The 282,250-nt window shown below is 51.2% G+C and overlaps 6 protein-coding genes and 1 non-coding gene across 31 annotated transcripts; 4 read left to right on the top strand and 3 right to left on the bottom strand.

The window, feature by feature from the left end:
• The first annotated feature begins 5,623 nt into the window (after positions 1 to 5,623).
• PLXND1 (plexin D1) lies at positions 5,624 to 57,100 on the top strand. 5 transcript variants are annotated; one of them, XM_063602917.1, is made up of 36 exons: positions 5,624 to 7,009; positions 22,823 to 22,999; positions 25,633 to 25,764; positions 26,080 to 26,180; positions 26,271 to 26,400; positions 27,792 to 27,969; positions 28,121 to 28,229; positions 28,680 to 28,782; positions 33,881 to 33,985; positions 36,459 to 36,548; positions 36,752 to 36,845; positions 37,824 to 37,978; positions 38,569 to 38,720; positions 39,373 to 39,472; positions 39,565 to 39,704; positions 40,469 to 40,636; positions 40,714 to 40,804; positions 41,009 to 41,272; positions 41,377 to 41,526; positions 42,355 to 42,469; positions 44,509 to 44,616; positions 44,710 to 44,822; positions 45,683 to 45,787; positions 46,296 to 46,426; positions 46,775 to 46,973; positions 49,062 to 49,208; positions 49,359 to 49,515; positions 50,411 to 50,514; positions 50,605 to 50,668; positions 51,591 to 51,625; positions 51,880 to 51,984; positions 52,531 to 52,694; positions 53,739 to 53,886; positions 55,092 to 55,232; positions 55,624 to 55,698; positions 56,771 to 57,100. In XM_063602917.1, the coding sequence occupies exons 1-36, from the start codon at positions 5,699 to 5,701 to the stop codon at positions 56,807 to 56,809; spliced, it is 5,700 nt and encodes a 1,899-aa protein (XP_063458987.1). In that variant the 5' UTR covers positions 5,624 to 5,698; the 3' UTR covers positions 56,810 to 57,100. The 5 variants fall into 5 exon arrangements, with proteins under 5 accessions (XP_063458987.1, XP_034813221.1, XP_034813224.1 ...); XM_034957330.4 differs by having other exon boundaries at positions 55,887 to 57,100; XM_034957331.3 differs by lacking the exons at positions 39,373 to 39,472; positions 39,565 to 39,704 and having other exon boundaries at positions 5,627 to 7,009; positions 55,887 to 57,100.
• A 3,745-nt stretch (positions 57,101 to 60,845) lies between these two features.
• LOC100993446 (histone H1.8) lies at positions 60,846 to 69,582 on the bottom strand. Its single transcript, XM_003829436.7, has 5 exons — positions 69,022 to 69,582; positions 64,628 to 64,917; positions 62,944 to 63,307; positions 61,504 to 61,568; positions 60,846 to 61,206 (listed from the first exon to the last, which is right to left on the bottom strand). Exons 1-5 carry the CDS (start codon positions 69,278 to 69,280, stop codon positions 60,973 to 60,975), a joined length of 1,212 nt encoding a protein of 403 aa, XP_003829484.2. The 5' UTR covers positions 69,281 to 69,582; the 3' UTR covers positions 60,846 to 60,972.
• A 4,273-nt stretch (positions 69,583 to 73,855) lies between these two features.
• RHO (rhodopsin) lies at positions 73,856 to 83,663 on the bottom strand. The gene is made up of 5 exons (XM_003829435.7): positions 83,208 to 83,663; positions 81,260 to 81,428; positions 79,886 to 80,051; positions 79,530 to 79,769; positions 73,856 to 78,694 (listed from the first exon to the last, which is right to left on the bottom strand). Exons 1-5 carry the CDS (start codon positions 83,566 to 83,568, stop codon positions 78,584 to 78,586), a joined length of 1,047 nt encoding a protein of 348 aa, XP_003829483.1. The 5' UTR covers positions 83,569 to 83,663; the 3' UTR covers positions 73,856 to 78,583.
• Positions 83,664 to 91,968: 8,305 nt separating this feature from the next.
• On the bottom strand, positions 91,969 to 172,490 carry IFT122 (intraflagellar transport 122). Of its 14 annotated transcripts, XM_034957328.3 has the most exons (31): positions 171,971 to 172,490; positions 162,400 to 162,466; positions 160,362 to 160,446; positions 153,690 to 153,768; positions 151,307 to 151,459; positions 151,009 to 151,085; positions 148,687 to 148,753; positions 147,531 to 147,677; positions 145,579 to 145,755; positions 143,226 to 143,301; positions 136,138 to 136,329; positions 135,843 to 135,981; positions 134,428 to 134,630; positions 132,715 to 132,852; positions 130,942 to 131,106; positions 128,973 to 129,170; positions 124,256 to 124,396; positions 120,454 to 120,507; positions 117,023 to 117,184; positions 112,556 to 112,722; positions 109,777 to 109,948; positions 108,236 to 108,338; positions 106,104 to 106,244; positions 104,891 to 104,985; positions 100,226 to 100,326; positions 98,084 to 98,249; positions 97,036 to 97,147; positions 94,714 to 94,839; positions 93,131 to 93,210; positions 92,585 to 92,749; positions 91,969 to 92,141 (listed from the first exon to the last, which is right to left on the bottom strand). In XM_034957328.3, the coding sequence occupies exons 1-31, from the start codon at positions 172,009 to 172,011 to the stop codon at positions 92,052 to 92,054; spliced, it is 3,879 nt and encodes a 1,292-aa protein (XP_034813219.2). In that variant the 5' UTR covers positions 172,012 to 172,490; the 3' UTR covers positions 91,969 to 92,051. The 14 variants fall into 14 exon arrangements, 12 of the variants coding, with proteins under 12 accessions (XP_034813219.2, XP_034813220.2, XP_034813207.2 ...); XM_034957329.3 differs by lacking the exon at positions 145,579 to 145,755 and having other exon boundaries at positions 104,891 to 104,988; XM_034957316.3 differs by lacking the exon at positions 151,307 to 151,459 and having other exon boundaries at positions 104,891 to 104,988.
• MBD4 (methyl-CpG binding domain 4, DNA glycosylase) lies at positions 172,161 to 181,078 on the top strand. 2 transcript variants are annotated; one of them, XM_003829431.6, is made up of 8 exons: positions 172,161 to 172,612; positions 174,396 to 174,626; positions 175,038 to 175,885; positions 178,210 to 178,284; positions 178,362 to 178,496; positions 179,097 to 179,246; positions 179,738 to 179,841; positions 180,767 to 181,078. In XM_003829431.6, exons 1-8 carry the CDS (start codon positions 172,509 to 172,511, stop codon positions 180,842 to 180,844), a joined length of 1,725 nt encoding a protein of 574 aa, XP_003829479.1. In that variant the 5' UTR covers positions 172,161 to 172,508; the 3' UTR covers positions 180,845 to 181,078. The 2 variants fall into 2 exon arrangements, with proteins under 2 accessions (XP_003829479.1, XP_003829480.1); XM_003829432.6 differs by having other exon boundaries at positions 175,038 to 175,903.
• A 147-nt stretch (positions 181,079 to 181,225) lies between these two features.
• Positions 181,226 to 247,116, top strand: EFCAB12 (EF-hand calcium binding domain 12). 7 transcript variants are annotated; one of them, XM_014344378.5, is made up of 14 exons: positions 181,226 to 183,913; positions 190,542 to 190,978; positions 193,897 to 194,091; positions 196,938 to 197,094; positions 200,995 to 201,191; positions 203,516 to 203,729; positions 207,987 to 208,140; positions 209,811 to 209,867; positions 210,539 to 212,784; positions 212,888 to 213,375; positions 215,237 to 215,337; positions 218,753 to 218,913; positions 222,423 to 222,630; positions 228,285 to 229,585. In XM_014344378.5, exons 1-9 carry the CDS (start codon positions 183,865 to 183,867, stop codon positions 210,795 to 210,797), a joined length of 1,719 nt encoding a protein of 572 aa, XP_014199864.1. In that variant the 5' UTR covers positions 181,226 to 183,864; the 3' UTR covers positions 210,798 to 212,784; positions 212,888 to 213,375; positions 215,237 to 215,337; positions 218,753 to 218,913; positions 222,423 to 222,630; positions 228,285 to 229,585. The 7 variants fall into 7 exon arrangements, with proteins under 7 accessions (XP_014199864.1, XP_054966401.1, XP_054966399.1 ...); XM_055110426.2 differs by lacking the exons at positions 181,226 to 183,913; positions 190,542 to 190,978; positions 193,897 to 194,091; ... (4 more) ...; positions 209,811 to 209,867; positions 228,285 to 229,585 and adding exons at positions 231,743 to 231,835; positions 234,542 to 247,116 and having other exon boundaries at positions 210,810 to 212,784; XM_055110424.2 differs by lacking the exons at positions 181,226 to 183,913; positions 190,542 to 190,978; positions 193,897 to 194,091; ... (4 more) ...; positions 209,811 to 209,867; positions 228,285 to 229,585 and adding an exon at positions 231,743 to 247,116 and having other exon boundaries at positions 210,810 to 212,784; positions 212,888 to 213,002.
• LOC112439460 (small nucleolar RNA SNORA7) lies at positions 215,029 to 215,167 on the top strand. Its single transcript, XR_003027737.1, has one exon. It is a non-coding gene; the product is annotated as a small nucleolar RNA SNORA7 (small nucleolar RNA).
• Positions 247,117 to 282,250: the final 35,134 nt, after the last annotated feature.

Raw genomic sequence — 282,250 nt, 5'->3', positions numbered from 1 at the left:
GCGGTTGTCGCCTGGAGATGGCAGCCAGGGAATGTGGGTGGGGGCCCCCGCGGCGGCCCTGCCCCTCTGCGGCTTCTGCTGGACAGAGGCCTCAGTGTGGAGCTGCCCGGGTCCTTTCACGGGCCCAGACCCATGACTGGACGTCTGAGAATGCCGCCCATTATCCAACTCACAGAGCACAAAGGGGCCATGCGGGGGCTCGGCAGGCCAGGCGCTCCCAGTGAGCACACGGGGCTCCGGGTCCCCACCCCGGCCCATGAGTCCCCTGAGCACAGAGGGCAAGGACCTGCCCAGAGTCGGGAGAGGGCGTCGTTCACACGCAGGAATGAGAACCATTTCCTCCAGCCCCACGGGGACACAGAGATGAGAGGAACCACCCTGGGGGCTGGGCTTGAGGGCCAGGTCAGGCCATCTCTCCTGGGCCCGGAAACCAGACCTGGAAGGTCGCCTCCTCCTCCAGAAGAGGCAGAGAGGGAACACTTCAGGGGCCAGGAGAGGCCCCTAGAATGTGAAGGGTGGCAAAGCCTCGAGGTTTCCCCAGTGGCATCCACAGTGGAGAAGCCACAGCACTGCTGTCTGGAAACACGGTCAAGAGGGGTACTGTCTCCTGTCGGTGCCACCACTGGAGGGTCAGCCCGCCCCCCCCGAGCCACACTAGTGGGGCACGATGGCAAAGACAGGAGATGCAGTGTGGAGGGGCAGCGGGGCAGGGCTCACTTTGCCACCTGTTTGCTGTGTGACCTCGGGTGGGCCTCTAGGCCTCTCTGAGCCTTAGTGTCTACGCTCAGGAGGAGAGGGGAAGGAATGATCACGCAGGCCCTCGAGACCCTTGGGTGGGTGATTAAAGGAGGTGATCTCCCTGATAATCATCATCTGGGTGGAGGGAGCCCTCCTGAGGGGTTCAGAGGATAGGCTGGAGAAGCCCACATGGGAGCTGAGGCTCTAGGGCAGGAAGTCAGCAGACTTCACACTTCATGATGACACACACGTGCCCCATCCTCACAGCGGCCCACGGAGGCAGATCATGCTCCTCTTTCCAGATATGGAAACTGAGGACCAAGAAGCAGTGGCGCCGCCGTGGTCATGCAGATGGTTAGGGTCAGGCCTCTCAGCTCCAAGCAAGGGGCACAGGGATGCAGCGGCTGAGAGCAGGGCCTGGACGCCTGGAGGCTGTGCAGCTGCAGGCCAGTGGCACACCACTCTGACCTTAAGTGTCCCCATCTGCAAAAGTGGGTTGATCAAAGGTCCATCAATGATAGACTGGATTAAGAAAATGTGGCACATATACACCATGGAATACTATGCAGCCATAAAAAAGGATGAGTTCATGTCCTTTGTAGGGACATGGATGAAGCTGGAAACCATAATTCTGAGCAAACTATCGCAAGGACAGAAAACCAACACTGCATGTTCTCACTCATAGGTGGGAACTGAACAATGAGAACACTTGGACACAGGATGGGGAATATCACACACTGGGGCCTGTCGTGGGGTGGGGGGAGGGGGAGGGATAGCATTAGGAGATATACCTAATGTAAATGACAAGTTAATGGGTGCAGCACACCAACATGGCACCTGTATACATATGTAACAAACCTGCACGTTGTGCACATGTACCCTAGAACTTAAAGTATAATTTAAAAAAAAAAGGGGGGTTGCTAAGACCCCCCCCGCAGGGTTGCTCCCACAGGGAAATGAGACGGGTCCAGCCCCCGAGAAGCAGCAGTGATGGCTCCCGGCACCACCTAGGCCCATGGCTGGATTGCCAAGCCGTCCCTAGGACTCTTGTTTCCAGCACCTTCCTGTGGCTGAGGCGGTGCTCTAAAGCGTTAACCTTGCAGGGGCATTTCCTGCAAGGAAACGTTCTCAGAGGCCAGGCCCAAGGGACGGGAGGGCAGGAGCCCCCTCCTCCCAGCGCAACCCTGGCCCCACTGTTATTTTTTCCAATTGAAGAAGAAAAACATTTCCTCTGTCTCCTCACAGCTCTGCCCTGGGCAGTCAGAGGTGAGAATGGACAGGACAGGGTGGGAAGCCCACCCAGTGGGGTGGAAGGCCCAGGCCCGCCTTCTCCGAGCCAGCATAGCCGTTGACCACCGTGCCCCAAGCAAGACTGCCCTGACTCGGCCACCAGGTCCTCGTCTTCAAAGGCACTGCTGGACATTTCCCAAATTTCAGGCATTTTGGTGGCATCTGGATTCTCACCTATTTCACATTTGTCTTTAACTCACTTTTAAAGGACTTCAATCAATGCATTTATCAAGGAAGCTTTACATCATTACTGTACATGGAAAACCAGTAGCACTTGCCAAAACCAGAAAGTAACGGCAAGTACAAAGAAAACAAAGCGCTATCAGTACATTCTAGCACGCTGATGTCAACAGCCCTGAGTTTGAGACCTTCTCTCTATTAAAAAGAGACAGTGACAAATGTTACAGTCATTAAAGACATGTTAGCCTCAAACCAAGACCTTTTCCTTGATATAATCAGACTTGAACAAAAACTGAAAAAGGCCCAAATTGCAGTGTGAATAACCAACTAGGTCTGGCTATTCTGGGTTAGTTCATTCCAAGTTAGTTATTGCTGGGTCCCACCTAATCCCCACTCCTGAGTACCTTTCATCTCCCCTTGGTTCCCTCCAAAATTCCCTCTGGAAGAACACCTCATTGCATCTTAGTAAGGCCAGGGAAGGTGTGGTTTGTTCCTTCCTTTATTCATTCATTCAGCCAGTAATTGTCAGCACCTCCTCTGCCCAGCCAGGGGTATAGGGGCTGCCACCATGAGCCATCCTGGCCTGATGGTGCTCCCAGCTAATGGGTAGAAGGGAGAAATCATAAGATGTGGAGGCAGATCTGGGTTTGAATCCTTACCTTGCTAATGCCCCTCAGTTTCCCCATCTGTGAAATGGGTTTGCTGACCACAGCCTAGTCAGCTGGCTGCAAGGATGGTGTAAGATCTGGTAGGGCAGTGCTGGGCACAGGATTCACTCTCACCGTCTGGTGGCTCTGCTAGCCACATTGGGGCTCAGGACAGGAGGTGGAGCCCTGGTCTTTAGTTGCAATGCCCCCCACCCCAACTCCTGGCTCTAACATGGGCTTCAGGGGTCATGGTTCACTGCCACAAGACGGGGAGAAACTGGTGTTTGCTAAGAGCCTTGTTGTGCTTGACACCTGTTATGTTATATTCTCCATCTCACACCCTCCCAGGGGCAGGTGTTCTGCTATGATTGTCCTCATTTTACAGTTGAGGAAACTGAGGCTCAGAGAGGGTGAGTGCCTTGCACAAGACCACACAGCACTTCTCACCTCCAGTTGATGTGAGGATACTCAGACCCGAATACCCTTCACCTAGAGAGCTCCTAAACCCCACTGCTCAGCTTGGCAGGGAGCTTGTGTCCCAAGTGCCCAGGATCATCACCACAGGCTGGTCTAAGACAACACTGAGCATTATCCTCAGGGCTCAGTGGGGGGAGCTGCAGGATGCAGCAAGATGAACCAGATGAGCGGGAGACAGGAAGGAAGAGAGGAGGGGCTGGAGAGGGAGCGGGGGTGAGGGATAGGGAGGGAGACAGAGAGAGAGACAGAGATAGAGACACAGAGAGACAGATGAAGAGTGGAAAGGGAAGGGGGCAAGACACTGAGAGAAGGAGAGACAAAGAGAGTGAACGGGAGGAGCAAGACAGATAGGAACAGAGATGGGTGGGGGCAGGAGAGAGAGAGATAAGACAGAGAGACCAGCGGATGGACTGGGGTGGGGGCACTGAGGATGTGAGTGAGGAGGAGAGGCATGGAGGCAGGCCCCATGCACCCCTGCTGGGCTCTGCAGTTGGCCCCCACGGGTGGCACGATGTGCGCCTTCTCCATCCAGAGAGGAAGACAGGGACACAGTCCCACGGGCAGTCCCCTAAGTGGCTCTTGGTGGGTGGATGGGCCTGGGAGGGGGCCTCCAATTTCCTGCAGCTCAACACTCCCGGCCATCAAAGCAGTGGCCAGACCAGGGCTGAGGGGTCTGGAACAAGGCGGGCAGGATGGCAGGAAGGCGAGGGTGTTGAGGGAAGTGGGGGGCGGCTGCAGGCCCAGCCTTTCCTGCCTGCCCCATGGTGCACAGACACCCCTGCCCTTCCTTCCTGGTTGGGTGGGAAAGAGGAAAATGAGGTCCCGCTACTCTCAGAGTGAGGCCCACCGGGCACCCTGTGGAAGCTGGGGGTCTGATGGGAGGCCCCGTTCTGAGAGGTCGGAGCTGAAGGGCTTTTGCTTTCAAACACTGTAGCTCTGCTCCTCATGAGCTGTGCATCTTGGGCCAGTCCCTTCCCCTCAGCCTTGGTTTCCATATCTGGAAGATGGGTTACCAATAGCGCTCGCCTCGGGGGAATCTGTGAGGAAAAAGAGAGCCCGTACATGGCAAGTGCTTGGCACAGTGTCTGGCACGGGCTAGCCCTGTGTGAGCACCCCCGTAAAACAGCCGCGGCGTATGGTCCTCACAGGGCTGTGACCTTGGAACCAGGCTGCCTGCCCCTAACGCTGCTTTTGAGATCAAGAACCCTGCCCAGTGCCGGCTTTTGTGGGACTAATCTTCCACTAGGCCTGGGAGGATGTCAGGGAAAGTGCCTGGCGGGGGTGCCAGGGGTGGGGGTGCGGCTGGGTCTCCACAGGAGGCAACTGTGGGCTCCAGGACCAAGGCCTTGCTCTGGCTATCGGTTGTGGGCCACTGGCTGGAACTATTTCCTCTCTCCATGTTTTCCTCATTTATATATCTGACCCTGAGCACTGGTCCCTCTGGCCCTGCCACTTGTAAATCCCTTTTATGGGTCTGGGGTTTGGGGGACAGATTATGGGGTCTGGGGGGCCCGACTGGCCGGCACCGGGGGAGCGAAGGCCTGGACAGTGCCTGAGAAAGGTGGTGGAGGGAGGCTGAGTGTAGAGGGGAGACACAGGGTTCGGGAAGGCAGAGGGAGAAGGAAAGGGGAGCTCAGAGGGACCGAGAGAGGGACGGAGGGTCCGAGGGGGAGGCAGAGGGAGCCACGGAGAGAGGGAGCGAGCGTCAGGGACGGAAAAACGGAGCAGGAGAGAGAAGGAGACTAGAAAGGGCCGGGGGCGGGGCTGCCAGGGACTGGAGAGCGAAGCGGAGTCGGAGGGAGAAGGAGAAGCAGAGGCAGAACCCGGAGAAGCGCCACACGCGCGGAGTTTGGGGTGGGGACAGAGACGGAGAGACGCAGAGACCGAGAGACGCAGAGAGAGGGAGAGACGGGGTGGGGGAGAGGGCGGAAAAGAGAAAACAGGCGCGAGCGAGGCAGGCCAAGCGGCCAAGTGGGAGGAAAGAGCGAGGAGAGCGAGCGACGGCGGCTGCGGCTACGGGGAGAGACCCTGGGGCCGCGGGCGGGTCCTGGAGGGCGCGGGCGGCGGGACCCGCGGACGGCGGGGCGTGGCCCAGGGCGGCCAGGGGCAGGCGGGGGTCCCGGGGGCGGGCGGGGCCGGGGCGGGGAGTGAGGGCGTGTCCGCAGCGGAGCCGCCCCCGCCCCGCCCCCGGGCTGCGCGGCGAGGCTGAGCCGGGCCCGGGCGCCGGGGCCGGGGGCGGCTGGCGCGGGCAGGAAGCGCCTCGCGGCCCGGGCCCGCCCCCCGCCTCCCGCCGCCTCCGGGCTCCCGGCTCCCGGCCGCGCCTCGCCCCATGCACTCGCCGCGCCGCGCAGCCCGCGCACGCCCGGATGGCTCCTCGCGCCGCGGGCGGCGCACCCCTTAGCGCCCGGGCCGCCGCCGCCAGCCCCCCGCCGTTCCAGACGCCGCCGCGGTGCCCGGTGCCGCTGCTGTTGCTGCTGCTCCTGGGGGCGGCGCGGGCCGGCGCCCTGGAGATCCAGCGTCGGTTCCCCTCGCCCACGCCCACCAACAACTTCGCCCTGGACGGCGCGGCGGGGACCGTGTACCTGGCGGCCGTCAACCGCCTCTATCAGCTGTCGGGCGCCAACCTGAGCCTGGAGGCCGAGGCGGCCGTGGGCCCGGTGCCCGACAGCCCGCTGTGTCACGCTCCGCAGCTGCCGCAGGCCTCGTGCGAGCACCCGCGGCGCCTCACGGACAACTACAACAAGATCCTGCAGCTGGACCCCGGCCAGGGCCTGGTAGTCGTGTGCGGGTCCATCTACCAGGGCTTCTGCCAGCTGCGGCGCCGGGGCAACATCTCGGCCGTGGCCGTGCGCTTCCCGCCCGCCGCGCCGCCCGCCGAGCCCGTCACGGTGTTCCCCAGCATGCTGAACGTGGCGGCCAACCACCCGAACGCGTCCACCGTGGGGCTAGTTCTGCCTCCCGCCGCGGGCGCGGGGGGCAGCCGCCTGCTCGTGGGCGCCACGTACACCGGTTACGGCAGCTCCTTCTTCCCGCGCAACCGCAGCCTGGAGGACCACCGCTTCGAGAACACGCCCGAGATCGCCATCCGCTCCCTGGACACGCGCGGCGACCTGGCCAAGCTCTTCACCTTCGACCTCAACCCCTCCGACGACAACATCCTCAAGATCAAGCAGGGCGCCAAGGAGCAGCACAAGCTGGGCTTCGTGAGCGCCTTCCTGCACCCGTCCGACCCGCCGCCGGGTGCACAGTCCTACGCGTACCTGGCGCTCAACAGCGAGGCGCGCGCGGGCGACAAGGAGAGCCAGGCGCGGAGCCTGCTGGCGCGCATCTGCCTGCCCCACGGCGCCGGCGGCGACGCCAAGAAGCTCACCGAGTCCTACATCCAGTTGGGCTTGCAGTGCGCGGGCGGCGCGGGCCGCGGCGACCTCTACAGCCGCCTGGTGTCGGTCTTCCCAGCCCGGGAGCGGCTCTTTGCTGTCTTCGAGCGGCCCCAGGGGTCCCCCGCGGCCCGCGCTGCTCCGGCCGCACTCTGCGCCTTCCGCTTCGCCGACGTGCGAGCCGCCATCCGAGCTGCGCGCACCGCCTGCTTCGTGGAACCGGCGCCCGACGTGGTGGCGGTGCTCGACAGCGTGGTGCAGGGCACGGGGCCGGCCTGCGAGCGCAAGCTCAACATCCAGGTACACCCGGGCGGTGGCGGCGGCGGCGGCGGCGGCGGCGGCGGCGGCGGGGGCGGCGGCGGGGGCGGGGGCGGGGGCGGGCGGGAACCGAGCGGGTCGTGAGCTGAGTGGGTCACAGGTGGGAGCGCGCAGAGATCCAGATGTACGTGGAACCCAGGTGTGCACGCGAGAATACAGGTGTCCCCCGAGGGGTACTACTGGCACCTGTATGGCCCAGGTGGGCATGTGCAGGGACTCAAGTGAGTGCCGGCTCATGGGCGCGCATACCTAGGCGTACTGGGAGGGGTCCAAGTTGCCACAGGTACCCAGGTGCGCATAAAGCCCAGGTATGCACGTGAGGGTCACAGGTGCATGCTGAGGGCGCAGTAAGTGACTGCATGCCTGACCAAAGTTGTGTTCTGGGGCCACTGCGTGAGCCTGTCAGTGTTACCATTGCACGTTGGTGATGGGTGCATGGGTGTGGCAGGTGTGCAAGGAGGCACACAGGTGTGCACCGGGGCCCTGCAGATGTCTGCATGGACTTGTGTGCCAGCAAGCTGGGGCCTGAAGACGCACAGGGCAGACAGGTGTACTGCACAGACACTGGTACAACGGGACAGGGCTAGGTGTGCAGTGGGACGTGCGTGGCAGGGGACGCAGGTATTTGGGCATGAGTCGGTACTCTGAGGAGGCTGCATGGTTGGCAAACAGGTGTGTGCCTGAGGCCAACTTTTATTCACCTATTCTGCAAATATTTCCTGAGCACCTAGTATGTACCAGGTGTGGGAGTCTGGGGTAAACAATAGCACTTGTGGAGTGCCAGCTAGGGGCATCACATGTCACAATTCCCAGTTCTCAGAACAACCCTCTCAGGTAGCCTCTATTCTCATCACATTTTACAGATGAAGAAACAGGCACAGAGAGGTTAAGCAACTTGCTGAGGATCACACAGTTGGGCGCTAGCGGAGGTGGATTTGAATCCAGCCTGTCTGGCCTCAGCATCTGTGTTTTTAATGCCCAGCCTTTGCTGCCTTCTGGACTTGGATCTCAGAGTGCGTGTGTTTTGGGGGCGTCCCAGGCAGCTGGGGTGGGCAGATGCCAGGGCCAGGAGAATGGAGGGATGTGAACAGGGGTGTTTTGGGGGCAGGAGAGGGCCGTGGGGCTCAGTGGGGAATGAGGAGGAGTACAGGCGGGCATGGGGCCCAGGTGTCTGAGGCTGGGTTGGGCAGTAGCAAGGGGGGCCAGGTTGACGGAATCAGCATGTGTGTTGACATGACAAGGGTGCGGGAGGGGACTTGGTGTGGTTCCCTTAAAGGAAGTTCATGGCAAGGGATTGCTCCTCACTGGCTTTGGGAGCTGGGTCTGTTGATCCCCATGGTTCACCTTGAGGAATGAGGCCCCAGAATGACACTGGGGCCTTTCCCACACCCTCCACCCATCTGAGTCTGGCGAGCCCACTTCAGCTCCACTGCCTGCCATTCCCTTAGGAAGCTGCATCTCCATCAGCAAAATGCAGAACTCAGCCTTCTTGTGGTGATCCCAAGCCTTCCTTGGGGCCCCACCCTGTCCCTTCTCCATGGCTGTGACAAGAATTTCATGAGATTAACCATTCCTCTGTGGGCGGGCCCAACACTGGGGCTTTGAGAAAATGCAGATTCCTTCTCCCAAGGTCGAGGTCGGTCTCCCACGACTGCCCACCATCTGGCCGGCCACCCTGAAAGTAAAGGTCACGGTGGGTGAGCAGGGCAGATAGTCCAAAGGGTGGTGGGGCTGCTTGCCCTGTGCCATGGTTGATTCATCCACCATCTCCACCCCAGAGCTTCATCTCGCAGGCAACTGTGTTTGGCACTGGGGGTCTCAGTGGGGAGTCGCTGAATGGAGAGAAGTGTCCTGTGGGCTGAGGGCCTTCCTCCAGTAGTTTCAGGCCCTGTGTCTCGGCCCTTTGGTGTAAGCTGATCTGTGGGATTCCTTAGGCCAGCCCAGGGTTCCCTCCCCCTCTGGCAAGAACCATTCTGGTTCCCACGGTCCGGTCCCTCGGTGCAGTGACTCACCCAGCTGAGGGGGCTGGAGCTTCTCTACCTAAGGGGACAGGGCCTCTCCAGGGACACAGCCCCAGGACAGAGTGGCGAAGGGCCTCTTCCCCACGCCAAGGCCACAGATTCCGGCTGCGGCCTTCCTTGGTCACCCTCCCTGTGTTTTCCACACCCTTCTCCTCTTCGCCGTGCCCGCTGTGGGCACAGGCCAGTGCCACTTGGCAGTATCTCCCAGAGGTGCTCAAGGTCCCCGGTCTGGGCCTCTAGCATGGGCAGGGGTGGGGGAGGTATCATTATTCTTGCTCCAGGCTGTTGCCAGCTACGCAGCGACAGATTCAGAACCTAGACTTTGCATCAGGCTGCTTGGGTTCAAGTCCCACTTTGTCACTTCCCAGCTGTGTGACCTTGGCCAAGGAACTTAACCTCTCTGGGCCTCAGTTTCTTCATCTGTGAAGTGGGGACAGTAAAAGCAATCCTTATCCCAAAGCATTGTTTTAAGGACTAGATGAATCGATAAATGCAGCTCAGTGTACCCAGTACACAGTAAGCACCAAGCAGATGGCAGCTCTTCTTGTTATTACTCTAAGGGACATTATTAGCACAGGTCTCTGCTTGGTCCTGGAGAGCAGTTGCCTAATCTGGCTTGTTCTGCAGCTGTAAACACCCCACCATCTCCTACTTCTAGCCCCAGATGACACCTCCATAGACATTTACTAAGTCCCTATTGTGAGCCCAGTCCCATGCTGTGCCCTGGGGAGCCAATGGCAACTCACTTTGTTTCTACTCTTGTGGGCTGGGCAGGTGAGCCGAGGACGGATGTGTGACCAGGCCCTTATACACAGGGCAATGCGTGCCGCAAAGGGAGAATGAGGGTGGAGGGAGCCCAGCGGAGGGGGCGGAGGAGCAGGAGGAAGCCAGGTGAGGCCGGAGAAGAGGAAAGGGGTCCAGGCAAAGGGAGCAGCCTGTGCGAAGGCTGTGAGCGGGCTCGAGGGGGTCTGCGTGGCCAGGCAAGTAGAGTGGGAAGCACATGACACAAGGGCCAGGGAGGCCTGGGGAGACCGTCCTGGGGAGTCTGGACTTTATCCTGGGGTCCTGGGAGCCGTGAAGGGTTTTAGCCAGAGAAGTGGAGTGGTCTCAGCAGGCACCTGAGTCTCCCCGCTGCAGAAGGGGAATGCTCGTGAATACCTGCCTCTTAGGGCTGTTGGGGGTATTAAATGAGATCATTTATGTACCTGGAGCCTGTTTGCAATGACTACAATTCTTCTACATATTATTTTAGAAAGCCCCTAGGTAGCTGGTGAGAAGGAGCAATGGAGGAGGGAGAGTGGCTGAGAGGCTGAGGCCGCCTCCCGGGAATAGATTCCTTCACTCAGTCGCAAATATATCTTGAGCACTTATTGTGTGCCAGGCTCTGTGGTGGGTGCCAGATGGCAGTGGGGAGATGGGGCCGGCCTTGTTCTCTGGAGACATGGCTGGCCTGGTCTGCAGCAGTGCTGAGGGCTTGGAGGGTGGCAGGTGGGCTCTGGACAGATTTGGGGGCTGGGATGCAGCCCCAGTGGTGGGGAGTGACGGGATGGAGGAGCAGAAAGCTGCCCAGAGTCAGGCTCAGCAACAGGATAGATGTTGGTACCCATGGGGTGGGGCATGTGATGGGGTACCTCTGGGGAAGAGGATAAGTTTGGTCTGGGGAGAACCAGGAGCCTAGGATCCTTTTTTCTCCTGGTCCCATCTGGCTGGATTTCTCTGTCATTGGCACTGGGTGGCCTGGGTGGGGCTGCACATGGGGCAGGACCCCAGGGCCGAATGACCTGCAAGTGGGGCAGCTCAGCCAGGCCTTTGGAAACCCAGCCTCTCGCTCCTGCTTGAGGGTCTCATGAAGAACCCTGGGCCCTGGCAGGAATCCCTCGAGCCGCCCACAACTCCAGAGCCTGGGTCAGGATGGCCTCCCGACATTCTGGGTTCCCAGCTGACAGGACTTGCCCTCTGCCCTCCGCCTTCTTCCCGAGAACCCAAAGGGAGAAGCTGCTGAAGTGTGAGGCCAGAGGCAGAGAACCTCGGTCCCCGCAGCCCTCAGAAGTCCCCAAATTTGTCCCTGATTGTTTTCAACGTATTTGGGGCAGTTAAGATATTTTGAGAGAAACTGAGTGAAGAAATTAGCCTCCATTGCATGTAGCTTGGATCCCTTTCCTCAAATCACAGCCTGTTTGGAGTGCAAGCCAGTTGGGAAGTTGTTGAGTGCCACTGATGGGGGAAATTGAGGCACAGCGTCACCCAACAAGGTGGGGCAGGCTGAGTCTACCTTCCTTCCCCAAGTCTTTCTCCCCAACCTATGAATGACCATAATATTTGTATTTTTAAAACAAAAGGAATACCGACAGGCCAATGTCAGTGCAGCATTTTCAAGGTGTCTTTTTATAGTAAAGGTGGAAAAAAAACCATCAGGCAGTTTTAAACTGGCATGCAGTGGGTGGGTGCACGTCGTCAAGAAGACATTTTTTTGCACCAATTTAGGGGCTGAGATGCCAGGTGGGGGCGGAGGGAGAGAGAGCTTCCAAGATGGGCTTTACATTTGGGTTTGGGCTGGGGGCTGGGCGTGATCTCCCAGTGACCAAGGGTGCAAGCAGAGACACTTGGCAGGATTTAGGAGAGGGGGTTCTAGGAAGATTGGCTGAGATGACCCTCTGGCCTGGAGAAACAGATAGGGCTTGGACCAGGAGACATCCCTCCCAGCCCTGAGAATGTCTCCACCCCCAGGTACGTGGGCATACAGTCCATAAGCTGTGTCATTTACCCTCTCTGGGCCTCATTCTTTCTCATTATAAAACAGGTCTTATGCCTCCCTCCTAGGATGTGGGTAGATTAAAATCTCAGGGGTGTCTCTCTCAGCCTACTCTGGCTTAGGGGGCTGCCCATAATAAAAAATAAATACATAAAATAAAACCTCACATGCAGTGCCCAGGAAATGGCAGGCACAGGTATTAGTATCAAGAGGGAGAAAAGACACCAGAAAAAACTGGCCTCAGTGGACAGGGGATGCTCAGAGGAGGGAGGGTCAGGGCCTTGGAGGAGATGAGATCAAATAGGGCCTGAAGGCAGGCAGGGGTGGGTGAGACGCCTGGGTGCAGCAAGGGTGTGTTGGGTGCTGTCCCAGCCCCAGCACAGAGACTGAGATGGAGAGAATGAGCTCTAGTGCCTGGGCTGAGGAGTCCAGGGCAGCACTGTCTTGAAGGCAAGAGGCCTGTGGGCTCCTTGGAGTGAATAAAAACCGTCGCCGAGCTCGCGCTCTGCAGGCCTTTTATAAGCACCTACATGGTTGACCTCATGGCTGCCCCTCCCCTGGTCAGGCAGACAGTGCGTCATCATCATCCCCAGCTTACAGAAGGGGAAACTGAGGCCAAGAGAGGGGAAGTGACTTGCCCTGGCTCACACAGCTGGGGAGTGAGGGTCTGGATCTGCAGATAGAAGCAGGAGTCCTCTTCCTGGTGGCTGGTGAGCTGTGAGCTCTCCGTGGTGGGGAATTCTGCAGTTCCCCCTCTGGCTGGGCCATAGAGATTCAGGCAGGGCCCATTGTGATAGCAGTGACTCAGGCGGGCTGGGGCATCTGCAGAGGCCAGGCCACATGCTGGGGGTGGGGGCTGACCCAGCCTCCTGAGGAAGTCAGGGGAGGCAAGGAACTTCTAGTTGCATTTGTCTGAAAATGCGATCATCAGCCTCTGGAAGGAGTGAGCCCATGGCCCTTTGGGTGTGCAAATGAGAGATGTGGGTTCAATGGTCAGTGTGAATGATGGTCCACCCAGGAGGGTGAGTGGGGGATCTGTCAGCGCCCTGGATACGCCCACAGTGAGGCCTTCCACAGCCAGGCAGGCGCACATCGCTAGGTGAGTGCAGGACCCTGGGGCCAACTTCCCAGATTCAAATCCTCTCTCTGCCCCTTCCTAGCTGTGGAAAGTCCCATCCGTTCTTGGAGCCTCCATTTCCCCATTTATAAAGTGGGCTGAGCGCAGGGAAGACTGGAGTGGCCTGGCGGCATTCAGCAAGGGCCACACGCATCGGGCCCGGCAGAAACGCCCTCTGCAAAGTCCGCTTCACCCGCCTGTGACTCCCGGTCTCCATGGAGATTAAGGAAACCAGCTGGGTTCCATGTCCTGGTTGCTGCCGTGAACAAAGACACGTGGCGTGTACTGGGACAGGAGCGGGAGGGCAGGAGCCCCGGGAGAGAGTGGTGCCTTCCCCTACCTGGGCCTCCGTTCTCCGACCCTGGAGTTGGCCCATGGAGTGGCAAGGAAGCCTTCCCTCTGACACCAGAACTGCCCCATCATGTCATAATTACTGTGGTTGTTGCTTGAGAACTTTCTCTGTGTTAGCCCTTTGCAGAGCACTTTACATATCTTTTAATCTCCCCAGAACCTGAATGAAATGACTGTTATCCCCAGTCTACGGAAGGGGAAACAGAGGTCCAGAAGGGTTAAGCATCTTGCCTGAGGTCACACCGTGGTGTGTGACTGTGGTGCTCCAGGTGGAGCAGGCTTCTGGCTGTAGCGCCTGTGACCCCTCATTCCTCCAAAATCTTTGACCGAAGGGGTGTGAGCCAGAGGGTGTCGGAAGGGGTGAATGGGCCCATTTTAAAGGTGAGGAAACTGAGACCCAGGGAACTTCTGCCTCCGCCGAGGCCCCTGTGAGAAGCAGTGAGGGCCTTTCAGGGTGGCCTGCAGAGCTGCCCAGCCCCAGCGCCCGTCATGGTCGCAGGCTGGGGTTAGGATGACCCCCTGGTGTGGACTCCTGCTACCGGGCCTGTAGCTGTCTCCACCCTCACATACCAGAGGCCAGCACCTCCTTGGTAACATCGCATGCCCGTCCAAGCTCTGGGTGGGGAGCTCTCTAGAGTATGTGAGTATGGGAGGAGGCTCAGCTTGCTACAGGACAGCCCCCAAGAGAGACAAATTGGACCCTCTCCAGGAGCCCCCAGAATGGTGAGGGAGGAGGTCATGACATCAGACAGATGCCACACACTAACCAGCTCATCAGAGGAGTGCGGGAGGGCTTCCTGGAGGAGGGGAGGTTGGAGCAGCACTTGACAGATGGGGCTGGGGAAGGCATTCCAGGCAGAGCACACGATAGGGGCAAAGGCTCAGAGATGTTGGAATGTGGCTTGGGTAGCAGGCCGAGGGGAAGCTGAGAGTGTGCTGGGCCTTGCCTGCAGGCTAAGGACTTGGATGCTGTCATGTGGGCTGCGGGGAGCCAGCAGGGCTTTGGGGAAAGGAGAGACATGGCTGATCTGGTTCCGGAAGGGACCCTGTGGCTGCTGGTCTGTATTGGCCCTGCCAGGTGCTGGCAGGATCCAGGGGCGGAGGCGCTCACCCGGAGCCCCCACTGTGGCTGGACCAGGTAACTCCCGAGGGCCTCTCCAGCTCTGACAGCCATGTGGGGATTGCCATGGAAACCAGCCGGTTCCCGAGTGGGGACAAGCCCAGAAAGTCTCTGAGTGCCAGCCACGTGGACTTGGATCCTCACTGCCCCCCAAGTACAGCCATTTTCTTCTTTCCAAAGGCCATGTTTGAGCCAGGGCCGAACCAAACAGACCGCCCAGACAGGCATCCAGTGGCAGGGGCCCTGCTCCACCCTGCTCGGCTGATACTCGATGCAGTCAAGATCTGGGGGCCAGCGCCAGCGGGGGCCCTCCCCGCCTAGTCCGCCGTCCTTTACCCTGAAACTTGATAAATCATGCGCTGGGGGGGAGGGAAGCTCGCAGCTCCATTACGAGTCCCGGCAAGGCCCCAGTGGGGCGTTAATCATGTAGCACTTTATGCTCTGATCGGTAAATAATGGGGGGGGGGCCCGCAGGCAGAGGCCTTGGAGTGGAGGCCAGGCCCAGGAAAGTGGCCAAACCCCCTTGCCTGTGCCCTTCTCCAGCCTCTGCCCGCTATCTTTGTTTGAGGTGACTGAGCTCTGTAGAAGCAGCCATCACCTTGATGGGCCTCAGTTTCCCCAGCTCAAAACCCAGGGTTTTTCCAGCTCCAAGCGGCTGATTTCCTGGCAACTATTGGTGGCTCCCAGCAAAGCGGCGGGTGGGGAGGCTGTGGTTAAGGGCGGGGATCTGGAGCCCGCAGGCCTGCGCTGGAGGCTTGGATCTAGCCATTCTGGCTGTGTGCCCCTGGGCAAATCACTTCAACTCTCTGTGCCTCAGTTTCCTTTACTGTAAAGCAGCATCAGCTCTTTCAGGGTGTGGTGAGGGTTGAATGAGATAATACAGAAAGAGGTCTCAGCACAAAGCAGACTGCACACAGCTGCTTGCTACTGTCACTCTACCGAACTGTTACTATGAGAAAGCTGCCCCTCCCCATCCTGGGGCTGGGCCTCTGAGCTCGGATGTGGGCAGCTGGAGAGAGGGCCCCGTTGTCACCTCTGTGTCCCCAGCTCATGGAATCCAGCCCAGAGATGTTTGCGCAAGGCTCCAAGCAGCCCTGTCTTCTTGGCTGTGTCCACAGCGGTCGTGCGATGACTCTGGGACCAGCGGTAGAGTCCTGCTGCAGAGCACAGCCTGCGGCCAGGCATACGGGCTGGACCCCGAGGAGACCAGGGGCCGGGGAGGAGGGTGTGAGATCGAACCTCCAAGTCCCCCCAGCCCCAGGAGGGAACTGCCAGTGTTCCCTGGAGAGGCAACTATTTCTCGGCTCCTGGCCTGGAGTCCCTTCAGGGGAGGAAGCTGGGAGGGAAACTGTTCCAGGGCTTGGAAAGACTGGCTTCGTGCTCTGCCCCTCCTGCTGGGGGGAGGGAAGCCTTTTCCCTGGGCCAGGGAAGAGCCGCTGGCTGCCCATCCCACACTGTGCTCCTCTGGGACCCGGGGGGAGGGGAGCTGGAAATGGGGCCAGGCCGGGCCGGAATGAGAAACAGCTTCATGAAGGGGGAGCTGGGTATCTGGGGGCTGCGTCCAGCTAACTAAACAATGGCTGCTTGAGTCAGCGACTGTGGCGGTGGTTCCCAGGCGCCAGGGCAGAGCAGGCCGAGGCCAGAGCTCCCACTACCGCGTCCTTGGTGAGGGCGGTGTAGCCCATCCAGCCTCGGATGCTTTGACTTCAGGAAGCGGTGGAGTGGCTTGTCCCTGTCCTCGGGAGCTCCCGAGCCTCTGCTCCGTGGTCTGCATAGCTAATTGGGAACATTTATTGAGCACCTACAGTGCTTAGCACTGAAGGCTCCTATGAGCTCAGTCCTTCCATAAGCCCTAGGTGGTGGGTGCTATTGCTGTCTCATTTTACAGATGTGGAGTCCGAGGTTCAGAGGGGATGGTGCCTCCCACAGTGAGGTAAGAGCTGTGAGACTTAGGAGTCAGGAGCCTCAGCTTTCTCATCTGTAAAATGGGTACGCAGCAAGAGTGTGTGTGTGTGTGTGTGTGTGTGTGTGTGTGCGCGCGCGTGCGTGCATGCACCCCCAGGGCTGTAAGGTGCCCCCAGTAGCTGTAGTGTCACACAGTAGGTCCTTAATCCAGCCACGCTTGTGACCTAAGCCTGGGGCTTGTCCTTCCAGGCCATGCCTGTTTGGGGTGGGTGGGCAGATCATGCCCAGGCTGTGTGTTGGCCCTCAGGGCGGCCTGGCTGGCTGGCTTCAGCCCTTCCAGATGGTGTCCAGCTGGCCTGGATAACCTCAAAGCCCTGGAGCTGGGTGACCCGCCTCTTCCAGAGGGGTCAGGGAAACCAAGGCAGGCCTCCCCGAAGGGTCTGCCAGAGCTGCTATGTCCTTTGCCGTTTGTCTGAAGCCTCTGCTCTTCTCTGTGTCTTGGTTTCTCCAACGTGCTCCTCCAGGCTGCTTTTCCTCTGTGGCTAAGGCCAGGCTTCCTGACCATGGTGCTAGGCCTGGTTGGCCATCTTCTCCCCACAGCCCCTCCAGGAAGCCTCTTAGTCACCCCTGAAGGCGCTGGTATTTCCTTTCTCAGCAGCAGGTGGTCTCCTCCCTGGCATGGGGGCTGCTCCCAGAGGCCACCCAGGACCGAGTCCGTCCTGCCCCCTCCCAGGGCTGGCACACAGTGCACCCATGGCTCATTCCTTGCCTCAGTTTACTCTCAGCAGAGGTGTCAGCTTGCACAGTGTTCTGAGAGGCGGTGCATGCTGAAGTGGAAGGAGCTGGGGTCTGGGAGTCACAGGTGTGGCTTCATACCCTGGCCTGGCTGTGTGAGGCTGGGCTGCTGGACTGAGACTGGACACAGTCCACAGGCCACCACTGAGCCCGTGCCACATGGGCTCCACTCAGGGGAGCCCAGGAGGACTGGCCCTACCTGGGCTGTCCAAGCTGAGGGAGGAGTTGGCGGGGACGGGGGCTGAGAGAGGCCACAGAGGTCAGGGCCAGGTTGAGTGGGGCTTCAAGGGCCCAGGAGCAAAGTTTGGGTTTGTGTTGACAGCACTAGGGAACCATGGGAAGCTGTTGAGCTGCACAGGAGATGTGACCTGCTTTGCGGGGTTTTTTTTTTTTTTACAAAATAAACTTTTTACTTTGGAATAATTTTAGATTTTTAGGAAAGTTACAAAGATAGTACAGACAGTTCCTGTATACCCGTCCCCTAGTTTCTCCCATTGCTAACGTCTTACCGTTACCGTGGTACATTTGTCAAAACTAAGAAGCCAACATTTGTTCTTTACTCCCAACTAAACTCCAGACTGCACTCCACAAACGTCTGCTTTCTTTTCCAGGAGTCCACGTTGCATTAAGCGCTTTGCAGTTTTAAAAGCTCTCTTTGGCTCCCGTGAAGGATGAATGGGAAGGAGCCCAGCTTTGGGAGGAGCTGGGGGGTCCAGACAGCCCAGTCCCCGGCCAGGATGTAGTGAGCTGCGGTCACCTTGCAGTTTTTTTATTTTTATTTTTTCGAGACAGGGTCTCTGTCACCCAGACTGGAGTGCGGTGGTGAAATTATAGCTCACTGCAGCCTTGACCTCCAGGCTTCAGGCGATCCTTCCACCTCCACCTCCCAAAGCGCTGGGATTACAGGCGTGAGCCATGGTGCGAACGGCCCACCCTGCAGTCTTAATACCCCAAAGTGATCATGTGCTTTCAGCTCTGTGGCAAATTTCAGCTCTGTGGCAAGGAAACCTGACTTTCCCAGGATCATAAACAATCAAACACTTCAGGCAGGAAGGTGCCCTCACTTCTCAAGTGCAAAGCCTCCGCAGCCGGTGTGGTAGCCATGCAGTCTGTACCTGTGACGGAACCGCTGGATTTTGCAACCTGCCGCAGCGCCCACTGTTAATGCCGCATCCTTTTCATAGTGCCACCTGCGGTGGGTCTGCGGCAGGATGTGAGGCCTGAGAAGCCGGGCTCTTGAAGCGCTCCTTCCAACTGGCTTCCTGGGGAGAGAAAGTCAACACAATTACAGCTGGTAGTAAAATCAATATGTCAGAGTTTTAATGGGAGAGTGGGCAGAGCTGAGCTTTGGCCCCAGGAGGGAGCCAGCTGGAGGGGGAGGGGGCATCCTGCTCTCAAAACGGGGCCGAAACCAGCGGCGGTTGCTCATCCCATGTGAGAGAGGGATAAAGTGAGGTTTTTACAGGAACTGAAGCTAGCAGCCCGTGTTGCCTGGGCCTGAATACCTGCCTCCCTTTGTTGCCACACGCAGAGTAGGCATACGTTTCCCTCACTTCTCCAGCACCCAGCATGGCCGTGTTGCTCTCAGTCACTCGACTTAGAGAGAAAGCAGCTGAATACAGTCGTTCACACTTTAGTCAAAATTAGGTTCCTTTCTTTTGTAAACATTCCCTCCAGAGCACAGGCTCCATGCTGGAGAACGTCATGCATGTGCTGCCATGGGAAATGTATGACCAGCACAGTGCCATCACAGGAGTTGGGGGGCTGAGCCACATCTTGAAAACTTGCCGTCTGGGCATGCCTGGAGAGGGAACAGCATGGGTCCAGACACGGGGGGCGCTGAAGTGCCAAGGGGAGTACGAATGCCTCAGAGGCATGGGATGGGCATTGGCTGCTGAAGGGACATTTACAATGGTACAAGAGCCCCGGGTATGAGGTGTGGGCACATTCCAGGACCTGTGGAGACTGATGTGGTGGGCGCAGCGGGTGGGGCAGAGGGAGGAGGGAGACTGGAGGCCTGGGAGCTGGCAGGAGCTGGGGCACGAAGGCCTTGAATGCGAGGCTGGAGAGCTGGGGCTTGATCCCGAGGACAACCGGGAGCCGGGTTGTAGGTAGGGAGGGTCTGACCAGCTTTGTGTGAGAGAAAGATGGCCCTGTGACTTGGAGGGCGCTGCGGGGATAGCCGAGCCTTCCCTGCTCTCAGGAGAACTTGAGTTTTGAAAGACTCATGCTCATTAGCCTTGAAGGAGGACGGTGCTGGGGTCAGGGGGTATTTTGAGCCTGTGAGGCTAACTGTCCCTGGAGACCAAGTTCAGCCGAGGCCAGCATGCTCAGGACGTCTAGTCCCTGAGTCCCGTGTCCCCCTCCCCCAGCCTGCATCCCCCTCCCCCAGCAGGGGCGGCACTTCCCGCCACGCTGGGCTTCCGTTTTTGAGCCGGTTTGCCTTGTGATTTCCCCTGGCAGCTGGGGAATCAGCTTCCCCCTCGGAACACAGATCATTCGGAGCAGCCGATGGCTTACTTCTTTAAAAAAATTTTTTTAAATTTTATTTTAGGATAAGGGGGAAAAAAGCTGGGGGAAAGGCCTTTTAGAAAATTCCTTCGGTGCAGAATTAATGGCTTGTGAAAGTCAGCGCGGGGCGGGGGAGGGGGGAGCGGGCTCCCAGCGAGCTCCCCTCCCTCCTGCTCCCTTCCTCCCTGCTGCCCTAGCCCACAGATCACCCCGAGCTGGGCGCCTGGTCCGCCTTTTCCCAGGACCGCACCCTGGCTGGATGTCAGGGTATGCCCAAAGGTGTCATCTGGGGCCTCCCAGGTGTCCCCTTCCAGAACTTATGTTCCCTTGGTGGGAGGGATTCACAATTTTAATTTTAAACAACTTATTTTTAAATGATGCAAGTGATTCATATTCAGTGAAAAAAGTTACTTAGTTACCTAGCCCCTAGGAAAATCATCCCTCGCAGTGGTGAGGATCCCACCTCACCTCTTCCCTGCAGCTGCAGGATTGCTGAGGTGTGGGACCCCGCCTGGTTGGGGCAGCTGGGGAGACCGCTCAGCACCCACCTTCCAGGGCTGTCCCCAACTGTAACACACACAGGATGGAGTCGGGTAGGTCAGGGCTGGCACTGAGAGGAGGTGCCAATGATGCAGCTCTCGGGTGGGGGGGAATGGCTTCCTGGGCAGAGGGAGCGGCCAGGCCAGAGGTCCTGAGGCAGGAACGAGCTTGTGATATTTGAGGCACAGAAATGAGGCCAATGTGGCTGGGGTGAAGGAGCAAGGGCAAGGGAGGTGTGAAATGGAGTTAGAAGATCCGGGGACCCACGGGAGGATTTAGGATTCAGGATTTATTCTGAGTGTCCTGGAAACCATGGGAGGGCTTGAATTGGGGGAGACCTGCTTTGCATTTTAAAGGGCTCATTTGGCAGCTGTGTTAGCAGATAGGAAATGTCAGTGTAGGGGGCAAGAGTGGTCTTGGAAAATGAAGAGGGCTGGGAGGGCTGTCCAGGTGAGAGGATGGCTGCTCAAAAGCTTTAAGGTAGGCATGATTTGCCCTGAATTTTCTTTCTTTCTTTTTTGATCAGCAGTTGAACATGGGTAACTTTTACTTCATAATAATAACATAAGCAGCAGTCATGTCTGAAACACAATAGTATCAGCTAACACTTCCTGGACACTTACTGTGGGCCAGGTACTGTGTGAACACTTTAACCTGCTCCGTTTCCAACCTGGGCCAGTTCACCCCTCCTTAGGCAACCTGGTGGTCCCCCGCTCCCGGGAGGTCACCATATTGATGCTGAACTTAGTGTGGACACCCGATCAGCATAGCACACTACAGCCCAGAACTCCTGGACTCAAGTGATCCTCCAGCCTCAGCCTCCCAAGTAGCTGGGAACTACAGGCACGTGCCACCACGCCCGGCGTGTGGGAACACTTTAAAACAAATGATTCATCCCAGCCTCTATGCGGAAAACACTGTGGATATACCCATTTTATAGTTGAGTAAAATGAGGCTCAGAGGCAAAGTGCCTTGCCTGGGTCACCCGCCGTCATCCTCCGGAAGACCCCTCCTGTATGTTGGTCCAGGGCATCCCCAGCCCATCACACCTCTGGGCTCAGGGCTTGGCCCCCAGGGACATGCTGGAAACAGCCCCAGCCTAGAAGCCCATCCGGCCGTAACTGTGTTTATTTGCCCAAGCACAGAAGGACCCACTGTTTATTGCTTTCTTTTGAAAACTAGCTGAGCCTTTGTGCAAAAACCAGGCAGGCACATCATCAGTGGCTTAAGCTTGCAAAAAGCACAGACAAGAAATTTAAAAAGAAAAATCTTTAAAGCTTTGCCCTAAAGATGGTTCCAATGCTGCCTTCCGGTGACCTCCCTGAGTCCTGCTCTGAGCCTCTGATGTCCAAATGCAGCTGAGGCATGGGCTCAAGTCTGCTACCTGGGTCAGCCCTGGGGGCGTGACATTGCAGTTAGCCATTTTCCCCTCTGAGCCTCAGTTTCCCCATCTGTGAGATAGGGCCCCTAGGGCTGCCAGGATTCTGGGAGTCAGTGCACTGGCCTGGTACAGTGTCAGTTCCCAGTAAATGTGGCCTGTTATTATGTTTACTGTTGTGACTATTTATTGTTTATGCACCAGTTTTACCAAAATGGGCCCATGACATCCTGTGACTTTTCTTGTAATCAGTGTGGGCTTATGGCGTCACTGCAGGATGGGGGCTGCTCTCCTGGATGATAAGCCATGATGGACGCACTCAGTCCCATCCGACACATGTGTGTGTCCCCTTTTCACTCCTCTGCACCACCCTTGTGCCTGCGTCTTTGCGGAGTTGCACAGTTATTGTCTCAGGGTCACTTCCTGGAGGCCTGTTTTCTATTTTTGTGCAAATTGCACCAGGAACCTTTGAACATACTAAGACCCAGGAGAAGGGAGGGAAGGTAGGAGCAAGTTCAGGGAACAGCCCGGACATGGGATCACCTGTCACAGCTGCCCTGTGAGCCGCAGCTGATTTGCTGCTGGAGGGCATGGGTGATACTGGGCTGATGTGGACATGGGACTGTGCATTCAGACACACCCAGCCTGTTTGTCCCCCTGTAATGTGGGCAGATGAGGGGATAGGTGCTTGGGGAGGGAAAGAAAGGCTGCGGTTTAGGGAGGCCTCCACCTGGAGTCTTGCAAGCTGCTGGGGCTTTGGGGTGGTGGTCCTAGGATCAGAGCAGACACCCGGCAGGAGGAAAGCCCATGGTTGCTGTGGAGACACAGAGCCAGCCGGGGCTGTAGGAAAACAGCCGAGGCAAGAGGGACACCTCTTGGGTGCCAGCGGGTTAAGCTGAGGCTGACGGTGGCCTCCGGTCATCTGGTGTGGACTCCTCTGCTCTTCCCAGCTGTGCCCGGCCAGGAGGGGCAGCCCCAAGGGGGTGCGGGTGTAGCTCTCACCCTGGCCGGCCTCCCTGGACTCTTTAAAATCAAACCTGACCTTGTTCCCTCGCCTGCTGGTTCCCATGTACCTTGAACGTCATCTCCTTGGAACAGCTCTGTAACCAACCCTGAGGTCAGGGCAGGCCTGGGCTTGGGGATGGGGTCCCATTTGTGTTTGGGCCTCAGCTGAGCACTGAGGATATAAAGTAGGAACAAGACTTGAAAGCTCTGATGCCAGGGCCTGAGATCCCAGCCAGCTGTGCGGGCGGGGAGCCGGAGAAGGTTCTGGAGCTGGGATCTGACGTGCCGTTCCTCTTCCAGCTCCAGCCAGAGCAGCTGGACTGTGGAGCTGCTCACCTGCAGCACCCGCTGTCCATCCTGCAGCCCCTGAAGGCCACGCCCGTGTTCCGCGCCCCGGGCCTCACCTCCGTGGCCGTGGCCAGCGTCAACAACTACACAGCGGTCTTCCTGGGCACGGTCAACGGGAGGCTCCTCAAGGTAGGTATGGGGTGGGGATGTGGGGAGGGGGTGGGGGTGGGAGGCTCCCCTGGGAGTTGGCTGAGGGGGTCAGTCTGTACACAGGGCTGCTACAGGTCCAGCCTGACCCTTTGTTTTCTCCCATTCGCCTAGCACTTTACAGTTTGCAAAGTATTTTGCAAGTCTGTTTTTGCCACTATTGCTCATAATATAGGTGGCGTCCGTACAGAGGAGGGAAACCAGGCCTCAGAGAGGGTGCTTCTCTCAGAGGCTCTAGGACTGGGGCTTTGAAACTGTATGGCTCTGAGTTCAAATGTCTGGGCTCTGCCATTTGCTGGCCCTTTGACCTTGGGCAACACATATTCTCTCTCCAGGCCTCAGTTTCCCTGTCAAGGGCTGTAAGCTGTTGTGGGGCTTTGGCAGGGTAAGGCCATGGCCTGGTAAGCAGGAATGCTCATTCATTTCTCCTCCCCAGCCCTGCCAGCCACCCCGTCCCAGGGTGACTGGTGTCTAGAGTTAACTGTACCCCAGCCCGTGGCCCCGAGATTCCTGGAGCTGGGAGGAGATGCGCAGAATCCAGTTTCCCTGCTCTGGGGCAGGACAGACATGGCGGAGCCTGGGCCAGACCCCCAGGTGCAGCCCTGGACCTGCCCCCAACCCAGCCATCTCTCCTGCTCCCTCTTGGGAGACTAAGCTAAGCGCCACCACTCTATTCATGCACCAGGCCCGGCCTAACTGCTCAGATCTGATCACCCAAGTCCCCCCCAACCCACTGCCTGGGCAGACGCTGTGGGCTGGGTGGGCGTGGGGAGTGGAGTCCCAGGACCCCACCGCTGCGGCTGGGGAGAGGAAAAATGTGGGGCTCGTCAATGGGGCTCGTGGTTTGGGGTCAGATACTCACATTCGGAGTCTGGCTCTGCTGCTTCCAGCTTTGTGACTTGGGGCCAGTTTCTTCTCCCCTGCGAGCCTCAGTGTCCTGGCTTAGGAACATGAGCCAGGCCCCTCCCCCACCCCCGACACCCATGAGGCTGCAGTTGTTAGGCGCCTACTGTCTACCCAGAGCCTAAAGTGCATCCTCTCACTTAATTCTCACACCCCTGCAAGGGAGGCAGAAGCACGATTCCCATGCCACAGATGAGGACGTTGAGGCTCTGAGAGGGGAAATGACTGCCCCAGAGTCGCACAGCAGGAGCTGGCCCACAGCCCACACCCCGCCACGGCCTGGAGCCCCTCACCTACCACCCTGCACAGTGTGGCCTCTGTCTCCAGCCAACCCTGCCCTGCTCGGGCCTTAAATCGCCACACCCAGCACAGGCCCTGGGGCACAGTAGTTGCTCAATAAATGATTGAAGGAGTGGAAATGACTTGAGTGTCCACTGGACGCCTGGACATAGGGGTGGGGTGCGGGCAGTGGCCTGAGCCCCTGCAAGGCTCCGCCAAGAGGCCACGTGGGACAGGAGTGTCTCAGGCTGGGACAAAGCCCATGGAAGCCTGGGGAGAAGGTAATTTTGAGTTGGTGTGTAGAGGCTTCTGGGCCTCATGTGTGCATTGGTAGAAGGGGAACAGGAAGGAATATTCCAGAGGAGAGCACAGCATAGGCAAATGCCTGGAGGCTGGAATGTGTGAGCAGGGTTGAAAGGGTGGAGATAAAGCTGGGGTTGTCCGGGTTAGATCACCAGGACCTTGAGTGCCAGAACAGGTTCATTCCATAAGCAGAAGGGAGCCATGAAGGGTTTGGGAGCCCCAGGAGGAAGGCTGGGGCAGAAACTGGCCTGGGAGGTGTCCGGACCACTGGCCCCATCTCAAAATGCCCAGCCTGGGGCCTGGCAGGGCCCAGACAAGACAACACACTGGGAACAGGCAGGGCCAGGCAAAAAAGAGCAGAGTTTGGTGGGGCTCTGACTGGTATTGTCATCCTCAGGAGGACACGCAGAGGGTCCCTCAGAGCCAGAGAAGCTTCCAGGCCCCAAATAATCCTGGTCTTCCTCCTCCCTGCACCTTGGTTCCACACCCCCAGCCTTAAGCCTTGGACTGTGGGGTCAGGCAGGCCTGGTATTGCATTGTAGCCTTGTGATCTCTTCACTTTGTGCCTCTTGCCAACTCCCTCGGCCACTCCCAGCCTCAGATTCCTCTTCGGTGAAATGGGCGTGGCGGGGAGGAATGAGACGTGCAGCCTAGCAGCTTCCCCAGGCCTGACCCCATCAGCCTGGCCTGTGTCTTATTTAATGCTCATGGCCCGCCTGCCCCATTAGCTCAGGAAACAGGCTCAGAGAGGGGAGGCAGCTTGTACAACTTACACATTGTAGAGCTCCTCAGTGTCAAAGCCAGAATCCAAACCCAAGCCCCCGCCCTTAGCCATGGTGCCTAACAGCCTCCCAGAGCACGTTTCGTAAACTACAAAGCCTGCACACGTTCACAGGGCGGGATGCCTTGGAGAAGAGCCCAGAAGGAGCTCCTGGTGGGGGCACAGCAGAGGCAGAAGCATCGAGGCCTGGCCCTGTGCCCTCCCCTGCACGCCCGTGACTTCCCACCCCTCCTGAAGGGTCCAAGACAGGATGGGGAGGCAGAGCCCCCAGACCCGGGCTCAGGTTGTCCCCTGGGTTTGGCCTCCCCTGCTATGGGCTCCAGCACCCTGATGCCCACTACTCCCACAGATCAACCTGAACGAGAGCATGCAGGTGGTGAGCAGGCGGGTGGTGACTGTGGCCTATGGGGAGCCCGTGCACCATGTCATGCAGTTTGACCCAGCAGACTCCGGTTACCTTTACCTGATGACATCCCACCAGGTGAGGCCAGAGCCCCAGCCCAACGCCATCCCAGCACCAGCCGAGCCCTCTTGCTTGCCTGGCCTTTACACGCGCTGTTCCTCTGCTGGGAGCACCCTCCTCCTCCATCTCCCTTATCTGCTAACTCCACCTTGTCCTGCGCCTCCCAACACCGACCTTGCCTCTGCAGGGAAGCCTTGTCTCCCATGTTCCCCCATTAGAGTGTTGACCCTCAGTTTCCCCAGCCTCTCATGGCCCGCGCCATGCTGACCGTACCACCTCCCCAAGGGAGAGGCTGGCAGTCCCATTGAGCTGGGCCCCCACCTCTGCCCCCAGATGGCCAGGGTGAAGGTCGCCGCCTGCAACGTGCACTCCACCTGTGGGGACTGCGTGGGTGCGGCAGATGCCTACTGCGGCTGGTGTGCCCTGGAGACGCGGTGAGGCTGGACACCAGCAACAGCTGGACCAGGAGGGCTGTGGGGGTGGGAGGAGCTGACCTGGGTCCTGACCCTGTGGTGCCACCCCAGGTGCACCTTGCAGCAGGACTGCGCCAATTCCAGCCAGCAGCATTTCTGGACCAGTGCCAGCGAGGGCCCCAGCCGCTGTCCTGCCATGACCGTCCTGCCTGCCGAGATCGATGTGCGCCAGGAGTACCCAGTGAGTCCTGGGGGAGGCAAGACCCAGCTCGGGACACAGAGGGGAGCCTCCCTTCACCCAGCACCCAGGCCCCGAGAGGTGGAGACTCCCACCCATGGTGCCTCAAGGACCTGAAGACAAATAATGAGAACAGTGACAATGACTGGGCTTTCCTGACCAACTAGTAAGTGCCAGGCACGTGCTCTGTGCTTGACGTCCACCTCCGTTAGGCCTTACACACCCTATGAAGCAGATGCTTTTGACATCCTCATTTTACAGATGGGGAAACTGAGGCACCAAGTGGTGAAACGACTTGCTGCAGGTCGCACAGCTAGGGAGTGGTAGAGCTGGAATCTAAACTCAAGAGGCGGGTTCTAGAGACCCAGGAGGGAGGGTACAAGTTGGAGGCTTGGAGGACAGTGAGTTCCACCCACCTTTTCCCAGAACAGGGGATGGAGGGAGGGACCACCAGGTGCCAGACTGAAATTTCTCCTTCTCAGAAACAGATAAACCTGCAATGCAGGGGGCTGGGTCTCCCCCGGCCTGTGCCAGGAGGGCTCTGGCAGGCAGCCTTGGCGGTGGGGGATTCTGGGCCCCGGCAAGGGGTGGCAGCCGAGGGTCAGACAGGCCTGGGGTTCATGCATCTGGCTCTCAGTGACTTCTCTGAGGATGAGGGTCCTCTTCTCTCACCCTGGGGGGCTCTGACAGCCCGGCTCTGGCCTGTAGCTGCTCAGCATCTGGGGCTCCTCTGCCCTGCCCTGCCGTTATCACACATCACAGAGTCCTTCCCTCATTCATTCAGTCATTTCATTCATTGGACAAATATTATGGAACACGTACTATGTGCCAAGCACAGTTCTGGACTCTGGGGACACATCAGTAATCAAGACAGACCCCTGGCCCCAGGCTCATGGGGGAGGAGAATAGGCAAGATAAAACCTGAAGGTGATGCTAAGTACTGTGGAGAAAATGAAAGCAGAACAGGGGTGGGGAGTGGGTTGTGGGTGCAGACACCTCAGGCCAGGTCAGGTAAGATATGCAGGAGGGGAGCCAGGGTGAGCATCTGGAAAGAGTGTCTGGGTGGAGGGAACTGCCAGTGCAAAGGCCCTGAGGTAGAAACAAGGTCAGCTGTTTCGGAGAGTATTAGGGGATGGGGTCAGAGGTCACGGGGGCCAGATCATGCAGAGCCTTCTTGACCACTGTAAGATGATGTTTCATTTTGCAGCTGGGGAAACTGAGGCTCAGAGGGTCACATGTAGGGCATAGCCCTCTGGCCCTGAGTCCTGGCCACCACTACCCCTTCCCCCAGGGGACATTCAGGCAGTGCCAGACCTTGGGTTGGTGCACAGCCCTGGGGCAGGCTGTGAGGAGCATAGCCTGGACCCCCAGAGCTGAGGGCTCCTTGCCCCCAGGGCATGATCCTGCAGATCTCGGGCAGCCTGCCCAGCCTCAGTGGCATGGAGATGGCCTGTGACTATGGGAACAACATCCGCACTGTGGCTCGGGTCCCAGGCCCTGCCTTTGGTCACCAGATTGCCTACTGCAACCTCCTGCCGAGGGACCAGTTTCCGCCCTTCCCCCCCAACCAGGGTAAGCACGCTGTGCTGTTGGCACAGCCCCGGAGGGGCAGAACGGTGGACTGTCAGGCATGGGGATGGCAGGGGGCCAGAGGTCACAGCTTCTGATGTTGGTGGCAATCCCCTGCCCCCATGTCCTCCCCTGGCTCCCCCATCCATTCCAGACCATGTGACTGTTGAGATGTCTGTGAGGGTCAATGGGCGGAACATCGTCAAGGCCAATTTCACCATCTACGACTGCAGCCGCACTGCACAAGTGTACCCCCACACAGCGTGAGTGGCTTGGGTGGCTTGCCTCCAGTTGGTGGAGGGAGGAATGCATCCCCGGGAAGGGTCTTTGCTTTCAGGGGGCCCTGAAAAATCATAGCATCGTAGAGGTAGACAGGCCCTTCAGTTGTTCATTCACCAGCACATTTATTCATTCTACAATAAATGCATACTGCCTGATGCCCGGCCTCTGTGGACAGCCAGGTGGGACGGGGCAAAGTGCTTTGATTATACTCAGTTTAGTCTTCTAAAGGCCCTGTCTCTTTTAACTCCTATTTGTATACCTCTTGTTAGCAGGCAGCTCACTACCTTAAAGACCCAATCTTTCCCAGGCAGCCCCGATGATGAGAAAGACCTTTCCCTGTGCTGGGATCTGCCTTTTGGGTTCTAGTTCCTGGGACAGGGATGAGTTGAGGGGTGGGGAACCAGGAGTTGAGGGACCTCCTTGTCTTCCAGCTGTACCAGCTGCCTGTCGGCACAGTGGCCCTGTTTCTGGTGCAGCCAGCAGCACTCCTGTGTTTCCAACCAGTCTCAGTGCGAGGCCTCACCAAACCCCACGGTAAGCCAGACTAGGGGGCCCCTCCGCCTCTGCTGTTTCATTACCTTTTTAAAAAAATTCACATGTTGAGAATGTTTCAATGCCTTTGCATATTCCGCCTTAGCTTTGGCTTTGACAGCTATATGGGGCTCATCACATACCACGGTGCGTTTAACCCATGCCCTATAGTTGGACTTACTGATTATTTCCTCTTTTTTGCATTTTGATATAGCCAGGGCACTATGCATATCCTTGATGATTCCCTGAAGACCGCTTCTGAGAAATGACCTGTTGGGCTGGTAGTGTGGCCATAGTTCTACACCTTGAGCTCAGCTGCCTTCCAGAAAGCCTGAGCCAGTTTACACCCCCACTGCAGTAGGAAGACCATTTCAACAACCCTAGGTGTTCAGGGCATTTGTCCTCAAGGCCTGTGGAGGTGATTCGCTTAAGGTCATCGACTCAGGCAGTACCAGACTGGGGCCTTAACCCAAGTCCCTCTGCCCCTGGAGCCCATATTCTCCCCTCCTGTGAAAATCAGGAACTGGGTGGAAAGGGCCCTGCCTGGGTTTCTGCACGAGCAGTGGCGTCCCAAGGGTGGGTGGTGCTGCAGCTGTCCCTGGACAGGGAGGATGGGCTGGCCTCAGAAACCACACGCTCCCGGGTCCTCATGTCAGTCCCTAGGACCCTGCAGTCTGACTCCATGCTTGTCAGGGGCCAGACCTGCCCCAGCACTGCATGGTGGCTGGGTTTAATCAACTAAATGGGGCGGGAGCAAGAGGAGGAAATGTAAAAATGGATCAATCTAGGCTTTTTAGTGTAAAGATAAAGTAAAAATGGACATGCCACATACCTCGCCCCTGGTTGGTTTCTGAGACTTGTTCACTTTCCAGGTGGCCTCTCACCTTTGCCCAGGAAGCCTCTAAGGCCACCGCAGCCCGTGCCAGGATGGCCAAATGGGATGCCTGGGACCTTGGCTGGGGTGATAAGGCCTAGCCAGGTGGGATGTGCCAGGGTCCTGAGATCACAGCTCGTCCCCTCTCAGACCTGGCGCGTATCAGGGCTGTGTGTGGCTGGGGTAGGGCACCAGCCTTCCTGCAGCTCATCTCTCCAGGCAAAGGCTGGTCCTGCCCATATTCCAGATGGCACAACTGAGATAACCAGCATGGCACCTGGTGCCCTGGCTCCCTGCAGAAGGTCACTGGGGCCCCTTTCTGGGCACACATCCCGGGGAAGCAGCCCCAGCGCCCAGAGCCTCTGCAGCCCCAGCCTTTTTGCACTGAGCTCAGAGAATCTTCTCAGGAATCCCTGAAGCCCTGTCTACCCCGGCAGTTGCTAAGGAGGGGGCCCCATGGCCTCAGCCTGGAATCCCCTGCTCGCTCGCAGTGCGCAGCACCTCCCACCTGAGCCCCATAACTGCTTTGAAGAAGAGCCTGGCAGGGGCCATGCTTAATTCGAAGAGGGGCTTGGCAGCGGGGGGCTTCCAGCACTGGAGGAGAGCCCAGTGGAGTCGGTGCAGTGAAACCATACGGGAGCCCTGAGCTGCTCCTGGACCCCCAGATTCCACAGTTGGGGCCCCACTAGGACTCCTGCTCTTGTCTGGGGACCCCATCTCAATCACGTCTCTTCCTTCCAGCTCCCAGCCCAGGGTTGTGTACACAGCAGGGGCTCGGTGATGGTGGTGGGAAGCATCACACTGGGCAGCAGCCTGCTTCTTGTGCTCTAACCTAGGGGATGCAAGGAGGACCCAGCCTCGTCACAGTCCGTTCAGCATTTATTGAGTGCCTGCTGTATGCCTTAGTCAGTACTGGGCCCTGGGAAAGAACCGAGTTGGACTAGTCCTGCCATCACGAGCCAAGAGCCTCAGGTGTGAGCTGTGGCTGTATGATCTTAGGGAAGCTACTGAATCTCTCTGTGCCTCTGTTTCCCCATCTATAAAATGGGACCTGCCTGAAGGGTTTGGTGGGGATCTGGAATTATGCCCGTAAGATACCAACTCTATACTTGGCACATAGTAGATGCTCACTACAAAGCCACCATGCACCTTGGGAACTGATGGCCACTCTCTGTGGGTGGGCCAGAGTGAGGATTTCAGAGAGAGGATTTCTCTTGAGAGGGGACCTTTGTGCCGGGTCTTGAGAGATGCATAGGAGCTCACCAGCTGGGAAGGAGTTCCATGGCAGCGTCCTGTCAGATGGCTGTCCCCCAGGTCTGCAGTTCTTCAGGCCAGGAGCTGGGGTGGAGGCACAGAGGAAGCCTGTCTGAGAATTACAGTAACTAGCCGAAGAGGCAGCTCTGCCCCGGGCGTGCAGGAGGCTCTGAACTGATGCTTAATTTGGCATTTAATGAAGTGCCAGTTAGTCGTAGTGGTGCCGTGGTCTCTGTGTGAACAGCAGGCAGCAGGGTCTGCACACCACGTGGCCCCTTGGGAGCCAGGAGAAGTGTCCCTGGGAAGGGAGGTGCTAGGGCCTGAGTCTCCTGTCACGTTCCCATTGTCCCTCATGGTCCCCGCATGAAAGATGTGCGAAGTGGAGGATGCTGGAAGGAGGGCTTCAGCTTTGGGGGAGGCTGGGAGGAAGGTGGATGTGTGCCCCGTTTGCAGGTGCCTGAGGGATGAGGTAGCTTCCCTGGGGGTGGCTTCCCAAGGACCACTCATAGGTGTAGGTGGTCACTATGGGCCAGTGGAGAGAGTGGGGTGGTAGGAACATGGGGGCAATTGTGGGGGTCCCTGGGGGTACAGAGACGTAGGGAGGGACCAGGTAGATTCAGGGTCCCTGGGTTGTTGAGTGCCTTGATGGTTTGGGACACCAGTTCTTCCCCTGGAGTTTAGGAGAGGCCCTGTGAGAGCCACGAGGACTCCTCCAGCCTCGGTTCTCTAGAATGGGGGTGAGCATCCACCTGGCCACAGGTTACAAGTGGCTAAGGGGAGTGGGGTGGCCCTCGGGGATGGTCACACATCATTCACTGTGGGGGCCCTCTTGTGAGAGCGCCTCCTGCCCTGACTCTCACACCTCAGCCCCACATCAACACCTACCCACCGGGTGGGCTGGGGCCAGGAGGACAGAGGCTGGGCCCCAGCCAGCCGCAAAGCAGACCTGGCAGTGGCTCCGAGGCCTGAGTGGAAACGTGGATTCCATGCCCTCGGATTCCGTGGGGTTTACACACAGCACAGGATGGCAGCCTGCGGTCTGCAGGGGGCTCGGGGCTGACTCCGTCTGGGCCCCTCCTTGGTAGGAACACGGAGGCCCGGAGAGGGTCAGTGGCTCGTATATTCTGGCACAGGGAGCCAGCAGCACCCGGGCCTGGCTATGCTGCTTCTCTTGCCAAGGCCCCTGAGGTCTGCACCAGACCCTGTCCCTAGGGGAACTCACCACTCTGGTCTCGTGGTCAGCAAATGGTCTGGACAACTGGAGCATTCCTGTGTTGCTCATTCCACTGTAGGCAAACTGCTTTGCTTCTGTGTGCCTCAGTTTCCTATTCTGTAAAGTGGGTGTAATGATAGTATCTACCTCCTAGGGTTGTTGGGAGTAGAATTTGGTGAATTAAAAGAGTGCAAAGTGCTCAGAACGGTCCCAGCAGAGGGAGGGCTAGATGAGCTGGTGACTGCCACTGTTATTAGCATTATCGTCATCAGTTCTTGTTGTTGGCATTGGCATCCCCTCGAGGTCCGGTTTTGGGCTGGGGTCCCTGAGGGGAATCAGTCCCTGTCCTGCTCTCATCTGGTGTAGAATAAAGAAGCGTCTCATATTTTGTCCCAAGGCCTTTGGCCTGGCTGGGTGACCTCACGTGGACACACGTGGCCCATGGACGCTTTTGCTTTCTGGCCTGATTCTAACCCAGATCCTTCTGCAACCAGCCTTGGGAAGGAGGGCAGAGTAGGAAGTCCCTGAGCTGAAGGGTGGTTGTAGTCCCCTTGGCATGGGTGTGGCTGCTCCAAGGTCCCCAGTCCTGCCCTGCTCATGGTCAGATTCAGGAGCAGGAGGAGGCAGGAATGGCTCACTGGGGCCACCAAAGCGGGAGAACACAGGGCAGGTTGGGGGGTCCATACCTCCCAGCTCAGAGCGATCACTAAGGTGGACATGGCGGGAACAGCCCTGCCTCTGGTCTCTGCCCCTCCCCCAGGCCTCAGTTTCTTATTCTGTACAGTGGAGCATGGATCCCAGGAGCCCGGAGACAGCAGTTCCCAACCAGGCCTTGAATCCCTGCAGCGGGGCTAGACCTCTGCATCTTAACACGCACCCCAGCTCAGAGGACCCCAGAGTCAAGACACCTGGGGCTTCAGGGGCCAGCCCTGTCCTCCGCCCTCAGGCAGCTCACTGCTCTTGGAGGCTCAATCTCCCCTCCCTCCCTTCCATCCTTCATCCCTCCTTCCTTCTTTCCTTCCCTCCCTCCTCCCTCCTTCTTTCGTTCCATGAAGCAGCTGCTCTGCCAGGCCTCAGTGACTCCACCACCAAACAAGAGCCAACCATGTGCTGTCCCCCCATGAGCCCGGGGCCCTTCCTGGGAGTATCTGGGGCTGGCACCTTCACCTAGAGGCTGTGACTTATACCCGGGCTGTGGGGAGGGGTGTCCCCTGGAGACCAGTGGTACCTGGCCCTCTGAAATGTCCTCCTGGTATTCAGAGCCCTCCCTGTGCCTTTCCTATGGGCTGTTTGGAAGCCCAAGGATTCTCTTTTCTGAATCGCTTAACACGGGTCAGTCAGGAAGCTGGAGTTTCAGCCCTGGGGGCATCTCAGGGAGTGGGTGCAGCCCCCCTGTTCTACTATTGGGAAAGGTGAGGCCCAGAGACAGGGAGGAGCTGGGCCTGGAGTTCAGCCTCCCAGCCTCCTCTGAGGCCAGGGAGCACTCATGGAGGAAATTGGCCCCACCACTGGGCGGGTTATGCCATCTGCCTGTGCCCACCTTCCTCATCTTTAAACAGGGCCAATGCGACTTGCCCATAGGATGGAGGGTGGTGGCGAGTGGGAGGCACGGGGTGGGGCTGGTGGCCGTTAGGACTGAATGACTAGTGTTTTCTCCTCAGGAAGGCAGGACTGAACCAGGCAGGCTGGGGTGCAGTGAGTCCTCCTGCCTCTTCTCTGAAATGCCCCTGTGTCACCCTCTCCTTCTGTTTCCTCTGCAGAGCCCTCAGGACTGCCCCCGGACCCTGCTGTCACCCCTGGCACCCGTGCCTACGGGTGGCTCCCAGAACATCCTGGTGCCTCTGGCCAACACTGCCTTTTTCCAGGTAAGTAGAAGCCAGGCCAGCGCCGGGTGGGGCCAGGAGGAGGCCGGGGAGCACGCAGGCCACTAACTGCCCCCATGTCCTGGTGTGACCCCTGCTCTGGGCCCACTGCAGTGCTTTCGCACCTGTGTGGGCTTTGCTTTTCTTTCTCTGAGTTTCCACGTTCTGCATGAGGAAGCCCCACTCTGACTGCACGGGGCTGCAAGAAGAGGAAGTGGTGAGGGCCAGGCCAAGGGGGACAGCTGGGGGCCAACAGCTGCCAAGGGAAAGCCAGTGCCCCCAGGCTCTCCTGCCCCGTGCCACAGCCGGAGGGTGGACGCTGCCCTATCCTGTCCTCCCTTAGCCTGAGCTGTGACCCTGGACACACCCACCCACCGCCGAGCCCACTGCCCCGTGGGTGGCTTCCATGTCTTCCCTGCAGAATGACCAGAGAACCCCTTGGCCACCCCATTCCCCATTGTCCAGATGGGGAAGATGAGGCCCAGGAAGGAAAAGTAGATGACGCCAGATCACACAACACAGGGCTGGACTTGTGCTTAGCTCTGGACTCCCCATCCAGTGCTCGTCTTTGCAACTAGCCCCGCCCCCACCATCTGGGCTGGGGGTTGGGGACGCAGCTCCTTTCTGGACCCCTCCTGGAGGCGCGTCCTGGGTAGGAAGCGTTGACGAGTCCTGGAGGCGTGCCAGCCACCCCCCTCCCCAGCTCCCTGGAACTCGCCATCTGTTACTTCCATGGAGGAGCTGAGGCCCGTGAGAGCTGTCACACGTGGTGGCCACGTGCCGGGCATCTGGGATGTGTCGGGAAGCCTCGTGGCAGGGGCTGGAGCTCTGGGAGGGCTAGGGTGGGGCCTGCCCTCAGCCCTCAAGCCCCACCCTGCAGGAGTTGGGGCAAGCGCCTCCAGGATCAGCCAGGGGGCTGGGTGGGTGGGCAGGATGGCTCTGCCCCTGGGCCGTGGGCGCCTGGGATGGGGAGGTGTGAGCCTGACTTGAGTCCTGCCGATTCTTCCCAGCTGTGTGGTGGGGCAGCCTCCACTCTGACCGAGCTGCAGGGGCGCCTGCCCTCCTGCTCCCCAGGGCCTGCTCCTAGAACACTGAAGTCAGGCCCAGCGGTGGGGGCCTGTTTGCTGAGCCTACACCCTGGGGAGCTCTGGGACAGGCCGGGTGTGCTGTTCTGAGGTGGCTGAGGACTAAGAGGAGGGACCCATCTCCAGCTCAGCATGGCAGGGGACAAAACAGGCTTTTGGCCCCGTCAGCAGCCACTTTCCTGTGTTAGCTTCCGGGCTGGGACCCCAGAAGCAGGGAGGTTGACCTGCACTCTCCTCAGGGTGTCACATCTGCCAGCCACAGGGACATAAACAGGAAGCTCTGCCACGCAGCTGGCTGGGTGCTTGGCGTAATACACAAAACCTGAGTCTGTTTACTCAGCAAATATGTATTGGTGCTGCTCCTGAGAAGGCCAGATGAGCCTGGGGAACTGAGCCTCATGACACAAACATTATTGGATACCTCCTGCATACTAATGATAGCAAGCACATATTAGGCCCCTACAGTGTGCGGCCCCTTGAGGTACACAATCTCCAGTTTTCCCAGCAACCCTATTCCCATTGTCCAGGTAGGAAAACCAAGCCTCAGAGAAGGGATCAACTTGCATGAGGTCACATAGCTGGGACATGCAGAGGTGGGGTTTGAACCCAGGCCAGGGCTCTTCCAGCTGCTTTCTGCTGCCCTTGGGGGTGGTGTCAGAGCGGCCGAGCCCTGACCATCCCCGGTTGGCGAGGGGACAGGTAAGCAGCCAGGCAAGAGGCTAAGGGTGATGCCTGGCACACAGGGATGGGGGCAGCTCTAGGAGCTTCGTAGTGCCCCAGCAGACACCTGAATAGTTGCTGCTGAGGGAATGAATGAGGATCAAGTGAGGCACACCCCTTTGATTTGAGGGCAGCATCTGGGAAGGCTTCAGAACAGGGGGCTTTTAAGCTGGATCCTGAAGGCTGTGTTGAGCTTTGCTGGGTGGTAGAAAGGGAGACAGGTGTTCAGGCAAGGGGAGCGCTCAGGCAAAGGCCGGGGCAGGAGAGTCTGGCCGTGTTGGGCGTTGGGGCACGTCTGAGCAGGGCCTGGTAGGGCAGGATGGGAGGTCGGAAGGCTCGAAGAGCAGGGGAACCCCGCTGGGAGTGGAGCCTTAGGAGCTGAATACAAGGCCCCTGGGTTAGATCACTGGGGATGCTGGAGAGGCTTTTAGTGGTGCTGAGTGCATGAGGCCAAAGTTCTTGGCATTCCTGCACTGCTTGCCTCCCTCAAACATTGGACGTGATGGCCGGGAAGGGGATTTTGGGGGACGGGACAGCCCATGCAAAGGCCTGACAGTTTGACCAAGCCCACCTTTCCCAGCAGGAGCCCATGGTGTCCTGCTGGAGTTAGAGGGCAATGCATGCTGGCTTGGTTCTCCTCAAACCCGCCTCCCACTCCCTGTTTCCCACAGGGTGCAGCCCTGGAGTGTAGTTTTGGGCTGGAGGAGATCTTCGAGGCTGTGTGGGTGAATGAGTCTGTTGTACGCTGTGACCAGGTGGTGGTGAGTGGGGTGACTCCAGCATGGGCGGAGGGCGGGCCTGCGTTAAGTCCAGATGCTGTACCCCTCACCCCACCCTGCCTCTCTCTACCTTCTGGTTCCCCCATCCCCAGCAGCCCCAACTTCATCTGCCTCCATGACACCCATCCCCAGCAGAGCCCCAGGCATTGCCCATGCCCCCTATGCTCTTTTCTGCCCTTTTGCAGCTGCACACGACCCGGAAGAGCCAGGTGTTCCCGCTCAGCCTCCAACTAAAGGGGCGGCCAGCCCGATTCCTGGACAGCCCTGAGCCCATGACAGGTGGGTACCCCCACCCGCCCCACATGGCCTCGGGGCCTCAGTGCAGTGGGTGGGGCTCAGCCTTGTGCGACTCATTCCAGTGGTTGCCCCAAAGCCGCAGATGTCCCACCCCATTGTTCTCCAGCACACACACAGCCTCATATCCCAGCCCTGCCATGCCATGCCAGGCTCCAGGCCTTGGGGTCTCCGTGCATAGTTTCCCCTGCCTTCCTGGGCCTGATCGTCCCCATAGGAAACAGGACACAGTCCCTCTGCAGAGCCTGTAAGGACCTGATGAGCCGGGGCTCGCCCAACCTTGAGCGTGGCATCTGGGGTGTGGTCAGCTCCCCTCGCGTGGCGGCTGTGCAGTTGCTGTGACTGTCTGTGTTGGGTCCACTCTCCAGGGGCTCCTCTGTTCATGGGGAGTCTCAGGCATCCCTGGTGGACGTGGTGCCCTCCAGATTCCCACCATGAAGGTCCCAGAATGGCCCTGCATACCCAAGGTCCTGGAGAACCCTCCCTGCCCTCCTCTTTGGGCTACTTGGAGGGTTTGAAGCCCCAAAGTACTCATAGTCCACATTACTCAGGGATCCCCAGCATCCTAGGGCCCCGCCGGGGTTGATCAGACCCACTGAGGTCTGGGTGGGATCTGGCTTTACCACCCACAGGCCTCGTGAGCTCAGGCGAGTCCCTCCTGTCTGAGCGTCAGCCTCTTCTCTGTAAAGTGAGGCTGACCTGAGGCTCCCAGCTGGAGTCTCTGTGAGGCGAAGGAAATCAATGAAGCAGGGGCTGCACTGTGCTCAGCACAGGCCCCAGGGGTTTGGGGAAGGGGCTAAGAACCTCAGGGGATTCTGACCCCCAGAATCAGGACTTCCTCTGGGTGGGGCACCACAATGATGGGGCGCAGACCTCTTGACAGTTGTTGTGTGTGGAGGGCACAGCGGTGTTGGGGCATGCACCGCAGAGCGGGGCTGACCGAGCTGCCCCGTGTCTCCCCAGTCATGGTCTATAACTGTGCCATGGGCAGCCCCGACTGTTCCCAGTGCCTGGGCCGCGAAGACCTGGGTCACCTGTGCGTGTGGAGTGATGGCTGCCGCCTGCGGGGGCCTCTGCAGCCCATGGCTGGCACCTGCCCCGCCCCCGAGATCCGCGCGGTAAGCATGCCCAGTGGAGGCACGTGGCACCTGCACTCCGGCACGGCGCATGCGCAGTGCCCTCGAGGGTCCCACTTCTTGGGGACCCAAACGGCACATACACCGACACATGGGTGCAGTATCACCTGTGAACAAAAGGAAGTGCTCTGCCTCACAGAGCTGATGTTTCAGTGGGGGAGGTGGACAGTAATAAATAAGGAAATGAATAAATTATAGAAGGCATTGGAAGTGTGGCGTGGAGGAGACACCGAGGGCTGAATGTTGTTAGTTTCAGGGGATACCATGATCACTAAAGCCACCAATGACATGGCCAAACATTGCTCCTGGAAGCTGACCTCAGCATCCTCCAGGAGACCCCCTAAGTAGCGTCCCCAGGCCCACGTGGGCTCAGTAACGCACACCCACATCCTCCTTGCCAGCACAGTGACCTGCCAAGTGGCCACAGTCCCAGCCCCACCTGAGCCTCCAGACCTTCCTCTAAGCAGTGGGTCTGCACGGCTGTGCCCTGCTGGGTGCCTGTTACTGTGGGTAGAAGCCTGCTGGCCTGCAGCCTCAGATCCCATTCGCCCCTCTCTCGGGTCACCTGGCAGATTGAGCCCCTGAGTGGCCCATTGGACGGTGGGACCCTGCTGACCATCCGAGGAAGGAACCTGGGCCGGCGGCTCAGTGACGTGGCCCACGGCGTGTGGATTGGTGGTGTGGCCTGTGAGCCACTGCCTGACAGATACACGGTGTCGGAGGAGTGAGTAGCCACGGTGCCCCCACCTACCTTCTCCAGCAGTGCCAGCCTCTGCTCTGTCCTCCTCACTCCTCCCTCCCCATCCTCTGTCCTCACTCTGCTGCTTTCTGGAAGCCTGTTGCTTCGTGGCCTCCAGGCCTGTGCCGAAGCCATTCCCACCACACATCCTGCCGTTTCTGCTTGGGGCATCTGCTTTATCCCTCCAGCTCTGGCTCTGATGCCCACTCCTCTGGGAAGCCCTCACAGGCTGGCCTAGCACAGCCCTTCTTCCACCTAAGCCTTGCTCTGAGGAAAATCATTTGCAATTAAAAAGGCTGGGGCTACTGGCATGGTTTAGAGATCTGTGACTGGCCCAGAGGGGCCGTAGGAAATACGCGTGAGCAGAGACTGAACTGGCTTTCCTTTTGGGAGGCTGTGCATCAGGCGTGTGGAAGAGCCGTCATCTACCAGCCCAGCAGACGTTCTCATGATCAGAGACCCTTTTGTCCCACCCCCGTGTCTTATAGTTGCAGAACTGTGGGAAACTGATGGGGTAAATTATACATAGAAGGCATTGGAAGTGTGGCATGGCATGGAATGGGGCGATCCCTGAGCCTGGCTCTAGGGTGGCCGTGGGGGCCAAGGACCGCTGGCTGACCACAGCACCTCCCCTCAGGATCGTGTGTGTCACAGGGCCAGCCCCAGGACCGCTCTCAGGTGTGGTGACCGTGAACGCCTCTAAGGAGGGCAAGTCCCGGGACCGCTTCTCCTACGTGGTAAGGGGGGCTGCAGCCCACTGTCCGGCCCGCCCAGCACGCACACTCCCGGGGGCTGGCCCGAGGCCCAAACGCCTGCCTTCCTCCCACAGCTGCCCCTGGTCCACTCCCTGGAGCCTACCATGGGCCCCAAGGCCGGGGGCACCAGGATCACCATCCATGGGAATGACCTCCATGTAGGCTCTGAGCTCCAGGTCCTGGTGAACGACACAGACCCCTGCACGGAGCTGATGTAAGCCTCTGGGCCTGGCCCACCCCTTCCAGCCCAGAGAAATCAATGGGCTTGGGGGCTGGCGGGCTGGAGGTGACATCCTTGAGCCAAGCCTCTCTTGGGTCTTCATTGGCTGTGTCCCCTAAGCCAAGCCCCTTCTCCTCTCTGAGCCTCAGTTTCCTCAGCTGGTAAGAATAGTACCAGTAATTGGAAGAAGGGCTTTGTGCCAGGTATACAGTAGTTGCTCCATAAGTGATAGCCGTAATGAGAATGGTGTTGATTGCACACACACAGATCTTCTGGCTGGCCCAGGGGTGTGGTGAGTGGCAGGGGTGTGGTTGGAGTCTGTTGGCGAAACACCTTTGTCTTTATTATGCACTTATTGTGTACCAGACCCCACTAATGGGCATTGCTGGGACACCAAGAGGAGCACAACATAGCCCTCAAGGGAAGGGCAGACATACCCACAGGAAGTAGGAACATCCAGTGGGGCTAGGATTGGGAGAAAAGTCAGTGCCTTCAGGGATGTGGGGAGAGAGACTTCACCAGGGTTGGAGGCGGGAGAGAAGACCTGGGAAGGCTTCCTGGAGGAGGTGGGATGGGGCGGAATTTGGAAGTATAAGGAAACAGCTGGGCACTAACTGGGCAGAAGATGAGTTGGGACCAGTCAAGGAGGCCTTGAACCCCAGGCCAAGTGCGTGGACTTGTGCCCCAGGTCTCAGGGGCATTGGCGGTGGGTGAGCAGCAGAAGGCAGGCCCTGCTGATAACTTGCTGCTCCCCCCAGGCGCACAGATACCAGCATCGCCTGCACCATGCCTGAGGGGGCCCTGCCGGCTCCGGTGCCTGTGTGTGTGCGCTTCGAGCGTCGGGGCTGCGTGCACGGCAACCTCACCTTCTGGTACATGCAGAACCCTGTCATCATGGCCATCAGTCCCCGCCGCAGCCCTGTCAGGTGAGACTGGCACCCCGCCCTTCCCCCAGGCTCTCTGGGGCTGCAGGTGGACTGATAGGTTTTGCTGTCCCCCGCAGTGGCGGCAGGACCATCACAGTGGCTGGTGAGCATTTCCACATGGTGCAGAATGTGTCCATGGCCGTCCACCACATTGGCCGGGAGCCCACGGTGAGGCATTCGGGGCCTGATGGGTGGGAGGGGGTGGCCCAGGCACAGGCAGGGCCCTAACTGACCAGGCCTCCTCCCACTGCATCTCTGTCCCCTCTTCCTCCCTCTGCCTCTGTGTCTCCTCAAACCCCACTCCCCACCGTTTCTTCATGCCCATCTGTCCATCCTGCATCCCGGCCTGGGCCCCTGGCCCTCCTGCACCAGCTCTGCAAGGTTCTCAACTCCACCCTCATCACCTGCCCGTCCCCCGGGGCCCTGAGCAACGCATCAGCGCCAGTGGACTTCTTCATCAATGGGCGGGCCTACGCAGACGAGGTGGCTGTGGCTGAGGAGCTACTGGACCCCGAGGAGGCACAGCGGGGCAGCAGGTTCCGCCTGGACTACCTCCCCAACCCACAGTTCTCTACGGCCAAGAGGGAGAAGTGGATTAAGCACCACCCCGGGGAGCCTCTCACCCTCGTTATCCACGTGAGCACCAAAGGGGCCGGGGTAGGCGGGGGCAAGCGAGCCAGCCTCAGCCGTGGGCCTCGGGAGCACTTCCCCATGAGCATCCTCCCCCTTTGCACCCACAGAAGGAGCAGGACAGCCTGGGGCTCCAGAGTCACGAGTACCGGGTCAAGATAGGCCAAGTAAGCTGCGACATCCAGATTGTCTCTGACAGAATCATCCACTGCTCGGTCAACGAGTCCCTGGGCGCGGCCGAGGGGCAGCTGCCCATCACAGTGAGTGGATGGGGTGCCGGAGCAGGGCAGACCTGGCCCCACCCCTGGCCCATCTGCCAAGCATCTGCCCCTCACCCAGCACCTGAATTCACTGAGCGTTTTCACGCTCAACAGCTCAGTCCAGCAAAGCAGAGCTTTACATCCCCACTTGACATATGAGGAAACTGAGGCCCAAGAACTTAGTGACTTGCTTGAGGTCAGTGATGGGCCCCATCTGGACCTGAACCATCAGAAACCATAAGAAATTGTCCCTGTCCCCCTTGGCGTCTATCCTAGAGCCTGGGCTGCCAGGCACCATGTAGAGGCAGGGGAGCAGGAGGAGCAGAGAGGGGCCAGAACACTATCTCCTTGCATGTCTCCTGGGATGGGGAGCTCACTCTCTCCCAAGCAGCGTGTGCCACCCCAGGATGGCTCTGACTGGGAAAGCTTTCTTTCACCTGCACCTCAGTCCCAGTCCTGCACTCTGAGTCCTCATACCTCACCTACCCCCTGGTCCCAGGGCAGCCTTGCAGATACTTGGGGACAGCAGCCAGGCCCCGTGAACTGCTTCCTCTTGCTCACTCACTACGCCTCCCAGGCTGTAATGATAATCACAGCCCCCTGTATTGAGCCACCTCTGTGCCAGGCCCAGGACCAAGGGCTTGACAAGCCCTCATTTAGCCTTCCCAGTGTCCCCAGGAGGTGGACATTGTTATCTCTATGTTATCAGTGTGGCACCTGAGGCTCAGAGAGGTTAGGTAATTTACCCAGGGCCACACAGCAAGTGAGGAGCAGAACCAGAGTATAAGTCCAGGAAAGCTACAACCCCCTTCCCCATCCTCTGCACAGATCCAGGTAGGGAACTTCAACCAGACCATCGCCACACTGCAGCTGGGGGGCAGCGAGACGGCCATCATCGTGTCCATCGTCATCTGCAGCGTCCTGCTGCTGCTCTCCGTGGTGGGTAAGGAGCCCCACCCTCAGGACACCTTGGAGGGCAGGCTTGCCACCTTGCGCCAGCCCCTCTGAAGATTGGCAGATGGGAGAAGGCAGGATGGGATGGGGCACAGCTTGAACAAAGGCTTGGCCATGGGAACAGGTTAGGCACCCAGAGGTTGGGGGAGGTGTGCCCTGGCTCCAGCACCAATGGGTAGAAGATGTTAGGTGGCCAGGGGATATGCTAGGCCCACGCCCAGGTCCCTGAATCTCAAGCAGAGAAATTTGGAACCATGTTCTCCAGTCAATAGAGAGCTACTGAAGGTACTTAAGAGAGGATTACTCAGGAAAAATTAACCTGCATGTCTGGTGGGCTATACCACTGTTAAAATAATGGTCAATAAAGTAATAGACTCGATGTAGCAGAGAAACTGGAGCCATCATACGCTACTAGAGGGAATATAAAAAAGTGCAGCTGCTTTGGAAAACATTTTGGCAGTTTCTTAGGATGTGAAACATAGAATTACCCTATGACCTATGACCCAGCAATTCCACCCCTAGCTATCTGCTCAAGAGAAATGAAAACGTAGCCACACAAAAACTTGTACACACGTGTTTATAGCAACATTATTTATAATAACCAGGAAGTCAAAACAACCCAAATGTCCATCAACCAATAAATGAATAAATGAAATATGATCTATTCATACAATGGAAAATTATTTATCCGTAAAAAGGAGTGGAGTACTGATCCATGCCACCGTGGGCAGGCACCTTGACAATATTACACTAACCAAAAGAAGACTCACCAAAGGCATATTGTATGATGCCGTTTATATGAAATGTTTAGAATAGGGAAATTCATAGAGACAGAAAGCTGAATGGTGATTGCCAGGGACTAGGGAGAACACGAATGGGGAGTGACTGCTGCATGGGTATGGGTCTTCTTGGGGCAGTAAAAATGCTCTAAAATTAGTGGTGATGGTTGCACAACTCTGTGAATATACTAGAAACCATTGAATTAGGCCAGGCTCAGTGGCTTATGCCTGTAGTCCCAGCACTTTGGGAGGCCAAGGTGGGTGGCTCACTTGAGCCCAGGAGTTCAAGACCAGCTTGGGCAACATGGCAAAACTTTATTGCTACAAAAAATACAAAAATTACCTGGGCATGGTGGCATGAGTCTGTAGTCCCAGCTACTCAGGAGGCTGAGGTGGGAGGATCACCGGAGCCTGGGAGGTGGAGGCTGCAGTGAGATGTGATCGCGCCACTGTACTTCAGCCTGGGGGCCAGAGTAAGACTGTCTCAAAAGAAAAAAAGAAAGAAAAGAAACCATTGAAGTATACACTTTAAATCACTGGATTATATGGTATGTACGTTATTTCACAATAAAGCTGTTTTATTTTTAAAGTGAGTATATTCAATGCAGAAAATTTTTGGAAAAACTGAAAGATGATAAAAGGAAAAAATACCCATCATTAATACCCTGTGTATTTTTGTATCTTCCCTCCCAGTCTCTTTTCTGAAAATACTATATATTAATAGATATTTTAATACATTATATATATATTCCTCCCCACCCCAGGAAAGGTTATAATGTAATATTGCTTTGTAATCTGCTTTTAAAAGTTTCTTAATTTACAAGTAACACCTGGTCATTGTAGAAGGAATAGAAAATGCTCAAAAGCAGAAAGTAAACAGAAGTCACCCAGAATCCTCCCACCCAGGAAAGCCACTGTTAACCACTATTTCACACACACGTATTCCTGTTTCTTTTTTTTTTTAACGGGGCTAGACAAATTCTAACAGAGGTGTAACACTACACACTTCTTTTTCTAAGGACGGGCCATCAGGCATTGCTTTGCTGGCCATTCCCCAAGCCCTCTGTCCATGGGAGAGCTCCCCGCAACTCCCCACCCCCCACCCCAACCCTGCCCAGGAGGGAGGACTGCAGGGCCTCCTCCCACACCCTGCCCAGAGGAGCTGGAGCGGAGGCCAGAATACAGCAGGCGCCAATAAAGGCTTTCCAAAGGGCACCAGAGGCCTGACCTGCCTCTCCACTGCCCGCAGCCCTGTTCGTCTTCTGTACCAAGAGCCGACGTGCTGAGCGTTACTGGCAGAAGACGCTGCTGCAGATGGAGGAGATGGAATCTCAGATCCGAGAGGAAATCCGCAAAGGTAGTGGGCTGGGACCCTGCAGGGCTGGGCCTCAACTTTCCCTCCTAGGGGATGGGTTCTCGGGCCGCTCACGGCTGTCCGTGTGTCCGCCAGGCTTCGCTGAGCTGCAGACAGACATGACAGATCTGACCAAGGAGCTGAACCGCAGCCAGGGCATCCCCTTCCTGGAGTATAAGCACTTCGTGACCCGCACCTTCTTCCCCAAGGTCAGCCCGAGCCTGAGCCTGCCCTGAACCTGTGCCAGCCACCTCAAGGCAACTCGACCTCTCTGAGCCCTGCCAGCCTATAGGGTCCCTTGAGCAGTGCCAAACCTGCACAGCTGTCCGCAGCCGTCCTGGCCACTTGCCCTGGCCTGCCACGGGGAGAAGGGTTGGAGGCAGATTCTCCACTGTCATTCTCTGCTCACTTGATGTTTAACAGTCTATATGGAAGCCAGCTGCAGCCCCGCTGTCCTGGCCAGCTGGGCCTGCCTCTCCCCTTTTCAAGGTGGGGCAGAAGCAGCCAGGGCTGTCCCAGGCCAGCCTCTCTCCTTCCTGTGCCTCTTCCCAGCCAGGCTTCCCTTGGTCTCTACACTCCCTCCTCCTGTCCACTGGACTCCTGCCCCATCCCTTCCATGCCTCTCATGCCTCCCCTTGCCCTTCCAGGGTCCACTACCCTCACTCTACCTCCTAGTGGTACCACCCTCTCTCCCCTGTCCACACCATTCCCCACACAGTGGCCAAAGCAAGCCCATGTTTGACTACATCATTTTTCACGAAACCCTCCAGTAGCTTTTCCCAGCCTCAGGCTAAAGCTCAGACTCCCAGCCTTTCTGCCCCAGTTTCCCCCATTGCACATGGAGCTGCTTTTGCTTCCCCTTAAGTCTTGTGCTGTCTTGTGTGGCCACACCCCTGGAATTCCACAGCCCCCAGGCTTGGCCCACTGCCTCTTATTCCTTTATGGGGAGCTAATTCTGTGCCAGTTTCCCCCAGCAGCCCAAGCCAGTGCCCCTTTCTGTGTGAGTGACCTTTCCATGCCAGCAGGGGGTGTCCAGCCCTGCTGAGATGCTGGGGGTCTGCCTCTGCAGTGTTCCTCCCTTTATGAAGAGCGTTACGTGCTGCCCTCCCAGACCCTCAACTCCCAGGGCAGCTCCCAGGCACAGGAGACCCACCCACTGCTGGGAGAGTGGAAGGTGAGTACCCCACGACCCACACACAGTGGGCTGCTTCAGGGCAACCCTGCTCCCCCCTGGGTCCCCTTTCCAGTTCATCTAATGCATTGATCCCTGTCATGCGGAGTTGGGAGGCATCTGCCATTGTAAGGTACTGAGCCCTCCATCCCAGGAGGCATTCAGGCAGCCATTCAGGGTATTATAAGTGCTGCCCCCGCAGGCCAGGTAGAGCAGACAGAGGATTGGGCCCCCCTGTACACCCACTCAACCTGCTTAGAAAATGGAAGGTGAGAGTCCTCCACACTGGGATGCCAGGTTACCTCCAGGCACCCTTACCCTTCTCTGAGCCCCACTTTTCAATTCAACCAAGCTATTGTTCCCTGTCACAAAGGTTAGGAGGCATCCACTGTGGAAGGTAATGAGCTCCCCATCCCAGGAGGCATACAAGCAGCCGTCGTAAGCACTGGCTGTTAGGCTAGGCAGGGACACTGGGCCCCTCTGGACACCCCATCACCAGTTGCTTCCACAGATTCCTGAGAGCTGCCGGCCCAACATGGAAGAGGGAATTAGCTTGTTCTCCTCACTACTCAACAACAAGCACTTCCTCATCGTCTTTGTCCACGCGCTGGAGCAGCAGAAGGACTTTGCGGTGCGCGACAGGTCAGGCTGTGACAGACTGGGGTGGGGTAGGGAAGAGGAGCCTGTCCAAGGCCACACAGCATCAGGTCCTGGGTCCTGGGGCTCTGGGGCTCCTGACACCCCCATATTCCAGCCCTTCCTGGGCCGGGATGCCCAAGACCTTGGCTCACGGGGCACGATGGTTGCTGTGGACATAGAAGAAGGTGGCTGTTTCTCCAGGAGGATTCTAGCCCCACTCACCCCTCGCAGGACCCACCCACACAGGCACTCCTGGGATCGATGGGCCCGGGGATGAGGCGGCACTGAGACCCTGGGACCCACAGCTCCTAGGGCCTCAAGGTGCAGTTGACACCTGCCTCCCGCTCACAGGTGCAGCCTGGCCTCGCTGCTGACCATCGCGCTGCACGGCAAGCTGGAGTACTACACCAGCATCATGAAGGAACTGCTGGTGGACCTCATTGACGCCTCGGCCGCCAAGAACCCCAAGCTCATGCTGCGGCGCACAGAGTCTGTGGTGGAGAAGATGCTCACCAACTGGATGTCCATCTGCATGTACAGCTGTCTGCGGGTGAGGCTGCCTGGGGACAGACAGAGCCCAGGCGGGGGACGTGGCAGGGACTCAGCGGCAGTGACCCCACGGCCTCCCAGGCCTTCCCTGGTACCCTCAGGCCAGCTCTGCCAGGAGGGAGTGTTGCATGAGACAGGCCAGGCCCGTAGGACCTGTCATGCAGAGAGGGGAGCCATGGCCCCGGGGAGGCCTGGCTGGCTTGCTGCAAGGGCTCAACGGATGCTTGGGGCATAACAGAGGTTGTGTCAGGGGCCTTGTCCCATCTGTGGTTTTCTCAGTCATCCACCCTTCCCTGCTCTGGATTCAGGAGATGAAATCAGCCCCTGGCTGGCCCTTGAGGCTCTCCCAGCCCTAGGCTAGGCGAGACGTGGAAACAAAATACAGGGTGGCCAGTGCCTTGCAGCAGAGCTCAGCTCATGAGGCCTCCCTCTGTCTGAAGGCTTCAAGGTGGCTTCCTGGAGCAGGCAACCCTGTGCTGAGTGAGCCAGGCGAGGAGTGGTGGGGAGGGTGCTCCAGGCATCGGGTACAGCACAAGGGCAGAGGCCGGGAGGAGGGGATGTTCGTGGAAGGAATAGAAGGAAGGCCAAAGAATCTTCTGGATGAGAGCGGAGGCTGGGAAGAGGGTGGGCCCGGTAACCAGGGCCTCCTGCATTCTGCCAGAAGGACCCCCATAAGCTCTCTTCGCAGAGCAAGTGTTGCTTAGCCTCTTGTCCTGTCCCACTGTCCAGCTGCCCTATGGTGGCAGAGGCTAGAGGGCTGCCTGGAGGATTGTGGGAGAAAGGCAAAGGCCTGCCTGGAGCCCAGAACCGGGGCCTCAGATGTTCTGTTTTTTGTTGTTAATTTTTGAAGAGATGGGGGTCTTGCTTTGTTGCACAGGCTGGTCCCAAACTCCTGGGCTCAAGCAATCCTCCCGCTTTGGCCTCCCAAAGTGCTGGGATTACAGGGGTGAGCCACTGCACCCAGCCAAGATGTCCTGGGCTTGAGTCCGATCTTTGGCACAGCCCAGCTGTGTGACTCTGGGCTACTCATTGCCCTCTGTGGGCCTTGGTTTCCTTCTGTCAAATGGGGCCTCTGCCCCTGAGCCTGGGGCTTGAGGGCCAAGTAGCCTGGGGGAGCCCCACGGCTCCTCCTGGGGGAAGGGGGTAGTGGGGTGGAGCAGAGGCAGGGCCTGGGAGGGGCCATTGGGGTGCCTCCACCTTCTGCGGGCTGCCTCACTGTGGGCCATCAGGAACCACAAGGGCCACTGTGGACCCTGGACCTCACTCCCCTGGCTTCTTTCTGTGGCCTCAGCCAGGCCTTCCCCTGTGAGCCTGTTTCCTCCTCTAGAAAGCAGGGAATCAGTGCCTCCCACGCCCCAGACCTGGAGAATTGGACCAGGACTTGGGCTGGCAGGCTGCCTTCGTAATCTTTGCCAAATCTGCCTAATACTATTATGTACTTAATTTTTCTTTAAATCAATTTTTGTGGATAGTTAAGTAAAACTATCCCAGTGGAACACCTGGGTCCCTTGCTGGGCAATGGCCTTGAGAATCAGCTCATGGCTCTGGGTCCAGCAGAGCCACTGCCTGGAGGGCCACCCTTGGAGATGGACAAGAGCAGGGACGTTGAGCCCCATTCCTCCTGAGACTCCACAGTCATCAGCCTGCAAGTGGGGTCGAGGCCACATCGGTGTTTTGGGTCCACCTAAACTCACACTTGGGGGCCCCCCACTTAGTAGAAAGTCACAGGCTTGGGAGTCAGCCGAGCCAGGTCCGATTCCTGCCCTGCCGCTTCCCAGCTGGGTGACCTTGGGCAGGTCACTTGCCCTCTCTGAGTCTCGGCACTGTTGGCTGCACAGTAAGGATGATACTCCGTATCCGGAAGGGTTGCCGGGATGATGCAATGAATGCACCCACCCACAGCTGGTGGTGTTTAATGAACACGAACTTAGGGTCCGTGGAGACACCCTGGAGAGGAGAGTGTTGACACCAGGATCCAAAAGGAGACTGTTGGAGGGGTTGGGGGACGGGGGCGTGAAGGTGTTTGGCCCAAAGCGTGGGGGCTGGAATATAGAGGGGGCCTTGGCCCTGATACCCCCATGCCCCTCAGGAGACGGTGGGGGAGCCATTCTTCCTGCTGCTGTGTGCCATCAAGCAGCAAATCAACAAGGGCTCCATCGACGCCATCACGGGCAAGGCCCGCTACACACTCAATGAGGAGTGGCTGCTGCGGGAGAACATCGAGGCCAAGCCCCGGGTAAGTCGGCAGGGCGGGGAGGGTCCCAGGGCTGGTGTGTCGCCGCCAACGGCATTGACCCAGCCTTCCTGTGCAGGGCCTTGCTGCCTGGGCACTGACATAGTGATGGCAGCAACTCACTGACCTTTCTCTCCCACTCTCCCCCTGCAGAACCTGAACGTGTCCTTCCAGGGCTGTGGCATGGACTCGCTGAGCGTGCGGGCCATGGACACCGACACGCTGACACAGGTCAAGGAGAAGATCCTGGAGGCCTTCTGCAAGAATGTGCCCTACTCCCAGTGGCCGCGTGCAGAGGACGTCGACCTTGGTGGGTGGGAATGGGGGCAGAGACCCCGTGTCAGGCGCTTCAGCCGGGGCTGGCCCCTGCCTTGACGGGAAACACTCCTTTCACCTGGCATGGGTGCATGAATGTGGGGACACTGAGAGGATCCAATGAGGCCCCCTCAGCAAGAAGCTCTTACTCTGTAGGAGACAAGTCCTGCAGTGTGAGTGAACTACAGACAACAGCAAAAAGCCTTCAGGAAAGGCTTCCTAATTCCTAAAGGAGGGATGCTGGAGTAGGGTTTGTTTGTTTGTTTGTTTGTTTGTTTGTTTTTGAGACGGGATCTCATTCTGTCACCCAGGCTGGAGTGCAGTGGCGCAATCTCAGCTCACTGCAGCCTCGACCTCCTGGGCTCAAGTGATCCCCTCATTTCAGCCTCCTGAGTAGCTGGGACTACAGGAGTGCACCACCACATCCAGCTAATTTTACTTTTTGTAAAGATAGTGTCATGCTGTGCTGCCCAGGCTGGTCTTGAACTCCTGGGCTCAAGCGATCCTCCTGCCTCATCCTCCCAAAGTGCTGGGATTACAGGTGTGAGCCACCACGCGGGGCCTGGAGTGGGTTTTATAGGAGTCTTGGTTAGGCCAAGGGTTTCATCAGCAATTGTAACATGAACAGCCCTGCAGACAAGGCCATTTCCAGAGCTCCTCCTCTGTGCCCTCCACCCTGGCACCTTCTCTTTGTACCCTCACACTCTCCCCCAGCTCTTTCCTGCCCTCCCCATTTTACAGATGGGAAAATGGAGGCTCAGAGAGAGGTATGGCTTGCCTCAGTTTACATGGAGAGAGCGAGAGGCCTCTCCCTATGTGGCTGGGCCGGTACCTACCCCTCAGGCCCAGCTCCCTGCCCGGACCCTGATGGCCTGTCCCTTGTCCCCCAGAGTGGTTCGCCTCCAGCACACAGAGCTACATCCTTCGGGACCTGGACGACACCTCAGTGGTGGAAGACGGCCGCAAGAAGCTTAACACGCTGGCCCATTACAAGGTGCAGCCCTGCCCCCCGCCCCCATTTCCCCACCCTCATGCCCCCACCCCAACCTCCGGCCTCTGACCTCGGCCTCTCCCCTCCCATCAGATCCCTGAAGGTGCCTCCCTGGCCATGAGTCTCATAGACAAGAAGGACAACACACTGGGCCGAGGTAGTGCGGGTGCACGTGGGAAGGGAGCCTAGGCTGCGTGTGGACAGGGGCTTCCATCCCATGCCCCAGTGGGGAAGCTGAGGCTCCGAGAGGCAGGGCTGGCCTGGGCTGAGGTCTCCTTGGTGGGGGCTGGGCGGGGCCAGCCTCCTCTGACCCAGTACTGCTGGGGCAGGGCCCACACCAGGCCTCCTCAAGCTGATTTCCTGCGGCAGCTGGAGAGAGGCCCCGGGAGGGCAGGATGCAGTTCCAGGAGGTCTGGGCAGCAGCCAGGCCAGAAGGGGGGCCAGCATGCCCGTCTCAGCCTTGGGCCATGTCCCTGCCTCAAGTGCCCCCTCCACACCCTCAGACGCCCCAGGCACAGCCTCCTGGCTGCCAGGCCTGCGAGCCCGGGATCCTCTGGGTCTCGGGGTCCCCTTCTAAGGTTGAGAGCAGAGTCTCAGTCTCTCCCAGCAGCCTGGCAATCTGGGCTGGCAGGAGCTCTGGGCTCAGGGGTGGGGTGGGCAAAGGCACCCACCCCCGCCTGCCTGGGGCCCCTCCTCCCCCGTGGCTGCATCTTCCTGTTTCTCTCCACCGCTGTCCCTCCTTCCAAGTCCCTCCATCCCGGGTCACTGTGTGTGTGTCTTTCTCTCTCTGCCTCACTCTGTCTCGCTCGCTGTGTGTCTCTGGATCTCACTTATCTCTCTCTCCGTCTCTCCCAGACTCAGTCTCCCCATGCGTCTCTGCATCTCTGTCTCATTCTCTCTGACTGTCTCTTTGGATCTCTGTCTCCGTTTCTGTTTCTCTCTCCATCTGTCTGTCTCTGCTTCTGTTTCTCTCCCCATCTTTCTGTCTTGTTTCTGTTTCTCACTCCATCTTTCTGTCTTCATTTCTGTTTCTCTCCTCTCCTCTCCCATGTTTATTTATTGTGTTTTTCCTCTCGCAGTGAAAGACTTGGACACAGAGAAGTATTTCCATTTGGTGAGTGCCCACCCTCGGCCCCGGGGGATCCAGCCCCTCAGTGGGTGTGGCCTTGGCTTTCTGTGGCCCTGGGCCTCTTGGGAAAAGTGCTCCCGGCCCTGCGAAAGGCTGGGGGGTGGGGGAGTAGGGATGGGGCCCAGAATCAGGAGGGAACCACAGCCCTTGTGTGCTAAGAAGCATGGCAGAGCCAGACCTCCCACAGGCGGCCGAGGATGGGGCCTGGTGCGGACACTGACCACTGCCCGGCCTCCCAGGTGCTGCCTACGGACGAGCTGGCGGAGCCCAAGAAGTCTCACCGGCAGAGCCATCGCAAGAAGGTGCTCCCGGAAATCTACCTGACCCGCCTGCTCTCCACCAAGGTGAGTCCGGCCTCAGTCTCCCCTCTGTGCAGTGGGTACAAGGCTCCAGCCCCAGCTCCAGAGGGTCATTGCTCAGGGCCAGCTGTGCACCCGCGGCTGGGAGAGGGGTGTGAGTTCTTCCTGTTTCCCCTGTGGGGCTGGAGGGGCAAGAGGCTGAAGGCTTAGGGTCCCACTTGAGGAGGCATTTCTCACAGCCAGGAAAAATGCCTGACAGAGACATCTATGTTAGCCCACGTAACAGGGTACAGCAGAGGCCCAGAGGGATCAGTGATGTCCCCAAGGCCACGTGGCTCAGTGGCAGCGCCGGCACCCCACAGCCCATACTCTGGCACTTCCAGTTCTCGACTCCATGTGCCAGTGCCTCGATTAGTCCTTTCAACGCCTCTGGGAGGCAAGTGAGCCAGAGAGGCTTGGTGACCAGCCTGATGCCATGTGGCTTCCTCATTCAGCAGCCTGGCATTTCAAGCTCCGCAGAGCCACCAAGGGTGCCCACTAGCCCTCTGCACGTGGCCCGGGGCTGACGGCGGCCACCCCACTCCCCCGCAGGGCACGTTGCAGAAGTTTCTGGATGACCTGTTCAAGGCCATTCTGAGTATCCGTGAAGACAAGCCCCCACTGGCTGTCAAGTACTTTTTCGACTTCCTGGAGGAGCAGGCTGAGAAGAGGGGAATCTCCGACCCCGACACCCTACACATCTGGAAGACCAACAGGTGGCGGGTGGGGGGCCGTGTGGACTTCACTGTGCCACTGGGGCCCCTGTGGCAGGGGGTTCAGAGTCTAGTCTTCTGGCCTCGCCTGCTTGGGGTCAAGCCCTCCTCTGCCATTTCCCAGCTGTGTGTTCTCGGATGAGTGACTTAGCCTCTCTGTGCTTCAGTTTCCCCTCCACTGTAAAATGCGACCCATGTTAATGGTGGGAATTAACTAGAAGAGTGCCCAGAAGCATGGTCTAGGTGTTGCCCTTACTATCATTCTCCCGCACCCCTCTCAGGCGGGCACCATCAGCTCCACTTCACAGATAAGCACACTGAGGCTCGGAGAAGCAGCACCTGCTCAAGACCACACAGCCTGGGACAGTAGAGCCAGGCTCGGCCCTACATTATCTGAATCTCTTACCCAGTTGGTAGCCCTCCTTTGAGGCACCTCTTAGCTTGTCGGGGTCATGCACCCCCACAAGAAGTTGCTGGAAACCCAGCCTGACCCTCAGGAAGAATACCACCAGCCCAGGCGCCTCTGTGCAGGGCAGCAGCTTCCTAGAGCTCTGGGGGTACACATGCCCAGGCTGCTGAGTCACTGGGTGGCCTGAGGTGGGGGTGGGGGTGTTGCTCACCCTCTCTGGCCTCTCGAGGACAAGGCCAGAGCTCCAGGCCCTGCCCCCCACAGCCCTGCCACAGCTGCTCTGCTAATGTCGGACTTCCTGCTGCCTGCAAGGGTTCAGGGAGGAGCCAGGGGTGCCCGGGGGCCGGCACCTGGTTCTAATGAGAACCAGGACCTGACTGGAGGCTCAGGAGGGGGTTGGGGGGTACAGCTAAGCCCTGTAGCTCCTGCCTTGCTCCAGCAGGAAACCGGGCTCTCAGCCCCACTGCCACCCCAGCTGGCCAGGGATAGGCAAACTAAGGTTCCCAAAGGTCACATCTTGTGACAAGGCTCCAACCTCAGGCCCTTGAGGGACAAAGCCAGCTCTCTCCTCCACAACTGTCCCTCGACTGCTTCCTACCCCACCCTACCCTCACTGTCTTTGTCACCCTACCCCACAGCCTTCCTCTCCGGTTCTGGGTGAACATCCTGAAGAACCCCCAGTTTGTCTTTGACATCGACAAGACAGACCACATCGACGCCTGCCTTTCAGTCATCGCGCAGGCCTTCATCGACGCCTGCTCCATCTCTGACCTGCAGCTGGGCAAGGTCAGCTGTTCCCAGGACCAGGCCAGGCCCATGCACAGGGCCAGAGTGGGGTGCCAACCATGGGTAGCCTCCTCGACTCTCTGAGGCTGAGCTCAGAGATCTTCCTGGGAGGGGAACCAAAAGAGCTCAGGTCTAGGGGATGTGGGATGAGTGACTCATTCAGACAGGGAGACACCTAGAAGCCAGTACCTTCCATCAGAAACTCTGTATCGCTGCAGACCAACTGCACATGCTGCAGCTGTGCCTGGCACTGGCTTTGAACACAGGCCTGAGAACCCGGTGTGGGAAAGCCAGTATGAGCTTGGACAACCTGCTTGGTCAGGCACAACATCATCTGAAAACCGGGCCAGGCTCTGGGCAGCAGCCCCTGAAAGTCAAAAGCCATTCAAGCGAGCATTCAGTGAAGGGGTGGGCAGAGGGGTGATGGGTGGCTAGGAGCTCTGAGATTCATGCGGTGTGTTGGGGGCACACAAGGCTGTGTCTGGCCTTAGAGGTTGAAGATGAAAGAGGATGGCCTTCCAGGCAGAGGGAACGGCGCAGGCAAAGACAGGGAGGCAGGAAAGCACCCGGTTGCTGTGAGCAGGGATGAGATTGTATCATTAAAGCTGGCACTGCAGGATTGGTCCAGGTCGTGTGTGACCCTGCATTTAGCCCACGCATTTCAGAGACGGACCACGGGAAAGAGAAAATGCCATCGCTCCACTACTTCTCACGTACTGCCTCCGAAGGCAGGGTGCCCGTGACTGACAAAGAACTGGGAGTGTTCTTGGCACTTCTTTCAGGCGTTAGGAGCATGTGGTGGGAAATATTCCACTGAGCCAGCACTCAGGCTTCCAGGAATCCTAGCCACCAAGACCTATCACCCTGAGAAGGACACATCCTTGTTACGTGGAATGGGCTGCGTGCAGTGAAGAGCTGGCATGCCCGTGCACTTTTCCCCCTGAAAGAAGTAGGGCCCCTCCCCACCCACGTCATTGTCCTAACAGTCCTGGGGAAAGTAGGCGGGGCAGACAGAGCACAGTGAGGAGCCCCTGGTCTGGGGCCAGCTGAGTGTGGGGACGTTCAGTGACCGGGTGAGACTCTTTGGGCCTCGGGGGCCTGCTAAGGTCACTTATGTGGCAGGAGGGATGAGGGCTCATCCAGAAAACGACCAGATCCATCCTTTCTCCAGCAGCCATCTAACACCCTCGCTCTTCTCTGCCCAGGATTCGCCAACCAACAAGCTCCTCTACGCCAAGGAGATTCCTGAGTACCGGAAGATCGTGCAGCGCTACTACAAGCAGATCCAGGACATGACGCCACTCAGCGAGCAAGAGATGAATGCCCATCTGGCCGAGGAGTCGAGGGTGCGGTGGCTCGGCGGCGGGGGATGGGGGCCTGAAGAGCTGAGGGATCGGGGGTCGGGGGCTGGGCCTCAATGCCTCCACTGGAGTAAGGGCAGGGAGCGCAGAGGGCATTTCAGAAGTGGCTGTGGCCTCTTGCTGGCCTGCAAATTCGTCATGCATTTTCCCAGAGTTTGAGGAGCGGGGGCAGGAGAGCACCCTCTGGATGGAGAGGAGATTGGACTTCAGGGTCCGGGAAGCCGTCTTCGTCCATGGGACTTGAGGGGCCTCATCGCTGAACTGTTCTGTGGGGGCCGTGGGGAGTTGGGGGTTGTGTGCAAGCAGCTGGCTTTGCTGGGACTAGGCTCAGCTTTGACCGCTGGGCTAACCTCCTCCCCATCCTGCCTCCTTATAGAAATACCAGAATGAGTTCAACACCAATGTGGCCATGGCAGAGATTTATAAGTACGCCAAGAGGTATCGGCCGCAGGTGAGTGCCCCAGGGTGAGGCACCTGCCCTCGGGGTAGGTGAGCTTCCTACTCAAGTACACACATCTCAGGGTGCTTGCCCCTAATGGACGGATGTCACTCGTGGTAGACGTTCAGGGGTGTGTTCTCCTCCACGAACTGAGGCAGGGCTACCAGCCATGGCCCGGCTGACTCCGCTGCTCCCCTCAGATCATGGCCGCGCTGGAGGCCAACCCCACGGCCCGGAGGACACAACTGCAGCACAAGTTTGAGCAAGTGGTGGCTTTGATGGAGGACAACATCTACGAGTGCTACAGTGAGGCCTGAGACACATGGAGAGTTGGTCAGGCTGCTGCTGGGAGACATGGACGCCCACTGGGCCTCAACTTGATCTTCTACCCCGTGCCTGTGACTCAGACTGGGAAATACTGAGCAGAGACAGCTGGGGTGGGGGCAGGAGGAGGGGCTGCTCTCTGAGACAGGGGCGCCCCCGCCTTGACCCCTGGGCACCTCCATCCCCTCCCACCTGTCCCCAGATCAGTCTCCGGGATGGAGGCCAGAGAGCTGGTCAGGCTCCCCCGTCTGCCCAGCACGGCCTGCACTGTGCCCACCCACTTGCTCCACAACGTCCAGTTGGTCCTGCTGCCAAGAGCCCCGTGCATCCAGGCAGCCAAGCACAAACTGGGGGAGAGGAGGCCGCCAGCCCGGAGGCTGCAGCCCAGAAACTCTACCTCATCCACACTGGTGCAGGGAGCCCTCCTTGAACTGACCTTTGATTGGTTTCTGCTTCAACTACCAAAATGTTATCTCCACTTCCCCCTCACCCATAGAGGATCCTGGCCACAGACAGTTTCAAGTAGTGTCAGATTTTTGTTGCTTGGGCGGCTGTTGGTAGAGTGGGCAGTGCCCGCGCCATGGGGTGCTCTGTGGGCTTCTCCAGGAGCAGGGAGGGTGGAGGGGAGGGATGGGGGGCACAGGAGCTGGGAGCCCCGTCTCCAGGAAAAGGAGAGGGGTTAAGATGCACCGAGGCTGTAGCTGGGCTACTTGATCTTGCTGAAAGTGTTTCTAAAGATAGCACCACTTCTTTTTTAAAGCTTTTATATATTAAAAAACGTATCATGCACCAACTGTGAATAGCTGCCGCTTGCGCAGAGGACCCGGGGAGGGGTCCCGAGAGGCTCCCCATGCAACACTGGAAATGACTGTTCCAGAGAGCGGGCAGACCTGGCAGAGCACCCCTGGCGCCTGAGACCACCACCCATTCCGTTCCTGCCAGAAACGACCCTCTGTGGCCGATGGGCCATGCGGGCCCCTCGCAGCCAACTCAGCCAGTGTTGGGACTGGCTCAGAGCCCATGGGGGCTGGAGGGGGGCAGCTGGGACTCTGGAATCTTCTTTATAATAAAAGCCTTATGGACAAACCTACTGTGGGCTCCAGCCTTTGTCCTGAGATAGCCAAGCGGGAGAATGGGCAGTTTCTTTACCAGTTTGTGAGAGAGAGGAGGGAGGGAGCCTGCCATCCCTCCTGTCTCAGCTGCACTCTTGAGGTTTGGGCAGACACCTGACTAGCTTCTGAGAAGGCAGTCAGAGGCCAGGAGATGAAACGAGACGGTGCAGGCTGCATGCATGCTGTGGGCCCGGCCCAGAGCTGCCATTCCTTAAGCTCTGAGGAGACCCCGGGACCTCCAGGAAGATTTCACAGCTGCTGTGTGCTGCCTGCAACTGGGTGGGCCCTGCTCCTAACCTCATCTCTAACAAGCCCATCAGGAATGTGCTAGCATCCCTGTATGACAGACGCAGCAACTGAGGCTTAGCACAGCTGAAGCAATTCTCAAGGTCACACAACCAGGAAGGGACAGAATAAGGACCAGGTCCCATGGTCCTTCCGGGCCAGAGTCTCCACAGTGGTCCCCAAAATGGGCAGGGAGGCCAAAGGTGACCACCCTGGAAAGGGAACTGACACTTAACTTACCCCGAATTTCTCATCAAGCTTAAAAAATACGTAGCATTAAGCTCATTTCTCAGACAAGGAAGCAGGCAGTTTAACCCCCAAGCCCAGTTTAACCCTAAACGCTGTTCCCCACAAGTACAGGCTGTTCCTCACCCCTGCCCACAAGAACAATGAACCTGATGCAGACACCCCTTTCCAGCCCTGCTGGCTCCTCCCCAACCCCAGGGAAAGATCTCGAGAGCCAGCTCCAAAGGTACAGCAACTCCATTTAATTTCTTGCTTTTTTGAAGGAAAAATAGTTACACATGTATTTATCAAGAGTAAGAACTAGGACAAAAGATTCATAAAATTTAAACAAAATCCCACAAATACCAGTTCTAAAATTAATGAGAACAGAAAAGTGAGAACAGTAAACAACCTTTTGCTTTAAAAATAGCTTTTTCCTACAGTGGCTTCTGTGTGGAAAGATAGTCTTTATCTTTCACATTTTCTATTCTGAGCATTGATTCCTTCTTATTAAGCAGCAGATTTTCTAATTTAAGTTATCAGCACATTTGATAGCATTTTGAGGGTGAGGGGGGTGGGTGTGATTCTGGAATGAATACACGGTTCCCAGAGAAATGTAGGAAGCACAAAAAGCGTGAAGAAAATAAAAGCTGCCCTAACCGTTTGTGGCGAGCGTCTCTGAGAATGCCAGCCACACGGGGCGCTTGGATGGGGCGGGGCCGAGGAGTGAACTCAGGATCAGGGTGTGCACACCATTTTGCAACCTGATTTTCCCCCATGCGACAATATGTCAGTAACATCTTTCTATGTCATTAAATATTCCACAGCCTGTCTTAATGTCTGATTAACATTCAGTTCCTCCTTGACGTTTAGAAATGTATTTGCAAATGGAGGAAATCTCTAGTTTCCAGAGTCGTTTCTCAGCACAGAAGGTGGCCACCTTCCATGAACCAATTATAATCCTTATCTGGGGCTCTGAGGACCTGGCAGCTGTGGGCAGGAGGGAGGTTCCTACCCTTTGAGGGTCATAGGAGGCTAGGGACCCCTGATGTAGCATCCTTAAACTAAACTCCTTTGAAAAGGAAAGAAACCATTGCAGCTAAGGGAGGTAACTTGCCCAAGGTTTCATGGATGCTAGACACCCCCCACCCCTGTCCCCAGCTCATGGACATGAGATGCCCACTGATGCCCCCCGCACTGCAGGCTGCCTGGGGGTGCCACAGCACTGGGCCAAGCCGTGAATGAGCAGTGGCAGGAGCAGACCCCTCCTCAGGAAGCACCAGCCCGGCCCCATCCCACCATCTGCTCTGGGTGCCCCTCTGGGTCCTGCTGGCAGCCACATTACAGACACCCCAGGGGGGCTGTCAGCACATCTAGGCAAAGCCGGGATTCCAGGAGGAGAGGGTGGGGTGGTGGAGCAGGGGCAGGAAGGGAGCAGCTGATGCCCCATGCTGAGCAGCCTGCTTCCCTTTGTGCCCCGTCTGCCCCCTTCTCAAGTCCTGTGCAGTTTGCCTCTGACTCCCTTTAGTCCACCCCTTCCTTCTCTCTGTCCTCCGTGGCTAGGCTGCCACCTCTCATCAGGACCATATCTCGGCAGCCTCCTGGCACGTGCCAAGTCCTCACCTCAGGAAATGGTCACCCAGCAGTCACCTAGCTATCTAGACCCCAAATTGTGGACTGACTCATCAGTGACCCTTCCTACATCCAATCCATCAGCAGAGCCCGTTCACACCATCTTCAACAGCGATCCAGAAGCTACCACTTCTAACCCTCCCTCTGTGAGCATGTCCTGGCTGGCCACCACCCCCCTCATCTGGGTTGTGGCAGGAGCCTCCTCACAGGTCTGTCTGCCCGCCCACATCCCTGCAGAGACTCTGTTGCTTGCCGTCCTCTAATGGTTCCTTATGACAAAGCCCACCGTGCTTGCCCTTGGCTTACAAGGCCCTGCGTGATCCAGCCGCCATCTACCCTGCAGCCCTTGTTCCAGTGAAAGGAAGGAGATCTGTTTATAAAGATATATTGCTATGGGACACACCACCCCAGTACCTAGTGGCTTAAAATAACAACAGTCACTTATTTTGCCCACGAATCTGCAATCAGGGCAGGGCTTGGCAGGAAAGGCTTGTCCCTGTTCCACCAGGTTTCTGCTGGGCCAGCTCAATTAGGGCTGGAAGATGCAGTTCCAACACGCATTCAGATGGTGGCACGTGGTACCAGCTGGTCAGAGAGTTCAGCAGGAGCTGAAAATTGGAGTCCTCAGTTCCTCTCCACAAGCTGCGTGGGCTTTCCCATAGAGTGGTGGCCAAGTTTGAAGAGTGAGTATCACAAAACAAAAAGTGTCCCCAAACACAAGAAGTAGAAGCTGCCTTAAGGTGGGGCCCAGAAATTATCACAGCATCATTGTCACCAAATTCTACTGGTCAAGTAATCATGGAGCCCAGAGTCAAGAGGTAGGGACACAGAGCCTGTCTCTCCGTGTGAGGAGTGCCGCAGATGTTTTTAAAGCACCTTGGACCTCGTCTCCCATCCCTGTCCTCCTCTTTACCGGGCTCCAGCCACACAGACCTTCCTGCAGCTCCCAGCGTGAGGAGCATGTTCCCACCCCAGGGCCTTTGCATTCACTCTTCCTTCTGCTGAAATGGTACCCCCTCCAGACACAGATCCTTGCTCAGACAGCCCGTCCAACCCTGTCTAAACTAGCAGCCAGCCCTACCCACCCCGCTGGAGGCCCAGCCCCACCTCTTCTTCAGAGCACAGGCGCTGGCTGTGGAGTAGGACACCTGTCAGCCTGTCGCAGTGCCTGGCCCAGGAGCACTCGGGAACCAGTGGCTGAAAGGTCTCCCTCTCTTCTCAGCTACTCAAATCCTTCCTTTCCACTGCCAGAGGGTTCTTTCTAAACAGATCCCCTCCTTTCATCCCACCCCTCAGATGGCATCCTCTGCCTCATCTGCCTGACAACAGCTACCCATCCTTTAGGATCAAAAGCCATCTCGTCCTGGAAGCCTGATCGCAGGGCCAAGTTAATCTCCCTCCATCAGCCCCTTTGCATCCCGATATCTGTGCTGCAGCCCCATATAGCACACAGTCTGTATCCCTGAGGCAGGACCTCCTATCTGAGCCCCAGCATTGGCCAGGTAAACAGCAGGTGCTCAGCGGATGTTCATGAAGGACCGAATGGCCAAATCCTTGAACCTCAGCCTCTACCCACACCAATTGTGAGGAAAAAGAAACAAAAGTCTTTATTGATAAATAGCTTACAATGAAATAAATAGAGCAGTGGTTAGTTGAAGAATAAAAACTAGGGCAGAGGCTCGGTCTCTCTCCGCCCCTGCCTCTGGCCCTAAGCTTCAGCCTTCTGGCTGGACACTTTGGATGATGAGGCCTTGATGGGCAGCCCAGCCTTTCTTGGGCCCTTGGGGGCCTCTGTCTTCCTGGACAAATGTGCAGGTACCACCTTGGACCCACTGCCCTTAACAGGAGCAGCAGCCTTGGTGTTTGGCCCCTGCCCAGCTTTAGGGGCCTTGGCCTTGGCCACCACCTTCTTTTTGGTCGGGGAAGCAGCACCATTCTTGACCTATACGAAAGCAAACCAGGAGCAAAGAGACAGCTGGGAAGGGCTGAAATCCCAGCTCTGGGCGGCTCTGGGTACACAACATCGCCCTTCTAAGCCTTAGTCTCTTATCTGTAAGATGGGGATGGCAACACCCCCAGGGTGCCAGGGGACCAGAGAGAAGGTGGTGGACTGTGCTTTGTAGGAAAAGAAATTGAGCCCCATCCCTGGCTGACCCTTCCGGGGGCTGAGTGTGGGATGCCCAAGCTCTGGCCTGTTCAGGGCAGGCAGCCAGGCCAGGAAATTCATGCAGGCGCCTACCTTGCTGGCCGTGGGTTTTGAACTCTTACTCTCAGCTTTGGTTTTCCTGTAGGCCTCAGCATCTCCTGGAATTTGATGGAGGAGGTTTTATAGGGGAAGAAGGAGGAACTGCTGGTGGGGCAGGAAGTTTCAGGGGCTCTAGAACCCCCATTCCTCCCAGGTCCTAGGTCTTCACTCAGCTATGTGACATGGGGCAAATCATTTAGCCACTCTGAGCCTCAGTGACCTAGTTTGAAGACTGGGAATAATAGCATGCCCCTCACAGAGTGGCTGGAGGGTTAACGGAAGCACTTGCTCTAGGCAAAGCACTAGTGCTCCAAGCCCACCAAAGCCAACGTCTAACGGGCCTGTCAGCTCGAGCCTTTAGTTTGTCTTCCACCTGGCAGCCAGGATACTTTTTTTTACTTTTAAGACAGGGTCTCGCTCTGTCACCGTGCTGGAGTGTGGTGGGGCGATCTCAGCTTACTGCAGCCTTGACCTCCCAGGCTCAAGCGATCCTCCTGCCTCAGCCTCCCAAGTAGCTGGGGCAACAGGTATGCAACACCATGCCAGCTAATATTTTTATTTTTTGCAGAGATGGGATCCTAGTGTCTTGCCCAGATTGGTCTCTAATTCCTGGGCTCAGCACTCACCTGTGTGACAGAGCAAGAGCCTGTCTCTAAAAGAGAGAGAGGAAAAAAAATAATAACTCTAGCCCTAGCTGCTTCCTGTCAGAATCCTTCCACAGCTCTGCATTGTCCTCCAGATAAAGCCCTGATTCCAGCTGCCCTTCACAGCTTCTCCTTGCCAAAACTGTGCAGTTCCTCAAATACTCCACCTTCTTTTTGTGTTTTGAGACCGAGTCTCACTCTGTCACCCACGCTGGAGTACAGTGGTGCGATCTCGGCTCACTGTAACATCTGCCTCCTGGGTTCAAGTGATTTTCCTGCCTCAGCCACCCAAGTACCTGGGATTATAGGTGTACACCACCATGCCCAGCTAATTTTTGTATTTTTAGCAGAGACGGGGGTTCACCATGTTGACCAGGTTGGTCTCAAACTCCTGACGTCAAGGGATCCGCCCGCCTTGGCCTCCCAAAATGTTGGGCTTACAGGCATGAGCCACCATGCCCGGCCTAAAAACTCCACCTTCTTTATGCCTCCAGGCCTTTGCACAGGCCCTTCCCCTGCTTGAGACACCTTCCTCCAGGAAGCCTTCCATGACCACTGCCTCAAGAATGAGTCAGTCTCCTGGTCTCTGCTTCCCCCTTCATAACCCTTGAAATGTCTGCCTCCTTCCCCCAATCAGCTACCATGAGTTCTCTCTCTCCAGGTCAAGCCCAGCACTCAGGACACATGCACTAGATAAGGAAACCCCTCTCCAGAGCTGGCTCCCCGCCCCCGCTCCAGTGGCTGTCAAGACCCCCATCCCCACACCACCCCCTACAAGTCACACAACTACCTTGGCTGCTCCTGCTGCCTTTGGCCTTTGCCTTCCTGCTGAGCCCACCGGCACTGGAAGGTGCCCGCATGGCCTTGTCTGGCTTGGGGGGCACCTTCCTAGCCTCTCCCGACTGTGCCCTGGTGTCCTTGGCCGCGCCGCCTTGCTTGCGAGCCTTCTCTGTGGCTGCGCCTGGCTTGGGAGGAGCCTTCTGCACCTTTGCTGGCCTCTTGGCTGCCTTTTTCACCTTGCCCACGTTGGGAGGGTCCTCCTTGGCCTCACTTGGTTTCTTGGGGCCCTTCCCCTTGGCCTCGCCCGCTCTCCTGGGAGCCGTCGCGGGGGCCATCTTCCTGGGCTGGATTTTCTTCTTGTGCTTGGGAACTAACTGGAGAAGGACACGGGGTGGGGCTGAAAGCAGAGCTTCAGGTGCCTCACGCCCCCCACCCCCTGTAAGACTCCGAATGGGAGGCCTCGTTCCAAACAGTGGGGCTCCACAGGCAGTGAGAGGCAGGGAGAAGTCACGAAGCCACTGTCCTTGGAGGCACTGTCTACTATGATTCTAGGATCTCAGGATCTCTCAACCACCTGCCCTAGGCCTGCCACTTTCCCACAGATTGTGCCTCTGGACTCCTCCTCCCCCACTACCCTGAAGCGCTGCCCTGCCTCATGCCCCATGCCCCCACCACCTCGCCCCTTGACGCTCAGCAGAACATGGGCTGAGGTCAGATGGCTCTGGGCTCACAGCTTCCTCCGCCCTCCTCCAGCCGTGTACCACAGCCACGTCTTCTCATCTTTACAGCGGGACAATCACCAAGGGTGTGAGCGGCAGGGAAGAGAGGGCTCCTGGCAAGCTGTTTCTTTCCTGTCCCCCAATCCTCAGGGCTCCCCATCACCAAGACTAGAAACTACCTTCACCCCTCAACTGCCAGCACACCGCATCAGACACCTGACGCCCCTCTGGCTCTTCTCCCTGCTTAGCCGCCTGGTCCTGCTGTGATGCAAGTCCAGGCTCTGACCCACGCCCAGGAGTTCTACCAGGGTGGGACTTTCTGTGATCTGTCACCAGGTAACCACAGGGACCGGCTTGGGGTAGGCTGAGAATGTTCCCCAGCATTCCATGGCAACTGTCATGGCAGCTGCTACATGCAGGAAGTTAGGCAAGATGCAGGGGGCCCAGCAATGACAAGTCAGGCCGTGGGTCTGGTCCCTGAGGTATTCCTGGTGGCTGATGACAGTCCTGATGTTGGGGTGCAGTTTTGTCCCAGACCTGCCTCAGCTCTGAGTGACCTGGCATGGGTCCCCTTTTGGAGCCTCCTTATAAAGATGAAACTCTCCCCTTTGAAACAGAGGACATGGCTGCTCAGGGAGGTGCCAGCAGAGGGAAAACCCTTTGCTGTGGTGAGGAATTCCAGGAAGGGGCTGCGTGCCCAGGACCCAGAAGTTAGCACAGCTGACACACGCCCTGGGATCCCAAACATGCAACAGTTCACCTGTCCTGGACACCAACAGGGTGACTCTTGCAGTGGGAGCTCAGAGAGGGCACACTACCTGCCTTCCTAGAGGAGAGGGCATCTCGGCTGAGACCACAGGAGGAACAAGGACAGGGGACTGGAGGGGAAAGGCCTTCTAGTAGAGGCCGCAGCACTCACAGAGGCCAGGACCATTGCTCCAACCCTGGGCTATGTCCTCCCTCAGGGGCGCTTACTTTGAAGCTGCCAGTGGCCCCCCTGGCTTTGGAGTTGAGGGGCCTGGCGAGGAGGCCACGGCGCATGCCAGTGGCCAGCGCCTGCTTCAGCAGGTACTTGAAGCGAAGGACGTCCACTGTTGGGTACTTGTGCAGGATGTAGAGCTTGATAGCCGCCACCGACGTGCCCCGGCGCTGCTCCCCAGCCTGCAGCGCCTCCAGCACCATGCGCAGCACCGGGGGGTGGCGGCGTCCCACCGGGAGGCTGCTGTGGCTCGGGCCTCCCGGTGGGACACCGCCGTGGCTCGGGCCTGAGGAGAGATGGCAGGCCATCACCCGGGGCCCAGTCACAACTCAGTGGCAGGCGTCAGCTGGCCCGTGGGGGGTGGGTGAGGGTCCAGCAAGGATCAGATGCCCCCCTCTCCCCAAGACACTGACCGCTGGCATGGGAGCTCCCGGATGGTCTCCCCTCAAGGCTCACTGAGTCTCTCTCTCTTTTTTTCTTTGAGACACTGTCTCTCTGTGTCCCCAGGCTGGAGTGCAATGGCGTGATCTCAGCTCACTGCAACCTCCACCTCCTGGGTTCAAGCAGTTCTCCTGCCTCAGCCTCCCAAGTAGCTGGGATTACAGGCGCTGCCACCATACCTGGCTGATTTTTGTATTTTTAGTAGAGACAAGGTTTCACCATGTTGGCCAGGCTGGTCTTGAACTCCTGACCTCATGACCCACCCGCCTCGGCCTCCCAAAGTGCTGGGATTACAGGCTTGAGCCACTGTGCCCAGCCAAATCTCTCTTTTTAAAGAATGGAGTATTCCTTTAGAAAAACAATCTAAATTGGGTGAATTTCGTAACTATGGGTTTACAGGACCTCCGGGGGCTATGTGCACATTCTCAGAGGCACCCAGACTGAGAGACTCTCCAGGGCACACAGCCGGGTTTCTTCCACAAATAAGGGGGGAAAGAAAAAGTGGGAGGGGCACCCTATGGACTAAAGGTCCTTAGGAAACCTCTCAACCAAATGCTCATTCCCAGAGCAGGATTTGAACAATCCAACTGGAAAAAGAAAGGCAACAGATAAATGTGAGCACTGGAAGGAAATATCGGATATTAGGGATAATATTGTTTCAGGTGTGCTAATGGTATTACAATTGCTTTTTAAAAGGCTCTTATCTGTTAAAGGTAAATATTATAAAAGATATTTACAGATGAAATGATAAATAAATCCAGCATTTGCTTTGAAATAACCCAGCAGATGAAACAAGAGTGTCCACAAGCTGGTGACTGTTGGAGCTGGGTGACGGGTACAGTGGAAGGGAGTTACAGACCATTTGGTAGTCTACTTTTGTATCCATTTGAAAGTTTTTTATTTTGTTTTATGGAGACAGGGTCTCAATCTGTCACCCAAGCTGGAGTGCAGTGCCACAATCATGGCTCACTGCAGCCTTGACCTCTCCGGCTCAAGTGATCCTCTTGCCTCAGTCTCCAAAGTAGCTGGGACCACAGGCACACACCACCATGCCCGGCTAATTTTTGTATTATTATTATTATTATTGTTATTTGACACGGGTCTCACTACATTGCTCAGTTTAGTCTCAAACTCCTGAGTTCAAGCTAACTTCCCACCTCAGTCTCCCAAAGTGCTAGGATTACAAGCATGAGCCACCATGCTCAGCCCTGAAAGTTTTCATAATAAAAAGTTACCAAAAAATTCCACTCTTCGGTATATACCTGAGGGAAATGAAAACGCATGTCCACACAAAAATGTACACATGAATGTTCATAGCAGCACTATTCATGTCGGCCCAAAGATGGAACCAGCCCAAACATCCATGATGAATGATTGACAGATGGATGAACAAAATGTGGTCGCTACCCATCCTGTGGAATATTATCCAGCCATACAAAGGAGTGAAGCCCTGGCTATGACATGGAGGAGCCCTGAAACATGCAAAGTGAAAAAAGGCAGTCAGAAAAAGCCACATACTGTCTGATTCCATTTATATGAAATGTCCAGAATAAGAAGTCCATAGATGCAGAAAGCAGATTGGTGGTTGCCAGGGCTAGGGAGTGGGGGTGGAGAGTGACTGCTAATGGGTACTGGTTTTCTTGAAGTAATGAAAATATTCTAAAATTGGTTATAGAGATGGATACACAACTCTGAGTATACCAAAAGCCATTGCACACTTTAAAGGGTGAATTGTATTGTATGGGAATTATTTCTCAATGAGGTGTTATAAAAAAGTTGCAAATGAAGTGGGATCAAGGGTGGGGGAAGCATGAGAAGTTGTCAGTCACCATGAAATGCATAAAAAGGATTTAAATATGAAACTGGATTTAAATGTGGTGAATGGAAATGTTGATTTCTGATCAATCTGCAGAATTTAAAGACTTAAATTCTGGGCAATATCGTGAGACCTCGACTCTACGAAAATCTTTAAAAATGAGCAGAGTGTGGTGGTGTGTGCCTATAGGCCTAGCTACTTGGGAGGCTGAGGTGGGAAGATTGCTTGAGCCTGGGAAGTGGAGACTGCAGTGAGCTGAGATCACACCACTGCACTCCAGCCAGGGTGACAAAGCAAGACCCTGTCTCAAAAAAAAAAAAAAAAAAAAAAAAAGACAAAAAAATTTGGCTATATTAAAATTTTTTTTCAATAGAAAAAAAAAAACATGAAACTCTAGATCTAGAGCAAAATTATAAAGAGACCTAACCACTTCAACCCCTGTTGGGTCCTGGCCATGATGAGCCCAGTGTGGGAATATTCATTTGGGGGCCAAAGGCGTTGAGCTGGTGTAGTCCTGGGTCACTCCCGGGTTCTCGGGAGTTTCATTCTTCCCTCTAGGCCTCAGTCTTCCCATCCGTACAGTGGGGATGGGGGCCTCTAAGGAGGTCTGAGCCCTCCCAGCTGCAGTGCTACAGGGCTTCCCAAGGGTCTTCGCTTGGCCTGACTTCACGAGCAGCTCCAACCCCTCCTCTGCTTCCCCCAGACCATGTCTGTCCCAGAGAGCCACCCCCAGGAGTCCTCCCTCAGGTCTGTTCCCTCTCATCCCAGTCCTTCATTCGGCAGCTATTCCATGCCTGCCATATACCAGGATGTCCAGAACAGAGCTCAGCCCCCCAAATCTGCCCTTCCTCTCTCTTCCAGGAATGCCCCACGCCCCCACTGCCCATACCTACCCAACATCCAAGCAAGAACTGGGGGCATTCTGGGCCCTTTCCTCCTCACCACACCCACTCGAGGCCTCCCCATAGGCTTTTCTCTCCATATTCTGGCCTCTCCTCTCCAAATCCCCAGCCCCAGCCTCCTCCCCACTGCCTCTTCCCCACCGCATGCATTCTCCTCGCTGCATCTCACACCCCTCACCTCCCTGCTTGAAACCGTCCATGGCTCCCTGTTCAATATAAAAGTTGACCTAACTGAAGACCGCCTTGGAGGCCCTCCCACTGCTCCCCTAGCACTGCCCCAGCACTTCCCTCCTTCCCAGAAGGAAGATGCAGCTTCCGAGACAAGCTGCTGGCGCGCTGGCCTCTGGGCCTTAGCCCATGCCGTTTCCTCTGCCTGGGCTGCCTCTCTCCTCCCGGCCATGCAGGCTGCTCTCACTCATCCTTCAAGGCTCAAAATGCACCTTGGTTTGGACACCTCTGACTTCCCAGTTAACTCTGCCCTTTTACTTCTCGGCACCTGGACCCCCTCCCTATCTCCCTAGGTGTCTTGGCAAATAGAACACTTCCCCTGGCTGAGGCACACCCATCCTTCAGGGTCACCTCTTCTGGGAAGCTTTCCCTGACCTCCCAGAGTGGGTTAGGGGACTCCTCTGGGCTCCTCCAGCTCTGGATTACCGCCACTGAAGCACACATCACATTAGCAAACAGCAACAAGCCATGGGCCAGGCTTCCCCATCAGACCGGGAGGTCCTCGAGGGAGTGAACTGGGCCTGGTTTGCCTCGGTGCACCCTCATGTCCAGATAAACCCTGAGGTGTTTTTTGGTTGAAAATTGGAATGCCTAGCCCTGCATAAAATGCTCCTGCCCCAGTCCCTCCAACTAGCTGCCCACAGCTGCAGCCTGGCTACGGGCTACGGTCCCAGCAGGAAACGGGCTCCAGCTGGAAGGCCCTGTGGCTCTTCCCTGAGCGAGGCGGGCCCCAGCCCCCAGGCCCTACCTGGCCTTGCTACCTGTAGATCAGCTTTTCAGCCAAAAGGCAGTTGAGCTCAGCAGCTTGGTGCTGGGTGGGTGCTGGGTGGGTGCTGGGTGAGTGCTGGGTGAGTGCTGGGTGAGTGCTGGGTGAGTGCTGGGTAGGTGCTGGGTAGGTGCTGGGGCCGGGCTGGGAAAGAACGAGAAGCAGGGGTGGAGCATCAAAGGCAACCCAGGGAGTGGGCTCGCAGGGATGAGGGAGGAGCTGCCTCCTCTTGCTCACCTGGCTTTTCAGATTCAGGAGACCTGGATGATCCTGCTGTGGAAGTCGAGGAGGGTGAGATGTCGCTGGTGACACTCCCAGGAGCCATGAGACCGACAGGTGCAGCCAGCAGACCCCTCACCCGGGTGTGAGGCTGCTGGGCCTGCCCACTAGGCTTATATACCAGCAGCCCACCCCCACCACTCCAATCAGCCCTGATTGGGCTGGGAGTGCTCCAAGCTGCTGACTGGGGCTGGAGGTGTGGAATGGGGCACAGCATCCTGCCTTCTGTAGGGAGCCCCAGCTGGACTACCCACTCCTGTGTAAGCTTGGGGGTGTCGCTTGACTTCTCTGGGTCTCAGTCCCCATGGTGCAATGTTGGGAGCTGAGATGCTTGATCTCGCCTGTGCCCTCTGCCCACCAGGGGCTGGAGATGCTGATGAGGAATTGGGGTCACCTGTGTTGTCAGGGAGGCCGCTGAGGCGGCCCTCTAATCCTACCAGGTGGGCAATGGGCTGCCCCACGCCACTGCTAGCCTCAATTTCTCAAAAAGTAGCAGTTGGAGGCAGCCCAACTGCTACTTTTGCCCAGAGCACATGCCCCTCGATCAGAGTAGTCCCTTCTGAGGCCAGCCAGGCTCTCTGGGCCTATGCCCTCCTTTGGTTTTGTTTTTAAAGAAATAAATCAATAACGGAGGATGCTTCACAAAAGTCTTCATAGATAAGGACAACATCCACTGGGACAATGGACAAAGAATATAAACAGGCAATTCACCAGCCTAAAGGGTGAGGAACAGAAACAGGAAAATGGACACTCAACTTCCTTGGCATTTGAGAAAATTCAAATTGAAACAATGGTGAAATACTACTTTTTCCCATCAAATTGACAGACAAAAAAAAAAACTTTCCAAGCAAACATCCAAGGCCTGGCTAAATCACACCCTTTCTGCAGAATATTCTGCAGCCATCTAAAATGACAAGGTGGGCTGGTGCAGTGGCTCAGGCCTGTAATCCTAGCACTTTGGGAGGCTGAGGTGGGCGGATCACCTGAGGTCAGGAGTTTGAGACCAGCCTGGCCAACATGGTAAAACTTCATCTCTACTAAAAATACAAAATTAGCTGGGCGTGGTGGTGTGCACCTGTAGTCCCAGCTACTTGGGAGGCTGAGGCAGGAGAATCACTTGAACCTGGGAGCTGGAGACTGCAGTGAACCAGGATCGAGCCATTGCACTCCAGCCTAGGCAACAAGAGCGAAACTGTGTCTCAAAAATAAATAAATAAAAATAAAGTAAAATAATATAATATAAAATGACAAGATGGATTAAAACAAGGATGAGAGGCCAGGCATGGTGGCTCATACCTGTAATCCCAGAACTTCGGGAGGCTGAGGCAGGAGGATCGCTTGAGCCCAGGAGTTCAAGACCAGCCTAGGCAAAAAAGTGAAATCCTGTCTCTACCAAAAAATACAAAAATTAGCTGGGCATGGTGGTGTGCACCTGTAGTCCCAGCTACCTGGGAGGCTGAGGCAGGAGGATTGCTTGAGCCTGGGAGGTCAAGGCTGCAGGGAGCTGTGATCACACCCCTGCACTCCAGCCTGGGCTACAGAGTAAGACCCTGCCCCCCCCCAAAAAAAAGGGGGAGGGAAAGAAAAGAAAACAAACAAGAATGAGGCTGTATTTCACACTCAGCAAAATGACAAAGATGTAAGTGTCTATCAATAGTGAGTGACTAGGATTCAAGGAAAGTATAGCTGCTGGGGGGTGGGGAGTGAGCTGGTAGCCGCCTTAGAAAGCAATTCAGCGATGTTTCATACAACTAAGGAGGGGCTCACTCCACAACCCACCTATTCCACTCTAGGTGTAGATCTGAGACAAACATATACACTTACGTGCAAAGATGTTTATTTCAATCTTAGCAGAAATTCAAAACAACATAAATGCCCATCAGGTGGAGAGTGAACAAGTAAACTGTGGCCTATTCGCACAGTGGAGTAGTATGCAGTAGTGAAAAGGAGTGAACCAGAATGTATCGGAGAGTACACCCCAACTACTGAGAAGACAAAACTTGCGCGCGCATGTGTGTGTGTGTGTGTGTGTGTGTGTGAAGGCACAATAGTTCTTTTTAATTTTTAAAAAATTTTTTTGTTTTTTTATCTTACCAGTCACAAGCAGTAGAAAAAAGTTCTGAATGGATTCATACCAAGGTAATAGTAGAAGTGGTTACCTCTGAGGAAGGGATGGGTTTTAAACAGCATACATTCTTCTCTAGGTAGTCTCTTTATTGTGGAATTTTCCCAGAGGGCTCTCCATCACCAGAGATCTGGACTCGGGGAGGCTGTGGTCATCAAAGTGTTCTAAAGTGAAGTCAGATTTCACTCCCCCGCTTAGCATCCTGCATGGCTCCCCACTGCCCGTGGGTGAAAGTTCATGCTCTTCAGTCTGACTTAAGGAGCCTCCTCCCCGCTTGAATCCCACAATTCACCCACACTGCGGCTCCTGGAATGGGCCATGTGCTGATATCGGGCCCCTTTTGTCTCCTCTGTGTGTGTTGAATTGATGCAGAACTGCCCCCAATTTTTCACTCCTGCCCATTTGCAATGCAACTTTGCAACCCCTCTCACATTTCTTGTTTGTTTGTTTGTTTGTTTTTTGAGACAGCGTTCCACTCTGTCGCCCAGGCTGGAGTGCAGTGGTGCAATCATAGCTCACTGCAGCCTCGACCTTCTGGGCTCAAGTGATCTCCTACTTCAGTCTTCCAAGTGGCTAGGACTCAGGCACGTGCCACTATGCCTGGCTAATTAAAAAAAATATATATATATATATACACACACACACACACACATACATATATATATGTGTATATATATGTGTGTATATATATTAGAAATGGAGTCTTGCTATGTTGCCCAGGCTGGTCTTGAACTCCTGGCCTCAAGTGACCTCCCACCTGGCCTCCCAAAGTGTAGGGATTACAGGCATGAGCCACTGCACCTGGCCCCTCCCACATTTCTTAAGTCTGAGTGGATTCCTTAAATCTTATGACTTGCTTTGACCAATAGCAGAAATGATGGTATGCCAGTCCCATTGCCATGTTAAATAGCCCCTAGCTAGCCTGCCAGATGCTGAGGCCTATGGCCATCACCCCTGTTACCCGGCCATCTGAGGGTCAACCAGCCAGTCCCCAGCCAACCCTCCAGTTGACCACAGATGCTTGAATGAGCCCAGCCGAAATTGACCAAGCTTGGTTCAGATCAGCAGATCTGCCTGGCTGATCCAGAGTCATGAATGATATGCAGCTTGTTGTTTTAAGCCATGAAGTGTTGGGGTTGTCTGTCTTGCCATACAAGTCAATTGATACACTTGGCCTTAGAAAGCCCCTCTGTACGCACTGCCCCCCCTTCTCTGGACTCTTTCCCACTCATCTTTTGGCCTCAGAGTAGATGCCGCATCTTCAGAAAAGCCTTCCCTGGCCTCTAGAAGGTTAGGGGCCCCTCCTCTGGGCTCTGCCAGGCCCCAGACTTGCTCCTGGAGAGCCTCAAGCGCTCTGAATCGCAGCTCTGCTTCCGTGTCTCCAGCCTTTGCGCTCTGGGAGAGGAGCAGGGCTGTATCTGTCTTGTTCCTGGTGGTATCCCTGGTGCCCAGCACAGCACCTGGCACATGGTCGGTGCTCAGTACCCATTACTGTGATACCTGGAGGTCCCAGTGCTGGAGGCCTGAAAACCCTCTTCCGGGACTATGCTGGAGCAGGAGACGAAGCAAAGAGGCAAATGGAAGTTGGCACAAGTGGGGGCAGCAATTTTGATCACATTTATGGGACACTTCCAAGAACTGAGAAGTAGAGCAACACTCAGTGATAGAAACATTCCCACGAGCTTCTTCCGAAACCATGCTCCCGGCTGTGCCAGGATCGAGTTTCGCATTTGAAGGGAAGAAGCTCTAAAATGTGCTGCATGATCTAAAAATTCCTCTAGAGGATTGCCTTTTTACAGGGAAATGGTAATTCTGAGCATCAGACTGCAGGGACAACGGGCCGCTTGGTGAGCTTCTGTGATTTTTTACTGAGGCCTGTATGAAATGTAACTTCTGCTGAGAACTAGTTATGAAACACTGAATGGGGTCGGCCTACATGTGAACTGCCCTACAGTTCTGAAGATCACAGTTCTGAACTTTTGGAAGCAGTTTTAGGGTGTCTGCTTTGTGTAACTCCAGCCCCTGTAACATCAGGACATTTGTGACTTTCCTTTCCTGACTTTTAGTCAATAAATATATAAAGGGCGGGGTAGAAATAGTAACAGCTGCCACATTCGACATCCATGTAAATATTTTATATTCACTATTTTATTTATACATGGAGAAGCTGAAGTTCAGAGAGGACCTGCACTTCGATCTTCCTGAGTTCCTGGGCTGCAGCCTGGAAGCCCTTTGTTTTAGTAAAGAAATTGGCTATAGGCCAGGTGTGGTGGCTCATGCCTGTAATCTCAGCACTTTGGGAGGCTGAGGCAGGCGGATTACTTGAGCTCAGGAGTTCAAGATCAGCCTGGGCAACATGGCAAAACCCCGTCTCTACTAAAAATACAAAAAATTAGCCAGGCAAGGTGGTGCGTGCCTGTAATCCCAGCTACTCGGGAGGCTGAGGCAGGAGAATTGCTTGAACCCAGGAGGTAGAGGTTGTAGTGAGACAAGATTATGCCACTGCACTCCAGCCTGGGCAATAGAGCAAGACTCTGTCTCAGAAAAGAAAGAAGGAAAGGAAGGAAGGAAGGAAGGAAGGAAGGAAGGAAGGAAGGAAGGGAGGGAGGGAGGGAGGGAGGGAGGGAGGGAGGGACAGACGGACGGAGGGAGGGAGGGACGGACAGACGGAGGGAGGGAAAGGAAGGAAGGAAAAGAAATTGGCTATAACTCCAAAATCACAAGTGACTTAAACAAGAAACCATGAAACTCTTCCCTCTTGAAACTCTTTAAGCATAAGTTGGCCAGGGCTGTTAAGGCTGCATGGGGGAACCATGGTGAGACACACCAGAGAACACTTTGCCATTCTCTGTCCTCAGATTCTATCTCATGATCTAATATGGGTGCGGAAGCTCCAGTCGTCATGACTGCTTTCCAGCCAGCAGGAAGAAAAGACGAGAGGAAAAGGAGGGCACTTCCATTCTCCAAAATGCACAACCTAGAGACTGCACACATCATTTCTGAGTACCCTACAATGACTGGACCTTAATATCCTGCCACCACAGGTGCAAAAGAAGCCGAAAGATGCTGTCTTGTGTTGAGCAACCAGGTGCCCAGCTAGAACCTAGGATGATATCGTTAATAGAAGGAAAGGGAATGAATACTGGGGGCAGTTAGCACTTGCTTCCCCACTTTTGCAAGACCCCCCTCTCTGTGTTAATCTCCTTACAAGTCAATTTCCCACCACACAAGCGGCTGCCTCCTCTGAACTTAGTTCATGTCTCTGGGAAGGGAATTCACATTTATTGAATGTCTACCGTGCACAGCACCCTTTACACCATTAATCTTATTAGTCCCTATAGACAATTCTACCAAGTGGGATAATTCTCTCCTTTATAGCTGAGGGGCCTGAGTCTTGGAGTAATTCAAGGACTTGCCCAAACCAAGTGCTGTGGCTCATGCCTGTAGTCGCAGCACTTTGAGAGGCCAAGGCAGGAGGATCGTTTGAGGCTGGAAGTTCAAAACCAGCCTGGGCAACATAGGGAGACTCCATCTCCACAAAAAATAAAAAATAAGTTGGGTGTGGTGGGGTGTGCCTGTGGTCCTGGCTACTTGAGAGGCTGAGACAGAAGGATTGCTTGAAACTGAGAAGTCGAGGCTACAGTGAGCTATGAGGGCACCACTCTACTCCAGTCTGGGTGACAAAGTGAGACCCCATCTCAAAAAAAAAAAAAGAAAAGAAAAAGAAGAAAGAAAGAAGCAAGGAAGGAAGGTAGGAGCGAAGAAAGAAAGAAAGAAAGAAAGAAAGAAAGAAAGAAAGAAAGAAAGAAAGAAAGAAAGAAAGAGAACCTGCCCTGAAGCTACATAGTTGGGAAGGGCACCCACTCTCTCCTTATGGGGCACCTCAGGCTTTCAGGGGTGCATGTCTCCCTTGGCGTGAGAGAGCTCTGTGGCCGTGAGGCAGCCCAGGTCATAGCCTAGAGACTTGGTCTCTAGGCTCCAATTCATCTCCAAGTCCCCAGTGCATTCTGGCATGGGGTCAGCTTGCTCAGGTTTGGTTGAATGGAGCTGCCATTGTACCCAAGAGGCACTCTGTACATCTGCTGGCTGCCTGGAGATGAGGTGGGGCCAAAATTGCTGCAACTTAAGGCAGCAGCTCCTTCTCTTTATGTATGCAAGTGCCCACGAAGCAGCTGTCAAGTCATTTGTAAATTAAGGAGGTGGAGGCTTTCCTGTCTATCAGGACAAACCAGAGAATGTTCTGGTGTTAGAGTAAAATTTTCCTCTGGACATGAGGCTGGGGCAAATGTACCATTTCTCAGAAAAAGTGGGCTGGGTTGGGGTTGGGGCGGGGAGCTGTAATGGGCTGCCTGCAAGTCAGGGAAGCTAAGATGCCACTGTCCCACCCACTGCCACCCTGGCCCAACACAGCATCCAAAACAAAGGGTGAGACCTTTGGGACCACCCATAGGAATCTTCTCCCTCATGTCCCTGAGATGATGAGGGAGGGAGGCCTGGTCCAGCCACGTGCCCAGAAAACACCAACTTAGATTCCATTCCCTCTGGGTTGATGTTGGCTCTGCTCACCCTGCCTCCTGCCCTCCTACTTCAGGTAACAGCACCTGGGCTTTCCTTTGTGAAACCTACCTCTCCCCATTCAGTCTGCTTGGGCTGCAGGGTGAGCATGTGACCTAGGTCTGACCAATCAGAGGATGAATCCCCATTCCAGCCATGGTGATGCAGTTAGACCTGCGTATGCCTAGTGTTCCATTATTGGAACGCTAAGCATGTGGGAGTTATTTATATCCTACTGCTCAAGGTCATTGCCAAGGTCTGATTGCAAAAATCCAAAAAATTGCAACCTCAGGCATAAATGAGTTATGTATGATCAGGTGACCTAGACTTGGCCAATCACAGAATTAATCCCCATCTCAGTCATGGTGATACCCTGTGCCTGAAGCCCCGGGCTTTTTGTTCATGTGAGCCAACAATGTGTCCCTTTTGCTTCAGCCCAAATGAGTTGGATTTCCTATCACTTGTGACCAAAAGTATCCTGACTGATATTATCTAGTGAGTCACAGTAAAGAGGGACAATGATAGAGATCCCAGCATGATTTGCCCCAGCCCCACCAAGGCACCGAGGATCGGCTATCTCATGCTCCTGCCCTCCTTTCTCACCTCGGAGGAGGGGGTGACTCTCGGGAGCTTTAGCTCCATCCTTTTCCCCTTTGGGACAGGGTCTCTAGTAAGGCCAGCTCTGAGCTGAAGCCCAGTATTGCCATAGTCTCATCTGCTGCATGCCAGGCAGTAGGCTGGCCACTTAAAGTCCACAGTCGCATCTAATCCCCTTAGGATCAAGTGGGGTTTTTTTGTTGTTTTTTGTTTGTTTGTTTGTTTGTTTTGTTTTGTTTGGAGACAGACTGTCCCTCTGTTGCTCAGGCTGGAGTGCAGTGGCACAATCTCGGCTCACTGCAACCTCCATCTCCCAGGTTCAAGCGATTCTCCTGCCTCAGCCCACTGAATAGCTGGGATTACAGGCACGTGCCACCATGCCCAGCTGATTTTTGTATTTTTAGTAGAGACAGGGTTTCACCGTGTTGGTCAGGCTGGTCTCAAACTCCTGACCTCGTGATCTGCCCACCTTGGCCTCCCAAAGTGCTGGGATTAGAGGTGTGAGCCACTGTGCCCAGCCAAGGTCAGTTTTAAGATTCTTTTTTGCAGATAAGGAAGCTCTGAGAGGTGACAAAGCTTGTTTGCAGTTTTATGGGTTACCTGTGCCTCTATGACCCCAAAGTTGGGGTTTTTCCCATTCCCAGGACTGCCTCCTCCACCTCTAGCCCCAGGGGACTCTGTGCTGCTTGGCTCTGCTCATTGCTCAATCCAGCCATCCCAGGGTCAGGGATCAGGTGGAAGCTGGCAGTTTCAATCTATCCTGTGGATAGAGTGTGAAAGCAACAAAACCCACCACCGTTAATACCAACATAGGAGCTGAGCTTTTAATGGCCCAATTTGCCTTAGTCTCCAGGCAGAGCTGGGTAAAGCTAGAGCTTCTGGCTTTGCTTATATGGAGAAGGGGGAGCAGTTACTGAGGCAGCTTAATTCTGACACCTCAGAGATGTGGCCAGGTTTTTGGAGCAGATTCTCCAGAGTGGAGAATGGACTAGCAACTGCTGAAGATGGGCTTGTCTGGCAAGGGAAACTGGAAACTGGGGCCCATGAACATCCCCAAGGAAGGTAGGCCCAGTGGAATTTCCCACTCTTTGTTTCTAAGCTCTTCGAGATAAGGATGACATCAGGGACTCAGCTGTTAATTAAATGTGGGCGGGTGAGCATGGCTTCTAGAGGCTCCATGCTCTAGATGCTGGGACCCAGGTGCTAGAGCAAAAGAGCAGGTGGCTTCCAGAGGCTGAGAGAAAGGCCTGTCTCTCCATAGGCCACATTGGGAAGGGGAGGCACGGGACCTGGGGCCCCACACTAGGGGTGAGACCCCAGGCCCAATCTCACCCTCACTGGGAACTTGGCCTTCACCGTCCCCCTCCCCCAGTGTTGTTTTTTCAGGTCTGATGACTGCATTCTGCATTCCTGTGACTGTCCCTGCCTACAGCCCAACCCCCAGCCCTGGTCTGGCCTTGATGCCTAGCTAATTTTTAAAAACCTGCCCCAAGGTTGGGTGAAACCCCATCGTCTGAATGCCCAATCTCAAAATGTTCACTACCAGGAGGTGATAATCATAGTAATTAACTAGTTACATTAATTGATGTTATTCACAACATTAACTAGAATCTGTACAGCTTCTTGCTATTTACAAAGTGCTGAAACACACACATAGACACACACACACCTCTTTTGGTCTTCTCAGTAGCTGCGTGTCAGCAGGACCAGGGATCTGGGATTTCCATTTTATAGGAGAAGAAAGTGAGGCCCAGGGAGGGAAAAACAACTGCTCCATATCATTAGCCAAGTATGAGTTGCTGCTGCTAAGAGGGTCTGAGAGGATAGATATGTTCTCCCTTCCCATTTATTCCTCCATTCCTTCCTGCATCCATCCAGCATTTATTAAGCACCTACTGTGTGCCCCATTCTGTGCTAGACACTTATCCCTAAGCTGGGACACTTTTCCAGAAAGCAAGAATCCTCGTGTTCCTGAAAGATGAGTTGGGAGGAGGAGGGGCACACATCCCGCTGGCCTTGGGGAACCTGGGACTCCAGATCAGTAGGTCTTGGTGGATGTCCCTTCTCAGGCTGTCCCGGGTGAGTGAGGAGCCTCATTAATTATTTCTTAAAAAAAAAAATTAAGGAGCCTATGTGACTTCATTCATTCTGCACAGGCGCTGCTCCTGGTGGGATGGCTGTGGCTGGGGGAAGGTGTAGGGGATGGGAGACGCCTATAGTCGGCCACAGAGTCCTAGGCAGGTCTTAGGCCGGGGCCACCTGGCTGGTCTCCGTCTTGGACACGGTAGCAGAGGCCTCATCGTCACCCAGTGGGTTCTTGCCGCAGCAGATGGTGGTGAGCATGCAGTTCCGGAACTGGAAGGCAAGAGGCTTGAGTCAGGGCCAGGGCTGCCCACAGTGTGCTTGGAACTGGCACGTTAGTGAGGTTCGCCCCGACCCTTTCCCTGCTTCTGCCCCTCACGATTCCAGCGCCCCATCCACTCAAATCCAGCTTCCTAGAGGGAACTTGCTAAGCAGACGCTCCTCACCCCTAGAGATGCCAGGGACCGAGCACAAGGGGGCTGTGTCACCCATGACATTTCATGGTGCCCTCTGTGTGCCAAGGGTGTTCTGTAAATTATCTCCTGTAATCCAAGAGTTTGGTGTTTTGCCCTTTCTACCTTTCTATGGATGAGGAAACCAAAGCACAGAGAAGGAAATTGACTTGCCCAGGGCCATACAGCTAGAAAATGGCAGAGCTGACTTCAGAGACTGTTTACCCAACTGTTTACCCCTCGGAGGTACCTCTCCGAGGAACCCTTTACCCCTTTACCCCTCAGAATAAGACTTTTTAGCTCCTTATTCAGCTTTATGGAGACTGGCCCATCCCATTCCCGACTTGGGACCTTCTGACTTTGACATTGGGCTTCCAGAACTATCTGACTGGAGCTTCTCCCACCTGAGTGAGCATCTGAGCCACCTGTGGAGGGCTTGCTGGAAATGCAGGTTCCTGGGCCCACCCTGAGATTCAGCAGTTCTTAGTGGGGCCAGGAATCTGCATTTCTCACACACTCCCCATTGGGACTGCTGACCCAAGACTGCTGCCAGTAGCCCTGATGGAGCCCTCTCCCCTGCCCTGGGACGTAGCTTGTCCTTGGCAGGCAGTGCCTGTGGCCTGGGGCACTGGGGCCCTCCCACCCGCAGTAGGCACCTGCTTGTTCATCATGATATAGATGACAGGGTTGTAGATGGCGGCGCTCTTGGCAAAGAATGCTGGGATGGTCATGAAGATGGGACCGAAGTTGGAGCCCTGGTGGGTGAAGATGTAGAATGCCACGCTGGCGTAGGGCACCCAGCAGATCAGGAAAGCGATGACCATGATGATGACCATGCGGGTGACCTCCTTCTCTGCCTTCTGTGTGGTGGCCGACTCCTGCTGCTGGGCAGCGGCCTGCAGGACATGGGACCCGGGTCCAGACCATGGCTCCTCCAGGGAGCAGGAGCCGCAGATGCATGCTGGGGGCTGGACCCTCAGAGCCGTGAGGCCGCCCACCCCCCGGCCCGTACCTCCTTGACAGTGAAGACGAGCTGCCCATAGCAGAAAAAGATGATAATCATGGGGATGGTGAAGTGGACCACGAACATGTAGATGACAAAAGACTCGTTGTTGACCTCCGGCTTGAGCGTGTAGTAGTCAATTCCACACGAGCACTGCAGGCCCTCGGGGATGTACCTGAGGACAGGCAGGTAGGGAGACCCTGCCTGTGAGGGACTTGGGAACAGCCAAGGTGCCTGCCGAGCGCTGGCCCTTTCCGGGGCTTCACATTCCCTCCCTGGAAAAGGGGATCATAAACGTCTGCATGGCTGGGTGACAGGATGGAATGGATCAGATGGGGATGCAGATGCACCTTGTGGAATCAGTGTCGCTTCATTGTTTGGTGGCTGCGTTACCAGATGACACCACCCAGCCTCTCCCTGCATGCCCAGCCCCAGCATCCACTGCCCGCTGAGGCTAGGGCTATGCCAGGCAGAGGGTTGGTGAGGAGGTGGGGAGAGCCCTCAGGCTCTGTATTTGAGGAAGTTTGTACAAACCGAGGTCTTCCTAGCCCCAGGGTGAGAGTATTTTCCAGGCCAAAGATGGACACACAGAGTATCTAAGGGATCTTTGTGCAGCTTCTGGAAACTAGAGGCTTCCAGGGCACGTCATTAGGACGTGGCAATGGTTCCTGATATTGGTGACAGTGGACGGGCCTCAGGAAACCCAGAGCGTCCAGCGGCTCTGCTTCCAGAGGATGGAACTAGGCCAGATTGGAGAAGATGGGGGAGAAAGTCCAGGGGGTGGGCTCAAATTCAGCAAGGGGTAAGAAATGGACCCTAGCAAGACTGAGGAGGAAAGGGAAGTGAGAGTGGGAATTTTCTGGAGACAGAGGGACATGAGGCCTCTGGGGACCAGAGTCACCAGTCCTATTGTCCAAACCACTGTCCCCACTGTGTCTCATCTCAGCCCCATTAGGAGACAATCGCCTAGAGGCTGAGTGGGACCCAGTTCCAAGGGGCCACAATATGGCCACCTGCACTAGGAAGGTGTGGCCTCCCCTGCTGCTGAGGCCCAAGGTTAGAGGGGGCTGCCCCCCGGGGTACTAGACCAAAGAGGATTGGAATTTGCGCCTAGCTTAGTTGAGGATTAGGGGCACAGCCAAGGTGAAGGGTTGGGATGTCTTGGATTCTGTTTGACATGGGGCTCAGGAGATGGGACCAGCCCTTGTAGCAACATTAGAGTCTGTTTCTTCTTCTGCCCTACACCCCTACCCTGAGTGGGCATTTGGGCCAGGAGACATACAAGGTCAGTGCCTGGAACCAGACACTACTGGGCTTGAGTCCTGACTGGAGGACCCTACAAAGAGCCCCCGGAGCTTCTTCCCTTCTGCTCAGTGCCATTACCTGGACCAGCCGGCGAGGGGGGGTGCGGCGCAGGCCAGCGCCATGACCCAGGTGAAGGCAACGCCCATGATGGCATGGTTCTCCCCGAAGCGGAAGTTGCTCATGGGCTTACACACCACCACGTACCGCTCGATGGCCAGGACCACCAAGGACCACAGGGCAATTTCACCTGCAAGGCAGTCAGCAGGCGGTCAGCACAGACCCCACTGCCTGTCTAACGAGGGTGCACTCCCCCCTAGACAGGGAGAGGGTAGCTAGGAAGGCAACCAGGAGTGGGAGAGGGATTTGAGGAGGCCTTGGGGAAGGAGAGAGCTTGGTGCTGGGAGGAGGGGGAAGGGGCAGAGGGACCACACGCTGAGGAGAGCTGGGCAAAGAAATTCCAGGGAATGGGGGAAGTTATTTGCTTAGCGCTCTGGGCCCATAAGGGACACGAATCAGATCAGGGGGTCAGGATTGAACTGGGAACCCGGTAGGGAGTTTTGTGTGTGTGTGTGTGTGTGTGTGTGTTGTGTGTGTGTGTGTGTGTGTGTGTGTGTTTAGCAGAAGAATGCATCCTAACGTGGGGCAGAGTTCCTGTTGGGAAGGAATGCAGAGGTGGTGGAAACCCAGAATTGGCAGTCCTTCCTCCCTCTCCCTTCTCGGGAAATGAAATAACCCGGACATGTGGGGGCCTCTCCTAGGAGCCATGAAGCAATGTGCAATGTTTTGCCCAGAGGAAGAAGAAGGAAATGATGGAATTCAGACATCTGTCCTGCTCACCACCCCATGAAATTCCATAGGGAGAGTGGCCATATAGTTAATCAACCAAACTGGGACATTCCTAACAGTGAAAGGGACAATATTTGTAAACTGGGACTGACCCTGCAGAGAACAACCACCCGTAAGTGGCACACCCACCTTCTGGCCAGAACTGAGTGATCTGTGATTATTGAATGCAACAAACACCCAACAATGGCCAGAGATTCCCTGAGAATGGGACCGAGGCAGCAGCCTGGACATGGGGGAGACAGGGCAAGGCTGGCAGAGAGACACTTGTGGCTGGCGGTAAGCTCTCCCCGTCACCCAGCTTTGCAATGGCTGCTTCTAGCGTCTCCTCCTGCATCTCAGCAGAGATATTCCTGGATCACAGCCAGGAGACCTAGGCTCTTCTTGCTGCCTGGCCACATCCCTAAATGAGTCTCTTCCCCTCTCCCTGCCTCAGTTTTCCTCTCTGTTAAGTGGGATCTGTTATCCCTGCAGCACCCCATCTGTTTTCCTGTTAAATGCAAGACATTATTCTAAAGCAAAAAGGAACTGCTTCAGAGCGGCTGCTTGCGGTTCTCAACACCAGGAGACTTGGAACGTGGCAGGGAGGCTGGAGGGCCACCTAAGGACAGGGGCTGAGAGGGGAGGCAGAGGATGCCAGAGGGGACCGAGCCCATTGCCCAGCACAGGGAAGACCCAATGACTGGAGAATGGAAAATCCACTTCCCACCCTGAGCTTGGGCCCCCAGAGAGGAGGGGTCTGGCTTGCCCAGCTCTCTCCTCAGTGCCCAGCCTGGGTCTGACTCAGCACAGCTGCTCCAAGGGAAACAGAGGCTTGGTGTTGCAAACATGGCCCGAGATAGATGCGGGCTTCCAACTCAACTCTGCACCCGTCCCTGTGTGACGCCCCAGCAGGGCGCTTGACTTCTTTGAGCCTCAGCTCAGTTTTCTTGCTGTGAAATTAGACAAGCGCATATTTCTCCAAATAAGATCAAGGCAGTGTTCAGTGCCAGCCCTGCACAAACAGCAGCCCGGCTATCACCATGAATGGTGTTTGTTGACTGAATATATGAGGGCTTTGGATAACATTGACAGGACAGGAGAAGGGAGAAGGCCTCTCAGCCACCACCGCCAAGCCCGGGACTCTCCCAGACCCCTCCATGCTCCCGGGCTCCTGCACACCCCACCCACACCCGGCTCATACCGCCCAGGGTGGCAAAGAAGCCCTCCAAATTGCATCCTGTGGGCCCGAAGACGAAGTATCCATGCAGAGAGGTGTAGAGGGTGCTGGTGAAGCCACCTAGGACCATGAAGAGGTCAGCCACGGCTAGGTTGAGCAGGATGTAGTTGAGAGGCGTGCGCAGCTTCTTGTGCTGGACGGTGACGTAGAGCGTGAGGAAGTTGATGGGGAAGCCCAGCACGATCAGCAGAAACATGTAGGCGGCCAGCATGGAGAACTGCCATGGCTCAGCCAGGTAGTACTGTGGGTACTCGAAGGGGCTGCGTACCACACCCGTCGCATTGGAGAAGGGCACGTAGAAGTTAGGGCCTTCTGTGCCATTCATGGCTGTGGCCCTTGTGGCTGACCCGCGGCTGCTCCCACCCAAGAATGCTGCGAAAGCCTGAGCTCAGCCACTCAGGGCTCCAGCTGGATGACTCTGGGTTCTGACCCCCCCAGACCCTTATAAAGTGACCTCCCCCTCCTAAGCTCCTGGCTGAATCAGCATCTGGGAGATTGGGGGTGTTCATAATCATATTAATCCCCGCTGCAGAAACTGAGGGCCTAATTGGCTTCCAAGAGGGGCCAAGGTGACACTAGGAGGAAGCCTGAGGTCAGGGAGGAGAGGTACTCAGGATCCAGGAAAAGGGAGGAGAAGGTCCCCTAACTTCTGCATGACTTCTCTGTCCCAAGGTCCCAGCTCAGTCTGGTGGCCTTGGTTTGAAATAGGGACCATGGGCCTCTGTGCTATGTCCTCTGGACAGCTAGAGACTTTCTGGTTTATTCTCCCAGTCTCTCATCTCGTCACACAGCCCCTTACCTGTTCGTTCCCCCACAAGTTACCTCTGGAGTCATCCAGTCCCCACACTCCTCTGACAGGAGGAGCTCCATGAGGGCAGGGGCTGCATCCTGCAGCTTCCGTTTCCGGTGCCAGACACATAGCCTAGGGCCCAGGAGCCCAATCATTGTTGCATGGAATTGGAATTCACTCTCTTGTTCGTTCATTAAACATTTATTTGCGGGCCCCTGGGAATACAAAGATGGAAAGAAACAGCCCTGCCCAGAGGAGCTCAGGGGCTGAGGAGGACTCAAATGTGGGAAGAAGCAGATTCCGCCCAGGGTGTCTGTGAGGTTGTGGAGACAGGGCCTGACTGCCTGGGGGTTGCAGTCTGGGAGGCCATGTTTGGGCCTTTGAGAGAAGGAGAAGGAGCAGTTTGCCAGGTGGCTAGGTGGGGAAGATCTGGGCTGGGGGCAGTTGTAATGGGTCTTGAACGCTAGGCCGGGGAACCTGGCTTTATCCAGAGGAAAGTGAGCAGTGGCTTGGGCAGATCACTGGTGTAGAAAGGTGACTCAAATGCCCCCAAAGATGGAGTGGAGGGAGGGAGGATGGAGGGGGCTACCAGAGCAGGGGAGGGGCAGAGCCCTTCAGGGGACTCCAGTCTGAAGGGGAGGCTGGCCCTGGAGGCAGCAGACAGGGCACTGTTGGGGGAGGCCTAGTCAGCCACGAGGGCCTCGAATGCCATGTACCAGGTGGCCCCACGAGGGCCGATTCCAGAATAGCAGGATGTACCGTGAGAAAGAAAGTAGTCAGAGCCTTGGGGGCAGATGACTGGGGGCAAATGGAGGCCAACACTGGCAGGTCCCCCTCTCCCCGTCGTCCAAGCAACATGATGACACCTCCCAGGAATGAAGTGGGGTGTCTGGGGCGGCCTGTGCAAGTGCTGAGAGTGCCCGACGTGCGGCCGCTCAGTGACCACTGTCCAGCCAACATGTGTATTGAGCACCTACTGTGGCCCAGACAAGGTGCTTGGTCCTTGGGGACACACAGGGTACACGAAAGAGCAAGCTCCTGCTCACAAGAAGCCAGTGTTTTTGTGGGGTGAGGGGGCACAGGGACCACAAACAAATAGAAGAGCGAATAACAGTAGGGACAGTTCAGTCGCAGCCACTCCCAACACAGGAGGCTTCTCTGAGAAGCTGGAGCTTGAGCCGAGAACGGAACAACAGGAGGAAGCTTTAGGGGAAGGACATCCAGGCGGAAGGACCCCTGAGAGTGCAAAGCCCTGATGCCTGGGAAATATCCCTTAATCTCTCTCTCACCCAGTCTCTCTTCCCACCCAGGATTCCCAGATCTGTCTGCTCAGAAGAGTGCCCCCTTCCCTGCAGCCCACCTGGGCTCCAGCCCCCTGCCTGGCCTGGGTGGTGTTGGGTCTAACAGCGTTTGGCACACATGGCAGGGCTAAGGCAGGGCGGGTGGGATGGGGCCTCTCGTAGTTTAAGGCGCTTGGCCTGGTGATTAGGCCCAACGCTAATGAGGTTAAGGTGAGGGTTTGATTCTGACGTGGACCCTCATGGCCAGAAGGAGGGTGTCCTGGATGCCTTGGGTCAAGACTGACCCACAACCAGCCCCTCCCTGGCCGGGCTGAGCCCCCATCCCACACAGCTTAGCAGTACCTCAGCACCTTGCTTTTTGCATAGTGCTTCTGACAGCATGGAAGCTTTTTATTTGTGTTTTGTGCCCGTCTCCCTGCCTGTAACATGAGTCCACAAGGGTAAGCCTGGGTCTGTCTTGCTCACAACAGGGTTCCCAGAGACCAGCACGGTGCTTGGCCTGTAGTGGAAAGAGGTGGGATGATGTCTGTTTTGTTCACTGATGTGTCTCCAGGGCCTGGCACCTAGAAGGTGCTCCTGAATATTTGTTGAATGAACGACTGAGTGGGGGAATGGACCTAGATGATCTCAGTACTTCCCCTCTCTGTCTCAGGTTCCTCCTTTTTGAGTTTCACAATTGCAACCTCATGGAGCCCTGGTGATGGGGAACTAACAGCCATCACTGAGGTGACAGTGCTCTTTATTCTGTAAAGCTTGACGAAGAAAAAAAATTTTTGAGACAAGGTCTCTGTCGCCCAGGCTGGAGTGCAGTGTCACAATCATAGCTCACTGTAGCCTCTGCCTCCTGGGCTCAAGCGATCCTCTCACCTCAGCCTCCTGAGTAGCTGGGACCACAAGTGCACACCACTAGTTTTTGTATTTTTTGTAGGGGTGGAGTCTCGCTATGTTGCCCAGGCTGGTCCTGAACTCCTGGCTCAAGCGATCCACCCTCCTCGGCCTCCCAAAGTGCCAGGATTATAGGAGTGAACCACCGTGTCCGGCCCAAGAAATTTTTTTTTAAACAAAAAATGCTCTTTGTTCAGGAAAACAGACTCATAGTGAGCTGGAAGGGTCATTCGAAGTCACCTACTCTGACCATCTCTGCTATATCCATTTTGCAGATGAAAAGACTGAGGCCTAGCTCTGCAGAGTTGCTCAGGTCCCGTTACAAATCAGTGACAGCCTGGGCTATAACCCACACAGTCAACTGGGCTTCCTGGGGTATCAGCTTCCCAAACCTGGCTATGCCTCCCTCCCCTCATCAAAGATAGCTCTCAGGAAAGACCAGCCAGCCATTCACACCATGGTATAAATGACTAAAGAAAGGTTTAGCTGGGGTAATGGAAAGGCCCTAGACTGAGTCACACAGGCCTGGCGTGGGGCAGTGGAAGCCTCGAGGAGAGGAGGCTGGATTCTAGCTGGTCTTTGAGTCACCATGGTAGTCCTGCTTCCTTCCCCTCTCTGGGCCTCAGTTTGCTCGGACGAGGAAGCCTCGGTGTGGGGTAGGGGCACACCCATCTATACAGTAAACCTCACCTGCTTTCTCCATGAGAGCCTGGTTCGTGAATCTTTAGACCCTACGGCCTTGGTTTCACTGTTCTCCCTCATTGGGCAAGGCTCTTTTCCACCCACCCTTACATCTGGACTGAGGCTACACAGCCTGGGTGCAGCCAGCTCCCCCGCCCTCCCCAGAGTGTGCTTCGGTTCTCCACTCTGTAAAATGGGAATGATAATAGTGCCTACCTAATAGGATTATTGGGAGTGCTTGTAAGTGATCAATATATTTGTTGCTGACAGTATTAATCTCTTCCTGAGTCTCCTTCAGGTCTCCGCTCACACTCATGTCCTTGGAGAGACCACCCCTGACCATCCTACACACCAGGTACCCCCACCAGGTTTAGTTGTTTTGAGACAGGGTCTCACTCTGTCACCCAAGCTGGAGTGCAGTGGTGTGATCTTGGCTCACTGCAACCTCCTCTTCCCGGGTTCAAGCGATTCTCCTGCCTTAGCCTCCCAAGTAACCAGGACTACAGGCATGTACTGCCACGCCTGGCTAATTTTTATATTTTTAGTAGAGACAGGATTTTGCCATGTTAGCCAGGCTGGTCTCTAACTCCTGATCTCAAGTGATCCATCCGCCTCGGCCTCCCAAAGTGCTGGGGTTACAGGCGTGAGCCACCACACCTGGCCTATTGTTTTTTGAGACAGGGTATCACTCTGTGACTCAGGTTGGAGTGCAGTGGCATGATCATGGCTCACTGCAGCCTCAACCTCCTGGGCTCAAGCGGTCCACCACCTCAACCCCTGAGTAGCTGGGACCATTGGTGTGTGCCACCATGCCTGGCTAATTTATTTTCATTTTTGTAGAGTTGGGCTCTCCCTATATTGTCCAAGCTGCTCTCTAACTCCCAGGCTCAAGTGATCCTCCTGCCTTGGGAGCCACTTGGGAGGCTGTAATCTCAGCCTCCCAAAGTGCTGAGATTATAGGTGTGAGCAACCACACCCAGCCATGTTCAGTTTTTACACAGTCATTACCATCAGCGACTATCTCATTTGTCTTCTTAAAACAATTTTTAAATATTTTTTAGAGATGAGTCTTGCTCTGTTGCCCAGGCTGGAGTGCAGTGGCGCAATCATAGCTTACTGCAGCCTTGAATTCCTGTCCTAGGCTCAAGTGATCCTCCTACCTCAGCATCCCGAGTAACTGGGTCTACAGGCATGCCACCACACCTGGCCTCATTTGTCTACTTATTGACTGACTTCCCATCTATTTCTAGAATGCAGGACCAGCCTGGCCTGTTCATCGCTGCCTCTGAGCTCACAACCCATAGGAGGTGTTCAATAAACATTTGTTGAATGAATGAACAACTCCTCCTGCCCCCTGTGAAGAGGGTCTAACTCCTCACTGACCACTGAGGAATCTGGGGTACGCAGGGTCAAAGTTCCTCTGCAGAGCTGGGATTTGAACACAGGCCTGGCCAGCACCCACACCTTGTGTCGGGCAGTCCAGAGCAACCCATGGTGTGGGTGTTGGCCAAGCTGGCATGTGGGGGGCTTTCTAAGCCAAGATGGCTGGATGCAGCCATCTTGGGGCACCCGAGTCCCAGCCCTCGGGAGCCCGGCTAGGGGCTTTGCCTTTGCCTCGGTGGATTAGGGGCTTAGCTTGCAGGGCACAAATCGCTCTTCAGCCTCCGCAAGAGAGGAGCTGCTGTGAGAGGAGCTGCTAGGTCAGCATCCTTCTCCTCCTCCTCCTCCTCTTCCTTGGCTTTCTTTCTCCTGGTCCCCCACATGGCTCAGCCCCACCAGGCTACATGTAGTCACCAAGGCTACATGAGGCCTTCAGCGGCACTGAGAGCATCAAGGGGGAATAAGGGAGGGAGAAAGACCAGCTCTCATTCCCTCCTTCCTCTTTCTCTTTTCTACCCTAGCATTTGCCAAATTCCTTATATGCGCCAGGCCCTGGGCCAGGCCCTGGGGACGCTGAGGTGGATCCCACATGGTTCCTGCTTTCAAGGGGCTCCCAGTCTCAGGGGGTACTGATGGGAAACTAAACATGAGAGATGAGCATTTTCTCCCAGTCCCAGTGCTGTGGGAGCCCAGAGGAGCAAAAGGTGGACCAGGAGGGTCAAAAGAGTCTCCCAAGCACGGCAGGCAGGGAGGGCCAGCTGGGCCTGGAGGTGCTGGGCCCCCCAGGGTGGCGTGCTGGGGATAGAGGGCAGGCCTAGGGGTCTGGGTGTTGGCTGAATTGCATGGGCAGCTACTGCGGGTGGCAAGCAGGGAGGGCCATGATGAGGTCTCCATACCAGGCCAGTGTTCTGGATCTGCAGGGGGAGAATCAGGGAGGCCCGGGGTAAGCACCCTGCCCAGTGGTGGCCTCTGCCGTGGGCACACAGACTCCAAGCCAGGGAAGAGACACAGAGCGACCTTGGAGGAGGGGCCTCTGCCCACCTGTGTGACAGCCACCAGGGGCTCCTAGCTTCACAGCCTTGCTGGGGACAGACGGGAAACCAAGGCCCGGGGACCTCCAGCTGCCTGAGGTGCGTCTCCAGTCAGGTCCACCTGAGGCTGCTCAGTCTACCTCTCCCTTACTTCCTCCCTCCAAGAACATGGGCACAATGTTGAGCACTTGGAGATGAGAGATCAGGACCAGTCCCAGTCAGATGGGGTCTCCCTATATTGTCTGAGCTGGTCTCTAACTCCCGGCTCAAGCGATCCTCCTGCCTTGGCCTCCCAAAGTGCTGAGATTACAGGTGTGAGCGACCACACCCAGCCATGTTCAGTTTTTACACAGCCATTACGATCAACAGTTATCTCATTTGTCTTCTTAAAACAATTTTTAAATGTTGTTTAGAGATGAATGTTGCTCTGTTGCCCAGGCTGGAGTGCAGTGGTGCAATCATAGCTTACTGCAGCCTTGAATTCCTGTCTTTGGCTCAATTGATCCTTCCACCTCAGCCTCCTGAGTAGTTGGGACTACAGGCTAAAGGCCAGAATCACTGCCCCACCGTGCAGCCTCCAGCAGCTGCTCCTCTCTGGCCTCAGTGTCCTCTTAGTTCAATGGGCATCACCAGGTCCCTGTGGTGCCTTCCTTGTCACAGGCACTTGAGGGGTCAACAGGATCATCATCCAGCGCTGTTCACAGACGCAGACTGAGGCTGGAACCTCAGAGTCAGAGCTGGAGGGGGCCCTTTTGTGCAGATGGGGAAACAGCCTTGGAGAAAAGACTGGACTTGGTTCAGACCCAGATCAGGCTGAGAGAGAAAAGCAGCCAGACACAGGGCTTATGCACAAAGGTTGCACCCAGATGCAACCAAATATGCCTTGGCTTAATGCATATTTGCTGAATGAAAAATAACATGACTGAGGCTCAGTGTCATCACCTGTGTAATAGGCAGCCTTGGATGATGCACGGAAAGTGCATCTGAATGAATAGGGGTCCTACTCAGGCCTCTAGAGCTGAGCTTCCTGGGGCAGCAGAGCCCGGCACAGCACACTCATTTTTGTGTTCTTCGGCTGAGGGGATGCATGCTGGAGTCTCGGCTGGAACCCTCCCCTGCCTCCAGCCAGGGACCATCTGATCTGTCACTGTGATTGACTGCTGGGTAGCTGGAGCTGTTTTCTCCCTCTCCCCTTTTTCCCAGCCATATGCAAATGATTTCAGTTCAAGTCATGCGCTAATGGAAATCCTAACACATTAATAAATGTTTAGTGAGAGAGCGCATGCATGATGGTAAGTAATTAGACACTCGACGGAGGAGTTCTGTTGGCACAACTGTCTGGCTCCCTTTCTTTATTTTCCTCCATCATCTCCAGAGAGATGCGGAGGGAGGCAGGGAGGAGGGGCGGTCTAGGGTGGGGCAGGGGCTCTGGGATGGGGCTCTAGCTCCGACACTTCCCACTGGGGGCCTCTGCAGCCACTCTCCTTGGGGTCTCAGTGTCTGTGTCCCTCCAGTGGGCATATTTGCCCTGCCCTGACCCCTGCACAGGTAGGTTGTAAGGAATCAATACTGCAGCACGAGGGGAGGGTGTGTTTCGGCATGGCATGACAGCCCACACCCTCTCTCCTGCCTGTGCCCGGCTGTTCTTGGGCTTTTCATGAAGTGCCGCATTGCCACCTCTGATAGGTGGACTGGGGGTGAAAGGGGCAGGGCCTTGGGGCTGGACACATCATGGGCCGCCCCTCCCAGGGCTGGAGGCAGCCCCTGGGCCCTGGCAACCCCCTTCCCAGCCCCACTGGGAATCATAACCCTTCCTTCACAGGGCTGCTGAGAGGCTTGAGACAGCATGGAACGTGGCTGGTGCCAAAAACGTCCCCAATACATGTGAGTTCTCCTTAGCTTCTGTGTGCTGTTCCTTCCATGCCCTCAAGCTGTTGGACTGGACACCAGTGATGCCTGAGGGAACAGACCTTGGCAGTCTGGAATCTCAAACGGAAACCCGCTGCTTAAGGAGCTGTTCCAAAGGGAAGAGTCTCCACTGGGCTGGGGCTGCTCTGTGGGGCTGGGGAAGGTGGATGGAAGAGGGCGGCTCCAGGGCCTGGACAGGAGCCTTGACTGGGCTACCAAACAGGAGCCTTTTTTTAAACTCCTGCCATCTTCTTTGGACCCAGGTATTTTCTCTTGTCAAGATGGATCCCCATTAAATCAAAATAAATAAACAAAAAAAACCCCTGCTCCCCCACCCCTTTCTATATTGCCATTTTGATTAAATGTTAAGAGCACACAAATGTAATGTTCATTTCAAATTAGAAACAGGTGCACTTTTGCATACAGAAATTAAGTTGCAGACAATAAGAAGATTTGCTAAAATGTAGATGCTGATGAAAATAAGGAGCCCTTTTGTCATTATTGAGGCAATCTGTTGGCAAAATGTACATGCTAACGGTCTGACAGATCGGCGGACTCCAGCAGGCTGCCACGAACAACTCGGAGCCGTTCTGAAAGTAACAGATTTTTTTCCTTAGAAAATATATGTACATTCTCTTCTTCATCTCCTGGTGCTATTTACAAGGCATGAAATGCCATAAATAGGAATTCCGTGGTTACACAAGGCCCCCCCACAAAACACAAACTTCATCTGGGCAAGAAACACATTCTGACAGTTTAACTCTTTATTCTCCTTCACAGCCCAGCAGACCCCAAGGCGGGCAGAGGGTGCAGGCCGTCCCCAGGATGCTGGTCATGGGCCAGGGTCGTCCTTGCACCTGCGGCAGTAGGGGCAGCAGCCATGCTGAAGCACCAGCAACTCATAGTCCTCAGAATGGAACATCTAAGGGAAGACAGCCGTAAGACCAGGCTGAAGCCCTAGTGCTCATCAGCCCTACACCTGGGGCCAGGACGCACTGCCTCTCAAGGGGAGGGGGCTTGGCAGTGGTCAGGGCTGGACACAGACCTGCAGCACCTTTGTTTGAGGGCTGGAAGGGGAGATGGGAGGGGGCTGTGGGGTTTCTTGTTTTCTGAGTGAAGGTCAAAGGCACATCATGCTTGCTGGGCCCCCTGGATTTGGGGAGGATGTGGACAGCGCAGGGGCCAGTGAAGTCCACTTTAGATGCACATGGAATGCAAGCAGGGGAGAGGACAGACAAGCCTCTGTCCCAACTTGGAGCCATGGATGTGCCCCTCCTCCCAGGGGCCACGCCTCCCAGAGGGACATTTGGGCAAGGGAAAAGTGGCCAAGAGAAGCACACGTGAGCTACCAGGGTGGCCACCTACCTGGAAGCAGGAGGAGCACATGGTAATGGAGGCGTCAGGCAGCAGTGAGCGGAAGTATTGCCACCTCAGGGGTGGGGGCCATCGCTTGATGAGGACATCCCGGCGGCTCATGGAGCGCAGCACCAGCCGGCTCACCACCACTGGCACGAACTCTGAGCCACCTTGCTGCAGGGTGGGCGGGAAGGAGGCACAGTGTCCTCACTCAGCCACAGTGAGACATCTGTGTGGATTATGATCCTGGAATCTTTGGCAGTGGTGAGAGAGGACCTGCTTCCTAAACCCAGGTGACCCTAACAGTGGCAAGCTCCTCCCACCAGAGCTGAAGCTGCCTCCCTGTCCACAGACCTGCGCCCTTGGCCATGGTCCCTCAGGGGCAGCCATGGCTCCCACACCCCACAGGAAGGGGTCCTGCCCCTCCTTCGTGCCACCACATCTGGAAGTTCTGGCCAATCCTCCTCCACCACTGCGCTAGCTGAGGGTCCCCATGTGCACAGGAGAAGGGATGGAGGCTGCCCTCCTGCAGGTCACCCAGAGAGGCACCCTCACCTCAAAGCTCAGCTTAGCTGTGAACGGGTCCTCATCTCCGATGGAGTCCTTGGTCTCCACTAGCCGCAGAATCTGGGAGCCTGGAGGGATCTGGTCAAGGATGGAATCAGAAGCAGAGATGGAGACAGACCCTAGCCTCCACCCTACACCCCTGTGTGAAGACTCAAGGGCAGCCAGACCAGTGGAACAGTTTTCCAGGTGGAGGAACAGAGGGGGCTCAGGCCAAGGAATCAGAAGGAAGGGACTCTGCTGGCCCTGCTGCCCTCACCCATTCCCCTCGCAGGCCACACACACCATAGCTCCCAGGGCCAGTGGGAAGCACATGCGGGCCCTGTGAGCCGCTGCGGGTAGGCACGGAGGGGATGGGCCCAGGGATCCTGGAGAAACATTCAGTGGCTGCTGGGGGTCTGCGGGCACTTGTGATGGAGCAGACAGGGGCGAGAGCCCCTGCTGACCCCAGGGCGGGTCAGACTCACCTGGAGGTCCCCGGAAACTGCCCCTCTCCCACAGTGGTGGGGCTGGTAACAGAGGCCAGCAGGGGTCCTGCAGGAGGCCCAGGACATGGGGACTGCTGGTACCAAGTTGGAGTGGGCACAGCACCCACCTGCCAGCACCATAGCACATATCATCTGTGGCACCTGAGGGAGCCTGGGTGGCAGAGATGGGTCCGTCTTTCCTTCAGCAAGCAGCTCTCTGAGCTTCCCTCCTCCCAGTGTGGCCCCTGGGGGTGGCAGCACCTGGGAGCTGCAAGGAAGGCAGGCTCACAGCCCCCAGGCCTGCAGACTCAGTCAGTGCAAGGGAGCAAGGCCTCAGGCCACGTGTGTGCTGTTCCCTGCCAGAAGCCCCTCCCATGTCCAGCCTGCAAGTGTGGCCTGCCCTGGACAACTGCCCTGGTGCATCCTCCTGGCCAAGGGGCAGGCTGAGCTGTGCCCCGGGGCTTTCACTGCCACAGCTGAGAGGAAAGCTGGCTGTTTCTGGGGGCTATAAGGCTGAGGAGATGTGGGGCTGGCACTGCTCCTGACATCTCTGTGTTATGGGGGCACCGCGGGGCTGCCAAAGAATGAAGTTGCCCAGAGGACAGTGCGGCCAAGAGAGGCAGAGCCAGCCTGTGACCGACCAGACTGAGCGCTGGGCCAGGAAGCTTCCTCTCCTGCTTGGGGCTTCCTTGCACACCCTTTGCTTGTTCAGCTTGTCAGTTTTGGACTCTGTCACTTGCATGCAAAAGTGACTTGAGTGGAAGAGCTGGGGGCCAACACCGACATCATGTCCCATGTTGGCTATGTAGGAGCTATGCACAGACAGAGGCACAGCCAATGCCTTTTAGGGGTCAGGGGAGGGTGGGAGACCCACACGGGAAGACCAAGGTGCCACTTGCCACTTCTGGGTCCTTAGGCCCTGGCAAGCTGTCTGCCCATCTCTGATCCCTGTCCCTGTCCCATGTGGGCCTCTCCAATCTCTCTGGGAACACAGGGCCAGGCTCAGCATGGCCCGCGATCCCCTGGGACTGGGCCCTCCTACTTCCCGCCTGTCCCCAGACCCCTCACACAGCCGCACACACAGGCTCTGGCCAAAGGCATGGATACTGTTGTTTGCAATCTCTAGCTGTCTGTCATCCCGCTTGGGTCTCAGCACCTCCAGGTCGATGAGGGAGATGGCTTCTTCATCAGTGATCCCTTCCTCCAGGTAGAACTCAACCAGGTGTAGCACGTCTGGAGGGCATGGAGAAAGGGCTGAGGGGGCTGGAGGCCTTGCAAAGGACTTGCCGCCAGGCAGGTGGGGTGACCACAGAGTTGCTTCTCAACCCACTGGCAGCTTCACCAAAAGCAAGAAGAGGCAGCAGGGGCAGTCTCTGTATGTGTGTGCAGGAGCAGTCTGTGTGTGTGTGTGTGTGCAGGAGCAATGTGTGTGTGTGCAGGGGCAGTTTGTGTGTGTGTGTGTGTGCAGGGGCAGTCTCTGTGTGTGTGGGTAGGGGCAGTCTCTGTGTGTGTGCAGAGGCAGTCTGTGTGTGTGTGCAGGGGCAGTCTCCGTGTGTGTGCAGGAGCGGTCTCTGTGTGTCTGTGTGCAGGGGCAGTCTCTGTGTGTGTGTGCAGGGGCAGTCTCTGTGTGTGTGTGTGTGTGTGTGTGTGTGCAGGAGCAATCTGTGTGTGTGCAGGGGCAGTTTCTGCGTGTGTGTGTGTGCAGGGGCAGTCTCTGTGTGTGTGTGTAGGGGCAGTCTCTGTGTGTGTGCAGGGGCAGTCTCCGTGTGTGTGCAGGAGCGGTCTCTGTGTGTCTGTGTGCAGGGGCGGTCTCTGTGTGTGCAGGGGCAGTCTGTGTGTGTGTGTGTGTGCAGGGGCAGTCTCTGTGTGTGTGTGCAGGGACAGTCTCTGTGTGTGTGCAGGAGCGGTCTCTGTGTGTGTGTGTGCAGGGGCAGTCTGTGTGTGTGTGTGCAGGGGCAGTGTGTGTGTGTGTGTGTGTGTGCGGGAGCAATCTGTGTGTGCAGGGGCAGTCTCTGTGTGTGTGTGTGTGTGCAGGGGCAGTCTCTGTGTGTGTGTGCAGGGGCAGTCTGTGTGTGTGCAGGGGCAGTCTCTGTGTGTGTGTGTGTGCAGGAGCAATCTGTGTGTGTGTAGGGGCAGTCTCTGTGTGTGCACGCAGGGGCAGTCTCTGTGTGTGCACGCAGGGGCAGTCTGTGTGTGTGTGCAGAGGCAGTCTCCATGTGTGTGTGCAGGGGCGGTCTCTGTGTGTGTGTGTGCAGGGGCGGTCTCTGTGTGTGTGGGCAGGGGCAGTCTGTGTGTGTGTGCAGGGGCAGTCTCTGTATGTGTGTGCAGGGGCAGTCTCTGTGTGTGTGTGCAGGGGCAGTCTGTGTGTGTGCAGGGGCAGTCTCTGTGTGTGTGCAGGAGCAATCTGTGTGTGTGTAGGGGCAGTCTCTGTGTGTGTGCAGAGGCAGTCTCCATGTGTGTGTGCAGGGGCAGTCTCCGTGTGTGTGCAGGGGCGGTCTCTGTGTGTGTGTGTGTGCAGGGGCGGTCTCTGTGTGTGTGTGCAGGGGCAGTCTCTGTGTGTGTGCAGGGGCAGTCTCTGTATGTGTGTGCAGGGGCAGTCTCTGTGTGTGTGTGCAGGGGCAGTCTGTGTGTGTGCAGGGGCAGTCTCTGTGTGTGTGCAGGGGCAGTCTGTGTGTGTGTGTGTGTGTGCAGGAGCAATCTGTGTGTGTGTAGGGGCAGTCTCTGTGTGTGCACGCAGGGGCAGTCTCTGTGTGTGTGCAGAGGCAGTCTCCATGTGTGTGTGCAGGGGCAGTCTCCGTGTGTGTGCAGGGGCGGTCTCTGTGTGTGTGTGTGTGCAGGGGCGGTCTCTGTGTGTGTGTGCAGGGGCAGTCTCTGTGTGTGTGCAGGGGCAGTCTGTGTGTGTGCAGGGACAGTCTGTGTGTGTGCAGGAGCAGTCTGTGTGTGTGTGCAGGGGCAGTCTGTGTGTGTGTGTGCAGGGGCAGTCTCTGTATGTGTGTGTGTGCAGGGGCAGTCTGTGTGTGTGTGTGCGTGTGTGTGTGTGTGTGTGTGTGGCCTCTGCTCAGCTCCTGGGAAGGGGCTTCTGATCCTCTGTCAACATCAAAGGAGCTGGGCCTTGATAACCTATCTCAGCCTTCTGGTCTGAATGCAAAGCCATCAGACTCTCTTCCTGGGGCATTTGGTTATGTAAAGCCCTGCGCCAGGTTCCCAGAGTGGGTGCTTCAGCTTTGGGCAGCAGTGGGTCCTATCTCTGGGAACACCGACAGTGACTCCTTGTGTCAGGCAGGTGGGCGTCAGAGTGTCCTCATTTCATAAACAGGGACATTCAGAGGCCTTTGGCCCTTGCCCAACGTCCTGAGGCCAGAGAGCAGTGGAGTGAGCCTAGCCGTCCACAAGCTGTCCCGCCCACATGCTCAGGATGCAGGGACTCACCGTAGGAAGACGCGGAGAAGATGAAGGGCTGGCGGCAGTTGATGCAGACGTTGCCCAGGTTGTTGAGCAGCGGGTTGTTGGTGGAGCAGCGGTAGCACAAGGGCACCAACTCCTACAAAACAGCCACGGACTCCCGAGGGGCCGGGGCAGGCACATGTCCTCCTCCCCCTGGACTCTGGCTTCGGGCCCCTGGGGCCTGGCTGCCAAGAGGAAAAGCCACCCGGGTGGGCAGGCAGGGAAGGGGCGCCGGGCCCAGGAGCTCCATGCCATGGGGAAGCAGGATAAAGGCCTGCCAAAATACCCAAGCCCTGTCACTTGGGTCCCCGTGCCCAAGACACCTGCACAGGCAGCGCTCAACGGCACTTTTCTCCTGGCAGGAATGACAGTGGCTGCTGCCACCATTAGCCAGCCATTTACCATGCTCCGGGCACCGTGCGGAGCACGTGGACTATACTGGCTCATTTAGCCTCACAACTACCTGTGGGAAAGGGGGAACCCAAGGTGCAGAAAGATGGAGACAGAGCTAGGAGAGGGTGGAGCCGGGATGTGAACCCAGGTCTGTCTGATGCAAGTCCTTGCTCTGAGTTTGAGGGAGGATGTGTGAAAGAAGGAAGCTGGCTGGGTTGAAGGAATGTGGGTTGGGAGTGTGGGGTAGATTTGCTGGAGAACTACAGCCTGGTTCCAGAAAGGGCAGAGGTTTCTAGAGTAAGAGTCAGCTCTGGGGCCAGGCCTGGGGTAAAGGCAGAGCCACCTGGGCACAGAGGTGTGGGGCTTGCCTAGGGGAGGGCAAGGAGCAAGGGAGGCCAGGCTGAGGGCTGAGGCTGGGGCCGGGGGCTGTGAGCGGGCGCCAGGTGGACTGCGGGGAGAACAGGAGGTAGACAGGGAAGCACAGGGGAGCTGGCATGGCCAGGCTTGAGCAGGGGGCACAGAGCCTAGAGGGAGCTGCAGCTGTCTCTCTTCAAACGGAACCCAGGCCAGGCAAGAAGGCATGAGATGGCCTCAAGGGAGAGGAGGAGAAGCCACCTGCCCAAGGGTGCTGCATCCTCACCTCACTGTCGTGGAAGGGCTTGGCGCGGATGGTCAGGGTACCCAGCTCAATGGACTTTTGGAATCTGGCAGGGATGTACAGGCCACGCAGCTTGTCATAGGCGTGCCGGGCCAGCCTGTAGGCACCGAGGGCCTTGCTCTGCTTGGCCAAGGTGAAGAGTATTTTCCTGCCGTGAACAGGGTTAAGGACAGCAGGGGCAACACCAGGCCCAGGAGCTGGCACTGCCTGTCCTTGGAGTGAGCCCCAGGCTGGAACACAGCTCGTGCTGGTGCCGGGAAGGCAGAGGAAAGACCGTGAGGAAGGCTCTGTGCGCTTGTGAGAGGTGAGTGTACTTCTCGGACGGCAAGGCCCAGGAATTTTTCCAAAGATAAAAACAGCGTAGTTTCCATTAATACTTTAACCTTGCTTAGCATCTCTGGGCCTGCTGATGGCTCATCTTATACCCTGACTAGGCCAAAATGGCTCTTCCTGCCTCACCAAACCTGCCAGCCAGGCCCTCCTAGGATGCCTGGCACAAAGGGCACTCTGCTCTCACCCTGCCAGGTGGGGCCTGGTCCAGACTCCCTGGGGAGCCACCCTCAACCCTGCTCTGAGGCCCCTGGGTGTACCCCACTCTGTCTGCACACCCTTCCCCGAGGGCCTGGTGGGCAGTTTCTGAGCGGCAGCCTCGCCTGTGCTCTGGGGCCCCCTTGAAGCTCCTCAGCCAGAGGCTGACGAGCCTTTGTGCTCTCCTCTCAGGTCACCTCCGATGTTGGCTGCCCCCAGGCCCTCCTGCCCTTCCTCCCGCATCTCTCCCAGAGTTCCTGCTCCCGCCGTCTGCAGTGTAGCCCCGTCCACTTCAGAAGTTCTGTGGAGAGTTTCCTTCTGTGTCTCCAGCATGACTCCTCAAAGTCAGGGACTGTCAGGAGCCATTTCCAGGTCCCCAGGGGATGGCACAGGGTAAGGCTCGGGGTAGAGGTTCCATCAAGCTGTTGACTCAAACAGAACTTGCTGGAAAGGATGAGTACAGGTGCTCAGCCCCCACAGGCATAGCCCTGACTGCTCCCATGGGGAAAGACGGAGACGCATGCAGCAGAGGTCTGACTCCAGGAAGGCACCCCTTGAGGGTATTTCCCCTGAAATGTACATAATGGGCCTGGAATCCTCTAGCGAGGCCAATTCTTACAACAAGGACCTCTGGGTCTTCTCCAGTGGAGTGGGTTTTCCTTACAGAGGGAAGGTGGGGCTGCGGCTGGGAAGGAGCTGAGAGTACAGTGAGATTTAGAAAAGAACAGGGACAATTATGTCTCCGGACATCCAAGACCTTAAAAATCTGGATCATTGCCTGGTAATGATCCAGTATCTGGCTGCACAGGCCCTTCAGGCACCTGCTCTGCTTATGGCACCACTGTGGCCCTCGATGGCTACAGAAGAGAGGAAAACCCAAAGGTAGGCTCTCAGGCCTTGGGTCCTGCTGCCTCTCCGGCCCCTCCCACCCAGGGTCCCCTCACCCCCTCCCACATGCCTTGCTTGCCTCTCCATATGCTGGGTCCTCCCCCGGAACATCCACTTGGCCATCTTCCCTGGCTGCCTCAGCTTGCATGATGGACATCACCTCCTCCAGGTAAACTTCCCTGACCATGGCCCTGACCTCAGCTTCATTCCACCCTCAGACACAGCACACATCCACCAAACCAGACCCTAACTTGTGACCTCCCTCTTTGATGGCAGCTTTGCCACCTGGTGCCTGGCCCAGGGCTTGGGGCACAGAAGGTGCTATGTATACCTGGGCTGAACAAACACTCCCTCCTCCCCAGTCTGGAGAAGTGCCCAAGGTTCCAAGCCTGAAGGCCTGGTGCTTCTTCCATTTCAGTCACACCCTCATCTGTGGGTTCTAGGAGGGATTGGGACAGTGTGTTGGCCAGAGACCCACTGCTGGGTTCAGCTCAGAGAGCCCTGAAAACTCATCTTCTCTTGGCCTGGGCCCCTGGGCCTCCCTGCTGAGCCTCTATAGCCAAACAGCAGCGGGAGGGTGAGTTCTCTGTCTTCCCTGAGGGTTGCTGAGAGAGGAAGGTTCTGCCAGGAAAGTGCTCTGGAAGGAATTTCTTGGGGCCATTAGACAAGAACGGTGGTGGGACGGGGGAGGGATAAGAGAAAGGATACACTTTAGAGATGCCCGAGGGGGTGTCCTTGGGCAGGCTGTGCAGCAGGAACCTGGAGATGTTGAAAAGAGTTTCAGGACGATGGACACTGAACGGATCTTCCTGCAGTGAGAGAAAAGCAAACAGGGATTGAGTTCCTCAACTGAACTGCTGCTGGGCCAGGCCAAAAGGCAGACACCAATAATTCTGAGTGACATCAACAAGAGCGGCTCTGATTATTGAGCACCTACTGTGTGCTGGGCGCCATATAGCCACTGTCTCATCCGGTCTTTAACATAATAACCTTGCGGTATGCATTTTTATCCTCACAGTACTGATGAGGAAACCGACACCTAGATAGATGATTTGCCCAAGTCACCAACTAGAACAGAGCTGAGCTGCTATTCAAACCCAGGTCTGATTCCAAAGCCCAAGAATGTCTTTCTTCCAAGCTGTACTGCCTCTGGAGTTGGTAATTATTCCATTTCTCTGAACTACTCAAGTTGTCTCCAATTAGCTCTAAAAGAGAAGACCTTCTATGCAGCTTAGGACATAACCACTGATTCATATAAGCCTGTCTTTCAACAGAGGCATTTAGCCCTCTCCAGCATGAACCCACATGCCTCTTCTGTGCTTTCCAACAGCAGCTTGACTGATGTGCCACCAAACGAGCACACATGCGGAGTTCCTCAACTGCTGACCCATTTCCCTGGCTCCTGGCATAGGCACTAACAGGAGGCAGTTAGCACAGATTAGTGATTGGTCTTCGTACCTAGAGGCTGCCAGAAGCTCAGCAGACAAATAAGGAATTTTCTATGTGAGGGTCTACAAAAGGTTAAGAATACCTTATTTTGAAGGCATCTGGCACACTGTATATAAACTGAGATTGCCCATTTCTAATAAAGCTTTAGATGGTGAGGATTACAGCAGGCCAGTAACTCCTCTTTCTTGTGAGCACTTAAGAAGGGTCTTGTGAGGCCCTACTCATCACTGAGCCACCAAAGCTTAACCCCTAATTGGTCTGAACTCCTGAGGACTCACTTTGCTCTACACTTCTTCAGTTCAGAGCTTAGCATTTTCTATTTAGTTCACACGTAAATTTCTATACCTTTTGTTAGCTCCAAGAACCCAAGAAAACCTGAGACCACATCCTTTCCAGGGTAAGAACAAGATGAACTCTGCCTGTGGTTCTACTGCACTAGGTAGGGAAGCTAAGTAACGTCCCAGAGAGAATAGGTAGGAGGGGAGTCTTTTCCTCTGGGAAAGATGCCATGTATCCAGGAAGGACCTGAACTTCCCTTTCCAGTCTTGCCCTGAATCAGTGCTGCTCTGCTGGGCCCTGGATGCTGAACCACAAACTACCACTCACCTCCAGGCCTTTGCACAGGCTGTGACCTTTGCCACAAACACCCTTCCTAATCCTCCTCCACTTCACTTGCCCCATTTTTATTCTCTCCCTCCTTCTGGCTGAGAGGACACCTCCTCCAGGAAGTCTCTTCACAGGCCTCTAAACGTTTCCCCTGAGGGATTGTCCTGTTTGCTAGACTGGGACTGACTGCAGGGACAACGTTTTGTTCACCACTGTGTCACCAGGTCTCATCACAGGGTCTGTCACATAGTAGGCATTTATTGAATGAAGGAATGGCCCAATTAATAAGGTTCAGCTGGGATAAGAGCCAGGGCCCCAGCTGGTCTGAGGCCCCTTAGCTCCTAGTCCCATGTAGGTCCTGGAGCAGAGCTCAGCTGTTAGAGACAGGAGCCCTCAGCCCCATGCCCCAGGTGAGGAAGAGGACAGGGAGCAGTGAGAGAAAAGTCTGAGGGAAGGAGCTGAGAGCCAGGCTCTGGAGTGGCTTGGGCAAACTGAGGCTGAGCTGGGCCCTGACTTCCAGCGTAAGTTGAGTCTGGGCTCCTTTTGTGGTGGTTTCTCTCCAGGTGAGCACCTGATAAAGATGAGGGACCCTGAGGGGGTCTCGTTTCAGGAAAGGCAAAGACTGTAAGGGAAGATGAGGTCCCTTGAGACCACTGACCCTGCTGTGGGAAGAGATTTAACACTAGACTGACGGCATGCACAGAGCCTGTCAGGAGTCCTTCTTGCCAGACTTTCCCAAGAGGCAAAAAATGTGCTGAGAAGTCAGCACAGATTAGAGGGAAAGAAATGCCCAAGGTGGAAGGCAGGGCATTTGAGAGGTCAAAGAACGGCGGGAAGGCTGGGCGTGGTGGCTCATGCCTGTAATCCCAGTGCTCTGGGAGGCTCAGGCAGGAGGATCACTTGAGTCCAGCAGTTTGAGGCTGCCATGAGCTATGATCATGACACTGCACTCCACCTTGGGCGACAGAGACCTCATCTCTGAAAAAAGAGAAATGCTAGATGCCCAGCTGGAGGGAGCAGGTCAGGGAAAGCTGGCATGAAGCCTTGCCTGGAGCAGCAGTAAGGATAGCTGCCACCTAGGGTCACTCTGTGCTAGGTACTCTTCCAATATTAACTCGTCTAATCCTCAAAACAATCCCATCAAGTAGATAGTGCTGTTATCCCTATTTTATAGAGAAAGAAGCTGAAGGCCAGAGAAGGTAAGTAACACAGTGTCATTTGTGTGTGAGGACTCTCGAGTTTACCCACTAAACCAACATACTAGCCTGCTTTCTCTAAAAGGAGAGAGGGAGGGAAAGGCTAGGAACACAGGCTCCAGTGCCAGACTACTGAGACTCACATATTGGCTCTGGAATTTGCTGTTTGATAGTAGAATACACTCTTAAATGTGGTTATGTTATACATCATTTCAATGGGCATTTCTCGCTTTATGTTTTTTTGCTAATGAGTTATTACTTACTGTTTATTTTAGACTATGCAAATGATGTTAGACAAAAAACAAATTCAAGCAGTTTTCTTATTTGAGTTCAAAATGGGTCATAAAGCAACAGAGACAACTCGTAACATCGACAACGCATTTGGCCCAGGAACTGCTAACGAACATACAGTGCAGTGGTGGTTCAAGAAGTTTTGCAAAGGAGATGAGAGCCTTGAAGATGAGGAGCATAGTGGCCGGCCACTGGAAGTTGACAACAACCGAGAGCAATCATCGAAGCTGATCCTCTCACAACTACAGGAGAAGTTGCCGAAGAACTCAATGCCAACCATTCTACGGTTGTTTGGCATTTGAAGCAAATTGGGAAGGTGAAAAAGCTTGATAAGTGGGTGCCTCATGAGCTGATAGAAAATGAAAATATAGTCGTTTTGAAGTGTTGTGTTTTCTTATTCTATGCAACAACAACAAAACATTTCTCAATCAGATGTGAGGTGTGACAAAAAGTGGACTTTACATGACAACCGTGATGACCAGCTCCACGGCTGGACTGAGAAAAAGCTCCAAAGCAGTTCCCAAAGCCAAACTTGCACCAAAAAAAGGTCATGATCACTGTTTGGTGGTCTGCTGCTGGTCTGATCCACTACAGTTTTCTGATCCTGGTGAAATGATTACATTTGAGAAGTATGCTCAGCAAATCAAGGAGATGCACCGAAAACTGCAACACCTGTAGCTGGCACTGGTTCACAGAAAGGGCCCAATTCTCCACCCACCTGACTGCACATCACACAACCAATACTTCAAAAGTTTAATGAATTGGGCTACAAAATTTTGCCTCATCCGCAATATTCACCTGACCTCTTGCTAACCAACTACCACTTCTTCAACCATCTCAACAACTTTTTGCAGGGAAAATGCTTCCACAACCAGCAGGATGCAGAAAATGCTTTCCAAGAGTTCGTCAAATCCCAAAGTATGGATTTTTATGCTACAGAAATAAACAGACTTATTTCTCATTGGCAAAAATGTGTTGATCATAATGGTTCCTATTTTGATTAATAAAGATGTGTTTGAGCCTAGTTATAATGATTTAAAATTCAGTCTGAAACCGCAATTACTTTTGCACCAACCTAATAACCTCTGAGACCTCTGTCTAGGGCTTCATTCTCATCTGTAACATGGGGGTGATAGTCCTTCCCTCAAAGTGTGGTTGAAAGGAGGAAATGACTTGATACAATGAAGCCCTCAGTACATTGCCTACTAGGTACTAAGTGCTCAACATCTGTTGGGTGATTGAGGAGATACAGTGGATGAAGAGGCTGTTGACAACCCATCACCTGTTCCCCATTGCCACCAGAGAGATTTAAAATGGCTTTCTCAAAGGAATCAGGGAGTGACTAAAAAGAACTACTTGGGTTTCTGGAGACCAAGTCAACAGTCTAGTTTCACAGAGAAGGAAACTGAGGGACAGAGAGGGAAAGTGAATTGCTGAAGAACACACAAATCACTGACAGGGCCAGGGAGGGATCTCGAGCCTTTGGTTAATCTGGGCCTTCGCCCTACTGAAGGAGAGGGCCTCATGGAACTCCCACCCCTCTTGCTGGTTAATGCAGAGTTTCCCCGAGTCATCAAAGCCTGCACTGAGGAACTAGCAAGGCCCATTCCAGCTCTGGATTACAATTCAGGAGCCCACTGCTTGATGCATGGCAGACAAATAGTCAATCAAAGAAACTCAAACTTTTTCTTCCCAGAGGAGACCAAGATTCCTCAGCAGTTCACTGTGACCAGTGGGTTACATTCCATCCAGTCTGCTGCTCTTTAGATATGCCCGGGACCCCTAGCTCAGGAGATGGTACCCTCAGGTGCTGGTGACCCAGCCACCTTACCGTGTGGCGATGGATGGCATGGTAACCATGGTACAGCTCTGCCAAACGCTGGAAGTGGTAGAACTTGCCAAGCATTGTGTCCTTCTGGGCAGGATCTGCTGTGTGCAGTGGGTGGGAGGGGAAACGTGTCAAACAGTGTCTGTGGCTGCCAACTGGCCCCAGGAGGAGGGGCCAGGCAATAGTACTTTTCCCAGCATCAGTTCTCCCACCACACAGTGTCTGTGCCAGGGTGAGGGACAAAGTGTAGTGAGGGGAAAGGCACTCTGCTTAGGAGTAGGGCCACTCCAGGATGGTGAATTCTTAGGTGGACAGGGCATAAGGCCAGGGAGTTTGAGGATATTTTTTCCAGATCTCTCACTGCACCCTCCCAGATTATTCCCCTGGGGGAGCGACAGCTGCAGCAAGACCCAAGATGTGTCGGAAGAGCCTGCTGGGACAAAGGCAGGCAGACACCAACTGTATTCATGCTCATCTTATGCCTCTTCCCTCTGCTGCTCCTATCAGAAGCATAAGGCACTGGCCCGAACAGAAAAATGCGACCTTACACCTAGGCTTGACAATTTTCAAACTGTAAGCATGACTCTGTGAGGCTCCCAGCAACCAAAGGGACCAGGACAAGGGACTCCCACAGGACAGATGGGCATGCAGAGCTCAGGAAGGATTGTGACTTGCTACAAGTCACCTGCAGCTTCCATGCCAGTGTTTTTCCCACCCCTGCATGTGGCCTTGTCCAGTGGAGAAGAACATCTCCTTGTCTCTTCCACTTCCACGGCTCCTTCAGTACATCATGGGAAGTCTTGTGAAAGACAGCAATATTGAAACTGTTTTCCTGGCTGGGATGAGTAAGAATCTGGAGTGTGTTATTGTAAAGCCATCTCTCGTTCATCTTCTCATTTAATTAAAAAAATTTAAAACCCAGTGCTCACCCAGGTCCAGCTATGGGCTCCCAGGTAGCAGGGGAGAGATATGCTCTGAATTAGCAATGCAGGGCTGGACCTGCCAACCATAACCCCAGGACGGTCCTCATACCATTCTGATGGGCAAACTGGAAAAAGATGATACACCAGATTACGCCACTGCAAGGCAGGCTTATGGACAATACACCCAATAAACAAGCCCAGGGCTTTAATTAAAATGTCCCAGCTCTTCTGATGTTTATCTTGGTGTCAGAGTGGGGCTTGGGAAAACAGTGGTCTGGCTGATGTTTACACACCTTGAGCTATATCGAGGCATTGCATGGACAGCATCCAGTAATAATAGGCAGCATCATTAAACCTGCTCTCTGCTACGGCATTGTTTGTGAGCTGCTCCAGCACCTGGACCGCTTCTCTCTGTCGCCCAGCCTTGTGGAACGCTGTAGGAGTGGTGGAGGGAGGAAAAAAGCACATGCTATTTAGGAAGTCACACAGGAGGCAGGATGGAGCTCTGTGGGGCTTGCACAGGGCTGCTTTGGAAGTAGGACACTCATTGGAGCATCTGCAGTGCTTCGTTGCTGGGATGGCGCTTCTCTAAATAACCAAGGCTACATCCTGGAAAAAGTACAGTGAGATAAATTCCTCTTTGGCTGGGAAAAGGCGACTGACTTTGAAAAGCATGCAGAAAGGAAAAACTGGAGGGGCCAAATTCCAGGGCAAAGTCTAAGAGTGAAACTTGCTCATCTTCAGTGAGGTTCTGCCCCCTGCTCATTCCAGGGCAAAGTTTTGTGACTCCTAAGGTGATAGAAACAGGACCTGCCACTTTACTGCACTTGGAGGTAAAATGCTTTTGTTGCTAATCACCTCACTGGATCCTCACCACAGACTTATGAAGAAGGAAAATTATCCCCCTTTTTATGAGCAATGAAATGGGCTTTGCGAAATGGAGGTAAAGTGTCACACCCAAGGTCCCAGAACCAAGCCCAACTCAAGTCCTCAGTTTGTCTTCAAATGACTGCTTTTCAATGACCACTTTGAAGGATCTGCCTCAGTTATCACAACCATTTGTGAAAACAAGCAAAAAAACTCTCAATCGTTCCTATACTGTTTAACAGATATTTTCTGAGTACCTACTACGTGGCCAGCCCCTTGAGATGTTGGTGGCTGCCAGTGAAGCACTTGTAGCCAAGACACTTGCCATATGAGAGCACTCAAATGATCCTAATCCTCCGCCTTCAGAGAAGGAGAAGGTCTGGCCTTTGTTCCATTCTCATCTACAACCTCTTGTCTGAGTACCAAGTTACTATGGTGATGGATTCTTGGAAGGGCAGACACAGACAGATGGATAGGTTGATGTGTTTTGCCCAAACATGCAGATACTTCAGCAACTGGGTGCTCTGGAAATGCTGAAGCAGCAGAGAATGCGCTAACTTCAATGAGGGCTTTCGGTTGAGGGGCTCCAACAGGGAGACATTTGTTCTGCAATGTGTCCGGAGAGGGCAACGGTTACCATATAGAAGCATAAATCAGATGCTATGGAACATCAAACACCCAACTTCAACTAGAAGGCTAAATAGGCAGCAAAACAGAAAAATCAGGTTCCCCAGTCAGAGAGGTACTGGTCCAATTCTGGCTCTGCTGCTGACTAGATTTGTGACTTGGCATGGCACATTTAGCCTCTTCGTCCTTGCACAGCTGTTGGCAAGATTCAAGGTTACATAGGTTAAGTGCTCAGCCAGGGCCTGACACAGAGAGGGAAGTCAACTTTAAAAAATATGATTAATAACATCAGCGAAAGTTCTATACTTGCTTTGACTCCTATTTCAGATGCTGTTGTACGCTGTGTGCAGCCCATTTTACCAACAGAAATCTTGAGGAGCAGAAGTCACCCGTTTATCTGAGCCAGAAATAGAAGCTGAGTTTCTATTCTCAGTAGAGGTGAGACCATGCCTCACACTGTGTGGCAATCCTCCCTTATTGTCCTCATGGCACCCTGGCTCACATTACCTCCCTGCCACTTCCTAGCTATGAAACTTCAGGCAAATTTCTTCACCTCTTTACCCTTCAGTTTTCTCATCTGCAAAATGGGAATCACAATGATGGTAGCTATACCATAGGGCTGTTGCGAGGATTAAACGGGAAGATACACTGCAGTGCACAGCACTTTGCTCAGTAACCACAGAGGGTTGGAGAGGAGGCAGCACCTCTTAAGGGCCTGTGGCAAGTGAGTGTGGCCCAGGAGGGTGTGACTCCAAAGCCAATGGTCTTTCCATGCTCCACAGTCTTTCACCACCAAACAATCACATCCCCAGGATGAAGTCATCTATCTTGGGATCTACAGATGGGAAGGGCTTGGTAGCCTTCCTGAAATGTATGTCTTGGCAGTAACTTCTCCTGCTCCTTCTAGAAGGTGACAGTCTGTGTTGCCTACCTTTCTGGGCTTCCTCAAAGCGATCGTTCTCTGCTAGCCACTGAGCATACGGCACGTAGATGTCATCCTTAAACTCAGGATGCTTCTCACCCAAAGCAAAGGCCTGGGGGAAGGAGCAAATGAAGTCTTAATAAAGCTGCCCCTGCAGCCCCCATGAAAACACTGTACTTGGCTGAATCCATTAGGGACATCATATTTTGCCAGCCTGACAACTCAGAGGGGGAGAGTGCCTCCCCCAAAAAACTACCCACAGAAATGCAAAAACAAATCAGCTCTTCGAAAACAAAAGGCAATTAACAGCAATATGCAAGCGACTGGATTCAGTAACAACACAGTCTGTTTCTGGACCACAGAAGCGGCACAGAATCGGAAACATTTTATTTTGAGGGTTTGCGTGGGCTCCTGTAGTGCTGCAAACAGATTTCTTTTAATTGCGGGCGACACCTAAGGAAACAGAATTGACATTATCATCATCACCACTTCTTATCAGTTGTCAAAGATGACTGTGGGCTTCGTGCTGTATGGACCCACTGACTGCTTCTCACCTAAGCCCCAGAACCACCTGTCAGGCCAGGAGAACCGGACATGAGCCATGGGGAGAAAGTCTGCCTGATGCACAGCGAGGTCTGAGTCATTCTAAGATGCTCTAATCTATGCTGCTTGGGAAATCTAATAAATTTCTCTTGAGAAGCCACCATTGCCTCTGTCCCTAGCCCCACCTTTTCTCATGAGTGACCTCATCACCTCACCAATGGAGCTGTTCAGAGAGCAGACAACAGTCAGACGGCTCCTCTCAGTGAAGGCTTTGCTTTCACTCTAAAATGGACCATGATGGGTGGGTGGGTGAGTCGGGGGAGGATCTTGGCACAGCTCCTAATCCTCTCGGGGATGGATTTCTCTGCAGGGAACAGGGAGCCAGTGAGCTGGAGGGTGGGGGTTGAGCCATAGAAGGGGCAGCATCAGCTGCTTCTGCCAGCCTGAGGCTGGCCACCTTTCTCACTGACCTGGCTAATTCTTTACAGCCCCTGACACCAGAGAGAAGTAGTGGTTGTGGGGTGGGGGCAGAGAAGGGAGGGAAAAAACTGGCCCCTGAAATGGCTCTCACAGTCTGGATCTGGAAAGCACAGATGGTGCTTTCTGCCAAAATGCTACCCAGCAGGTTTTAAATGTCACGCAGGTGCATCTCCACATCAGCCATGTGTCTGAGCCTGTGGTGCTGGTCAGAGGCAGCTCAGCCCAACAGCAGGCACTGGAGCTGTCGTGTTCACACTAACATCCCCGGTGCCTGTCACCACCCTGGCACAGAGCTGGCTGTCAGTAACGATTTTCTCAATGACTGAATGAAGGGACAAGTGGAAAGGCCCTCCACGATTCTGTGGCTCAGAGAATTCGAGGTTAAGTTACCTGACTGCCAGCTCAATGTTCCTTCCATCATGAGGGCAGCTTCTCTCCATGTGAACCCCAAAGGGCCCCTGTACCCACCCGCCTGTGTCCCAGGGCTCAGGTGGGGCCCCAGCCCATGAGGCCTGCTTTCCCCTCACCTCATCCCAGCGCTGGGTCTCCACGTGCAGCTGCACCAGGGACTTGAGGTCACCCATCTTCAGGTAGGTCTCAGCAGCATAGCCAGGGCTGTCCAGCTTCTTGAGGTAGGTAGCGCACAGCAGCAGGGGCTCGCGCTCAGCCTTGTCCAGCTTGCGGGCGATGTCGATCAACCTGGAGAGGGAAGGGGCAGGTAGGAGGGTGGGCTCTGGGTCTTGTCAACGGAAAGCCGTATGTCCATTCATTCTGCAGTCCCCAGTGTTGATACTATGCCATGGCCCATGGGAGTTGCTCATTGGGTAGTTATTAAATGCATGAATACACACTCCAGAAACATCACCAGGATCTGGGAGAGGTGGCCTTTACAGGATCCTGTCAGCCACCTTGTGTGTCTTTCTCGGAAGTCACTGAGCTATCCAGCAGGGTATAGAAACAATTATCTCCTAATCCCCTACCAGGTACCCAGATGATGCCATGAGCTTTCCCATGCGTGAAATCAGAATCTTCACCACCCTAAGAGGTGGGCATGATTATTTCCATCTCTCAGATGAGAAGAATAAAGTCTGTGGGGAAGGTGAAGCACCCAGCCCAAGACTGGGCCCAGCACTCTTTCCACCACGGGTGCAGGAATTCTCACGGAAAAGTAGATGCCAAGGCATAAGAATACCTCAATGACTGCCCTCTAAAGGAAGAGGTGAGTGTGGGGCCTGCTCTGAGCTCTGGACAAAGGCCTGCAGGAAGTCTTCCCTGTCCTCCTGGCCAATGTGCTGACCAAAGAGGGAGTAGCTGCAGGGACCCACTGGCTCACCACTGCTTCCCCATGGTGAGCAGCCCTCCCATTGCTCATGGGGACATGAGGCCTGGATAGAATGCACTTGTTCTCTCTGGTCAGGCTGGAATTTGGAGTCAAACTAACTCTCCCAGGAGAAAGGGTTCTACCCAGGCTAGTCTTGGTGAGAAAGGAAGGAGAAGCAGCTGTAACGAATCCCTGTCTGAGAGACAGGCAAGGCACGGAGGCCTGTCAGTCTACACTTAGAATAATAATGGCATCTAAAAATAACACTGCTCAGCAGAAAAAGGACATGTTTTTAGGGAAAGGTGGCACAGACAGCCCTTACAGCCTTAGAAACCTTCCCACCCATCACACCCAACGTCCCTGGAGGAAAGACACCTTTTATAGCCACATCTGGAAAGCGAGCAGAACATGCTTAATGTGTTTCTTGAATTACTCAAGTACCCTCAGGGTAACCTGATACTATAGCACTTACAAATGAAAGTGACAAGAAAAACCAGAAGAGAGAACAGAGCACCCTAAATCTGCCTGGCTCTCTTCTATATGAACCCCTTCATTTAAAGAATAATGTGGGGAACAAAATCTGTGCCTCTGTCTTTAAAAAAATTACTATCGGACAAGAAAAAGATGGGGTGGTAGGACATCCATCAAGGTCCCTTTGTGAGGGGCCCACACACCAATTATTAATATATGGCAGCACCCAAGGAAACGATTTAATCATTAACCAGCCTCTTCCGTATCCCCAAATCCTGGCTGGGCCACTGCTACCTGTAGACCACAACGTCGTTTCCAGAAGAATCAACAGCCTTTAGGACCCAGCCTGAGCCACCCTCAGGAGCTTGTCCCATCATGTCCTTTGCCTACCACAGCAGCAAGCTCACTGACTGGGAGGACAAAGCCTTCCCCCTCAAGGTCTGGTGTGCTGAGTCCCAAGGCTGAATCCATCCTGTCTCAGTGCTGCCCCACCCCAACCCCCTCCTCTCCCTGTTGTCCACCTTGACGAATGGTGTAACCCACCAGCAGCCACAGAGCAAAGCCAGCCTGACACTCACCCCTGCCCCAACACCCTGGGATGGGCCACTTGGTTCTAACACTGCTACTTCTCTCTCATGCCCTCAGCTACCAAGTTCCCTCCTGCTCTACTGCACTAGCCAGTTATCTGGTCTCCATTCTACCTGCCTGCCTGAGGGGGTGTCTGACTGTAGGTGGTCACTCACTATTGGCAAATCTAAGCACCTCCGTTTGGCATCGGAGGCCCTTCCAGTGTGGCCAGCCCACTTCCCCCAACCCACAGCCCATGTCCTTCACCCTCCCATTCCCACACGTCTTTTATTCCAACCAGAGCCAACTCGCTGTGTTTCTGCTGTACTTCCTGCCTGCATATCCTTTCCCCCCATCTCTATTTACCTCTTGGAATTCTTCAAGGTCCCTTCATGGAAAGAGTGTCTCCTAAGAGAAGATATCCATGGTTCCTCCCATAAGAATTCTTCCCTGATGGATTTGGAACTTGTTTTGTTTTTGTTCCTACCATTACACGCGTAGTTGGCATCGACATCCAGCAGATCAGAGGCTAAAGCTCAGCTCTACAACTTTCCAGCCATCTGGACTTTGGGAATAACTTGTCCCTTTAGCTTCTGTTTCATCAGCTGCAAGGTGGGCGAGGAGACACCAGCCCTGATGGCATAGGTGGAAAACCTAATGCCTGGAAGGTTATCACAGCGTCTGGGTTGTAGTGAGCGCTCAGCAAATGGCAGCTGTGATGTCCCGGTGTCTCCACTTCCCTGGTCCCCACCATCCCTTCCCCTAGTGACTCCACAAGCTCCTGGAAGGCAGCCACTGCCTTGTGCAATCTCTGTGTCTCCTGAACCTAGCCACTATCACATTAGCTTTAGATAATTAGAAAAGCACTATTGGTTCCCTTGTCAGTCAAGAGGTGACATGTGATGACATGCTGCCAAATGCTTCTCGGGGCAGGGACCAAAACCTACATGTCAACCCAGCCATGGTCACCACAGATCTCGATGGCCTTGACGTGCTCTCCTGCTGAGATGTACATCTCCACGGCGGCTTTGGGCTCCTTGATATTTCTGGCCCAGTCAGCCTGTTTGGTGATTAGCATCTTTGTTTCTTTGGGGTCTCCAGATCCAAGGAAATCCTGAGGAAGCACAACAAACAAAAACACTCTGGATCAGAACTTCCTGTGCCAGCGTTACATCAGGCTTTTCTAGCAGCAAGGGCGGGCTCCACATGGCTGAAGCAGGCAACCAGGAGGTAGGCAGGCCCTGAGGGGCCCGGCCCTGAGGGGCTGAGTTGGGGGAGTCCCAGGTCTTGGGAAGAGTGATCTCAGGCTGCCCTGCAGGTGTTCCTGGGGGATCCTGGGACAGCATCAAGGACGCTGGCCCCCAGTGCTTCCTTCCCGTCTCACAAATGGGCATTTGTTCATCGGCTAAACAACACTTTCTAGACTATTTGGGGCACTGCACATGAAGTCTGCAGGGTCGGGGGTTCATGATCAGGCTATCTCTCTCTCACATAGTTTGGTAAATACAGGACTGTTCCTAAACAGCAATGAGACAACCTGGTGCACAATTCCACATATCGAGACCTGTCATCTTATTCAGATCATATGGGTGATACCACATGCTTCAGAGTGAGGCTGAGCATGGGTTCCCCTAAACTTACACAAACAAAATGACTTACAGAGTTTGCCGGCCCTCCGTGCCCTCCATGCCCTCTCTGTCACCAGCAAACATTCTGTGCCCTGAACTAGAGAATCATCACATTGTCTTTGCCCCAGTTACTTTCCTGGAACAGATAACAAGCAAACCTCTCTCTGGTTAGTTGCTTCTCAGCTGAATGGTTAGGGATCCTGTGCTGAGGTCAGGTCTGCAGGGGTGAGAACCTGATCCGACAGTGGGACAGCAGGAGGCCATGGGGGGATCTGAGGCAGGGAAGGTGCTCAGGAGAGGACCTGAGAAGGAAGAGATGGCTGTGGTCCTGGAGGCTCAGGGATCAGGCCTAGGGCCTGTGTTCCTTCGGCCTCAGCATACCTCTGAAGCGGTATGCCCAGCTTCTCTGGGCTGGCCCTACAATGTGTGAGAAACAGCCTCAGAACACCACCTCTTTTCAGGGTAGTTACCCAAAATACACACGTGGGAGTTTGCCAGAGTTGAGGCAGCTTTTAAAGGTGGAGCTTTTCAAAAAGGGAAACTGGGAGCACTTACAGCCCAGGTCTATGTTACTGGTAAGAAGTGGTTTGTCTCAGGAATAATGTACCCTGTGGAGAGTACTTTGTGTCAGCCTCACTGAGAACAAAAAAAGCACTCCTTTCCCCATGATTAACACTCATGTGTCAGGAAAGTACAGTCAATCTATGCTAAAAATCCACTTGAACAATTAGCTCGCTTTTTTCCCTCATTTGCTTTCAGGGTAAATGTGCTTTCAGAGTATTAGGTCGGCCTAATATATGATACATTTTAAGAAGGGGAGGAAAGCGCATTGTATACCCTGATGCTGGGACCCAATAGAAGACAGGCCCCCTGGCTGGCCTTTGGTTCTCCCTGGAGCTGACAAAGGGAAGGGGCTTGGAAAGCAGCCGCTGTCCCCGCCTAGTTTGGGCCTTTACAGACACACCTTTCCTTTTGGCAGCTGCTATGGTGCGGATTCTCTATGCCAGCACGAAGCTGGAAACCCTGCCTACCTGGCTGGTGAAATGAGGGTGGCAGCTGGAGGAAAAAGGCATCTTAGGAGACTAGAAATGTCCTTCAAAGGGACTTCAGTGAGTGCTCAGGGGACCAGGGGTGACCACGGCAAGGGTGAGAGGCTGAGAGGGAGCCATAAGCCTAGGCCAGCTGGTCACTCAGGGAGCTGTGACTTCATTGAAGCTGGGTCTAAAAGCTTCCTTCAAGGCTCAGCAAACTGGAAATTCAAAGGCTTTTTGCTTTCCTGAAGCTAAGTTACACGTTATCTGGGGCCATGGCAAAGACTTGGCCCTGAAGTGGACAGAAAGAGGCTGTGCTGAGTGATGAATGAGACTAAACAGTGTTCTCATGCTTGGTGATTTTGATAAGAACATACTACATAAGAGTTAAGAGCATTATAATTCCCTTTATCACCATATAAACATGTCACTTATCCAGAAAGCATACAATTTATTTGTACGTGGGAATGTAATTTTAAAATTTTCTGAAAACCAGATTGAATCTTGGGAAGCAATTTTCAAGTAAACAAAAACATGCTACGTTAATCAGGACTAGATCTCCCCCACCCCCCACATAATGTGTAGGTACACATTTCTCAAATTCAGACGACCAGGTGGGGGCAGGGGGGATTGAAAAGGAACCAACCTCCTTGGAATAGTGATCAAAAACTAAAACCAAAAACAAGTCCCAGAGTATTTACCTTCATAGAGAGACGGAGCAGATGGAGTGTGTAAATGGGCTGCAGTTCTGGTGGGAGGCTGTGGGCACACGAAGTCCACCACAGTGTAAGGAGGGGCCTCAGAGCAGGGGCAGGAGTGGGGCCATCCAGGAAGAGAGGTATGAAAATCCACTCTGTGGTCACGTGTGGCCCCTCTCATCTTCCTAATCTTTCTACAGGTTGGCATTTCTAATGCGCTTTCCTATACATTATTCTGTGCAAATCTCATGACTAAACTGAGCTGTCGCTATTACCATCTGAGAAGGGAAGGGAGGTTTGGCAAACCGAAGAGCCTTTCCCCAGGTCATCCCACAGAAAGAAACTGCACTCACACCAGCTCTGGGGCACCAAGGCCAGGCATTTTCTTATTTATTTTTGACATGGGTCTTGCTCTGTCACCCAGGCTGGAATGCAGTGGCATGATCTTGGCTCACTGCAACTTCCACCTCTGGGGCTCAAGCAGTCTTTCCACCTTAGCCTCCCAGTAGCTGGGACTACAGGCGCCAGCTAATTTTTTGCATTTTTGGTAGAGACAGGGTTTCACCATATTGCCCAGGCTGGTCTCGACCTCCTGAGCTCAAGCAATCCACCCACTTCAGCCTCCCAAAGTGCTAGTATTACAGGTTTGAGCCACCATGCCCAGCCTGGTCAGGCATTTTCTACTGCAGCACAGCTGCCTCCTTGAGGAGGCCTCAGGGGTTCCCAACCCTAAATTCTACCTCTAGGGTCTTGATCCCTTAAGGGTTCATACTGAGTTAAAATTTTGTTATCCCCGGAAGCAGAGATGCACTGACTCTGGTGATCTCAGTATGAATGTGTTATGAAATCTTCTAGGTGTCTTTGGTGGGGCCTGAGGGAGGGTAGGAAAGGTGACGAGGAAAAAGTAGAGGGAGCCTGAACACCCTGGGTCTCAGGTACGGAGTGAAGAAATCACTAAGGTGAAAAGACAGGCTGGGGCCCAGGAGCTCGTCCAAGTCCTGATGAACAACAAGTCCTGGGCAACATCACAGGCCACCAAACACACCTTCAGCCCCAGGGTCGAACAGGTGGTGGAAGAGCACAGCCATCTTCAGGAATAGAAAAGCAGAAAAAAGTGGGGAAGATTTTCCATCTTGAACTTGTGAGCTGGAGAACTACCATTAGTAGCCCACGAATAGGTTATGGCTGATGAGTCACTTCATAACATACTGAGAGCCACTTTTGACACTCCCAGAAAAGGCAGGTTAACAAAGCCCCTTGATGGAAGGAAGACCCTCATTGCCCAGTGTACCGAAGCCTCTTTGAACCTTGCTTAGACTGAACTGCAAATGTCTTGACTGGTCTGGGCTCCTTAGTGCAACTCCTTCCCACAGAAGCCATCAGGAGCCTGGTCCAGGAAGCTCCTCTCCTACACCTGCCTTAAAAGGCCCAGCTTTGCTGGGAAGTAAGGTTCATGGGGGCCATCCCAATGCAAAAGGGAATCTCTGCCATCACCCACTGCAACCACATGGTAGCCACTCTGCAGCCGGCAGGCGTGAGGCATGCTGCGCTAACATGGGAGGGCGGAGGCTCTGCCTGACTTCCCAGAAGCCCAGTGAGAAGTCCAGGACAATCAGCAGGTGCTATGGGAAACTTGGCTGGCAGGCACCATGTCGTCCTGTATGATCAGCAGGACCAGCTCCTGCCTGAAGACACCGATTCTTGGCGGCTCCTGACAAGGATTGAGAGGATTTGTGGGAGACAGCCCTGAAGCCCTGAGCCCTCAACTCAATGAAGGGATTGTGCTGGTGTAGACCCACAGCCATCCAGCCCTGTCACTGATGAAGGTCTGAACTGCCATAGTCTGCCCCCTTGGTGTCAGCCTTAAAGGTCAGTTTTAGGTGAGTTTCAACCAGTGGCTGTAGATGGGTCCTTTGTTTACCAGTTTCCCCACATCCTTTCTGAGACCATTGCTAGTTTTTGTCTGCAGCACTCTTGGGGAAAATAACTTGGACACCGCACGTGAGAATACCAGTGGGCTCCAAGCTGGAGCTTGGGCCTAGGACAGGGTAGGTTACCTTGGCATACTCAAACATGCAGAGGTCGGTGTACATTTCAAGCGCGAGGTTCTCGTGCCCACTCCTCTTGTACAGTTTGGCGGCCTCATGGAACTTCCCCTGGTAGGAAAACACATCTGCCAGAAACAGGTCATTGTTGGTCTCTCCCCGCTTCTTCCTCTCCTGGAAAAATTAGAAGCAAAGGAAATGGCCTCTGCAGCCATGGGCAGGAAGCAGCCTTTACAAAGGTTAGATGTGGCTATTTCAAGTGAGGCCCCTGGGCCTTCCTACTGGAACCTGGGCTTGGCTCCTGGCTGTTGTCTCTCTCCCCTAGGTTCCCGCTGGGAAGGCTTGACAACAAAAGCAGGCTTTTACCAGACAAGCAAAGATCAAAAAAAGATGCAAACCTTTGTTTGTTTAATGGAAATTCCTCAGGGTTGCTTTCCTGTGTATTCCAAGGCTATGACGGAATAGTTTGAATAGTGTGTGCTCTGACTCATCCATGACCCCTAAGCTCCCAAGATCTCCCAAATCCGCAGGCCCCGTTTGGCAGAGTTGTGGCTCATGGGGATGACAGAGCAGGAGAATGTTTAGGGTTTCTGCCCAAGAGGGAGACCAATAAAATAGGATGACAAGTCTTACGATGTCCCTACTTCTAAAGAGAAGGTAAGAAATCCCGCATGCTGAACATCCACTAGGTTCTGGGTATATACTTTATACACACATGGCCCCTTTATTCCTCTCAGTGACCCTCAGGGTAGGTCTCACTACCCAAGTGTTAGAGTGAAGAACGCTGAGACTCAAGAAGAGGAACAGGTCAGGGTCAGACAGAGCTGGAATTTGGACGCAGTTCTGTCTGACTCCAGATATTCCTTGTATCACATAATGTAGTCTTTTGAAGCAAGTGATGTCCCCAACAACACACACACACACACACACACACACACACTTAGCACAGCTAGGATAAAGCTTCTTCCTTCTGTGTCAGGGAACATTCGCTTGTCTACAGCTCGAGTATTTGTAAACACTCAGTAGCACCCAAACCCTGAGCCCTAGCAGTTTCCTTTTGCTTGTTTTCTAGCAAGAGCAGCATATTGGAGGACGATAAGACATTGAATCAAACTCTTAGACAAGCTGGTGAAAGTTTTAACAGCTGGAGACAACATGCTTCCATACTGACAGAAATTATCATTCTAAAAACCTGCACACAGCTCAGGCTCCTCAAACAAACTAACTCCTAATAGTTGGAAATGAATTGAAATCTTGCCGTGAGATAAAAGATTGATTTTGGCTGGACATGGTGGCTTACACCTGTGATCCCTACACTTTGGGAGGTCAAAAGAGGAGGATCACTTGAGCCCAGGAGTTGTAGGCCAGCCTGGTCAATATAGCCAGACTCTATCTCTGCAAAAAAAAAAAAAAAAAAAAAAAAAAAAAAAAAAAAAAAGGTTTTACTAGACATGAAATTCAGGCCATATCCATTCTAGGCCCCAGGATATCACCATGACCAATAAAAACGATCTATGGCACTCAGCAGGTGCATGTCAACATGGGCAGGTTCTTTCCCCCCGTCAGCAGGACAAGAACATCTCCCCTATCCAAAAGGCACCCACTAAGGATCTGCAGTTCTCTGGAATTATGCTGAGCACCCAGATGTGTGCAACTAAGTCCGCAGGCAGTCGATATAGAGCACACTCAAAGGCACTTTACTTTTTTTCAAGAGACAATCTTAGGAGTTTACTTTAACGCACTTCCCAGCTCATAGCACATGAGGAGAGGACTACATTTTGACCCCAGTAAGATGTGACAAGTAATAGTTGGACCCCACAGCAGTTACTTTTGTAGAGAGGAAAATTATGCTCCTTGGCTTCAGGTGAAGACCCCCAGATCCAGGCCAGTGGATTTACAAGTGAGAGTCAGCAGCACTGGGCATTTTGAGCAATAGCTCCGAACAAGCCCTTTACCATCCAGGTAGGTAAACCCCACAACATACAGATGCCCCTTACAACACGCGGGTAGGGAGGGTATGTGGCCGAGAGAGCATGAGCTTAGGAAATAGACTGGGCTTGAATTCCACCAAGTTTTTGGCTATGGACCCATGGGGATGTGGCATCGTCTCGCTGAGCCTTAATTTCCTCCTGCATGGAATAGGGAGAGCAACAGTACCTGCCTCATTCAGTTAATGTGAGGATCTAGAACAGCACTCACATAAATCACGCATGTGGCACAGAGCAGATTATGTTATGAGGCTTAGCAGGCTGTGAGCTCCTGTCAGCCTCTCTCCTCCTCAGCTCTGTGCCCACTGAGCTCGGCACAAGGGCTGGCCCATGACAGGTGTTTATTATGGGGAAATGAATGAGAGGGACAAGACATTTGCTATTTCCTCACTGTTTCCAACTGGGAATTCAAATGTATCTCACATTCCCATACCTTCACAATAAATATGTTCAGGAGAAAAAATGTATATGCCTTTTAACAGACAGCTAGACAGCACTGAGATACACAGAAATTAAGAATAGTGTCTAAGGGCCGGGCATGGTAGCTGAAGTCTGTAATGCTAGCACTTTGGGAGGCTAAGGTGGGCTAATAGCTTGAGCCCACGAATTTGAAACCAGCCTGGGCAACATGGGAAAACCCTGCTCTAAAAAATATACAAAAAATTAATCAGGCGGGGTGGCACATGCATGTGGTCCCAGCTACTTGGGAGGCTAGGTGGGAGGATCATTTGAGCCTGGGAGGTCTATGCTGCAGTAAGCTGTGATCGTGCCACTACACTCGAGCCTGGGGAACAGAGTGAGACCTTGTTTCAGAAAAAAAAAAGAAAAAAAAAGAAAAAAAAAGCATAGTGTTGACCACCACCCAGCAAATGGCATACCTACAACCAGCTTCCTTAGCACGCTGCAGGCCTATTGGGTTTGGATGACAAGGTCAATACTCTCAGCCAGAAACAGTAGGGCTAGGGGTTGCTCCAGAACTCTGGGGCGCTCAGTTCAGACCGTGGGCCTTGCTCCCCAGGTCCATTTCTGGGGAATGGAGCTCAGCTCATGTGCATTTGGGAAACTCCTCCAACACTATCAGATTACTGGAGTCTGAGAGGATGGTGACCAGCTATCCGCCACCAGGAGGATGCAAACCAGTTCCTGAGAACCTACTGAATCCTCACAGCAGCCTGTGAGGTAGGTCCAATCCCTTTTCACAGACTAGAAACCCAACCCTGGAGAGATCCAGAACCCATGTGCCTCACCCAGCTATCACACAACAGCTCACACTACCTGCTGTTGTCTCCCCCAGTGTGGCCACTCTGCCCCCGGAGCAAGGCTGTGGCCCAGATGCCCAGACGCCAGTGAGCTCTGTTCCCATGTCCTCAAGGCTCTTGCCTGTTAGAAGGGCTGCCCCTAAAACAGGAACCCCAAGTATGCCTTCTTGAGAAGGAAAAATGCTTCATCTTTTACCTCAATGCTGCTGATGAGCTCTAAATATCGGAGGTCTTGTACTCTGATGAAGGCCTGTGGGGAAGAAATAAAGAATAAAATAAGCTGTCTTCTTGGCTTCAAAAGTGGGTGATTGGCTAGGGGTGGGAAGTCAAGCTCTATCTAGACAGTGAGCCACAGAGGAGAGGAAGGGAGCAAGCACAGATTAATCATCGTGCGTGCAGGAGGTTATACCACCCAGTGAGGCATGGCTTTATCCATGGGATTGGACCATGTAAAGAACAGCAAAGACATCCCAGTTGCATCAGTCATTTTGAGATCAGGTAAAACAAAACCGTGATGCCACAGTCTGTGGCGGTGCCTCCTTGGGAGACTCTAGACCCAAAGAAGAACAAGCCGGTCTGACCCTCTGGGGGGTCAGGCAGCATCACAGCAGGAGAGGATGAGATGCATGGACTGATGACAGACTGCCTATACATCTTGGCAACATGGGTAGAATGCAGGGGACAGCTATGCCTACCCAGTGGTGCCACAGACACAGGGGACCCAGAGCCCCTGGTACCACAAAGGGAGCAGAGGAGGGGAAAGCTGAGAGGGTATAAAGACAGATTCTGGAAGAAGGTGGAGGGGTAGGGAATGAATCCCGCCAAGTCTGTGGAAGGCAAACTCTTTATGTAAACCCTAAAATTGCAGCCCTTGCCTTGAATTCACAGTAAAGCCAGAGACTTTAACTCATGGACCTCTAGAAGTTTCTGAGGAACAAGCAGACTGGTGTTAGCTAAGCTAGTTTTGCTGCTTTCAGATTCTGCCCAGGGTTTGGAGGAGCACAAGCCACCAGGTCAGGCTGCTTTCAGGTGGCTTTGCTGTCACCATTTATTGCCCCATTCAAAATGGGCTGACCTGTGCCTAGAGGAGGCAGCAGCTCCAGAGCCCTTTGAACTGAACACGCAGAGCAATCCTGACCACTTGCAGCCTCTGCTCAGCAGCATGGCATCCTCCCTCCTGAAAAGACCTCGGGAGATGAGCGAGTCCCCGGCCTCTGGCTGCCTTGCAGGTGACCACAATGCAACTTTATCTTTTCATCCCACAGGACCAGGCTTCCTGTCAAGAGACTGAGGACCCAGGGAGAAACATGTCTTGGCCCCTGTCCCCCTCCACAATTCAGAGGTCCACATTCTAACAGGGAAAGCTGGTCAATTAAACAGATCATGACACCTCCCAGAGCTAAGAGCTCTCCAACTACGAACTAGATGCCTGGAGAACACGGATGAATGGTCTGAGCATGAGCAGGGGTGGGAGGCAGCGTTAAGTGAGGCATCAGAGTCAGAACCTGGCAAACAAGTGTTTGTGAAGAGGAATTTGTAGAAAAGGGCAATGCGGGCATCACATGGGCCAAGGAACACAGGGCTAAGACTACCTGTGTCCCAAGCTGTAGGTCTTACACGTCACCCTCTAGATCTGGGTTTCCTTAAAGCGCCTTGAGAGGGCAACCCTGCAAAGCCCAGCACAGTGGCCAAGAGGGAAAGGAGCATTCGAGGTCTGAGTCCTCGCTCTGAGCCTACTTCTCTGCTTCTGGGCTCCAACCATCTTCTTCGTGGAAAGGGGCCTGCTACTGACACCCTCTCAAGGGTCTTTCTAGCTGTAGCTCAGCTGTGCTAGTGTCTAGGATTTGCCCATTAATAAATCTGTTTCCGAGTTCCTTCAACCTGACACATTTTGCAGCGTCAGGGTGCCTGGTCAGAGTCACAAGGCCCCTGAATGAGCTCAGCAGAGGGAAGCCTGGGAATAGGGAGGAACCTGCAGCTCTGCTCAGGGTCTGGCGGGAGCTCAGCAGCTCTTCTCTGCCATCTAGTGGGGATGGCTGTCCATCTCTAGGAACCACTATATCCAAGCTGGTGAGCCTGAGTGCCTGGCACAGAGTAAAGAGGTGGGGTACTCGGGATTTAGATGAAATAGTAACATCCAGCCTATCTTCAATATCATGTGGCTTTTTCAAAACAGCATGTTGTACACAATAGATATATACCACATACACTTACTTTTCAACTATAGTAAATCTGGCTGGGTGTGGTGGCTTATACCTGTAATCCCAGCACTTTGGGAGGCTGAGGCAAGAAGACTGCTTGAGCCCAGGAGTTCAAGACCCGCCTGGGCAACACAGTGAGTCCCTGTCTCAATATTTAAACAAATATATAAAAATATATATATTTATAAAAATATCAGTAAACACTCATATTAAACCTTGTGGCTTTTTACAATCCTTTCTATTCTAGGGATTTGTCGTCTTCCTCCCTGCTGGCATTTCTGGGTGGGGCAGGAGACGGAAGCTCCCTCCATAGAGATGCCTCCTCCCTCCTCTGAATTCTTTTTTTTTTTTTTTTTTTAAGTCAGAGTCTTGCTCTATGGCCCAGGCTGGAGTGCAGTGGCACCATCTCGGCTCACTGCACGCTCCGCCTCCCAGGTTCACGCCATTCTCCTGCCTCAGCCTCCGGAGTAGCTGGGACTACAGGCGCCTGCCACCATGCCCGGCTAATTTTTTGTATTTTTAGTAGAGACGGGGTTTCACTGTGTTAGCCAGGATGGTCTCGATCTCCTGACCTTGTGATCTGCACACCTCGGCCTCCCAAAGTGCTAGGATTACAGGCGTGAGCCACCGCACCTGGCCCCTCCTCTGAATTCTTACAGCCTCCTCCATCTCCACTTTCCTACACTGAGGACATCTAAAAATATAATCTAGATCATTGTTACACAACGATCACTTCCCTTGTTTAGTAATGGCTAGCATCTGCACAACCATCCCTGATTTAAATTCCCCTTTACAACATCTCAGTTAAGCCTCATGACTGCAGCAGGCATTCTCACCACCCCCATTTCAGAACTGGGAGGACTGGGGCTCCAAGGAAAGTGGCTGGCCTGAGGTACCAGAGCCCCTTATGTGACACAGCTCGTTCTCAGCCAGGCTTCTTAGTCCTGGTCTGGTCCAGTCTCCTCTCTTCATGCCTACAAGTCTGATCTAACCCAAGGTGGGCATCACATCCCTCTTTGCCACTCCTTCAATGTCAGCCCAGGAATATGGACAAAATGAGCAGCTCATTAATTGACTGTGGGGAGATAAAGAGGGAAGGGGTAGGGGAGTGGAGGTTGGAAGCCATTCCTTCCTCCATCTGAGGTTCTAGATGGAAATACAGCTCAGGAACATACCTGGGCTTTTCCTTATGTGCAGAAAGGGGTCAGATGTTTTCAGCCATCTCTCTAGCTTTCATAGACTAGGCCAGGAAAGGACACAACGAATCAAGTCCATGAATCCCGCCATGAAGGTACGTGGGAAGTGCCCACATTGCTGTCAGAATCAGAGACCTTGACCATCTCTCCCACCTTAGTTGGCAGATGCTAAGAAAAGCAGCATTGTGTGCAGCATCATGGCCAGTGACTACACCGATAATAAAAGCCGCCATTTACGGAGTGCCTGTGATGTGCCAGGCTACTAGCCAGGTGCTTCCCATAGAGAACAGCTAATAAGAGTGACAGCCAGAATCTGACATGCTGCTCCTGGGTCAGCCTTTACAGGCATCCTCCCATTTGATCCTCACAGCTTTGTGAGGATGGGGCCTGTCATCACCCTACGTCTATAGAGAAGCAATCTTAGAAAGGGTGTCACCTACCCAGGCCCACAGTGAGGAAGTGGCTAAGATACAAGCCCAGGTCAGCCTAACTCCAGAGACTGCTGCAGTCTATGGCCTCTCCGTGCCACCTGCGTCCCCATCTGCCTTCTTAAGGGACCCCACAAGGACCAAACTCCAGCTCCTGCTGGCTAGATGCTTACCTTCTTTGCTGTTTCAAAATCTAAACCTTCTAGCGCTTCCATGGCCAGTTCACGCCAATCAGTGTCTGTGACACCCAAGCAAGCAATCTGGTAGGCTTCCTTGAAGAGTTTCCTATCCAGGTACTGGTACATGGGAGCGGACTGCAGGATTTCATCAAGGGAAAAAAAGAAGACTGTTTTCAGAGCCATGGAAAGAACCAGATGCATATAGAGCCTGCCTCCAGATGCGTGGGATGATTACCCATGCCTGGGGAGCAGCCCTGCAGCCGCCAATCAGCACCCTGCCCAGCCTGCCCAGCCCACCCTGTGTGCTCCATCCTGCACCTCTCTCATGACTGGGCCACTGTGCTCCACAGCACAAACTCTCTGCCCATCCTCCCCTCCTTCCCACCTGCAGGCCTGCCTCGCCATAGGATGTCACCCTCACCTGGAATGCCTTTGCCCATCCCCACTCTGCCTCTGGAAAATACCTATTTGGCTTTCAAGGCCCTGTTGAAATGTCACCTCTTCTGGAGAGTCCTCCCAAGCCCCTCAAGCCCCCACCCCAGGGGAAAGAGTCTCAGCTTCCTCTGCCCTTTGTCCAGATCACAGGTTGTGCCGCAGTTACAGGCCTGTTCCCACAGCAAAGCCGTGCACAGCCCGTGGGCAGTGGTGGGTTGTATCGGCCTCCCTCAGCAGAACCCCAGTCTACGTTTGCTGACAGAATGAATGAGTTCGTGGGAGGAAGCGGTCTGGAATGGCCTCTTGTTCCAGGGACTGAGTCCAAGAAAGGTAAGTGATTTGCTCCAAGTTACCCTGGAAGCCTCTGGAAACAGGTCTCCTGATCCCTGCCCTGGGGACAGATGCCCTCCTACAAGATGGGGTTGCCTTGCTGTGAGTGCCCATGAATAGTTCCTAACAACTTCTCTTTCTTAGGTTTATAAAAGGCTTTTGGCTGTCCCCATAGTCCTGTGCAGTAGGTATTATTTCTCCCTGGCTACAGCCCAGGAGACCGAGACTCAGAGAGGACAAATGACCTGTCCCAGCAAATAGCTGGCAATAGCTAGAGGTGACTGGACTCCAGGTTCTGTGCCCCTTCCTGCCACATGTATGCACGTGTGTATATGTGCATATGTGCGTGCAGGCCTGAGAATGAGTCTTGAGTTGGGCCACGACATCTTTAACAAGGAAAGGCCTTGCCCTTGTTTTAGGCCAGCCAGTGGGCTTCAGTGGCCTGCATCTCTCCTGGCTTCCTGGGCAGGGAAGAGAAATCAGCCAGGACCTCTGTGCTAATGGTTCCCAAATGTGGAGCTTGAAGTATTGTTTTCTCCATTTGGGGCTTTTGTCTGTCTTTGAAATTTCCGGTCCCATTTTTTAGCTTTAGAATTGAAGGAATTTTTTTTTTTTTTTGAGTCTGTCTACTCTCAGAGCAAAACATGGCTGCTTCCAAGTGCTTATCTTTTCCACCATGCCATCTCTCCTCATTGGCACATTAAATGCTCCCTTTAGGGGGGCAGCAGGCATAGGCTAGGGAGCAGGTGACCTAGAACCCAGGCCAGGCTCAGCCACATCCTAGGCTGGTGACTTTTTGGGTAAATCCATTAACTTCTGTTTAGATGTCCTGCCCAGCTCAGGCTACCATGGGCAAAGGAGAGATGTGCTCCAAAAATAATGAAGCACTGGGCAAAACGCAGGCATGATCATTACCTTCACTGTATTTTCTCAGCACCAGCTCCTCACCATCTCCCAGGCTCTCCAGTCTTGTTCCCACCCCCACCTTTCCCTTTGTTTGAAAAGCTTCCCTGCTCCACTTTTCCTTTCCAGACCTCTCAGGGCTCAGATCAAGTTTCACCATCTCCTGGAAGCTTTCTCAAACTCCTGAAAGCTTTTCTTAAAGCACACAATGAGCTTTCCTTTCTAAAGTCCGTCAGTAAGTACAGCCTGTTGCAATTTAGTTGTGTTTTGTGGTTTTTGCTATTTTATGAGTCAGTAATAAGGAGAAATAATAATAGAAATTTGGCTTGACGAAACCTGAAAGATGGGTATAATTAACCCCATTTCACAGAAAAGAAATGAGGCCCCAAAGAGTGAAATGAGTTGCTCTAGTTACAGCTGCTTGAGATGGCAGAGTCAGGACTGAAAGCTGGTGCTCCTTCCCCGACCCACACCAACTGCTTGCCATGCTGACTGTCCCGTGAGTGGGACAGGCACTCAGGCAGGCATATCACAGCTGAGCATATGATGGATGGCTAACACTTGGACTTACTTGGGAGGCACAATTTGAGTGGAGTTTTAAAAATAGACCCACTGAACAAATACTCTCTGAGCTATACTTTATCTTGCTGTTGGATTTCAAACATGAAGTCACCACCGCCTTGAGAAGCCCTCCTAGGGCTCGTTGTCCTACTTGGCAGCCCTGACAAACCAGTTCTTGCACAAGACAACGTAAATTTCGAAAGGCAACCAAAAATTCCAAGACTGAGTCTGATGCTTTCTCCCTCCTCTCTGGGCCAAAACCACAGGACGGCCGGAGGCAGAGGCGACAGATGAACAGCCTTTGTCTTGAGAATGTGTTTCCTAACCCTTGGCAGTCCTGACCCGCTGCGTCAGCAGGATGGCCTTGGTGCAGTCAGCAAGACTTTGCTGCTGAATCTTAAAGTCCTGGCAGAGGAAGCCCCAGGCTGCCCCTCTGGCTCCTCTTGGCCGGCCACAGTCAGAGAGCAGCAAACTGCATTTATTTTTGAGGTCAGGATGGCAATCTTGGGAGAAAACCTTTTAATAAAATAAGCAGAGCTAGTTTGGGGCAATTGAGGGAGATGAGTTCCTGGTGGATGTGGTGCGTGGGTTTGTAATGGGGCAGACAAGGATGACGAGGACACAGTCCAGGAGAAGCTGTTCGTGCCCCTCGTCCTGCTGCCACTTCCACCCACCTCATTCCCTTCTTCCTCTTGCTTTCTGGTCTTTTTCCTCAGATCTGAATTCCACTAACATTTCTTGAATAGCTGATCTGTGTCAGGCATGGATGATGGGCATTTCCCCAGTAAGTCTTGCAGTCATGAGTTTCGAGGGTATCATCAGCTTAGAAGAAGTGGGCTCTAGCCTGAAGCTGAGTTGTATGGGGAAAACAGACTGACAGAGCCTAGCGGAAGGGAAACCTGGAAATTTCCCTAAAAGTCTTTCAAAGGTACACGTGCTTTGACCCAGCAATTTCATTTCTAGGAATTTATGCCAAGGCGCCAAGTTGGGACAGGTGCAAGGACCTAGCTAGAAAGATGCCTGCTATTTACAATAATACAAAAAAGCTATAAGCAGCAAACATGTCCAGTAGGACTGGTAAAGAAAGCTGTGGAACATCCACAAGACACAATAAAATGCAGCTGTAAATACAAGGCAGGTGGGGACCAGGCAGGAGGGAGGGGTGCTGGCTGTAAAAAGCACAACACCAGGGACCTTGTGGTGGTGGCAGTGTTCAGTGCCATGACTGTGGTGGGAGATTACACATGCCAACATGGGTGGGAAGATCACTCTAGAGCTATGCACACTGTTACCGTTGGGGGAAACTAGGCAAAGGGTTTAAGGGATCTCTGTATTATTTCCTACAATTTATGTGAGTCTACAATTACCCTAAATTTTGCCATGCAGGATAAGAACATTTACCATTTACTGACACAGAACGATGCTTTAGGAGATTGTTGAGTGAAAAGGCCAGATGACTAGTGTACAGCCAGCACTTCATAGACAGTGATGGGGCTGCCATAACCGAATGTGAGGTGAAATGAGAAGATAGCCATAAAGGAAGGGATGAGAAGTCTTGTTTACAGGCCAGGCTCAGGGAATACAGTAAATCTGAGGTTCCATCTATAGGTAGCAATACGTATACACATAAAAGTCATGAAAAGTATTTGCAGTGTGATTCCACTTTTGTTTAAAAATGTTCTTATAAAACCACATGCTCCTAATTGTATATTATGCATATATTATATATACTCGTAGAAAAGCGCTAAGCAGATGTATTTCAACATGTTTAAGAGTGATTCTGTCCTGAGGATGGGATGCTGAAGGCTACAGTTTCTCGCTATGCACGTCTCTGTTTTATGGCAATTCTACAGTGAGCACCATCTGCCTGGGGTGCAGAAGGTGGAGGGGAGACCATCCTGCATTCGGGAGGTCAATCTCAGCCGCCTGTCTTTGGTTCTGCCCTCCCCCATTCTGTGGCTCCACCCTTCAGTGCCCCATTTCTGTTCTGGCCACCTCCTGGTTCAGAGGGCTTGTGCAGAGTCCCATGCTCCCTTATTGGCTCACAGACCTCAGCCCACACCCCCCACCCACTCATTCTCTCTCTCCCCTCTCTCTCACACACACATCACCACCATCACACACGTACTCACACACACACCCTGCCGGACTCCCGGCTTTGCTGCTCACTCCATTCGGCCCCACGCTGGGCTCTCCGCAAAACACACGCTGCTGACAACACTGCATACCCCTCCCATCCCTACAGAAAGGGGACAAGGAAGAAACTGATACTCAGGGAGGTTGAGCTGTTTGCCCCCAGTCACAGAGGTTGCAAGGAGTGGAGACAGGGCGGCAGGTTCCAGGCCCAGACTGCCTCCCACGACATCACAGCTGCCATTCTTCTCTCCTTGCTACTCTCTCCCCAAAGCACCAGCAAAGGGCCCAGCTTCCCTGGTCTTGTCAGCCTTGCCAGTGCTAAGAGTGGACAGGCACCCCCAGTTACCTGCGGCACCTCCACAGCAGAAATGGAGAAGACATGGAGGCAGAAGATCTTGGAGCCATTGTAGCCGACCACAAAGCCCTGCAGCTTCTGCCGGTGCACAGGGAAGGTGCTGGCTTTGATGTTGAGGTAGCCTCCTCCCGAGAAGCAGAGCATGTCCTCACACTGGGTGTTCCAGGCCACACTGTTGGCGTTTGGTTCCTGGGGGACAGGGACAGTGGGGATCCTGTGAGAACCACCCTGGGCTTGGTCAGCGCTCACACATTTCAGCCCAATACCCTCTTAAAGACTGAATCCTACTAAATTGCTTACAGTGGGATGGAGGGAAAAGGAGGAAAGGGGACCACAAAGAAATGAACAGAGGCAAGCCCCTCCATGCACCTGCATGTTGTTGTAATTTTTGAGTAAGCAAGTATTACTTTTGAAAAAAAATTATTCTCCTGAAATATGCTCATACCTTTCTGCCTAGGATCTTTTATAATGACTAAATCTTTTATAATCAGCATGGATTGTTTTTTATAATGAGAAAAAATCAATATAGCTGTTTTATGTGCAGAGGGAGGGGCAGTGGAGAAGAGGAAAAGCCAGCAGGCAATGTTACAGCTGGGAATGCTGATGTCTCCTGGCAGGGCTGAGAATCACCTCCCCTAGCCTGCCATAGAGCCAGCAGTGGGGACGGGGCAGCACAGACGCCCTTCCACACTTGTATGATTCTAGGCTCAGACACAAGATTCACATTTGGGGCCCGCTATGCCCCCTATAGGTGGGAGGTGAGGCTGGGGAGAAGGGAAGTAACATTTCAGGCCCCATTTTGTGCCCAACACTGAGCTAGGCACTGTAGTATCTAGTGTATTCCTGTAGCAATTCTGTAAGGGGCAATTACTAATTTCATTTTAGAGAAAAGTAATTAAGGCTCAGAGAGGCTCACTAACTTAAGATCACACAGTAAGGGATGCAGGCAGGACCCAAGCCCAGGTCAGCTTGAAGGCTATGCCCTCTCTTTCCCCGAAACCATTCTACTCTCTCAGGGACATGAGTGAGTTGAGACTGACATGGAGTTACCTCTGGGCTAGAGGTGGCCAGGTAACTCCTTCTAATTGACTGAGGCTGCTCCCCACTCCAGACCCCTCCCCCATCGATTCTGCTGCTGAGAACAAGGAGGAGCCTGGTAAGGGGACTGAATCTGCCCATAACATCAGGAAACCCTGCAGTGGCTGAGGAAACCAGTCAGGAGGGGCTCCAGCTTTGGGGGGAACTTCATTCTGGAAAACCAGTCCTGACCACCTACAAAGACCTAAAGAGAGAAAGAATGGCGCGAGCCCAGCAGAAAGCCAACCAGGCCCGGGGCACAGAGCTGCTGGGCTGTCTTCTCTGGTGACACACTTCCTCAGGCCACAGGGCTGGATGACTCCACTAAACAACGCCTACAACCCCAAAGATCCAAGCACTTCGCATTCTGCTGGCTCTTCTAGCATTCTTGTGAATTAAGTAGAAAGCCAGGCTTGCCCATCCCCTTCCCCCTTTCAGATGACAAAACATCCTGTTTCCTTCCCACGCTGTAGGTGCGCATAGACACAGGCAGGCCTGCAGCAGGTGAGACACAGACTTCTGCAAAGGAAGTGCATCCATCGCCCCATTCACTGAGTGCCAACGTCACACCCCTCTCAGAGTCATTGCCCCATTTCTTGTTCATGGTAAACGCTTAAGAAAGGCTCTGCTGGCTCAGAGCCTTTGGTTTCCATTGGCAAGGAAACCAAAGTTAAAGAGGCCGGTCCAGGCCCTGCGGCTTGTGCCTGTGTGGGAGGAGCAGGTTGTGGCCCAGGGCCTCTGGGACTCTGCGCATGTGCTTGGCCCCTGCCCCTCCCAGAGACCTGCCTGGGCCAGAGCAGGAGAGCCTCCTGCAGGGACTGGGAAGCTAGAGGAGGGTCTCTAATCAAAGGATGATGTCCCTGGGCCCCCTCAGGGACTTCACCTGAAAAAGCAGCTCCTTGGTGTCGATGTCATACACCAGGCAAGTGTCATTTTCATCTACCACGGCCAGCTTCTTACGGGAGGCACTCATGTCCAAGCAGCGCACAGCTGTGGCCTGCTTCAGCAGGACGATAGCAAAGAGATTGTCCACGAAGATCTTCAGGATCTGGCAAAATTTCAGCGAAAACAGTGTCAGTCACCATGGCAACAAGATCCTGGCCCACTGCCAGGCCGTTGGAATCCCATGTGCTCTGCAAGAACAACTCCCACCACCTTCACCAGAAGCTCTGTGCAGGGAAAAGGACTCATCAAAAGAAAGAGGGGGGTGGGGGGCAATGGCTTATCCTTAGGAGGCCAGAAGCGAGGTTCATCAGAGGCTGCAGAAGTAATGACAGCCCTGAGACAGGCCGAGCTCACTTCAGTGTCTGTTCGGACTGGGGATTTGTTGATGACATTACCCAAACTGCAGCGTTAGGAGATGCCACCTAGCAGAGATCTGAGTCACGAACTAACACAGGAAAAAGCTGCTATGAACACTGACAAGACATGTGGTAGAAAATTATAATAAGGATGATAGTGATGATGACAGCTATCATTTACTGATATCCCTGGTTTAAAAAAAATTTTTTTTAGAGTTAAGGTCTTGCTATGTTGCCCAGGCTGACCGCAGTGGCTATTCACAGGTATAATCATATCACACTGCAGCCTCAAACTCCTGGGCTCAAAGTGATCCTCCTATCTCAGCCTCCTGAGTAGCTGGGACAACAGGTACCCTCCACCATGCCTGTTTTAATACCCCTGGTGTTTTTTTTTGTTTTGTTTTGTTTTTAACATTGGCTTTAACTCCCAACCCTGATGATATCTGTTTTTGACAGCCCTATGAAATATGTGGTATTATCCTCATGTAAAACCAGCCTCACAGAGGTAAAGTGACCTGCCCAGGATGACAAAGCCAGTGAGTAGCTAAGTAAGAACACGACCTCCGGCCCACCTGACCCCATAGTCCATGCTCCCATTGGAAGTGAGAGCTGCCTGAGAAATAAGCGGCCCTTCCTCCCCTTGGCATTGCTGCTTGACTTCACCCACTGCTCTCATGCCCTGTGACTTCCATCCCCAGCAAAGACCTGACAAGCCTCAGCCATAAGCCATCTGCTGCACAGCTTGGCTGTCAGGCTAATGCAGCTACATTGTCACTTTCAAAGTTCCATGTAGCAGCCTACTTAGAACTTTTCTTATGCTGAGCAAAGAACACACGTGTACACATGTATACACACACACAGAATTTTGTGTAACCTGGATATCCCACATCTAACTGGCCAAAGGGCCCATTTTGCTTATGACATCTATCAGTATCTTGAGGACCCAGCATTCTTTAGGACACATGCTGGAATGCACTGCCTTAATCCACTCGCAGCCCTAATCAGGAGCTGACCTAGGTAACGATCTCTGCCTCCCTCTAGAAATCCACAGAAGCAGCATCTCTAACAAATCTCCCATCTTCTGGAGACCTTAAGCCACTAATCCACTCTACATGTAGCCAAAGGTTATAGCTCAACTCTGCCAAAACGTGGGCCTGCTAGGAGTGTGAGGGCCACAGCACCTTTGGCCTGAGGCTGTCCTCAAAAAACTGAACTCAGGCTGCCCCACAATTCACCCATGGAGGAGAGAAGCCCTTTTCCTGCCCTGAGAACCCAGCTCAGAGTCATTGCTAGACGGGTCACCCACGTGTGCATGCAGATTATCAGCCTGACAGGAGACGTGAGGGAGCACTCACCTGTCCATTCTTCAGCCCCACTAAGAGGCCTTCTCTTCCAGGAGGGCCACCGATCACCTTGATGTAACGAATGAGAGACTCCATCTGCCACTCCCGCTCCTTCACTCCGCTGAAGGACAGGCACTGCAGCCGTTTCTCCTAGGAAGCAAACCCAGCTCTGCATGGAAATTCAACAGAATAAGTGCCCCCAGACCTCCCCAAGGAGATCTTTCTGCCCCTAAGGGGTGAAAATACCTACACATTCAGTATCCATCTATCTAACCCAATGTAGACCCCACGATTGGCATCGTTAATCCAAGACTCCATGCAAGGCTTCCCCACGGAGCCCAATTCAGCCTCAGATCTTCAATGCAAACCCCCACCCAGGCAGCCTAGGCCAGAGGCAGCACTCAAAAGTACACATACTTGCCACATCTATCCTGTAATTTGTAGCAACCCTAAACCGCTTGAAGTTCTAACTTTGATTATTTATTTATTATTTGTTTTTGAGACAGAGTCTCACTCTGTCACCCAGGCTGGAGTGTAGTGGCGCTATCATAGCTCACTGCTGCCTCCAATTTCTGGCTAAAGCAATTCTCCTGCCTCAGCCTCCCAAGTAGCTGGGACTACAGGCAAGCGCCACCACACCCAGCTAATTAAATAAATTTTTTTTTTTTTTTTTTTTTTTTGTGGAGATGGGGTCTCAGTTTGTTTTCTAGACTGCTTTCGAACTACTAGCCTCAAGCAATCATCCTGCCTTGGCCTCCCAAAGTGCTGGGATTTACAGGCATGAGCCACTGCACCCAGCCCAGTTCTAGGCTTTTGAGAGATTTTAATAGTATTTTACACTACAGTGATTCCTAAAGAATTCTTCTCTTTTATCACCTCCAACAGAACTATGTAAAACTAAATCCACCTCTACTTCCAAGATGCTGGGCTAGCCTTCTCTCAAAGTCTTTCCAAACTTCTCTTGGCATTGACTTAGACACTCTCTAAGAATCTTGAGAAATTTTTTTCTATGAAAAAAAATCTTTCAGGAATTAAAACTTCCTTGACAATTACTGAGTTGATACAAATTTTATGTGTATATGCTTATCAATAAAAACTATCTTCATTCTGTACACCAATTTATGTTTTAAGTCATTAAAGTATATCTAATCCCAGTATGACAAGATGTTCTGCAATAGAACAAGGTATTCTTGGCTAGACACAGTGGCTCACACCTATAATCCCAGTACTTTAGGAAGCCGGACAGGTCTCAAACTCCTGGGTTCAAGCATTCCTCCCGCCTTAGCCTCCCAAAGTACAGCCTCGCGTCTCTACTAAAAATAAAAAATTAGTTGGGTGTGGTGGCATGTGCCTGTGGTGCCAGCTACTCAGGAGGAAGACCGCTTGAGCTTGGGAGGTCAAAACTGCAGTGAGCCATAATTGTGCCACTGCATTCCAGCCTGGGCAACAGAGCAAGACCCTGTCTGTCTCAAGAAAAATATTTTTTAAAAAATAATAAAATAAAATAAAACAAAAAAAAAATTCTCCAGTTTATGGCTCATGACTTGCTGATAGAGTCTGGTTCATCCAGATGCCAGGAAAATGAAAGCCAATAAGCACCACTTAGTTTGATGGAACAGACTTGTTTTCTAGTGACCAGTTTTAAAACCATGAGGTGGGCACCCTATCACTGGGGGGGAGCACAAATGGAATTCAGCCCAACTCCTTCAACATGCTGCTGCCCACCTGGCACAGGATGATGTGATTGGCACACACCACCAGGAGGTTGCACTCAAACTTCTTGATAATCTTCTCCTTTACCCGGTAATGCATGTCTGATAAGTCCTCTGAATACAACTCATAGATGAGGATTTTCTCTGGCAGTTGGATAGCCAATCGATTTCTGTAGATGGCAATCTTCTTGACAAGCTCTTTGCATTTAATCCGAACTGTCAAAGAAAAAAATATCTAGTTCTAGCAAGAGGTTGTTATGTAAGGTGCAAGGCAGAGAAATTAAAAGCCATCATTTACTTAGCGCTACTGGCAATTAAAGTGAGATACTCTCATTGAAAAATCTTTAGAGTATCTAATACATACAATCAACTCTGCTGAACCCTGGGATCCAAAGTCCTATAGGACACAATCTTCATGGTCCAAGGCTGACAACTGAGTATGGAAATAAACTACTCACTGTTACCATCACTTGCTGGATACAAATATAAACTCCTCTGCACAGCACTAGTGGCCCCTGGTGATCAGAAGCCTGCCTAAGTAACTGACCTCACCTCTGGCCGCTCCCTGCCCACCTCCTTGACAAACGGGGAAGACACGTAATTTCTGGTACACACCAGGCTCTACACTCCCACTACAGACCAGGTGGAGAAAATGTCCCTAAGGGGGACACTGTGAAGCTGCCCAAGGGGCTTTGCCCCAACCACCACAGCCAGAATCTTCAAAAAGATAGGGTCCCCCAGGGGGACCAAAGGACACTCATCTGAATCTACAAGACAACCCCCAACCTGGATCCCTTGCAAAGGCACCTAGCAGTGCACTAAGGCCAGCACATCCAGATATGAATACACCTGAAGTAAGTGGATTGAGTCTATTTAACCAGCACAGCAACTTAAGTGGACAGAGGGAGAGACTGCAGTCTTAGGGCTTAGAATGACTATGCGAGGCCGGGAACCCTGATCTTCTGACCTAGCCTGTGCCAATCCAATTCCACTGCTCATCTCTGGCAGAAGGACCCACCAGGAGGCAAGTGGAGACAGGGCTGAGGGAGAAGCACCCCAGAGTGACTCTGACCAGAAAGGATAAAGGTCCACGAAGACCCATGCAGGTCAACCACCTGGCTCCAACCTGTCATAAATCATCCTCCCTCACTAAGGAAATTCATGTACTCCTTGAAATTATGTGCAAAATTCTGAGTTGGTACATTTTTCAGAGAGGATTTATTGCTTTCATGAGATCCTCAAGGAGACTGGCATCCCTACTTCCCCCACCAAAAAGAAAAAAAAAAAAACAAGACACAGACCCAGTGGCTAACAGGTTTGCAAAACGCCAAAGAGAAACCTTTTCCTGTCATTTCAAGTGCCCTGTCACCAGCCCTTTCCACCTGCTTCCACCTGTCCCTCTTCCCAAGGTCTGGACCTGCCTCTTACCTTTCTGCTCAGTGATCAGGTGCTGCACAATGACGTCAGTCATGCTATCCCTGTAGGCATAGCGGTCCTTGTAAAGCCCATGGACTGTGCTGAAAATAAGCTGGTAGAAGGAAATGGTGCCGTCCTGGCAGCCGACCACCTGCGGGGTGAGAGAACTGTCAATTCCCAGCTCTCTGGAGAAAGTCTGCATTCCCCCATTTGTCAGACACAAACCCCAGTGATGTGACTCGAGACACGGCGGCTGCTCAGTGCCTCTTCAAGCCATGGCCCCACAGAACAAACTTTCTCTTCTTACCACATAGTTGGAATCCGGTTTCGCTTGACACGTCCACACCCAGGAGTTCTGCTCCCCAACAGTCCCAAGCCGCACTCCATCCTTGGTGAAAAGAGATACTTGCTTGTCTGAACCCCCCAGCAAAATGTACTCGCCTTTAGTAAAGTAGCTGATGCAGCAGGGGTCAAAGTTCAGTGCCCGATCCTTTCCAATCTGAGGAAAAAGAACACACAGCAAGGGAAAAACCATTTCCGAATCCATAACCATTGCATTACAATTAAGGGCTTTTTCTCGCCAACTTTAGAGGGAGTTGAGAAGACAGGGAGAGCTGGCCAGCCTTTTCTCCTGTGTCATCCCATGGTGAACACAGGCCTCTCTGCCTCTGCATCTCCCTACTCGTCCTCTACACAGCCCAAACCTCAGCTCCTGGAGTCAGTGGCACCTCCCCTAGTCCCACCCAAGTGCTCCAGGAGTGCAGGAGTGTGTCAGGGCTCCTCCGCCAAGATGGAGACTGTGGGTGGTTTTGTTCCCAAAGGCCCCCCTCCCTCTGCAAATATAGTTCTTCCTATAGTTCAATGGGTTCCCTCAGCTTCTTTTCTCCGCCTTTTTAAAAAAGTATTTTATAAAGCTGAGTTTATTCAGTTTAAAGACTGTCCTTTATTCTGCAACTACACCCATACTACTTCTCTTCATTTTTTAATTCTTGTTTATTTCAAGATGGGGTCTCACTCTGTCACCCAGGCTGGAGTGCAGTGGTGCAATTACGGCTCACTGCAGCCTTGAACTCCTGGACTCAAGCGATCTTCCTGCCTCAGCCTCCTAAGTAGCTGGGACCATAGGTGAGTGCCACCATGCCTGGCAAAAAAATTTTTTTTTGAAAAAGGGTCTGACTCTGTTGCCCAGGCTGGAGTGCAGTGGCGCTATCTTGGCTTACTGCAACCTCCACTTCCCAGCTTCACGTGATCCTCCTACCTCAGCCTCCCAAGTAGCTGGGACTACAGATGTGAGAGAACACGCCTGGCTAATTTTTGTATTTTTTGCAGAGACGGTGTTTCTCCTTGTTGTCCCGGCTAGTCTCAAACTCCTGAGCTCAGATGATCCACCCACCTTGGCCTCCCAAAGTGCTGGGATTACAGGAGTGAGTCATAGCTCCTGGCCTAAATTTTTTTATTTTTAAACTCTACGTTGAACCTTTTTAGAAACTGCTACACTTTTCAAAGTGAATGTACCACTTTATATTTGCATTAGCAGTGTATGAGGATTCCAATTTCTCCATTTTAGCGAGTGTGAATTATCTCATTTGGTTTCAATTTGCATTTTCCTGATGGCTAATGATATGGAGCATCATTTCATGTGCTTATTGGCCACAGAGAAATGTCACACTCTGTGGCTTAGGCTGGAATGCAGTCGTATGATCATAACTCAATGCAACCTTGAACTTCTGGGCTCAATTCCTCTGCCTCAGCCCCTCGCCACCCCCAGTAGCTGGGACTAGAGGCATATACCACCACACTCAGCTAATTAAAAATATATTTTTTTAGAGGTGGGGTCCCACTGTTACCCAGCTTGGTCCTGAACTCCTGTTCTCAAGTGATCTCCCTGTCTCTGCCTCCCAAAGCACTGGGATTACACGTGTGAACCACCATGCTCAGCCCTGTCTTTATAGCTCTTTATATATTCCAGATACAAGTCCCTTATCAGATATATGAGTTGTAAAACTTCTCTCATTCTGCGGGTTGTCTTTTCTCTTTCTTGATGGTGCTTCCTCAGCTTCTAGGATGAAGGTCAAACTCCCGAGCTCAGCCCCCAAGGTCATTCTCTCGCCAAAATGAACTTGTAAGTTTCCTAAGCGGGCAATGCTTTTTCAGGCCTCCACATCCTCACAGGTGCTACACTCCACACCATTCCTAGACCCAGCCAGGAATGCTCTTTCCCTCACTTTGTCTGCCAGGTGTCATCTCCTCCAGGAACATCTCCAATCCCCATCCCCTCATCCTCCCACAGCACTTGTGCTCGCCTATCCCATTGCATTTCTCTCGTTGTCTGTAGACACAGGGTTAATCAGGTCTGCCCCACTAAAGCCCAAGTTCCTTATTACCACTGGAGTTTTTTGCTGCCCCAAAAAGACACAAAAGGGTGTCTTTTGTGAATAAAAAGACGATTTGTGATTAACATTATTAAACTAATATTCAATTTATAAAAGAAATAACTTTAGGGAACTGGTTTCTCCTTAAGTTCTTAAGTTCAATTTACAAATATTTTCCTATTTATAAATCTAGTTAAAGTGAACAGCCAATTGACTTTGACTGTTTAAGGCATTCAATTTTGAACAGATTATAAAATCCCTTAAATATCCAGTCCCATTTAAAACTTAGTTAAATTAATTCCCTTACACCAATTTAAACTGCAATTATAAGTTTAATACATTCAAATTTCCTTTCCTGTATAGGAATTTCAAATGCCTAGCAACCAAAACTTTCCCTAGCACTTATCTGATGCTAGAAAACCTAACAAGAAAACTAAAAATTCTTATGAATCACGACATGGAAGGCTAGCAGCTTCTGGAAATGGCTCACTAGTTCCTATCGGACCAATCTTCCCACAAGTAACAACAATAAACTCTGGACCAACTATAAACAACAACCATTTCAGGGCGACCAAAAGCAGGCAGAAACTGAAGACACATGCACATTTGGAAGAAGGGAACAAACACTAGGTGAACTTCTCATTTTTTTTAAGGGTTTTTGCCTGAGGGCAGCCCTCTTCACCATCATGCTGGGTGAATATAGAATTTGGGAGGACCACAGCACCCGGAAAGTGAAGTGGGAAATCCCAGAAAAGAGAAGCAAAGTAAGAGCTTAAATTCTGCACATAAACTCCACTGAGTATCTGGAAACCCTTGAACTATAAACTGTGACAAGATGCCAAGCAGCCTAGCTACAGCTAAAGAACTGCACAGAGATGTCAGCTGCTGACACCACTGAAAACATGGAGTTTTGATTTTGAGCCCAGCAAAGTAAACTGCCTGCTTAAACATATATACACACAAACATATACAATAATCTTCAGAGGAACATGATGGATATGAGTCTTTATGACATATTACTCACAATATTGAGTACAATTCAAAATTCCCCAAAGCAGGAAAATGTGAACCATATTCAAGGGAAAAAAATCAATGGAGACTGAACCATGACGACCCAAATGTTAGAAATAGCAGATAAGAATTTTTGTTTGCTTTTTGGGCACAGGTCTTGCTCTGTCACCCACGCTGGAGTGCAGTGGTAAGAGTTCACTGCAGCCTTGAACTCCTCAGCTTGAGAATACTCCCACCTCAGCCTCCAGAGTTGTTAGGACAATGGGTGCCTGCCACCTCCCTGGCCAATCTGTTTGTTTGTTTTTAGGGATGGAGTCTCTCTATGTAGCCCAGGCTAGTCTTGAACTCCTGGCCTCAAGCAATCCTCCCTCCTTGGCCTCCAGAAGTACTAAGATTACAGGCATGAGCCACCATGCCCAGCTGCAGATGAGAATTTTAAAACAGTTATTATAACTATGATTAAGGCTATAAAGAAAAATATGCTTGTAATGAATAAAAAGGAAAAAAGAACCAAATGGAAATTCTAGAAAAGGAAAAATGCAATAATAACTGAAACAAATATACACTGAATGAGCTTAAGAAAAATATTGGAAGTTGCAGAAGAGTCAATGAAATTTAATACTGAACAACAGAAATCCTCTAATCTGAAGATCAGAGGGAAAAGAAGGGATTTAAAAAAATAATAACAGGGCCTCGATGACTTGGAGAACAGTAACAAAAGGTCTAATGTAAGTGTAATTAGAGTTCCAGAGGAAAGGAAAGAATGGAGAAGAAGAAATATTTCAAGAAATCATGGCCAAAATGTTTTCACATTTGGTGAAAGACAGAAAGATATCAATGTGTAGATTCAAAAAGCTCAGTGAACACCAAGAAGAAAAATGTAACAAATTGCTTAAGCATTCCAATATTGCTTAGGAACCTTAAATAATATACACTTTAAATATAATTCTTATCTTTCCACTTAAAATCAGAAGTAGGCCAGATATGGTGGCTCACACCTGTATTCCCAGCAGTTTGGGAAGCCAAGGCAGAAGAATCATTTGAGCCCAGGAGTTTGAGACCAGCCTGGACAACATAGGAGACCCTATCTCTACAAAAAAAAAAAAAATTTTTTTTTTTAATTAGCAGGATGTGGTGACATGTGCCTGTAGTCCCAGCTACTTGGAAGGCCAAAGTGGGAAGATTCCTTGAGCCCAGGGGGATCAAGGCTGCAGTGAACTATGATCATACCACTGTACTCCAGCCTGGGTAACAGGGTGAGATCTTTTCTCAAAAAGTAAATAAAATCAGACATATAAAATTACTCAATACAACTTTTAAATGGTCATTGCAAGACTAATCTGATAGACATTCTAATATGGATTCTGGCACCAGTATGCCTGGGTTTCAGCAGGGTGGACCACAGACTAAATGTGTGCCTTTGGGCAAATTATTGAGCCTCTCTGTGCTTCAATTTTCGTACATGTAAAATGGTGATGATAACAGTATTTACCTCATAGGGTTGGTATAAGGATTGAAAGAGTTAATCCTTGTAAAGAGTTTATATAATGCCTGGAATTCAATAAATGTTAGCTATTATTATTATTAAGCCAGATCCCCTTAAGTATTACTAACACTTCAAATGACAAAAATACACAAATTATACCTCAGACTAACACAAAAGTATGGGTTTGATTTACTTCATCATCCTATATTGAATTCTAAATCTTCCTAGATTGGGAAGGGAAGACACCCAGCAAGAAAACAATTTTACTGTCCCAAACAAGTTGGGGTTACCATCTCAGCAGGTTAAGGTTGCTTATCGTGCAGAAACTTTGGGCCACAACATGAGCTCTGGGGCTGCATACATGCAAGATATTTCCTGTGGCCCTCGGCCATGTTGAGCTCTTTTCTTCTGTGGCCATAGCAACAAGACCCCATTCCCTCCCACTGCAGTGTGGTTATTTGTTCCCAAGAGTCTTCAGTACCCACATCCAGTGCCTCGTACACAGTAGGTGTGCCAATAAGTATCTGTTGAATGATGATGTACACACATTAAGCAGATGAATAGAGAGGGCCAGGGAAACTAGATGATAGTTAATTAAAATGAGAGTTTTAGGAAATCAGCCACGGGAAACTGAGAAAACACTTCATTATCTGCTCCCTTTATCTTTTCTTTACTCGAATACAAAAGAAATGACCAATGGTAAGGCAGGGGTAGAAGAAATGGCCCAAAAGCTGGGCTACACACATCTAAAACTCTTCCCTCTTACATGACATGTTTTGAGGAATAAGGATGCTACGAAATTAAAGGCTTCACTGCACAGGTTGCATTTCTCACTTGCTTGGCTGTGGTGTGAAATCTGTACCCAGCACCTTTACTCTAATCCTTGGCATTTCCTGCCTACTAATAAGTCATCCTACTACCATGCTCTCTATATTTTAATCCACCCTCCATGGAAACAAGTTATTCTTCTGAAGCAAGAATCTGTGATGCCACTTCCTGCCACCTATGGCTCCTGAATACTTACAGTATATGATGTTCAAACTTCTTATTCACACTACTCAGGTCCTTTATAATCACGTCTCCGGCCAGGCGTGGTGGCAGCTCATGCCTGTAATCCCAGCACTTTGGGAGACTGAGGCAGGTGGATCACCTGAGGTCAGGAGCTTGAGACCAGCCTGACCAACATGGAGAAACCCCGTCTCTACTAAAAATACAAAATTAGCTGGACATGGTGGCACATGCCTGTAATCCCAGCTACCCAGGAGGCTGAGGCAGGAGAATCTCTTGAACCCGTGAGGCAGAGGTCGCAGTGAACCGAGATTGAACCATTACACTCCAGCCTAGGCGACAGAGCGAGACTCTGTCTCAAAACAAACAAACAAAAAATCATAGGCCGGGCGTGGTGGCTCATGCCTGTAATCCCAGCACTTTGGGAGGCTGAGGCGGGCGGATCACGAGGTCAGGAGATTGAGACCATCCTGGCTAACACAGTGAAACCCCGTCTCTACTAAAAATACAAAAAATATTAGCCAGGCGTGGTGGTGGGTGCCTGTAGTCCCAGCTACTCAGGAGGCTGAGGTAGGATAATGGCGTGAACCCAGGAGGCGGAGCTTGCAGTGAGCCAAGACTGAGCCACTGCACTCCAGCCTGGGCCACAGAGTGAGACTCCATCTCGAAAAAAAATTAAAAATAAATAAATAAATAAAAAATAAAAAATCATACCCCCATGTTCCTCTTCAGCTCTGTTTTCAGGTCACAAACTCTGAGATGCAGTCACCCTGTACAACTCACCATTCTCTGAACTGTCATATATTTTCATTCCTTCCTGCCTTGATACATGCTATTTTTTTTTCTGCCTGAAACACCATTCCCAATGTCCTTAGCCTAACTCAAAGATGGCCTGCTCAAAGATAACCTCTAACAAGACCTCCCATCTCTACCAAGTAGTGATGTTACCCTCTTTTGTGCCCAAAAAGCTGTCTATCTGTACAGCTTTCTATTGTGTCACATACCACACCACACAGGGGCTCTTTGCTATCAAGTGTATCTCCGCCAGCCTGTGAGCTCTTGCAGGTAGAGGCTATCACTTTCCCAGCTCTATGTCAGCAGCTCCTTTATGAAAGGGCTTTCCTGAGTGGGTACTCATAAATACTGGTTGAATGAAAGAAAGCGAATAGAGGAAAGTAAGGTCAAAATTAAGAGCTAAAGTCAAACCAACCTGGGTTTAACTCCTAGGCTCCACCATTTACTAGCTGTGTGAGATCTTGGGCATATAATTTCACTGCTCTGAGTTCTGGTTTACTCATTTCTAAAAAGTTGATAAGGAAAGTAGTACCCACTTCATTGGGTTTTATAAGAATAAAATAGGATAAAGTATGCAAAGCAGTGAGCACAGTATCTGGTATCACAGCAAATGCTCAATAAGCAGGAACTAACAATGATAATGTATAATTAATAGTAATAGAATCTCAGAAAATGAAAATATAACAGGCATGACTGCAATTGGATTTGTACAGGGCTACATACCTGTTTTCCACTCAGTTGGTAGAAGGAAACTTTCTGTCCCCAGTCAGCCACAGCCAGGATGTCATTACGTTCCTCTCTAATCAACAGAAGATAAAAGAGGTTATGAAGGGCCACAGCCTGCTGATGAGTATAGCTCTAAGGGCTTAAACAACAGGAACAAGAAAGCCCTGGCCTCAGGTTGCCAAATGTTGTACAGCTTTACTGAAGCCAAAAGTTATAATTTGGCCCAACCCATCAATCAGTCTTACGGGATGAAGCAGAGTTGAGGTTCAGCCTTCCTGGGATCTGCTGTTTCACTGAGTCCCCTGCTATGACCTTATGGTGCTGGGGACACTGCTACAGCTGAAGAAGATAAACCTTTCATTTCAGAGCTTACTGGGGAGCAACACTAAGATAGGCAAGGCTGCAATATTGAGACTGCTTTTCTCTTACATACTAGAAAATGTGGGGAGATGGCAGAGAAACATCTCTTGCAGCACAAAGGCATTTTTTAATAGAAGGGAAACTTGCTTGCTCTTCCTGAAGAAAGAAAATTAACACCTAAAAATAGGTTCTCCTGCAGGCGGGGGTCCTTGCACAGGTGAAATGGTTTCTGACTGAATCTAATTTTCAAAAAAGAGCAATGGGCTCTCTGAAAACAAACAACTGTCTTTGAAACTGAGAACCTATGGGGATCAGTGCTGTGGGGCTGGGACTGTAGGACCAGCACACAGGACAAACTCCCTTGCCTGAGGCTGGAGAGCAAGCTACCTGGGAATCTAGTTCAAGAGAAAAGCGGCAGCCCGTGATGGCTCACGCTTGTAATTCCAGCACTTTGGGAGGTTGAGGCAGGTGGATCACCTGAGGTCAGGAGTTCTAGACCAGCCTGGCCAACATGGGGAAACCCTATCTTTACTGAAAATGCAAAATTAGTTCGGTGTGGTGTCGCGTGCCTGTAATCCCAGCTATTCCAGAGGCTGAGGCACAAGAATCGCTTAGAACCCGGGAGGCGGAAGTTGCAGTGAGCCGAGATCGTGCCACTGCACTCCAGCCCAGGTGACAGAGCCAGACTCTGTCACACACACAAAAAAGAAAAGCATTCCTAGCCCTTGAGGCTGGGTTTTAATCCATCTAATGTTGCCTCTTTGTTTATTAATTCCAGCTTTTCTGATCCCAGTGTCTTGTGGTAATCTGGTAGCACCACTGGATATGTAGGCAGGCAAGGTAAAGCCTTGTTTGTAAAACCCAGCCAAGAGTGGCAAATGTCATAGGCACTAACCCAAAACTAAGGGAAAAGAGACAAAGACCGAGAGGGATGTTAATGAGGGAGCCTGCAGATGACCTTTGTGTGACTGGCACTGATGTCCAAAGTCCAAACACAATCCAGGAGCCCAGCCCACCAGTGAGCCCTCTTGGGGAGGCCACATATGGCTCTGGGCTGGGCTCAGTCCCTGTGAGATGGATCAGTGATTTTCAACCCCCTTTTACCTCCTGGGGCAGTAGGATTCTTTATGAAACAAAAACTCACGTTGAAACAATCAAAGGCACTGAGATGGGGACCCAAAGCCATACCTTCCTCCTTTACTGGTCCCCACTTCCCAGCCCCCATGACCTCAGGGTGGGATTCTTCCAAGGAAACTCAGGTACTATGGAAAACAGTTTGGAAAGTCTCAAGCTAGATCTCCACTGCCAAACTGAGATATCCTGGCTACCCCAGCTTTCCCCACTCTGGCCTGCCCATGTTTTCCCTACAGGCAATCTCAACTGAAGAGAAGAATGACTAGACAGCCAGGATTTGGGAGTGAAGACTGTGGCTAAGGTAAGGGCTTCCTCTCTGATATACATCCTAGAAAATGCAAGGTAAGGTAAGGGATAGTGTGGGAACAGGCTAAGAAACGTGTCCAGTAATAGAGGAAGTGTCGAGTGATGGGGCATCCACAAAAGGGCACACTTTTCAGCCATTAAAAATCATGTTCTTCGAAGGATTTGTAATGTTACTGGAAAGGGTTCATACTATAATGTTAAGTGAAAAAAAAAGCAGAATATGACTTAGTTAATTATATGAACACACGAAAAGACTGAGGAGAAACACACTAGATTGCTAACAGTGATTTCCTCAGGGGATGGGGTTTTATCAGAAAAGTTGAACTTTCTCCTTTAGTCTTTTCAGTATTTCCTATAGTTTCTCACAGGATCACTTTATACCCACACACAAGTTTTAAGGGTATGTCTCCTTTTTTTGAAGGCGCTTTCACCCACAGTTCCCCCTAGTCCCTGCACTCCCTTGGCCAAAGAGCTTAACATCTGTCCTGGCAAGTCTGTGTGGGGCCTGGGCCCTTAACAGAAGGGTTCCCACTCATTGGGACACACTCACAAGTTGTCGTCCCTGGGACTGTCGTCTTCTTCCTCTGGTTCTTCCTCCTCTGCCTCACTACCCTGACTACTGTACACTGCTGACTTCAGAGTGGAAGGGATTTCCTGAATATATCTGTTGACAATGACATCCTCGGCATCCTCATTCTCTCTGTTCATCCAGAAACTCTCCCATCGGCTGTAGACAGTAAGTAGTTGTTCAAAATTACATTGCCTAGAACTACACTAAAACTATAATTTAAAATCCTGTCAAGGAGCCCCTGGGGGCCGGGTGCAGTGACTCACGCCTGTAATCCCAGCACTTCAGGAGGCCGAGGCAAGTGAATCGCTCGAGATCAGGAGTTCAAGACCAGCCTGGCCAACATGGTGAAACCCTGTCTCTACCAAAAATACAAAAAATTAGACAGGTGTAGTGGCATGTGCCTGTGATCCAAGCTACTTGGGAGGCTGAGGTGAGAGGATTGCTTGAACCTGGGAGGCGGAGGTTGCAGTGAGCCAAGATCGCATTACTGCACTGCAGCCTGGGTAACAGAGTGAGACCCCGTCTCAAAAAAAAAAAAAAAAAAAAAGAATAAAAATAAAAAATAAAAGGAGCCTCTGAACCCTACCTGGAGGAGGACAGCCACCAGGTATACAGGGCCTCCTGCTTCTCATGAATTAAAAATGGTAGCCTAGAGCCACCAAGTCCTCTGCAGCCACAAATCAAACAGCAGGAACTCTGGGGCAGGCTAATGGCCTTTGACAGCATTAGACATGCATGGTACAGCATGGGCCAAAAAAAATTATTCAGGAAGAAGCATAATAACCTTCCAAACAACCTTCTAAATCAAGTAGGCAACCATCTGTAAAATGACATTGAGCTGGTAAACAAGTAGGACCTTTCATTTACCCTCAGAGGACTCTGTAAAGGATACTGATGGTTTAATAATATTATAGGATATATAAAGAGCATATAGGGTCAGGCACAGTGGCTCACACCTGTAATCTCAGCACTTTGGGAGGCTGAGGTGGGTGGATAACCTGAGGTCAGAAGTTCAAGACCAGCCTGGCCAACATGGTGAAACCGTCTCTACTAAAAATACAAAAAGTTAGCCAGGTGTGGTGGCAACAAAAAATTAGCCAGGCATGGTGGCAGGCACCTGTAATCCCAGCTACTCAGGAGGCTGAGACAGGAGAACTGCGTGAACCCGACAGGTGGAGGTTGCAGTGAGCCGAGATTGTGCCACTGCACTCCAGGCTGGGCAACCGAGCGAGACTCCATCTCAAAAAAAAAAAAAAAAAAAAAAAAAGAGCATATAATTAGTTTACTCTCAAAGTCACATGGACATAGAAAGCAAAGTGTGTATAAAATTTAAGAAGGTAGGTGCCAATTGTTTGTGTATCTCTAGGCTTTAGGGACGTCTGTAGACTTAATTTTGACTTTCTGACAAGGGCAAAAAAAGGCTCATGAAAAAGCTATTTATTAACAGGTGGGCACATATTCTGCCCAAACTTGGAGGGAAGAACTAAAAAAGGAAAGGCAAAAATAAAGCCACAGCAAAGAGCTCCACTATTGATTCATAAGGAAATGGTCCTGCTGCATCACTCACACACCACACACACACACACACACACACACTCATGTACATGTACACGTACACATATGTGTGCATGCACATGTGCGCAGACACACACGCCACACACACACTTTGGCCTGTCCTAAATAGCTCATCTGCTTTGCTAAAATGTCCAGGATTCATTCCTAAACTCAACTTTTGAGGAGGCTCTTAATAAATTCCATACATTCTCAGGTAGCGGGACTGTTAAAAAAAAAATCCATACAAATGGGACAGGTTCTAAAACAGACTATTCAAGTGAGGCGAGAAGCCTTTGAATGTAGGGAGACCTCAGGAAGACAAAAAGCCCTTCTTCATGATGGTGTTTGTTCTAGAAGGAGGATAACTTTAAGAGTACCTTGAAGGGTTCCAGCAGATGGACCATATTGGCGAGAGGGAGCCCCCCGGCCGCTCGATCTTTACTTTCTCCTCGCCATTTTTGTTCCGTATGCTGATGATCCCATTGAACATCCCCAGCGCCAGGTACTGACCATCATTTGTCCAGCTGTGTACACAACCAACAAAAGGCATGGGGATAGGGGAAGCACCCCACAGAAGGTAAAACTAGTGAGGATGATGCCTTGGTTTGAAATAAAAGTCTGATGAGGCAGCAACAGCTGGGATATGGTTTCATTATTGCCGGTCCTGACATAAAGTCAGAGGATCAAACTTAAAATGCTATTTAGTTCTGTAATAAACAGTGAGAAGTGAAGGCACCATTTGGTGCCTTTTTCTGAGCTCCCCCAGCCCTCTGTACATACCTCTATGACAGCCCTTAGCTTGTGCCTACATCTCTGGGCCAGCCACCACTTCCCACTCTCCATCTCAATCCCCTCCCACTTAAAGAGCACCTTAAGAACAGACTTGGTGTCTTCCAACCCCTAGAACAGTGCTTGCTTTGTAGACGGTGCTCAACAGATGCTGAATGGAAGGGATATACTCCTAGAAGCTGAACAGCAAGAATAGCTACCATTTAGAGTGTCTACTGTACACCAGGTACTGTCCTGCACGCTTTACACTCATTGAGTTTGTGTGCATTTCACAACAATCTCGTCAAGTCAGTATTTTTATCCCTATCTGTCAGATGAGGAACGTAAAGCTCCAGCTCAGAAAGATTTAGTAACTTTCCTGAGGTCACATGGCCTGTCAATGAGAGATTCTGGATTCTAGTTCAGGTCTAGCATCAAAGTGTGGGAGGGAAAGCTTTCTTCCCCACACATGCTGCCTAGACAATGACAGCCTCACATTTTCAACAAGCCTCCACTCAGTATAGCTGGATGTTGAGGCTTGTTGCTAGGTAACTGCATGAAGGCAACTTGTAGTTCTCTTTTGCTTCATGATCAAAGGCACAAGTCTTTCCCATCGAGGAGACGAAAAAAGAAGAAAAAAGGAAATACAGGGGCCTAAACCAACTACCTAACACAAGACCTTCTCTGCTGCATGAAATAATTGGATTTTGAGAGTCTGTGTGGAAGATGAAGGAACATAAATCTTATCGTCAGAGCTGCACTTACCTGCAGCAGATGATCTTGCTGCTTGATTTGTGTTTGGAGACAGACTTCTGTTCAGGAGACCACAACCCTTCAATGCACAATAATATAAAAGAAGATGGATTGGTTGGAATACTACCCAGCAATAAAAAGGAACAAATAATTGAAACATACAACAACTTAGATGGATCTCCAGGATTTTATGCTGAATGAAAAAACATAATCTCAAAAGGTCATATACTGTACAATTCCATTTATATAACATTCTTGAATGACAAAATTATAGAAATGGAGAACAGATTTGTGGTTACCAGGGTTTGGAGATAACTGGAGGTAAGGTGAGTAGATATGACACTAAGTGGTAACTGTATGGTGATGGCTTAGTTCTGTGTCACGCTGGTGGTAATCTACACATGCGATAAAACAACAGAACTATATAATATACACACTTTGTGCCAGTCTCAGTTTCCTGGTCTTGATATTGTATAATAGTTACATAAGATGGATCCACTGGGGGAAACTGGATGAAAAGTACATAGACTTCTTGGTACCATCTTTGTAACTTACTATGAATCTATCATTCTTTCAGAAGAAAAATAAGATAGATTGGTAAAGTTCTAGCCAACTTTTCAGGGATTTGACTCTCAAAGAAATGACAGTTTCATTGTTTATAACTTTGACACTGCAACTAGAGTATAACCTAGCATTTAAAATAACAATGATGCTTTCTGAAAATCTAGTTTTCTTTCATAGGTCTCAATCACAACACATGACTCTATCTGAGCTGTGCCTCTCCCATGGCACACTGGTCACCTAAGGCTTGCTCCCCCTTGTCCCAGATGCCCTGGCTCAGTGCCTCATAGCAAGTGTATGTCTAGACAACATAAGCAAATTCTTCTATTTGCCAAGTTGCGAAGTACAATCAAGAAGGTAACTCCAGTGCACAAATACATGGCCAAGTGCAACATCAAACAAGTTATTTTTTGCCTTTCCCCTGGTCCAGAATGCTTCCTCCAAACATTTTGACGTGTGCACATGTTATCTGTGTTCCACTAAGCCTGCCTGGAGCCCCAAGCTGGAAGAAACTCCTTCCTCCTGGGCCTCCTTCAGCAGTGCTTAGCAGAGCAGGCTCTGTATGCAATCACCTGGTCTAAAGTCCAAGCCCTGGTTCCTCCACTTACTAGCTAAGGGACCTCTACCTCTTTTTCATCAGTAGGGTGGGAATGAGAATAATACCTGACACCTCAGGGGCTGTCATAAAGCTCAAATAGAAATTCATTTCTAATCCTTAGAACAGTGCCTAGCACACTGCAAGCATTCAATAAATACTAGTACTTAATATTATATATTTTTTAATCCCACCTTCTCCTAAGACCACAAGCTCCTTGAGGGTAGGGATTCTATTTTGCCTTTTTAATATTCCAGTGTAAGCACACAGACCAGTGCTTCACATGAAGAAAATGCTATAAAATATGTTAAACAAATGACAGGCCTTTCTCCATGTATTTATACAACTGGCTTTCAATTCCATTCTCTCTTTTGAACCTCAGAACCAGAACCGTATCAGTGAGACACAGTGAGTAGCATGCTCCTTTTAGATAAGGGAACTGGAACACCGAGAGGGATTAGGCCTCTGACTCCTCATCTAGTGACTTCATTGTATCCACTAGCAACGAACACAGACTGATAGAGCTGAAAACAGAATCAACCATTAATGGAAATAACCTACAAGCCTCTGCCCAATTTCACTCCCTTCCTCCCTCCACAGACATTTTACTGACACCTCTTTTGTGCCAGTACTACACCAGTGCTGTAATGCTGGCACGGGACCGTGGCCAGGATGAACTCCTCAAGGTGTTCAGCCCCTCAGGGAGGACAGCTACAGCCACCTAAACCAGTAATGATGACAAACTGCACAAGAAGTAGAACTGCAACAGTGAAGAATTTCACATAAACATAGATGTGGGTCAATACAAAGGTGAGGACAACTGCACTGTCTCTGCCAGGGTGAGTCAGGGAAGGCTTCCCAGAGGCAGCAACACCAAGGGAAGGCTTCCCAAAGGCAGCGACACCAAGTTATGCCTGTGCCCTCCCAATCTTCTTACCATTTCCTTTGCTGGGGCCCTTCCTGTAGTCTCTGATGTCTTACCAGAGTAAAGGTCACCATTCACTGTCTTGGTTTCCACACAATTTAAAGAATAACTGTCAGCCTCCCCTCAGCCATTGAAGGTAGAGAAGTAGTATTAACTCTCTCAGGATAAAATCACCATATTCTGAATGCATTTTAGCATTTTTAGCCCAGATTTTCAGTTATTCCAGGACAGGACATCAGGAATCAGAACGTACCAAAGTCACTGGAGGAACAAGATGCCAGTTGATGAGTAATAGGATTGTAGGAGACACATTGTATAGCATCATTGTGCCTGGGAAGTAAACAACTGTAGATTACTATGCAGCAAACCACAAAGATTTCAGTGGCTACAACTGAAGATTTTAATAATGAGCCCACAACCTCTGACTTTAGACCACATGCTCTTCTGCAAGTGACCAACAAAAAGCACAGAAATTAATTCTCCTACTCCTAAAGAATTAATTCTCCTTCTCCTCACCCACTGTTTTCTTATTTGTAGAGATGGGGACTCACTTTTGGCCAGGTTGGTTTTGAACGCTTGGCCTCAAGCAATCAATCCTCCCACCTTGGCCTTTAGGTGCTTTATTTGTGGCTGTTACTCTTACTGTTTTGTGGAGGCCCAGAAATGTAAGATGGAGGTGCAATGAAGACATCACAGACCAAGATCTGGAAACATGACAAATCCTTAGACAACAATGAAAGCTGAGCAAATCATGTACCATGCAAGGCGTCTCAACCCCAGTTTTAGTCCTTCACTTGTGGGTAATACTTTACTTACAACTTCACTCATTCATTCATTCCTTCAAAAATTGTTTGTTGATTTGTACACCCATGTTCATAGCAGCATTATTCATAATAGCTAAGAAGCAGAAGCAACACAAGTGTCCATCAACAGATGAATGGATAAAGAAAATGTGGTCTATATATACAATGGAATAATATTCAGACTTAAAAAGGAAGGAAGCTGAGCCCAGTGGCTCACACCTATAATCCCAGCAGTTTGGGTGGCCAAGGGAGAAGGATTGCTTGAGCTCAGGAGTCATAGTGAGACCTCGTCTTCATAAAAAAAAAAAAAAAGAAAAAAAGAAAAAAAAGGAAGTAAATTCTGACACATGCTACAACACAGAAAGTAAATTCTGACACATGCTACAACACAGATGAGCCTTGAGGACATTACGTGAAATGAAATAACCCAGCCACAAAAGAACAAACATTGTATGACTCTACTTATATGAGGTATGTAAAGCAGTCAAACTCAGAGAGACAGAAAGTAGAATGCTGGTTTTCAGGGGCTGGGGGTAGGAGAGAAGGGTGAGTAGGTATTTGAAGGATATAGAATTTTAGTTTAGCAGGATAAAAGAGTTTGGGAGATTGGTTGCACAACAATGTAAATGTATTTAACATTAAACTGTAAACTTAAAAAGTAGTTAATATGATAAATTTTATGTCATGTATATTTTACCACAATTGAAAAGAGGCCAGGTGCAGTGGCTCGTATCTGTAATCCCAGTACTTTGAGAGGACTGCTTGAGCCCACGAGTTCAAGACCAGTACGGGCAACAAAGTGAAACCCTGTCTCTACCAAGAAAAAAAAAAATTTAAAAATTGGCCCGGTGTGGTGGTGTGCACCTGCAGTTCCAGCTATTTGGGAAGCTGAAGTAAGAAGATTATTTGAGCCTGGAAGGTTGTAGTTGCAGTGAGCTAGTTACCACTGCACTGTAGCCTGGGAGACAGAGCAAGACTGAAAAGGAAGGAAGGAAGGAAGGAAGGAAGGAAGGAAGGAAGGAAGGAAGGAAGGAAGGAAGGAAGGAAGGAAGGAAGGAAGGAAGAAGGGAGGGAGGGAGGGAAGGAAGGAAGGAAGAAGGGAGGGAGGGAGGGAAGGAAGGAAGGAAGAAGGGAGGGAGGGAGGGAAGGAAGGAAGGAAGGAAGAAGGGAGGGAGGGAAGGAAGGAAGGAAGGAAGGAAAGAAGGAAGGAAGGAAAATTGGTGAGTACCAATTATGGGCTAGGCATTGAATCAGGGACACAACAGTGAGAAAAAAAAAATAGATGTAGTCAGGAGATCGAGACCATCCTAGCTAACATGGTGAAACCCCATCTCTACTAAAAATACAAAAAATTAGCCGGGCGTGGTGGTGGGCGCCTATAGTCCCAGCTACTCGGGAGGCTGAGGCAGGAGAATGGCGTGAACCTGGGAGGTGGAGCTTGCAGTGAGCCAAGATCGTGCCAATGCACTCCAGCCTGGGCAACAGAGCAAGACTCTGTCTCAAAACAAAACAAAACAAAACAAAAAATAGATGCAGTATCTGTTCTTATGGAACTTACAGGCCGATGAGCAATACTGATCAGTCACCAGAATAAACCTAAAACTGCAATTGTGAGAAATGCCTCGAAAGAGACCTGTTCCAGTCTAGAGAGGCAGGAAAGTCCTTACAAAGAAACTGACATTTGAGTCTGAGATCTGCAGGGTAAATAGGGACCAACTAGTAGAGGAACAGGGGAAGAACACAGCAGATCCCCAATAGTAAGAGGAGGCCTGGAGCACACTGACCCCAAGTTTCTGACATTTGACACTGGGTGGATATAAGGCCATTCTCTGAGACAGGGACACTGGAAGATGACAGGTTGGGGGTGGGATAAAGTCTACAATGTCAGATGAACTGAGATGAGCTACATGAAAGCACCTAGCCCAGTGCTGGCCACACCAGTAAATGGCCAAGAAATATTCATTAACTTATTCACTACTCAACCTTCCTATACCAACCACACACACCCACAACTTAATTTCAAGTTCAATTTAAGAGAAAAAAGTTTTCTCCTACATCTTTTCTAAGAGGCTTTTGCTGCAATTATTCAATAAGCATCAAACTCATAATACTGTACACCTAAGTTACTTACGTGTACTTCAGAATGCCTTCCAGTTTTGATGTCCAGATAATAACGCTTTTGTCAGCTGATCCAGAAGCAAAGCGCTTGCCTAAAAGTGTTTGTAAAATGGAAAGTCTTACATTTATCTTAAACCAGCATTTCCCAGAGAGAATTCTTTAGAAAACTAGTTCTTTAAGGTACCTAATAAGTGTTAGCTTCTTTCCTAGTTCTTATCAGTACTGGGAGGCAGGACCTTGGAGTCAGAATATTTGGGTTCCAAACCTGCTTTGTCTGACACTGAGTAAACAAAGATGTATTGGGAGCCTACTACATGTAGCTGTCATGTTCTATGCTAGGGATTAAGTAATGATTAAAACACACATGATCCCTACTTTCATAAAGTTCAGTCTAGTGTAAGAAGTACACATCAAATTAATCTAACACAAATACAACATGGTAAGACACGGATCCTATGAAAGAGAATAACTGGGGAACCTGATTTACTTTTTTTCTTAAATTTTTATTTTTGACAAATAATAATTATATCTACTTATGAAGTACAATGTGGTATTTTATATACATACACATTGAAGAATGATTAAGCTAATTAACATATCCATCACTGCAGATACTTATTTTTTTATAGTGAGAACATTTAAAATCTATTCCTGGCCGGGAACAGTGGCTCACACCTGTAATCCCAGCACTTTGGAGGGCTGAGGCGGGTGGATCACGAGGTCAGGAGATCGAGACCATCCTGGCTAACACGGTGAAACCCCGTCTCTACTAAAAATACAAAAACAAAATTAGCCGGCCTGGTGACGGGCGCCTGTAGTCCCAGCTACTCCGGAGGCTGAGGTGGGAAAATGGAGTGAACCCAGGAGGTGGGGCTTGCAGTGAGCCGAGATCGCGCCACTGCACTCCAGCCTGGGCAACAGAGTGAGACTCCATCTCAAAAAAAAAAAAAAAACTATTCCTGTGCCAGTTTTGAAATATACGCTATTATTAACTATGGTCACCATGCTGTGCAATAGATCTCAAAAATGTACTCCTTTTGTCTGACTGAAACTACCCTTTGGTCAACATCTCCTGGGGGACCTAATTTAGATGAGGGAACATTTCTCTAAGGATGAGATCCTTCAGTGGAGACCTAAAGGATGAGCAGAGCTTAGCCAGATGTAGAGAGGAGACAGACCCATCCACATGGATGGAACAGATGTGCAAAGGCCCTGAAGCAGGAAAAGCCTGGCAAGTCTGAGGGAATGAGCGGAGTCATCATGGAACGGAGGGAAGGGTGAGATGGGTTGTGGAAGGATCTCTTGGGACCTCAGGGACACAGCAGAGGCCTTGCTCTTTATCCTAAAGCAATGGGAAGCCAAAGAAAGGTTTTAAGCAAAGAGTGATAGATCAGATTCGCATTTTCATACTACTTGGGCTTTATGAAGGAACAGACTGGAGAGAGGCAACATATAACAAGTAATTTGTTATTAATTACACTGTTCCACATTTATAAGCATTTGGAAGAGGATCACGGTACCATGGCAGCAAATAACGGGGTCTTCACCTACTCTGGTGAGAGATGAGGATTAAGAGGTAAGTATGTGCCACATTCTGTACATCTTAAGGACTTTTAGACTTTATTCACAGGGCAAGTGGAAGGTGACCTTGGGCAAGTCACTGTTCTCTGAGCCTCAATGCCTTCATCTGAAACACAGAATAACAGTATCTTCCTCAGAGTCTTTTTATGGGAGTCAACTAAGATAGTATCTGTAAAGTACCTTTTTTTTGAGACTAAGTCTCACTCTGTTGCCCAGGCTATAATGCAGTGGCACGATCTCGGCTCACCGCAACCTCCGACTCCCGGGTTCAAGCGATTATCCTGCCTCAACCTCCCGAGTAGCTGGGACTACAGGTGCCCACCACCACACCCGGCTAATTTTTTCTATTTTTAGTAGAGATGGGGTTTCTCCATGTTGGGCAGGCTGGTCTCAAACTCCTGACCTCAGGTGATCCGCCTCCCAAAGTGCTGGGATTACAGGCATGAGTCACCACGACTGGCCCTTTTTGAGACGGAGTCTAGCTCTGTCACCCAGGCCAGAGAGCAGTGGCATAATCTCAGCTCACTGCAATCTCCGCCTCCCAGGTTCAAGCAATTCTCCTGCCTCAGCCTCCCAAGTAGTTGGGATTACAGGCACACACCACCATGCCCAGCTAATTTTTATATATTTAGTATAGACGAGGTTTCACTGTGTTGGCCAGGCTTGTCTCAAACTCCTGACCTCATGATCCACCTGCCTTGGCTTCCCAAAGTGCTGAGATCACAAGCATGAGCCACCACACCCGGCCAAGTACCTTTTACAGTAGCTGAAATAGTAGATATTAGGGTGAGCCATATGATATTGCTGCAAATACTAAATAAACAAAGAAACTGCTCTTACTATTTCCATCACTCCTCCCTCATCCTGGTAGGTAGCAGGTGATGGTGATGAAAAGCATAAGCTTTGGGCTCAGAGTCTCTGGATCAGAATTCCTAGAGATCTCACTGACCAGCTGCATGACCCAAACAAGCTACTGAAGAGCTTTCATTTCCTTATTTGAAAAATGGATACAATTAGTATTTACCTCACGGTTGGTGTGAAGATTAAATGAGTGTATGTACATGTGTACATACAGTTGACCCCTGAACAACATGAGTTTTAACTACATGAGTCCACTTTTACATGTGAATTTTCTTTTGCCTCTGTCTCCCTGGCACAGCATCACCAATCCCTCTTCCTCCTCCTCCTCCTCCTCCTCAGCCTATTCAACCTGAAGACAATGAAGATGAAGACCTTTATGATGATCCACTTCCATTTAATGAAGAGTAAATATCTTTTTCTTTTTTCTCAATTAACATTTTATCTAGCTTATTTTAAGAATACAATATATAATACATATAATATTAAAAATGTGTTAACTGTTTATGTAACAGGTAAGGCTTCTGGTCAACAGTAGGCTATTAATAGTAAAGTTTTGGGGGGTTCAGAAATTACATGCAGATTTTTTATTGCACAGGCAGTAGCACCCCTAACCCTTATGTTGCTTAGAACTGGGCCTGGAATAGAATTTAAAAAAAATTAGCTATTTCTATTATTTCTTCATATTATATTGTTTTTCTTGAACAAAAAAACTATGTCTTACATACTTTTATATCATGGTTGCTCATTAAATACTTATTAAACTTGGGCCAGGCATGGTGGTTCACGCCTGTAATCCCAGCACTTTGGGAGGCCGAGGTGGGTGGATCACGAGGTCAGGAGTTTGAGACCAGCCCGACCAACATGGTGAAACCCTGTCTCTACTGAAAATACAAAAATTAGCTAGGCGTGGTGGCGCGCGCCTGTAGTCCCAGCTACTCGGGAGGCTGAGGCAGGAGAATCACTTGAACCAGGGAGTCGGAGGTTGCCATGAGCCGAGATCGCGCCACTGCACTCCAGCCTGGGCGACAGAGCGAGACTTCATCTCAAAAAAAAAAAACAAAAAAAACTTAATAAACTTAAAGGAGAAATCAGAAACAAGCAGACTTAAAGAGCAAAGCTGGAATTCAGTGTATCTCAATCTTCAGGTCTAAGAGGAAAAAACCAGTTCTGAGGACTAAAAGACTTCTTAATCATTATACAGGTGTCATGAAGAGGCAGCATGATACACTAGAAAGAACAAAGACTCTGCAGTCAGAGGACCTGGGTTAGGCCTGCCTCTGCCACCATCACCTGTAATTGCTCCAAGTCTGTTTTCTCATCTTTGAGCAGAGATAAGAGTCCCCTTGCTGCCTGCTTCAGAGAGTTGTTGGGAGCATCAAATGAGATGTGTGTGACAGGACTCTGCAAAGTGCTGTGCAAATGCCACTACTGATAGGTCACACTCTGACATCCTCAAGTGCCCTAATGGTGTTGCAGGTCAAAGAGCCCTGCTATGCTTATAAACACCAGAGGCACCAGAGGCCCAATAGCTCTTCTGTACCTACTGGGCCTTATACTGGGCCCTGGACTGACCCACATTCCTCAACAGCCACTAGGATGAGACAGAAACAGTTCAGCTCTCCAGGCTCCCTCCTCACAGGTCTCCCTAAAACATTATTCTGAACTTGAACTCAAACATGCACACACACACACACACACACACACACACACACACACACACACACACACACACACGACTACCATGGTACAGCACACCTGACTATGAAGCAAGAAATTAGTTTTGTCTTTGGGCCAATCTGCTGCATGGCCTTGGCAGGTCACGTGACTTGTCTTTTTTTTTTTTTTTTTAGAGACAGAGTCTAGCTCTGTCACCCAGGCCAGATTTTAGGGAGTCTCACTATGTTGCCCAGGCTGGTCTCAAACTCCTGCCTTAAGCAATCTTCCCAACTCAGGCTCCCAGAGCTTTAGGATTACAGTAGGATTATAGGCATGAGCCACCGTGCCTGGCCAATTGTTTATGTCTTTATGCAGGGCTAAAGTGAAGAGACTGGACTAATCAGACTAAAATTATATGCATGAAATTCTGCATACACATGAAGAATTTGCATCTTTCTAGAAAGTGGTCTAAAGCTTCCATCTGATTATCAAAGAGTCCCATCAGCCAAAAGAAGTTAAAAACCTGGGACTGGAATAATCTCCAAGGTTCATTCAAGAATTATAACATTACAATTTTGTGACTTCTTGGCAGTGGCTACAGAATGTTATCTCAATGTTATCCATTTGATACATGAAGACATCGTGACTCAGACTCAATAACCAGCTCAAACTCACAGAACTCTGGTGTTGGGTTGGGGTTGGAACTCACAACTGTCTCATTCCAAAGCCCATGTTTTTCCCACTAATCCTATGCTGTGGGACAACATGGATTTATTTTAAAATAAATTTAAATCCCAGTTTCATGCACCACTTCCCTTCCTTCCCAACCCACCTGGTACCCCAACTGTAACAATCCTTCAACACCACCAGAACCTACTACTTCTCCATTGCTGTCCTCTCTCCCTTCATTATTCAGCCAACAATTCAAGGTTAATGTACATAATTATTTATCTGTATACACTTTCTGCTCCCTTGCCCTCCTACTTCATCTTCAAACGTGCTTGCAAAACCACCTCTGGTTAAATTCACCTCTTCTGCCTCTACAACTATGCAGCTCAAAATCGCTGGAGAAAAAGACACAATCACACCAACGAATCTCACTTTCAATTCATGATCACAATCTTCAAGAGGGCCCTTCATGTCACCGGGGATCTCACTACACCTCCTGGGTCCACTCGCTGTCCCATTCTCTGAGGCAGTGACTTTACACTTTTTCCTTTCTCTTCAACTCTCTGAAACCTCCCTTCCCCATTGTCACTCTCAGTTGCTGTTGCTTCCTATTTCACTGAAGAAAAAAAAAATGGAATTGAGAATTTCCATTAGATTCCTACTACCACATTGTCCCCATCTGCTGGCCTCTGCAGTTCCTACCGTGCCCCTATCTAAAGCAAATACCCCGTCTATGCCCTAGATCCCATCTCCTCTTGCCTACTCAACAACTCTGTTCCAGCAGTTCTCTCCCCTCTCCGACATCATCAACTTTTCTCAAATTCAGCATGTATAAAACTGAATTTCTGATCTTCAACCATAACTTTTCTCTACCTGCAGTCTTTTCCATCTCAGTGGGGGGGCAACTCCAACCTTTCAGTCCTCAGGTCAAAAACTTGACTCCTTTTTCTTCATAGCCCATATCCAATCTGTCAGACAATCCAGTTGGCTCCACCCTCCCATTATATCCAGAGTCTGATAATTTCTCATCACCTCCTCTGCCCCCACAGAGGTCTGAGCCACCATCACCCCCTGTCTGGATGATGCTTCCTCACACAGATGTCCCAACCCTCACCTCTTGCAGGTTGTTTCCAACTCAGCAACTAGAGGGATCCTTTTAAAATACAAATCAAATCAGATCCCTCCTCTGCTGAGGACCTTTCAGTAGTTCCATTTTGACTGAGAATCAAAATCTTTATGATCTGACCACCCCATGTCTGTTACCACTTTATCCTCATCCTCTACAATTCCCGATTCTCTTTGATCCAGCTCCTAGCAGCCACACCCACACCTGAGGGCCTCTGCAATGGCTCTTCCTCTGCAAAGAGCTCTCTTCTCCCCGATGCCCACTGGCACAATCTCATTGCCTCCTGACTTCAAAGTCTTTTTCCTCACCTGTCCTCATCTCAATGAGCCCACCCTCACTAGTCTAATTCAATACTGCACCCAACCCCCTGCCCTGCCCAGCACTCTCAATCCCCCTCATTCTGCTCTACTTTTTCTTCTTCCATAACAGTTATCACCTTCCAGCATACTGCTTAATTTACCTTTTTACTATGTTTACTGTATGTCTTCCCTCATACTTTCTTCCTCCCTCACTTCTCACCACCACCCCATAAAACAGAAGCCCCATAAGGGGAGGGACCACCGTTTTTTTCTCTGAAGTAGCTCAAGCACCTTGAACAGTGCCTGGAACATAGATGACCTCAATAAATACTTGCTAGATTGAATGACCAAACTGAAGTCTTAGCAACTTCACTGTCTTCTGAACTTGCAACTTGTACTCCAGCTTACTAGAAATAATTAAAAAGTGACTAAGGAGAAAAATGAACAATGATGAGGCTATTATAGAGAATGGAAACCCAGAGCAGCCTTTTACCATCCTTCGCATATGCCACACAGTACACAGTGTCTTTGTGTCCCTTGAGGGGCTGAAGTAAGGTGCCATCAGAGGTGTCATAAACCTGGCAAAAGAGACAAATACAGATTATCTATGTGATATCTATTAGTCAGAATTCCTGCAGGGTTGCTACTGCTATTTTTGTTTTTATAACAATACGTGTCAATATTCTAAATCTGTAGCCAATAAAAACTGCACTGCAAAACCAAAAACAACGTGACTTAAAGTTGGGTAACCAAGAAGTAGAGGACCCAGGTCTATGTACTATGTGACCAGGAATATACTACCAATCCTTGAGAACCAAAGGTTCAATTACTCACTCCATGGAAATTCTTTATACTCATCCTTACCTGAATTTGGATATATGATTGATCAAGGCAGGCCCTCCTAAATAAAACTAGCCCATAAAAAGAGCCAGCTACAACATGATTAAATTTTAGTGCCAGCTCTGCACTAAATCAACATAATAGATGTTTCATATTTGCTACCAAGAGTTTGAAAGTCACAGAACTCTGGGCTTTCAAGTAGGAGGGAATGTTATAAAACCCAACTGTAGGCCAGGCATGGTAGCTCACTCCTGTCATCCCAACACTCTGGGAGGCTGAAGCGGGAGGATTGCTTGAAACCAGGAGTTCAAGACCAGCTTGGGCAACTAAGTGAAACCCCATCTCTACAAAAAATAAAAATAAAAATTAGGTGGACGAGGTGGTGTGTGTCCACAGTCCTAGCTACTCGGGAGGCTGAGGTGGGAAGATCCCTTAAGCCCAGGAGTTTGAGGCTGCAGTGATCTATGACTGCACTACTGCACACCAGCTTGGGCAACAGAGCACGACCCTGTCTCTAAGAAATAAAATAAAACCCAGCTGTAATATGGATTTAGGTATTTGATAGCCATGTGACATCTATCACTATGTGGAGAGTTTAAAAACACACCATCTGGCCGGGCGCAGTGGCTCACCTCTGTAATCCCAGCACTTTGGGAGGCCGAGGTAGGTGGATTACGAGGTCAGGAGATCGAGACCATCCTGGCTAACACGGAGAAACCCCGTCTCTACTAAAAATACAAAAAATTAGCTGAGCGTAGCGGCAGGCGCCTGTAGTCCCAGCTACTCAGGAGGCTGAGGCAGGAGAATGGTGTGAACCCGGGAGGTGGAGCTTGCAGTAAGCCGAGATCACGTCACTGCACTCCAGCCTGGGCGACAGAGCCAGACTCTGTCTCAAAAAAAAAAAAAAAAAAAAAAAACAACACACACACACACCCCATCTGAGAAATCAAGCGGAAACTTTCTGAAATGGTTAGAGTATTGGAAAAGATAACCTATGTAGAAAAACTAATAGAGTTTGGATTGTTTACACTGGAGAGAAGTCTGCAGAACAATTTAACCATGTTTTAAGACTATGTAGTTAACCATACAAAGAATGGAGATTAATCAGTCTGCGTATCTAGAGACAACAGAGAAGAGGAAGTAGACTTAGACAGAAAGAGAGATCATACAAAGGTTTTTTGGTCAAACATAAGGGGTTCTCTGAAAATTACTTTTATATACCTGGATAGGTTCCAGAGGGAGCTTATGTTATTTGAAAATATGAAAAATAGGACAACATCCATATGGAACTGTTTAGATAGGCCAATACCTAAAAGTTGGGGTCAGGCTATCTGACTTTTCATGGACACAGCACCGTCAGTCCTGTTGCTTGAATTTTTCTGGGGGACAAAATGTAAACTGACACCAGTCCAGTTTCAAAGGCATTGTGATTGTTTTCAACTCTTTCATGGGTGTCTCAAAGTAAAAAGGGAAAGATGAATGACCCCAAAGGTGGTATTGTTCACAGGTTCTTATCTGATAGTTTACTTGCCCGTTTTAAATAGCCCATTTCCATCCCTATTAAAAAGTAATAGGGAAGGTTTTTCCACCCTTGCCTTTTTAATCTCAAAAAAAAAGGGGTCAAATTTCAGAGTACTCACAAGAGGGAGGTTAGGGAAGCACTTTAAGAGGAAACTAAGACAAAATCCTACCAGTAATCTGCTTCCGGCAGCCAAAATCAGTTGAGTTCCATCAGGCTTAAATGCGATGTCATTTATACTGAACAGAAGACAAGGGAAAAAGACAATTAGGAACCAAAATGATAAAGTCTGCTAATGGCCAGGAAAGTAAACTTTATTTCCATTAAGAAACACTGTGTGTGTACTGAGGAGAAAAAGAATAACTACGAATTGCATTTGTTGCAAATTCCATTCAACCTCCACACCACAACAGCCCATTCAATCATGATCCACTCAGTAGTTAGCTCTTTGTCCTGATTTCCTCTTGTCCAGAAGCCAGACACAAGAAATTATTCAAAGGGTCGACTGTTGAGGGTATTAACTCTTCTAATAATATCATAAAGGCTAGACAACATGAGAGAATGTGTTAAGGGCCAGTAAATCCACAGATACTTACTGAGTCCCTCTTAGGTGCCAGGCACCAACAGATATGAACAGATCATAATCCCTCCCTCCCCTCAGGGAAATTACTATCCAGTGAGAAGGTGTGAATCAGACACTTTCACAAAGAACTACCATATGTCATCAATTCTAAAGCTTACATTTTTTTTTCACATTTTCTCACCTCTAAGGTTAGGATGTGTCTTATAATTGATGATGTTTCAGTGTCACTGGCAGCATTTTTTGCTTTCTTATTGATACACAAAACAATGGTATTTTATAATCAATGACCTATTAGATTGGATGAAATACAGAACGGTACTCTGATAAAGGCTTTAAGAGACACATGAAAACAGGATTCGAAGGAGGAAGACGCAGTGATACAGGAGCTAGAAAGAAATTATTTAGCCAGATAGTGAAGGTAAAAGAGTCTTCGGCAGAACTTCCCTTTTAATAAAAAGCAGCCCAAGAAATTATTTTTTTCTAACAAAGAGCAGCCTGAAAAATCGAGCTGCAAACATAGATAGGCAAGCTGAGGCCTGGCGCAGCGGCTCATGCCTGTAATCCCAGCACTCTGGGAGGCCAAGGCAGGAGGAAGACTTGAGGTCAGGAGTTCGAGACCAGCCTGGCCAACATAGTGAAACCTTGTCTCTACCAAAAATACAAAAATTAGCTGGGCATGGTGGTGGGTGGTGAGCGCCTGTAATCCCAGCTACTCGAGAGGCTGAGGCAGGAGAATCACTAGAACCTGGGAGGCAGAGGTTGCAGTGAGCCAAGATCATGCCACTGCACTCCAGTCTGGGCGACGGAGGAAGACTCCGTCTCAAAATAAATAAATAAATAAATAAAAAGGCAAGCTGGAAGCTTGCACTGGTGAATGCCGGCAGCTGTGCCAATAGAAAAAGGCTACCTGGGGGCCAAGTATGTTCAACATGGAGGTTCTGTCCTCCCTTTAATTTGTCACCACGTGTACAGTAAAGAAATGGGCAACATGGCGCTGGCCACGTAAATAACCCAACTGCATAATAAAAGATTAGGGTGGGGGTGGCCAGCTTTTCGCACCCAATGCAAATGACACACCTAGCCCTAACCAGTTTTTCGAAAGTTATGCAAATGAAACACCAATCCAACCAATCTTTTGTGCCCTATGTAAATCAGACACCACCTCCTCAAGCTTATCTATAAAACCTGCATTTCACCACAGAGGTGGCAACTCATATTTTCGAGAACGCTGTCAGCTGCAGAGAGCTCTTCTCTTTCTTTCGCCTGTTAAACTTCTACTCGTAACCTCACTCTGGTGTGTCCGTGTCCTAGTTTTCCAATGCTGTTGAGACAACAAATCTCGGATATTTACCCCAGACAATGACGCCGCTTCAACAGCATTTTGATTCAAGGAGAGGATCAGAAAAAGATTAATGAAGAAGATATTTGAAAAAGGTAGGGCTTTTGAAACATGGAGGAGGACACTGGGTAAAGGACATTTCAGGCAAAGAAAATAAAACAAGCAAAGACATGAAAGTGAGAAATAACAAGTGTAAACCAAAAATAAAATTGTAAGCCCCCCCAACCGTCTGAATGGACTTCCTCCTCAACCAGGGCTCTTTTAAAATTTAACCTAAGAGACTGTTTCAGGCCATGACGGGAAGTGGGCCTCTGACATGCCTCATTGTACCTCTCCGGCATTAACATCAACACAGACTTTAAGTATGATAAACATTTTAGGCTGGGTGCGGTGCTCATGCCTGTAATCCCAGCGTTTTGGGAGGCCGAGGCGGGCGGATCACGAGGTCAGGAGTTTGAGGCCAGCCTGACCAACATGGTGAAACCCTGTCTCAACTAAAAATACAAAAATTAGCCAGGTGTGGTGGCGGGCGCCTGTAATCCCAGCTACTAGGGAGGCTGAGGCAGGAGAATTGCTTGAACCCGGGAGACAGAGGTTGCAGTGAGCCGAGATTGCACCACTGCACTCCAGCCTGGGTGACAGCAAGACTCTGTTTTGCAGGGTGAGAAGAAACATTTTACAACCTATTCTTTCTGAAGCCTAGTACCCGAAGGCTTCCTCTGCAAATAAGAACATGGGTCTCCACAATCCTTTATCTTAACCCAGACATTCCTTTCTGTTGATCCCAGGTCTTTAAACAAACTCAGCCAATTGTCAGCCAGAAAATGTTTAAATTTACCTATAGCCTGGAAGCCCTCACTTTGAGTTGTCCTGCCTTTCTGGATCAAACCAATGTATTTCTTAAATGTATCTGATTGATGTCTCATGCCTCCCCAAACTGCACCCCAACCACCGTGGGCACATGTTCTGTGGACCTCCTGAGGGCTGTGTCACTGGCTGTGGTCACTCATATTAGGCTCAGAATAAATCTCTTAAAATATTTTGCAGTTTGACTCTTCTTGTCAACACAAGTAATCAAAATAATTTAATTTGACTGAAACATCTGGCTATGTGCAAGATGTTGCTAGAACATGGAGAAATGAGGCTAGAAAAATGGGCTAGAGCCATATTACAAAGATTTTTCAAATGCCCCAGGCAGAGGATTTCATTGGTTCAGGTGACTCTAGTAAGAATGTGTCAAAAACCTGTCAAAACAGACTATTGTTAAGGTTACTACTGAAGTTACTCAAAACAAAACACACAAAAAACAAACAACAACAACAAAAAAACAAAACCCAACCCATAGTAAAAGTTTAGCATGGGATAAACTTGCCAGTGTCAACAAAAAATCAAACTCTGTAAAATATCTGAAGAGATTTATTCTGAGCCAAATATGAGTGACCACAGCCCATGACACAGCCCTCAGGTGGTCCTGAGAACATGTGCCCAAGGTGGTCAGGGTGCAGCTCGGTTTGACACATTTTAGTGAAACATGAGACTTCAATCAAATACATTTAAGAAATGCATTGGTTTGGTCCAGAAAGATGGAACAACTTGAAGGAGGGGGCTTCCAGCTTATAGGTTGATTTAAAATTTTTCTGACAATTGGTTGAGCTTATCTAAGGACCTAGGGTCGGCCGGGCGCGGTGGCTCATGCCTGTAATCCCAGCACTTTGGGAGGCCGAGGTGGGTGGATCATGAGGTCAGGAGACTGAGACCATCCTGGCTAACAAAGTGAAACCCCATCTCTACAAAAAATATAAAAAATTAGCCAAGCATGATGGCGGGCACCTATAGTCCCAGCTACACGGGAGGATGAGGCAGGAGAATGGCGTGAACCCGGAAGGTGGAGCTTGCAGTGAGCTGAGATCGCGCCACTACACTCCAGCCTGGGCGACAGAGTGAGACTCTGTCTCAGAAAAAAAAAAAAAAAAACCTAGGTTCAACAGAAAGGAATGCCTGGGTTAAGATAAAGGATTGTGGCAACCCAAGTTACTGTTTGCAGAGGAAGCCTTGAGGTACTAGGCTTTAGAGAGGAGAGTTTGTAAAATATTTCTTATCATACTTAAAGTCTGTGTTGATGTTAATGCCAGAGAGGTATACTGAGGCATGTTTGACCCCCATTTCCCATCATGGCCTGAAACAGTCTCTCAGGTTAAATTTTAAAAGAGCCCTGGTTGAGAAGGAAATCCATTCAGATGGTTGGGGGGCCTCTGAATTTTATTTTTGGTTTATACCAGTAATCTAAAAATCAAGCTTTTGTCAGTAACTTGGAAGTACACTCTCAATGACAGTACTTCGAACTCTTATTCCAGACAGCACCTGCTGAGCTCTTAAAATGCATTATTTTATTTCATCTCCACAATAATTCTGTGAGGTAGGAATTATTACTCTGTTTTGTAGATGAGAATACCATGGCTCAGAGAGGTCAAGTAGTTTGCCTGATGTCACACAACTAGCAAGTGCAAGGGCCAGGATTTCAACTCAGGTCTGACTCTAGAGTCTGTGCTTGTAATTAACGCGCTATGCTGCCTTCTGCTCCCTTGAATTACTGCCAAGTATGTCAAATCTGTTATCCTTCATACTTTAATAACAGTGACTAACATTTATTGAACACATTTATTATTGTGTATGCCAGGTACAGCTTAAATGCTTTACATGTATTAACTCATGTTAACCTCAAAACAACTGTATACCTGTTTCACAGATGAGAAAACTATGGTACAGAGAAGTTAAATAACTTGCGTGAAAATAAAGTGCTACTGAATGGAAATGGAGCCAGGATTCAAACCAAGGCAATCTGTTTTTTTGTTTTTGTTTTTGTTTTTTTTGAGGTGGAGTCTTGCTCTGTCACCCAGGCTGGAGTGCAGTAGCAGGATCTTGGCTCACAGCAACCTCTGCCTCCCAGTTTCAATCGATTCTCCTGCCTTAGCCTCCTGAGTAGCTGGGATGACAGGTGCCTGCCACCACACCCGGGTCATTTTTGTATTTTTAGTAAAGACAGGGTTTTACCATGTTGGCCAGGCTGGTCTCGAACTCCTGACCTCAAGTGATCCATCTGCCTCAGCCTCCCAAAGTGCTGGGATTTTAAGTGTGAGACACTGCATCCAGCCTCAAACCCAGGCAATCTGGCCTGAAGCCCATGTTTTAACCATTATGCTATGTGGCTGCCATTATCATTGTTGGCATATGTCAAAAAAAGGTATTATTACCTACTTAAGGCATTACATGAAGAATTCAGAAAGCTTTTAATATGGCTCTGTTGACCTGACGCTTCCTTTAATAAAAACTCTTCACAGTTATTCAATATTTAAGAATTGTTAAAGAGTGTAAACTTGGCCAGACATGGTGGCTCACGCCTATAATCCTAGCATTTTGGGAGGCCAAGGCAGGCAGATCACGAGGTCAAGAGATGGAGACCATCCTGGCCAACATGGTGAAACTGTATCTCTACTAAAAATACAGAAATTAGCTGGGCGTGGTGGTGCACACCTGTAGTCCCACCTACTCGGGAGGCTGAGGCAGGAGAATGGCTTGAACCTGGGAGGCGGAGCTTGCAGTGAGCCGAGATTGCGCCACTGCACTCCAGCCTGGCAACAGAGCGAGACTCTGTCTCAAAATAAAAAAAGAGTGTAAACTTACATTACCTTATTTGATCCTTACGAAAACATAATGTAGTAGACAGGACAGGCACCACTGCCCCGATTTTACCAATGAGGAAACTAAAGTACAGAGAGGCAAGTTGTTTGCTCCTAGTCACAGAGCTGGCTGATAAAGAAGCTGGAACAAGGATGATTATCACACTCTTTCCAGCTGGGCAAACTGAAGCCCTGAGTTTTTCAGCTTCCTCACCATTATGTGGTAACAGACCTGGGCCTTCCTTGTTTCTTACGCTTTCTTCCTCTGAGCCTTGGCACATTTCACATTTTGAGAAGCAGCATGGCGGAATAAAAAGTAGGGGGGACGTGGGGCCAGAAAAGCTGATCTCCTATCTGAGCTTTCATTCTCACCTACAAAACAAGGATAGAGAAGTAGCCTCCTACTCACGGGGTGCACAAGCCAGTCTATCCAAAGCGCCTGACACTTGTGGATTGCTATGGTGGATTATTAGATGTTGGAGCAGTGTCTGCACCTCTCATCTAAAGTCATCCTTGGTATGTGGCTTCCTTTCTGCCTTGTACACATATGAGCTCATCAAAGTGATTCCTGTGTGACCTCTTCTTCATAAGGGTCATTTTGGGTTGAATTATCACAAAATCATTTCTGAATGTCTCATTTGAGCCAAGCCTGAACATTCTTCCTCTTAGATATAAAAATTCATTTTCTCTGAATATCTTGAAATTTGCCTTCCTAAAATATATCATATATGTCTGATTTGCCCCAATCTAAACTCTTAATGTACTTAGAATCTGTACATTTCAGTTTAGCTCTGACTTATACAGTCTTCTTTACATTGTGTTAGATATTATCTTGCCTTGCCCCTTTAATTATAGTCATACACAATTTGAAAGCAATGGCCATGTTCTACATATTTGTGGACCCACAGTGCATGGCACTGTCCTAGACATGTAATAAATATAATTATGAAATCACCAGAAACTCAGAATTGGAAAGGACTCTAGACCTTGTCATGCAGTCCATCTGGCCCATCAGGGCAAGAATTCCTTATAGATGGCCATCTAGCCCCTGCTTGAACACTCCAGGGCTGGGAGCTCACTCATTTGCAGGCAGTCTATTCTACTGTAGGATGGTTCTCTCTCCACCTGCCTCTTTTTATAAAAGAGATACACTGTCAGAAGACACACTGTCAGATTCCATTGCAGAGATACAGAGGAATCCTGCAAATTGTCCTCTGACAACCCTGCACCCACCTCACTGTAAACCGATGTCCCACAGTGCCTCTCCAATTCCTGCATCATCTGACCCAGCCCCACTTACTCATTTTGTAATCTTAGGTAACTTATGTCACCTCATTAAATCTCAATTTCTTCATCTTTAAATGAGATGAAAATTCCAACCTCACATGTTGTAGAGATTAAACATGATAACACCTATAAAGACGTGGACATGTGGCCTATAGCAAGTACTCAGTAAATACTAGCTGGCATGAATGGAGAGTTACAGCAGATGCTAGCCTGATTGGAATACAGTGGGCTAGCCTAATAAGGCATCCTGGTTGAGATGAACCTGGAGCTGTGCATTTAAAGGAGAAAACTAGGGAGTTCATAGAATAAGGGAGCATTTGGGAAGGATCTTCGGGTAGAAAAATAGAGTTTTCAGCTCAACCTAAAAGTATAAATTTAAATGTTGCAAGCCTGATGGGGAGGAGGGTCAGGAGGACCCTCTAGCAAAATGCACGATTTGACATGGAAAGTAATTGGGAATCACTCTAGGTTTATGAGAAGTAGAGTAACAGGATCACAGCAGCAGGTCTTAAAAAAACAGAGTTCCTGCTGCTATGTGAAGGTTAAAATAGAAGCAAAGGAGCAGACTGGGAGACAATGGCTGATTTGGATGTGGAGGACTAATCTTTGACATCTAGGATTTTTTTAGTTCTACTGTCTTTTTTTTGTTTGTTTAGTTTTTTGTTTTGTTTTCATTCTGGGCTATCAGCTGGTATATCTAGCAGCCATCAGGATTGATGGTCTATAGAACCCCTACATCCCTTATCCTAATAGGTTGTCTCAAATCTGTAATGGGCCAAAAACCAGAAAACCAATCTTTATTCATCATTCATTCACGTATGAATACATCTACCCACAGTACTTCGTTTTATATATATCTAGTATTTTATTACTATCCATAGTAACAACAACCACTGACCTGTCTCTAGAATAATTTGGAAACGAGTAAGACATAGCCATTGCCTTTAACGGGTTTATTAGACTTCTGAATTAAACAGATTTAAAAAATTAACTCTTATGCTCAACAGACTCTGGAAGTACCACAAGAGAGAAATGAACAAAATTCTGTGCCAGGGGTTGAAAACAGAGCAAATCAGGCTGCATTTGGCCAGCAAATGTTTTATTTGGCCCACACGGTGTTTTGTTCTTTTTCAGAGTGGATGCTAACATTTAAAAATTAGGCCATTTCACATAAAAACCCAGATTCCTAGCTTCTGGTAAAAACAGGAAGAGCTGAGCACACTAGGCCAAATTCCTGCATGGTGGTAATTGGCAGGAGCTGAGCAGCAGCTGCCCCTTTTAGGCCGAGCATGAGCTCTGCAGTTTGCCACACTCTATTACTCTGACATTGAAGCCAAATGTTCAGTTGCCAGCTCTCATCAGCTTGTGCTATAGGTACGTTTATAATAAAGTTAAAAGTAAAATGATTTTTTAAAACTCAAATCTCTATTAAAAGTACAAATGAAAGATTCACTGATACGGCTGTGTTTCAAGAAAAATGGGGTACAGAATACAAGACTATTCCTAGGGAAAACATACAATTTCTAGTGTTGAAGATGCAAATAAACATCTCCCATTTATGTTACCTGCCTGTCTCCTGGAGACATTTGAGTTTGCCACGTCTGTAACATAAGGAAAAATTAATGTAGTGGCTGAGAGCGTTGACGTTGGAGTGAGGAAGACCTGAGCTTGAAAGCTGGCTCCACCCCTCACTGTGTGACGCTGGCAAATTATCCACCCTCTCTGGGCTTCAGTTTCCTCATACATAAAATAGAGGAAATTATAGTACCTACCTTAGCGAGTGGTGAAGAGACAACGAGATAAAGGATATGAAGTGCTTAGCCAGCACCTGGCACATAGTGTCAGCTACCACTAGTGCCGAACACAAAAGAGAGGACCCGTCTCCAACGTGAGCCTTGAAGGATGTTCAGGATTTCCGTGTGACATGAGGAGAGACGGCATGCTTTACACAGAGAAAGATCTCAGAAGGGACAGAACCAAAGACAAGTAACCTGCTCCAGTGGCCAGAACAGAGGCTTCACAACAATGCTGAATGATTTTCAAAGTCAGGCCAAGACCTATCCCATAAGTAAGAATATGACAAAACAGACTGCTATGTTATAGATTTAGGCGATAACAATGGAATAGGACATTAAATAACTGAATCAAAAGGTGACAAAGTCATTCCCCTTCAGTTCTTTTTCAGACTTCCCAATTAGGAGAGCTTGTGTTTGGTGCTCATTTTGAGCACCTCTCTGATCATACCTGCCAATCTCCAGTTTTAGAGAAACGAGATCTCAGGTTTAAAGGCTCCCTAGCAACAACAGCTAGCTACAGCTTGTTCAGTTTTGTTTCTCCCTACTTTAAGTTTTACTTTTACACTTAGAGCAAGCGACGCTGATTTTATCTTAACACTTAGAGCAAGTGACACTGGTTTTCATAAATGGAGTAATAAAGTTTCCTTGTAAAATGTGAAATCATAATTAAAATAAATGAGACAATTTAGAGAAAAACGTCAAGAAAACAAGAGTATGGGTACTATGTGGATGTGGCAAGAACTGTGAAGCTTGAGCAGCTTCGTGCTGTCTCGTGGGTGTGAGATGAATTCAAGGCAGCGACAAGGCCAGACCGTGAGGGAAGAGCCGCCTCCACCCGCCACCACCTCAGGCGCGGCACCTCCCTTTGCCGCTCTCCAACCCTCAGGAGTTTCTCCAACCGCCAAGGGGCGGGAGGGCGACCCTGCAGTCTCCCAGGCCGGGGTTCAGTGCCCTCGGCCCAGGCAGCAAGCCCGCTGCCCCCCTCAAACACGCTGCAGCGGCTCGCGCAGTCCCCGCGAGGACTCGACCTCCCGCTCTTCGCGGACCGCCCCGCTCCTCACCAGTGCTCGGCTTTATCTCTCCACGTCAACACGGCCCTCATCACGGCTTCCCTTACGGCTCGGGCTCCTCCTACCCGCCTCAGCGTCTGTCTCAGCAACCGCCTCACTAACGGTCGCCACTCCACAAGCCACTTTGGCTACCTGCGTTACCCCTGGCAACGTACATGCGCGGTAAGCTGAGTGCGAGGGCGCCTTGCTCCGAGCGCGCATGTCCGAAAGGGAAAGCCAGAAAAGCAGCAAAAGCAATGGTGGAACTGGAGCCCCTAAGGCGCCAGCGCAACCAGAGCGCGAGCGATTGGTCGGGGCGTGTGGGGGCGGTGCGTCTTCCTCAAGAATGGATTTGATTGGTGGAGCGTGGAAATGGCGGCTGTAGCCGAGGGGGCGGCCGGAAAGCAGCGGCGGCGTCTGGGGCGCTTTCGCAACATTCAGACCTCGGTTGCAGCCCGGTGCAGTGAGCTGAAGAGGTTTCACATCTTACTCCGTCCCACACCCTGGGCGTCGCGGCGCTGGGCTCGTTGCTGCAGCCGGACCCTGCTCGATGGGCACAACTGGGCTGGAGAGTCTGAGTCTGGGGGACCGCGGAGCTGCCCCCACCGTCACCTCTAGTGAGCGCCTAGTCCCAGACCCGCCGAATGACCTCCGGTAAGTTACTGTCCCCTTTTGGGCCTCAGTTTCACCACCTGTAAAATGGTATCGGGAGAGTGGACAGTGTGTGGGCCTTTCTAACCTTTGACAGAGGGTCGGCAGAAACCTCGAAGCCCACGGGTTTAGTTACTAGGGTCTGGAGCCCAGGTGCTCTTCCTGTGCGATCAGCCCTGGGGTGCGCTCGACTTCCTCATCTAAGATGACTAGGGAGACTGGGGGGGAGCCGGGAGGTTTTGTGAAAGAGGTCCCCTTGGGGTTGGAGGATCCTAGGAAGTCATTAGAGTACGTGTGTGATAGGAGGTTAAGATTTACCTACTTTTTTCAAAATTTAATCCTAAGAACTACTTTGAAAGAGGCATCACCTTCTTTTTACAGAGTCTTTTACCGAGACTTTGAGATGTTAAGTAACTTGCTGCTAAACTTACAGCTGGTAGAGCTGGAATTTGAGCCCCAGTCTCTTAAGAGTTTGTGCTGATTCCACCAGGCTTCAGTATTTTTATCTCTAAAATTGTAAACAATATCATTTCATAAGATCCATCCAGCTCCTCAAAATTATTTTACCCCAAATTACATCAGAAAACCTTGATTCTAATTCTAGTTCTTGCAGTTTCCCTATTTGTAGAAAAGATCTTGGGTTAAATGATCTCTCTAGACCCATCCACCTTTTACAATCTGTGGTTTAGTGATTAGGATACACTTTACTGAAATTTTTTTTTTAATTTTAAAAGTATGTTTTCATCATAGAAGACACATTGGAACTTTAATGAAGTTTTAGTTTAGTGGTTTTTTTTTTGAGATGAGGTCTCGCTCTGTCACCCAGGCTGGAGTGCAGTGGCACAATCATAGCTCCCTGAAGCCTTGACCTGCCGGACTTAAGCAGTCCTCCTACCCCGGCCTCCTTAGTAGCTGGGACCACAGGTATACTCCACCACGCCCGGTTGCTTGTTTTTTTTTTTTTTTTTTTGGGTTTTTTTTTTTTCATTTTTTGTAAAGACGAGGATCTCACTGTGCTCTCCAGGCTGGTCTCAAACTCTTGGGATCAGGTGATCTTCCCACTTCCTCCTCCCAAAGTGCTAGCATTACAGGCATGAGCCACCTTGCCTTGCCAGCTTTTTTCAATAATAGTATGGGGGAGAAGTATTAGACCAAGATTTGGTAGACTTGGGTTCTCGTGTCTGTTCTGCAAGTAATTTAACCTGTCACTCAATTTTATCAATAAATTGAGAGTAAACCTTATTGTACCTACAAGGTTACCATGAGGATCCAGAATGAAGAAGATTCAAAAATTCTGTATCAAATTATTTACCTTCTGGAGGATTACATCTGATGAAAGTGATACACACTCTCTCCCAGAAATTTTACATTATGTAAAACTTTTACCTCATTTATTTGCAGAGAAGACAGTGTAACTCACTGATTTATTTAAGCATTTTCTGGTGCTTAAGAGCTTAGCTATTGGTTCATATTCTCAAATTTATGGTAAGTGCCCCCAGAAATCTTTATAATAGCCCTACTCAGTGATTAATCTGAAAAGTTTCTAGCTTGACTTTTTTGTTGTGCAGAGATTTCCAACACTTTTTAACCTGTGCTAGAGGATATGGGAAGCTTTTGGAAGACAGGAAAATACTCCCATAGCACAAGACTGGTCCACACTGACTTTAATCTCCCTCATTTTAATATGGATAATCTATGTGGTTCCTGCATTGTCATGGATTAAAACTGAGTAGGCAGTGGAAGATAAATTTTAAATAAGTTAATCACTTAGACTTTGTTTTTCCAGCAAAGAAGATGTTGCTATGGAATTGGAAAGAGTGGGAGAAGATGAGGAACAAATGATGATAAAAAGAAGCAGTGAATGTAATCCCTTGCTACAAGAACCCATCGCTTCTGCTCAGTTTGGTGCTACTGCAGGAACAGAATGCCGTAAGTCTGTCCCATGCGGATGGGAAAGAGTTGTGAAGCAAAGGTTATTTGGGAAGACAGCAGGAAGATTTGACGTGTACTTTATCAGGTAAGCATATAAGATGGTAAAGATAGTACAGCCAAATGATTTTGTCTGGGCAGGTAGTGGGAGCATAGCAGGAATCTTAGCTTCTTTATATTTTTACCATAAAACCATTGCAGATTCTATTCTTTCAATGTTGCTATTAATTACATCAAGTGATTTGGGGAAAATTACATACATTTTGTCCCTCCTACTGTGAATGGTTAACGGGTAGGTTGCATTTTAGTTATATTTATAAATTTATATTGTCATAGAGGAAACCATTTAAAAGTGCCATTTATCACTCTTTTTCATTTTTAAATGACAGATGCCTATGGCAACATTTGGAAATTAATTAGAAATCTGAAATGTGGTCCAGTTCTTTTAAAAGTCCCTTCTATTTACTAGCAGTAAGTTTCCTTTAATATCATTTTCTAGCCCACAAGGACTGAAGTTCAGATCCAAAAGTTCACTTGCTAATTATCTTCACAAAAATGGAGAGACTTCTCTTAAGCCAGAAGATTTTGATTTTACTGTACTTTCTAAAAGGGGTATCAAGTCAAGATATAAAGACTGCAGCATGGCAGCCCTGACATCCCATCTACAAAACCAAAGTAACAATTCAAACTGGAACCTCAGGACCCGAAGCAAGTGCAAAAAGGATGTGTTTATGCCGCCAAGTAGTAGTTCAGAGTTGCAGGAGAGCAGAGGACTCTCTAACTTTACTTCCACTCATTTGCTTTTGAAAGAAGATGAGGGTGTTGATGATGTTAACTTCAGAAAGGTTAGAAAGCCCAAAGGAAAGGTGACTATTTTGAAAGGAATCCCAATTAAGAAAACTAAAAAAGGATGTAGGAAGAGCTGTTCAGGTTTTGTTCGAAGTGATAGCAAAAGAGAATCTGTGTGTAATAAAGCAGATGCTGAAAGTGAACCTGTTGCACAAAAAAGTCAGCTTGATAGAACTGTCTGCATTTCTGATGCTGGAGCATGTGGTGAGACCCTCAGTGTGACCAGTGAAGAAAACAGCCTTGTAAAAAAAAAAGAAAGATCATTGAGTTCAGGATCAAATTTTTGTTCTGAACAAAAAACTTCTGGCATCATAAACAAATTTTGTTCAGCCAAAGACTCAGAACACAACGAGAAGTATGAGGATACCTTTTTAGAATCTGAAGAAATCGGAACAAAAGTAGAAGTTGTGGAAAGGAAAGAACATTTGCATACTGACATTTTAAAACGTGGCTCTGAAATGGACAACAACTGCTCACCAACCAGGAAAGACTTCACTGGTGAGAAAATATTTCAAGGTATCCAGTGCTTTCAAGCACTATTAAACATTATGTGATGAGAAATTTATAATGCTGCATCTTGTATTCGTGCCCATACATGGTTAAGATGTGAAAATAGAGCCAAGAAATAGGGCCAAATATGAGATACCAGTTGATCCTAATACTTTATCTTAAACTGATATTCAAGCAGTTTCCTATGGCAGAGAGAAAATCGGCTGACTGCTGTCGTGATGCCATGGCAAAGGAGAGTATTACTATTAACAGCTGCCATCGTCTCTCCCTGGTGCAGCAGCTGGGACTCTCCTCCTCAGCAGTGCTTTCCCTTCTTCCCATCCTCTTTCCAGCCAGTAATCTTAAAACTTGAAGGAAAATTAAAAGCCTTCACTTGTGAAAAATTTAGGGAAGGCTTCTTATATACATAAATGAGTGGAGAATAGTTGGTGTCTTCACACCCCTCCTGATACTTACTACTAAGTGTGACTTCCAATTTAATTTTGTATATATCATAGTCATTTTTATCTTCTATTTTAATGTAATGCTTCTCTAAAATGCTTTAGAGCTCTAAATAATTCAAAAGTATAATCACATAGTTCATCTATTATTTGTAATATGCTCTTAATACAGAATTCAGAACTTAGCAGTTTTGTCTTTATAATACCTCAGTGAATAAGAGATAAAAGGGAGACCTTTTGAGCAGCCCTGTATTAGTTATTCATTATGCCATTATGGTATAATGAATAACTCCTTTAAAGAATAATAATTTTACTTAAACTCCTGTGGGGAAACAGCCTGGAGAAATTTGTGAAGCAGGAGATTAGGTTTGATTCTTGTTCCCAGTTCTACCCATGATTTTATGTCTTTTCTGTGCCTGGAGTTTCTCTGCCTTTAACACAAGATGGCCATATATACCTAGGAACTGCATAAGAATTCTTCAAGTCTGTGTCCTAGACACTGAGCTTCTTGAAGAAAGCTTTGAGGTTTATGTAGATTTATTGCTAGCAAAATGGGCAAATATTAAAAACTTTTTTTTGTGGTAAGAGTCTAGTTCTCAACATGAGATGAAGTACTCTTAGTACGAGGTGTCCATGAAATAGTGAAGACACCCATTGGCTTAGCTAGAAATTGCCAAGTAAACCTGGCATAAAGGAGACTAGTAATTATTCATAGGAGCCCACAGAAAAAGTTGTCAAATCAGAGCAGTCAGAGCAGTTTCCTTTGTTCTTTTTTTTTTTTACTCTCTACTGGGCTTTACCTACTCAAACTGAAATAGCGAAAAAACAGTAGTCTAATTATCTGGAGACCTGGATACTTGTTCCAGTTTATAGTCAATCCCAGTATCATTTTGGGATGATTGCTTAATTTAGAAGCTTCACTTTCTTCATCTGTAAAATAGAGGTAACCATCCTGACCAGTCCTGTTTTTCACATCAAAAATATTGTAAAATGAGAAGTGAAAAAGATGCTATACAAATGCAAGGTATTATTAACTGATATTCAAATTGCGAGGGTATGGTTAAGGAGTATTACATGTGATTTTAGAAATTTGAGAAGTCTGATAACACTGGTTCCCAATAGATAGAGGTTCTCAATAGGTAGTTGTCTCAGGTGTTCTAGGGTTCAAATTGTAGGTTTTTCTGCAGATTCTGTTTTGTCTGTATCCCTTTTTTTGGTAAGCGTAAAAGTAAGTGTTCACTGCAGAAATTTTGGAAAATACAGAAAAGTAAAGAAGGAAAGAAAAATTAGCACTTGGCAACAACCATTATATCATTTTGGCTTATTTCATTCTTAACTTCTGTATTGTTATTTATATATGTTTCCCCTTTTTTATAAAATTGGGATCATATGTAGACTCTTGCTTTTTCATTTAGAAGTTAATAGGAAAATATTCACAATAGTCTAAAAAATACTTTAATGACCACATTATACAAATGCATTGTAATTTAAAATATTCCATACTGCCTTTAATTTTTCAATACTATAAACTCTGAACATAAGTCATAAAGAACTAGTGTCACAGAGTGGTTAAAGGTGAGGACTCAGGAGCCAGACTGTCTGGATTTGAATTTTAGCTGGGACACTTAGTATCTGTGTGATCTTGAGCAAGTTACTTAGCTTCTCTGTGCCTCAATGTCCTTATCTGTAAAGTGGAGATAAAAATAGTACCAAGTTCATGGGTCATTAGTTGGATTAATTGGGTATTTATGCAAAGGGCTTAGAATAGTGCCCGGCATGCTTTGTAATAGTGTTGATGTTATTATTTGCATCCCTGAATATTGCTTTAAGCTAAACCATAGACTCCATAAAGTGTTTACTTTTCCTTTTCAGAAGATACCATCCCACGAACACAGATACAAAGAAGGAAAACAAGCCTGTATTTTTCCAGCAAATATAACAAAGAAGGTATCCCTTTCCCAATCAGAACAGCAAATTCTAATTCCATTTTGGGTTTTCAATTCTGATGCAGTATGTTTGTTTAGCTCTTAGCCCCCCACGACGTAAAGCCTTTAAGAAATGGACACCTCCTCGGTCACCTTTTAATCTCGTTCAAGAAACACTTTTTCATGATCCATGGAAGCTTCTCATCGCTACTATATTTCTCAATCGGACCTCAGGTTTGGGGATTATTATCATCTTTGTCTTAGTAGAGACAGTGTGGTAAGGAGAAAGCACTGAATTGAGCCCTGGGTTCAAAGTCCATTTTGAGTGTGTCACCTGGGATAAGGCATTCCCCCTTCACCCTTAAACTCTTCACCTATGAGGAAATTAGACTGGATGACATCCAACAGACCTTTTAGAATAAAGGGGTAGATTTTATTTATTTTATACTTCCAAATTCTTTTTGATCATCAGTGAAAATCAGTTAACGTTTCTCCACCCTCTTTCATGTGTGTTTAAAAGTATCTTTTTCACTGAATGTACTTTGTGTTCTATATGCTTCTACTCTCATTATCTGCTGATCTGATCATTTAAAAGCTAATCATGCAAGGCCAGTTTTCAGCATAATTTGGACTATTAGCCCAATATATTAGCAGTTTTGGCATTTGATTCTGAAAGTGGTTGCTGGTTCAGATAATGGCTTCTCGCCAGTGTTTTTTTGTTTTTTGTTTTCTTTAAAAAAAAACCCTCTGGATGAGATTTCTATGAGAAACTACTTGAACGTGAAATCAGCCCACCTGGAGTCTTGTAATCATTCAGTTACTTTTACTTCCCAGGTAAAATGGCAATACCTGTGCTTTGGAAGTTTCTGGAGAAGTATCCTTCAGCTGAGGTAGCAAGAACCGCAGACTGGAGAGATGTGTCAGAACTTCTTAAACCTCTTGGTCTCTACGATCTTCGGGCAAAAACCATTGTCAAGTTCTCAGGTATTTTCCTATATACCCAAAGGAAAAACATAATACATTGTGCTTATTTAAGAGAGCCACACCTTAAACTTTAATGTTCTCAGATACTATATTAATGGAGGTTTTTCAGCTCAAGCACCCAAGGCATTTAAAAAAGTCCACTTTCCCCAAACCACAGTCTCCCACTGACCTAAACAATAAATCTTTGCCCAGCACTGGGTCAGGCATGTGGGCAGAATTAGGGGAAGAAGTCAGTGAAGCAGAAAGCCTAGTTCTTGACCTCAAGGACGTGACCTCTGTCTCGTTAGCATAGCACAAAAGAATGGTTAGGAATTGGCAAATGATATGGGTGCTGCAGGAATTCAGAAGGAAGAGTAATCACAACTGGGGTTGCTGGGAAAGAGCCTTTCCTGTCCCTTTCTGCTGTTCTCTCCATCCTGCCCCATCACCACACATTTTGGGAGGGTGTCTTTAGAAGCTGACCTGATAATGTGGGATGTTGTATTCTTCAGATGAATACCTGACAAAGCAGTGGAAGTATCCAATTGAGCTTCATGGGATTGGTAAATACGGCAACGACTCTTACCGAATTTTTTGTGTCAATGAATGGAAGCAGGTGAGGCTCACTCCCATCCATAATTCAGCACATTTGGTCTCTGAGGCAAAATAAGTCCACCATTATGGTTAAGACTATTTATTGGATACAAATGCTATTACAGTCACAAACAATTGTGTTCCTGGCTGCGGGGAAGCGGGTGGCATGTGGGTTTTGGGGTTTTTGATCAGTAGGCACTCCCAAGTCCACAAAGATCAGTCCAGCGGCGTGGCCTCTGACTCATCTCCAGTGGTTTGTCACCTCTGGCCCTGTTCCTGTCATTCCCTATTTGTGTGCTATCTCTAAGCCTGATGTGGTTTTCCTCCTGTCAAAAGTACACCACTACAGGAAAGCAGGAAGGTTTGGGCCTGCAATGTATGCATATTGGGTTTCTCTTAGTGGTCTCAGACTACGTTTGTGGTGACTGGGTCCTGCTTCAACCCTGTTGAATATGCCCAGCCCGTGGCATGCTGGTGGTATCCTGGCAGCTGGTGGGTGGCCTGGTACGCTGCCCACTCAGCTTGAGACTCACCCTCATGCATTCAGCCAGTAGGTCTGGCTAAGCCTGAACTGAAGGACCATGGTCCTATCCCAGCTTCATCAGAGCAATCCATTGTGACCTGAGAATCCATTTAACCTCTCAGGGTCTAGAACCTCCTTCTGGAAAGTGACGTATTAATACTTGACTCATGTTATCGCCACCCCACACTCTAAGTCATGGTTGAGTAGTAATTTGGACAGTACCTTGTAAACTGTGTGGGATTACCTTAATATAAGGTATAACTTAAAATATTCATGAATCCCAGGAGGTTAAAGGTTATAACTTTTAGGTATGGTATCGTAATGTACTGTCCCCCAGCAAACATTTAAAAAGCCAATTTTAAAAAATGTATTTCTGACTAAGTTACATTAAGGTCTCTGCCTCTGTATGTTATGTTTCTTCCAGGTGCACCCTGAAGACCACAAATTAAATAAATATCATGACTGGCTTTGGGAAAATCATGAAAAATTAAGTCTATCTTAAACTCTGCAGCTTTCAAGCTCATCTGTTATGCATAGCTTTGCACTTCAAAAAAGCTTAATTAAGTACAACCAACCACCTTTCCAGCCATAGAGATTTTAATTAGCCCAACTAGAAGCCTAGTGTGTGTGCTTTCTTAATGTGTGTGCCAATGGTGGATCTTTGCTACTGAATGTGTTTGAACATGTTTTGAGATTTTTTTAAAATAAATTATTATTTGACAACAATCCAAAAAAATATGGCTTTTCCAATGATGAAATATAATCAGAAGATGAAAAATAGTTCTAAACTATCAATAATACAAAGCAAATTTCTATCAGCCTTGCTAAAGCTAGGGGCCCACTAAATATTTTTATTGGCTAGGCGTGGTGGTGCATACCTGTAATCTCGGAAGGCTGAGGCAGGAGGATCATTTGAGCTCATGAGGGCCCAGGAGGTCAAGGCTTCAGTGAGCCATGATCATGCCACTGCACTCCAGTCTGGATGACAGAGAGAGACCCTGTCTCAAAAAATATATATTTAAAAAATAAAAATAAAAGCTGACCCCAAAGACAAATAAGATTCCTCTGGCATTGTGTATTGTTGACAGCTCCACACTAGCTCTTAGGAATTGTAGATTCCACCTCAGTATCCATTTGATAACCTAATGTGAATATGGGCCTGCTGCTCCATTTCAGCTCACTCACTCTTTTACCTTGGTCCGTTTGTGAAAACTCATTTCTCATCTTCCATTTGGAGTTTATACCATTTGGCCAGGCACAGTGGCTTACACCTGTAATCCTAGCACTTTGGGAGGCTGAGGCAGGAGGATTGCTTGAGCCCAGGAGTTCAAAACCAGACTGGGCAACATAATGAGACCCCATCTCTACAAAAAATTTTAAAAATTAATTGGGCATGGTGACATACACTTGTGGTCCCAGCTACTCAGAAGGCTGAGGTGGGAGGATCCCTTGAGCCCAGGAGATTGAGGCTGCAGTGAGCTATGATCACACCACTGCACTTCAGCCTGGATGACACAGCAAGACCCTGTCTTAAAAAAAATAAGTCTTAACGCCATTTTTATTACAAGTATTGTTACAGTTCAAATACCAAAGCATTTACTATTAGAAAGAAACCAAGGGAAAAAACTAGTTACTGTGTCTTAATTACCAACTACCATTTTAAGGTATAATTTGAAAATTAAATTGATTGAATAAACGAAAAATAAATCAGTTGTTCAGGAAACTGCCTTTGTTGTAGGGCAGTGTGAACCGAATCAGGCTGCAGTGTGATGCAGAGGTAGTTGGTTGTTTCCACTTTAGTGAGTAAGTGTCAGTTTTTAGAAGGATGGATTTTGACCAGAGAACAGGAAAACTGGCCACACCTCCCTCTCCCCAAGGCAAACATCCACTTTATAGTTTACCATCACATTTTCATTTAACAAACATCCAAGTAGCATTCACAAAGTGTAAAGCCCTCTGGTGGGGAGGGGCACAAAGATAAACAAGTTCTGTACAGACCCTCACAGAGAGAAAGAAGGGCACCTAATAATGGAAGGGAACAAAAGCGGTAAGGAGTAGGGACAAGACATCCAAAGAGGGTGGAGAGGGGCCTCTGAAACCTTGGGCCCAGCTGGGCCTGGAGGGTGGGGCGAGCTCACCAAGCTCAGGGCATCAGGTGTGGCTTTGTGGTAGGGCTGGTGGTCACATACCTTCCCCCAGCATCTCCATGGGGAGTGTGGGCCCGTGTGAATGCAGGAGGCGAGCTCTGCACCAGGGGAGCTCAGGACACAGCCAGGTTGCTCAGGCTCTAGGCCTGGCTTTTCCTGTTTCTTGCAGGTGAGGTTGCCTGACCTCTGTACCTGTTAACTTGTCTTTTAAAAATGGGATAGTGGTGTCTACCTCACACAATGATGGTAATTATGAAGTTCAGACATGTAGTGCTAAAATGGTACCTGGCTTGCAAGAGTGCTGTGTGAATGTGGCCCATGGCAACAATCTCAGTTTGCAAGCGTCACAAAGATAGCTTGTCTCAGCAAAGGAATAAGGGCTCAGGTGTTTCTCTTTAACTTTTTAAAAATTGAGCTAAAAGCCACCATTTAACCATTTTAAAGTGTACAGTTCAGTGGTTTAGTACATTTACAGTGTGCAGCCATCATCACTAATTCCAGAAGTTTCCATTTCTTTTTTCCACTCCAAAAAGAATCTCCCCACCTGTTAGCAGTCACTTCCAATTACTCACCCCATCCCCTAGCAACCATTCATCTACTTTCCGTGTCTGTGGGTTCGTCTATGCTGAACATTTCACATAAATGGAATCATACAGCACGTGGCCTTTTGTGTCTAGCTTCTTGCTTAGCATACTGTTTTGAAGGTTTATCCATATTGTAGCATGTACTTCATTCCTTCTTATGGCCATCCTATGGATATACCTCATTTTGCTTATCAGTTGATGCACATTTCAAGGGTTTATTGTTATTCTCTGGTCCTCAGGTTCTGTAACTCCAAACCATGGCACCCTGCCATAAGGGGGGCAGAACATACCCAACACCTCTATCTGGCCACAGCTCACTTTGGTTCTTCCTAACCCTCTGGAGGAGGCAGGGCCTATTTTTCCGATGAGAAAACTGAGGCCTAGAGATATGGAGACCTGCGGAAGATTCCACATTTCACGGGAAAACCGGAGACTTTCTACACTGGATTCAGGGACTACTGGGCCGAACAAAGAAATCCCGCCTTTCACCAAGCCCAGAACTGGGCGCGGCGTGGATTTGCTCGCTGCCCCTCCCAGAATTGGACGAAAACGAGGTGGGGCCAGCAGGCGCTCGGCAGGGCGGGCTCGCTCTTAACACGTGACAGCGCTCAGCCAATTGGCGCGGGGCGTCCGTAGCCACGGCAACAGGTTGCTTCTGCAGTCTGAGCTGAGCGCCTTTCGCACGACTTGGAGTTACGGTTTATCTGATACCCCGGTACCCCTACGCAAGCAAGCCCACATCGACACACATTCACACACGCCCTTCAGCACCCCCTCCCAGCACCACGACCATGGACGACGACTATGAAGCGTACCACAGTCTGTTCTTGTCGCTGCTCGGTAAGCCCCGGGAAGAAGCGTCTGCAGGGAGCGCTCAGCGCCCTAAGGACGCGTGAAAGTGGGGTGAGGGCAAAAACTCAGCCACAGATATTGTGCCGACCCCCTCTGGGTGAAGGGTTGCCATGGAGTCGGGGGCAGGTCATGTACATTTCTGAGATTTCTAACTGAGCCTACTTGGAGGAACCAGAGGCCCGACCCATGTGACGGGAGCCCTCCAGCTCGCCTTGTTTCTCTGCAGGACATTAATGTATTCAGTACTGGAGGAGAGGCATGGAGAAGACGTCAGTCTTAAAGGTTTTGGCAGTAATGTGCTGGGGACCAAGTTCTTGGCAAAGCAATGCAGCTTCACGGGTAAAGGACAGAGATAAATGGATAATTACAGAATAAGAAGGGGTGAATGCCGGGCCCAGGGATGACACCCAGGAGTAAAAGGTGTGCTGAGGGTATGGGATGGGGAGGAACAGTTCCAAGCTTTTGGAAAAGATCTTTACACTGGAGCTTAAAGGATAAAAAGGAGTTCTCCAAGCCAAAAGGGGAAGGAAAAGCATTTCGGGCAAGGAAACAGCATGACCCAAGAGGTCTGGTGTCTCTGGAAATGAGGTGAGAGAGGTCAGAAGGGACAAGATCATAAAAGATCCTGCAAGCCAGGAGATGGAGAGGCCACTGGGAGTGGCAGGACTGGATTGGGAGCAGTCAGAAAAGACCTGAGACTGAGTTGGCAGACTCAGAATGTTGGTGTGGGGAGATGAGAGCTGGGGCTATAAAGCTTGAAGACTGAAGGTCTTCTCCATGCCGCTTCTCCAGCACTGAACACATTAATGCCCAGTGGAGAAACAGGGAGAGCTGGAGAGGCTGGCCACCTTTCCCAGGCACACACGTCAGGGCTCTGGTCAAATGCCCAAGCTAAAGATGCTGGGAGGTGAGGGAGAAGGCCCAGGCTAGAGGGAACTACAGGGACTTGGGGGCTGGTTGGTCAGGAAACACAGAAGAGGCAAATAAAGATGGTTCTCAAGTTGGCAGCTGGGGGACCTGGTAGATGGAGATGTCTTCCACAGAGATAGAGAACGTACTCAGAGGACCCAGTTAGTGGGGGAAGGGGCACAAAGACAAATCCAGTCTTGGTTGGTTGAGTTTAAGATCCTTGTCAGTAGCTGGGCACAGTATCTCATGCCTGTAATCCCAGCACTATGGGAAGCTGAGGCAGGAGGATTGCTTGAGCCCAGGAGTTTGAGAATAGCCTGGGCAACATAGTGAGATCCCATCTCTACAAAATTGTTTTTTAAAGTTAGCCGGGCCTGGTGGGGTGGCTCACGCCTGTAATCCCAGCACTTTAGGAGGCTGAGGTGGGTGGATCACGAGGTCGGGAGATCAAGACCATCCTGGCTAACACAATGAAACCCCATCTCTACTAAAAATACAAAAAATTAGCCGGGCATGGTGGCAGGCACCTGTAGTCCCAGCTACTCAGGAGGCTGAGGCAGGAGAATGGCATGAACCAGGGAGGTGGAGCTTGCAGTGAGCCGAGATCATGCCATTGCACTCCAGCCTGGGTGACAGAGCAAGACACCATCTCAAAAAAAAAAAAAAAAAAAAAAAGTTAGCTAGGCTTAATGGCATGCACCTGTAGTCCCAGCTACTCAGGAGGCTGAGCTGGGAGGATCATTTGAGCCTAGGAGTTCAAGGCTGCAGTGAGCTATGATTGAGCCACTGTACTCCAGCTTGGGGAACAGAGCAAGACCCTGTCTCAATTAAAAATAAATAATAAAAAAAGATCCCCGGCCGGGCGCCGTGGCTCACGCCTGTAATCCCAGCACTTTGGGAGGCTGAGGTGGGCGGATCACCAGGTCAGGAGATCGAGACCATCCTGGCTAACACAGTGAAACCCCATCTCTACTAAAAATACAAAAAATTAGCCGGGCGTGGTGGCGGACACCTGTAGTCCCAGGTACTCGGGAGGCTGAGGCAGGAGAATGGCGTGAACCCGGGAGGCAGAGCTTGCAGAGAGTCGAGATCGTGCCACTGCACTTTAGCCTGGGAAACAGAGCAAGAGTCCGTCTCAAAAAAAAAAAAAACAAAAAAAAACCCTGTAAGCCATCCAAGTGGAGATGTTTTAGGAACAACTGGAGGTATAAACTTGGAGCTAATTCCAAGTCAAAAATATTGGTATGGATGTCCCCAGCATACAGAAGGTCATAGAAACATGAGAATGGAAGGGATTATTTGAAAAGAGAAGAGACCCTGGGTATAAGCCTGGAAGCAACAACCTTTAAGGAGTAATCAGGAAAAGAGGGGCCCAAAAACCATAGCCAGACAGGTAGAATTGGACATAGCAAGAGATTGAATCAGGCCAAGAGCAGGGAGAATTTCAAGAAAGAGTAGAATTGTTTCCAGACACCTATAGGCTGTCTGAGAAAAGAGAGAACAAGTGTGTTTTCTGGGACATCCATGGGGAGGACTAGAACCAAAGGGTAGAAAGTCCAGGGAAACAAATTCTGGGTCAATATAAGGAAATATTTTCTAGCAGTCAGAGTTTAGTGTCCACCATCTTAAGTAGAAAGTTCCACGTCACTGGAGATGTATAAACAGAGGCAAAGTCTGCCAGTGGCATTGAGGAGAGTGTCCCTGACCTGGGCAGGTGATTGAACTAGCTGGCGTCTGAGAGCTTTCCTTGCCAATTTCCTAGGAACATTGTCACATAGTCTCTACCCATAACTACACAATGACAGCCTCTTTTATTGTAAGAGCCCATTTCCCTTTCTGTCAATGGACACAGGACTCCAAAGAGCACTAGAGTGAAGCTCCCTGAGGAGGTGTGGTGGGCAGGCACCCTTGGAAAGTGGGGTCAGGGGCTGGTGCAGGTTTAGAACTGTGAGGAGAATGACTCGGCCAGGGGAAGCCCTGGGGAATGCAGTGCTCTTCAGAGGGCACAGCAAATGCAAAAACTGAAAACCCAGAGCCAGGAAGGAACAAGGCACCTCAGACAACAGAAAGGAGGACAGCAGCTGGGACCACATGAGTGAGGGGGCGGGGGCTGGGAGGTGACAACGGAAGAGTGGGGAGCAGGGCCAGTGAAGGCAGCTTTGTAGGCCACAGAAGGAGGCGGGTATTTATTCAAAGAGCACTAAGAATCCATTGAATGGTTTCAAATGGGGAAGGGACAGACTGTGAATTTACATTTGTAAGGCTCTCCTGGCTGAGGGCAGAACGTGGATTGGGGGTCTAGGGAGGACCCAAATGGGAGCAGCAAGACCTGTGGGGAGCAGGTTTTGTGTTCCCGTGGCCTGCAGGGTAAAGTTTCAATCTCTTAGCCTGGCATTTGAGATGACGCCAACCTTATTTCCCACTAACCTCCTCCTTTACACACAGTGGGCTTCCAACATGTGGAACTGTCTGGTGACCCTAAAATCCCCAAATCCCACTCCTGACCTTTCCCCATCCCTGCCCCTCCACCCCATGAAGCCAGATCATTCTTGAAGGTCCACATCAAAGACACCTCTTCCTTGATGCCCTCCCAGGTCCCACAGTCAGCATTTCTCCCCCAACTGAGAACATCTTGTTACCCTCTGGGTGCCCCACCTTGTTCCATTGGGTGGACTGAGAACAGGTGAACCATGGTAGGTGCCCAGCCTAGTTTAATCTGCACCTGGTTCAGCACCAAGCCCTGGGGGGTTCTCAATAAATACTGATTTGATGAATGACTACATTCTCAGTCATCCCCTGCTGGGAATGAACTTTCTTGTGGTCAAAGTAATGATACATGTGTTGTTTAGAAGTGTTCGCTTCCATCCCTATTGATGTGTAATATCTGTTCTAGCATTGCTATAAAGAACTACCTGAGACTAGGTAATTTATAAAGAGATGAGGTTTAATTGACTCACAGTTCCTCAGGCTGTACAGGAAATATGGCTGGGGAGGCCTCAGGAAACTTACAATCATGGCAGAAGGCAAAGACAGGCACATCTTACATAACCCAAGAAGGAGGAAGTGAGAGCAGGGGGAGGTGCTATGCTTTTGAACAACCAGATCTTGTGAGCACTCGCTCTCATGAGAACAGCAAGGGGGACGTCCTCTCCCATGATCCAATCACCTCCCACTAGACCCCTCCTCCAACAATGGGGATTATAATTTAACATGAGATTTGGGCAAGGACACAGATGCAAACCATACCATGATGTTTACTTTTATTATTTGCTGACTATGAAAGGAACACATGGGCCTTGTAAAGAGACTTAACAAATGTACTGAATGTCCACTTTGGGCCAGGCTGGGCACTGAGGACACAGGGGAACTAAGACACAGTCCTGGTCACTGGGAAACTCACAGGCTGTTGGGAAAGAAAGATGCAGAAAGTATCTTCATTTCAGAAAAATATGGTAAATGATTATGATGGGATTAAGTGTGGGGGCTATGGGACCCAGAGGGCCCATGAGAGGGGGAGTGGGAGGGCTTCAAGGGGCTGGGATGCCTGAGCTGAGTCTCAAAGGGTGAGTCAGGGATCAAGAAGTGAAGCAGGGAGGGAGAAGAGCATGTCATGGGGAGGAAACAGCATGGCTTGTGTGTGTTGGTGGGGCAGATCTGTTTGGATACAAACGTAAGGGAAGGCAGAAGGAGCCAGAGAAATCGGAGAGGCTGGTAGGGGTGAGAGGACCAGGTGGGGCCAGGTTAAGGAGCTTGAACTTTACTCTAGAGGCAGTTAGGAGCCATGGACAGGTTTTAAGCAAGAGAGTTTGGGTTTTAGGAGGAAAATGACAGTGACAGTATTTCCAATAAGATTGTTATATCCCTTCTGATTTTTTTTTATTTTTTTGAAAAAGGGTCTCTGTTGCCCAGGCTGGATTACAATGCGGGTAATCTCAGCTCACTGTAGCCTTGACCTCCCAGGCTCAAGTGATCCTCCCACCTCAGCCTCCTGAGGAGCTGCGACTACAGGCGTGCACCACCATGCCTGGCTAGTTTTTAAATTTTTTTGTATAGATGAGGTCTCACTATTTTGCCCAGGCTGGTCTTGAACTCCTGGGCTCAAGCAATCCTCCCACCTCAGCCTCCCAAAGTGCTTGGATTACAGGCATAAGCTACCATGCCTGGCCCCTTCTGATTTTTTAGAACACTTTCAAACTGTTATCTCATTTGATCTTCATAACAACTTCAAGAGGTAGATAGAGCAGAGTTTATATCATTTCAGAAGTAAAATACTTGAGACTCAGCAGGATTGGGTGACAGCCCTGGGTAATATCAAGTAACAGCTAAGAGCCGAGCTCTGGGGCCAGACAAACTGAAGTTCATGTCTCAGCTCTGCTACTAATCAACTGAGTGACCTTGGGCCTCTCTAGGCCTCAATGTCCTTATCTGCAAAATGGGCATAATCATAGTACCAGCATCATAGGTCTGTCCATTTTTCACTCACCAAATATTTACTGAGTTCCCATTATATGTAGACACTGTGGAGGTGTCAGGGCTCCAGTCAGGAACAAGAGAGATAGGGTTACAGTCTTCATGGAGCTCATAGTCTACTAGAAAAAATAAACATGAACCAAATAATTGCACTGGGGGTCTCAAAGGCAAATTGCTGCCCAAACCGAGGACTTAATAAAGAAAATGAGCTGCCTGTGAGACAATAAGGAATGGGGGAGCCGGTGGCAAGCTGGAGAGGGCAATGCCTCAGCCCAAAGTAGCTCAGATTGAAAAATATCAAGCAAGTTGTCAAACAAAACAAGACCTCCGCCCTCATTCAGCATGAGGACCACCAGTTTTCAGCCCTTGTTGTACCCAGTCATGATAAGTGGTCTGAAGGAAAGTGCAGGTTGTGATGCAAAGATGGGACCTGGAGGATAAGGAAGAGTGCCCAGGGTGTGGATGGGGAGGGAGCACTCCTGCTAGAGGGAGGAGCACGTGCCAACCCCTAGTCAGGATGAGGCTTGGGCCACTCAGCAAACAGAGAGAAGCCCAGGCATCCAGGACATAGTAAGGGAAGAGAAGCAAGGGATTAGGGGGACAGGTTGACAGAAGAGGGGCCCGGGACTTCATTTTAAGGTTATCAAAAGTCATGGAAGGGCTTCAAAATGAGTGAATGGTGAGTATATACCAATAATAGCAGATATATTATGTGCAAAGCAACTCTAATAAATTGACTGATTTTAACATCACTCCCATCCGATAAAATAGGTTACCATCATTATGCCCATTTTACCAATGAGGAGGTTGAGACAGAGAAGTTAGGTGGTTTGCTCAAGATCATGCAGCCAGTAGGTGGCAGGGCCAGGACTCAGACCGAAGAACGTTCTGGCCCCAAAGCCTCTGCTCTTAATACTGTGCTGCCTCAGATGATCACACAAGATCAGACTGGCATCTTTAAAAGTTCATCCTGATTGCCAATGGGAGGTGTTGGGGGCTGGGTATGGAGAAGATGAAATAAGAGAAAGCATATAGAGCCCTTAGCTTGCTGCCTGCTGTTGGGAGCACCCGGTAACATTAGATGAAATTATCCTTACGATTACAGCAAGAAAATGATAAAGCCTGGCCTGGGATCCAGGGCCCTGATGCCCAGCCTGGAGCAAAAGCGTTTTTCCTTCCTGGCTCCTTTCAGTCTTCTTCCAGAGAGAAACTCATCTTTTAACTCTCTTACCCCAAGGACTCTGCCCGTCTAAGACTCCCATCAATGAAAATGCTCCCGTCTTTGATCCTGAACCGGTCATTGCCCACTGCTTCAAGCAGTTCCAGCAGAAGGACTTCCGCCTGCCTCAGACCCGCCGGCGAATCATCATGGTGCCTCGCAAGGAGGATCAGACACCCATTAATCCTGCATCCCAACCTCAGGCTCCCCCAAAGCCCATCCCCAGCTTCAAAGTTCTGGAAGCTAGAGATATCCAAGAGCAGCCAGAGGACAGGAAGACCTGGCTGAGCCAGAGGTCGAAGCTGCGGCAGGAGCTAGAGTCCTTTGGTGATGTAAAGAGGTGGCTGGAGAACAAGCCCAGCATCACGCCTTCAGAGGCCAAGGTCTTACACATGATCCACGAGGAGCAGAGTGCCCAGCCAAATGCCTCCCAGGCAACTACCAGGACCACCAGGGTGAGCAGCCCCATTTGCCAGATGAAGACACCAAGGGTTTAGGGATGCATCATTATTTTATTCCCTTGGGTTAGGTTGGATAGGGATAGTTCACACCATTTCACAGAGGAGCAAACAGAAGTCTTGAGAGGGAGGTGTATTAGTTGTCTAGTTATCTATTGCTGCATAACAAACACCCCCAAATGACTGAAAGCAACAAATATTTATGATCACACACAGTTTCTAGAGTCAGAAATCGGGGAGTAGCTTTGCTGGGTCGCTCTAGCTCAGAGTCTCTCATGAGGTTGCAGTCAGGATGTTGGCCTGGGCCACAGTCATCTGAAGGCTTGACTGGGGCAAAAGGATCTGCTTCCAAGCTGGCTCACCCATGTGGCTATTGGCAGGAGGCCTCAGTTCCTCCCCACATGGACCTCTCCATAGGGCTGCTTAAGTGTCCTCACAGTATGTCTGCTGGCATCCCCCAGAGTGAAGGGTCCAAAAAAGAGAGCAAGACAGAGGCTGCCCTTTCAGACCTAGCTTCTGAAGGCCTCAGTTTCAGAAGTTCCACACTATCACTTCCACCACATTCTCTTTGTCAGAAGTGAGTCCCTGAGTACTGCCCATGCTCAAGAAGGAAAGAAGACTCCATCTTAGAAAGGAGGGAAGCAGAAGAATTTGTGGACATACCTTAAAATCACCCCAAAAGGGATCATCCTGGCAGTCCATCTTATGGGGTATTTAAAATACCCATTGTTCATTCATTGGTTCATTGACACAAGTTTGCTGAGGGTTCCATGTAGCAAGCTATTGTGAGGATGACGATTGTGAGGTTGGGAGGAAAAGGAGGATCCCCCTTTTACAAATGTGGAAATAGAAGCTCAGTGAGGCCAACATTTATCCAAACATATAGCGATAGTAAGTGATAAGGGTACTACCAACTCCTTCTCTCTCTGTGACATTTCCTTGGGATAAGAAGACAGATAAGTTGGGTTTAAACATAGCTCTGCTCCTTCCTAGCTGTACCATTTGGGTCTCAGTTTTCTCATCTATAAAATGGAGACAACCATTGTTCCTACCTCCTGGGGTCGCTATGATGTCTAAATGCATTCATTTATATAAGGTGCCTAGGACGCTATTGGGCACATAGTGAGCACTCAAACATGATTTCCATCTGTATTATTATTGTAATCTCACAAGTGTCCGTTGGGTTGGTTGGCCAGGAAACTTCAGGGTCAGTCCTTGCTGTTATTATAGCCCAAATCCTAATTTCATGGGTCTAACACACCCTCTTCTGCCAGCAGCATAGTGTCTAAGAATAAGAACTAGACTTGGGTTAGAAATGCAGCTGTACTGCTTACCTGCTGTGTGGCATTGGGAAAACCTTTCACATCTCTGAGCCTGATTCCTTATTGTGAATTAGGTAGTACCTCATACCTAATTCATAGGATCATTTATTCCTTCAGCAAACAATTACTGCCTGTCTTCCTACAGCCTGGGCTTTGTTCAGTATAAAGGTGGGAGATGGGGATACACTGTAAATAAGACACGGTCTTACTTCCAGGGTGTCTTAGCCTGGCTTCTCTTGCTGTCACAGAAGACCTGATGCTGGGTAATTTATAAAGAAAAGAGAGTTTTTTTTGGCTCACAGTCCTGGAGGCTGAAAGTCCTCATGAGGTTGCAGTCAGGATGTTGGCCTGGGCCACAGTTATCTGAAGGCTTGACTGGTTGGCCTCTAGGGAGGGCCTCGTGCTGCATCCTAACACAGTGGAAGGCATCTCAGGGTGAGGGGGTGCACGAGAGGGAGCCAAACTGGCTTTTCTAGCTGATCCCATTCATGATAACGAGCCCTCTTCCATGATAACCAATTAATCCTTAGCCCATTAATCCATTAATCCATAAATGAATTAATGGATTCATAAGAGCAGACACCTCATGACCCAATCACCTCTTAAAGGCCCCACCTGTTAATACCATTATGTTGATAACAGTATTAAGTTGCTTCTGACCCAGCCCATCTGTGGATCATCAAAAGATGCTGCATTTCCAACGAGCTCCTGGTGATGCCTGTGGTACTGGTCCACAGGACCACACTTCTACTTTTGCTAGCTATTTAATAATGTAAATTAATTATAAATTTAAAAATGGAATCCTTCAGTCACACCAGCCACATTTTGAGTGCTCAATAGTCACATGTGCCAAGTGGCTTAACAAAAGTCATGTTCAGTTTAAACATGTATTTTGGAGGGGACAAACATTAAGCCATAGCACAAGGTGTTCACATGTTAGTGGGAGAGGCAGACACATAGGATTAATGGCTCTACGGTTTGCTACAGGCCATTAATAGAGGTGGGTCTCTATTATAATAAGCACCCCGGGAGGAGCACAGAGGAACAATACCCTAGGGAATGGGAAGGCCCTTTGTAAACTGTCCAGTGCTGCACCAAGGTAGAAGATTATCATCCATTACAAAATAGGCCCTTTCACCTGGAATTGGAGAAGGAGGATTTGGACAGATAGAGAAAGAGAGAAAAGTCTTCCAGGCAGGAGGCCTATAGCAGATGCAAAGGCTGGGGGCGGGGATGGGGAGCCTCCACCTGGCTCCAGGGAAGAGTATAGGTTTTGGTGCACTGAGAGACCAGACCAGTGGGATTACGCATACTGACTGGTTTGACAGGAGAGATGTGGATAAGAATGAAATTTTAGTTCCTATATTGTCCAAGCCTTGTGTTTTTCAGATGAGAAAACCAAGGCTCAGAGAAGCAAAGTCTCCCAGGCATTTTGTGGCCAAACACAGTTGCCCTGAACCCAGTGCCCTTTGTACTCTATCCTGCTATTTAGAGCTGCTCGTCCTCTCCTTAGTCCCTAACTCTGGGGACTGCATCCCCCTGGCCTGTCTCCTTTGAACTCTCTCCTCTGCCCTACCCTCTCACCTCTTCCAGAAGAAAGCCCCCAGGCTCTCCCGGCTGTCCCGCCAGATGGTGCCCCAGCTCCAGCTGCCCAAGCCCCCTGCCCTGTCAGTCATGTACTCCTACCTGCATAGCCGCAAGATCAAGATCCTGGAGATATTTCACAAGGTGGGCCAGGGTGAGAACCAGAGAATCACCAGGGAGGAGTTCATCGCGGCTGTAAAGGCAGTAAGTGCCACCTGCTTTCTCTGGATGGGCCTAAGTGGGCAGGATGTACATGTACTCCCTCTTTGCCACCCCCGCCCCTCCCCCGCCACGCTGGGTTCTGGTTCAACTGAGAAGTAGACACAAGGAGTGCAAACTGTCAGCCTTATTACTTATTAAGGCTGGAAAATATGGATTAACTTGTGGCCAAATCAGATCCTTAATATCTGCCCCGCACCAGTCTGACCTTGAAAACCCCCATCTGAGTGGAAAGTCTGTGGAGTCGACCTCATAACCAGCCAGCTACCTTGGGGAATCCCTGTCTTGCACAGCAGACCCCAAAACTGAGATCAGAGAAAGCTGGTAGAGTGTCTCCAACTGTCACTGGCATATAAGTTACATGGGTGTCCTGTCGAAATGCAGCTTCTGACCCAGCACATCTGTGGGTCATCAAAAGTTGCTGTATTTCTAACGAGCTCCTGGTGATGCCTGTAGTACTGGTCTGTGGACCACACTTTTACTTTCACTGGCTATTTATTAATTTAAATCAATTATAAATTTAAAAATCCAGTCTTTCAATCACACCAGCCACACATTTTGAGTGCTCAGTAGTCACATGTGGCAAGTAGCTCCTCTACTGGACTGCACAGATGTGGAACATTTCCATCATCATGGAAAGTTGTATCGGCCTAGCAGAGGTCTGCAAACTGTGGCTCAAGAGACAAGTCCAGCCTGCTTCCTGTTTTTTAAATAGAGTTTTATTGGAACACAGCCACACTCATTCATCCTTGAATTGTCTATGGCTGCTTTCATGCTACAATGGCAGAGTTGAGCAGTATGACACAGACCGTATGGCTAGCCAAACCTAAAATATTTACTATCTGAGGTTTTTTGTTTTTAGGTTTTTTTTTTGGTTTTGGGTTTTTTGTTTTTTGTTTTTGTTTTTTTTTGAGGCAGAGTCTCACTCTGTCACCAGGCTGGAGTGCGGTGGTGCAATCTTGGCTCACTGCAACCTCCGCCTCCCAGGTTCAAGCAATTTTCCTGCCTCAGACTCCCGAGTAGTTGGGACTATAGGCGTGCACCACCACGCCCGGCTAATTTTTGTATTTTTAGTAGAGAAGGGGTTTCACCATGTTGGCCAGGATGGTCTTGATCTCTTGACCTTGTGATCCACCTGCCTCAGCCTCCCAAAGTGCTGGGATTACAGGCATGAGCCACTGCGCCTGGCCTTATCTGACTTTTTATAGAAAAAGCTTGCTAACTTGCTAACCCTAGTCTAGATGAATTACGTTTTTATACATTTCGAATGCAAGATACTTTACCCTAGCATGCTGGCTCATGCCTGTAATCCCCCAACACTTTGGAAGGCCAAAGTGAGAAGACTGCTTGAGGCCAAGAGCTTGAGATCAGCCTGGGTAACATAGTGAGACCCCCATCTCTACAAAGAATTAAAAAACTTAGCCCAGTGTGGTGGCACACACCTGTAGTCCCAGCTACATGGGAGGGTCAGATGGGAGGATCACTTGAGCCCAGGAGTTAGAGGCTGCAGTGAGCTATGATCACATCACTACACTCCAGCCTGGGTGACAGAGCAAGATCTCAGCTTAAAAGAAACCCAAACAACGACAACAAATACCTTAAACAACTTTAGGGAGTTGACTGTGATGTCTTTCGTGGTTTTAAATTATTATCAATTTTCTCACACATGTTTTATGACATGTAATTATCTCAACAACATTTCAAAGCATTTAAAGATAATAGTCTTTAATCTCCATAACCAAAAGTTTAAATATTACATTCTTTAGCACCAGGAGAGTTCATTTTTTTGTTTATTTGTTTGTTTGTTTGTTTTTTGAGACGGAGCTTCGTTCTTGTTGCCCAGGCTGCAGTGCAATGGCACAGTCTTGGGTCACTGCAACCTCCCTCTCCCTGGTTCAAGGGATTCTCCTGCCTCAGCCTCCTGGGTGCTGGGATTACAGGCATGTGTCCCCATGCCTGGCTAATTTTGTGTTTTTAGTAGAGATGGGGCTTCACCATGCTGGCCAGTCTGGTCTCGAACTCCTGGCCTCAGGCATTCCACCCACCTGGGCCTCCTAAAGTGCTAGGATTACAAACGTGAGGCACAACGTCCAGCCAGCACCAGGAGAGTTCTGATCTTACTTAGCTCTGATCAAGTTAGTTCTGATCAAGGCTAGGCGCAGTGGCTCACGTCTGTTTACCCGGCACTTTGGGAGGCCGAACCAGGCGGATCACTTGAGGCCAGGAGTTTGAGTAAAGTTCAGTGAACAATGACTATTGTCTAAAGAAACTGAAGAACAAAATCATATTTCCTTTAAAACTTTTCTTCTTGAATATCCAATGTTTCTGGCAAGCATTATACACCTCCAGAGTTGCTCATCATCCTTAAAAGAATGAGGTGTATAGTATTCTTGATCCCATTTTCCAGGAATTAAGGGAGATTTATGTGTTACTTGTATATAGGGATGATCCACATGTGAAATCATGCTTCGTATCCAGCATGGTAGATGCTGCCATTGAGACTGGTAGGAAGTGGGGTGGGACCCTAGAGGAAGAAGAAACCCACTCTATAAAGATGGTGACATCTGGACTGGACTTTGAAGGAGGGATAGGAGTTTTTCAGGCAGAGAAGGGGAACTGCCTGAGCAAAGGCAAAGGTAAGAAAGTGCAGAGTTCATTCAAGGACCGGGAAAGGGCTCTGAGCTGCAGCAGGGACCTTGGGTATAGTAGGGAGTGGTTGAGGATGAAACTGGAAGCAGGATGGGGGTCTGAGGAGGCTGGTAAGGCCTTGGCCATCAGAGCAGGATGTTTGGATGGGAGCCTGCTAATCTGAAGGTCTTCTCTCTCCTCAGGTCGGAGTCCCTCTGAAGAACCAAGAGGTGGAGGATATAGTGATCTACCTCAGCTCTCTTGGGAAGCACAACACCATCACCATGGATATCCTGGCCAATACCTACAAGCAGTGGTCTATGGCTCAGCAAAGGAGCAGCCTGGCCACTGCAAGGGAGCGTGCGTACCCCTCCCCATCCTGTGCCTCCACCTCCCCATCCTGGGAGCAAGCATGGTGCAGGCAGCCTTGGCCTCTCCTCCAAACTCACTTCCTCAGTGTGTTCCCCAGTTTTGGCCAACTGTGGTTTGGCCAAGCCTCTGGAAATTTTCAGGCCCAGAGATTAACTAAGGAGTAGATATTCCCTTGAGTGCCCAGCTACCACTGTGTCCATTCAAAGATAAATGAGTCCCAGCCCTTGTTCTTAGAGGAGATACTCAGCCCACCAGAGCCCACCTGAGAGGCTGAGAACTGACCCAAATGGCAAGCCTTTCCAGAGACATTTATGTGTGTGGACACTATTAATCCATAGCTTATTGATAAAATTCTTGTTCAGAACCAGAATTAGCACATGTTTACAGTTTACTGGAAAGTATATTTTGGTATTCTGCTATCAGGGGTATTATGGCAGGGTTGCTGTCAACAGTTGTAAAGGTTGTGCATGGCTCAAGTTCCATCTGCCAAGCAATACATTTGTGGGGCCACATCTGTCCAGACAAGGCACAGAGGCAAATTAGAAATGGACTTGCTAAAGCTCTGGCTGTGAATTTACTCTACAACACAAAGGTGCATTGTATAATATTTCTTTATATCTTAGTACCATTCTTGTAGTAAACAAACAAACAAACAAAAAAGAACAATTACAACCACCCACCCATTCTAGCACCCTTCCCAAACATAGCCACAGCTTTGTTTTTCTAAACGAAACAAATCTTGCTCTGTTCCCATCCACCAGGTTGGCAGGAACTTAATCTCATGCATGTTTGGGGCTTCCTTGTCCTCCCTGAGTCACACAGGAGCCCTGGAGGAGGCAGTGGAGGGGTTTCCTAACAATGGTAAAGATCTGGGGTGAGGCCGTTGGAGTTTACAGTCACACCAAGAGGAGTTACTCAGCATCCTCACTGGAGTGGCTCATTTGGGGACAGCAGGCAGCTCAGAGCATCCATTCCTCAGTCCTCCAGGAGATTTTCAATGTCCAGTCTCAACCAGCTGTCCTGCAGAGAAACTATCACCTCCCAAGCAGGGTCTCTGCCTCTCTCAGAGCTCAGGGAAACTCAGCACCCCAACAGTCGCTCCTGCATGTGTCACCACCCCAACAGTAGTAATCTCCTTTATGTCCAGCACATTTTTAAGGTCACCTCAAGTTGGGCTGCTTTCCCTCTGATACTCTTTGTGCCTTTTTGTTATAAATTACCAAGCTTATCGTTATCTGTGTAGCTGGCTGCGAGTCATTTCAATGACCACAGTGTGCTGTGATGCATATTCGCAGCAGAGATATTTTGGGGCCTGTTATTTCCCAGTAAGTAAACACAAAGCCAAGCAGCAGACCTTTGCTCTCATGGTGCTATTTTGGCGTCATCACTGAGTTCTTTTTCCCTGGTGAGCAATAGTGGGTAAGATAGGTAGACTGGGGTGTGTAAGAATTAAAGAAAGAGGAAAGAAACAGGAAAGGTGGCTCAATAGTCAAGGACAGGTTTATTTTAGAGAAAACAAACCTGAGAGGGGCTGCTGGCTGAGTTAGGTCAGAGCCACACTCTCTTACAGACTAAGAGTTTTTAAGGATTCACGGTGGAAGAGTTTATCAGAGGCTTGGACTGCTTCTCTGTCTCTTTGTTGTGTTTATCTGGGAGGCAGAGTTGCGTGTCTGTTTCCATACATCTTTCTGCAGCTGCAGGCATATCCCCCAAGTCTGCTTTTAGCTTCCCTATCTTAGTGCACCTGAAGGGAAAGGAATGTGCTTATTAAGGCCCACAGTTTTACTGGGGCCCATTGTATGAGGGTGAAGTTTGGCAGTCACCCAAGAGACTTTCCCCTGACCTCCCTCTGTGCCTGAGCTGTCTTGTCTGTGTTTTACTGTCTGCTCTTTCTGGCTGCTTATGTTAGAAGAGAAGTGATTTCCTTGAAATGCATGAGGCTAGAAAGGGAGCTGGAACTTAAAGTGGCGGTGTTTGTCCCAGATGACGGTGCTCCTGCTCTGTCCGGGTGTCTCTCACTTTGTCTAAAGAGGCAAGAGTTTGAGCGTCTTGGCAGGGGTGCCTTCTTCCAGTAGTTCTTCTTGCAGTAGCTCTTCTTCATTCTTGCAGAATGATCTCAGTTTATCCTTTATGTCCGCAGAGGTCAGGATTACTATTCCTGCTTTACGAGGAGGAAGCTGGAGCTCAGAGAGGCTGAGCCACTTGTTCACAGCCTCAATAGAAGGTGGTAAGGTCAGGATATTATTTCAGCTTGAGACAATGAAGGTCTGAACCAGGGCAGGGACAATGGGATTCTTTCATTCATTGGAATCTTTGTTGAGCAACTACTATGTGCCACTTCTAGAAACTGGGAACACAGCAGTGGGCCAGCCAAAGCCCCAGCTTTTGATGAGCTTGCACCTAAAGGGCTGGTGGTCAGGGACGGCCTCTCTGAGAAGCAGACATTGGAGCCGACATCTGAGTGATTGACAGGAACTAGTCTTGGGGGAAGCACAATCTAGGCAGATAGAACTGTGAAGGCAAAGGCCCTGGGGTAGGAAAGCTTGCAAGAGACAGAAGGTGGTCAGGGTGGCTGGGTGGAACGGGTGAAGGGTGAATGGTACGCCATGGACCAGGTGGAAAGGCAGCTGAGGCCAGATGGTATAGCAGGGCCTTGTAGCCCAGGGAAAGGACTCTGGGTTTTGGTCTAAATGCTGTGGGAAGCCAAGGGAATGAGGCGATCTGGTCGGTCGGTCGGTCGGTCTGTCTGTCTATCTATCTATCTATCTATCTATCTATCTATCTATCTATCTATCTAATCTATCCATCCATCCACACATATCCAACATAAGGAGATCCATGCAATGGGGTCTCCTTATGTTGCCTAGGCTGGAGTGAAATGGCTATTCACAGGTGTGATCATAGCTTACTGCAGCCTCAAATTCCTGGGCATAAGCAATCCTCCCACTTCAGCCTCCTGAGTAGCTAAAACCACAAGCATGCCACTGCACCCTGCTTTATATATGTATACATATTTTTTTGGTGGGGGGGAATGGAGTCTTGCTCTGTCATCCAGGCTAGAGTGCAGTGGTGTGATCTCTTCTCACTGCAACCTCCACCTCCCGGGTTCAAGCAATTCTCCCGTCTCAGCCTCCCAAGTAACTACTACAGGTGCACACCACTGCACCTGGCTAATTTTTGTATTTTTAGTAGAGACGGGGTTTCACCGTATTGGTCAGGCTGGTCTCAAACTACTGACCTCAGCTGATCCACTCGCCTCAGCCTCCCAAAGTACCCTGCTCTATATTTTTTGTTTGTTTGTTTGTTTTTGAGAGGGAGTCTCACTGTGTCACCCAGGCTGGAGTGCAGTGGCAAGATCTCGGCTCACTGCAACCTCCAGGTCCCAGGTTAAAGCAATTCTCCTGCCTCAGCCTCCCGAATAGCTGGGACTACAGGCACGTGCCACCATGCCCGGCTAATTTTTTGTATTTTTAGTAGAGACGGGGTTTCACAGTGTTAGCCAGGATGGTCTCGATCTCCTGACTTCATGATCCGCCCTCCTCGGCCTCCCAAAGTGCTGGGATTACTGGCGTGAGCCACCGTGCCTGGCTATACTCTATATTTTTTAAAGATCCTATTTGCTGCTTGGTGAGACAGGGTGACAGGACGAGAATGGCAGCCAGAGGGCTGGGGTTGGTGCAGTAAGGGACGCCATTAGTGGAGATGGAGAGGAGGGCCACATCTAAGGTACAGCTTAGGTGGCTTAGGTGGGCACTGCCCAGACGTGTGGGAAGGGAGCGGAGGGGTGGCCTGGTGCCTGCTGGGTGACACTGGATAACTGCTTGGCAGGTTCCGTGGCTGGGCACCCTCTTAGTCCCTCCTTCCTTCATCTCTTCCCTCTGACTCCAGGTTATATCTTGGCCAAGCACAGAGATTCCCTGAAGGGTCCGCTCAAGAAGCAGGAGGTGGATTCAGCCCCACAGCTTCCCAAAGTGGACCTACTGACGGTGCCTGCAGTCGACACGCAGATGGAGGCGCGGCCCATGACCCTGGAGGAGATGGAGGAAGTGGGCAAGCGGTACCGCGAGCGGCAGCGACAGCACAAGGTACCTCGCCAGCGCAAGGAGAGCATGCGGCTTGGGGACTGGAGCAGCTGGGGTTCAGATCACCGCAGCAGCACCACCCGCTGGCTGCAGAACCCTGGGGAGGGGGGTCTTCACCTCTACAACCACCCCTTCTTCACGTCCCTCATCTGTAAAATAAGAACAATACCTGCCTCCTGAGGTTTTTGTAAAAGGTAGTAAGATCCTGTTTCTGAAACTATCACGTCCCCCTCTCCCTATTCTTTAATTATGACTTTTCATCCTTAGACCAGGCCTGCATTTTCATCACAGCTGGAATCCAGGCACCTGGCACAGGGCCTGACACTGGGTAGACTCTCCAGAAATACATGGCAAGTGAAGGAAGGATTGATTGCATGAATTAGCTTGTCCAGTAAACATTTATTGAGAGCCTACCATGTGCCAGGCACTCTTCTGGGTGTTATAGTAAGCATAACAGTCCATGCCCCTAGGAAGCTGACAGTCTGGTAAGGGAGGCAGACAACATCAATACAATACTACATATAAATATTCATATATAATATAGTCTGGGAGTGGTGTCTCGCACCTGTTAGCCCAGCACTCTGAGAGGCCAAGGTAGGAGAACTGCTTAAGCCCAGGAGTTCGAGGCCATCCTAGGCAACATAGGGAGATCCTGTCTCTACAAAAAATTTAGAAAGTTAGCCTGGGGTGATGGCATGTGCCTGTGGTCCCAGCTACTCAGGAGGCTGAGGTGAGAGGACTGCCTGAGCCCAAGAGGTTGAGACTGAAGTGAGCTAAGATCGCACCACTGGACTCCAGCCGAGGGGAAAGAGCAAGATCTTGTCTCAAAAAAAAAAAAAAAAAAAATTATATACAGGCCAGGTGCAGTGGCTCATGCCTGTAATCCTAGCACTTTGGGAGGCCAAAGTAGGAGGATCACTTGAGGCCAGGAGTTTGAGACCAGCCTGGGCAACACAGCAAGGCCCCGTCTCTACACAAAATTTTTAAAAAATTAGCCAGCATAGTGGCGTGTGCCCGTGGCTCCACCTGCTGAAGAGGCTGAGGCCAGAGGATGGCTTGAACCTGGGAGGTCAAGGCTGCAGTGAGCTATTATTGCACAGTACACCCCAGCCCAGGCTACAGAGTGAGACCGTGTCTCTAAAAAAAAAAAAAAATTAATAAACACAAATATATATATATAATTAAAAATACATATTTGTATTTATACCTATAATATTTGTATTTGTACGTATAATAAAATGGCAGATATTGCTAAGTGCTGTATCTACTAAGATTTGATTCAGTTGCATGACAAGAAAACCCAAAATGTTTGAGCAGGGACCAGCAAAGTTCCCCTGTAAAGGGCCAGATAGTAAACATTTTAGGCCTGGTGAGCCATATCTTGTCTGTCGCAACTACTCAGCTCTGTGTTGCAGCAGGAAAGCAGCCACAGACAGCACCTTAACAAATGAGTGTGGCTGTGCTCCAACAAAACTTTATTTATAAAAACAGCTGGTGGGCCAGATTTGGCTCATGGGCTGGTCTTTGCTGATTCTGGTTTTAGAAGCTTTAAAAGTTAGGGGTTTTTTTTTCCTTGTTAAAAAAAACAAGGTGGTGGCAGCCAACAAAAGCAGCTACCTGCTCCGCTAGCCTCCTCCTATCTTAGCTCATGGCTTTCACCTCAAGGTCACAGATGGCTACTCCTAATTTAAATGTCACTTTTCTTTTCTTCTCTTTTCTCTTCTCTTCTTTTCTTTTCTTTTTTTGAGACAGTCTCACTCTACTGCCCAGGCTGGAGTGCAGTGGCTTGATCTTGGCTCACTGCAGCCTCAACTTCCCGGGCTCAAGCCATCATTCCACCTCAGCCTCCTGAGAAGCTGGGACTACAGGCGCACGCCACCATGCCCAGCTAATTTTTTTGTAGAGACAGGGTTTTGCCATGTTGCCCAGGCTGATCTCGGACTCCTGGGCTCAAGTTATCCTCCTGCCTCGGCCTCCCGAAGTGCTGGGATGACAGGTGTGAGCCACCTTGTGGCCCCGCGAATGTCATTTTTCAATAGGACGCCTCTAGGGCATGTGTACTGTGTTTTACCGTATATGTTACACAATCATGTGTGCACACCTGCACACCCGTCTACAGGGCTGTGACTTCAGAACCTGAGCTTCTGAACCTGAAGTCTTCACTGACTTCAGAACCGGAACTGCAGCCCCACTGGACGTTGGTTGCCATCACCCCTCATGGGGACCTCGCAGGGGAGAGGTCGATGAGGCACTGCATCTTCCTTCTTCTGGCCAGGAGGAGGGACACAGGCGAGAGAAGGGCAAGCCCCTTTCTGCTTCCTTCGCAGCTCACGATCCCCTCCATCCAGTACACGGAGCAATGTCACCTGGTGCGCTGTGGGAATCGGCACTTTGATGAGCACTGCCTCCCGTCCACCATCCACGGGGATATGAGGGAGCTCATTGACTCGGCCCGCAGGCACAACTTTCTGGTCTACCTGCAATGCTGGAAGCTCTGTGAGTCCTATGGCCTCCTGCTGACGGAGGACATCCTCATGAAAGGTAAGGGCCTCGGTGGCTGGCCCTAGGAAGATGCCAAGGGAACCCCAGAGCTGGGGCGAGGGTGATGCCACCCAGGGCACCCATGCAGCCATTCAAGCCACTGTAGTCTCTGATGGGGACATTGGGAATAAGGCGGAGTGGGGGCGTGGAGGAGAAGAGGAGGAGCCCAGTCTGTTTTGCTGCTAGATGGGATTTCTAGAACACAAGGCCCGGAGGTCTGGGTTCCACAACTGAGATTTGGGGGTCTGGATTCTTGAACCCTGAGCTTGGTGAACCAAAAGCTCATTCTAGAGTAGAAAGCTCCAAGGACAGGAGTTCCAAGTGAGAAAGCCCTGAGGTTGAACAGAAAGGAAGAGTTGCAATGTTGAAGAGGGATATTTGATAGAAATGATAACTGCTATCAAAACAAAGCCTTTCTCTAGGCCAGGCTGTTGCTTGGTTCTTCTGCAACAAGCAGTGGGGTATGAAAGCACGTGGAGACAGGACCTGCTAAAGCCCTTTGAGCAGAGAGCGCTCAGACTCAGCCCTGAGATTTCCACACTGCTTCTTTCCTCTGCTTGGGTGGAAAACACGTTTTCATACATCCAAGCTGGTCTGAGCCCACTGTGTCTCTGGGGGGTGAGCACTTTTAATATGTGGGAGCGGAGAAGGGCCCAGCCCCGAGATGACAATTTAGCAATGCCTGCATTCCAAACTTGTGAATTGGTGAATGTATAAATTTGTTTTGTTTTGAAATGGAGTCTCACTCTGTCACCCAGGCTGGAATGTAGTAGTGCGATCGTGGCTCACTGCAAGCTCCACCTCCCAGGTTCAAGCAATTCTCCTGCCTTGGCCTCCTGAGTAGCTGGGACTAAAGGTGCACACCACCATGCACAGCTAATTTTTGTATTTTTAGTAGAGATGGGGTTTCACCATGTTGGCCAGGCCGGTCTTGAACTCCTGACCTCAGGTGATCCACCTGCCTTGGCCTCCCAAAGTGCTGGGATGACAGGCATGAGCCACCGCACCCGGCCTGGTGAATGTATAAATTTAATGGGCAGGATCTTCTCTGTGCTTTAAAAACATGAAGGAGCAAGCTGCACTTGGGGGCAGAGGTTTTCTCCTAGGAACCTCTGCCTAGGAAGGAACTTTGGCCATACTGGGAAATGTAGCTTTCTGAGAAAGGAACACATCACACAGGGAGTGGTGTGACTTACGTGAGAACTAGACTTTACAGTCACAATTGATTATTACCATCTTTTTCCCAAGAGGGAGGGAAACAAGCGCTAACTTTATAGGGCCCTGGGTCTTCTTAGATTAGTTTGCTAGGGCTCCTATAACAAAATACCAGTCTGTGGACTGCGCGGCTTCCACAACAAGAATTTATTTTTCACCGTTCTGGAGGCTGGAGGTCCCAGATCAAGATGCCAGCAGGGCTGGTTTCCAAGGCCTCTCTCCTTGGCTGGCAGATGGCTGCCTCCTTGCTGCCTCCACACAGTTTTTTCTCTGCACATGCACACCTGTTGTCTCTCTTGTGTGTCCACATTTTCTCTTCTAAGGACACCAGTCAAATTGGATTAGCACCCACCCATGGACAACCTCGTTTTAGCTTGATCATCTCCTTCAAGACTTTATCTCCAGGCTGGGCACAGTGGTTCACCCCAGTAATCCCAGTACTTTGGGAGGCCAAGGCAGGCGGATAGCTTGATCCTAGGAGTTCAAGGCTGTGGTGAGCTATGATCATACCACTGTACTCCAGCCTGAGTGACAGAGCGAGACCCTGTCAAAAAAAAAAAAAAAAAAAAAAAAAACCACCAAAATCTCCAAATGAAGTCACATCCTTTTTTATCCCCCCCTCAACGGTCACATTCTAGCAGCGTGAAGTGGCTCATGCCTATAATCCCAGCACTTTGGGAGGCCGAGGTGGGTGGATTGCTTGAACCCGGGAGTTCGAGAACAGCCTGGGCAACATGGCAAAACCCCATCTCTACAAAAAATACAAACATTCATCAGGCATAGTGGCATGTGCCTGTAATCTCAGCTACTCAGGAGGCTGCGGTAGGAGGATCACTTGAGCCTGGGGGGTCGAAGTTGCAGCTAGCCGAGTTTGCACCACTGCACTCCAGCCTAGGTGACAGAGCAAGACCCTTTCTCTCTCGCTCTCTGTCTCTCTCTCATACACACACACGTGCACACACACATCACATTCTAAGGTACTAAGGATTAGAATTACGACATAAGAATTTCGGGGAGACACAATTTGGCCCATCACAAGTGTATACAGGGGAATGTGGTCAGAGGCTGTCAGGAACACAGGCAAGCAACTTCAGTGGTCATTGTCTCCCACATGTGCTACCTGGGTTGGGAGGGCAGAGACAGAAGGAGATCCTATAGCTCTGGATGCTGACTTTTCACCAAAACATCCCTCCTTCTTCCTTCCTTGGGGAACCTCACCTTTCCGGATTATTTACACCATGGTCTTACGCAGTGGTGGAGCTGCAGCTCTGTCTTCTCAAATGCAGGCCAGCTTGCCGTGTGCCCTGGACTGCTCCTCTGGGTTAGGTCTTCCCCTCTGTGCTTCTTTGTCTGTCCCCACCAGAATATCGAGCCACTTTTTTTTTTTTTAAGAGATGGGGTCTTGCTTTGTTGCCCAGGCTGATCTCGAACTCCTGGGCTCAAGCAATCGTCCCACCTCAGCTTCCCAAAGTACTGGGATTACAGGCGTGAGCCACTGCATCCACCCCTGGCTTCTGCTAGCTGCTGGGTTCCTACATGAGTGAGCTTCACCTGTCTGCAGGATCTCACGTTCATGGGCACACAGGAGCATCCTGTGGGTGGGACTAGGCCCAAATCCATCTCTGACCACTGTCTTGGCCACTTGCTATTCGGTATCTTTATGACAGAGGCCTGATCTCCTATAAGCAGAGAGGCTCAAATATCAGGACTTCCAGCTCTGTGTTCTAGACTAGACCTTGGTGGCTCAGACTCCAGGCTTCAAGCTCAGGAGCCAGAATTCTAAACAAGGTCTCCCCCTCCCCTGTGAATATAGCTTTATTGGCTTTCCACCCTGGTTTTGGCGATAATACTTGCTCATTTGAATTTTTTGAAAACATAAAAATCAAAATTCCCCAGCCTGAGTTGGCTGTTGTGAATATTTTAGTGACCATCCTTTCACAAATCTCTTTTCCTTTTCCATTTACAGAAAATTATTTATATAACTCATTTTTAAATCATACTTTAAAAAATCATGTGTACCTTTTGAAAATATTAATGTTACATATCTCCCCCTTCCCTCTCCTTCCTTCTCACCTCCACAGCCCCTTCCCAACCCCCAAATAACCAACATTAACTAGCTGGAGTGTAACTTCCATCACTTTTTCTAGAACATGAGCTTTCATGTGTTGCCAGCTTAAGACAAGCACTGCTTGATAGTTGCAGAAGGTGGAGACCCTGGCTCAGTATTTTTTTTATATTCAGCACATCTGAGAAAACTCTCCCAAGGATCTCCATGAGATTAATTCAAGACAAGGAGAAAACTGCCACCAAACAAATCCAAGTGGGCCGGGCACAGTGGCTCATGCCTGTAATCCCAGCAGTTTGGGAGGCCGGGGTAGGTAGGATGGCTTGAGCCCAGGAGTTCCAGACCAGCCTGGGTAACATAACAAAACCCCATCTCTACTAAAAATTTAAGAAATCAGCCAGGCATGGTGGTGCATGCCTGTGGCCCTAGCTACTTAGGAGGCTAAGGTAGGAGGGTCGCTTAAGCCCAGGAAGTTGAGGCTGCAGTGAGCCATGATCTGTACTTTAGCCTGGGCGACAGTGTGAGACCTTGCTCAGAAAAACAAAACAAAACAGAAAATTGGTCTAAGTTAACCTTGTCAAGTCTTGGTCAAATCCTCCTGCCTCCTGGGACAGCTCAGACCTCATTGCACCGGGGCCTTGGGGGCTTTGTTGTCCTTGTTATGAACAAGCCCCCCTCATCTGTAGTCCCCTGAGCCATATTGTCCCAAGGCCCCTTTCCTGGCATCACACTACAGCTATATGCATGTCACCACTGGGACAGTGGTTCAAGGGACCCCTCTGCAGTATTTTTGCAACTTCCAGTGAATCTACAACTATTCGACAATAAAAAGTTACTATATAGATAAGAAGAAAACGTCTTAAAAATGTGAATTTAAAAAAAAAAAAAAAAAAAAACACCTCCTCTGACCCCAGAGGCTTAGGGAGGGATGGGCAGTCTGGGTTGATGGCTGCAGATGTTTCTCTTGCTGTCCACAGCCTTGCTGTACCCAGGAGACAAGATCATTTTCCAGATGGACAAAGTGTGCCCCATCCGGCAGCCGGGAGGCTACTACTCTGACTGGAAGGTCTTTTCTCCGAATCTGGCTCTGCTCCGGTCCCAGGGCCCTGGCAAGTCTAAGAGGACTGACAAGCTGAGTTTCGGACCCCCTTTCTCCCTGCCTTGGCCTCCTGCTCCATTGCTATCCCTTCAGTGTGGGGGCTGGAGGCTGGAGTACCTGGGGCGCCATGCTGTGCTTGCGTCTGCATCCTAGGGCAGCATCCCCCAACCTGACTGCTCACTGCAGACTGGCCAGTCCCGGGTCACCCTTGGCGCATGTCTCAGGATCATGGCCTGCTGGCCTCAGCTCCCACACAGCTACCCTCCTGACCCCAGTCCTGCACAATCATAAGGTTTCTGGAAAAGATGAAAAGGAGAGCCTCCTTAGAGAACAGGGCTGGAGCGAGGGCCTTCACAAATCCCCAGCCAGGTGTCAGGGCCCTGCAGAGAACAGGGGGCAGCCCTTTCTCTGCCCTGCCACCTTGCAGCGGCCACACCCCTTCTCTGGCAAGAGGTGGGCTTGCAGCTCGTGGGAGGATAAAAGAACATTTCCCCGGGACCTGCCTCCAGCCCTTTCGAGAGGCCAACCTGAGTCTTCTCTAAGAAAATGGCCTCCTTTGGTACTCTAAAGCCTGAGCTACCCAGATTTGAGTCAAGCAGCAGGTGACAACCCGTGGGCAGCATCCGTGCGTGACTGCAGAGGAACAAGGCAGCATCCCTGCAGAGGGAGGGGCGCGGCATGGGAGGAGGAGAGCCCAGCTGGCCGGATACCATGAGGTGGGAGGGGCCTGGACCTGCCCCTGCTTCTAGACCCCTGCCAGCTGCCCACTGGGTGTGTGGCCAGAATGCCTGCAGTGGGACACAGCAGGGCCCTGTAGAGATCAGACAGGCCTCCAGTTAAATGGACAAGGCACTTCTCTGAGTCTTAGCATCTTCATGTGTAAAGGGGCCTAGTAGCTCCTACCATACACTATGAGGATCAGATGAGAAAGAGTGTCAACATCTTAGCAGGGACAGCACTCAATCAATGATTGTCGTTGTTTTACCTTGCTCTGGTTGGGGCATCTTCAAGTGCAGGAGTAGGCCCAGGCCTGCAGGTGGGTCCTGGCCATGACACGGGCTGTGACTTCCTTCCAGCCCCGGGGTGGGCCAGGAAGTGGCTGGGAACCCAGGAAGGGGATTTTGGTCCATGCTTAGGTAGGCCATAGCTAATAAAGGATAAAGAGAGTTCTCTTAGGTCAAGGAGAGACGTTGACTGTATCTTGCTACTTATGGTTGATGGAGGCTGGGTGGGAAAGAGTGCCGTGAATGATTAGTGATGTCTGTCAGGCTCAGGGTTGGAGGGGAAGGGGGTTAGATTTCACCACCTTCGTCCTCAGGGCTGGGTTAAGCTCTGGAGTGGGGAGTGGGAGCCAGGGACCCCAAAAGGATTTGGCAGTGACTTACTGAGCCTCCCTTGTAACTACCCTGAGAGGTCTCTATTCTGCACCATGAGAAAACCAAGGACGAGAAAGGGGAAGTGACTTGCCCAGGTCACCTGGCCAGATTCTGAGGGTAGGTCCAGCTGACCCAAGCCCACTGTGTTCCCCTGGAGCATGGAGGCACAGAGTCAGGGTCCACCCCAGGTGGAAGACATTTTTCTTTCAGAGCTCTCGTTTGAGATTTAGAAACGGGTCCACCCCTGCGGCCCTGACCTACTCCCTAAAGCCCCATTGGCCTGGATTTCCACTCTCCTCACAAAATGTCTCTCTCTTCTCCACTAGGAAAACGCCAAAGAAAAGCAAGAAAATGCGCTTTAAGGAGTTTGAGGAATTTACCAGGTCTGTGGCAATCATCTAACTCCACAAGGAAGGAAGGTGGGAGGAGGGGCAGCTTCGCCTGAGACAACTGGGACTCTGCGCTCCTGGCACAACAGCTGGGGCTCGGTGCCCTGGCCTGAGAGGCGGTGACACAACACAGAGAGGGCCAGGAGGCATTGCTCTGGGGCTTTCCATGTGTTCACTCACTCAGATCCTCCCAACAGCCCTATGAAGTGACACTAAGCATATTCATTTTACACAGGAGGAAACTGAGGCACAGACAGGGTAAATATCATGCTCAGAGTCGCACATCTACGAAGTGATGCAGTGGGGATCTGAACCCAGCTAGGGTGGCTGCAGGGGCCGTACTCCAAACACCACATTAAAATGCCTCCAGATAACAGATGGTTTGCGCTTAAGACTTTGAGTTTAGAGGCATTGGACAAGGAATGAAGCCTGCACTTGGCCACTTGCTCAGTGTGCGACGGCCTCTCCAGGCCTCCGGGTCCTCACAGGTGAGGTCGACAGGATAACAGAGCTGACCATATGGAACTGTGGGGAGGACTGAGGTGCTGAAGTGCTTGGCACAGTGCTAAATCTCCACTTTGGTCACAGTTGGTGGGCTCTGCGATGAAGCCTCAGCCCTGGCCTGTCTGCCATGACAACCATCCCTGTGTCTTCTTGTTTTCCAGGAAGCTGAAGGTGAAGAGGTCCAGTGGTCTGCAGCAAACACACCCCAATTCCTTCTGGCCGGGTCATCTTCTGGATAAGCTGCAGCTCTACCTGCCCACTGTGGCCACAGACCGGAGCCTGGCGCTCTTCAGTTGTGTTCAACACCAGCCCCATGTCTACCCAGCCACCTACCACCCTGACCACTGGTGGCCCCTTAGGAACAAGAACTACATGACCCGCGCCCATTATGATGCCGCCAAGGTGTACTACATCAACTAGAGCTAGCCAGGTGTGGCCGGACCCAGCCTTCCTGGGCCAGGGGCCAGTGCAGCCAGCGGCCCAGAGCCCAGACACAAGAGGAGTGTCAAAGAGTCAAACTAAAGAAATCCTTTCAAAGAGGGATGGACCGGGGGCCAGTTCCCTCTGGACTCAAAGTGTCCAGTGTCTCAGAGGGTAGATGTGTCCAAGGAATGACGTGCAGTTTTTGACTATTTCCCTCCCCTGACCTCTGCCCTTTCTACATAAAGCAGGTTGGAGTTTTTCTCATTTCACCTGTGACCCAGCTGATGTGATTTCTTGCTCAGGAGCTGTGACCAGCGGGGAGACCTTGAGCCTGGGGAAATACAGGTACATTCCCTGGGCTATTCCAGGGATGACTGCAGGCCACCTCCAGCCTCTTGTCCCGGGATCCCAGTGGGGAAACCTTGAGCCTGGGGGAATACAGGTACGTTCCCTGGGCTATTGCAGGGATGACTGCAGGCCACCTCCAGCCTCTTGTCCTGGGACCACAGTGCCCACAGGGAAGCAGTGTGGGTACCCCGTACTCTCCTCTGTGAAGTGAGGTGGCAGCATGTCCCGTACCCCACAAAGACTGAGCCATCAGGTTACTGCTTCCAAATCTCTTGGGTCTTTGGAAACTGAAGGCAGGCTCTGTGGTTCATGAACCCTCCCAGTTGATGAACCCACTTGACCCGATCAAGACCTTTTCTTTCATGACATGCATCATTCAGGCTGCCATTAGTAATGTGCTTCCCTGCTCCGCATCCCATCTCACTACATACAGCCTGCAGGATAAGCAAGATTCATGAGGTGTGGAATAGCCACAGATGCAGCAGGGTTCTAGCCCCAGCACTACGGCTTGCCAGCTGTGTGACCTCAGACATTCCACTTCTCTGGGTCTCCTCAAACTCCCCATTCCCCTCACACCCAAAAATCTCACCATGGAGTTGTTAACACACCCTTCTCACCTCTCTCTCATTCAGTCATCAATACAATCCAGTTTAGCTTCTGACCCCATCTGGTCCCTGGAACTACCCCTGTCAAGATCGCCAGTGACATCTGTACTGTGTTCCAGGAGTGGAATCTAGGAGGTTTTTTCCCTCCTGAAATTTGATTTTCAAAATAATCTTAAAAACAAAAGCTAAGGGCCGGGCACGGTGGCTCACGCCTGTAATCCCAGCATTTTGGGAGGCCAAGGTGGGCAGATCACCTGAGGTCAGGAGTTTGAGACCAGGTTGACCAACATTGTGAGACCCTTGTCTCTACTGAAAATTAAAAAAATTAGTCGAGTGTGGAGGCGTGGAGGCGCACACCTGTAATCCCAGCTACTACGGAGCCTGAGGCAGGAGAATCCCTTGTCCCTTGAACCTGGGAGGCAGAAGTTGCAGTGAGCCGAGATCTTGCCACTCCACTGCACTCCAGCCTGTGCGACAGAGTGAGACTCCCTCTCAAAAAAAAAAAAAAAACTAAGTAAATCAAGAACAAGTTTAAAAGTTAGACAGTAGCCAGAAACAATGGCTCATATTTGTAATCCCCGCTACTCAGGAGGCTGAGGCGAGAGCTCGCTTAAGACCAGCCTGGCTAAAACAGTGAAACCATAACTCTACAAAACAACCAACAAAACAAAGCAAGGTAGTTTAGACTAATGGTTAGAAGCGTGGAGCTTGGAGTAAAATCTCCAAAATTCTCCTTCCACATATGCAAAATAGAGACAATAATAGGTTACATTATAGAATTGTGGTAGGCCCATCGTACGTTAGCGGTTCCGGTCTCATTACTATTTACTATGTAAATTCAGTGAGGGAATTTTGGGAAGTCGGTCTTGATCTCTCCTGACCGCTAGGAGGCGCACTTCGGAGTAGAGGAAACAAGGGCGGAAATAGCCCAAACGCTAGATTGGCTTCAACTTCTGGCGGAAGTAGATTCCTCGCTACACCAGGTCTCAACTCAGAAAGAATTCCAACTTTCTAACTAGTGCCAAGGGCAGGTAAGATAAATTTTCCTTTACATTCTTAGATATTACTCTCTATTAAAACAGTTAAATTCGGCATTTCTGCAGCACTCTTTCTTTGACATGTCTTTTTTTTAAGGACCCGGAGCCGGAAGTGCTTGCCTTTTCCCTGTCAGGACCCAGAGGTTACCTCCCATCAGCCCCGGCGTTCTCTCATCCCCTCTCTCTTCCTTGGTGCTTCTTTTTCCTGCTCGGTGAGTTTGTTTGTTTGTTTGTTTTTGAGACAGAGTCTCACTTTGCTTCCCAGGCTGGAGTGCAGTGGTGCGATCTCAGCTTACTGCAGCCTCCGCTTCCGAGGTTCAAGCGATTCTCCTGCCTCAGCCTGCCAAGTAGCTGGGACTACCGGCGCCCACCACCACGCCTGGCTAATTTTTGAATTTTTAGTAGAGAGTGGGTTTCACTATGTTGGCCAGGCTGGTCTCGAACGCCTGACCTCAAGTGATCCGTCCGCCTCGGCCTTCCAAAGTTCTGGGATTACAGGCGTGAGCCACCGCGCCCGGCCTGAGTGAGTCTTAATCCGTGGCCATCTGCGTTCCTGCAGGCTTCATCTGGCCCTATGGTCCCCTGGTAAGGAGGCCTTCCCTACCACTCTGTGTCTGTGGGTATTGTCGGCTTGCTGGAGCGCGTACACGAACAGAGTGAAGCAGGCAGCCGGGGTGGTGGTTGGGCTTTGCGTCTATTGACGAAAAGAGTCAAACTGTGTAAAGTATTTGAAAAGACTTATTCTGAATCCAGTATGAGTGACCACGGCCCGTGACAAAGCCCTCAGGAAGTCCTGAGAACATGTGCCCAAGGTGGTTGGGGTGCAGCTTGGTTTTGTACATTTTAGGGAGGTGTGTTGGGGGGCCTGGTCCGGGCTGTTGGTAGATTTGACAATTGGTTGAGTTTGTCTAAAGACTTGGAATCAACAAAAAGGAATGCCTGGGTTCAGATAAGAGGTTGTGGAGACCAAGGTTCTTATTTATGCAGAGGAAGCCTCCAGGTAGCGGGCTTCAAAGAGAGTAGATCGTAAATGTTTCTTACCAGGCCTGAAAAGGTGCCATACTCTTAGTGGAGCCTCTCCTGGCTCAGGGAGAAGACCTGGAAAGGGAGGGGGATTCACTACAGGACGTAGATTGTCCCCACAAGAGACAGCTTTACAGGGTCGTGTCAGAATATGTCAAAGAAATATATTTTTGGGTAAAGTACTTCTGTTTCTTTCAGGGCCTGCAGTCTGTCATGTGATGCTATACTAGAGTCAGGTTGAAATTTGGTGTCTTATTGCTACAAAGTCTGTTTTGTCAGTCTTGGGATCTCTTTTAATGCTAACGCTGGTCAGCTGTGCCTGAATTCCATAGGGAGAAGGGCATAATGAGGCAAGTTCGACCCCACATTCCCATTATGGCTTGAACTAGTTTTTCAGGTTAACTTTGGAATGCCCTTGGCCAAGAGCAGGAGTCCATTCAGTTGGGTGGGGGGCTTAGAATTTATTTTTTGGTTTATACCGTGCTTACTGATGTTGGCCCACATGCATTCATTCATTGCCATGACCCCACGTTCCTTTCCTTCTAGTCTGTGACCCTAGGGCTGCTGCGGTGGGACTGCAAAAAAAAAAAAAAAAAAAAAAAGATGGGGTGCAGGTCAGCTCACTCAGTTGTTAACAGAGATTTTGATCGTCAGGAGCTCTGGGAATATAAAGATGAAACTTCCCCCTTGCCTTCAAGGATATCATGGGCCAGAAGGCAAAGTTGTTTTGAATACGTGGTTCATTGAGTACCCAATCTGTGCCAATTGATGGCTGCAAAGAGAACAGAAGGGGTGCTGCTGTAGGAAATAAATGAATGGCTCAGAAGACCACACTGAGGAAGTTGTGAGTTGATAATGGAAGATCTCCAGGTTTGAGGCATCCTTAGAGGGATATGATGGTTTTGTGTGTGTTGGGGGTGTGGTAGCACAGCTGCTACCTAGGGAATTAGAAGGTTTTCTTTATTGAACATTTACCCTGTGACAGGTACTGCAGGCATTCAGCACACAATGTCGTCTCCATTTTACAGGTGAGGAAACTGAGACTCCAGTTCAAGTAGATGGTCAAGGCCAGTACTACCGGAAGGACCATCTGGGGGTTCAGACATTGGCAGGGTGGGATTTGCTGCCCCTTGCAAATTGAGAGTGTCTTGGGGTCAGTTTTGATTTGCTCAGCTGTTGGCATTCTTTGGGCTCTGAGTGGGTGAGGTGACCCTTGACCTCCTGGGATCGCATCTGGAGACTGCCTAGTATTCTGCCAGCTTCGGAAAGGGAGGGAAAGCAAGCCTGGCAGAGGCACCCATTCCATTCCCAGCTTGCTCCGTAGCTGGTGATTGGAAGACACTCTGTGACAGTGTTCAGTCCCTGGGCGGGAAAGCCTCCTTCCAGGATTCTTCCTCACCTGGGGCTACTTCTTCCCCAAAAGGCATCATGGCTGCCCTCACATCCCTTGTGAAGCCCAAGATCGTCAAAAAGAGAACCAAGAAATTCATCCGGCACCAGTCAGACCGATATGTCAAAATCAAGGTGTGTGGTCCTGGGATGGAAATGGGTGTGGGATGAAGAAAGGAGTTTCCAACAGGCTGCCAATTTCTGACATCACCTAGTCAGGATTACCTTTGACCGATGAACTGGTTTGTGGAAGAGCTTTCTGTGGAAATACAGGTCTCCCCCAGTGTGCCCTAGTGCTGGTACTTACGTCTCTTGATGTGTGAAGTGAAACTTTAATGAAAAGGGACACTTGGCCGTTTTGATGTGTTTGGAGGGCTTTGCATTTGTATCATGTATTTTGGGTTGCCTTATGACAGCAGGATCCCTATTTTATAGACAAGAAAACTCAGAGGTGCTGAGAGCAGTGTCTGCACCTGTGCTCGCCATCTCAGTATCTACACAGTCCCCTCGCATCCCATTGGTGTCTCCATTTCTTGGGAGTGAGAATGGCGGGGGTGCCTGCCTTCCTAGTGGCAAAAGCCACGAGCTCCTGGTTTTTCCCACCAAAAAAGCATGTAAGGAAATAGTGAAGTCCTATTACCAAAGGCAACTACTGTGTGGCATACTTCCTTTTCATTTGGTCCTTTTTTCCCTCCCCTAAGGAACAGTTGGCAGTCTGCACAGACGCTAACCCACCTGTGTATTATTTCCTTCAGCGTAACTGGTGGAAACCCAGAGGCATTAACAACAGGGTTCATAGAAGGTTCAAGGGCCAGGTCTTGATATGATGCCCAGCATTGGTTATAGGAGCAAAAAAAAAAAAAAAAGCCAGAAAGCACGTGCTGCCCAGTGGTTTCCGGAAGTTCCTGGTCCACAATGTCAAGGAGCTGAGAGTGCTGCTGATATGCAACAAGTGAGTTGGGTCCATCTCTGGTTTCAGGGGTCTGAAGTTTGCATCTGTGCGGGCACTTCTGGCAGGAACTCTGGAAACTCTTGGGATGCATTTTGGGAAGTTGACATTCTCTGAGGGAATGTGAAGTCATTCCTTACAGGAGTTTAGAGAATGCTTGTTTGGGGCCAGGTGTGGTGGCTCATGCCTGTAATCCCAGCACTTTGGGAGGCCGAGGTGGGCAGATCACCTGAGGTCAGGAGTTCGAGACCAGCCTGGCCAACTTGACAAAACCCCATCTCTACTAAAAAGACAAAATTAGCTGGGCGTGGTGGTACACGCCTGTAATCTCAGCTACTCAGGAGGCTGAGGTGGAAGAACCAGGAGGAGAGGTTGCAGTGAGCTACGATCGCGCCACTGCACTCCAGCCTAGGGCGACAGTGAAACTCCATCCCAAAAGGAAAAAGAGAATGCTTCTTGGGGAGTTCAGTGTGTTTCCTTTGTTGGAGAGGGGAGAGACTTTTGTCCTCATAGCTGTGGAGACCCAAGACCAGAAAAATGGACTTTGCTTGACACAGTGAACACAGCAGTAATCACCGGTTTTCAATATAATATCTTTTGGCTGTTGTTTCCAGAATGTTGCTTTATTTATGAGGGAATTTGGGGAAGATCAAACATAGGCCTCAGACTTTAAGAGGCCCTTTATGCTTTGGTAAGGGGTATTTTCAGGGGTACGGAGGCTTTACAACCAAATGTGAACTAGAGGGAGAATAAGAGGAAGACTTTGTGGACAGAGTACTTTACACAAAGGTGGAGAGTGCAAGGAGGGGTCACAGGACGTTAGTGCTAGGTAGTGTTTACGGTTTGTTTTTAGAGACGGTTTCTACTCTGTTGCCCAGGCTAGAATGCAGTGGCCATTAACAGCTATGATGATGGCCTGCTGCACCCTCGAACTACTGGGCTCAAGTGATCCTCCTGCTTCGCCCTCCCAAGGTGCTGGGATTACAGACATGAGCCACCATGCCTGCACAAGAACAGCAGGTTTAAAAAACTAGGCAAGCTCACGCCTGTAATCCCAGCACTTTTGGGAGGGCGAGGTGGGCGGATCACAAGGTCAGGAGATCGAGAGCATCCTGGCTGACATGGTGAAACCCCGTCTCTACTAAAAATACAAAAAAAAAAAAAATAGGCAAGCAGAGGCAGCAGGAGCAGTCTGTGTGGGTACAGGGGCAGTCTCTGTGTGTGCGCAAGGGTAGTCTCTGTGTGAGTGTGTGTGTGTGTGCAAGGGCAGTCTCTATGTATGTGTGTGAGTGTGTGTGTGTGCAAGAGCAGTCTGAGTGCAGGGGCCGTCTCTGTGTGTGTATGTGTGTGTATGTGTGTGCAGGGGCAGTCTGTGTGTGTGCAGGGGCTAGCTCTGTGTGTGTGTGCAGGGGTAGTCTGTGTGTGTGTGTGTGCAGGGGCCGTCTCTGTGTGTGTGTGTGTGTGTGTGCAGGGGCCGTCTCTGTGTGTGTGTGTGTGTGTGTGCAGGGGCAGTCTGTGTGTAGGGGCCGTCTGTGTATGTGTGTGTGCAGGGGCAGTGTGTGTGTGTGCAGGGGCAGTGTGTGTGTGTGTGCAGGGGCAGTCTCTGTGTGTGTGTGTATGTGCAGGGGCAGTCTCTGTGTGTGTGTGCAGGGGCAATCTGTGTGTGTGTGTGTGTGTGTGTGTGTGCAGGGGCAGTCTCTGTGTGTGTGTGTGTGTGTGCAGGGGCAGTCTCTGTGTGTGTGTGTGTGCAGGGGCAATCTCTGTGTGTGTGTGTGTGCAGGGGCAATCTGTGTGTGTGTGTGTGTGTGTGTGTGTGTGTGTGTGTGTGTGTGTGTGTGTGCAGGGGCAGTCTCTGTGTGTGTGTGGCCTCTGCTCAGCTCCTGGGAAGGGGCTTCTGATCCTCTGTCAACATCAAAGGAGCTGAGCCTTGAAAACCTATCTCAGCCTCCTGGTCTGAATGCAAAGCCATCGGACTCTCTTCCTGGGGCATTTGGTTATGTAAAGCCCTGCGCCAGGTTCCCAGAGTGGGTGCTTCAGCTTTGGGCAGCAGTGGGTCCTATCTCTGGGAACACCGACAGTGACTCCTTGTGTCAGGCAGGTGGGTGTCAGAGTGTCCTCATTTCATAAACAGGGACATTCAGAGGCCTTTGGCCCTTGCCCAACGTCCTGAGGCCAGAGAGCAGTGGAGTGAGCCTAGCCGTCCACAGGCTGTCCCGCCCACATGCTCAGGATGCAGGGACTCACCGTAGGAAGACGCGGAGAAGATGAAGGGCTGGCGGCAGTTGATGCAGACGTTGCCCAGGTTGTTGAGCAGCGGGTTGTTGGTGGAGCAGCGGTAGCACAAGGGCACCAACTCCTACAAAACAGCCACGGACTCCCGAGGGGCCGGGGCAGGCACGTGTCCTCCTCCCCCTGGACTCTGGCTTCGGGCCCCTGGGGCCTGGCTGCTAAGAGGAAAGGCCACCCGGGTGGGCAGGCAGGGAAGGGGCGCCGGGCCCAGGAGCTCCATGCCATGGGGAAGCAGGATAAAGGCCTGCCGAAATACCCAAGCCCTGTCACTTGGGTCCCTAAGAGGTGGGCATGATTATTTCCATCTTGCAGATGAGAAGAATAATGTCTAGGGTGAAGGTGAAGCACCCAGCCCAAGACTCAGCAGCCAAGAAGTGGCCCAGCGCTCTTTATACCACGGGTGCAGGAATTCACACAGAAAAGTGGAGGCCAAGGCGTGAGAATTCCTCAATGACTGCCCTCTAAAGGAAGAGGTGAGTGTGGGGCCTGCTCTGAGCGCTAAACACAGGCAGTCTCTGTGTCTCCCAAGGAACCCAATCGCTATCACATTTGCTTTAAATATTTAGAGACGCACGATTTGTTTCCTTGTCAGTCAAAGCCAAGAGGTGGCATGTGATGACATGCTGCCAAATGCTCAGGGCACAGACGGAAACTTTCATGTCAACCCTGACATAGTCACCACAGATCTCAATGGCCTTGACGTGCTCTCCTGCTGAGATTTACATCCCCACGGTGACTTTGGGCTCTTTCATATTTCTGGCCCAGTCAGCCTGTTTGGTGATTAGCATCTTTATTTCTTTGGGGTCTCCAGATCCAAAGAAATCCTGAGGAAGCACAACAAACAAAAACACTCTGGATCAGAACTTCCTGTGCCACCGTTACATCAGGCTTTTCTAGCAGCAAGGGCGGGCTCCACATGGCTGAAGCAGGCAACCAGGAGGTAGGGCTGAGTTGGGGGAGTCCCAGGTCTCGGGAAGAGTGATCTCAGGCTGCCCTGCAGGTGTTCCTGGGGGATCCTGGGACAGCATCAGGGACGCTGGCCCCCAATGCTTCCTTCCCATCTCACAAATGGGCATTTGTTCATCGGCTAAACAACACTTTCTAGACTATTTGGGGCACTGCACATGAAGTCTGCAGGGTCGGGGGTTCATGATCAGGCTGTCTCTCTCTCACATAGTTTGGTAAATACAGGACTGTTCCTAAACAGCAATGAGACAACCTGGTGCACAATTCCACATATCGAGACCTGTTGTCTTTATTCAGATCATATGGGTGACACCACATGCTTCAGAGTGAGGCTGAACATGGGTTCCCCTAAACTTACACAAACAAAATGACTTACAGAGTTTGCCGGCCCTCCATGCCCTCTGTGAGTCACCAGCAAACATTCTGTGCCCTGAACTAGAGAATCATCACATTGTCTTTGCCCCAGTTACTTTCCTGGAACAGATAACAAGCAAACCTCTCTCTGGTTAGTTGCTTCTCAGCTGAATGGTTAGGGATCCTGTGCTGAGGTCAGGTCTGCAGGGGTGAAAACCTGATTCGACAGTGGGACAGCAGGAGGCCATGGGGGGATCTGAGGCAGGGAAGGTGCTCAGGAGAGGACCTGAGAAGGAAGAGATGGCTGTGGTCCTGGAGGCTCAGGGATCAGGCCTAGGGCCTGTGTTCCTTCGGCCTCAGCATACCTCTGAAGCGGTATGCCCAGCTTCTCTGGGCTGGCCCTACAATGTGTGAGAAACAGCCTCAGAACACCACCTCTTTTCAGGGTAGTTACCCAAAATACACACGTGGGAGTTTGCCAGAGTTGAGGCAGCTTTTAAAGGTGGAGCTTTTCAAAAAGGGAAACTGGGAGCACTTACAGCCCAGGTCTATGTTACTGGTAAGTGGTTTGTCTCAGGAATAATGTACCCTGTGGAGAGTACTTTGTGTCAGCCTCACTGAGAACAAAAAAAGCACTCCTTTCCCCATGATTAACACTCATGTGTCAGGAAAGTACAGTCAATGTATGCTAAAAATCCACTTGAACAATTAGCTCGCTTTTTTCCCTCATTTGCTTTCAGGGTAAATGTGCTTTCAGAGTATTAGGTCGGCCTAATATATGATACATTTTAAGAAGGGGAGGAAAGCGCATTGTATACCCTGATGCTGGGACCCAATAGAAGACAGGCCCCCTGGCTGGCCTTTGGTTCTCCCTGGAGCTGACAAAGGGAAGGGGCTTGGAAAGCAGCCGCTGTCCCCGCCTAGTTTGGGCCTTTACAGACACACCTTTCCTTTTGGCAGCTGCTATGGTGCGGATTCTCTATGCCAGCACGAAGCTGGAAACCCTGCCTACCTGGCTGGTGAAATGAGGGTGGCAGCTGGAGGAAACAGTCATCTTAGGAGACTAGAAATGTCCTTCAAAGGGACTTCAGTGAGTGCTCAGGGGACTAGGGGTGACTGTGTTAAGAAGGGTTAGAGGTTGAGAGGGAGCCATGAGCTTGGGTCATCACCCCAGTGAGACCATCCAGGCACACAGCTCCCAGGCTTGGGAGGCCGCCTCCAGTCCACCAGGACCCTCAGGGAGCTGTGACTTCATTGAAGCTGGGTCTAAAGGCTTCCTTCAAGTCTCAGCAAACTGGGTTTTCAAAGATTTTTGATCCCTGAAGCTAATTTACACGTTATGTGGGGCCATGGCAAAGACTTGGCCCTGAAGTGGACAGAAAGAGGCTGTGCTGAGTGATAAATGAGACTAAACAGTGTTCTCATGCTTGGTGATTTTGATGAGAACATACTACATAAGAGTTAAGAGCATTATAATTCCCTTTATCACCATATAAACATGTCACTTATCCGGAAAGCATACAATTTATTTGTACATGAGAATGTAAATTTAAAAATTTTCTGAAAACTAGATTAAATCTTGAGAAGCAATTTTCAAGTAAACAAAAACATGCCATGTTAATCAGCACTAGATCTCCCCCACCCCCCACATAATGTGTATGTACACATTTCTCAAATTCAGACTGCAGCACAGCTGTCTCCTTGGAGGCGTCAGGGGTTCCTAAGCCTAAATTCTACCTCTAGGGTCTTGATCCCTTAAGGGTTCATACTGAGTTAAAATTTTGTTATCCCCGGAAGCAGAGATGCACTGACTCTGGTGATCTCAGTATGAATGTGTTATGAAATCTTCTAGGTGTCTGTGGTGGGGCCTGAGGGAGGGTAGGAAAGGTGATGAGCAAAAGGCAGAGGGAGCCTGAACACCCTGGGTCTCAGGTACGGAGTGAAGAAATCACTAAGGTGAAAAGACAGGCTGGGGCCCAGGAGCTCGTCCAAGTCCTGATGAACAACAAGTCCTGGGCAACATCACAGGCCACCAAACACACCTTCAGCTCCAGGGTCGAATAGATGGTGGAAGAGCACAGCCATCTGGAAAAGCAGAAAAAAAGTGGGGAAGATTTTCTATCTTGAACTTGTGAGCTGGAGAATTACCATTAGTAGCCCACGAATAGATTATGGCTGTTGAGTCCCTTCATAACACACTGAGAGCCACTTTTGACACTCCCAGAAAAGGCAGGTTAACAAAGCCCCGTGATGGAAGGAAGACCCTCATTGCCTAATGTACCCAAGCCTCTTTGAACCTTGCTTAGACTGAACTGCAAATGTCTTGACTGGTCTGGGCTCCTTAGTGCAACTCCTTCCCACAGAAGCCATCAGGAGCCTGGTCCAGGAAGCTCCTCTCCTACACCTGCCTTAAAAGGCCCAGCTCTGCTGGGGAGTAAGGTTCATGGGGGCCATCCCAATGCAAAAGGGAATCTCTGCCATCACCCACTGCAACCACATGGTAGCCACTCTGCAGCCGGCAGGCGTGAGGCATGCTGCGCTAACATGGGAGGGCGGAGGCTCTGCCTGACTTCCCAGAAGCCCAGTGAGAAGTCCAGGACAATCAGCAGGTGCTATGGGAAACTTGGCTGGCGTTCACCATGTCGTCCTGTATGATCGGCAGGACCAGCTCCTTCCTGAAGACACCAATTCTTGGCGGCTCCTGACAAGGATTGAGAGGATTTGTGGGGGACAGCCCTGAAGCCCTGAGCCCTCAACTCAATGAAGGGATTGTGCTGGTGCAGACCCACAGCCATCCAGCTCTGTCACTGATGAAGGTCTGAACTGCCATACTCTGCCCCTTTGGTGTCAGCCTTAAAGGTCGGTTTTAGGTGAGTTTCAACCAGTGGCTGTAGATGGGTCCTTTGTTTACCAGTTTCCCCACATCCTTTCTGAGGCCATTGCTAGTTTTTGTCTGCACCAGTCTTAGGGAAAACAACCTGGACACCATGGGTGAGATCACCAGTGGGCTCCAAGACAGAGCATGGGCCTGGGACAGGGTGGGTTACCTTGGCATACTCTAACATACTCAAACCTCATTTCTTTTGGGATGATCAGACCCAACAGCAGGTCATGGGGGCGACGAAGTCCAGTGGAGTCCAAGGAATGAGAAAGACAGTTTGAGAGAGAAAATGGGACCAGGGGGCCATCACAAGTGTGGAGGCTGCAACAAACAGGTGGTGAGGATGTGGGGGTTGAAAGGAAACGGTGTATCAAGTGAATGAGAAACATATGGCTACTTGAGATCATGGGAATGCTAGAAGCAAGGAGCAGCAAGTCTAGCAAACATGCAAGCCCTGCCTCAGCTTCTCTCCCAACACTCAGCTTTTCTTCCAACACATTTCATGTGCGAGGTTCTCGTGCCCACTCCTCTTGTACAGTTTGGCAGCCTCATGGAGCTTCCCCTGGTAGGAAAACACATCTGCCAGAAACAGGTCATTGTTGGTCTCTCCCCGCTTCTTCCTCTCCTGGAAAAATTAGAAGCAAAGGAAATGGCCTCTGCAGCCATGGGCAGGAAGCAGCCTTTACAAAGGTTAGATGTGGCTATTTCAAGTGAGGCCCCTGGGCCTTCCTACTGGAACCTGGGCTTGGCTCCTGGCTGTTGTCTCTCTCCCCTAGGTTCCCGCTGGGAATGCTTGACAACAAAAGCAGGCTTTTACCAGACAAGCAAAGATCAAAAAAAGATGCAAACCTTTGTTAGTTTAATGGAAATTCCTCAGGGTTGCTTTCCTGTGTATTCCAAGGCTATGACGGAATAGTTTGAATAGTGTGTGCTCTGACTCATCCATGACCCCTAAGCTCCCAAGATCTCCCAAATCCGCAGGCCCCGTTTGGCAGAGTTGTGGCTCATGGGGATGACAGAGCAGGAGAATGTTTAGGGTTTCTGCCCAAGAGGGAGACCAATAAAATAGGATGACAAGTCTTACGATGTCCCTACTTCTAAAGAGAAGGTAAGAAATCCTGCATGCTGAACATCCACTAGGTTCTGGGTATATACTTTATACACACATGGCCCCTTTATTCCTCTCAGTGACCCTCAGGGTAGGTCTCACTACCCAAGTGTTAGAGTGAAGAACGCTGAGACTCAAGAAGAGGAACAGGTCAGGGTCAGACAGAGCTGGAATTTGGACGCAGTTCTGTCTGACTCCAGATATTCCTTGTATCACACAATACTGTCTTCCGAAGCAAGTGATTGTCCCCAACACACACACACACACACACACTCTCTCTCTCTCTCTCTCTCTCTCTCAGCAGAGCTGAGGATAAAGAGGAATATCCTGCACACTTCTTCCTTCTGTGTCAGGGAACATTCTCTTGTCTACAGCTCGAGTATTTGTAAACACTCAGTAGCACCCAAACCCTGAGCCCTAGCAGTTTCCTTTTGCTTGTTTACTAGCAAGAGTAGCATGTCGGAGGACGATGAGACATTGAATCAAACTCTTAGACAAGCTGGTGAAAGTTTTAAGGACTGCTGGAGGCAACATGCTTCCATACTGACAGAAATCATCTTTCAAAAATCCTGCACATATTTCAGGCTTATGAAACAAACTAATTCCTAATAGTTGGAAATGAATTAAAAGCTTGCGGTGAGATAAAAGATAGATTTTGGCTGGATGTGATGACTCATGCCTGTGATCCCTACACTTTAGGAGGGCACAGCAGGAGAATCGCCTGAGCCCAGGAATTCAAGACCAGCCTGGTCAACATAGCAAGACTCTCTCTCTGCAAAAAAAAAAAAAAAAAAAAAAAACCTCCCAAAAAAAGGTTTTACTAGGCATGAAAATGAGTCCATTTCCATTCTAGGCCCCAGGATATCACCATGACCAATAAAAACAATCTGTGGCACTCAGCAGGTGCATGTCAACATGGGCAGGTTCTTTCTCCCCGTCAGCAGGACAAGAACATCTCCCCTATCCAAAAGGCACCCACTGAGGATCCGCAGTTCTCTGGAATTATGCTGAGCACCCAGATGTGTGCAACTAAGCCCTGAGCAGTCGATGTGGAGCGCACTTGAAGGCACTTCATTTTTTTTTAAGATACACTCTTAGGAGTTTACTTTAACCCACTTCCCAGCTCATAGCACACGAGGAGAGGCAGACATTTTGACCTTGGTAAGACCTGACAAATGACAATAGTTGGACCCCACAGCAATCATTACTTTTGTAGACAGCAAAATTATGCTCCTTGGCTTCAGGTGAAGACCCCTAGATCCAGGCCAGTGGATTTACAAGTGAGAGTCAGCAGCACTGGGTATTTCAGGCAATAGCTCTGAACAAGCCCTTTACCATGCGGGTAGGTAAACCCCAGAATATACAGATGCCCCTTATGATACATGGGTGGGGAGGGTACATGGCAGAGAGAGCATAAGCTTAGGAGACAGAGTGGATTTGAATTCCACTGAGCTTTTGGCTGTGAACCCGTGGGGACGTGGCATATGTCTCGCTGAGCCTTAGTTTCCTCCTGCATGGAATAGGGGGAGCAATAGTACCTGCCTCATTCAGCTAACGTGAGGATCTAGAGCAGCATTTGCATAAATGACGCGTGGGGCACAGAGCAGACTCAACACAGAGCAGCTTACGTTATGAGGCTTGGCAGGCTGGGAGCTCCTGTCGGCCTCTCTCCTCAGCTCTGTGCCCACTGAGCTCGGCACAAGGGTTGGCCCATGACAGGTGTTTATTATGTGGAAATAAATGAGAAGGACAAGACATTTGCTGATTTCTTCACTGTTTCCAACTGGGAATTCAAATGTATCTCACATTCCCATACTCTCACAATAAATCTGTTCAGGAGAAAAAATGTGTACGCCTTTTAACAGACAGCACTGAGATATACAGAAAGTAAGAACTTTCAGGCCGGGCGTGGTGGCTCACGCCTGTAATCCCAGCACCTTGGGAGGCCGAGGCGGGTGGATCACGAGGTCAGGAGATCGAGACCATCCTGGCTAACACAGTGAAACTCCGTCTCTACTAAAAATACAAAAATTAGCCGGGCGTGGTGGCGGGCACCTGTAGTCCCAGCTACTCAGGAGGCTGAGGCAGGAGAATGGCGTGAACCTGGAAGGCGGAGCTTGCAGTGAGCCAAGATCGTGCCACTGCACTCCAGCCTGGGCGACAGAGCAAAACTCCGTCTCAAAAAAAAAAAAAGAAAGAACTTTCTGTCTAAGGGCAGGGCGTGGTAGCTCAAGTCTATAATGCTAGTACTTTGGAAGGCTAAAGTGAGCTAATTGCTTGAGCCCAGGAATTTGAAACCAAACTGGGCTACATGGCAAAAGCCTGACAATACAAAAAATACAAACAAAGTTAACCAGGCATGGTGGTGTGCACATGTGGTCCCAGCTACTTGGGAGGCTGAGGTGTGAGGATTGCTTGATCCCAGGAGGTCTAGGCTTCAGTGAGCCATGATTGTTCCACTGCACCCTGGCCTGGGGAACAGAGTGAGACCCTGTCTCAAAAAAAAAAAAAAAAAGAGAATAAAAAGAATGGTGTCTACCACCACCAAGCACCCAGTTTCATTAGCCCACTGCAGGCCTATTGGGTTTGGATGACAAACTGAATATTCTCAGCCAGGAACAGTAGGGCTGGGAGTTGCTCCAGAACTCTGGGGCACTCAGTTCAGACTGTGGGCCTTGCTCCCCAGGTCCATTTCTGGGGAATGGAGCTCAGCTCATGTGCATTTGGCAAACTCCTCCAGCACTATCAGATTACTGGAGTCTGAGAGGATGGTGACCAGCTATCCGCCACCAGGAGGATGCAAACCAGTTCCTGAGAACCTACTGAATCCTCACAGCAGCCTGTGACATAGGTCCAATCCCTTTTCACAGACAAGAAACCCAACCCTGGAGAGATCGGGAACCCATCTGCCTCAGTCAGTTACCACGTGACAGCTCACACTGCCCACTGCTGTCTCCTACTGTGTGGCCACTCTGCCCCTGGAGCAAGGCTGTGGCCCAGATGCCCAGACGCCAGTGAGCTCTGCTCCCGTGTCCTCAGGGCTTTTGCCTGCTGATATGGTTTGGCTGTGTCCCCACCCAGATCTCATCTTAAATTCCAATGTGTTGTGGGAGGGACCCTGTGGCGGGTAATTGAATCATGGGGCAGGTCTTTCCCATGCTGTTCTCATGATAGTAAGTCTCACAAGATCTGATGGTTTTAAAAAGAGGAGTTCCCCTGCACAAGCTCTCTGTTTGCCTGCTGCCATCCATATAAGCTGTGACTTGCTCTTCCTTGCCTTCTGCCATGATCATGAGGCTTCCTTAGCCATGTGGAACTGCAAGTCTAATTAGACCTCTTTCTTTTGTAAATTGCCCAGTCTCACGTACATCTTTTCCAGCAGCGTGAAAATGAACTAATACACCTGCCACAAGGGCTGCCCCTGAACCCTGAACCCCAAGTCCACTTTCTTGACAAGTAAGAATGCTTCAACTTTTACCTCAATGCTGCTGATGGGTCTTGTACTCTGATGAAAGCCTGTGGGGAAGAAACAATAAAATCAGCTGCCTTCTTGGCTTCAAAAGTGGGTGATTGGCTGGGGGTGGTAAGTCAAGCTCACCTAGACAGTGAGCCACAGAGGAGAGGAAGGGAGCAAGCACAAATTAATCATCGTGCGTGCAGGAGGTTATACCACCCAGTGAGGCGCGGCTTTATCCCCGAAATTGGATCATGCAAAGAACAGCAAAGACATCCCGGTTGCATCAGTCATTTTGGGATCAGGTAAAACAAAACCGCGATGCCACAGTCTGTGGTGGTGCCTCCTTGGGAGACTCTCGAGCCAAAGAAGAAGCCAGTTTGACCCTCGGCGGAGGGCGGGGGGGCGGGCAGGCAGCATCACAGCAGGAGAGAGAGAGATGCATGGACTGATGAGAGACTGCCTATACATCTTGGCGACATGGGTAGAATGCAGGGGACAGCTGTGCCTACCCAGTGGTGCCACAGACACAGGGGACCCAGAGCCCCTGGTACTGCAGAGGGAGTGGAGGAGGGGAAAGCTGAGAGGGCATAAAGACAGATTCTTGGAGAAGGTGGAGGGGTAGGGAATGAATCCCGCCAAGTCTGTGGAAGGCAAACTCTTATATAAATCCTAAAATTGCAGCCCTTGCCTTGAACTCACAGTAAAGCCAGAGACTTTAACTCATGGACCTCTAGAAGTTTCTGAGGAACAAGCAGACTGGTGTTAGCTAAGCTAGTTTTGCTGCTTTCAGATTCTGCCCAGGGTTTGGAGGAGCACAAGCCACCAGGTCAGGCTGCTTTCAGGTGGCTTTGCTGTCACCATTTATTGCCCCATTCAAAATGGGCTGACCTGTGCCTAGAGGAGGCAGCAGCTCCGAAGCCCTTTGAACCAAACACGCAGAGCAATCCTGACCACTTGCAGCCTCTGCTCAGCAGCATGGCATCCTCCCTCCTGAAAAGACCTCAGGGGATGACCGAGTCCCCAGCCTCTGGCTGCCTTGCAGGTGACCACAATGCAACTTTATCTTTTCATCCCACAGGACCAGGCTTCCTGTCAGAGACTGAGGACCCAGGAAGAAACATGTCTCAGCCCCTGTCCCCCTCCACAATTCAGAGGCCACATTCTAACAGGGGAGGCCGACCAATTAAACAGATAATGACACCTCCTAGAGCTAAGAGCTCTCTGACTATGAACCAGATGCCTGGAGAACACGGATGAATGGTCTGAGCATGAGCAGCGGTGGGAGGCAGCGTTAAGGGAGGCATCAGAGTCAGAACCTGGCAAACAAGTGTTTGTGAAGAAGAATTCATAGAAAAGGGCAATGCGGGCATCACATGGGCTAAGGAACAGAGGGGTAGCAGTAGCTGTTGTGCCAAGCTGCAGGTGTTATACACTACCCTCTAGATCTGGGTTTCCTTAAAACACCTTGAGAGGACAACCCTGCAAAGCGCGGCACAGTGGCCAAGAGGGAAAGGAGCATTAGAGGTCTCAGTCCTCGCTCTGAGCCTACTTCTCTGCTTCTGGGCTCCAGCCATCTTTGTGGAAAGGGGGCTGCTAGTGACACCCTCTCAAGGGTCTTTCCAGCTCTAGGTCGGCTGTGCTGGAGTCTAGGATTTGCCCACTGAGAAATCTGTTTCCAAGTTCCTTCAACCTGATGCATCCTGCAGCATCACGGCAGCTGTTCAGAGTGGTCAGAAGGCCCCTGAATGAGCTCAGTAGAGGGAAGCCTGGGAACAGGGAGGCACCTGCAGCTCTACTCATGGCCTGGCCAGAGCTCAGCAACTCTTCTCTGCCATCTAGTGGGGATGGCATACCATCACTGGGGACCACCCTGTGCAAACTGGTGAGCCTGAGTGCCTGTCACAGAGGGAAAGAAAGGCGGGGGATACAGGATTTAGATGAAATAGCAACTCCTACCCTATTGTCAAAATCATCCAGCTTTTTCAAAACATCATATTGTACTGATTTTTTTTTTGTTTTTGACAGAGTCTTGCTGTGTCACCAAGGCTGGAATGCAGTGGCATGATCTCGGCTCACTGTAGCCTCTGTCTCCCTGGTTCAAGCAATTCTGCCCCAGCCTCCCAAGTAGCTGGGACTACAGGCATGCGCCACCACACCCAGCTAATTTTTGTATTTTTTTAGTAGAGTCAGGGTTTTACCACTTTGGCCAGGCTGGTCTTAAACTCCTGGCCTCAACTGATCTGCCTGTCTCGGCCTCCCAAAGAACTGGGATTACAGGCATGAGGCACCGTGCCTGTCCCATGTTGTACTTAATAGATATTTACCATATACAATTATTTTTTAATTTAAATAAATCAATGAACAGTGTTATTTTTTAAATCTTGTGGCTTTAATACACCCTTTCAATTCTCAGGGAGTGTTTTGGGGATACAGGCTGGGGAGTTAAATGAATGAATAAACTTAGTTGTTATCCATTCAAATATTTGTTGAGCACCAACCTGTCTAAGGCACTGTGCTAGGCAGTGTGCAGTGTTATTAAGATGAGGTACGTGTTTGGTTCCCGGGTGTAAGGAGGTGACAATCTAGAGGGAAGATTCTTAATTTCATTCTGTGCCCAAAACAACACCTATTCTGGGGATTTGTCATCTTCCTCCCTGCTGGCATTTCTGGGTGGGGCAGGAGAGGGAAGCTCCCTCCATGGGGATGCCTCCTCCCTCCTCTGAATCTTACAGCTTCCTCCATCTCCACTTTCCTACACTGGGGACATCTAAAAATATAATCTTGATCATTGTGTAACAATGTTCAAGTAATGGCTAGCATCTGCACAACCATCCCTGCTTTAAATTCCCCTTTACAACATCTCAGTTAAGCCTTGTGACTGCAGTGGGCATTCTCACTACCCCCATTTCAGAACTGGGAGGACCGGGGCTCTGAGGGAAGCCGCTGGCCTGAGGTCCCAGAGCCCCTTACGTGACACAGCTGGCTCTCAGCCGGCTTCTGAGTCCTGGTCTGGTCCAGTCTCCTCTCTTCATGCCTACAAGTCTTGACCTAACCCAAGGCGGGCATCACGTCCCTCTTTGCCACTCCTTCAATGTCAGCCCAGGAATATGGACAAAATGAGCAGCTCATTAATTGACTGTGGGGAGATAAAGAGGGAAGGGGTAGGGGAGTGGAGGTTGGAAGCCATTCCTTTCTCCATCTGAGGTTCTAGATGGAAACACAGCTCAGGAACATACCTGGGCTTTTCCTTATGTGCAGAAAGGGGTCAGATGTTTTCAGCCATCTCTCTAGCTTTCATAGACTAGGCCAGGAAAGGACACAACTAATCAAGTCCATGAATCCCGCCATGAAGGTACGTGGGAAGTGCCCACATTGCTGTCAGAATCAGAGACCTTGACCATCTCTCCCACCTTAGTTGGCAGATGCTAAGAAAAGCAGCATTGTGTGCAGCATCATGGCCAGTGACTACACCGATAATAAAAGCCGCCATTTACGGAGTGCCTGTGATGTGCCAGGCTACTAGCCAGGTGCTTCCCATAGAGAACAGCTAATAAGAGTGACAGCCAGAATCTGACATGCTGCTCCTGGGTCAGCCTTTACAGGCATCCTCCCATTTGATCCTCACAGCTTTGTGAGGATGGGGCCTGTCATCACCCTACGTCTATAGAGAAGCAATCTTAGAAAGGGTGTCACCTACCCAGGCCCACAGTGAGGAAGTGGCTAAGATACAAGCCCAGGTCAGCCTAACTCCAGAGACTGCTGCAGTCTATGGCCTCTCCGTGCCACCTGCGTCCCCATCTGCCTTCTTAAGGGACCCCACAAGGACCAAACTCCAGCTCCTGCTGGCTAGATGCTTACCTTCTTTGCTGTTTCAAAATCTAAACCTTCTAGCGCTTCCAAGGCCAGTGCACGCCAATCAGTGTCTGTGACACCCAAGCAAGCAATCTGGTAGGCTTCCTTGAACAGTTTCCTATCCAGGTAATGGTACATGGGAGCAGACTGCAGGATTTCATCAAGGGAAAAAAAGAAGACTGTTTTCAGGGCCATGGAAAGAACCAGATGCATATAGAGCCTGTCTCCAGATGCGTGGGACGATTACCCATGCCTGGGGAGCAGCCCTGCAGCCGCCAATCAGCACCCTGCCCAGCCTGCCCAGCCCACCCTGTGTGCTCCGTCCTGCACCTCTCTCACGGCTGGGCCACTGTGCTCCACAGCACAAACTCTCTGCCCATCCTCCCCTCCTTCCCACCTGCAGGCCTGCCTCGCCATAGGATGTCACCCTCACCTGGAATGCCTTTGCCCATCCCCACTGTGCCTCTGGAAAATACCTATTTGGCTTTCAAGGCCCTGTTGAAATGTCACCTCTTCTGGAGAGTCCTCCTGAGCCCCTCAAGCCCCCACCCCAGGGGAAGGAGTCTCAGCTTCCTCTGCCCTTTGTCCAGATTTCGGGTTGTGATGCAGTTACAGGCCTGTTCCTACAGCAAGGCGGTGCATAGCCCGTGGGCAGTGATGGGTTGTACCCGCCACCTTTGGCAGGCCCCCAGTCTACGTTTGCTGACAGAATGAATGAGTTCGTGGGAGGAAGCGGTCTGGAATGGCCTCTTGTTCCAGGGACTGAGTCCAAGAAAGGTAAGTGATTTGCTCCAAGTTACCCTGGAAGCCTCTGGAAACAGGTCTCCTGCTCCCTGCCCTGGGGACAGATGCCCTCCTACAAGATGGGGTTGCCTTGCTGTGAGTGCCCATGAATAGTTCCTAACGACTTCTCTTTCTTAGGTTTATAAAGGGCTTTTGACTGTCCCCATAGTCCTGTACAGTAGATATTATTTCTCCCTGGCTACAGCCCAGGAGACCGAGACTCAGACAGGACAACTGACCTGTCCCAGCAAATAGCTGGCATTAGCCAGAGGTGACTTGACTCCAGGTTCTGTGCCCCTTCCTGCCACGTATGTGGTCGTGTGTATATGTGCATATGTGTGTACATGTTACTGGTGGAGGGTCTTGACCACAAGCCATCAGGTTCTTGGTGTTTTCAACAAAGAATTGAACAAAACACACAAAGCAGTGAAGGAATGAAGCAACAAAAGCACAGATTTATTGAAACCAAAGTACACTCCACAGAGTGACAGCAGGCTTGAGGAAGTGGCTCAAGAGCACCAGTTGCAAAATCTTCTAGGGTTTGAGTACCCTCCAGAGGTTTCCCATTGGTTACTTTGTTATACCCTATGTAAATGAAGGAATGGTCCACAACCATTGTGATTGGTTGCAGGAGGGGACCAATCGGAGGTACTTTTTTATTTTTTATCTGCTATGTAGTGCAAAGGGAGTAGCCTCTGATCCTTTTGTTACTTGGGTGTGAAGAGGTGAGGTTTTCCTTTTGATTCAGTTCTAGGAAGTCAGCATGAATCGGCCTTAGGTTCCCTCCCTCCAGACCCTATTCTCCTGCGTCATGCGGGAACAAGAACGAGTCTGAGTTTGGCCGGGATATCTTCAACAAGGAAAGGCCTTGCCCTTGTTTTAGGCCAGCCAGTGTGCTTCGGGGGCCTGCATCTCTCCTGGCTTCCTGGGCAGGAAAGAGCAGTCACCCGGGACCTCTGTGCTAATGGTTCCCAAATGTGGATGTGGAAGTGCTGTTTTCTCTGTTTGGGGTCTTTATCTTTGAAATTTCCAGTCCCATCTTTTAGTTTTAGTATTGAAGGCAAGTTTTTTCTCTTTAAGCTTGTGTAAACCAAAAGTAAAACTCTAAGCCCTCTGTGCCTCCATTGAATGAACCCCTCCCCTTGGAGAAGGGGAATTCCAAAAAACCCCTAAAAAACTAGTTCCAACCATCATGGGCATAAGGGGTCAGACTTGCCTCATTTTACCCTCCTCCCTTTAGAGTTTAGACACAATAGACCAGTATTAACGAGAAAACTGGGGTCTCAAGAAAGACAAAACAGACTCTGTAGCAATGAGGCAGGATAGTACAGTCTGGAGGCAAGGAACTTAAGGCCAATTCATGCTGAATCAAGGAAAAACACCAAGGTCTGGGGGGAAGCAGGGAATCTGAGGCCAATTTGTGCTGACTTCCCAAAGCTGGATCAAAAGGGAAACACCTGGGTCTGGAGGCAGGGGCCCTAAGGCCGGTTAATGCCAACTTCCTGAAGCTAAACCGAAAGTAAAAACCCAGCCCCCCATGCCTTAGTAGCAAAGGGTCAAAGGTTACTCTTTCTACAACCCTCCCCCTCCCACCATGGCTTAGACAAAAAGGGAGAGTGGCTTGGAGTGGCCATAGGCCAAGCAGGGACCATCCCCTCATCTGCATAGGGTGCCACTCACCTCAGTGTTTACTTAGCCACAGACCAAATCCTTCAACTATATAAGGGGTAAATGATAGGAACCTCAAAAGGAGTACTTGAAACCCAGAAAACTTTGTAACTGGGCCCTTGAGCTGCTCAGGCCCAGTCCCACCCTGTGGCATAACTTCTCTCTTTTATAAATCCCTGATTTTGGTACTTCGATCCTGTGTTTCATTCCTTTGTTACTTAGTGCATTTTGTCCAGTTTTTTGTTCAAAACACCAAGAACCTAGACAACTTACACCCAAGGCCCTCCTTCCAGTAACAGCAATAGAACACCATATTTCAACTTGACTCTGATATACCATTGATGGCAGTGGCTGCCCCAGATCACTGCGTTTTGGACAATGAAATGTAGCCAACTGTTCAACTGTAGCTCCCAACTGCAGCAGGGAGACGTGGCTGGGGTTGCACACTCCATGAAGCCCTTCCAAGTTGGGGTGGGAGCTCCCCAGGTGCCACTGCAGCTGCCCAAACCATTGGGTTGCAGACCTGGGCCTCCCACTCCACAGAGCAGGCAGGAGCCCTGCCCTCTGGGGCAGGGCTGTAGCTGCCCAACTTGTGGCTGCACGTCTGAGCCTCCCTGTGCTCTTGGGAGGCCAGGAGCAAGCAGGATCCCTGCCCTCCCAGGCACAGCTGTAGCTGCCTAAACCATGGCTGCAGACTCAGGCACCCCTGCACTCTTGAGGGCCAGGAAGCACCCCTTGCCCTTGCAGGCTCAGCAGTGCCTGCTCCCATTGCCTGGCTTCTCCCTGCTGTTGTTGCCCACTCCAGTCTTGGAGGAATGTTGGGGCCAAGCTCAGGTGTCATGAAGGCAGCAGGAGGCAGACAGATTCCTGGATGGAAGGGGGCCGGTCCCCAGTGAGGCCCCACCTTCAGGCCAGGGAGGGTCTGAAGGCTGGGAGCCAAGGCTGCCAGTCTCATGGACTGGACTGGGAACTTGTGGTGCCTTTTCCAGGCCCACCCAAGTACCAATCAGCATACACTTTCTCCCCTCTGAGGCCCATAAAAACCCCAGGTTCAACCAGAGCTAAGCAGACTATGGGATGACCAGCTGCAGAGAAGAGCTACCCTTTCTGCTGAGAGCTTCACAGGCCTGCAGAGATGTTGGGACTACCAGCTTCAGAGAGGAGCAACCCACTCCAGGGCTTCCTCTCTGCTAGGAGTTGGGCAGATGTCAGGACGACCAGTAGAGAGAGGAGCTACCCTCTCCAGGGGCTCCAATCTACTGAGAGCTGCAGAGACAATGAGATGAACTGCCTGCAGAGAGGAGCCACCCTCCCAGGGCCTCCTCTCTGCTGAGAGCTGAACACTCCACAGGACCACCTGCTTACAGAGAGGAGCTACCCATTGTGGGTCTCCTCTGAGCTGTTCTAACACTCAATAAATCTCCTCTTCATCTTGCTCACCCTCCACTTGTCTGCATACCTCATTCTTCCTGGACACAGGACAAGAACTCGGGCAAAGGCGCCACTGGCCACAGACGTTTCTGGCCAGAAAAACGACACCCCAAAGATCCCATAACAGCATCATGCAACAGTAGGCCCTTAAGGAAATCAAAGTATTTTACCCCAAAATATATTTTGTTGACATATTTTGAAATGGGCCTGCAAAGCTTTCTCTTGTGTGGGAAAATTTGCATTCTGTAGAGAATCTCCTTCTCTTACTAGGTCTTTTCTGGAGAGGCTGACACTTTTTAAGGTCAGACAAGAGACATTTGCCATCTATTCTCTCTGAAGCTTGCTACCTGGAGGCTTCATCTACATGAAAAGAACCTGGGCTTGGCTGGGCACTGTGGCTCACACCTGTAGTCCCAGCACTTTGGGAGGCCGAGGTGGGTGGATCATGAGGTCAGGAGATTGACACTATCCTGGCTAACATGGTGAAACCCCATCTCTACTAAAAATATAAAAAATTAGCTGAGCATGGTGGTGGGTGCCTGTAGTCCCAGCTACTCAGGAGGCTGAGGCAGGAGAATGCCATGAACCCAGGAGGTGGAGCTTGCAGTGAGCTGAAATCGCACCACTGCAGTCCAGCCTGGGCGACACAGTGAGACTCCATCTCAAAAATAAAAAAAATAATAATAATGTTATCATTAGGATTATCATTATTTGATTCATATTTTTACTACTCAACAAATGTTAAATGATAAACATATACATTAGGCTGGGAGTGGTGGCTCATGCCTGTAATCCCTGCACTTTGGGAGGCCGAGGCAGGTGGATCATCAGTTCAGGAGATTGAGACCATCCTGGCTAACACGGTGAAACCCCGTCTCTACTAAAAATACAAAAAATTAGCCAGGCGTGGTGGCAGGCGCCTGTAGTCCCAGCTACTCAGGAGGCTGAGGCAGGAGAATGGCATGAACCCAGGAGGCGGAGCTTGCAGTGAGCTAAGATCGCACCACTGCACTCCAGCCTGGGCAACAGAGCGAGACTCCGCCTGTAGTCCCAGCTACTTGGGAGGCTGAGGCAGGAGAATGGCGTGAACCCAGCAGGTGGAACTTGCAGTGAGCCGAGATTGCGCCACTGCACTCCAGCCTGGGTGACAGAGCAAGACTCCGTCTCAAAAAACAAAAACAAAAAGAAAGAAACAAACAAAAACCAAGCTGTGACCCAGCCACCTTGGGCACATGTTCTCAGGACCTCCTTAGGCTTTGTCAGGCCATGGCCCTTGACCTTAGCAAAAGAAACCTAAGGTGATGGAGACTTGTGTCAAATACTTTTTGGTTTATAGCCATTTACCCTCTGACAGCAAGACGTGGCTGCTCCCGAGAGCTTATCTTTTCCACTGTGCCATCCTTCTCACCTTCCCCTCCTTTAGCCGGGCAGCAGGCATGGGCTGGGGAACAGGTGACCTAGCTCAGCTACATCCTAGGCTTGTGACTTAGGGTAAATCTATTAACTTTTTTTTTTTTTTTTTAGATGGAGTCTCACTCTGTTGCCCAGGCTGGAGTGCAGTGGCGTGATCTCAGCTCACTGCAACATCCACCTCACAGGTTCAAGCGATTCTTGTGCCTCAGCCTCCCAAGTAGCTGGGATTACAGGCATGCGCCACCACGCCAGCTAATTTTTGTATTTTTAGTAGAGACAGCATTTCACCATGTTGGCCAGGCTGGTCTCAAACTCCTGACGTCAAGTGATCAACCCACCTCGGCCTCCCAATGTGCTGGGATTACAGGTGTGAGCCACCGTGCCCAGCCTAAATCCAAAATTCTGTTTGGATGCCCTGCCCAGCTCAGGCTACCATGGGCAAACAAGAGAGGTGCTCCAGAATTGAGGAAGCACTGGGCAAAATGCAGGCATGATCGTTAACCTCTGTAAGTGGACCCAGGTTCAGCTACATGAGCCAAACAGGAAAGGTGAGGGCTGGTGGGAAGAAAAGCAGGTTTAATTGGAGAGCCGGCAAATGGAGATGTCAAACGAGCATTCTAAAGGAGCATCTTACCTTTTCAAATTGACCATAGGGGTTTTAAAGTGAAACTTGGCATGGGAGATATGGGAATGGTGCAGGGCACAGAGTCTGTGTCTTTGTCCCCATGGCTGTCTCAGGTCATTGCTGGTCTGGAGGTCTGATTGGTGTTATTGTGACTTTGGCCCAATGGTGGTGGACTAATTGTTCATGACTTCCCCTAAGCGGGAGTATTCCACAGAGGCTCCATGCCTGGTTTGTTTCAAGATTCGCCTCTGGGGTTTCTTAAACAAGAGCATAATTAGATAAACATGCATTGCCGGAGAGGAGTGTCTACAGAGGGAAGGAATGAAGGGGTGAGAGTGGAGAGGTGAAAGAAAAACAAAGTAGGTGATTTTTAAAACTGAGGTCCCAGCAGCCAAACAACCACTGGCCTCGAGATAAGCAACATTAAAACCATTTACACTCCTCTAATGTTGACTGACTGACAACCGGCCCCGTTCTACCAGCCACAGCTACGGCTTTAATTAGACAAGAGACTGATTTCAGTAACTTTCCCCTGATAAAAAGACCACCGAGCTTGCGTTAGTTCTGGCCGGTCTACAAAAATCACACACTTGGATGCCTTTGTGTCCCGAAAAAACCTTTTGACATATAGGGCCTAATTGTAACACATTTAAATGGTCCCCACTCCAAACTGAACATGGGTCATATGTCACATGCGTATTTGTTCAATACACATGTCAGGACCACCTTCACGAGCATTCATAGCTCCTCCCAAAGCCTGTTAAATATGTATAATTAGCCAACCTGTCCTCAGATCCCCACTGGAGCTCTGGGTACAATTGACAGTGGGAAACATGGACTATAATTTTGACTGACCAGCCTGAACAACAAAGTGAGAGCCCGTCTCTACAAAAAAATCAAATTTGCCCTGGGTGGTTGCACACACCTGTAGTCCCAGCTACACGGAGGCTGGAGCAGGAGGATCACTTGAGCCCAGGAGGTCGATGCTGCAGTGAGCCACTTTCATGCCACTGCACTCCAGCCTGGATGAAAGAGTGAGACCCGGTCTCAAAATGATAATAATAAATTTTAAAGAGACTGAATGTTGTGTGTACTTCCTGGATAACTCCAGAAACATATTCTCAGCCCTGCGAGACATACACAAGTAAACTAGTGCTATGTCTGATCCCACAATATCTAAATCAATGGCTTTTATCATGGTTTGTATCAGGCCCCTTCTGGTGGAAAAATTGCTCATGATTTTGGCCATGATTATACGAACAGGCTTATTCTTCTGCTGTGGACTCTATTGCTGTTGTGTGCCATGCATGGGAATGCAGGACCAGTTCTCCCAGGGGCTTCTGGCCCTTTGCACCATGATGCTTCAAAAGATTTTGTCTGTAAGTTCAGGGACTTGCAAATACTTTCAACTCCAAGTAGATCAGTTCCATTCCACAGCTCCCTAACTACTCCCCTTTTCAGTCGGAAGTAGCCAGAATTCGTATATTGCTCATTTTCCATGGAAATGGAATGGAACTTGACAGTAAGGATTTTGTAACCAGAGACTTCAGTTTTGCTGTTTTGGTTACCGTGGCCTTAGAGCATAGTTTGAAGTCAGGTCATGTGATGCCTCTGGCTTTGATCTTTTTGCCTAGAATTGCTTTGGCTATTGGGGCTCTTTTTATTTTTTATTTTTTTTATTTTTATTATTATTATTTTTTGAGACAGAGTCTCGCTTTATCGCCCAGGCTGGAGTGCAGTGGTGCACTGCAAGCTCCACCTCCCGGGTTCACGCCATTCTCCTGCCTCAGCCTCCCAAGTAGCTGGGACTACAGGCACCCACCAAGACGCCTGGCTAATTTTTTCATATTGTTAGTAGAGACGGGGTTTCACCGTGTTAGCCAGGATGGTCTCGATCTCCTGACCTCGTGATCCACCCGCCTCAGCCTCCCAAAGTGCTGGGATTACAGGCGTGAGCCACCGTGCCCGGCCTATTGGGGCTCTTTTTTTCTTTTTTGGTTACTTGTTGTTAAATCAAGTTTAGCCTAAAGCTGCCTTCTTACATATTTTAAGTTCAGCCTAAAGGTTTCTCTGTACATTGTGAACTATAACAAGTGGAGGTATAAACGGACCATAGCCTACACTTGTGCCAATCACTGAGTTTTGGACAATCAAATGTAGCCATCTGTTCAAACTGTATTCAATAAGGCAAATGCCAACCTGTAACCAATCCAGCTGTTTCTGTACCTCACTTCTGTTTTCTGTACATCACTTTCCTTTTTCTGTCCATAAATCCTCCACCACTTGGCTGTGCCAGAATCTCAGAGTATACTGGCTCAGGAGGCTGCCCAATTCACGAATCATTCATTGCTCAATTAAGCTCTTTTAAATTTAACTTGGCTGAAGTTTTTATCAATGTGAATTTTAGAATTTTTTTCTAGTTCTGTGAAAAATGACATTGGTACTTTGATACGAATAGTGGTGAATCTGTAGATTGCTTTAGGCAGTATGGCCATTTTAATTATATTGATTCTTCCAGTCCATGAACGTGGAATGTTTTTCCATTTGTTTGTATCATCTGTGATTTATTTCAGCAACAAAAAACAACCCTATTAAAAAGTGGGCAAAGATATGAACAGACATTTCTCAAAATAAGACATACATGCAGCCAACGAACATGAAAAATGCTCAACATCACTAATCATCAGAGAAATGCAAATCAAAACCACAATGAGACACCATCTCGCATCAGTCAGAATGGCTATTATTAAAAAGTCAAGAAACAATAGATGCTGGCGAGGCTGAGGAGAAAGGGAATGTTTATACACTGCTGGTGGGAATGTAAATTAATTCATACACTGTGGAAAGCAGTTTGGAGAGTTCTCAAAGAACTTAAAACTACCATTCGACCCAGAAATCCCATTACTGGGTATCTATCCAAAATAAAATAATTCTACCAGGGCAGGCACAATGGCTCATGCCTGTAATCCCAGCACTTTGGGAGGCCAAGATGGAAGGATCGCTTCAGCTCAGTTTGAGACCAGCCTGGACAACCAGGGAGACCCTGTCTCTGCAAAAAAAAATTTAAAAATTAGCCAGGCATGGTGGTGCCTGCTTGTGATCCCAGCTACTTGGGAGGCTGAATTGGGAAGATCAATTGGGCCCAGAGAGTCAAGACTTCGGTGAGCTGTGATCACATCTCTGACAGAGCGAGATGCTGTCTCAAAAAAAAAAACAAACAAATCATTCTGCCAAAAAGACATGTGCACTCACATGTTCCTCGCAGCACTATCACAATAGTAAAGACATGGAATCAACCTAGGTGTCCATTAATGGTGGATTGGATAAAGAAAATACGGTACCTATACACCATGGAATACCACGCAGTCATAGAAAAGAACAAAATCATGTCCTTTGCAGCAACATGGCTGCAGCTGGAGGCCATTCTCCTAAGCGAATTAAAACAGGAACACAAAACCAAATACCACATGTTCTCACTTACAAATGGGAGCTAAATATTGAGTACTCATGGATATAAAGATGGCAACAATAGACGCTGAGGACTACTAGAGGGAGGAGGGAGAGAGGGGAGCAAGAGTTGAAAAACTAACTCTTGGGTACTGTGCTCAGTACCTGGGTAATGAGGTCATTCATATCCCAAAGCTCAGCATCACACAATATACCCATGTAACAAACCTGCACATGTGCGGCCTGAATCTAAAGCAAAAGTTGAAATTATTATTATTCTTATTATTCTGAGACAGGGTCTTGCTCTGTCATCCAGGATGGAGTGCAGTGGCAGGATCACAGTTCACTAAAGCCTCAACTTCCTGGGACAGGGGCCGTCCATGGACATCTCTGCAGAGCAGCAGCCCCTTTCCAACCTGGGCAGCTTGCACAGGACTGCATGAACATCGCCTAAAATCTTCCCCACAGGCCAGGCGCAGTGGCTCACGCGTGTAATCCCAGCACTTTGGGAGGCTGAGGTGGAAGGACTGGTTAAGTCCACGAGTTCCAGTCCAGCCTGGGCAACATAGCAAAACCCTGTCTCTACAAAAAATACAAATGATAGCTGGGCATGGTGGCACGCTGCTGTGGTCCCAGCTACTCAGGAGGCCGAGGTGAAAAGATCTCTTGAACCCAGGAGGCGGAGGTTGCAGTGAGCCGTGATTGTGCCACTGGGCGACACAAGGGAAAAAAAACATCTTCCCCGCAGCCCAGCTCTGAGCATCACCAGTGACTCTGCCTGCCACTCCCCACTTGCTGTGCTGTGGCCACCCCTCCATTCCTTCCCACCGGCCAAGGCCAGTCCTGCGACCCTCCTTCAGTGTACTTTTCAGGTCCTGTGCAGCAGCTGGTCCCATATAGGTTTCCTGCCCCATGGCCTGGAGTGGCCCCTGCGGCCCTTAGGAACCTGCTCGCCCATGAGGACACCCTGCCCCCATCTGAGTCAACCGAAGCTGCCCAGGGACACCAGGGTACCCTTCCCTCTACTCCAGGCAAAGCCACCAGGACCTCTGCAAGCAGCTGGGATGGGGTGGAGAAGCAGCCCCCACGTGATTCTGGGAAAACCCACACACCACACACATATGCCACACGCACACCACACAAACACAGATACACACACACCAAACACACATACACACACCATACACACACCACACACACATACACACACACCATACAAGCATATACACATACCACACACATCACACATGCACCAAACACACATACACACACACCACACATACAGACATACCACACACACCACACACACACACACCAAACACACACATACATTACACGCCATGCACCTATGCCACACATACACACATACCACATACACATACAGCGCATACATACATCACATATACATTCACCACACACTACACACATACACGACACACCCACACACACCACACACCCACCACACACACCACACACATACACATAAAACGTACATACTATCCATACCCTCACCCACACCACACACTATGCACATATGCCACACACACAACACACACATACACACCCAAACACACCACACATCACACACCCACAGCACACACCCATACCACATACATACATATATACAAACACCACACACATACACTGCACACCACACACAGATGCCAAACCACACACCATATGCATACACATACAATACACACCACACCCACACCAACACCCACACTCACATCACAACCACACACCACACACACCACCCATACCACATCCACACACACACCACACACACACACACCACATACCACACACATACATATACACCACACCACACACCACATTCAGACCACACGCTACACAACACACCCACAACATACCACGCACAAACACAGCAAACACCACACACATACACCTATATCACACACCATACCACACACCCACACACCACACACCCCAGCCACTCCACATCCACACACACCCACACCACACACGTCACACACACACCTGCATACACACACCACACACATGCACATACACAATACACACGACACCTCCACACCACACCCACACCCACACTACACACATCACACACCTACCAAACACATCACACCCACATCACACATCACAACGTACACATATACCACACACATACAACACCCATACTGCTCACACTACACACCTACCACACATACCACATCCATACAACATGCATTCACACACACCACACTCACCACACATATACACACCGTACCGCAAATACACCTACACACACCACACCTATACCACACACAAACATATCACACACATACACCACACCACACACATACACTCTACACATATGCACATGCACATCATACACATTCACCCACCACTCCCTCCACACAGTACACACATACACACCATACCACACAATATACACACAGCACACTCACATATACCACACACATACACACCACACTCATCACTTATATCAAAAACACACTACGCACAGCACATCCACACCACACACATCAAAACACAATGCACACTCCCCCCCCCTTATCATTTATAAGCAGTTACAGAGTTGTTTCAACTGTGAGCAAACCATGACCAGGGAAGACTGTAAGGAAATTCACCGTGTCCCCTCACTGACTTCGCCTTGGGGGGCCTCTCCAAACTCTTATTTCTCTTTCTGCTTCCTTAGACTTTCTAGATCAGAAACAACATCACGTCTGTAACCAACAACAACCTGAAAAAGTGACTTTCATAAAAATCCGGGGCTAGATTCCTTTCCAGATAACGAGGTTGAGAGTGTGAACTGAGCGCCCCAGGTCAGGGTGAACGCCTGGCAGGGAAGTGCACCTGACTCCTGACAAACAGGCAGCTGAAAGGCCAAGAGAGTGGGGAAGAATGGCTGCTAGCCCCTGCTCTCCAGGCTGGGCTGCTTTCTGGAAGATGGCACAGCAGGGAGGGCGAGCAAGCCGGCCCAGTGTGGACACCTTATGTATTCCACCTCAGCCTCCAAAATAGATAGGAAGTGCATGCCACCACGCCTGGCTAATTTTTAAAATTTTTGGTAGACAAAGGGTCTCACTATGTTGCCTAGGCCAGTCTGGAACTCTTGGCCTCAAGCAATGCTGGGATTATAGGCCTGAGCCATCGTGCCTCATTTCTAAGTGTGTCCTCATTTCTAAGTTAGAAATGATAATTTCTTGGGACGATCCAATGAGATCACAGGCGTAGGAGGGTGAGTTAACAGTGGAAAGCCGTAACATGAGCCTGGAAACAAAAGTATCAGTCCCCATCTTGGGGACCCCATCATGCCAGGACCCCGTTCCTGGTTCCCCGAGTCCTGCCTCACTGCACCGCTTCAATGACAAGCAGCTGCATTCAACTCACCTTTGGGGTACTGCCTGTGAGTTATGCTGTTTACTCTGCACAACAAACGCGTGAGGCAAGTCTCACTCTTCCATCTGCAGCAGGGGGAATGGGAGGTCCTCAAAGAAACAGAAATTGGCTCCCCCAAGGCCACATGGCCAGGAAGGATGGTGACCAGAGCTCAGACTCCAGGCTCCCGACCTTCCCTGTGTACCCACCAGTTCCCCTGTGCCTTTGTGTGCTATTTCCAAGCTGGGCAGGAGTCCTGGGGAGGAGACGTAGGGAAAGACTGATTTAAGATTTCTTTCTTCTTTTTTAGAGACAGGTCTCACTCTGTCACCCAGGCTGGAGTGCAGTAGTGTGATCAGAGCTCACTGCAGCCTTGAACTCCTGGGCTCAAGGGATCCTCTCACCTCAGCCTCTCAAGTAGCTGGGACCACAGGTGCACACCACCAGGCCCAGCTAGATTAGTCTTGAACTCCTGGCCTCAAGTGATCCTCCCTCCTCAGACTCTCAAAGTGCTGGGATTACGGGTGTGGGCCATTGCGCCCAGCCTGATTTAAGATTTCATGTGCAAAGTGCAGACCCACGAGGTCACAGGCACGGCTGTGATATCCATTATCCTGGACAGAAGCACCACATTTTTCCCCAAGTAATGTTTCCCCTTTGGAAAGCTTTGTCCACAGGGGAAATAGCATTTTCATTTCCAGGATTCCAGTACAATAGGGTGTGTTCTAAAAAACACAAAAATCACAGTGCTATGCATCTGTGTTGCTGAGAGAGTTCACTTGTAGACATAAACCCTGTGGCTTGTCGGATAGCTTTGTTACATTAAAATCCTGCTAGTTAGGACAAATGGGAAAATAATGTGGGGAAATTATTATGGAGTACTTTAAAAGAATCTGCATATTGGGGGATGGGGGAGGGAGAGTGACAGGACAAAAAGCTAATGCTTGCAGGGCTTAATACCTAGGTGACAGATAGGTGCAGCAAACCACCATGGCACACGTTTACCTATGTAACAAACCTGCACCTTCTGTATATGTATCCTGGAACTTAAAGTAAAATTCTAAAAAGAGAAAGAAATACATTATTTTCCAATCCACAATGACACTCCAGCCAACTGCAGCCGCTGCCAAGAGTCGTCTTGCTTCAATGCTTCAGACGTTGTCTCTATCCACTCATTCTACCACGTGCAAAAGTCTGTGCTGGCACCTCACACCTATTTGGATGGCTCCTATCAAAAAACAGACGCTAACAATTGTTGGCGAGGATGTGAAGAAATTGGAACCCTATGTACTATTGGTGGAAATGAAAAACAGTGCAGCTTCTATGAAAACAGTATGGTGGTTCCTCCAAAAATTAAGCACAGAGTTAACGTATGGTCCAGCAACCCCACTTCTGGGTATATACAGGAAAGAAATAAAAGTTGGGTCTCAAAAAGATCTTTGTACATCCACATGAATAGCAGCATTACTCACAACAGCTACAGTGTGGAAGCAACCCAAGTGACCATCGATGGAGGAATAAACAGAATGTGGTGCACCCATCCTTATAGTCAGCCTTAAAAAGGAAGGAAATTCAACATGGATGAATCTTGAGGGCATTACTCTAAGTGAAATAAGCCAGTCACAAAAGAATAAATACTGTGTGATTGTCCTTAGATGAGGTCCCTGGAGCGGTCAAACTCATGGAGACAGAAAGTGGAATGGGGGTTGCCAGGGGCTGGGGGAGGAGGAATGGGGAGTCAGTGTTTCATGTTTGGGAAAATGAAAAGTTCTGGAGATGGATGGTAGTGACGGTTGTATGATAATGTGAATGTACTAATACCCCTGACTGTACACTCAAAGATGGTTACGATGGTCAATTTTATGTTATGTGCATTGCACCACAATAAAAAAGGGACTCTGTGAGCTCATCCTCCAGGGTGGAGTGTGTGCGGGCAGCCTGGGGAGGGAGCACAGCTGGAACATGAGGGAGGGCCGAGTGGAGGATGAGCTTGCAGCATCCATGCCTGCGCCCTCACTGCCCCACCGTGGAGTGCCCCGGGGGGGTGCCCTGGGACAGGGAGGCCACATCTGAAGCCAGGCAGCACAGCTGGACCGAGCCCCCCAGTAGGGTCAGCCCTGACCAGGGGCCGGTTCAAAGTCAGCAGGGTGGGCAAGAGTCACACTCAAACCAATGCCCCAAGGAAGCAGCACGAGAACCAGCAGCAGCTTCCGGGCTCAAAGCAAGTGACTCAGCGCACCGACTGCCCTGGCTGCCTGGGCTGTGGTGCCACTTGTCATCAGAGGGATGGCTGTTGTCCCTTTGGCTGAGCCCAGGTGAGGCAGCCAGCTTACATTCAGGGGTGGGAACACATGTGGGCAGACACTGGACTCACACTCGGCAGGCGAGAGGCACACAGCCCACGAGGCCCCAAGAAACTAAACCCTCCCGTTCCCAATTCAGGCACGAAGAGAGATGGAGGCAGATGGTGTCCACTAGTCCAGTTGCACTTGCTTGCTCTGTCTCCATCTCTCTCCCTCCCTCTCCTTCTCTCCAATACAGTAAATTAGCGTAGATTAAATGTGCCTGGCCTGCAATTCCCTGTAATGTATTCCTTTCCCTGGGCCCAGCTAAACCGTTAGCCGATATTTGCTGCACAGCTGCAGAATCATTCCCCAAGGCCTCCGTGCACGCCAGCTTCCTCACGCAGGCTGTGCTGGGGCCTCCTTCCAGACCAGTGCAGCCTGTACAATTCCAGGGAGGCATCGGCTCTCACAGCCCAGCACCCCCATGCCCTCCCTGCCCTCCCATGTGCCTGGGGCTGGGCTCTCCCTGCAGCACAACCCTGCCTCCGTGCCCTCTAAGAGGACCACACCGAAGGCCTCCAGTTGGCCTGCACTTTGGATTTCTAATACCAGCTGCCTATGCCAGGGGCTTTCCAAGTCCAAGTCCACAGCTCCTTCCTCCTGAGAACCTGAGCGTGAATAACCCAATGCATCCCAGGGAGGATGGGCCAGTTCTGGATGATGCTGTGTGTATTTCCTCAGTGATATGGTTTGGCTGCATCCCCCACCCAAATCTCAACTCGATTTGTATCGCCCAGAATTCCCACATGTTGTGGAAGGAACCCAGGGGGAGGTAATTTAATCATGGGGGCCAGTCCTTCCTGTGCTAGTCTCGTAATAGTGAATAAATCTCACGAGATCTGATGGGTTTATCAGGGGGTTCCGCTTTTGCTTCTTCCTCATTTTTTCTTGCTGCCATGTAAGAAGTGCCTTTCGCCTCCTGCCATGATTCTGAGTCCTCCTCAGCCATGTGGAACTGTAAGTCCAATTAAACCTCTTTTTCTTCCCAGTCTCAGGTATGTCTTTATCAGCTGCCTGAAAATGGACTAATACAGTAAATTGGCACCAATAGAGTGGGGCATTGCTGAAAAGATACCCGAAAATGTGGAAGTGACTTTGGAACTGGGTAACAGGCAGAGATTGGAACAGTTTGAAGGGCTCAGAAGAAGACAGGAAAATTTGCAGCCTGACTATGCAACAGAAAAGAAAACCCCATTTTCTGGGGAGAAATTCAAGCTGGCTGCAGAAATTAGCATAAGTAGCAAGGAGCCTAATGTTAATCCCCAAGGCCATGGGGAAAATGTCTCCAGGCTATGTCAGAGACCCTCATGGAGGCCCCTCCCATCACAGGCCCAGAGGCCCAGGAGGAAACTGTGGTTTTGTGGGCCATGCCCAGGGTCCCTGTGCTGTGTGCAATCTAGGGACTTGGTGCCCTGTGTCCCAGCTGCTCCAGCCATGGCTGAAAGGGACCAATGTATAGTCGGGCTGTGGCTTCAGAGGGTGCAAGCCCAAGCCTTGGCAGCTTCCACATGGTATTGATCCTGTGGGTGCACAGAAGTCAAGAATTGAGGTTTGGGAACCTCTGCCTAGATTTCAGAAGATGTATGGAAATGCATAGATGCCCAGGCAGAAGTTTGTTGCAGGGGCGGGGCCTTCATGAAGAACCTCTGTTAGGGCAGTGCAGAAGGAAAATGTGGGGTTGGAGCCCCCACACAGAGTCGCTACTGGGGCACTGCCTAGTGGAGCTGTGAGAAGATGGCCACTGACCTCCAGACCCCAGAATAGTAGATCCATCTACCACTTGCACCATGCACCTGGAAAAGCTGTAGACACTCAGTGCCAGACTATGAAAACAGCCAGGAGGGAGGCTGTACCCTGCAAAGCCACAAGGGCAGAGCTGCCCAAGACCGTGGGAACCTACGTTTTACATCAGCATGACCTTGATGTCTAAGGAGATCATTTTGGAGCTTTAAAATTTGACTGTCCTGCTGGATTTTGAACTTGCATGGGCCTTGTAACCCCTTTGTTTTGGCCACTTTCTCTCATTTGGAATGGCTGTATTTACCCAATACCTGTATTCCCATTGTATCTAGGAAGTAACTAGCTGCTTTTGATTTTACAGGCTCATAGACAGAGACTTTGGGGGACTGTTGGGAAGGCATAATTAGTTTTGAAATGTGAAGACATGAGATTTGGAGGGGCCAGGCAGGGGCAGAATGATATGGTTTGGCTGCGTCCCCACCCAAATCTCAACTTGGATTGTATCTCCCAGAACTCCCATGTGTTGTGTGAGGGACCCAGCGGGGAGGTAATTGACTCATGGGGACTGGTCATTCCCAACGCTATTCTCGTGATAGTGAACAAGTCTCACAAGATCTGATGGGTTTATCAGGGGGTTCCGCTTTTGCTTCTTCCTCATCTTCTCTTGCTGCCACCATGTGAGAAGTGCCTTTTGCCTCCTGCCATGATTCTGAGGTCTCCCCAGCCATGTGGAATTGTAAGTCCAATTAAACCTCTTTTTCATCCCAGTCTCGGGTATGTCTTTATCAGCTGTGTGAAAACAGACTAATACACTCAGGAATTCTCTTTTGCACTTTCCAAGAACACTGCAGCAGCCTGACGCCCAGCACTGGAGCTAAGCCCCTCACAAGCTTCCAAGGCTCCGGCCCTGCCCTCCTCCAACCTTCCCCATCACTATGCAGTGGGGACAGTATCCACACATCACTTACCTTCCTGCAGGGGGAGGCTCAGGAGTCTTGGCCCAGGAATATCACAGGCCTTGAGCAGGTCACTTCACTCTTCTGAGCCTCCAAGTCCCGGTCCTCAGCAAAGGGAGTTGGGGGAGTCCATTCACAGCCCAGCCTGGTAAAAGAATAGCAATCTTGGAGGCAGACGCACTGGGTTTTGAATCCCGGTTTCATCAAATGTCACTTATGTGGCTTGGGCTGTGTGACCTGGCTGTGGTATCCCCCAGGCTGGGGGGACCCAGTGAGGTAGAATGAACGCCAAGTGCCCGGCACAGGGTAAGTCCTGCCCTTATCCTTGGGTGCCCTCCCAGGGCTCCAGTTCGGCCTCTCATCTAGTCCCGCACACTCACTGCAGGAGGATGTTTCACGCAGCTGGCAGGGGTTGCACCTCCCTGGGCCCAGGGAAGGGAACCGCAATCTCCAAGCCCCCACTGCCACCTCCACTGCAGAGGCGCCAGCTGCCAGGCCACCCGCCCCTCCCCTAGGATAATTGCCTGCAGTGCTCAGGAGGAGGGGGCTGATGGGTGTCCAAGCAGCTTAACCCCAGGAGCTCCAGCAACTACTCTAGATTATCCCAATCTACACAGATAAAGCCAGGCCCCTGGAAACTGCAGGCCGACACATGCCACAGCCACTGGAGTCCACTAACAGCCGGGGCTCCTCCGCTCTGAGTTTTCCTAAGAAGGAGAGTGTCTCGGGGGCCGATCTCCGCGGAGCTGAGTGGGCTTCAGGCAGCCTCAGGAGTCATGTGTGTTTCTCCCTATGCCCACCCCGATGGGGACATTCCTAGGGGAGAAGGGGAAGGAGGCAGGCCCTGAGGCCTTGTAAATAAACGCCATCCACATGGAGGGCACGGCCCGCTGAGGACTGAAAGTACCATGGCCAGTCAATGACTCCAGGAGGCCGAGTGGGAGGTGAGGAGGCTGTGACTCTATAAACACAGCAGCACAGACCCCAGATGCCTCCCTCTGGCAAGATCATCACGTACTATCACTCAAGAGAGACAAGAGTCAGGTAGAAGGTAGAGACCTTGTATGCTGTTCCCTGATGCATCCTCTGGCTAGCAGTGCCTGACACACAGTAGGTGTGCAGTAAAGGTATGTTGGATGACTGAGCGATCTCCACCCTCATGGAGCTCGCAGTCTGTGTGGACAAGACACAGGGCAGGAGAACAGTGTAAGCATAGCCTGAAGAAATGAGGATCCAGCCTCTGCTTTCACACCTGTGATGACGGGGGTCTCACCACTTCCTCGACAGCAATGAACACGAAAGGCCTTCTTGGCAGTGAGGTCTTCATCCTGTCGCTCCTGAACCCAGGACTTCTAATAGCGTGCCCATGAAATTTACTGAATTAGGAAGGGAGGGAGGAAATATCCCTGCCTGGGGCCTCTGTTTTCTGGGCCCCCACGACCCCCCTCTGCCCCCTGCCCCAGGTCAGCCCTACAAACAAAGACCCCAACTCAGGGTCTGGTTTCTTCAGGCATCCACCCCCGAGTCCTGTTTTGGGAGCAGCGTCTTCAGCCACCTCCCTGGACGCCCCTGCCCCAGTAGAAGCCCACAGAGCCGGCAGGCGAGTCACCATCCTTGCCTCTCCATGGCGCTAAAAAAAGGTCTGATCCCCTCACAGCCCATCCCTGAAGGCCAGGCCGGGACCCACGAACTGGCACCACTCCAGCCCTTCTCAGCCGCCACACTGAGCCCAAATCCAGGCACCCAGCCTCCGGGCCTTTGCCCTGGAACTTCCCTCTTCCTGGAAGGCCCCCTCTCCCTGCCCCCATCCTGGCAGATGAAATCCCTAAAAGCCCACAGCAAATGCCGCACCCTCCAAGCAGCCCTCGCCCACCCTCGCAGGCACAGTCCCTCCACGCTGGTTTCATGTCCCCAGAACCCTTCTCTCCATGGCCAGAGGACCTGAGACCCCCACGGCCCTGTGTTTTTGAGCCCCTGTGGGCGCGTGTCGGTGCCCAGCCTCTGTGAGAGGCCCTAGTGGTGGCTCAGCAGCTCTGGAGTCAGGCAGTCCAGAGTCTGAATGCCGCCTCTGCCCCATGCGCGCTGTGCCTCTGAGGGGCAGGTTTCTTAACCTCTCTGAGCCTCAGTTTTCTCACCTGTAAAGTGGAGCTAATCGTACCTTCCCACCAAGGTTGTTGTGAAGATTAGATGAGATAAAAGAGGTCTCATTCCTGGAGCAGAGCCTGGCACAAAGGCGGCTCTGATAAGCTGCAGCTATTGACAAGCATCTCAATAATGATAATCGTATCATCCCATTTGCATCTGGTGGGTTTTAATGAGTGCCAGTGGCTCACGCAGCTTAGGAGAAACTCGGGCACACCTGTGTCTGAGGTGAAAAGGCCAGCCAGAGAGACAAGCCAGGGCCGTGTTCTAGAGGGATCTTGGCAGCTGGCCATGCGTGCGGGAAGCAGAGGCAACGAGCAGCCCCGTCTGTCAGGCCTGAGCTCAGATTCAGGACGCAGGAATTATTCAAACACCCCTGTCCTAGCAGCCCCACACCAGAACTCTGCCCCTGGCCTGAGGCTCGGCATGGGTCAGCTGTGGCCATGGAGCCTCTTGGCCGTAGGGACTCCAGGGTGGTGGCTCCCAGCTGGCTTCCATCTCCTAGGGCCCTGGGCTTCCAACAGATCCCACAAGCTGAGGGGGCCCCATAGCCCTGGTCTAAGCCAGCCCTCTGGGTGCCATGGCCCACTAGTGTAGACGGTGCTGGTGAGGGGAGGGAGACTGGGGAGCTCTGGGAAGATGGTCAGGCCAAAGCCCGGGGCAATCGATACGAAGAAGACCTTAAAATAGCACAGGCAGTGAGCCCACCTGACAGGCTGCCCTACTTCATCTCCCACTGACCCCGTAGACCCTCTGCAGCCTCTGTCCTACCACTCCCACCTACACCGGCCTCACCTCCACCTCCCTGAACGCTGCCCTGTCCCCTCCCTGCCCTGGGCCTGTGCCCCTGCTATTCCCTCTGCCTGGAGAGCCCTTCCTCAGCCCCGTATCTCAGAGCCTTCCGAGGTCAGCACTGAAGAGTCTCCTCAGCTGTGAGGCCATCACCCTCCAGGTAAGGCCCCACCCTTGCCTCTCTGTTCTCAGCCTCCTTCCACTGGGAAAGGTGGTGTCATCCCAGCTCAGAGCTGGACCACCTGCAGCTCTCCCGCTCACCTGTGTGCAGGCTGGGGCCTCGCTCACACTGGAGGCTTCTGCGCACAGGCCTGGAGTGGAGCAGGAAGTCAGGAAATGTTTGTAGCAGGCAGGAAAGAGGGGAGAAGGAACCTCACTCCCACCCAACAGATAACCAAGGAGGAAAACTAATGCCAAAGGTGTCACATGTTACAGTTTCTAGCCTTACTTGAAATAAAAGGAGGAAGGTCTCTGCCGGATCCCCCCAACACACATTGCAGCACACACAGCACATACACACGTGTGCACACATGAACACATACACTAACATACCACTAAGGGGCCAGGCGGTCATTCCAACACCTTTGCTTATGAGTGGCAAAATTCCACTTGGAGGGGAGGGGGTTCACAGGGGACCCTGGCAGGCTCCCTCCCACAGGCACCAGGTGCCCCGTTGGTCACCAGGCCTGGCCACTGTGTGTCTGCCCCACCTTTCTCCCTCCGCAAAGCAGGTGGCTGTGCGCTCCCGACAGCCCTGGCTCAGCCAAGGACCTGCCAGCCTCTGCACATCACTAGTACTACTCTTGGGGGGCCTGGTGTCCAGCCCCCTCTGCCCACTATAGGGAGGGCTCATCATGTGTCCATGCAGGCCTTGCCTCCAGCCTCCACTCCACTGTCTGCGGAGGGGCCTCATCTGACCAGCCCAAGGGGCCAGGGAATGCACAGCCCCCTCTGTGGCAGCAGTTTCGGCCGCATGGCCAGGCCTGGGATGTCTCCACATCTGTGGATCACCCCACTGCACAGGAACGTGACTGCATGGGGAGCCAGGCTGGAGGGCCCAGGCCCGCTGAGGGCATTGGACCCTGCACATTCCTCTCTACCAAGCTCACAGCAATCTTGCTTTACAAACTTGGAAGCTGATGCTCCAGGGCACTAAAGACCCAGACTGTGGGGCAGACACACAAGGCCAGAGGCTCACTACGCCTGTGTCCCCAAGTCCACGTGAGCCAGTGCAGCAGAATCCATCAAGCCCCAAATGCACTGTCAATCCCACTGTTGGATCAATTGGCAAATCAACCCATAAAGGAGTTCAAGGTCACAACGACCTTCCTATTTACCCAGCCCCATAACCACCTCTATCAACTCATAAAATAGGAGTTTCAAGAAAACCTCAGAGTTGGCCAGGCGCGGTGGCTCACGCCTGTTATCCCAGCACTTTGGGAGGCCCAGGCAGGCGGATCACAAGGTCAGGATATCGAGACCATCCTGGCTAAGACGGTGAAACCCCATCTCTACTAAAAATACAAAAAAATTAGCCAGGTGTGGTGGCGGGCGCAGCTACTCGGGAGGCTAAGGCAAGAGAATGGCGTGAACCTGGGAGGCGGAGCTTGCAGTGAGCCGAGATCGCGCCACTGCACTCCAGCCTGGGCGACAGAGCGAGATTCCGTCTCAAAAAAAAAGAAAAAAGAAAACCACAGAGTCAAGTTCCACCCCACTGCAAAGGACTGAAAAGTTGTATCTCCACAAAGCTGTCTTTAAAAAGTTCTGCCCCCAAAGAGTGACCTCTGCACTCAAAGACTCCCATCTGCAGCATTCCTAAGAGGCAGCCCTAAGCGGCTTCTGGAATACCTCTAGGGATGGGGAGCTCACCTTGTCCTTTTTTAAAACACAGCTTTATCAAGGTATAATTCACACACCACACAACCCACTCAGCTCAAATACACAAATCAGTGATATTTAGTTTAATCACAGACTGGTGCAACCATCACCACACTTAATTTCAGAACATTTTCATCACCAAAAAGAAACCCTGGGCCGGGCGCGGTGGCTCACACCTGTAATCCCAGCACTTTGGGAGGCCGAGGCGGGTGGATCACGAGGTCAGGAGATCGAGACCACCCTGGCTAACACGGTGAAACCCCGTCTCTACTAAAAATACAAAAAAATAGCCGGGCGTGGTGGCGGGCGCCTGTAGTCCCAGCTACTCGGGAGGCTGAGGCAGGAGAATAGCCTCCCGGGCGTGAACCCGGGAGGCGGAGCTTGCAGTGAGCCAAGATCGCACCACTGCACTCCAGCGTGGGCAACAGAGCAAGACTCTGTCTCAAAAACAAAAAAACAAAAACAAAAAAAGAAACCCTGTTCCTATTGGCTATCAGCTCTCTACTCCCTCGGCCTCCTCCACCCAGACCCTGCCACCACTAATCTGCTTTCTGTCTCTACAGTTTTCCCTATTCTGGACATTTTGCATAAATGGAATCGTATAACATGTGGACTTTTGTGAATGGCTTCTTGCATCTAGCATGTTTTTAGGGCTCACTCATGTTGTAGCATGTATCAGGACTTCATTCTTTACACGGCTGAATAATATTCCACTGTGTGGAGAGACCACAGTGTGTTCATTCATCAACTGACGGACATTTGTGTTGTTTCCACTTTCTGGTTATTATGAATAATGCTGTTACAAACATTTAAGGATGAATTCTGTAGGTTTTCATCTCTCCTAGGTAGAGGCCCTGGAGTGGAATTGCTGGGTCACAGGGTAATACATGTCTAACTGCTCGAGGCGCTGCCGGACTGTCTTCCAAAGCAGTTACAGCATTTCACATTCTCACCCACAATGCATGAGGGCTCGTTTCTCCATGTCCTCATCTCCTCATCAACAGTTGTCATTGTCTGACTTTTTGAGTAGAGCCATCCTGGTGGTGTTAGTGGCACCTCCTTGTGGTTTTGATTTACCTTTCCTTGGTGGCTAATGACGGCAAGCATCTTCTCACGTGTGTACTGGTCACTGGTGTATCTTGTCTGGACACATGTCTATTCCAGTCCTTGGCCCATTTTAAAATCAGGTGATTTTTGTCATTGCTTTGACTGCTTTTTAGTTGGGTTGTCCTTTTGTTATTGAGTTATAACAGTTCTTTATACATTCTAGGTCCAAGCCCCTTATCATATATATGATTTGCAAATATTTTCTTCTTTTCTGTGTTGTCTTTTCACTTTCTTGATAGCATTCTTTGAAGCATAAAAGCTTTTAACTCTGATGGAGTCCAATTTATCTACTTTTTCTTTTGTTGCTCATGCGAATCATATTCCATTGTAGGGACAGACCACGTTCCTCTGTCATGGACACTTTCTTTGCTTCCACCTTTGGCTATTGTGAGTGATGCTGTTGTGAACATGGGTGTGCACATATCTGTTTGAGGCCCTGCTTTCAATTCTTTTGGGTCTACACTGAGAAGTGGGATTGCCGGATCATAGGGGAATTGTATTGTATGTTTAACTCCTTCGGGAACCACCACACCATTTCCCACGGTGGCTGCACCACTTTTCCTCCCCCCAGCAATGGAGCCACAGAGGTTCTTATTTCTCCACATCCTCACCAACCAGAGAATGGCCTCTCGCAACAGACGCTGGGGGCCAAGCTCGGTGGTAGAGGCCGTCGAAAGCACTCCAAGGTCAAACAGGCTTGGGAAACAGTGAGCACATTTCTTTCCCACAAGACTCCTCAGAGTGCTCGATGTGCCAATGAGCTCAGGACCCACAAAGGGCGACGTGCGTGGGGCCCCAGACCCTCTGCTTCCTTTACGGCTGCTGAGGAACCGTGCTCTGAGGGGCAGCCTGGGGACTGGCTGGTCCCCCATGGCACAGGCCCACAGCAGGGTAAACTCAGAAAGCAAGAGGCAGCGCACATACTCAACTCCAGCCCCTCAGCGCCCTGGCATCTCACGCAGGAGTATTCACTTACCAAGGTGTCAATCGTGATGGACGGGAAATAACAAAAAGGGGTCTTTCGTCAGACAGGTTGAGAACTGTGGTTCCAGAAGGCCCTGCCATCGAGGTTTGGGCAGGGTTGGCGGGGAGGTGTGACCCATCCAGACCCCCAGCTTGCCCGGCCAGTGGGCACAGGGCAGCTGCTGTGCCTGACTCTCCACACTCCCTCAGTAATGCCCCAGAATGTCAGCTCTTCATGGAAACGTCAATGCTTCCTGCATAATTGGCTTCTTCCCAGTTAGAGGCCTGAGCTCTGGGAGGAAATCATGGAAAGATACAAACTCAGGTTTAGAAGGGATCCCAAAGGCCCAAACCCTCCCACGAGGATGGAGCTCCTCCAGATTGCAGGGAGGCCCCTAGGTCTCTGCTTCCCCACCTCCAGAGATGGGAGCACACCACCTCCTGGCACAGCCTCTACCCCTGGGTGCCCAGCAGAGTCCTCCCTGCCGCAGAGTTTTTCTTGAGGCAGAACTCCTATCGGAGGGAAGCTGGGGATGGGGGACAGGTGGGCAGGTCCCACCCTCCCAGCAGAAGGGAAGGAAAAACTGGCCTCCCAGTTCCCCACATCCACCTTCCCCATGCACCTATTGGCCAGATCTGAGAACGCAAGCTCCTGCTTACAAGAGACATACTGGGGACACACGGGGACCACGGCGACTGCAGAGGAAGTCAAAGCAAAGGCATTAGCAGGAAGAGGAAAATCTGATTCATTTTTGGGCCGCATTCCAGACTTTATACCTGGCCCATCTCAGCATTTTCTGAATGGACAGACTCAGAGGAGGGAAGGAAGGGGACATCTTGTGCCCTAGAAATTCACTGCCCAGAGCTCCCTCCTAAGGCGTTGTTGGTTTGGAGTCACAGGACATTAATGAGCTTTGGAAGGGAATGTTGGTCAGCACAAAGCAGTGGCTCAGAGCCAGGCTCTGAGCCCAGGGGTTGGGGCCGAGTCCTCCCTCAGCCCCAGAGCTGCTGGGTGACCTTGAGCAAGTTGCTGAATCTCTCTGAACCTCTGGTTCCTTATCTGAGAAATGGAGGCAATGAGGAGGCCAACCTCGGGAGGCTGCCGGGAGGCTTCAATGGCAAAGGCAGGAAGAATACGCCATCCAGGGCCGGTGCAGAGCGAGAGCCTGCCACAGGGGCCAGTAGAGCTGACATCAACCTCCCCACCAGGGATGAGTCCCCTCTATGGCCCAGGCCAATCAGAAGGAGGGAGAAGACAGCGGTCCTGCCCGAGCCCAGGAGGTCAGCAGGAAGAAAGAAGCCCCCACACCCAATTATAAGGCCACGAGAGGAAGGGTGGAAGGGCCTGGGAGGAGAATGACTTCTGCCTTGGGGATCAATGTGGGCATCACTGGTCTCCCAGTTCTGGGCCCTGGGCCTGGCCCAGGCAGGGACCGCCTGCTGTCCAGGGTGCAATGGGAGAAGGGGCGTTGGGCAGACTGCTGGGGGGCTTCAGCCTCGTGACATCCTCTCAGCCAATCCACTTTTCCTTTAGGGTCCTGAGTGCTGAAGCAGCCCCGTGCGCTTCCTCTCCAGTGCTGCGCGGGGCACACAGAGCATCTGATCTCTGCAGTGCCCACCAGGGCGTGTCTTGGGGTTCAACTCGACTTTCAGCACCACAGGCCTAACCTAGGCCACCGTCCACAGAGAAGGACCCAGGACAGGAGCACAGCCTGCCAGGATGCCAGGAGGGTAGCTTCGAGTGTTCCTCTTCTGCAGTTCCCCACACAGCCACATGGGAACCATCTCCATTGTCAATCACCCCCCAACCCCCGTGACCACACAGGTGCAAAGAGACCAGAGACACATCAGGCACGTATGGGAGCTGCCCTGGCTTAAAAGCCTCATGCCCCTCAGGAGCCAACACCTCTACTAACAATTCCATCAGCAAAGTGTCCCGGACACCCCACAGGGACGTGTCCAGCACAGAGTAACTGTGCTCTGTGAAGCCCAAGCCTGGTGGCCCAGCAGGTACTCATAGCCCCCCTGCCCAGATACCATTGTGCCATTAGCAATACTGCCCAGCAGCAGCGGGACATTCTGCTTTTACCTGGTTCCCAGGGAAACAGCTAGAAAGTTAACCCAAGATCAAATTCTCATGCAGGGCAAAGGGTTTTGTTATCATAGTCCGCCCCATGACCTTTGGTCAACACCTTTACATGGATACCAATGCATTTTACGACCACCAGGAGTTGTATAACCCAATGGGGCATGAACGTCCCTTTTGTCCTCTAACCAAGTGGACTTCCCCCGTGGTCAGTTAGTTTTATAGCCCCATGGTGCCTTTTGATCCTGGGATGAAAGGCAATGGTACGTTGGATAACACTAAATGTGTGTTTAATGCACCAAAGATGGAACACTGTTTTACCAGAAGCCACTGAATGAATGACATGAAAAGTCACCTAGAGATGTGATTGTCTGTGATTCTGTTATGATTTGGGCCTGTTTTTCTCTCTCTGGAACATATGGGCTGTGTTAAAATGAAAGTTCATCATAAATAGGACTCAACAAGCATACATTCACTTGGCAGGTGGTAAGTACCAGAAAGCCTTCTAGTCACCCATTCAACAAATAGGTATCAGGCCCCTAACATGTGCTAGACACAGGCTGGGAGAGATGAAGAAAATAAAGAATAGATCCCTGCCATGAAGAAACTCAAGGATAAGTGAAGATTCATAAACACACATAAATAGATCACTTTTAAGGACTCTGAGAAAGGTATATCCACAGGACAATGGAAGCAAAGAAGACAGAGAAATTAACCCTACTTAGCGAAGGGTCAATTTAGGTTGGGTTTTGAAGAATGAATGAGAGTCCTCTATGTGAAAGGACATTCTAATCAGAGGAAACAGCATGAGCAAGGGAATGGAAGTAGGAAGGAGAATCAAAAGGGAGAAAAGGTTTGGTGATCTAGTGTACAGAGTACAAGAAGAAGGCAGAAAAGCTATTTAATTTAATTCATCAAACTTTAATTTTTTTTCTTTTCTTTTGAGACAGGGCCTTGCTGTGTTGCCCAGGCTGGAGTGCAGTGGTTTGTTTTAGGCTCACTGCAACCTCTGCCTCCTGAACTCAAGCAATCCTCCCACCTCAGCCTCCCGAGCAGCTGGGACCACAGGCATGAGCCACCATGCCCGGCTAATTTTGGTATTTTTGGTAGAAATGGGGTTTGCTTATGTTGGCCAGGCTGGCCATGAACTCCTGAGCTCAAGCAATCCTCCCACCTTGGCCTCCCAAAGTGTTGGGATTACAGGCGTGAGCCACCACATCTAGCTTCATCAAAGTTTAATTGAAGCAGCAATATAGATTAGGGACTAAGAACACTGACTCTGAAACCAGTCAGCATGGGTTTGAATCTCAAGTCTGCTATTTAGTACTTGCATTACCTTGTGTTAGTTATTTCATCTCTCTGTGCGTCAGTTTACTCATCTTTAAAATGATAGTCATACCTACCTCAGGTCATTGTTCATTTATTTAACAAATATTTATTGAGTATCTACTATGTGCCAGGAATTGTCCTAGGCACTAGGGACACATCAGAGAACAAAACAACAATTCCTGCCCCCCAGGCCAGGGGTGGTGGCTCACACCTGTAATCTTAGCACTTTGGGAGGCCAAGATAAGAGGAACACTTAAGGCTGGGAGTTCAAGGCTGCAGTGAGCTATGATCATATCACTGCACTCCAGCCTGGGTGACAGAGACCCTGTCTCAAAACAAAACAAAAAATTATTGCCCCTTTTCAGCTCATGTTCTAGTGGGGATACTGGAGGGGCAAGAGGAAGAGCAATAAGATATGAGGTCAGAGAGGTGACAGTGACACATTGTGCAGGGGCTGTGCCCACCCTGAGGACCCTGGTTGTCACCTGGGTGAGGTGGGTGCTGTGGGAGGGTGCTGAGCAGAGGAGGGGCCAGGGCTGACAAGCAGAGCAGGGAGACTGTTCATAATGCTACAACCAGGGGAAAGCTGGTGGTGCCAGGGCCAGGTGGGGCAATGGAGGGCTGGAGGGGCAGATTCCGAAGGGGTCCACCAGGTTTCGCTGATGGCTGACAGGGTTGTGGAGACAGACAGCAAAGTGGGGACTTTCCGGGCGGCATCTCACAAGAAGACGTTCACACGTTGGGAGCAGAGACCACTGCCCTGGCTTGGAGCTGCAGGAGGCAGGCTAAGCTCACGTGGATGCCGAGGCCTGAGGCTGGATCCCCAACCTTGATGCCACCCCCGCCCCAGCTCACCTAGAACCCCCTCACCATCCCCAGCACCTTAGCCTCAGTTTCCAAACAGGGTGAAGGGCCGGCGATGGTTCCCCTGAGGCCCTCGGCTGTCCCTGCTGTCTATGTGCCTCCTGCTCTCAAGCCTGGGAGCTGTGATTTACTCTCCTGACCTCCAGGCAGCCCGGCTCCTGCTGATAAATGCACTGAAAAGTCCATCTTTTCCACCTCCAGCCCTGCTGGGAGTGCCCAGGTGCCGTCACCTGGGAACAGCTGATGACGCGAGCTAAGAAGTTCAGAGTTGCTTTTGCTTTACAAAGCGCATAGGAACACATTGTGCTAAGAACGTGCCGGAAGCCTCAAGGTCACTAAATATCCCCATTTACCAGACCGGAAACAAAGGAGCAGGGGAAGGAAGCACACACGTGGGGCTTCGTGGGCTGGAACTGCATGACCTCAGCAAGTCACTTCCCTCCCAGAGCCACTCTTTCCCAGGTTAGCTGGAGACAGCCACAACCTACAGGCAGGCGTGGTCGGAATTAAAGACAGCAGGCACCAAATGTGTGCTTAATGGGAGACATTATAGTAACTATTTTATTAATCTTAGATTAAACTATTTCTTGCAACTTTGAAAAGAAACCAAAATCTTATTTTAGCTTGCAAAGGCTTTAACATCTTAAGATTTTTTTGAAATCTTTAAAAACCTTATCAAATCCCTTTGCTGGGCCTGCAAGGAGTGGCAGGATCTGGCCCTACTCACTTCCCCTTTCTCAGCTCCTTCCTCTCACCCCTGCCCTCTGTGCTCCAGCCTTGCTGACCTCTTAGCTCTCCAAACAAGGAAACTTATGCTCACCTCAGGGCCTTTGCACATGCTGTTCCCACTGCTAGAAACACTGTTCCCTCCACTCCGTACTGGCAAGCTCCCTCCCGCACCTCCTTCAGGGCTCAATGTAAATGCTACTTCCTTGGCAAGGCCTTCCACACTGCTCCACCTTAGTTTAGTCTATCTCCTCTGTTTTCTCCTCCTGGCACTTAGGATGATCTCTGATCGGTCTGAGAACTCCGCAACAGCATCTGTCTTTTCACCACTAGAGCCCGGCCTGGTGTCTGCCACACACTACAGACTATGGACTATGGAACGAATAAATAAGACTGTGACATGGGCTGGCACCACTGGCATACACACACACACTCTCATACACACCCTCACACAGTTGGCACAGCACAGAACAGAGTAACATCAAATCCTGACTGCCTGGGTTCAAATCTCACCTTTGCCCTAAACAGCATTTGGATGAGTTACCCGCAAATTTGAAAGCTGTGATGTTGTTTTGGTTTGTCAAGGTCTTAGTATCATGATGTTCTCTAACAACCGCATGCCCTTTGCTGTACACGAGACTACGATGACAGGGCCTGGCTTATAACGACTACTGTGTAAATGTCACTGTTCATGAGGTCATCAGTGTTACGATCACCCCAGGCACTCAGAGATTGCTCAGCCTTCAAATGCTTGTTGAGTGTACAAGGGTCCAGGCAGTATTGACACCTGAGGGACCCTCATCCCCAAAGTGGATTTTAAAGATAGCAGCACACTGGGGAGACGAGAAACCTCACACAACACTCCCACCCTCTCCCCCAGCCCGCCTCTTGCTTCCTGGTCCTGTTCTCTTGGGGAGAAGGAGAATCTTATCTGGCTGGTCAAACTCCAGGACCATCCCTGGCCACCATCAGTAATGGGCAGGGTCATCGCATGTTCAAGGCTGTGCACACGGAGCCCTGGCCATGCATGAGGGTGAGGTCTTCTGGACCTTCCTCAGGCTCCTTAGGAACCCACAAGGAAGCTCCCTGAGGGGTGTTGATGGGGCATCTGCACCCATAGATTCACTGCCTGACACAGAAACACTAGGTTCCTGGGAAACTGGAACCTGCCTTATGAAAGCCCCCATTCCCATCACCCCCTCCATCCCTCAGGGCTGTGTTTTGCCGTCAACCCTCCCCCGACCCCCAGGACACCTGCCTTGCCCAGAAGCACCCCTTCAACATGGGCCTGGATGAAGGCTCACTCCTCTGTCAGGCCTCTGAGGGGGACCGCTTTGTGCCGCTGTTATCAAAAGGGGAAACCATCGCAGCAGAAAGGCCAGTGCCGCACTAGACAGCCAGGAGCCCAGCAGCACCAGTAGCCCCCTAAGGCGCTTTGAGGACCACACCCCCGTCACTCTGACCCCAGCACAGCCTGGTTCCTAGGACTTCAGGACCTTCCTGGGGACCTCTCAGCATGATTAACATAGGCAAATGGGACCTGAAGGGGCCACTTGTCCTTCTGAAAATGCTCACCGGGCAGTGTGAGTGTGGGGAGGCCGTGCACAATGAGTAGGACTCTGCCCCTGCACCTGCTCAGAGCCTCAGCCCTTCAGAGCCACTGCTAAAGATTTGCTGCGGGTGGGGTCACTCAGATTCTTCTCTGAGGTCTCTTTTCCTTTCAGTTTTTCTGAGTAACTGAGAGGATCACATGACTGCATGCCGCCTAAATTAGAGTGTGCACAGCCCCCGTTCTGTGCAGGGAGGGCGCAAAGCAGCAGAGTGTCTGTGACCCATCTGCCACCTTTCCGATGCTACTACAAGATTTGGAAGAAACAGTCGTTTATCAGGAGTCATCTTTATTAAAAAAGATAAAATAGAGCAGGGCAGGGGAGAAGTGCTGCAGGAAATAGTCCAGGCTCTGGCGTTGCTCCAGGTAGGGTGGAGGGGCCCTCTGGTCTCCAGGAAGCTCCAGGCTGTCCTTCAGTTCACCCCTTGGGATAGGATGCCTTTGAAGCCACGGCAGTGTGGACATCTTGCCTGGCCCCTACCCGCAGCTGTTGGAGTACATGCATGACTGACCTGTCAGGTTTCAGTGTTCTTGGACCTCAGGGCCTTCGTCCTCTCTAATGTAAATGCAAAAAGACATTTGACATGGACTCTCTCAGGTGTTTTGCAATGCAGTACATTCCCATTGACTCTGGTCACCCTGCTGTGCACTGGATGTCAAAACCTCTTCCTCCTGTCCATCTGAGATTTTGGTCCTTTGATGGACAACCCCCCATTTCCTCCCCATGCCGCTCCCCGGCTCCTGTCACCATCGATCTACTCGCGACTTCTGTGAGGTCAACTTTTTCTGATCAACATTTCTGTGACATCATGTGGAACTGGTCTTTCTGAGGTGGTGGAGATGCTAAGTAGCATGATTTCCTCATTCCACGGTGCACACATCTATCTAATCATCACATTCTACCCCATAAATGAATACGAGCATGATTTGCCAATTAAAACAATACTAATAAAAACATAATAAATAAAATGCAGGAAGTGCGGCTTGACCACCCTACCTACTTGATTTTTGTCTTCACCACAGCCATTCAACTACTTTGTTGGGGTGATCTTATTTGTAAGAATTTTCTGTGCTGGGCACAAGCAACACATTTGTAGAAGAAATGAAAGGCATATTCTGGCAGCCCTGTGGCAGCCCCAGGTTCTTGTGGATGAGGCTGACTTCACAGCCTCTGGCTGCCCAGTTTGGAGGAATCTGGCTTCCTGCAGTGGTTGTCGCTGGGCCAAGGTTTTTTCTGGGTCTCTTCCACTACTGCTGGTGCTCTGGGTAGAGGAGGAGCCCACAGGGTCATGCTGGGGTTTTCACTGAAACTGTCTGGCTTCCTCTACAGGATGGCAAGTGCACTGGCAGGAATGGTGGTCTTCTGCCCTGACTTCTGGCCGTTCTCCGACAGCTGAATATTGAACGTGGGACAAATTGGCTCGCTGTGAGCCTGCTCCAGTGGGAGAGGGAAGGTGGAAACTTCAGCAGATGGAGAAGGAGAGGTGGGAACTCCAGGAAGAAGAGACAGTTCTCTGATGGTAGAGTGCTTCCTTTTTGTTTTGTGTGCTCTAAAATGAGGTAGGTGGCCATGGGATAGTTGAATGTGTTTTTTTTTTGGCACTGAGATGTTCTCAGCCTTGAATCCCGTGGCCACCGTGAGCTGAGTTGTTGGAGTTCGGGTGGTCCAGGAGTGGCTCTTTGTACGGTATCAGTGAGATCTTCTGGCCACTGTTCACCCACGGGCCCCTCATCAGTTGTTCCAGTAGGGATCGCTCCCTGACGTTTAGCATTAAGTACTTTTTAATAAATCTTTCAATTTGAAGAGGGAAAAAATGGTGGGGAATAGTATTGTCCTGTGATAATTTTTTTCCTCAGGTCCACCAGGTTCCCTGAGTAGAAGGTCAGGGCCCCGGCCACCATGGAATAGAGAATGACATGGAGGTTCCATACGTCCATCGCAGGGCACTGATACACCTGGCCCAGGGAGAGTTCTGGGGCAGGAATTGTGGCTTTCTGCCCTGACTTCTGACTCTCCTTGGGCAGCCAAAACTTAAAAGTGTGAACAGCCAGCTCCCTTTGAGCTGTCTTTGGTTCCACAAGGAAGATGGACTTTGTCGTATGGGGAAGAGCAGGAGGGACACCCAGAAGGAAGGAACTGTGCTTAAATGACAGAGCCCTTCCTCCTCTGCACTTTTCCTGTACCCCAGGATTACGTAGGTGGCCATGGGATAATCATATACTTATTTTTTGTAGGGTGGGGGAAATACTGATTCCGAGATGTGTGCTGCCTGGCATCCCATGGCCACCATGACCAGGGTTGTAGGGGGCCCAGGTGCCCAGGGTCTCTGGTGTCAGCAGCGTCTCCTGGCCGGCAATTGACCCAGGGGTCCCACATCAGCTGGTTTAGTGGGGGCCGCTCCCTGGAGTCAAGGGTGAGGAATTGTTTTACCAGTGTTTCCAGTGGAAGCGAAGAAATAGGTGGGGAGTCATATAGCCTGAGGCGGGAAGGGACCACGGGTAGGGCTGGATGTTCTTTCAGCCTCCCTGGCAGAGATCACAGATAAGAGTGGTCAGCTTGGCCAAGCTTCTGTGGTGGCTGGCTGTGATGTGGGGGAGGGAGGCAGTCCCCAGAGCAGGAATGCCTTCCCAGGAGCCCCTGTCCTTGCAGGGGAGGAGCCGGCCATCCTCCCCTCAGAGCCTCCTTCACTGCAGCCCGTAGGGGGCGGGGGTGAGTGACCTGGAGGATCCCTGCCCCAGGGGCAAACCTCTGGGCTCTGGCTTCAGCCCCACCCCCGGGAAACATTCACAGCCCCTCCGGAGGACAGCCCTGCTGCAGGAAGACTCTAGGGCAGGCCCAGCTGCGAGGGTCCTGGGCTATTGGTGACAGTACTCCAGGCTTCAAACTCTCCGGGCCTGGGGGCAATTCCCTTCCCTGAGTACAACAGATTCCCACCCCGCTCTGCCCTTCTGCTCACCCCACGGGGAAGTGGCCCAGGAGTGGAGGCGTGGACAGGCATCCCGATGTCTCGAGTCACGGTCAGCGTGGACAGCATGGCCCCCGAGGGGCAGACAGGGTGCGAGGGTAAGGTGCCAGGCTCCAGGGCAGCCCCTGACAGGCGGTCCGGCGGCCTCGGGTCTCCATGGAGACGGGGCTTCCAACGGCCATCGGCCCCGCCCAACCTGGGCAAAGAGACCCAGCCTGGGCTGGGAGGCCGAAACAGGGACTCCCCACCCCCACCTGCAGCAGAGCCTGACCCCTGCGAGCGGCCGGGGCCGTCTCCCTCCAGGCGCTGCTGCGCCCACACAGGCGGGCGCCCTCTGCAGGTCCCGCAGCTCCTGGTCCCGCTCAGTGCCTCCAGATGCCTCACCCGGGCCCTCTCCGTTGGGTCCCCGGGGCCTCAAAGCGCTGGCCAAGCAGCGAGGTCACTCCCCTGAGCCACCTGACCTTCCCATGGGTCCTTTGGACCCCTGGGTTTTAGAGTTTGTCTTTCCTAAGTGCCGCCTGCCCGAACGCGGCTGCCCCAGGACTGCGGCTGTCCCAGGATCACAGCCGACCCAGTGCGGCTGCCTCCCCTGCAGGCCACCCATCAAGGGCACAGGCAACAGGAACTCCAAGACGCAGTGGCCCGCCCTGCTCGGGGCTGACCCTCAGAATGGGAGAGGCCACAAACTCGGGTCCTCTCCCCTTTCTCAAGGCTCCTTTCTCACCTGGGGTGAAGGGCTCCCAATCCCAGCACCTCAGGGACCTTCCTGTTTCATTTATACCAACAAATAATCATTTGATGTTCTGGGACAGACAAGACAGACACGCTGGCCCCCAGGTGGGCGAGAGAGACTAGTCTATCAGCACAGAAAATTCCCAATAGGGACAGGGGCTAAGAAGGAAACACCAGGAAAAGTGAGGGTGGAAGACGGGGGTGACCCTACTGCAGATGGGGTGCTCAGGGAGGGTTTCTCTGAGGAGGTGACATTAACTAGATTGACAAAAGGGACAGGCAGGGCCTGTGAAAGTCTTCTAAGAGAGGGAACGGCAATGCCCAGTGGGCTGTCCTAGGGAAGGAAATAGGACAGCAAGGTGGTGGTGGGGGGGATGTGAGCCTGGCAGGCGGGACCCAGACACCATGTGATGGATGCAGGGGTGGGACCCACAGAGGCTCTGAGAAAGCCCTAGGCCTCAGAACACGGGGAAACAGGAGGACCCACTTAGAGGCCTTCACAACCTTCTAGGGTACAGACAGTGCAAAATGGCTTAGGCCAGAATGTGGTTTAGGTTTCAGAAGGGTGCTGGGTCCCCCACGCTCTTCTTGAGGCTAAAGGGCTCCAGCTCCTTAGGCCATTTCCACATGGTTCTGGGGCCCCAAAGACAGCCTTCTGATGGTTTTCTTCTGTGGCCAGGCAGGGGTTGTGGGGCGACCCGCCCCTCACTTGTCCAAGTGGACAGATGAAGGGAGCCTCTAGGAGCAGGATCGCTGGATTGGGAATTAGACTTGGAGTGTAATCCAAATGCCCCACGGCCCCTGCCTCTTTTCTGGAGCTCAGCTTCTTCAAGAAAACTGGGGACAAGAGATGGCAAGACTAGCTCTCAGGACCCTTGCCCCTCCACCCCATGATACTTTCAGATGGTTCTCAGGGGCCACCTTTTTCAGGAAGAATCGGGTTACAGGAAAGTAAAGGGAGGAAACGTGTTTTGAGTGGCACTTAACTCAGGCTCTAGACTAGGTGTTGGTTTGGTGGGGCTTGCTTTTCCTCCTGCCCCAGCCCGCTTCACAAAACCTGAGTTCGGGCTAGGCTGGAAGTGAGATTCCTGTTTCTAGATTTTCATCATTCTGTGTAGCACAAAACAAGGTCAGGGGGGAAAGGAGACAGATATTAGCAAGTATATAAAAGATAATTGGCTGGGCATGGTGGCTCACGCCTGTAATCCCAGCACTTTGGGAGGCAGAGGCGGGCAAATCACCTGAGGTCAGAGGCGGGCGAATCACCTGAGGTCAGGAGTTTGAGTCCAGCCTGGCCCGTATGGTGAAATCCTGTCTCTACCAAAAATACAAAAATTAGCCCGGCATGGTGGTGCATGCCTGTATTCCCAGCTACTTGGGAGGCTGAGGCAAGAGAATGGCTTGAGCCCAGGAGGTGGAGTTTGCAGTGAGCTGATATTGCACCACTGCACTTCAGCCTGGGGGACAGAATGAGACTCATCTCAAAAAAAAAAAAAAAAAAAAAAAAAAAAAGATAATTTAGCCAGAGAAAACCTAAAAGAGGAATCAGGATGGGGGGATTAGGAATGGCAGAGTAAGAGCTGGGGGAGAGGAAGTTAGGGAAGGGGCTGGAACAAACAGAAAGGAGGTGGGGGAGGGGACCAGGGAAATAAAGTCCAAGAGGTCAGCAGGGATCAGAAGCCACAGCCTTAGTGGGGGCCTCAGGAGAGCAGCAAGCTGCATCTATCTTGGAAAAGTGGAGAGAGGACTGCAGTGACCTCAGCCGGGAGGAAATGGGAGGTGGCAGGGCAGAGGAAGCAGCGGACAGACAGGAGGAAGAGATGGTGCCCTGGGTCAGGTGGCGGCCACCGCTACCATCACCAGAAGTGGAAAACTCTGTGTTCTCCTTACCTCTGTCACCATGACACCCCCATGCTTTCTTCCCCCGCCTTCTTTAGTAATAGATGCTGGCAACTAAGGAGCAGAATCTGATTTGAGGTTGCCGAGGAAACCATCAGGGGCAGCTGTGAACCCACCAGCCTTGCCCAGTAGGGAGCTCAGGATCCCTAAATTGGATGAGCAAATAAGCTTCTGCAGGCCTTGCTGTCCAGGCAAATAAGACGAGGGCAGGGCCATGTGGTGGAGGTGGGTCTGAAACAGGACTCCCAAGGGCACAGGCCCTGCCCAGCCTTGGCACCCAAGGCAGAGCTCGTCAGCCCTGGGCCCCTGTGGGCTGCTGTGGCCACCTCCCTTCAGGCAGTGCTGCCCCCACAGGGACGGGTGACCTCTGCGGGCCTCTCATTTTCCAGTGGTGCTCAGTGTATCCAGATGCCTCATGCAGGCCCTCTCTGCTGGGTACCCAGGGGCCTCAAAGCGCTGGCCTCGCCACCAGGACACTCCTTTGAGCCTCCCAACCTTCTCATGGGTCCTTTGGAGCCTGGGTTTTGGAGTTTGTCCTTCCTAAAGTGCTGCCCACCTGAACGCAGCTGCCCCAGGACCACCGCTGACCAAATGCGGCCATGTCCCCTGCAGGCCACCCATCAAGGGCACAGGCGACAGGTGCCCCCAAGGGGCCGTGGCCTGTCCTGCCCAGGGCTGACCCTCGGGGTAGGGAGAGGGCACTAGCTCAGGTCGTCTACCTGCCTCAAGGCTCTTTCCTCACCTGGGGTGAAGGGCTCCCAATCCTTGCACCTCAGGGTTCTTCCTGTTTTACTGATGCCAACAAAAGAACATTGACCATCTCCCGTGTGCAGGGACAGAGAAGACAGACACGTTGGCCCCCGGTGGGTGAAGGAGACTAGTCTATCAGAGCGAAAACTCCCCATGGAGATAGGGGCTAAGAAGGAAACACCAGCCCTCTCCCTCGCCCTCGCCTTCGCCCTCGCCCTTGCCCTCGCCCTCTCCCTCTCCCTCTCCCTCTCCCTCTCCCTCTCCCTCTCCCACGGTCTCCCTCTCCCTCTCTTTCCACGGTCTCCCTCTGATGCCGAGCAGAAGCTAGACTGTACTGCTGCCATCTCGGCTCACTGCAACCTCCCTGCCTGATTCTCCTGCCTCAGCCTGCCGAGGGCCTGCAATTGCAGGCGCGCGCCGCCACGCCTGACTGGTTTTCGTATTTTTTTGGTGGAGACGGGGTTTCGCTGTGTTGGCCGGGCTGGTCTCCAGCTCCTAACCGCGAGTGATCCGCCAGCCTCGGCCTCCTGAGGTGCCGGGATTGCAGACGGAGTCTGGTTCACTCAGTGCTCAATGGTGCCCAGGCTGGAGTGCAGTGGCGTGATCTCGGCTCGCTACAACCTCCACCTCCCAGCCGCCTGCCTTGGCCTCCCAAAGTGCCGAGATTGCAGCCTCTGCCTGGCCGCCACCCTGTCTGGGAAGTGAGGAGCGTCTCTGCCCGGCCGCCATCCCATCTAGGAAGTGAGGAGCGCCTCTTCCCGGCCGCCATCCCATCTAGGAAGTGAGGAGCCTCTCTGCCCGGCTGCCCATCGTCTGAGATGTGGGGAGCACCTCTGCCCCGCCGCCCCGTCTGGGATGTGAGGAGCGCCTCTACCCGGCCGCGACCCCGTCTGGGAGGTGAGGAGCGTCTCTGCCCGGCGGCCCCATCTGAGAAGTGAGGAGACCCTCCGCCCGGCAGCCGCCCCGTCTGGGAAGTGAGGAGTGTCTCCGCCCAGTAGCCACCCCGTCCGGGAGGGAGGTGGGGGTCAGCCCCCGCCAGGCCAGCTGCCCCGTCCGGGAGGGAGGTGGGGGGGTCAGCCCCCCGCCCGGCCAGCCGCCCCGTCTGGGAGGGAGGTGGGGGGATCAGCCCCCCACCCGGCCAGCCGCCCCATCCAGGAGGTGAGGGGCACCTCTGCCCGGCCGCACCTACTGGGAAGTGAGGAGCCCCTCTGCCCGGCCAGCCGCCCCATCCGGGAGGGAGGTGGGGGGGTCAGCCCCCCGCCCGGCCAGCCGCCCCACCTGGGAGGTGAGGGGCGCCTCTGCCCGGCCGCCCCTACTGGGAAGTGAGGAGCCCCTCTGCCCGGCCACCACCCCGTCTGGGAGGTGTACCCAACAGCTCATTGAGAACGAGCCATGATGACAATGGCGGTTTTGTGGAATAGAAAGGGGGGAAAGGTGGGGAAAAGATTGAGAAATCGGATGGTTGCCGTGTCTGTGTAGAAAGAGGTAGACATGGGAGACTTTTCATTTTGTTCTGTACTAAGAAAAATTCTTATCCTGTTGATCTGTGACCTTACCCCCAACCCTGTGCTCTCTGAAACATGTGCTGTGTCCACTCAGGGCTAAATGGATTAAGGGTGGTGCAAGATGTGCTTTGTTAAACAGATGCTTGAAGGCAGCATGCTCGTTAAGAGTCATCACCACTCCCTAATCTCAAGTAACCAGGGACACAAACACTGCGGAAGGCCGCAGGGTCCTCTGCCTAGGAAAACCAGAGACCTTTGTTCACTTGTTTATGTGCTGACCTTCCCTCCACTATTGTCCTATGACCCTGCCAAATCCCCCTCTGCGAGAAACACCCAAGAATGATCAATAAAAAAATAAAATAAAATAAAATAAAATAAAAAGAAGGAAACACCAGGAAAAGTGAAGGTGGAAGATGGAGGTGACCCTACTGCAGATGGGGTGCTCAGGGAGGGTTTCTCTGAGGAGGTAACATTCACTTGACTGGTGTATTAGTCTGTTTCACGCAGCTGTTAAAAATATATCTGAGACTGGGAAGAAAAAGAGGTTTAATTGGACTTATAATTCCACATGGCTGGGGAGGCCTCAGAATCGTGGCAGGAGGTAAAAGGTACTTCTTACGTGGCGGCAACAGGAGAAAATGAGAAAGAAGCAAAAGCGGAAACCCCTGATAAACCCATCAGATCTCATGAGACTATCATGAGAATAGCACAGGGAAGACTGGCCCCATGATTCAATTACCTCCCCCTGAGTCCCTCCCACAACATGTGGGAATTCTGGGAGATACAATCCAAGTTGAGATTTGGGTGGGGACACAGCCAAATGATATCAATTGGCAAAAGGGACGGGCAGGGCCTATGAAAGTCTTCTAAGAGAGAGAACAGCAGTGCCCAGCACGGTGTCCCCTATGTCCATCCACAGGGATGGAAATAGGACAGTGAGTGGGGGTGGGGGGTGTGAGCCAGGCAGGCAGGGCCCAGACACCGTGTGATGGGTGCAGGGGTGGGACCCACGGAGGCTCTGAGAAAGGCCTGGGCCTCAGAAGACAAGGAAACAGGAAGACCCACTTACAGGCCTTCACAACTTTCTAGGGCACAGACAGTGCAAAATGGCTCAGGCCAGAATGTGGTTTAGGTTTCAGAAGGGTGCTGGGTCCCTCATGCTCTTCTTGAGGCTAAAGGGCTCCAGCTCCTTGGGCCCTTTCCAAGCGGACATTGTTCTGGGGCCCCGGCTACATGGATGGCCTTCTGATGGTTGTTGTCTGCATCCAGGCAGGGGGCATGAGCTGACCTGCTCCTTCCTTGGCCAAGTGGACAGATGAAGGAAGCCTCTGCGGGAAGGATTGTTGGACTGGGAATTAGACTTGGAGTGTAATCCAAATGCCCCTCGGGCCCTGTCTCTTCTCTGGAGCTCGGCTTCATGTAAACTGGGGGACAAGGGATGGCAAGACCAGCTTGCAGGACCCTTGCCCCTCCACCCCGTGATGCTTCCAAATGGTCTCAGGAGCCACCTTTTTCAGGAAGAATTCTCTGGTTATTGAAGAATAAAGGAAGGAGGCCAGGCACAATGGCTCACGCCTGTAATCCCAGCACTTTGGGAGGCTGATGCAGGCAGCTCTCTTGAGGTTGGAAGTTCGAGACCAGCCTGGCCAACATGGTGAAACCCCATCTCTACCAAAAATTCAAAAAAACAAAATTAGCCAGGCATGGTCGTGGGCACCTGTAATTCCAGCTACTGGGAGGCTGAGGGAGAATTTCTTGAACTCGGGAGGCAGAGGTTGCAGTGAGCCAAGGTTGCGGCACTGCACTCCAGCCTGTGTGATAGAGCAAGACACTGTCTCAAAAAAAAAAAAAAAAAAAAAGAATAAAGGAAGGAAACACATTTTGAGTGGCACTTATATCAGGCTCTAGACTAGGTGTTGATTTGGTGGGGCTTGCTTTTGGTTTTTGTTGTTGTTGTTGTTGCTGTTTTCTCCCTTTCACAAAACCTGAGTCCTATCTAGGGCCAGGAGTTAGATTCCAATTTCTAGATTTTCATAATTCTATGTTGCACAAGACAGACATCCAGGAGACCGAGGGATAGATTATTAGCAAGTGAATAAAAGATGATTTAGCTAGAGAAAATGTAGCAAAAAGGAATCAGGATGAGGGGATTAGGAATGGCAGAGGGGGAATTGGGGGAGAGGGAGTTGGAGGTGGGGCTGGGACAAACAGAAAGGAGGTGGGGGAAAAGGCCAGGGAAATCAAGTCCCAGAGGTCAGCGGGGACCAGAAACCACAGTCTTAGCAGGGCCTCAGGAGAGCAGCAAGCTGCGTTTACCTTGGAAGGGTGGAGAGAGGACTGCTGGGAGCTGAGTGGGGAGGAAGGGGGAGGCGGCAGCACAGAGGAAGCAGGGGACAGACAGGAGGAAGAGATGGTGCCCTGGGCCAGGTGGGGTGGAGGGGCCCTCTGTTCTTCAGGAGGCTCCAGGCTGTCCTTCAGCTCACTTGTAGCTTTGGATAGGCCTTTGAAGGCTACAGGGCTGCCAGACGCCCTCTTGACTTTTGAATCCTGTTCATTGACCCTGGTAGCAGCTTGGACACCTCCGTCCTCTGCTGAATGCCTCTGGGCCAGGTGTGTTGGGCACATGGCAATGTCGTCATCTTGCCCAGTTCTCACCCACAGCTGTTGGAGTCTACACATGGTCAATTTGTCCCAAGGTTTAATGTTCTTGAACCTCAGGGCCTTTGTTTTCTCCATTCTGAATGCCAGGATTCGACATGGACTCTCTCAGGTGTTTTGCCATATGCAATACATTCCCATTGACTCTGGTTACCCTACGGTGCACTAGATATCAAAACCTCTTCATCCTTTCCAACTGAGACTTTGGTCCTTTGACCAACAACCCCCCCATTTCTTCCCTCTGCCACCCCTCCACACATCTGCTCCTCAGCCCCTGTTCACCATCAATCTACTCGCTACTTCTATGAGGTCAGCTTTTTTAGATGAACACTTCAGGGACATCACATGGAATTTGTCTTTCTGAGGTGATGGAGATGCTAAGTAGTGTGATTTTGTCATTCCAATGTGCACACATCCATCTAATCCTCACACTGTATCTCATAAATGAATGCAAGCATGATTTGCCAATTAAAATAATATTAAGAAGAACATAATAAATGTAATAAAACACAGGAAGTGTAGCTTGACTGCCCCACCCACTTGGTTTTTGTCTCGGCCCAGCTGTCCATTGGGTTCACTGGTGCTGCCTTATTTCTCCCTTTGACTTTTTTGTGCTAGTCAGAAACAACATAACTGCAGCATGAAACTGAAACATCTTTTGCCAATGGCATCCGTGGCTCCTTTTGGTCACAGAGATTGAGGTTACACCATCTGGCTTCCCGGGGGTTCCCTCCGACCAAGTCACCTCTTCTGGATCTTCCACATGGAGTGAGCCAACTTCCCAGTGGGTTCCCTGAGACAAGTCTCCTTGGGGGTTCCCCCATAGCTGCTGGTGCTCTGGGGAGGGTGAAGTCACAGGCTTATGCTGGGGGGCTTTGCTGGGAATGGCTGGCTTCATCTCCAGGCCAGGTAGGGTTTGCCCTGACTCCCAGGGATGCTCCTGTTCATGCTTCTGTGAATTAGAAAGTGGGAAAGGTTGGCTGGTTTTGAGTCCTCCTCTCGGTTGGACAGGGAAGGTTGACTTAAATGTGGCAGATGGGGAAGGACAGGTGGGGCCCCCAGGAAGGAGGGATTGTGCTCCGACGTTGGAACCCTTTCTCCTCTGCACTTTTCTGAACTCCCTGATTAGGTAGGTGGCCATGGGATGACTTCTTTTTTTTTTTTTAATATCGCTTCCTCGATATGCTCTGCCTAGAATCCCCTGGCCACTATGAGCTGGGTTGTTGGGGGGCCTGGGAGGTCCAGGAGTGGCTCTCTGTATGGCTTGAACCATGTCTTCTGGTCGCTATTGACTCAGGAGTCCCTCAACAGCTGGTCCAGTGGGAGCTGCTCCCTGGGGTTGAGTGTGAAGAATTTTTAAATATTTTTTTCCATTAAAATAAAAAAAAAAGTAGCAGTACTATTTTAAGTTTTTTTTTTTTTTTTTTTTTCTGTATATCCTTACAGTTCTGCTCATAAAATGGCAGGGCCCCAGCCACCATTTTGCATACGATGATGCCAAGGCTCCAAACATTGATGGCAGGTCATTGGTACCCATCCATGGCCCAGGAAGAGTTCTGGGCCTGCGTAAGGGCGAGTCCCATTAAACGTTCTCAGTCTCTCTTTGCAAATGTTGAACTAAACCCAAAGTCGGCTATTTTGATGTTACGTTCTTTGCCAAAAAAGATATTAAGGTTTGTTCTAACCCCAGGAGAGCTCTTCCCAGCTGTCTCTTTTTCCGTTTCTCTCTTGCAGACTTGCTGGCCTCCAGTGTAGCCCACACCTCCTGGACTCTCCGTCGCCTCTCAGTTGCCTTTCAGCACAACCTCCACTGTTCTGGAGAGTGCGCTTAGGCTTGGACTTCTCCGAGCTCCATTGCACATGAAGTCAGTTTCTTCAAAAGCTACTCACACCTTCTGTTTTCTGCCTGCTGCTTTCCCAGGCAAACTCTCTGAGCCAGAGCTATGGTGCTGGACACAGTGGTGCATCTCTCTCTGGTGACACCTGCACATCAGGAGCTGGGTGCTTGGTGAATGGGGCAGTAGCCCCAGTGTTCATCGGCTGGCCTCTCTTAGCAGGGAACCCCACCCCATGAGCCAGGGAAGGGCGGCCGGGCCCCAGTATTCTCATGGGTGCTGCACTCAAGGCAGAGCCTCCATCCCATGAGTGGGGCCTGTGTGGAAGACAAGAGCCTCCACCTCTCAACCCACTTTCCTGGGCTGAGCAAGCGGTCTCAGCAAGCGGTAGCTGGTGGCATGATAAGAAAAGATAACATTCTGCCCCTCTTAGGAAGCAAATCCCCCAAGCAGGAGCTAGGGGGTGAGGGAGTCCTGTGATCTTGGAGAAAGCAGTCTGGAGTGGAGCCCCCCTCACTGGGGTGGGGAGTCAGGGAGGACGGGCATCTTATTTCACACACTGCAGGCCCTTGGTGTTCTTCCCAGGTGTTAGTAGGTTTTCTTGAATAAACGCTTCTTCATTTGCTGTGTGCCCTTGGAATCATCCCAGAGATTTTATTTTAGTTTTTATTTATTTATTTATTTATTTATTTAAGACGGAATTTTGCTCTTGACACCCAGGCTGGAATGCAACGGCACGACCTTGGCTCACTGCAACCTCTGTCTCCCGGGTTCAAGCAATTCTCCTGCCTCAGTCTCCTGAGTACTGAGATTACAGGCACCCACCACCACATTCAGCTAATTTTTATATTTTTAGTAGAGATGGGGTTTCACCATGTTGGCCAGGCTGGTCTCGAACTCCTGATCTCAAATGAGATCTCTGGACCTCATCATCCCAGAGATTTTCAATGGCTGTGTGTGTGTTTCATGACTTCTGCCACCTTCACTGGGGCAGTCCATGGCCTCCTCATACTGTCCTGCAGAACTGGCACCTCTAGCTGGTTTTTGATGTGTGGGGGTGTGGGCCCGTGAGGCAAGAGTTCTGATTTTTTCGAGAAAATAGAAATCTCTGTTTTTATGTGAAACACCTCCTGTTTATTTTTATTATTTATTTATTTATTTATTTTGAGACGGATTCTCGCTCTGTCACCCAGGTTGGAGTACAGTGGCACAATCTCCACTCACTGCAAGCTCCGCCTCCTGGGTTCGCGCCATTCTCCTGCCTCAGCCTCCTGAGTAGCTGGGACTACAGGCGCCCACCACCATGCCCGGCTAATTTTTTGTATTTTTAGTACAGACAGGGTTTCACCGTGTTAGCCAGGATGGTCTCGATCTCCTGACCTCGTGATCCGCCCACCTCGGCCTCCCAAAGTGCTGGGATTACAGGCGTGAGCCACCACACCCGGCCTGCTTTTTTTTTTTTTTTTTTTTAAAGAGACAAGAATCTTGCTATGTTGCCCAGGCCGGTCTCAAACTCCTGGGCTCAAGCGATCCTCCCAGCTCGATCTCCCAAACATTTAAATGTTTTTAATACATTAAACAAGAATTGCATGTCTTGAGTATTGTTATAAAATTCAAATAATTATTTGATCTATAGAATACAATATACTACCATTAGGTGACAGGTTTAGATTAACCCTTTGATTCCGAATCCCATGCACTTTCTTCCCACCTCTATCTACTTCCTGGGAGAGACTCTAAGCTTCTACTATGAGTTTGGCATCAATTGGGATTTTAATCCTGTTCCTGAGCCCCTCTGTGTGGAACACTTGCCAAGACAGAAACTGCAGGAACCCCAGAGTCCTTGCTCCTCAAACACTTTAGGATTTCAAGGAGGAGGAGTCTCCCCATTGATGCTTCATCCTTATATGTCTCCACATTCCCCAAGCCTTTTTATTACAGGAAGCCTCAGAATTAACCCTCCCCATCGTAAACACAAGGACTGCCAGGCTGGGCCTCTTTCTACAGTAAGCCCCTCACTTAGTTCTGGGAGGACTCCGAGAAACGAGGAGACTCTAGACAAACTGGGGCAATTTCCCTCCAGCTTTCTCAACTGAGGTCTACTATTCCATTTCAGATAATGTGGCTGAAAATAGGTAATTCCATTTCCATGTGCATAATCTCTCCCATCACTTACACCAATCATGGCTTCTGGGTGGTGGAGCAACACACACTATAGAATGAAGGAGAAACAAGGGGCTTCTTCAGGGACCCAGCCTCAGGGTGGAGACGTGGCTTCCTTCCTAGGAGGAGGACACAGTAGGGTGTGCATTGCAAGGTGGAGAAAGATAAACTCAGCCACGGGGGGTGCAGGGCGATCCCCACTCGGCCTGGTAGGACCCACTAATTGAAATAGGTTCTTGTTGCTTCTGAACTCCTTTTCAAGGAAACAAGTCAAGGTGTTTGTTGAAGTAAGCATAAAATATCACATGAGGCAAAATCATGTCTTCAGAATCCCTTTGATGATGAATACTGTGTGACACAGTTTGTTTTAATAGAATCTGCTTGCTCTGTAGGTGTCAAAATTTTTCTCCACAAAACAAAAATAAGTGAGACTGCTCAATTTAGAAAAATATCACTTTCCCCAGAAGGAACATGTTTCTCATACTAAGATTCTCCAAGAACCTTCACTGTCTAGAACAGTTTCCCAGTGGTGCCTGAAGAGACATCTGCTGTGAGGGATTAAATGTTCAAATGAGTGACACCAAGACCAAGAGCTCTAGGAGTTCCGAGACAGCCGCCCATGGACTCCATGGGAGAAGGCAGGGCTCAGGGCCCTGGGCTGGACCTGAAGAGGGAGGAGTACAGAGGGGCTGAGGGAAGTCACAAGAGTGTCCAGGCCATGTGTGGATGGGAGGGGGAGGATGGATTCCAGGGTTTTAAAGTTCAGAAGAGTCAGCACGCCATCATCACCTGAATCCAGCCACAGCCATTTGCACAGTGATTTCTGTGCTCCATCTAAGCAAGAGTGGATCCTAGCCATGGCTGGTCACTGCCAGGGCAAGAACTGAGGCCTCCTCATTCCTTGTCATCCCAGAGCTCAGCCCTGGGCAGCCCAACTTAGTCCTCCCAGAGGTTCTGATAAGCACATCGCTGGGCTGAGATCTAGCTCAGGCATGGAAGGGTTTCATCCTCACCCTGTCTAGCCTGTTGGGCCCCACACTAATCCAGGTGCTTTCTCGGGCTCTGATCCAGGGTCAGAGGAGATGAGCGTGGGCTCCTGAAGACAGTAAGTTGCCCCCATCCCCTCTGTCCCTGCTGCTCTGATCCTATCTGGACAGGGTTTGCTGGTCCGTGCTTTTCACCTCTGTGTACAAGTGCAGCCCCCGCTGGGAACCCTCGACCTGGATGCTGCCCTCCCCATTGCAGCATCCCCAGGCCTCACAGAGGGCCTGGCCCCTGTACCTGTGCCCAGGAAGCTCCCATAAATGGATGATTGGATCAGAGCAGACACCTACTCTGCAAGGAAACACCAGGGTAGAAGAATCATGTCTTCTTCATCTTTATATCTCTGAAGCTGCGCTCTTCTGTGTGGCAGTCACTACCGGGAGGTGCTGCTTATTACTAACTTAATTAATCCATTCAATTAATTAGAGTGCAAGAAAACACTGTGTTCAACAGCCACATTTCATGTGTCCCTAGGAGTTATTTGCCACTGACCATAGCACTCAACAGCACAGAGAGCATTTCCCTCTGCACAGAACACTTGGGTAGCTGTTCTGAGCCCAGCCCAGGTCTGTTGAATGAGCTCATCTACCTCACAATGTTTCTTTCCATCACGGTTAGAATTCCAGGTAGGTAAGTCTGTAGCGAGAGCTGTAACATTGCAGTAAAAATGGGGAAGTGAGAGGAGGAAAGGAGACCTTCTCACCTGATGGTTTACAATTGTCAGCAACGCCTCATTGATGGTCTCGAACTCCATAGAGCCCAGGGAGGGTAAGAGAGCCCAGAGGACAGAGAAGCATGATCTTGTGTCATCTAATGTGACCTCAATGGAGTAGGAGGGATGGGTGAGTCACTCGCTGGAATACCCTTCTTGCTGATGTTTGTGGCCCCTGGACACCATGTGGTGCATGCAGCAGTGAGGATGAAGACGGGAGGTAGGGGACTCCACTCCAGGTAGGACCCAATGGGAGAGGCTGCTGGGGAGCACGAGGGTTACACTTGAGGCTATGAAGCCTTGGAAGGGAGCTGTGAAATCAGAAATAAATGTGTAAAATCTGATTTGTTCTTTTTGTATTTTAACGGCATACAGAGATGGTGCCTCTGGGCTCTGAGTGTGCTGTGTTTGCCATCATAGTCCTCATTTTGGTATTTAAAGATGGTCTTTCTCAAAGCACCAGATCTTTCCTGCCTTTGCCACAGCAAACTTCAGAGCCTTTGATTATGTTTCACCTCTTGGGAATGATACACAAAAGATTTTGGTTTGACTTTTGGGTGTTGACCTCCAGGGGAAGGAATCTGGTGAGACACAACTCTCTCACAGGCAGATACCTGATCTTGGAGGCAAACTCCATCTAGTGAGTGCGGGGTGCTGGGTGAGAAGTCGGCCCTCTCCCTCTGTACTTTCTTTTCTTTTCTTTTCTATTTTTGAGATGGAGTCTCTCTCTGTTGCCCAGACTGGAGTGCAATGGCACGATCTCGGCTCACTATAACCTCCGCCTCCTGGGTTCAAGTGATACTCCTGCCTCAGCCTCCTGAGTAGCTAGGATTACAGGCGCATGCCACCATGCCCGACTAATTTTTTGTATTTTTAGTAGAGACAGGGTTTCATTGTGTTAGCCAGGATGGTCTGGATCTGACCTCGTGATCCGCCTGCCTCGGCCTCCAAAAATGCTGGGATAATAGGCGTGAGCCACCGCACCCGGCCCCTCCCTCTGTACTTTCAGGACTTGGAGCAGAACCTTCATGTTCTGTCCTCGTAACTGGGGGACCAGTTAAAGGGCAGCCAGGTTTCTGCTGGGGCATTGGCCAGCTGTGCCCGCCGGTCTCAGGTGTAACAGGCTAAGTCGCCCACAGTGGTGTAGACAGACCCATTGTGAGATGGATGCCTTAAACTTCTTGACCTGTGTTATTCTCCCAGCAGCCACGTGAGCTTGCACACCACTGTGCTCTCCATTGAGTAGTCGTAGAGGCTGAGACCTGAAGAGGCCGAGCTGCTTGTCTGAGCTCGGGGAGGGCAGAGCTGGAGTCTGAACTCAGATCCATGTGGATCTGCACTCTCATGTGGGAGCCACGGGCCCCAGGGCTATTTACGTGTAGTTAGAAAATGAGCAGTTTGGCCGGGTGCAGTGGCTCATGCCTGTAATCCCAACTCTTTGGGAGGCTGAGGCAGGCGGATCACGAGGTCAGATCAAGACCATCCTGGCTGACACAGTGTAACCCCGTCTCTACTAAAAATACAAAAAAAAAATTGCCAGGCATGGTGACAGGCACCTGTAGTCCCAGCTACTCAGGAGGCTGAGGCAGGAGAATGGCGTGAACCCTGAAGGCGGAGCTTGCAGTGAGCCGAGATCGTAGCACTGCACTCCAGCCTGGGGGACAGAACAAGACTCCGTTGTCTCAAAAAAAAAAGAAAAAGAAAAGAAAAGAAAATGAGCAGTTCAGTTCCTGAGATGCATAAGCCTCCAGTCCAGGGTTCACTGGCTGCACGGCGAGTGCTGCCACCTGTGGGACAGGGCAGGAGCAGAGCTACACCGGTCCTTGGCCGGCGCTGGTGCAGGCCCCAGGTCTGACTGTGCTGCTTGCCTCTAGTTTTGCTATGTGATTTTTAAAGAGCACGATGCCTTTTTTTAAAGTTTCATTTTCATGTTTGAGTCTCCTTTTGCAGAAACTTCAGGCCTGTAGAAAATCTGCCAGCGCAGTCCAAAAAGAGGTTTCCCTCACTCACCTGAAAGCCGGTTGCCAGCCTCATGTCCTATCACCCTGATGATTTTCAAGTGCTTTACGACCATTAGTGACGTTGTCCTGCATGGCCACCGTGCAGTTATGGTGCTAGGAAACGAACACTGATGCCGACCATCTTCAGACCTCATTCGAGTTTGCTCATTTGTCCCGGTTTTTTTTTTTTTTTTAATTGAGACAGAGTCTTACTCTGTCGCCCAGGCTGGAGTGCAGTGGCACAATCTTGGCTCACTGCAACCTCCACCTCCCGGGTTCAAGCGATTCTCCTGCCCTCAGCCTCCCAAGTAGCTGGGACTACAGGCGCGCGCCACCATACACAGCTAATTTTTTTTTGTATTTTTAGTAAAGATGGGGTTTCACTGTGTTAGTCAGGATGGACTCAATCTCCTGACCTCGTGATCTGCCCGCCTGGGCCTCCCAAAGTGCTGGGATTAAAGGCATGAGCCACCACATCTGGCCCAGCCCTTTTTTTTTTTTTTTAGACAGTCTCCCTCTGTCACTAGGCTGGAGTGCAGTGGTGCAGTCTCGGCTCACTTCAACCTCTGCCTCCAGGGTTCAAGTAAATTTCCTGCCTCAGCCTCCGGAGTAGCTGGGACTACAGGTGCGCACCACCACGCCCAACTACTTTTTGTATTTTTAGTACACATGGGGTTTCACCATGTTGGCCAGGATGGTCTCGATCTCTTGACCTCATGATCTGCCCACCTCAGCCTCCCAAAGTGCTGGGATTACAGGCATGAGCCACCGTGCCCAGCCATTTGTCCCAGTTTTATCCCTTTCAGCAAAAAGAAAAATCCCAGCCCTGAGTCACCTGCCGCATGTGTCCTGTTTCTCTTAGTCTCTGTCAGCCCGGGACAGCCTCCTGGGCTTTGACTTTGGACACCGTGACACTTGTGAAGAGGACAGTCTGGTTATCTGTAGAGCAGCCCTCATTTTGGGTTTATCTGCTGTTCCCTCATGGCCAGGCTCTGAGCACTGCGTCTTTGGCAGGAATATCACCGAAGTGAGACTCCATTCTTCCACTTGCTTCTGATCTGGGGAAGTCACCTTCTCACCCCTTTGTAATTATAAGTCCTTTGTTGGGGAGTTTACCATCTTCTGGTTTTTTTTTTTTTTTTTTTTTTTTTTTTGAGATGGAGTCTCACTCTGTCACCAGGCTGGAGTGCAGTGGCGCAATCTCGGCTCACTGCGACCTCTGCCTCCCGGGTGCAAGCAATTCTCCTGCCTCAGTCTCCTGAGTACTGAGATTACAGGCACCCACCACGTTCAGCTAATTTTTGTATTTTTAGTAGAGATGGGGTTTTACCATGTTGGCCAGGATGGTCTCGATCTCCTAACCTCGTATCTGCCCACAATTATGCCATTAAAGTCCAGCTCTGGGCCGTAGGGGATGATGGGGACGTGGTGGTTCCTCCATCACAACCTTCTCCAGAACTCAGCTCACGGTGACTCCAGGCAGACGTCCTCACGTCCTGACGCCTTTGAGAGCTGAGTCGCCCTCCTGGAGGCAGAGCTTTCTGGACCAGCTCTGCAGTTTCTGGTGTTTTGTAAAACTATGACCACGAGCCGGAGAGTCAGAGACCTGGATTCCAGTCCTGGCCTTGTCACTTCCTGCCTGTGGCCTTAGCCAGGGAACG

Source organism: Pan paniscus, chromosome 2 (genome assembly GCF_029289425.2).
Source record: "Pan paniscus chromosome 2, NHGRI_mPanPan1-v2.0_pri, whole genome shotgun sequence".
NCBI lineage: Eukaryota > Metazoa > Chordata > Mammalia > Primates > Hominidae > Pan > Pan paniscus.
This window is presented reverse-complemented; position numbering and strand designations above follow the sequence as displayed.

Excerpts from the sequence above, each read along its gene's own strand:
- EFCAB12 (XM_055110428.2), top strand. The coding sequence starts at position 241,382 with ATGAGGACACCCTGCCCCCATCTGAGTCAACCGAAGCTGCCCAGGGAC.
- IFT122 (XM_034957328.3), bottom strand. The coding sequence starts at position 172,011 with ATGAGGGCCGTGTTGACGTGGAGAGATAAAGCCGAGCACTG. Across the intron at positions 109,949-112,555 it reads GACCATGGCTGGGTTGACAT|GTTGATCGACATCGCCCGCA; the intron begins GTAGGTTTTGGT and ends TTCCCTCTCCAG. Across the intron at positions 98,250-100,225 it reads CCCTCGGGCATCTCTAAAGT|GAAAATACTCTTCACCTTGG; the intron begins GTATCCTTTCTC and ends TGTTCACGGCAG.
- PLXND1 (XM_034957330.4), top strand. The coding sequence starts at position 5,699 with ATGGCTCCTCGCGCCGCGGGCGGCGCACCCCTTAGCGCCCGGGCCGCC. Across the intron at positions 44,823-45,682 it reads CCCGCACCTTCTTCCCCAAG|TGTTCCTCCCTTTATGAAGA; the intron begins GTCAGCCCGAGC and ends CTGCCTCTGCAG. Across the intron at positions 50,669-51,590 it reads GGACAACACACTGGGCCGAG|TGAAAGACTTGGACACAGAG; the intron begins GTAGTGCGGGTG and ends TTCCTCTCGCAG.
- LOC100993446 (XM_003829436.7), bottom strand. The coding sequence starts at position 69,280 with ATGCTGTGCCCCATTCCACACCTCCAGCCCCAGTCAGCAGCTTGGAGC. Across the intron at positions 64,918-69,021 it reads TCCTGAATCTGAAAAGCCAG|GCCCGAGCCACGGCGGTGTC; the intron begins GTGAGCAAGAGG and ends ATCTCTCCTCAG. Across the intron at positions 61,569-62,943 it reads AGGCAGCAGGAGCAGCCAAG|GAGATGCTGAGGCCTACAGG; the intron begins GTAGTTGTGTGA and ends ATCAAATTCCAG.
- RHO (XM_003829435.7), bottom strand. The coding sequence starts at position 83,568 with ATGAATGGCACAGAAGGCCCTAACTTCTACGTGCCCTTCTCCAATGCG. Across the intron at positions 79,770-79,885 it reads TCGTCTTCACTGTCAAGGAG|GCCGCTGCCCAGCAGCAGGA; the intron begins GTACGGGCCGGG and ends CATGTCCTGCAG. Across the intron at positions 78,695-79,529 it reads ATATCATGATGAACAAGCAG|TTCCGGAACTGCATGCTCAC; the intron begins GTGCCTACTGCG and ends CTTGCCTTCCAG.
- MBD4 (XM_003829432.6), top strand. The coding sequence starts at position 172,509 with ATGGGCACAACTGGGCTGGAGAGTCTGAGTCTGGGGGACCGCGGAGCT. Across the intron at positions 178,285-178,361 it reads CAGCAAATATAACAAAGAAG|CTCTTAGCCCCCCACGACGT; the intron begins GTATCCCTTTCC and ends ATGTTTGTTTAG. Across the intron at positions 179,842-180,766 it reads GTGTCAATGAATGGAAGCAG|GTGCACCCTGAAGACCACAA; the intron begins GTGAGGCTCACT and ends TGTTTCTTCCAG.